General features: G+C 42.8%; 1 protein-coding gene and 1 long non-coding RNA gene across 4 annotated transcripts; one reads left to right on the forward strand and one right to left on the reverse strand.

The window, feature by feature from the left end:
• Positions 1-10,399: 10,399 nt before the first annotated feature.
• On the reverse strand, positions 10,400-217,461 carry LOC144792047 (T-kininogen 1-like). Of its 2 annotated transcripts, XM_078666909.1 has the most exons (11): positions 217,202-217,461; positions 214,688-214,795; positions 177,997-178,084; positions 142,283-142,446; positions 126,576-126,683; positions 103,542-103,628; positions 93,680-93,796; positions 79,903-79,990; positions 69,692-69,864; positions 61,396-61,497; positions 10,400-11,010 (listed from the first exon to the last, which is right to left on the reverse strand). In XM_078666909.1, exons 1-11 carry the CDS (start codon positions 217,397-217,399, stop codon positions 10,537-10,539), a joined length of 1,707 nt encoding a protein of 568 aa, XP_078523035.1. In that variant the 5' UTR covers positions 217,400-217,461; the 3' UTR covers positions 10,400-10,536. The 2 variants fall into 2 exon arrangements, with proteins under 2 accessions (XP_078523035.1, XP_078523036.1); XM_078666910.1 differs by lacking the exon at positions 93,680-93,796.
• Positions 217,462-258,783: 41,322 nt separating this feature from the next.
• On the forward strand, positions 258,784-260,386 carry LOC144791507 (uncharacterized). Of its 2 annotated transcripts, none has more exons than XR_013602407.1 (4): positions 258,784-258,981; positions 259,057-259,182; positions 259,282-259,434; positions 259,528-260,386. It is a non-coding gene; the product is annotated as an uncharacterized LOC144791507 (long non-coding RNA). The 2 variants fall into 2 exon arrangements; XR_013602406.1 differs by having other exon boundaries at positions 259,092-259,182.
• Positions 260,387-288,358: the final 27,972 nt, after the last annotated feature.

Consider the following 288,358-nt stretch of genomic DNA (forward strand, 5'->3'; position numbering starts at 1 on the left):
AGGAGGCGAAATAGATCTTTTCCGAGAAAGCAGATAGGCTTGGACTGAATGATTCCACTGAATGAAACAAGTGCACGAGATCATAGTTACAGTGAATGTATTCATTTTCTAACAGAACCCTTACTCCGGGCATTGAAATGCTATATACTGGGTTATCAATGCATAGTGGCGCTGGTCCGTTGAGCACTGTATTGCACATGATGGGAGTTGGCTCATATGACAATCAATAATAGGTTTAAGAACTAAATGTAGCTTTGTTCATACTGGACTGTTTTACAGAGCAGTATGGCTATAACACGGCTATCAGTCAAAAGCAACTAAACTCCAAAAAGATCAAAAGAAATTTGACTTTGAAAAGGTGTACCCTTACTCTGCAGTAACCTTCACTCCATCAGTACCCAATGCTAGCAAATCTGATTATTCAGATGATGACTCCTCTAACAGCAGTGGGTCAAGCAATAGCTCATTCAAACAAACAAAGGGAAGAGGGAACCGTGGCAACAGGAATAACAGGGGCAGGCAAGGCAACCAGGGCCAACATCAACAATGGCACCCACCACAAATGATGATGGGCCCTCCCCCCTATGCCTTTCAACCGCCACAATATCCCTTCATGGGCTGGAACCCGGGGCTTTATGCCCCCCGCAAATTTTCATAATCAGTACAGACAGCCTTTTTTAGAGAGCGGCCGGAGGGGCCGAGGCAAAAGGAGAGGCAACAACAGAGTATCCTGGGAAGAGAACGACTCTGTAGCGAATCACACCCGCAGCAACCAACAGCCGGGAACGAGCGGGATATGAGCCTAGTGACTAACCTGTCTGTAAGGGTATTAACCCCTACTGAAACTCAGGTACTCGAGAAAGGCTTAGGCTTTGTTCCAACAGCAAGACCTGACAAGTTTAAGCTGCATTGCGAACTTGCTGGCTTTTTTCGAAAATTAAAATTAAAAGCATTCTTTGAAGGTAAAGCAGACCCAACTGAAGCAACCAGGAAAGGTGACACAGGATTTAGACCGAGTTCCACTTTCACCCCTCCCCCATACACCGTGCCTGCGGCCATCACTGCCTTTGAGCAGGCTGTATTTAAAGATCTGGAATCCTGCCAGAACCCTAAGACATTTGGCAATTTCAGCACTGCTGAATACCAAGCGCTACAACAACTGCAGAATGACACCTCAATAACCATCAAGCCGGCAGACAAAGGTGGAGGTATTGTCATTCAAGATACTACAGACTACGAGAAGACTTGTAATGATTTGCTTGGGGATGTCAGAAACTATACCCCACTCACATCAGACCCTACTGCAGACCTTACCAGAAAGATCACGACCCTGGTTCAACAGGCGGAGGAACGAGGTCACTTGTCTAAAAACGAAGCAGCTTTTTTGAATAACACAAGCAATGTCATACCATACTTCTACACATTGCCTAAAATGCATAAAAACCGGTTGCCACCTCCCGGGCATCCCATCGTGTCAGGGATTGGCTCTCTCTTGGAGCCCTTGTCACAGTCCTGAAACCCCTAGTACAATCAACTCCTACTTACCTCAAAGATACCAAGAGCCTCTTACGATTACTATGGGAGGTGACGTTCACAGAGAACTCAGTCACCCTAGTGACACTTGATGTAGAAAGCCTCTACACAAGCATCCCACAGGACGACACCATCAAAGTCCTGGAAAAATCTTTAGACTCTATTGAATGGGATTATCAGACACCCAAGGCTTTTATCATTGAGTGTGCCACCATAGCCCTAAAAGAGAACTTTTTTTCTTTCAAAGATAAACTATTTCTCCAGTGCTCAGGAACATCTATGGGCAGTATTTTTGCTCCTAGTGTGGCCGGTCTCTATGTAGCTGATTTCGAGGCCAAATACATTCTGCCACCAACCACAGCTTTCTCGTCGTCAATGCTCTTATGGAAGCGCTACATAGACGACATCCTGCTCCTTTGGTCAGGGAGTGACAGTGACCTGGAAACTTTTCTGGTATGGATCAATACCCTAGATCATAACCTGAGGTTCACCAATACCAAAAGTAGAACATATATTGTCTTCCTCGACGTTGTGATCTCTGTGAATGGAACTGGACTTACAACCAAAACCCACCATAAGCCTACAGCTAAAAACAACCTTCTTGAGTTTAGCAGCTTCCACCCTCGCCCTCTGAAAGAGAATCTTCCTTATGGGCAATATCTCAGACTAAGGAGAAACTGTAGCACTCTTTCAGATTTCAAAGAACAGTCCTCTAGTCTTACAGAAAAACTTAAAGATAGAGGCTACCCAGCGCCTATCCTGACTAAGGGATTCAAGAGAGCAAGAAATCAACTCAGAGAGGCGCTTTTGGAAGAAAAGATCAGTAACCCTGACTCAATACCTCTTACATGTGTAACCACATATAACAGTCTTTCCAGTCTGATGAAAAAAACTATCAATAAACATTGGAACATTTTAACATCCTGCAAAGAGAACCGGGAGAAACCCCTCTTCTCTTTTAAAAAAGGACGGAGTCTGAAAGATGCCTTGGTCCACACTCGCCCAAAAGAAAAGCCACCCCATGTTATGCCCACAGTAACTGCAGCATGGGGCCTGCCAAGAATCACCGGGCACTACCCTTGCTCTGACTGCAGCGTCTGCCATCTAACAGAAGCAACTAAAACACTGTCACTGGAAGCAGGGAGGATATGGACACAGAGAGAACACGCAACCTATAACACAATGAATGTGGTCTATCTGATCACCTGCCCCTGCCAGCTTCGCTATGTTGGCATGACCACACGCAAGGTCAAACAGCGTATTTGTGAACACCGGAGCAATGTCAGATGCAAAAAAGTGACAACCAAGCTGAGCCGTCACTTTCTGGACAGTAACCATACACCAAATGACATGAGGTGGACCATAATCGAGGTAGTCAATGGCACAACAAACATAACTAGCACACTCTTTGAGAAAGAGCAGCGCTGGGTGTATCGCTTAGGCACTAATACCAACGGCCTCAACGATGACATCCCGTGGAACACTGTGCTATCTTGAGCTGAATACCTCTTAATCCACACTTGAATAACCTATTTCTGCATTTTCTAAGGTACCTTTATATGTGTGTTACATATATCTATGTGCCTAGTAACCAATATGACCATCCACACAGGTTTTCCCTCCGTGTTCACACGAACATAACCATCCTGGTGGGGATAACATTTCATATCCCTTTATGACATAGAATAAGACATTACCTATTCTTGTACTGTTGGCTCTCTGTGCCACTCTGTAACAATTATCCCATTCTAGGTGCTCTATCACTCTCAATACGAACTAATACGGCGAAAGGGTTAACCGTTTTTGCACCACTATATAGCATTAACATGTCAGCCTAACTACTTGTACTTAGTAATCCTTTGTACTACCTGTATTTAACCATGGATACTTGCATTCGGTATTGCAATCGTTCTGGAGATCTAAGCACACTCCAGCAATTGAGCCCGAGTAAGAGCTCAATAGCTCTATACAGGCATTCACGCCGGTCAGACTCCTGATTGGCTCATTTTTCCAAGCCTCTTTTTGGACTTTGGCCGCGCCTCTCCACTCTGGGCGGGTGCGTTCCAAACCTCGGTTTGGTTGGACGCGCCCACCTGGAAGAGCGCGGCGTGCAGCGCAAACGCTTTAATACTCAGCCACCGGCCCCGCTCTCCATCGTCGGGGTCCGGTATTGAGGCGATACCCAGGTTCATAGCGGGCTGAGAGCGTTGAGGGCGTGAGTGCACTTCAGCTACAGGATCGCTGGCATTGTACAAAAACGAGCTAAGTGTTCACCCGTTTTTACGGAGGTTTTAAACAAACCTTTCTTTTTTACAGGATGTGCCAGGCACGCTCCAACCCCCCTCCCGAGACCCATGGTGCAAGTAGAGCCCTGTTTTAAAGTGAGATATAAGTCCATGTTACCATCTTAAGGGGTCACAGACCTTTGGTCCATTGATCCCTTCATAAGGAGTACACATATCATGTTTTTAACCCCTCTATCAACTTGCTTTAGTTTTTAAAGACACCCTTAACACTTCACCTCCCAGAGTTAATGACATCATCCCCATAGGGCTACTTGGATGGTGTTAAAACTAGTGTCTACTTTGGGAACACTATGTATGCCACATACTATGGAGCACCATGATCAAACACAATGGCTTATATTAATTATATGTATGTCTGTTTGTGTTTGTTTGTGTATTTCACTTTACAGGTGCTGAGATACTCCACAATTTGGAGCATTTTTTGGAATGAGCGACCCGCTCTTCTATTTTTAGCACTTTGTCACCGTTTTTATATTTTCACTTTCACGTCCCCAGGTTAGGGTGGACGATTAGAGAGTCCACACCGCCGGGGTTTAGTCCTGATGAATGCCTTGGTAAATTGAAACCACCCATATGGCAGAAACATGTTGACTGACTTAAGTATTTCTGAATTTAACCAATCCTAAAACCTTGGCAGCTAAATTCAGACACATAATACTCTTCACCTCTGCCTTAGGGATCACTCATTAAATTTTTTTATTGATACCCTTTTTAGGCACTTTTAATTTTACCTCACAGAACGCCCTTCTCACACAACCAGCTCCGCAGTCTTTCTGGCGTCGCAGCACACCGAAGAGGCACTCGGCCTCTTTGGTGGGGCCCGATGATGAAGCATGACACTGACTAGGTCGGTGTGTGAGGGCTTTCCTTCCCACCCAAAGTGGGTGTGTGATTCTTATCTCACTCCGTCTCTGTGGCTTTTTTGAGATTGATCTGACCTCTCTGTTTTTGTTTATTTGTATAACACGGCTATACTCAACACCCAGCCTTAGGATGACGAATAGCCATCTACGTGACGCATATCTTTGAAATGGTATAGCCTACTGTAGGTGACAGTGACTATTGAAGCCTACAGTGGGTTGGCAATAAACTTTAGATCAAGTGCTACAGTAGAAACTGTAAATCATGACCCTCTAAATACACACTTGCGACTAATTATTGAGCTTGGAACTATGACTAGGCTGTCGGGTTAATTTATACATCAGCAGGTCTGTAATGCAATTACATTATAATCACTGGGTACAGGCGATGAATATTTTCTTGCATGCTGCACAGCCTGGAAATGGAATAGTATACTGCAAAATACACATTATCAATCAAAATCATTAGCAGGGTTGAAATAACAATTGATTAAGTGACATGCTAGAAGGCGCAACATTTGACCCTTTTAAGATGACCGACAGGGTTCTTAGACGATCCATACTGTTCAAAGATGGCTGCCAAAGTGGAGTGTAGCTGCGTGAACCATGTGGTGGGCGTGAACTGTAGTGCGATGGTGGTCAGGATTTATGCAGGCTGCCCGGCCAGATCCCGGTGGAACCGGAGTAGGAACCGGACGTTTCCGTTATCAGTAAGCACTCATTTTTAATAAGGATATTAAGCAGAAGGTGTCGCGCAGCGTGTAACAGTTTACAGCCTCTAACCCACGCTTTGTAAACGAGCTGGTCCTCCGCATGACGGCTGATCAAAACAGTGGGGGAGCGCAGTAGCAGTAGTTAAGTAGTATGAGTGCAAGTTAGCTCAGATTTGGGCTTGAAAAAGATATGCGAGCCCCGTGGTGGTCTTGAAAGGAGTTGCCCTCATAATTGAAGGGGTTGACAAGTTGTAAACATTCATGACATACTTAGTAGAGTAACTTGGGTGCAATATTTATCTATAGAACAAGACAGTAGCTGACATCAATACAAGAAGTCTGGTTTCTGTAGATGGGTTGCGAACACAAGGGATCTTACAAGGGACATATGTTTTGAGATATGGCTATAAAATTAAGTTGTAAATAATTTTTCCGCAGGTGAAAAGACCTAGGGGCATTCACTGCGGAGAATTGCGATCCATTGACGCACCCAAGGTTCTCCTTTTTTAAACATGGTTGCAGGTATATGTTATCGATGCAACCAAATGGTACAGGTAATATCTAAGAATAATGAGTGATGATATAGCAAATTCATGTTAAGCAGAGTGTATTCACAGTCGGTGCTTCTCTCTTGTTTTATATACCATCATAGGTTTGATGTGAACCTACCATGAGACATTGAATTGGAACCCCAACAGCCCTGAAGAAGTTGCCCGAAATTCTTCCTTGGCAATGGAACATGTCGGCGTAGATTAATTGATCATGGTTTGAAGGGAACCATTTTTAATCTGGGAAGCTAGCAGCATCAAATAAAGTTAGTTTTAGCTAGTTAGCTTCACCAAGTTTTAGTGGTGAGGATTGCTTGTTTAGATCCTCATGGTTTCCATTGGGTAGACATGTTATTAGCATGGTATCACTTCTAGATTTTTACAGTTTTGGTTTCATGCTTTGATTTGTTAATACACGCACACATTTTCTTATTTTCCATGGAAAGGTGGTGACCGATGATGATAAGTGGACTTGCTGATGAGTACCAGCTAGCCGTCCCCTTGGTGTTACTACTGTGAGGTGCCTCCTTTCCGCGCCACACTTTTTTCATGCACATTGGGTGGACTATGATGGTATAGATACTTTTTTAGAATTTGAATACAGCACAGCTGAGGGACTTAGATAAGTCCGGTAGTGAGCTATAAAGTATAGGTGACCACTCCATGGCTGAATATACAGAGTTAGGTGTAATACTGATTGATCAGGCCCCTTGTTGATTTATATCACTTACCACCAGTACCAGTCAGCAGAAAATGTGGGTGCCCAGAGCACAGGATGGCTTTGCAACAAACTTGCCACCCAAGCCATTTTTCTAGCTTTGGGGGCCTGGGATAGCCTGAAGTGCTGCACTTGTAGGAGTGTGATGTTAGTAGGTGTTTTTGTACTGTCACCAGTAGCACTGGCTGGGGCAGTAGGTAGAGAAAGCTGTAGTGGCATTCTGACGAGGGTCCTGACATAAATTATTTTCTACAATTTAAGCACTTCGTGACTGGCTTAGAGTGCTTTGTCTCTCATTAAAAAAAAGTTTTGTGTCTCAAAAACACTCCAGCACAAGCTCCTGCAATCACGAGCTGATAATGCCCTGTCTGAAGTTACCCCTCAGCATTGAGTGCTGGATCTGTTTGAGCTCTGGGAAATTTGCAGAACAAGAACTGAATGTGAAACGGCTTCAACCAGGTTTGACCGCCTCACCAACTTGAGTTTGTTGACTTTCAGTTCTCTTTCTAACTCAAGATCCAGCCATGATTATCCTGGACGATGCAAACTTGTCTGCTCTATGCCAGAAGCTTTATCAGGCTGGAATGGTTTTTACAACATATGAAGCAGTAAATTGAAGATTAAGGGCCATATGTATCAAAAAGTCATTTTGCGATTCTCAAATAGTGATTTTTTGCGAATCACTATGAGAGAATCGCAAAATGCTATGTATGTAGGATTTGCAATACATTTTGCGAGTCCTACATATTCCTTAATTGCGAATATCAAATTGCGATTGGCAATTAAGGAATACCTCCCTATTCATTCCTATGGGCCTAGAGGCCCATAGTAATGAATGGGAAGACATGCTCAATTTGCGATTCGCAATTAGCGAATCGCAAATTGAGAATGCAATTTCAAGGCTGCAAGGGTGTCAAAAGGACACCCTGTTGCACCCCTGAAATAAGCATGGGTGCACATGTGGCACACATACATGCCCTAAGGGCATGTATGTGCGTCACATGGCACTTTGATATATGCAAAAAAGTGCATTTTTTTAAAGAAATCGCAAATTACCACCAACTTGAAGTTGGTGGTAATTTTCGATTCCTTAAGGCGAAATTGCATTTTTTTGTGCTTCTTACATTGCATTTAAGGAATCGCAAAATTTGTGATTCCTTAAATGCAATCGTAAAATAAGGAATCGCAAATTTTGTGATTCCTTATTTTGCACGCAGATTTGCTTCATAGATACCATTTAGCAAAAATGCGATCGCAAACACCAAAATTCTGCGAATTTCGGTGTTTGCGAACACATTTGTGCTTGATACAATGGCCCTAAATCTTTCGCAAGCCCTAATATTCTCCTAAACATGGCCCGGTCGATTCCCTGCTCGGAAATAAAAATCTCATACTGTGTAGTAGGTACTCCCATTTAAATTGTAATATCCATTGATTTCGTTTTTTTTAAAACAATTTTCATTTAAATCTTATTTAATGTATTGGTTTTAATAGTTGACAGAAGCGTCCTTTGAGTAAATCTTGGGCTTATAGGTGTTTGGTTTGCCTCTGGAAGCTGTTCACAATTTTTCATCGACTGCATGGTTTTCTTTCACCCACCGAGCCCTCACCTGGATAACAAGGATACCAATGTTTTACCATCTGTTTCGCAGTGACTACCACTCACTAGTCTATACAATGTGCATTTTTACAGCTCCTTTCTCTAACTTACACTATGGTAAAGGCCATCGCTGAAAAGCACACTAAACCCAATACTTGTGAAACTAGACCCACGCTGGGGAGACTGATGCCTGCCAGACTGTTGCAATCATTTTGCCCTATTGTGCCAACCTCTGCCTCTCTTTAATCACATCCCACCCAAAACAGTCTCCCACGCTTTATCTATTCTGCTCTCTACCTGTCAATCACACCCAGTTATTCTCATATTGGTGTGCTACTCACTCATACCTCCCACTCGTCCTTCCACAAAGAACCATCATAGGGGCTGTGGGTTTTCTGATTCCCAGACACCCTCTCTTAGCACCTTTATTTGAGGTCCAAGCTCCTGACACAAATGTCCTCATTGCTTTGACCTTGAACTAGCAACAAGTCTTTTCATCTTTTGAAGGGCATATAAGGCTTCACCCCTGGAGATATGTAGCCTGACCTCACAGCGGCGCTGTTGCCTTGTAAATTCATTCCAATACAAAGAGAAATGCATTTGCCGTGCGGAATCCATCTGACTCCAGTCCAAACAAACTTGTCAAATGTATCCCAGAGTGCCATGGACTAATCACGTGACTGGGGCATGTATGCCTCTAGAAACCCACTGTCCTCTTGAGCTCTATTAAATATTTATTTTACTTTTATTATATAGTTAGGAAGACGAGTCTATGAAATATGAACACCAGAAAAAAACACAAAGGCAATATTCACTCCCTGGAAGTTTATTCCAGGCTTATAACATTTAAAGTACAGCTACACCACGAGGGCCTCGTGGTAGAATTGATCAATGATAGATGTTTCTGTTATCCAGCCCAATGGCACTCGCTTTATTGATCTCAGGATGATGGAAGGCGGCGTGACTCTTCTAGTGTTGACCCTGTGACCAAGAAGTCAAATTCTTACAATGGATGCTTAAGTTAGGGAGAGGATGTGGTCTAATGGCTAAAGCAATCGACCTCAAATCTGGTGAACCTGGTTCGAGCCTGGGTAATGACCCTCAACATCCTGTGATTCTGGGCAAATCACTTACTTAATCTCCCGGGGCCTCATTTATAAGGCTGTGCGTCACTTTTACGCCGCCGGTGTGTCACTTTTTGTGACGCACCAGTGGCTTAAAAAATGCACCTTGTTGCGCCATATTTACAAAGTGACACATCTAAGTAGATGCGTCACTTTGTAAACCCCTGCGCCACATTATACCTGCGCCAGGTATAATGTATGCAAGGGGGGCGTTTTGGCGCAAGAAAGGTTTGTGGAAGTGACGCAGTGAAATCTATGAGATTTCACTGCGCCACTTCTAGGACACAAATGCGTCAATTTCTTACGCCTGCCTCACAGCAGGCGTAAGACTGACGCAGGCACTTTCACATCGGGCTTGCCCCATGTGAACAGACACATTGCTGGAGTTGCGTCACTTTTTCGACACACACCAGCAATGCGTCACTTTTGCGCCATACAGATACCTCAGAAATACTGACGTATCTGTAACTCCTTGCGCAATGATGCGTCATACTGTAAATATGACGCATCATTGTGTCGCAAGGAGGCCGAAATGAAAAGTGACGCATTGCTGTTTTCACGCAGCGATGCGTCACTTTTCATAAATGAGGCCCCCGGTGCCTAACATAAAATTAATGTGTCCTTGTGTAACGCAACTGGTGCTCATGTAAAGCGCTCCGATACCTTCGGGTCGAGCTCTCGCTATATAAAACTCCGGAAAAAAAAGTTAATTGGGTCACTAAACCTTGCACACCATATCTTTTCTCCACATGAAATGCCCTTTAAGCCAGCGTTTTAGGTCTGTAGGCCAATGTAGCTTGAATATGGCCCCTTTACCTTTACTTACAATATCATTAATTGTGCTTGTTTTTATTTTAGTTCTTCTGCAAATGCTAAGTTGGCTCATCAGTCTCATTTATTTGCGGTGTGTAGACAATGTTTCTCTACACAAATACAGGGATAAAGGACTGAAAGAAAATGGAAGCGAAACAACAACACAAAGTCACAGACACCAGTGAAGAGTTTCTAATTTCTATCACTTTATACTTATTGAGCGAGCCAACATCATCATAGTAAATATCACACCGGAATTGCATCTTTGCTGCTTAGAAGCCAAGTTTAATCTGCTCTTTTGAATAGTGATATGTGTTTTTTTCACTTGTGCGCTGGCAATAATGATGCAACATGTGGCATCTTGTGCTTGGGCTCTCCTGGACATCCAGGTGAAACTGAGGGGATACTGGGAAAAGGCAGGGGTTCTGGATCCTTGACTGGACCACTGGTACCTGGGCCCACGGGTTCTGGCATGGAAGGACCCATTGGATGTGATGGGACAGGAATAATTGGAATTACAAAAACATCTGTCTCGTTGACAAGATCTATCCTCTGTACTAAGCCGACAGGTCGTCTTGCGTGTGGAGCGGTTGGTTTTAGCCCAGCCTGTTCTTCTGAAGAGCTTTCTTGAGCAATTTTTTCCTTCTGATCATGTTTTCTACTGAGATAAGAATGTTGATGTCGTTGTCCCCTTCCATGGCCATGTCTATGGCCGTGTCTATGACCATGACAATGGCGGCAACCATGACAATGGCGGCGACCATGACAATGGCGGCGGTGACCACGACCAGTTTGCTGTTACAAAAAGAAACAACAAAAAATGTAGTTACTGATAAAACATGATGTTTTTAAATATGACCATGAACACATATTTCCACAGTCTCTTAAATATTGATTTTTGCTTTTACTGTTCAGTTAAAAAGACAAGTCTGAAAAAGGAGATCAACACACAAACATAAAAAAAACACAAGGCTAAATTATGCTGCCACACAAATTATATATAACATAAAAAATTTAGCATGACTTGCCATGCAGAAAAAGATATCTGTCATAAAGGGGCTCCTGTGTTACATATACAATAAAAGCTCATCCTGTGATACTACTGGGAGCACCGGGATGGTGTGCAAGGCAATCAAATCACAATGTTAGAATGTGTGTAAGCACACAAGTGTGCTCCACCTTAACATGTATCTTTTTAGTTCTGGTGATAGCCAAGACCTTTTGCCATCAGCATTTGTCACCCCAAGTGTGACAGGTATGCCCAGACGTGGCCGCCCGTGCTCTCCTGGCCCCTGGAGTCAAGATAGCTTGGCAGATGAGGGGTGTTACCCCAAAACTGGTCCTAGGATGTTTGTTTCCAATCCAGAGAGGACCTGGCCTGGCAGTTCGGACTGGACTGTCCCCATGGGGAACAGGTTCAAGACTGATTTGCATATGGCTGGATCTAAACTGGAATGTCGTAGCGAGCATAATAAATGATAGATTTAGGCCCAGGTCTCTGTATTCGGGTAAATATATGACATTGTTCAGCATTCTGTCCATCAATTGTACATTTTTTCTTTTTGCATCAGCATCAAGACAGCAAAAATATACTGACAGATGCTTTTGGTCAATCACCACTCTTCATTTAATGGTTACTTTCACATCTTTGAACATCCAAGAGGAGTATTCCTTTCTCACCATTATGCAATCGGCTATTGGCTGTTTTATACACCCTGTTGGGAAGTGTTCCTTTACAATGCATGAGGTGCATTGTTTCGAGGAGCAGCCGCAGCTAGCAGGGTCTGTTTGTTGAATGCTGAAGACTTCTAGAAAGATCACTAAATGATACACAGTTTGCATGGCATCCATATTCTTACTAGAATTATGATCTAAAGAAGTATGCAAATCCACTATAGTAGTATCAGGTGGTTTTTTTTCTCCAAAAAAACAAACTTGTGCACAAAAGAACACTACATCAAAAATACTTATGCTTTTTTTAAAAAAATACAAATCTACTAAATATAGTGCATTTAACTAGATTTCTATTCATACAGTAGTTCAAGTAGTATGCAGTTTGTAGTGATTGTAGGGGGCCGGTTGCCTTTTCAAAAAGGGGTACGCGCTTTGTTATGAACAATGCACAGGTGAGACTTCGCATCAGCCCCCATCCGAGAAGTAGAATGGATGCTTGACTGTGTTGTGGCTTTTTTTAGGAGGTGAGTTTGAATATCAGCTCAAACTACAGGGCAAAAGGAAGAGAGCAGGAGAACAGATGCCTTGTCATCCTCATTCTCTACTACTTTAGCAGAGTATGAAGGCATTACTTCCAAATGCTATTGACAGATTGGAAATGCTTCATTTAGAAGTAGATGCAGTAAGTAACTTTTGGATACAATAACAGTACAGCTGTGTCAAGTAGCAGCAGGATCCAATAGGGCTAGTCCTCTTTTTTGTCTACAAGGGTCATTGAGATAGAAGAAGCTTTGCCAACAGATTGACAATGCAACATCTGCTTTGACAGTCCTTCTTCTATTTCTATGTATCACAATGAAAGTAAAAGAAGGTCTCTTTTTCTTGGAGATGATGCCTCCTTTTCTTTAAGCATCTACTACAAACTGAATGTTTCTTGCCACTTAGAATATGGAATAACTAGTCATTGTCATTTGGTGTAGCAACAGGCCTGGCTTTAGGGCGGTGCTACAGGTGCAGCCGCAACTGGTGTTAAGCTCGGAGGATGCTGTATGTTCAAATAGCTTATGGGTTTAAAAGCACCTGCTGCAAAGTTCCTTGTGTGTCCAGCAGTTTTCAGAAAACAGTACAAATATCAAGATAACGCTGCTGATTACCATTCGTGCAGGAGAGAAATCGAGTAGTGGCAGTTTTGATTAATAATAAAGTAGTGCATATGTGTGCTGAAAAGAACGTGTATCATGCAGACCACAGAAATGTATTTTATGCGGATAGCTCAGTGAATTTTATCTTTTGACACAGAGGTCATTTTGTTACTTGCAGTTCCTAAATTGCAATCATAATATAGCACAGTGACCTACGAAGTGTTTCCAAAGAGCTGCATGCATACTGCATGGTATAGGTTAGAAAGTTATGTTTTTCCTCAATCTTTCATTATCCCAATGTTGCTAAAAATGGTTAGTTTGAGTAAAGATACATTCTTATTAGTAAAGCCAACTGCAACAGCTGTGGTACGTTTTAAATTCTGAGATTGTGCTTCTACAGACCAAACACTTTAAATATACTGTCTACTTGGGGGCAAGGGCCAGGGTTCGTTATGGGAGAGGCGGTGAATGCACTAAGCACTTTAGCGTCAGAAGAGGAGTCAGGCAAGGGTGCATCCTCGCCCCATTCCTTTTTTCACTATTTATAAATAAATTAGAAACTGTACTGGTCCAAGAATGGCAAATCGCCCTATACCGGCAATTCCTGTACGCAGACGATGCGGTCGTGATGGCCCGCACACCGATGAGTCTTCAAAGGGTTGTAAACGTTTTTGTTAACTTTATGTCGACCTTGGGCCTTCTGTCAATTGCTCTATCACATTCACAATGAATTGCGGGACGGGATTAAAAAAGAAGACTAGGCCATTTTTATTGATTCAAAGGCTATAGAGTGCACAAAAACTTTTTCTTACCTTGGGATTTTATTTGATCATTTAGGAATGTGGTCCCTGGCAATCAAAGCAAGAAGGCTGTTATTCACCAAATCGTTGATGCCTTGACAAACTGCTGTAAAAAAACTAGGAAGACGTGCCCTTGCAGAAATGTTACAATATACAAGGAAAAATGCGTATCTATTGCAACTTATGGAACCGGAATTTGGGGCTTTTTAGGGGTCAAAGTTTTACAGCTCGCAGAACATATGTTTCTGAGGTCTCTCTTGGCAGACCCAGACAGTACCTCAACCTACATATGTCACCAAGAACTTGGTGTTTCATACTTAAAGGATATAATTAAGACACAGCCTGTCCTCTTGTGGCATAGTATATGGCCTGCAGATGAGACAGATTTGAATCAGCAAATACTGAACGATGCCTTGGCAACTGATGGGGTCAGAAACATATGATGGCTAGACTATGTTAAAAAGTTTATGTTTAAACTAGGTCATCCTGAATACTATAGGTTTGTTTATTGTACAGTTAATAAAAACTCACAATTTTAAAACGTACAAATGTTAAAAGTCAGTATTTTCTTTAAAACAAAAGGAGCCATGGCGCGAGTATTTATGAATGTAAAAGTCTCAGCTTGAGTTGCGTGAGAATACTATAAAGATCCATAGACTATGCAAAATGTGTCTAGGAAAGAACTTAAAGCCAGTTGTATGCAATACTTAGGTGAAGCAAGAACCTCAACTGAATTAAAGAAATCAATGGTGCAAGCATATTACCTGGCCCTAATGACCCCAACTATACAGCCATATAATCGGTTTGATTCCTGACGATTACGAAAGGTTTCTCTTGACACGTTTTAGGTTGAACATGTTACATCGACTGTTAAGTTTCCCTTTACAAAATAATTGGCCGAGAGCCTTATGCAATTGCCCAGTGATGACATTTCGGTACAATCGGCGTTACATATATTGCTTATTTGTGAATTTTATTCTATACCGAAAAGGAGATGGATTATTCCTGTACTTAAAAAATTTGGTATGAGACAATATTACCCTGCATTTTTGACCCTTCAACAGCCAGATGATGATTTTACTATTGCCTCCGTGATTGCTTTTAAAAAAAAAAAAATTTAAGTCGCATTAATCAATTCTGATGTGAGTCAGTTAATTTTAGGTAAACATAATTTCGAAAGATGTTTTAATAGTTGTGAGATATGTAATTGAGCTTTTATGGTTAACTATGATAGTTACTGAATAAAGAACTTTTGATTTGATTTGATGACTGCCTACTAGTCACGGTGACATGTGCCTCCTACACCTTCTAATCCTCATTGTTTTATATAATATTTACTATACTCTGATTGACAAATGTTTGATTAATTGCCTCTGTAAAATGTGTGTGTGATGGAAATTGCTCTGACAGCCTATGCTGGTATGAGTAGCGCTACAACACAAATGAAATTCACATGAGAGATTGGTTCTGGCAACTTGAGGGAAACTGATGAGGGTAGTAGTGAGAGGATCTGTGGAGAAGGAGGTCATTGGGAGGCACCACGCGTGCTAAAGTCGCCCCTGTTTAGCAGCAAGACAGCGATGTAAGAAACAAATAAAAGTTAGATTGTAGAGTGGCGCTTAGCCACAATGCTGAACCACAGCTGTTACTTATAGTGTTATAATTGTACTTCAGTTGCATTACAGTTTTCAGAATTTGCATGAAAACATTAATCTCCAAGTTGTACATAAACATGATCTTGGAACATGTGTGTTGAAAATGTGAATGCATATATGTGCACATGCTCATGGGCATGTTAGGATACTTATGAGGTTCACTGACAAAATATCGACTAGGAAAACACCGACCTACAAAATGATCAAGGCAAAAATATTGACAAAAACATATGGGCTACCTATACTTAAAAAGGTAAGTGCAAAAATATAAAAAAAAATGTTAGAAATATTGTTGTATTAAATATACATTTTTAAATATATACAGATTTAAATATTGAAAATAAAATATTTTAAACGCCAATATTAATTCAATAAAAATAAAATATTTTAAATATATATTTTAACAAATATATCAAATTAATTTACTTTCAAAAACTTAGACACAAATACATAAATACATATATATTAACATATATCTATTTAAAAATATAATTAAACTAATATTTGTAAATTATATTAGATTTGAAAATTGTTTAAATAATATAATATAAAAAAAGAAATATATATATATATATACATATATATATATATATATATATATATATATATATATATATATATATATATATATATATATATATATATATATATATATATATATATATATATATATTATATTTATATTGCCACTCCTGGTGCAATCAAGCATGCGTGCACTCCTCCCGTCAAATAACGCCAACTGCAAAGTTCTCCAAAGAATTTATTTTCAATGCATCAAGCCAAGGCTTGATACATTGGAAATACATTCAACAGTAGGGAAAGTGCACAGTAGAAACAGTACAACAGTAGGAAAAGTGTTGTAATGCGGAGAGGTAAAATTTACTATTCCCACTCCAATAAATGCAACAGAGGGGATTTTGTGTTGGATAGCGGAAGGGTAATCTTTTCTAATCCCACTCCAGTCAGTTCAACATTAAAAACAAACAAAATATCTTCAAAAAAATAACAATATCCTTAAAATAAAGTAAATTAAAGAATATATAAATATGTTGAAAAATAAAATAAAAATATATGTATTATTAAAAACTAAAACGTATTATAATGTTAAATACATATCACAAATACCTACAAATATTATTATAATTAAAATACAAAAATAATGTTCATACAAATAAATATTTTTATTTTGTAATTATTTATTAACAGAAATATTAATTATGACATAATTTAGTTTGGTTACTTCCCACCCCATAACACCACAAAACTCACAACCTGCACCTAAAAAATAATTTACATTGTTAATATAAATAATCATCAACAAACTAATTTTCATTCATTAACTATTAATTATTAATTAATTATATTTAATGTACTTCCCACAATATACCCCCACAAACACAATTAATGATTTAATTAATAATTCATATTTATTTAAAAAAATATTAATTCCTTGAAATCAATTTACTCCCCACCCCATAACCCTACACAACCCACATGTAAAATCTAAAAACAGAAAATTATTTGCACAATTAACATAAGTAATTACCAATTAAACAAATATTATTCATTAAAAAACAAATTATAATTTATTAAAATTAACAAACTTCCCACCCTTTACCCCTATCATCCCCAGTAACAGCACCTAAAATTAAACTTTAAAACTATAAAATACACAATTAAAATAAATGCTTAATTAAATAACTAATAGCAGTTAACATTGAATTATAAATTAATTAAAATTATTTTGCACCCCACCCTTTCCTCCTATAATACCCAAAACCGACACCAAATAACATGTAATTAAACAATTAACATAATTAAATATCAATTAATTATTAATAATCAAAAATGTAGGGGGCGTGGCCAAGAGAGCCATCATGGCGGACACAGCTTAATTGAGCTCCGTCCCACCCGACATGGATTCTTACCAGTATTCTGCCTCCCCCCGTTCTAGTGCCACTCAGAGGGGAGAATCCTGCACCGGAACCCGGCGGCGAGCACTTGGCGCAGTTTCGAGAGATTTGGTGCGCCGGGAGCCGGCGATTGCGGGCGTGCAGTGTGGGGACTATCCAGTGTGGTGAAGCCGGGGACCTCGAGTTTTGTGGCTCCCGGCGTTCGAAGTGGCGGTGGTGCTGCGGGGTGAGTCCCTGTCTTGGTGGGACCTGCGGTGGCCTGTGGACCCTGCTGCGGTGCCTGACAGTGCTGGCCTGCCCCTCTGGGGTCCCTGGTGCCGGGGGCTCTGGGATAAGGGGCCCGATTCTGGTCCATGTAAGGCGGTGGTGTGGCGAGGCCTGGAATTCAGCAGCAGAGCCGGGGGCTCGAGTTTGGAGTCCCATTGAAGCGGACGCCGGCCATTGACCCTGTGGTGGTCGCTCGGGGAGCACATCGGCCCCAGAAGGACAAACGTACGGAGGAGAGCAGTGATTCCCGTGGCGCGCACCTGACGCAGTATTGAGTGATTTGGTGCACCGGGGGCAGGAGATTGCAGCTGTACAGTGTGGGGCCTATCCAGTGTGGTGAAGCCAGGAACCTCGAGTTTCGTGGCGCCCGGCAATTGAAGTGGCGGTGGTGCTGCGGGGCGAGTCCCTGGCTTGCTTGATGGGACCTGAGGTGGCCTGTGGACCCTGCGGTGGCGCCTGACAGTGCCGGCCTGTCCCTCTGGAGTTCCTGGTGCCAGGGGCTCCAGGGGTTGGAGGCCCAATCCTTGTCCATGTAAGGCGGCGGAGTGGCGAGGCCTAGAACTCAGCAGCAGAGCCGGGGGCTCGAGTTTGGAGACCCCCTGGGGAAGACGCCGGCCATAGACCCTGTGGTGGACACTCGGGGAGCACATCGGCCCCCAAAAGGACAAAAGTTAGGAGGAGAGCAGCGATCCCCGGGGGCGCGACCGGGGGGCATTGCTGACACATGTGGCTGGAGGGGGCCTGTGGCCCGCCCCGGGGTCGGATCAGGCCGCATTTGTAGAGCGAGCGGAGCAGGGGCCTGCACGGAGTATACCTGGGCCCTGGAGCCCGTTGCTGAGAGGGGCCTGGATTGGAATGGGGCCTCCTGGTGCTGGGCCTGCCCTGGACGTGAGCTGGTGGTCTGGGGGCCCACCCCGACTGGCTGGGACCTTGTATTGGTGCTGTGTTCTGGAGCTGTAACATAAGGCGCAGCCCCTTCCTGGTGGGCATTGTCCTGAATGCCGCGCTGACGTGTGGGGAAGGAGGAGGTTAGCCAAATAATTATTCGACGGCCAGGCCGGGCCGCGGCGGTTGTAGGGGCCATACGGAGGTCTAGTTTGTGTCCTGCGGCCCAAGGGAGACATTGAGGGCCTCTCAACAGTGGGTCCGGTAGAGGAGGTGAGGGGAATTGGCCTGGACAGTGGGTTCTAACTTGAAGGGGCCTGCTGGTGGGCAGAGAGTGGCAGGACTCACATACGCAGCCCCGGTATTGCTGAGGTGGACCTGCCAGTGGACGCAATGAGTTTACCCCCGGGGACAGCCCACGGTGACTGGTAGCCATGACGCGAGGTGGTAGTGGTGTCGGGCCCCCCAAGCAGGGGACCATCGACAAATTCACGGGACCGAGTGGAGGCGCAGGTGCGACGGGCGGTCGTCAAGACACTGGGCCAGATAACGTGTCCCTGATGGCAGCCATAACACAGTCCCGGGACATGTTGGATGCGAAGATAGGGGCTGTGGGGTCAGACGTCACATTATTGCGCCAAGACCTGCGAAATGCCGTGTCCCGCATAACGGAGGCTGAAACACATATCTCGAGGGTGGAAGATGACGTCGCGGCCCTGAAGTGTAAGGTGGCCAGTAAGGAGGGCATTCAGAAGTGCTTGGCACTCTGGGCGGAGGACGCGGAGGGGAGGGCCCGGCGGAACAATATACACCTGGTTGGGCTCCTGGAGGGATGTGAGAAAGGCAACATGGAGGGCTTCTTGACACAGTGGCTGGAGGGCTGGCTCCCCCTGACTCCCTTTCCAGATGTTTCGTGATTGAGCGGGCACACAGGGCCCTCATGCAAAAACCGCCGGTAGGGGCCCGTCCGCGGCCGGTGATAGCCAAGCTGTTAAACTATCATGATCGGGACACTATTCTGCGACAAGCCAGGGCAAAAGAACCGCTGATGTATGAGAACCACCATATCCTGATCTTTCCAGACTACACACGCTTGGTGCAACAGCAATGGCAGCGGCAATCACTTACGGCAGCGAAGGCTCGCCTGAGAGATCTTAAACTTCCCTATGCCTTGCTCTACCCGGCCCGCTTGCGGGTCATGTATTAGTCTCGCACCCACTTCTTTGATACCCCCGAGGAGGTGTTCAAATGGACAGATGAGACGGTGACAGTGAGAGTGCATACACCGCCGGGGCTGGAGTCAGATTCATCTCAGAGTGGGAAGCAGACGCAGGCCTCGCGGGGGACACGGCAGAAGAGTAACTGGAGGTCCAGGTCCAGACAACGCTCTGCATCTGGCAGTGCTTCGGAGAGGGAGAAGGGGGCTTCTGGAAGCCAAACAGAGGATCCTTGAGGATCCCGACGGACAAACCAAAGGGGCTGGGTCTGCAATATCACGGAACGCAACTTTGTGCCTTAGCATGCTGTGGTTTTTACTAATTCGCGGGCAAGAGGTGATTGATGCGTAGATATGCAAATGGCCTTGAGTAAGATGGGTGGCTAAGGGGTGGGGGAAGGGGTGGTATGGGCGGACTGTCCCCCTAATTGCAGGTTGGTTGAGGGTGTTTGAGGGTCTGGGGTTTGTTTGATGGGGATCCATTGGTGTAGACGGCCTCAGGCTCCATGTTGGGGCCGAGAGTTTGCTATACCGCGACATGTACTTCAATGTTTTTGAGGTATTGAGTGGAGGTAGGGGGGAGGGGATGGGGGTTTGTTGGCACTGGGGGGGTTCAGTTGGGGAGGGGTGGGAGTTGCATGGTCACGTGGGGGTCTCGATACGATAGTTGGTATGTGTGCACCTGAATGGCCCAGAACCTGGGCACCCACGCTGGATGTTCCCTGATGGCGCAGATGGGCCTGGGGGCTCTTTCCGAGTCCTCAGCTGGAATGTGCGGGGAATCCTAGAGGAGAGCGGTATTGCGGCAGGCAAAGAGGGCTGGAGCGGACGTACTGCTGCTGCAGGAAACTCACCTACTGGGTACGAAAATACTGTGTTTGCAACACTACGGCTACCATCAGGTATTTCATGCAGGCTTCACTTAGGGATCCACCTCGGAGTGGGCAGGAGGTGGGTCCGTCAACTAAGCTGAATGACATGGCTAGGGGGGTTGAACTGGGTAGATACTTGGCGACACCTACACAGTAACTTGCTGTACACAAATCTTTCTCTAGGTTAGATTATATATTTGTTCCCAGAGCGGAGATTAATAGAGTGGAATCGGCGGATATACTGCCACGCAGGCTTTCGGACCACTCTCCCACTACCATTGACTTTTGTTTGGGCAGGGGGCGGCGGCCTTTTCGATGGCGCCTCTCTGTTTGGCACCTACAGCAGCCGGATTATCAGAGGCATATGAGCGAGGCCATTGTCCACTTTTTGGTTGAGAATGTGGGACCTGTGGCGGATGCCGGAACATTATGGGAGGCCATGAAGCCGACACTGCGGGGAAAGGACAAAGCTTGGTGCGCAGCGGCTCGGAGGAAGCGCAGGGAGGACTTGGTACGGGCTGAGGCTGAGATTGAGGCGTTGGAGCATCGGGGAAGCGTAGACTGCGAGGTTCAAGCGGTGGGGCAGCTCCTTCTGGCGCAGCAGTCCTATGCCTCTATGTTGATAGACGAGGTGAAACAGATATGGCTCGCGACGCGCAGTAGGATCTACCAGTGGGGGGACAAGTCAGGAACGATGCTACATCGGTAATGTCAGGGCACGTTCCAGGCTCAGACCCTACTGGGGGTTCTGGATGGTGTGGGATCCCCAGTCCCAGACCCTAAAGTGTTAGCTGAAGGCTTTGCTGCATACTATGCAGATCTCTACGCCCCGAATGAATGCCTCCCTGCGGATGTGGTAGACAAATTCCTAGCAGATTTACCGCCGCGCGCAGTCTCAGATGAGGTGCGGGAGCGCCTGGAGCGCCCCCTGACAGCGGAGGAACTGGGTACCGCCCTGGGTGAACTTAACACGGAAAAGGCCCCAGGGCCCAATGGGTTGCCCAGCAAATTGTATAAGAAGTATCACCTACAGCTTGGTGCTCATTACAGAGCGGTCATGGAGGAGGCTAGGGAACAGGGCAGCCTCACCCCAGATTGCATGTGGCTATAGCAACGGTTCGGAACGCGGGGTTACCGGCGGTGCTTCTTTTAGCGGATATGGACAGGGCGTTTGACTTGCTGAGTTGGGTCTACCTGTTCACACTCCTGCCTCGGCTCAACCTTGGTCCCCACTTTTTGTAATATATACGACTTTTATACACAGATCTGACAGCCTCGGTTCGGGTTGCAGGGGCTTTATCTTCCAGGTTTTCCATCGAGAGGGGCACCAGGCAGGGCTGCCCCCTCTCGCCATATTTATTTGCTCTAGCAATGGAGCCGCTGGCTACATGGGTACGCATGGACGCACAGCTACGGGGGTTCGAGTGGGAGCAGGGGCCGTCTGATAGAATTGCGCTATATGCAGACGATGTCCTGTTCTTCCTCACCGACATCAATAGGTCAGGGCCGCGCCTCATGCGAATCATGCAAATCTTCGGCGAGACCTCGGGGCACCCTCGCAATCGACCTTGTGGATGTTGGGGGAGCACTTGAGGGTGGGGGATTGGGCATCGGCCCTACAGGTGGCAGTGGGGGGTATTAAGTATCTGGGGGTGTTCTTATCCGAGGCCCCCACGGTTTCCTGGGAGTGGAACGTGGTGCCTGTCTGGGAGCAGGTCAGGGCGGCTATTAGAACATGGACCCGTATGCCACTGACAATCTATGGTAGGTCCGCCATATTTAAGATGGTGACCCTCCCCAGGCTACTTTACCAATTGCAAAATCACCCCTATCCTATTTCGCCTCAGTGGTTCAGACAGATGGATTCAGTGTTGGGGCAGTTCCTTTGGGCAGGGGGTACAGTACGGGTGGCACTGTGTACCTGCTTCCTGTCAACTTACTGTGGTGGATTGGCGACCTCTGATATCCTCTTCTATTACCAGGCCTCTCACCTCTTAGTTTTAAATGAGTGGTGGTATGGGAACAGGGGAGACCTGGCATACGCTCTGGAGCGCTACCTGATGAGATCCCATACACTGCACACAATACTATATGCGGCACAGGTGCGGAAGACATTACCACCCATCACGCAGACAGTATTCCGGATCTGGAGACAAGCGCTACGGCGTATGGGATGGTGGAACACTCTGACAGGTGAAACTCCCCTCTGGTGTAATGGACGCCTGCCCGGTCTGGCGACTCTGCGGGGTTTCGGGGGCTGGGATAGCAATGGGATATCAACCATAGGGGATGTACTGACAGGAGTAACACTTAAGTCATTTCAAGATCTGAGCCAGGAATATGGTATGCCCCGTTCTCAATTTTTTAGATACCTTCAATTCCGCCACACCCTCGCCCCATGTCTAGAGGGGTTGGATTCCCTTCCCGAGTTTAGTCCTCTGGAAGCGAAGGTGTTCATGGGTGATTTGGAGACAAAAAAGATCTCGCGTATATATCAATCCCTGGTTACACATTGCTCCCCTTCGCTGCAAAAATTACGAGAGTCCTGGGAAGGGGATGTGGGAGAACTGGAAGAAGAGGATTAGAGAGAGGCACTGGCGGCCCCCAGGGGTGCTGCCATTGCAATACGCCTACGGCTCATTCAATTTAAGTACCTCCACAGGGTGTACTTCACTAGACAGCGTTTGTGGCGGGCGGGATTGATTGCCTCCCCAGATTGTCTCCGATGTGGTCAGGAAATTGGGACATTCATACACACGGTGTGGAGCTGTAATTCACTGGATAGGTTCTGGAGTGGGGTGTGGGATTGTATGTCTGAGGTCCTGGGGTGGGAGCTCCCCTGTATGCCGCAGCTGGGCCTACTGCATGTCATGGATGGAGTGGGGGGCAACATCTATAAGAGGCATTTACTCCTGCTGGGTCTCACACTGGCCAAAAGGGATGTTGCCGGAGCATGGAAGGATACGCGGGCCCCCTCAGTAGTGGCATGGAAGAGAGGGCTCGAATTCTGTATGGGTATGGAACGGCCGATCTTTGTTGCCCGGGGATGTCCACAAAAGCATTTTAAAATTTGGAAGGGCTGGGCTGATTTTAGGGGTCTTTGGCTTGAACCTCCGGTGGAACAGGACCCTCCGATGGACGTGTGATGGGGCTATGATAGCAGGTGCTCGCATTCTGTTGGTTGCGTACATAAGGAACTGGAGACGTGAAAGGGAGACCATGCGGCGGGGCTGGGTGGGATCCGGGAGGGGGGAGCTTTAGGGGGGGAGGGGGGAGCTTGAGGGGGGTTAATCTTGCTTTGTTTGTATTTGCTTGTTCCTATAAGACAAATGGATTGCAATCTAAATGTGAAGGTACATCTGACCTGCAGATATCTCTGGGGTACAGAGCTCTGCGAAAATGTATTCAATCTTTGAATAAAAATTGTTTAAAAAAAAAAAATCAAAAATGTAGTAATTCATTAAAAATGAATTACTTCCCAACCTTTACCCCTATAAACCCCCAAACCCGCACCTAAAAGAAATTACGCAATTACCATAATTAATTATCAATTAATGAATAAATATTAATTAACAACTAATTATTCATTAATTAAAAATACATTACTTCCAACCTTTTACCCCAATAAACCCCACAACTCACACATAAAATTTACCAAAAAATAATTTCGAGCACAATTAACACTATTAAATATCAATCAAATAAACATTAATATATAAAAATAATCATTAACTTATTATAATTAAATTACTACCCACTCTATTCCCCTATAACTCCACAACCAGATATGGAACTAAAAAACACAATATTCAATTAAATTAAATGTAATAACTACAAAAAATGTAACCCATATATTAAAAAACATAAACAATACCCATACCAAAAAATTACATCAGATACATTTAAAATATATGCAAAAATACATAACACAAATTAAAGAATGATATTTAAAAAAACTATGGGGGTCATTAACATGGCGGGCAGACTTTGTCCGCCTGCCATACCCCCTGGAAATGGGACCGCCCGCCATATGATTCCGTGGGTGACATTAGGATGCACCCGCCACCCTGGCGGGCGCATCTTGCATTTTCAACATTGCAATCCCAAAAATGCATGTAGTGCATGTGCATCCACAACGTGGCAGGCTCCGCGCGTTGCCTGCCATGTTGTGCATGCAGATGTACTGGGGTACCATAGGTACCCCCCCATGTGCCCCCCCACCCCCACAACATCCTGGGGGCCCGCAACGGAACCCCAACCTAGAAAACCGCATGCCTTTCCGTGGCGGCAACGCCACCACGGAAAGACTCCCTCCTGCCTGCATCCAAATATGGATGGCGATGTCTAGCAGACACCGCCACCATATGAAACCCAATTCCGCCCGGTCGACTCGTCGAATGGGCGGAAAAGCGGCAGACGGTCTTCCCGCCTGCTGCGCTCCCCCGCCATACTAATATGGTGGGGGGGAAATGGGTGGCGGGCTAGGATGTAGGGCGGATCGCCACCATCCGCATGGCGGTGGCGATCCGCCCTACATTTTAATGGACCCCTTAATTTTTACAAACGATATTAATGACTTCTATATTTTAAAAATTTATATTACTTACCTTAAAATCGATATTCTTGTTGACGATATTCTTGCTCATTATATTTTCATGTTACGATATTTCCAACTCAATAATTGTGTCAGTCGATATTACTGACTCAATATTTCGTCTGAATACCACATATGGATGTGCAATATGCAACTTCTGTTTAAGTGCATATGCACACACCCAACTGTGAAGTAGGTATATTTTGATAGAACACAATTAGAGTAAAATATTTCTAGAATTCGATTGGTGGTTGTTATTTAGTTTTTCTATAAATAATATTAAAGCATTCCCTTTAAAAACAGCTTCAGACTTACTGGGGGTCCCTGGGGGCCAACTAGCCCACCAGGAGCCTCCAGCATGCGCCAGGGGGTTGCATTGCAGAGAGGTGTAATGAGGCCACACCCTTTTTTACACCTCTCTGCAACGCAGCCCCCGTGCATGTTTGAAGAGGGGGAACTAATTCTCCTTGCATACTGGGGGTCCCTGGGGGCCAACTAGCCCACCTGGAACCTCCAGTATGTGCCAGGGGGCTCCATTGCACAGAGGTGTAATGAGGCTATGCTTCTTTTTACACCTCTCTGCAATGCAGGCCACTGGCGCGTTTGCAGAGGGGGGACTAATTCCCCATGCATACTGGGGGTCCCTGGGTCATATCTGCCCAAACGCCGAAATTCTGAACGATTCGAAATGACTTTTTTTGAGAAACATTTGGATTTGTAGTATCATGTCCTATACTTTGGAATTTTTGAAAGACTGACTTTGAGGATGCTATAAATTACTCAAGTCTGCCCGAATTGTGTGAGTAAAATTGATACCTAGTCACTTTAAATAAGAATGTACTTACATCTCGTCTAACATTTGGAAGAAATATCTAGTTATATGACAACAGGATACCGACATAACTTGAAGGAAATAAGAACGCCCTGAAGAAGTTCTGTTGTACAGAACGAAACGCGTCAGCTGGCTGTGGTACATAAACTTAAGGAAAATAAAAGCATTTGAATATACACCAAGATTCAGCGCTTCAATAAGGACTCTAAGTGATATGATTTGATTGGACTTATTGTGCAAGTGGTGCTGTGCCAAACTTTAGAATATTCTCCACTACTCTCTACTACTCATTCTCTACTACTCTACTACTCTCTACTATTCTCTCTCTACTACTCACTCGCTACTACTCACTATCTACTACTCTCTACTACTCACTCTCTACGACTCTCTACTCTCTACTACTCACTCTCTACTACTCTCTCTCTACTACTCACTCTTTACTACTCACTATCTACTACTCTCTACTACTCACTCTCTACTACTCACTCTCTATTACTCTCTACTACTCACTCTCTACTACTCTCTCTCTACTACTCTCTACAACTCACTCTACAACTCACTCTCTACTACTCTCTACTATTCTCTCTCTCTGCTACTCACTCTCTACTACTCTCTACTACTCACTCTTTACTACTCTCTACTACTCACTCTCTACTGCTCTCTACTACTCACTCTCTACTGCTCTCTACTACTCACTCAACTACTTACTCTCTACTACTCTCTACTACTCAATCTCTACTACTCTCTACTAATCACTCTACTATTCACCCTACTACTCTCTACTACTCACTCTCTGCTACTCTCTCTACTGCTCTCTACTACTCTCCACTACTCACTCTCTACTCTCTATTACTCACTCTCTTCTCTCTACCTCTCTCTGCTTCTCTCTCTACCTCTCTACCTCTACCTCTCTACCTCTACACCTCTACCTCTCTACCTCTACACCTCTACCTCTCTACCTCTCTTTACACGCACACATATACACACATATATATGCATATATATGCATATGAATTTATGTATGTGTACATATATATCAGGAAAAACAAAGGAGAGAGTAAGGGATAGTGTCCACTTCAGGTGGACGAGGAATACTCCTGTTCCCCTGGACAAGGATATGGAAAAACAAAAGAAGGAGTAGTTCCCGACGTATAGGCTAGAGGTTTTTCAAGATTGGAATATTAGTCCTTTTCTAAAAAAACCCTCACTCACCACCTAGTGGTGACATGCTTCATCATCGGGGTCCATCCTGGTGGCCTAGCGTCACCAGGGTGTGCTTCAACACCTGTACTACAGTGGAGCGGGTTGTGAGATGGAAGTGCAAAAAAGGTGATGTTAAAAATTGTCCTGGTTTAACTTTGGAAAAGTGAATTTTATTAAAAAGCAACTGGACAATGTTAAGATAGGTGCGAGATACTGGAAGGGAGGGTTACGACCTACGTATCTCTGTATGTGTTATAGTGCATTAGGTCAACATGTTTCAACCTTTAGGGAAGATTCCCGGTATTCATCAGGACCAAAGGAGATGGACGGTATGAGTCCCCTAAAAGACTCACCCTATCCTAAATCCTTATTGAACCTAAGGTAAAATTGTACCAAAGGTGGAATGCTCTCAAGAATAAGGAGCAAGAACAAAAACAAAAAACCTGTAGGGAGAGAAAATAAATGGGCGTCAGGCGCAAAACATTCTTACTGGCCTGTTACGTCGTGCAGACTCTCAGTGCATAAATTCTGCATGCCACAGTGGTGATTGGAGAAGACCTCTGGGAGACGATGAGCGTGGTGATATACTGTGGGTGAACGCTTATAATTAAAGCCAAGGGTAGTATATCAATATATAATGGGTGCGTGCTAATTTGCATGCATTAATGTTATGGTTATCGCCAATGGTAGGAGGGATTGCGTAGTTACATCGCAAGTCTGTTATGATGCGAAATGTGATTTCACACAGGCCACTCAGTGGTAGCCATTAGTAACTGTAAAGCAAAAAGGACAAACAGGACTGACAAACAGGTAACACAGAGGAGTTCACATATACTTCATGGCAGAGGGCAGGCTTACTAGTTGTAGTGTAGTATTGTGCTTCGTCGGGCAGGGGGTAGGCACATCACGCGGTACAACGTATTCTAGATGAAGAAATATTATGCCTGTGATTAGTAACACACATGACGATGCTGTGAGGCGGTGCACTGCCGCTTCATAGGTACGCGGTAGAGAATCTGCGCGTATCTACATTCTGGGGGAACCAAGGACGTTTACTTACAGTTTACTGGCGTGGCGAGTGGCCCATAACCTACTTCTACCTTCCGCTGCTCGACTGCAAGTGCCGTACGGTCCGATGTCAATAATATCAGGCGGAATCTTCCGGGTGCGGTCACGTGGGGCCGCGTCACCGGTTGGGCGGGGTTGCGCTACGGCAAGTCTCCAGGGCCGCTGGTTGCCAAGGGGAAGCGACGCTAAAGCAATAGCGTAAGGAGCAATGCGCTATCGGTTGGGGCCTCGCCTTACGATATTGTGCGAAGATGCACAAAAAGGTCCCATTTGAAATTTTGCCGAATTATTCTGTCTAAATAGGAAAGACAATTGCTCATTGTTTGGGAGGGTAATAGATAGCGTTAAACTATGTTTAATAACAATGGGCTGAGACTTAGATGGAGGGTCAGTGGTCCTATGGGAGTCAGGTTGGATTAAGTAACTCAAGGCATAGAAGCCCCAAAGGGGTAGTTGGAATCTTATCCAAGGTGTATGGGTAAACAAAGAGGTTCTTGAAGGAAATACTGCTCATTTTAACACAGAAGCCCATGGAATATTATCATTCAACCCCCATTTATGGGTCGAAAGTCTGTAAATCCAACGTTGCTCTTTTTCGAAGAGGCGGGATTGTGTATTGGGGCCTGGTTGCAATTGATCAATCACAGTCCACCTCATGTCATTTGGAGTGTGGTGGGCAGTGAGAAAGTGATCAGTCAATTTTGTGGTATTTTTCTTGCAGCGTATTGTGCTTCTGTGTTCACAAATATGTTGTTTTATCTTGCGGGTAGTCATTCCCACATAGGGCTTTCCGCAGGTGCATGTGATCAGATAGACAACATTGCTGCTGTTGCAGTTGGTATGGCTTCTTTGTTCCCAGACCCTGTCCTTTTCTAGATTTAGCGTTTTGGTGTTGTCAGTGAGGTGACAGACACTGCAGTCACCACATCGTGAGTGTCCCGTTACCGGCGGGAGTCCCCATATCTGAGTAAGAGTTGGGTTGCTGTTCTCGGTGGTGTTCCTGGGTCTGGTGTTGACCAGGCTATCTTTTAGGCTCTGTGCTCGTCTGTATGAGAACAGTGGTTTGTCCCATTTGAAGTTTCCGGAGTTTACTATAGACCAATGTTTATTGATGCTTCTGCTGACTTGGTTTGAAATGGCGTTATAGGTAGTCACGCATGTCAATGGAGTTGTTTCTTGGTTCTTTGTGGTTTCTTCCAGGAGGGATTGTCTCGGTTGGTTCCTTGCTCTCTTTTGGCACTTGTGAATGATCTTTGATGGATAACCACGGTTTTTCAATTTTGTGGTCAGTTCTTCTGCCTGGCTTTTATAGTCTGTCAGTTTGCTACAGTTTCTGCGTAAACGCAGATATTGACCGTAGGGCAGATTTTCCCTCAGTGGTCGTGGGTGGAAGCTCTCGTATCTTAACAGGTTATTTTTTGCTGTTGGTTTGATGTAGGTTTTGGTTGTTAGAGTATCATTTTCCCTTTGGATTTGTATGTCTAAAAAAAACATTTTCTCTTTGTCAACACTGTGGGTAAAGTGTAGATGGGGGTCGCAATTATTGAGCCAAGTTATGAACGCCATGAGTGTTTCTTGTGGGCCTTGCCATATTGCTAGAACATCGTCAATATACCTATGCCAGAATTTGATGTTTTCAAAGTAAGGGTTGTCGGGCGATAAGATATATTTTCGTTCAAAGTCAAACACGTAGAGCCTCGCCACGCTCGGGGCAAAAACGCTGCCCATGGATGTACCCCCTATTTGGAGGTATAGTGATCCTTCGTATTCAAAAAAGTTCCTTTTCAGCGCTAGGGTAGCACATTTGATGATGAATTCCTTGGGCGTACGGTGGTCCCAGGTGGTTTCTTCCAGTGTTTTCTTAAGTACATCTATGGTTGCTTCCTGGGGTATATTAGTATAGAGGCTTTCGATGTCAAAGCTCACTATGATGGTATTTTCCTCCATTTTGATGTTCTCTAGTAGTGTTAGTAGGTTCTTTGTGTCCTTTAGGTATGTGGGTGTCCTTTGCACAATGGTTTTGAGAAAAAAGTCACAGAACCTAGATAGGGGTTCCAATAGTGAACCTATGCCGGATACGATTGGTCTTCCTGGGGGGGCAATTTGTTTTTATGCATCTTGGGTACCACGTAGAAATATGGTATTCTGGCTTCAGTTTTACTCAAGTACTCCGCCTCTTGTTTCGAGATGTGACCCGCTGCTTCCGCTGTTTACACAAGGTCTATGATTTCTGTACGTAGATCTTCTGTAGGATCCGTAGGGTGTGGCAGATAGTTCCTTGTATCACCCAATAGGCGTCTACATTCAGTGTTATAGTCCGTTGTGTTCATTATTACCAATCCACCACCTTTATCCGCTGGTTTGATCACAATTTTGTCATCATTTTTAAGGTCAATTATGTCTTTTTTCTCTGACCTGCTGTTGTTGTGGTAAAGTGTGGTAACTGACATAGTTTCAATGTCATTGAACACTGCCTGTTCGAAAGTATTGATTTCGACTGGGATGGTGTGTGGGGGCGGTACGAATGTCGAAACACCCACATACCTAAAGGACACAAAGAACCTACTAACACTACTAGAGAACATCAAAATGGAGGAAAATACCATCATAGTGAGCTTTGACATCGAAAGTCTCTATACTAATATACCCCAGGAAGCAACCATAGATGTACTTAAGAAAACACTGGAAGAAACCACCTGGGACCACCGTACGCCCAAGGAATTCATCATCAAATGTGCTACCCTAGCGCTGAAAAGGAACTTTTTTGAATACGAAGGATCACTATACCTCCAAATAGGGGGTACATCCATGGGCAGCGTTTTTGCCCCGAGCGTGGCGGGGCTCTACGTGTTTGACTTTGAACGAACGAACTTTGAACGAACAGCAAAAAATAACCTGTTAAGATGTGAGAGCTTCCACCCACGACCACTGAGGGAAAATCTGCCCTAGGGTCAATATCTGCGTTTACGCAGAAACTGTAGCAAACTGACAGACTATAAAAGCCAGGCAGAAGAACTGACCACAAAATTGAAAAACCGTGGTTATCCATCAAGGATCATTCACAAGTGCCAAAAGAGAGCAAGGAACCAACCGAGACAATCCCTCCTGGAAGAAACCACAAAGAACCAAGAAACAACTACATTGACATGCGTGACTACCTATAACGCCATTTCAAACCAAGTCAGCAGAAGCATCAATAAACATTGGTCTATAGTAAACTCCGGAAACTTCAAATGGGACAAACCACTGTTCTCATACAGACGAGCACAGAGCCTAAAAGATAGCCTGGTCAACACCAGACCCAGGAACACCACCGAGAACAGCAACCCAACTCTTACTCAGATATGGGGACTGTTGTATCCGGCATAGGTTCACTATTGGAACCCCTATCTAGGTTCTGTGACTTTTTTCTCAAAACCATTGTGCAAAGGACACCCACATACCTAAAGGACACAAAGAACCTACTAACACTACTAGAGAACATCAAAATGGAGGAAAATACCATCATAGTGAGCTTTGACATCGAAAGCCTCTATACTAATATACCCCAGGAAGCAACCATAGATGTACTTAAGAAAACACTGGAAGAAACCACCTGGGACCACCGTACGCCCAAGGAATTCATCATCAAATGTGCTACCCTAGCGCTGAAAAGGAACTTTTTTGAATACGAAGGATCACTATACCTCCAAATAGGGGGTACATCCATGGGCAGCGTTTTTGCCCCGAGCGTGGCGGGGCTCTACGTGTTTGACTTTGAACGAAAATATATCTTATCGCCCGACAACCCTTACTTCGAAAACATCAAATTCTGGCGTAGGTATATTGACGATGTTCTAGCAATATGGCAAGGCCCACAAGAAACACTCATGGCGTTCATAACTTGGCTCAATAATTGCGACCCCCATCTAAACTTTACCCACAGTGTTGACAAAGAGAAAATGGTTTTTTTAGACATACAAATCCAAAGGGAAAATGATACTCTAACAACCAAAACCTACTTCAAACCAACAGCAAAAAATAACCTGTTAAGATACGGGAGCTTCCACCCACGACCACTGAGGGAAAATCTGCCCTACGGTCAATATCTGCGTTTACGCAGAAACTGTAGCAAACTGACAGACTATAAAAGCCAGGCAGAAGAACTGACCACAAAATTGAAAAACCGTGGTTATCCATCAAAGATCATTCACAAGTGCCAAAAGAGAGCAAGGAACCAACCGAGACAATCCCTCCTGGAAGAAACCACAAAGAACCAAGAAACAACTCCATTGACATGTGTGACTACCTATAACGCCATTTCAAACCAAGTCAGCAGAAGCATCAATAAACATTGGTCTATAGTAAACTCCGGAAACTTCAAATGGGACAAACCACTGTTCTCATACAGACGAGCACAGAGCCTAAAAGATAGCCTGGTCAACACCAGACCCAGGAACACCACCGAGAACAGCAACCCAACTCTTACTCAGATATGGGGACTCCCGCCGGTAACGGGACACTCACGATGTGGTGACTGCAGTGTCTGTCACCTCACTGACAACACCAAAACGCTAAATCTAGAAAAGGACAGGGTCTGGGAACAAAGAAGCCATACCATCTGCAACAGCAGCAATGTTGTCTATCTGATCACATGCACCTGCGGAAAGCCCTATGTGGGAATGACTACCCGCAAGATAAAACAACGTATTTGTGAACACAGAAGCACAATACGCTGCAAGAAAAATACCACAAAATTGACTGATCACTTTCTCACTGCCCACCACACTCCAAATGACATGAGGTGGACCATGATTGAACAATTGCAACCAGGCCCCAATACACAATCCCGCCTCTTCGAAAAAGAGCAACGTTGGATTTACAGACTTTCGACCCATAAATGGGGGTTGAATGATAATATTCCATGGGCTTCTGTGTTAAAATGAGCAGTATTTCCTTCAAGAACCTCTTTGTTTACCCATACACCTTGGATAAGATTCCAACTACCCCTTTGGGGCTTCTATGCCTTGAGTTACTTAATCCAACCTGACTCCCATAGGACCACTGACCCTCCATCTAAGTCTCAGCCCATTGTTATTAAACATAGTTTAACGCTATCTATTACCCTCCCAAACAATGAGCAATTGTCTTTCCTATTTAGACAGAATAATTCGGCAAAATTTCAAATGGGACCTTTTTGTGCATCTTCGCACAATATCGTAAGGCGAGGCCCCAACCGATAGCGCATTGCTCCTTACGCTATTGCTTTAGCGTCGCTTCCCCTTGGCAACCAGTGGCCCTGGAGACTTGCCGTAGCGCAACCCCGCCCAACCGGTGACGCGGCCCCACGTGACCGCACCCGGAAGCTTCCGCCTGATATTATTGACATCGGACCGCACGGCACTTGCAGCCGAGCAGCGGAAGGTAGAAGTAGGTTAGGGGCCACTCGCCACGCCAGTAAACTGTAAGTAAACGTCCTTGGTTCCCCCAGAATGTAGATACGCGCAGATTCTCTACCGCGTACCTATGAAGCGGCAGTGCACCGCCTCACAGCATCGTCATGTGTGTTACTAATCACGGGCATAATATTTCTTCATCTAGAATACGTTGTACCGCGTGATGTGCCTACCCCCTGCCCGACGAAGCACAATACTACACTACAACTAGTAAGCCTGCCCTCTGCCATGAAGTATATGTGAACTCCTCTGTGTTACCTGTTTGTCAGTCCTGTTTGTCCTTTTTGCTTTACAGTTACTAATGGCTACCACTGAGTGGCCTGTGTGAAATCACATTTCGCATCATAACAGACTTGCGATGTAACTATGCAATCCCTCCTACCATTGGCGATAACCATATCATTAATGCATGCAAATTAGCACGCACCCATTATATATTGATATACTACCCTTGGCTTTAATTATAAGCGTTCACCCACAGTATATCACCACGCTCATCGTCTCCCAGAGGTCTTCTCCAATCACCACTGTGGCATGCAGAATGTATGCACTGAGAGTCTGCACGACGTAACAGGCCAGTAAGAATGTTTTGCGCCTGACGCCCATTTATTTTCTCTCCCTACAGGTTTTTTGTTTTTGTTCTTGCTCCTTATTCTTGAGAGCATTCCACCTTTGGTACAATTTTACCTTAGGTTCAATAAGGATTTAGGATAGGGTGAGTCTTTTAGGGGACTCATACCGTCCATCTCCTTTGGTCCTGATGAATACCGGGAATCTTCCCTAAAGGTTGAAACATGTTGACCTAATGCACTATATCTGTCGTGGATTGGCAGCAGCGCAAGCATATATTCGCCACTAACCTTTGCTCAGGATGTCCGGCAGAAACGACGTCGGATGCTAAGCCCCCCAGTCCCTACCAGCTATGGAGCACACAGCGAAGGATCACACACTGTGTGAACGCATACCCAGCAGGGAAAGGGTAAGTGGATAAAATAAAAAACAGGTAATGGTGAATCCTGAGGATCCCTCTGGGTCTGGTCAAATGGCGGCAGGGGATAGACAAGGGCACTCCACCTATCCAGGAAGAGCAAAGGAACAACGTTATCACCACTGCCTCGGAGTCTGAGAATACAGTAAACCCCCCCCTAGGTTTCTGAAGCTTACCAGAATCACACACCACCCAGGCCGTGTAGAGAGAACAAACAGCGGAACTCCTGAGGGACAGAGAGCCCTCTGACTCCTCAGGTACAAACGAGTCCGGGGAATAACAGAATGTTCCGTAGCTACAAGGTTCCGGACCAAGGCCTGTGGCGGTAAAAGTACAGAGACTGAGACGGCTGTTAAATGCACAAGCCGAACACAGCCTTTCTCCCGGAAAGTATAAGGGTGCTCAAAACAAAACAAAGGAAAGAGTCTCTGTCTCTTTAGAGAATTCCCACTCGGAACGCTGCAAGAACTACGTCTCCCAGAATGCCTCTCTAGGGAGTAACGGCAGCAAGGAGGCAAAAACCCCGTCTTTGTAGCAGACGAGTTTCCCACTTGGAATCTTCAGGGTGCAACCAGGGACAAGTTTCATTAAGGTGCACGGTACCAAACGATTCCCTATCTAACTATGGTACCACAAAATCACAGGGTTAGTAACGGAGGCGGCCCGCCTCCGTTCGGCAAAAGTACTTATCAGAATGCAGGACGCAGATTGGGAAATGGTTTCAGCTCCTCTGCAATCCTCGAGCTTCTAGCTGAAATCCGGCGGGGAACACCATCCGCCCATCCCACGGCTTCCGGATCGATTGACAAGCACCTTTCTGATAGAAGGGAGGTGCTTAAGAGTGCTTGGTCTCGTAGCTCCGCCGGCCTGTCCCTGGGCATGCTGGTTACTGTAGTTCGTTCGGCCTGTCCTACAGTTTCTCCCAGGCACTCTCCAGCGACGGGGCTTTCTGCGTTGTCCTGCTCCCCGCCCCCAAGACCCAGCAATCGCTACAATAACACATACAGAGATACGTAGGTCGTAACCCTCCCTTCCAGTATCTCGCACCTATTTTAACATTGTCCAGTTGCTTTTTAATAAAATTCACTTTTCCAAAGTTAAACCAGGACAATTTTTAACATCACCTTTTTGCACTTACATCTCACAACCCGCTCCACTGTAGTACAGGTGTTGAAGCACACCCTGGTGACGCTAGGCCACCAGGGTGGACCCCGATGATGAAGCATGTCACCACTAGGTGGTGAGTGAGGTTTTTTTTAGAAAAGGACTAATATTCCAATCTTGAAAAACCTCTAGCCTATACGTCGGGAACTACTCCTTCTTTTGTTTTTCCATGTGTACATATATATACCCAGACACTCTTCTTTTGTTTATTGATTATTGACCGGGGAACAAGAGTGTCATATATTCTCCCTACCTCTCTTCTTGATATTTCATATATATACATACATATATAAACATATATAATCTGCATATCTATATAAATACAAATATAAATGCATGCATACATATACATATATGCATACATATGCATGTTATTTACATGAAAGTTTTAAAAACACTAATAAAAGCAAAGCTAAATAGCCACCTCATTACAAACAGAATGGCTTTAACTTAAACGAGGGTGAGATCTATTGCATTTTCAATGCTTGTTTACTTTGGTTCCATCAAGAAGGCATTCAGATGTGTCACACATTTGCCATAAATTCTGAATGTTAGCACTCTAGTTGCTCATTAGAGCACTGTAGTAAAGCTACTGCTCACCAGGGAAGTCTGCTGCTAATCATACTTTCTATGGCAAAATGAACCCCCTAATTTTGTTCCTTTTTAAATTAAATGTTTTCAGACTTACCACTTCATTCCAATCAATATGGCTTCTGGTGTGCCATACTTTTGTCATAAGTAAGACTGTTATCGCTCTAGTTGTTCTTTAGAACACTCTGGGACATTCTGTCATTGGGCTATACTTGGGCTACATCTGGGTGATATTTGGGCTACATTTGGGCTCTTTTGTCTCTGGTGGCCATCTTGGGAGACTGCATGTCAGAATTTTTTTATGAAATAGAAGAAGATTTGGGAGGTCACTCAAAATGTGCCTTTTTTTTTCTTTCTGCAGCACTAATCATACTTTCTATGGCAAAATATACCCCCTCATTTTGTTCCTTTTTAAATTAAATGTTTTAAGAGTTACCACTTTATTCCAATCAAGATGGCTTCAGGTGTGCCATACCTTTGTAATAAGTAGGACTGTTAGCGCTCTAGTTGTTCTTTAGAACACTCTAGGAGGCTGCAGTAGACCACAAAGGAATCAACTGACAGTCTCTGTCCTTGTTGGATGTACATGTTTTACTGAGAATGTCAGACTTCATTCTCACATGACTGAGAAAGATAATGTGAATTTACAGAAAATATGCTTTCAGTTTAGCTTATAGATCCCCTTCCACACCACTGTGGGAAAAGCATGAGATAATAGTTTTCTTTCAAACATGATTCATGATATCCCAGCAGAAGGCTTTTTCACATGGTAAAATCACCTTAGAACACACCACAATTCCTAAAATGAGTATGGTACCATCAACAAATTATTTATAATGTAACTAAAGTCCTAAAACCCTCTATTAACTACAATGCTTTTTAATGAGGTGCTATCATGTATATAGGTCCCAAGATGGCTGCCAACACTTTTTGGATGAAGTGCTGACAGCCAATCAGATCTCACGATGAGATGAGTGGTTAGGCTCCGCCCAGATATATATGTGTTTTTGAAGTTAATTTTCATAAAACCCACTGGAGCAATTTTCACCAAATATAGCAAAGGCACTTCTGCGTACCAGTCCCTACAATTTTGCCAAGTTTGGTGTAATTCCGTTCAGCGGTTCGGGCTGTAGCCTTGTCAGAACGTCGTATGGAAATTAACATGGGGAAAACACGTTTTGGGACCCCCCAGCTACGCGTGTTTACACGTAGGCTGGTGGGAGAGGCATGTTCTTGGTGGGCTCCGTGATTGTTTGGGGGACTGTGAGACTGGCATTGTTAAAATGTGGCGTTACATAGACGACGTGTTTATAATCTAGCAAGGTTGTAAATCTTCTGCTGAAAAATTTGTGAGTGATGTCAACATCAACTCTTTGAATTTGGAATTCATAGCTACCGTTAATAATGTGAGTGTAGATTTCTTAGATGTAGAGGTCTACATTAAGGACAACAGCATCATGACTGGGATGCACAGAAAGATTAAAGCTGGAAACTCTATTTTACATGCCCAGAGCAATCATCCTCGCCATCTTATAAAGAGCATTCCCTATGGGGAATTTTTAAGAATTAGGCGTATATGCAATAATGAGATTGATCTTGCAATATGTCTTGATGGTTCCTTTCAGAGATTTTTACGTGGGGATATGATAAAAATGCACTCACTAATTCCCTTAGAAAGGTAATGTCGAATCAAACTGACTCTACTGTTAATGTTGATTCTGGGGTCACCGATATTGAGATACCCGAGTCAGTGCCTACTGAAACTGTTAAATCTACTATTCGGTTAATCACCACTTTTAACAATCAAGAAAGGAAAATCAGACAAATATTAAAATCTAATTGGCCCATTTTAAAAACAGACATCACATTGGCTCCCCTTTTAGAGGACTTGCCGGGTATTATTTTTCGCAGAGCACCCTCTATGAGGGATGCTCTGGTAAAAACTAGTCCAGAGATTAGTATTAACCCCTTCCACGCTCATGACGAGCTGGGCTCGTCATGAGGTAGCCTCCTCGCACGCTCATGACGAGCCCAGCTCGTCACGTAACATGCGATTTAAAAAAACTCAGCGTACGGGCGGAATTCCGCCCGCACGCATGTGGTTAAACCTGATTGGCTGTCCAATAGAAGTGGGTTCCGTAAATGCAGTTCTTGCAGGGCTTGTAAATTTGGAGGTAATACCAACAATTATTCTGATGGACTCACTAAAACTGTTTTTAAAATTAACAGTCTTTACACCTGCAAAACTGACCATGCGGTTTATGTTTTAACCACTTCCACGCTAATGACAAAGCCAGCTCGCCATGGGCGTTACCTGCGCTGCGCTCATGACGAGCTGGCTTTGTCATGTAAAGTGGGATTTATGAACATTCAGCACACAGCGGGAAAACCCGCTAGCACTGTAGTGGTTAAAGTGCACATGTGAGCTACTATATGTTGGTAGGACTAAATTACAAGTGTTCAACCACATTTTACAACATCTTCGGGCCATAGTCAATTCTGACCCCAATTACCCTGTGGCACGTCATTTCAAATTAGTCCATAAGAACAACTTAAATGACTTACAATACTTTGTGATTGATGCTGTCCCTCTATCAAAAAGAGGGGGTGATAGAGAGAAGAAATAAAGACAATTGGAAAGCAACTATATTGTCCTCCTCAATACTAAGATTCCTAACGGATTGAACATGGGAGAAGATCTTTATAATTTTCTGTAAATACTTTGGCCTTTTTTTCATTATTTGCACAATATCTTAATGGTTTTACCTATCTTTATGGTTTTAGCTGTTTTTATATTGTGCTGAGGATGATTCAATGCCAAATTAATTCTAAATGATTGGGCCTTTTTTATAGAGTATTCCAGTGTATTGTATATAATTGTTGATAATAACCTTTCTGATGCAGTGTCACCTTTTCTAGATCAAATATATTGAATACATTGTAACTTCCTTTTTATATTCCCTTTTGAAACTGATGGAATTTTGCACATGTTTTTAATATATGCAATTTTCTTAAAATTTGACATATCAGCCGGTTTTCTGCACTTTATTGCACTTTGCACTTTTCACTTATGAATTGGTCTAGCTGTTGATAATTTGTAATGGTCATATATTATCTTGCTCTGACCCACTTTTATGGGTTTTCATTGTTGCACTATTTTCGCACTTTCTTTATTATCTTAGTGGTTTTTAACAATGTTAATATACTGGATTATATCCATTTGACCTCCTGGGACAAGAAGTATTTATGAATGTGGATTTACTTTTTGCTAGCTATGATTTTGGGCACTTGCCCTGTATTTCCATTCATCAATCATCATCATTGTACAGATAGAGGCTGTTTAGGAAATATTAAGGTTTTTTAATTAAGACTTTTTTTCCTTTATCGATGATTTTCTCTAACAGTGATGTTATGAAATTATAATCATGATTCTTTTAAATTATTTTAAAAGATTTACATTGTAGCTAACGGACTGTATACAAATAAGTATTTTTACTATGTCCTTGTTTTTGTGGGAGGAGTCAATTGTGGGAACTACCAGTATATAACCACTGTGATCTCTGGGATTGTCATGTGATCAAGTCCGGGTTTCCCGGACGAAACGCGTCATGTTGCCGTTTTCATCAATGGAATAAAGCACTTCATTTGAATTACGAAAATCTCGTTGTGGTCTGTACCTGGTTTTGTGTCGGAGCCGTGCCTGGCTGCTTTCACTACAGGATTGTGGAATTCTATATATATATATATATATATATATATATTCACTGAAAAAACCATAGGTTATAGACCATATATAGTTAGGAATTAGCATTTAAAAAACCTTTTTTTACTCACACAAAACCATTGAAATTCCATATATAGTTAGTTGTACTAACTATATATTGCGCACCCGCAATCCACTGCTGATCATGTCACATATTACATCATTCATGACATGGTCAGTGACATCACTGATGACATCACTGATGACATCTCAAATGACATCACTGATGACATCATTCATATGATAATACGATGAACCTCTTCAGACTCTAATATAACCTTAGATACACTCAGTGTAAACAGACACTCACAGACTGTCACTCATCCATGGAGTTACTCACACACCTAGTCAGTCATGCAAAGAATCAATCACACCTCCATTTCCTCAACTATACAGTTATACACACCTTACTTATTCAAACATATACTAACACATATTTACTCTCTTTTACAATGCCTGATACAAGTTCACAATGATCAATACAGCCACTCACACATTCACTGGCTCTTATTCACAGTTATTTATATATGTCAACTGTCACATGTACTGTGTTTTACATATGTACTTACTTTGACATGTAGCACTGAGATATCCATTCACTCACCAATGCACTCAGTCAACCGCCCATACAGGTGTTTCTACATGCACTTTTGAACCCATACATCTAGTGAATCAACTGCTCACACATCTATGCACAGAGTCATACACCTCCCAGCCACCCACACACACACACTCAGTCTCCCATACAAATACTTGGGCAACCAATCAATAACCCATATACTTACTCATATAGCTACTGATCAACACATGCAGCAGTTTACAGAACAACAGACATAATGATGCACAAATTAAGACAGTTTAGTCACTAACCCATGCACTCAGTGACACACATTTATTCACTCACTCATACAGTCAGTCATGCACCTACTAAATCCTTCATTCAGACACGTATACATCCACTCATTCTTCAATATGTAACACATATTTTAACTTTACAGAAACATACAGTCACTGGATGTTGTCATCAGTGATGTCATCAGTGATGTCATTTGAGATGTCATCAGTGATGTCATCAGTGATGTCATTTGAGATGTCATCAGTGATGTCATCAGTGATGTCACTGACCATGTCATGAATGATGTAATATGTGACATGATCAGCAGTGGATTGCGGGTGCGCGATATATAGTTAGTACAACTAACTATATATGGAATTTCAATGGTTTTGTGTGAGTAAAAAAAGGTTTTTTAAATGCTAATTCCTAACTATATATGGTCTATAACCTATGGTTTTTTCAGTGAATTTTCAAGGTTTTGTAAATGCTAATTCCTAACTATATATGGTCTATAACCTATGTTTTTTCAGTGAATTTCATTGGTTTTTTAAAAGCTAATATCTATAGCTGTAAAATGTATTCTTCTTTAAATCAAAAAATATATTTTATATGTTTATTAATAATTTTTTTTATTATTATTTTTTTTTTGTTCGCTCCCGGTTCGCAAACCGGGAAGCTTCCCGTTAGCTCAATTTGGTGCCGCGACCCGGTCCGCGAACCGGTAAACGTTCCATTTGCGCAACTGCCGCGTTAGAAATCAACATCGTGACGCGTCGCGGAAGCGCGACGTATCACGTTGTCGCGTAATGCGTCTTATAACGCGCCGTGTTAGCGCACCCGGAAGTGCTCCGGTACGCGAACTGAGACGCGAAGCGCAGCTCCCCGGAAGCGATCCGGGGCGCATCGCGAAAGCGCGACGTATCGCGTTGCCGCGTAATGCGTCTTATGACGCGCCGCGTTAGCGCACCCGGAAGTGCTCCGGAGCGCGAACCGAGGCGCGAAGCGCAGCTCCCCGGAAGCGATCCGGGGCGCGTTCCGCAGCGCGTAACATAAGCGTAACAGGTCATGTGACTTGTTAATACAACTTTTCATTGGTTCATTTCACTTTTGGTTTCCTAATGATGTAAGGCTAGGTCAGGTGACCTAAAAATAACACTTTTCATTGGTTTAGAACTATTTTTTTCCCAAATGATGAAAGCCCCCACCTTTTTTCTCACTCTGACTTTCAACTTTGTGAAAGGAAGACCTATTTTGATGAGTGGAAAATGGCTTCACTAGTAGCTGCAGCTGGTGCACTCCCACCACCACCACCACCTCCTCATAGGAAGAGAGGACCACCTCCACAGTTCCTTTCCAACACAGAGGAGGAAGAGGATCAAGAAGAGGAAGAGGAAATACAGGGACCACAGTTTTTACAAGAGAAGCCCCGGGTATCTCATCATAAAAATAGTTTCATTTGGCAGTTTTTTTCTTTTCCCGAAGGACAGAAAAAAGTTAATGCTCGGTATGTGACGTGCCTCATATGCAAAGAGGACTTATCTAGAGGCACAGATAAGAAGTATAGTTACGGCAACTATACTATGCACCGTCACATGCTGAGGTGGCATCCACTAAATTACAGCCGGGCACAGATGCGTGACCTCCAGGACAACCCACCAACTCCTGTGGCCAGGACATCGGCACAGGTATCTCTGTCGGGGCCAGAGGCACGGGAAACAGTGCCAAACATTCAGGATAACTTTATCCACATGAAGATTGTCTGTTTATATTGCGGTACCTTACTCTCATGTGCCAATATGAGCATTAACTTAATAAACAGAGCATTTGAAAACCACAAGTGCTCTAAACGCCCCAAAAAATGAAATACATTTTTGCTCCTGTTGAGCCCTTTCCAATGCCTGTTTTTTGTTGTTTCCCCCCCCAAAAAATCAAAAAAAACATACAATTGTTCAAAAAATACAAAAAAAACAAAAAATGTTCAGAAAAATAAAAAAATATATAAAACAACAAAAACATTTAAAAAAAAGTTATTTTCAGAACTACCTCCCATTTATAAAAAAAATTGCTAGAATGTTTAGCACTCTGGCAAGCTCTATTTCTTTTGGTTCGCTTCCCGGTTCGCTCGCCGGTACGCGAACCGGGAGCGAACCAAAAAAAAAAAAAAAAAAAAAAGAAGAGTAAGTATAAGGGAAGTAAACAGAGAGTAATGTTAAAAGAAAGACAGCTATAGGGACTAAACCAGAGATACTGTTTAATAGATTTATTTACCGAAGAAAAGATGGAAGAGGATATAATTGTGAAAAACAAAATAGATAAGGAAATTAAAGAAAAAAAGGAGAGTAGAAGAATAACACAGAAGAGTTTCTTAGAGAATGTGAGTGAATGTTCAAAATAAGATTAAAACATGTGGAATAACAGAGAGAAAAACCAGAAAGCAGAAAAGAAGAAGTAACAGAAAAAGAATAATTGAAACAGCAAAGAAATGTAAATAACATAGGCCCATATTATCAACATAGGCAATAAAAGTTTTGCAGCTTTTATCGGCAGAAATGTGTCGCTAAAGCCGCTTTTGCGGCAGGAAACTGCCGCTAAAACCGCTTTTGCAGCAGTTTTCTGCCGATAAAAACAGCAATAATTTTATTGGCTCTGTTCATAATATGCCCCTTAGTGTGCTTCAACTACACAGAGAAAGCATAATGAACAAGTACTGAAAGAGTGATCAGTCAAAGACACTAAGAGTAATAGAGACGGAGTGAGTGAACAAGAGTGAGGAACTATGAGAAGAGAGGGACTGAGAAAAGGAGTGGAAGGAGTAGAGTAAGTAAGTAATAGAGAAAGGAATGAGGGAAGTAGCAAAGGCAGGAAAGTGAGGGTTAAAGAAATGAAGCAGTGGAACTAATAGTACTTAAATGTGATAGAAATGTAATGAAAAGAGTACAAAACATTTACCTTATAATTGTCGTTAACTTAGTCTAGTTATTTTTATACTTTCAATCTGTGAAAGAGAGAACAAACATTTGAAAAATATTAAAACATGTATTTAAAAATTAGAAAAGACAAGGGAAAAGATTGAAGGACAAACAGTTTTTCAGCAACTTTGACACTTACAGAAGCTTCTGCTTCTCCAGGCCCCCTACACAGTCCTAAAGATATACATTTTAAACTAACAGTATCTTGATGCAGATGAAGTAAGGCCTATCTTGGAACATGGTGCATCTTTTGCACTGCTGTTGTCTCACAAAAGTGGCGCAATGGCAGCGCAAAAGAGGTGCACAATCATCATAAAACTGTTCCTAACATTTTAAATGATTGTTTCAAGATGGCAATAAGGTGTGTCCTATCCAGACGTTTGTTTCAGGTGAGGCCTACTCAGGGTTGCAGATGAAATTTACGCTTGTTGAAGAGTACAGAGTAGATAATACATGTGCAGGCCTACCAATAAAGTTCAGACCTCCTCTGTTTCCCTGGACAAGCCTAAACTTCATCTGCACAATGTGATTCGTAATGTTAGGAAACACAGGTAATGTATTTGAAAAACGTGCAATTTCTTTTGCTCATTTCACAATCACATCACTTGTGTTTCCTTTGGTTAGGTATCTCATTGTGCAGATGTAGTCCAGCATATGAAAGAGTACGCACTGCATGCAACAACTTTGACACTTACTGAAGCCTCAGATTCTGCATGCCCCCTACACAGTTTTAAATGTATATCATAAATACAAAAAGTACAGAATTAATTATACATGTTAAATGGTTTATTTTTGCTGTTCTCAGAATTTATCAAATTTCACTAAAAACAGTGACTTGAAGGTATTCATCATATAACAGCGGGGAAAAAAAAACACAATCAAAATGATTGTGTTTAAAAAACCCATATAACATAACCAATCAGAAATCAGAACTCCTCAAAAGTAACTTACTTTCCATGACGTCGAAGGATGTCCTATGAACAGCTTACACTCGGTTGTGCTGTTTTTATTTTCAGCCCGCCACTTTCTGAAAGAAAACCTCCATCGTTTTGAAAAATATGTTACATACAATAAATGACTTCTCGCTCTCTACCACATGTTTCCACAAGGCCAAATCATGTAAGAGCCATTTATAACTCTTGGAATTCTTGTAAGCAAATCCCGTCATTTTGTATTTCCGCAACTTTCAGAAAGAAAACGTTCAAGATCACTTTCACAATCCTGGACTAGTAATATCTTACCCTTCTTGCTCACTCATGTTCTACATTTCCTATGACACTGATACTGCTTACTATGAAGCAGACTTACACTACCTCTATGACTACTACAATTATTTAATTGTCTACATCACTTTTAATCACAAAGCAATATAAAACAGTAGATAAAATTATATCAACCCCTAGAATCATTATACGCCAGTTACCTACCCTAAATTCTCTTTTCAAAACAGAAAGTAAGAATATTTTTCAATAAAAAGGCAACATTGTATCGTAGTCAAATGGGAATAATTTCCGAAACAGCAATTTTTTTTACATTTTAAGATGTGTAATAAGCGGATCTGTCAAATGACCATCATGCCATATAATAGCTGCAGTTACAAATGTTCTTCCTAAAATCAACGACTGTGTAGCCACAACATTTGTAATTAAAGTTGAAGACTTACTTTCATCAGGTTTATATAGTTGGATTTTTAAAATGACATTATAATCAAAAGTTTGGACCAATAATCTAGACAGCATTGCAGACTTACATTCCCTCTACTCCATGTTTTGATTGGCTGCTTGAATTAGCTTATAAAAAGAAACTGGTTTTCTGATCTCATTCAAAGTGCAGTTATTTTTCCATGACGTCAAGTGTTATGGTAAGAAGACCGTTTGCTTTGGGAAATACTCTGTTGTCCTTCAACTAATCTGTGCCCACCACTTTCTGTAAGAAAATCTTCTTTTTTTCCAGGAACTATTTAATACTCAAAAATAACTTATGTCTCTGTACTACACTTATCCTCAAGGCCAAATCGTGTAGGAGCCATTAGAACCTCTTGAAATTCCTCAGAGCACATCCCGAGATTCTTTCCCTAAAATTTTGGTTTTAAAAACACCAGGTAAGAATTTTTAAGGTCATACGGCAATTTTTTTTTGAAAGTTAAAACAGAATCGTTGCAGAATGACCAGCCGTTTCTAGACTTTAAATAAGCTGTGTAATGTCCTGATGTTATTGAAGGACCGTCATGATATATAATTGCTGCAGTTACAAAAGTCCTTCCTGATATTGACAACTGCAAAGCTACAAAAATTTTAATTAAAGTTGTCAATTTTGTTCCATCAGGCCTACATCGTTGGAACATTAAAATGACATACTGGCCATATGTTCGTATAAATAATGTTGACATCATTTCAGATTTACATTGGCTACACTCCATGTTGTGATCAGCTGCTTTTACTAGCTTATTAAAGGACACTGATTTACTGTCTGGCAAAGTTAAATATATAAATCTTTCTGAGTCTACACTAGTAGTACTTGATACCCTACAGTTCTCGCAGTCATGCTGCCATTGATAAGAAAGCCCAAACAGGTGATCTACATCTACACCTTCAGCATGCAATACATCAAGCATATACATTAAAAACTCCTGACAATCTTGCTGAATATTTTGAGAGAATTGTGTTTGACCTGAACATCTGTCTAACAGATTTCGAATTTCAGACACACTTTCTATTTTTGTTCTATCAGTGCTACATTTCTCTAACACAGAATTTAACAAACTGCAAAATCTGTGATCCGAATTGACCACAATCTCTTCTTTTACATTTTCTAGAGAAAACAAAACATTAACCACTATATTAGCATAGCAGTTGATACCAGAACTGTTTTCAAATTGAAAACCAACAACATCTTCAACAGAATCCTTTTTCTTTCTGCTTATAATTTCAGGTTCATCGACTTTTCGTCTTTTTGCTACAACCTCCCTAGTATTGGTCACATTTCTTCGTTTCCGGCCTACCACACGTTTCTCAAACAAAGGATATTGAGGCAAATGTGGCGCATACTCTCTTCTTAACCTATTGTATTCCTTAACACAATCTAGATCCGCACAAATGTTTGTGACATCACACTCAATCAAATACAATCCCGATAAAGTTCTAACTCGTGACAATGCCACATATGCCATACCCTCCTTGAACACAGAAGTGCCAATATTCACCAATGCACTGTCTACACTTAAACCTTGTGATTTATGGATTGTCACCGCATATGCCAAGCAAACAGGAAACTGCTTACGGCGAACATATAAGTCTTTTACAAGCAAAAATCTAGCAGAACAACGACCAATTAGCTGTACTTCCTCAATGCCATCAAATTTAATTTTTAAAAATTCAATTCCATCTCTATTTCTGTATTTCACAAAATCAACAACATTACCCATTGAGCCATTTACCAGACCTCTTTCAACATGTAAATTCCTTCTTAAAATTATACGGCAATTTAAGCACACATTCAGAGTCTTTTCAAAACCTGCAGTTTTAGATATAGTCTTCTCTAATGAATCCAATTTTGATTTCAAATTCTCAGACAAAATAATTGTTGATCCCATATGCTCTACTCTGTCAATAGCTTCCAGTTTCACAATCTCTTGGTTTTCTAAATGCAACATTTTGTTGTTGAAGATGGCACATTCTGCAAGAGTTGGCATCAAACATATTCCAGATTTCTTCTCAGTAATTTTCTGAAAAATATTCTCAGGCACAACGTCTTGTTCTGGATATAAATTTGACAGTAATCGTGCATGTAAACCTTGTTTCCCATGCTCGGTCACTTTTCCAATTCTAACATCTTGTAGAATATTCTTGTAAACTTCATCCTTCGCCTGACGCATATTTTCATGCAGTTCAGCATAATTGAAGTTTAACCATATATTGACGTTGCCAATGCTCCCTAGGCACTTCCTGGTATCTTCATGCGTGAGCATTTTGAACACAGGTTGTCCTTTCACTGGTGTCAGCTGCAGAAGATCTCCGAAAACAATGATGTGTTTGCCACCAAATAACACATCATACTCTGTTTTAAGAACTTCTTGCATTCTCAAATGCACAAAGGCAAGCATGACATTGGAAACCATGCTTACTTCGTCAATGATAAGAAGTTTCATTTTCCTCAAGACTCTTGAAACTTCACAACAAGCATCTCCAGATAACTTGTGGTATTGTAATTTGTTATCATGCTCCACTGGCAGCATCAGTAGACGATGCAAAGTAATACCTTTAATGTTATGAGCTGCCAGTCCAGTTGGAGCGGTGACAACACAAGACAGCAATGACTCAATCCTTTCCTTCAAATAACATGAAATTGCTTTAATGAGGAAACTCTTTCCAGTTCCCGCTTCTCCACTCACGTACAGTCGGACAGGCTTCAACGACGTACATGAGCACTCTTTCTTCTCATGACTTAATCCATGATCAATTTGCTTGGTAACTTCGTCATATATTTTCCTCTGCTCAACGTTGAGTTGTCTTTCCAAGTCTTCTAAGTTAACCGCATCCTCCTGAGCATGTGCCATGGCTCTTTCCACTTCATTCATGGCAGTGGCAGCTTCATTTTCGATAACAGGTCCTCCTAGTGGATCCTGACTCAATGAAACAGAACTCTGACTGTCCTGAGAACTGTCTCTGGCAATCTCGGCTGCAATCGTTGCTTCCTGCTCGATTTCCGCATTCAACATTTCTACATATTTGGGAAAAGCAGGACATTCTATGGTCTCCTTGGCGGCAGTGAAAGAGTCTTCGTAACAGAGGAAATCTCCAAGCAGTTCCTCTTCTGCACGCCAAGGCTTGAAAAGTTGCAAAAGTGCTAAATAGAAAAACTCCTTTTTTTCAGGAGATTCACCACTCAATTTTCGATGGTTTACCAAGTGGCATTTTCTTTGCTTGACCAGACATCCCTCACTTCCAATTACAGCATACACTCCTTTATCAATATCTTCTTTGATGTTCCTCTTGAATATGTAATTTTGTAGAACCTCATACAGACAAACATTCTCGAGGTGACTGCTTCGATTTGGATAATATGTATCCAACATGTTGGTCTTCAAAATGTCGGTACTGTTTGGCTCCTTTTCCGCCAAATACTCAATTTCCCGCACAGGTTTCAGAACTCGATTACGCGTTGCAGCAAGACCAAGACTCGCCCAAACGATACTCCTAGATTTGGCATAGAGACTTGCTGAAGACAACCGGACAGAACATTCGTAAGCTCCGATTTCTCGATGCGACAACATCTTCAGACTGAAACTGTACAACTTCTTACTGAGGCTCTTTTCATGGGAAATGTCCTCCCACATATTCTTCAATTCTGTCTTTTCTTTTTTGGTGATGTAAGAGGTCACATACCGAGCCACAGCCATACAGTTATCAGCCACAAACTGTATATCCATGTTAGCATTCCACATGGACAAAATCACTGGGTTGTAGTCGTTGATGTACTTGGACTCTTCGTTCCTCTTCAAATTGTATGTGTTTTTAGGTGATTTCTTCATCACATTATGTCGCAGCGAAGACATCAAACTGTTCACTCTTCCTTTAGAAATCACCGGTCGTGGAAAGGCGAAACGACATTTGGTGTAGAACTTGTCCTTGTTTCTGAATTTACGACGACAGTACTTTCCGCAACGATGGCTTTGGAAGCGTAGCACTTGTTCTCTTAGGCTTTTGTCCTCCTTTGCGTTTGGAACAGCACCTGTAGAATACTGTTCTATGAAACTCATCACTAAGTCTTCTGGATCTGTTCCAAATTTAGGTGCATCCTTGATCCACAGCAGCATATGTATATGAGGAGCACCTCTTGCTTGGTACTCCTTTCTCCAGAAGAAATCCAACACCTCTCCAAGAGGTGGATTCTTCTTATTCATGATGAAAGACATCATAGCTTCAAATCTATGATTGAAGTACCTGCATACATTCACTGGATCCAAAGAGCACAGTTCTCCGGGTGTCTTGAATTCGATGTTTTCGATGTTTCCATTTGCCTCTCGTAGAAATTCAAGTAAGTCTTCCCAGCCATACTCGGCACAGCTCAGAGTGAGGAACCATGTGGGAGTTCCTAAGTTCCTCAGCATACATTTTAAATCACCATGACGACTGTACCAGTACTCATTAGTACCACGCTGACACGCCATGAGATTAATCAGGTGACAATCCAAAATACTGTCTTGGACATTGACTTTATCCATAAAGTCACTTGCCGAGATGTTGTGCATCTGTATACCACTTTTCAAGATGTGGTTCACTGCATATGACAGTCCAGACAGATCGCTTTCAAACAGGAGATGAAACAAATAGGGAATGCATTGTCGAAACCTAGCATCTTCTGCATACAATCGTAAAGTCCGGTATTCAGAAGCAGGAATTTGATGAGGTCGCTCATCATATCTTCCTCCTTGACCTGTTGGAAATAGCTGTGGGAAACACCGAGCTTCCAAACTTTCCTCCCAGACACTAATGGGACTCCCTTTGGCTTGTTTCATTTGAAACAACTCAATAGCATTCCCCATGACTTCCTTGGAATGCAAAGGATGAACACTATAATGTTCATATATTTCTTCACTTTTAGAGGGTTCTACTTTCTCAATTTGACCAGCACACAAATCGCTATCCTCTTCCTTACTTACTTCCTCTTCTGCAACATATACATTCTTATAGTACTTATTATTTTTTTTCAAATACAATGTTGCCTTTTTGACTTTCCTAACATCCACTAAATCTTGCCATATTTTTTTATTCTTTGTCGGAACCCCATTAACTAAGATAACCAGAGGTTCCTCTTCCACTTTTTCTACTCCAATTGTGTTAATGTTTTTCTTCAAATCTAGAGGCAAATAAACAACTCTTCCCTTTAATCCTCTCTGTAAATCTGATGGAGGCAATTTCCCTGTCTTTGGCTCCATTCTTACAATAGCCTGAAAGGGATGGATACTTTGAATCAAAATAGATTCATAAGTATTTAAATCCTTCAAATCAGAAGGAATCTCAACCAATTCCAGATTATTATGAACCGCTCTAGCAGGCATCTGGTTTTGATTTAATTTATTACAACAATAAGTACACACACGTTGATCCGATCCCAAATCAAAACAATTTTCTACCATCAAGTATGTAGCGAAATCCTTCCATTCACTATTATTTTCCCTTTCACTTTTTGCATATAAATCCACTAACTTAGTCTGATTCTTATAATAAGTGCGTCGACAACACACACAAGTGAAATTAGGCCTCTCACTTGATTTCACCTGAAACGTGGCAATTTCCTTCTGAAAATTATCTGTACTGGAAACCTGTACACTATCTTCCACATTACCCTCTTCTTCTGGGTCAATTTCAACATTCTCCTCTTTACTTCCAAAGTAACAAAACTCAATTTCTTCACACATATTCTTCACATCTATTTCAGAACCATGCAAAAGAGCAGCGCATCATTGTTTAAGCATAACTGCTGGACTCTTAGCATAATACAACATTCTAACTAATTTCCTCACTTTATTATGATGCATTGCTAGCATCCTGAAATGATGAAAAACACTCTGGCATACTCTCCTGGAAAGACAAGCCAGTGAATGACCATGCAAACCTGTCACTTCTCTCACTCTGCAAGGATCTAATTCTTGCAACAACTTCATTTTCTGCTTCAAACTTTTCTTATTAAATGTCCGTACAAAATCACAAAGCAAATTGATGGAATCCTGTCGCACACTGCAAATACTACTACACTTCCAGGTGTACACAGGTCCCTTAGGACGTCTTCCTAAAACCTCATTACCTAACATCTCTTCTGCCTCTGTTGTCACAAGTTTTTCTTTTTCAACTGGACAACCATCTTTCACCTCATAAGCTCGACCGCTGGTGTCAACTGCATGCACCAAATCATTATCCTGGAAATAACTCTCCTCATTGAAAAATGCCTCACAACTTGAACTATGCATCCATTCTCCGGAAAAAACTTCACAAAAATTACTACGATTAACTATTCTCTTCCATCTACTATTTCTTTTGAAATCATAAATTGCCTTGTTTAGCTTCCTAATTCTATTGATTATCAAAATAAATAACTTTCGTTTAATTTCAAATGCCTGATCAATAACTTTCTCAACTTTTTTTTTTCTCTTATAAAAAAACCACTTTCTGTTGACCTTTCTTAATATTTTTTAACAAATTGCCAATTATCCTGTTGCGGAACATTCGTTTACGAATGTCCCTAAACTGTTGTTTCCTTCTACTATCATGCACAGAGTTATCTCTTGCTCTAGCAGTAACATTTTTGATTGGCCTTTCCTTTCCGTTTAAATTGCTTCTCTTTTTCTGGACAAAAACATTTTCTGTAGTACTACTTTTTTTTCTAGAAATGTTTCTTATGAATGTTTTCGTGGTCTTACCCGGTGCTTTCTTGGTGACTTCACGATTTTTTATTGTAGAGGACTGCTGCAGTAAATGATGGACCTCCTGTCTTTGACGTTTTGTAGCCTTTCTCATTCTATCCTTAGTTGGCATTCTCAAAATTTGAAATGATCTGCAGTTGAATCTGTGGTAAAATATAATAAAAAAATTTATTAACCACTATTACCAAACAGTAAATCAATAACAGTCATCAAAAACTTAACACACTACTTGACATTTTTACATAGAATATTTTTTAGTGCTTTGGCAAATTTAGAATACACAAATATCAGAAAAGAAATGGAATTCTTCTTCATTTTACCTGTCCTGTTTTATATGTGAATCTGATCTAATTTTATGAGCATATTTTAATATTTTATTGAAGACACTACACATAACCTGTTTTTGAAGGTGTGTTTAATTTTAAATGAAACGGTTTACATTATTACTTTTCATTTATTGTAAATTTTTAAAATAAATGTTTATAGTTCCATAGGCTCAAGCAGGTCAGCTTCCCACCCTATGTCATACAATTCTGACAAAACGGCATCCTCATCATGTTCTTCATCATCCTCAGGATTTAAATCATCCAAGGGATCTACTTCCACTGACGTTTCAATTACAAGTTCAATGATAAGGTCGAGATCAACTGATTGCTGATTGTCACTCATGGTTGATGTTGTCGTTATCTTTAAAGAAAGAGAACAACAATGAGATGTTGCAGAGTAAGAGACAAATCTCAGAGATTATAATAGTAAAATTGTTTAACAAGAGTAACATTTTGCAGCTATTATTTAGCCATGTCCAGCGATGCTGAGGAGGTGAGGCCTATGTCCAAGTTTTCAGTGAACAGGACTCATCTCTTCTTAACCTTGGATAAGCCTCACCGACTCTATGTCCCCTGCTCATACTTAAATGTACAGGGGCAGATTTATGCTAAGTGGCGCATCCCCACGGATGCACCAGTTAATGTGCACCGCTGCTCTGCCACCCATAGTGTGCCGCATTTACAATGTGGAGCACCATTGAGCAAAAACAGCACAGATGCGTCACGCATCTGTGCCGCAAAAGCAGCACATTGCAGGAATCACGTCATAAGCGCGACATGTCTACTGCAATGCACAGGAGGAAGCCTCACATTGCATGGTGCATCACTTCTTATGCCTGTTCCAAACAGGCGTACGGATTTGATTCAGCAATGCTATAAAGCTGACTCAGTGAAATCTTCTAAATTTCACTGTGTTACTTTTACAGGGCTTTCATGCAAATTAATGCATACCTTGCAACAAAACACCTATATGAAAACTGACGCAGGTTTCATGTGGCACAGGACTTTACAGCATGACACATCTGCCTAGATGCATCAAGTTGTAAATATGTCGCCACATAGCAAATCTTTTGCACCGCCGCTGCATCACAAAAGTGGCGCAAAAGAGACATACACCTATCATAAATCTGTCCCTAACATTTTAAATGATTGATTCAAGATTACGATAAAGTGTGGCCTATCCAGAGGTTTGTTTGAGGTGAGGCCTACTCAGGGTTGCAGATGAAATTTACGCTTGTTGAAGAGTACAGAGGAGATAATACATGTGAAGGCCTACCAATGAAGTATGTCATATCCACTTCACTCTTGAACAAAGGCCAGACCTTTTCTGTGTCCGTGGACAGACCTAAACTTCATCTGCACAATGTCATTCGTAAACTTAGGAAACACAGGTGATGTAATTGAAAAATGTGGAGTTTCTTTTCCTCATTTCACAATCACATCACCTGTGTTTCCTTTGCTTAGGTATCTCATAGTGCAGATGGACTCTAGCATATCAAAGAGTACACATAAGTTGAGCAGTGTATACAACAATTTTGACATTTACAGAAGATTCAGCTTCTTATCTTGTTGGAGATGAAATGAGGCCTGTCTTGCAACATGGTGCATATTTTGCATCACTGCTGCATCGGTTTCATGTGGCATGGGACTTTTCAGCATGACACATCTGCCTAGATGCATCAAGTTGTAAATATGTCACCACATAGCAAATCTTTTGCACCGCCGCTGCGTCACAAAAGTGACGCACAGTGACGCAAAAGAGGCATACACCTATCATAAATCTGTCCCTAACATTTTAAATGATTGATTCAGGATGACGATAAGGTGTGGCCTCTCCAGAGGTTTGTTTAAGGTGAGGCCTACTCAGGGTTGCAGATGAAATTTACGCTTGTTGAAGAGTACAGAGGAGATAATACATGTGAAAGCCTACCAATGAAGTAAGTCATGTCCACTTCACTCTTGAACAAAGGCCAGACCTCTTCTGTGTCCGTGGACAGACCTAAACCTCATCTGCACAATGTCATTCGTAAACTTAGGAAACACAGGTGATGTAATTGAAAAATGTGGAGTTTCTTTTCCTCATTTCACAATCACATCACCTGTGTTTCCTTTGCTTAGGTATCTCATAGTGCAGATGGACTCTAGCATATCAAAGAGTACACATAAGTTGAGCAGTGAATACAACAATTTTGACATTTACAGAAGATTCAGCTTCTTATCTTGTTGGAGATGAAATGAGGTCTGTCTTGCAACATGGTGCATCTTTTGCATCACTGCTGCATCGGTTTCATGTGGCACGGGACTTTACAGCATGACACATCTGCCTAGATGCATCAAGTTGTAAATATGTCACCACATAGCAAATCTTTTGCACCGCCGCCGCGTCACAAAAGTGACGCACAGTGACGCAAAAGAGGCATACACCTATCATAAATCTGTCCCTAATATTTTAAATGATTGATTCAGGATGACGATAAGGTGTGGCCTATCCAGAGATTTGTTTAAGGTGAGGCCTACTCAGGGTTGCAGATGAAATTTACGCTTGTTGAAGACTACAGAGGAGATAATACATGTGAAAGCCTACCAATGAAGTAAGTCATGTCCACTTCACTCTTGAACAAAGGCCAGACCTCTTCTGTGTCCGTGGACAGGCCTAAACCTCATCTGCACAATGTCATTCGTAAACTTAGGAAACACAGGTGATGTAATTGAAAAATGTGGAGTTTCTTTTCCTCATTTCACAATCACATCACCTGTGTTTCCTTTGCTTAGGTATCTCATAGTGCAGATGGACTCTAGCATATCAAAGAGTACACATAAGTTGAGCAGTGTATACAACAATTTTCACATTTACAGAAGATTCAGCTTCTTATCTTGTTGGAGATGAAATGAGGCCTGTCTTGCAACATGGTGCATCTTTTGCATCACTGCTGCATCGGTTTCATGTGGCACGGGACTTTACAGCATGACACATCTGCCTAGATGCATCAAGTTGTAAATATGTCGCCACATAGCAAATCTTTTGCACCGCCGCTGCGTCACAAAAGTCACGCACAGTGACGCAAAATAAGCTTACACCTATCATAAATCTGTCCCTAACATTTTAAATGATTGATTCAGGATGACGATAAAGTGTGGCCTATCCAGAGGTTTGTTTGAGGTGAGGCCTACTCAGGGTTGCAGATGAAATTTACGCTTTTTGAAGAGTACAGAGGAGATAATACATGTGAAGGCCTACCAATGAAGTAAGTCATGTCCACTTCACTCTTGAACAAAGGCCAAACCTTTTCTGTGTCCGTGGACAGACCTAAACCTCATCTGCACAATGTCATTCGTAAACTTAGGAAACACATGTCATGTAATTGAAAAATGTGGAGTTTCTTTTCCTCATTTCACAATCACATCACCTGTGTTTCCTTTGCCTAGGTATCTCATAGTGCAGATGGAGTCTAGCATATCAAAGACTACGCAGAAGGTTACAACTGTATGGAACATGGCTATGTAAGTCAAATAATCAAAATCTAAATTTGCCAAGCACACATGGGGGCGTATTTACAAGGACCTTGCACCACAGGGAAAGGTCTTAAATTAAAATGGGAAAAATAACATCAGAGAGACTCAAAGGCCTTATAAATATGCCCCAAGCAACCTATGAAGCTCTAGCATTACATATCAAGAAACCTAATTGATTTCAAAAATCGTTTTTAAACACATCATCTAAATAAATTATATACCTACATTCATCAGGAAGTGACTGAAAATGCCCTAAGACACATGAAAGCGTTTTTTTTAAGCCCTTGCTCCATTTTTAGATCACTTTTAACATGGCTATGTAAGTCAAATAATCAAGATCTAAATTTGCCAAGCACAGATGGGGGCGTATTTACAAGGACCTTGCACCACAGGGAAAGGTCTTAAATTAAAATGGGAAAAATAACATCAGAGAGACTCAAAGGCCTTATAAATATGCCCCAAGCAACCTATGAACCTCTAGCATTACATATCAAGAAACCTAATTGATTTCAAAAAACGTTTTTAAACACAACTTGTAAAGCAATTATATTCATACATTCATGGGGAAGTTACTTAAAATACCCTAAGACACATGAAAGCGTTTTTTTTAAGCCCTTGCTCCATTTTTAGATCACTTTTAACATGGCTATGTTAGTCAAATAATCAAGATCTAAATTTGCCAAGCACAGATGGGGGCGTATTTACAAGGACCTTGCACCACAGGGAAAGGTCTTAAATTAAAATGGGAAAAATAACATCAGAGAGACACAAAGGCCTTATAAATATGCCCCAAGCAACCTATGAAGCTCTAGCAGTACATATCAAGAAACCTAATTGTTTTCATAAATCGTTTTTAAACACATCAACTAAATCAATTAGATACCTACATTCAAGGGGAAATGACTTAAAATGGCCTAAGACACATGAAAGCGTTTTTTTTAAGGCCCTTGCAACATTTTTGGGTCACTTTTAACATGGCTATGTTAGTCAAAGAATTAAAATCTAAATTTGCCAAGCACAGATGGGGGCATATTTACAAGGACCTTGCACCACAGGGAAAGGTCTTAAATTAAAATGGGAAAAATTACATCAAAGGAAGTCAAAAGCCTTGAAAATATGCCCCAAGCAACCTATGAAACTCTAGTAGTACATATCAAGAAACCTAATTGATTTCAAAAAACGTTTTTAAACACATCTTGTAAAGCAATTATATTCATACATTCATGGGGAAGTGAGTTAAAATACCCTAAGACACATGAAAGCATTTTTGTAAGACCCTTGCACTTTTTTTGCATCACTTTTAACATGGCTATGTAACACAAACAAACAAAATCTATTTGTAAAACACTTGACACAAAGCAACATTTTAAATACACAACTTTCTTCATAATTTTCTCCCTAAACCATACTATTCTCTACCTAAATTAAATGAATCTTTTCTCACCTTGGCAAATACTTTATGAGTTTCAAAACAGTCTCAGAAACACACCAAATTGTCTTTAGCAGAGCAAAAGGTATGCACTCCAGAGTCTGCAGCTATGAAAAGCACAGAAATGCTGTAACTCATCACACATATCTCTCATGTCACCCAATCAAAACTCTTCCCTCACTTTTTTCAAATCAACACCCTTCCCCCCTCTGGCCTTTCTGCCTTTTTTGCATAGCAACCACCTCCTGAAAGACCTCTCATGTTTGCAAGTTCACACAACAATGTTTCAATTGAACTCTGAACTCTCAGTGCACCTGCGTATCCAGTGCAATCTTTCATTAAATGATTTTTTCTTGACCATTCAAATTACATCTTTCAAACAACACATCCATGCACCCTAACTTTCTGTTTTCAGCAACCAAAATCCACCAATCACTGCTACTGCTTCTTTAACACAGAAACTCCACAGTTTTTTCCATTTTAAACTCTTATTTTTCCAACTACCATTTCATTGCCACACTTCATCTGACTGCAGCAGAACCTACTCTCACCATGTTTTCTGTCTGGATTGTTGGACATAGTTACATCTACTGGGCTCAAAGGTATGCTGAGAACAGAAATTTACCTAACCTCAATTTACAAGATGTGGAAATTAAGTGGTTTGGCCACAGAGGATTAAAATGTCACCAATTGATACCATTGGTGAAAACCTTTATGCATTTGCCTAAACCTGACCTGTTAATTTTGCACTGTGGAGGTAATGACTTGGGCACTTTGACTGGTGTAGGTCTGGAAATGCTTTTAAAGGACACCTTTGAGCACTTGATGGCACTTTTTCCTCAAACTGCCTTGGTATATTCAAATATATGCCAAAGACAGAAATGGAGGTGGTCGAACCAATTTTGTCCACAAATTGAGAAGTCGAGGAAGCATGTAAACAAATCTGTTTCAGCTTACATGAGAGACCATGGAATGGGCTCCATGTACAACAATAACTTGCGTTACTACATGCAAGATATCTACAGAGGAGATGGAGTTCACTTCTCAGATGAGGGCAACAGAGTTTTCATTTTGAATTTAAGACTGTGCATTGGTACCTACTTATAAGTACCTAAATGTACCATAAACCCAAAAGCTCTTCTCAGAGCTACCCTACATCTGATCACTCACAATTATTATTTTACTCTAACGTTTTTCACAAATTTTCAACAAAGTACGCTCCCCGGAGCGCTACCCGGTACGCGAACCGGAAGCTAACCGCGCAATTTTTTTTTTTAAAATGTTTTTTTTCCGCACATATGGGCCTCCTCAGCCACCCTCAGAAAACCTAGGGGGTCAAGATACGTCTACCGTGCCCCCTTCTACCCATTCTGAACATTATTTGCCCTCCATCTTGTATTTTAATTCGACCGAAACACAAAATGGTGGACTCCCGTAACGCTGCAGGTTCGCGTACCGGGGCGCTCACCGGGAAGCGCTCCATCAAAAAAGGTGGGGAAGTAATTTATAGAAGAAACCCTGGAGACACTTTCACCAAATATAGATTTGCTCATACTACATACCAATCCCTACCATTTTCACAAATTTGGTTGGAATTCCATTTAGCCATTTAGCCTGTAGACCTCTCTAAATACCCTGAGGTAAATTACTTCACAAAACACATCTGAAGTGTTGGAATTGACAACCAATTAAAATGTTACTTTCATTTTCTATTTTTTTTTACCTGACATTTGATTGGTTATGTACCTGAATATATATAAAGAAAGAGAAGGAAACACAGCCATTTTGACTACTACTTCCTGGTGTACATTTCAATAGGATTTTCACTAATAACTTCAACTTCTTTTTAAAGGTAAGTTGTTATTTTAAAAACTGAAGTATATTGTGCACTTTAAGTTAATATGGTAAACTTTTTCTGATAGTTATATACTATCCCTCTGTAGTAGTTATAGATTTAGATAGACTTCTCTGTTATAGTTATGGATGGAGCTAGGCTTCTCTTGTATAATTATGAATTTACTTACGTTAAATCACATACACTTTTTTATATTCCTACTTCCACTCTGATACTATACACTGCCCAAAGATAAATTCACTGTTAAAAACTGCCTATCTAAAATTAATCCCAACAGTGCCCTATCTCTACTAATATATATTTTTTTAATGCAAATTTCAGACAAAATGTTAGGCGAACAGAAAGTTTCATTTGAAATTGTCCTTGCAGAGACCAACCAAGAAATCATTGATCCAAATGACATTGAATTTATGGATGAAACTTGGGACCAAGAACTACTGCAATGTGTGCAATCAGTAGATGTCCTCCTTGAAAATGAGGACATTTTACACACTCAAACATTACAAGCTATGTTCAATGAAAATAACGACATTTCAGACAGTGAAATATTAGACATTTTATTAAATTTTGAAACACAATGACAATAATAAATAATTGCTTAAAAAATAAAGAAATAAAAAAAATCAACAAAACAAACAATCAATTAACATACAATATTTGAAAAGTCTATCATTCTTTTTTCCTTATAGTACGCTCCCCAGAGCGATTCCTGGTGCGCGTACCGGGCGCTCCCCACGCAAAAAAAACAAAAATTTCTTTTCTTTTTTTTTGCCCCGCGGGGCCCTTTTAAAGCCTCCACATCAAACCTAGGGGGTCAGGGAGGATCTACTATGCCCCCTTATGGTCATTTCCCCCTTTGTTTTGGCCTCCTCTTGTCTCTCGATCCTACCGAGAGACAAGATGGCGGCCGCTCCGGACTGTTTAGAATGTTGACAGACACCGGAGAGCCAATCAGCTTCGCTACGCGAAGTTCCGTTACGCGTCAAGTACGCGAACCGGAGCGCTACCCGGAACGCGCTTACAGATATATATCTTTTTTTGAACGTTAATTTCTCAAAATCCACTGGCTCACATATATTGAGACCTAGCAAAGGCACATCGGGCTACCAGTCCCTACAATTTTGCCAAGTTTCGTGCAAATCCATTCAGCCGTTCGGGCTAAAAGTGAGGCCAACCGCCCTATGGAAATTAACATGGGAAAAACACGTTTTGGGACCCCCCTTTTTTCTCAGCCCCCCCTTGACAAACCCCCCCCCCCCCAAATTTTCAGTGGCTGCTCAGAAACAAAATGTTCCATTTTCCTGAAAATTTCAGCCAATTCCGTCCACAAACGCCAAAGTTATTAGACATAGAATTTTCAAAAATCCCATAGAGAAAAAATCCTAACTATATATACCTACTGGCGACCGCCAGTAGGTAATATATATATATATTTATATATGTTACAACATCAATTGGGTTCTTAAATACCACAATGTAAATCAACACACGGTAAAGGGCAATGCTGTGTGTTATATTGTGAGTCAGTGTTTGCTCCACAGTGAAATATCCACAAAATTATACAAGGTAAGCAGGAAGCTAACCATAGACATGTTATTTTAGAACCATTGTTGGAACTGATTAAGCCAACTAAGGGAAAATTCCTGTTATTAAATGTTGAATAGCATTATGGTGTGATCTTTAAAGAACACTACATTGCTATACAGTTCACACTACGCCTTCTCAAAAATCCAGACTAAGATACATACACCTATTTAGAAGCCACTTACTTCATTTTTTTCACAACCTGGATGAACGCCTGCAATTTCATCCTTGGAGCAATTGGTTTCTTTTACTGAATATTCAATTTCATATATTGAGCCATACACCACCTGCAATAGTGAGCCATATAAAATGCCACATTATTGTCTGAATTCAAAATGGACAAATTTTACATAGATGATATCTATATACAACTTTATACCACTTAGACACCTAACACCGCAACAACTTTGTAATGAACAAATCCAGTCTAACCTGAAAATGTTCTCAACCCTAAATTAAGAATTGGTTTTATTCGGTGCCTCACAGGCAAAGAATGTTCAGAAAATTGATTAATGGTGCCAAAGATCAACCAACTATCTTAGATTTATAAACTGGAAGAAAGACAAAAAGAAATCCCAATCAATATCACTTATTTGATCATAAATAGCTTTGTGTTTTATGTCAAACAGAAATCTCCATTAACCAGTTGTTCAAAAAGTAATTCAGTTGTTGAATAATTGAGTTTATCTACAGGTATACCATGCCAAATCACTGCTGAATTAGTTGATGAGCAGCAAATACTGATAACTATTTACACATTCATTAAGTTTCAATTGGAACATTCTGAGCTGAATTTGTATTTGACATTACTGAAACAGGACTAAACTATAATTTGCTTTGTATATAATAAGTACAAAATAGAGAAAACGACTCACTATTGTGTGTAACTGAAAACTGAATTAGAATAGGAATTCTGTAGTTGTGTAATCATCAGGCACAGACATAATACAGGAGTTAGTTGTGAATTTCCTCAATTTAAAAACAGTATATTTTATCACCAGTAAGCAAATATGGACTCTTCATGTGATGCACCACTTTTATAGACACATATGAAATTAATAAGATAAATGTTCCTTGCCTCAAGTATTTAAAACTTACAGACATGTGACCATCATTTCATGGAATTCATTTTAATAACAATAGATGATATTATTTGCACTATTACATAGCAGTATTTATGAACCACAGGGAAAGGAAAAATCTAATCTTAATCGGTTTTCTGAACAAAATCCCATAGTGTGACCGAGCGGTTGAAACAAAGTGACAGTAAACATTAGCTCCAATAATAGGAAATCTATGTATTCATGAGAAAAATATCATCACATGAGCTGAACGGATAGAGTTAGCTGTAACTCTGAGTATGACTTTACATTTACTTTATTAAGCAACTTGTAAAACGGGCAAATACCCTTGGGTGTCTCGGCGCTGCGGACTAAAAGGAAAGGAAAGGCCATGAAGCGGGTGACTTATTGGTTGAAGAGCCAGTTTTTACTTGTTTCCTGGAGGCTAGCAGGGTGGGACAAGTCTTAATATGAAGGGGAAGCATGTTCCACAGTCTGGCAGTGGCGACTGTGAATCTCCTATCGCCCCATGAGGCTTTCTTGGTTCGAGGGACAGTCAAAAGGTTGGCTGCTGATGAGCGCAAGGGTCTACTGGGCGTGTATGAGCTGAGAGCTTTTTTTAGAAACTCAGGTCCTGTGTTGTGGGTTGCCTTGTACGAAATGCATAACACCTTGAATTTGATTCTGCTTCTTATGGGCAGCCAGTGGAGCTGTCGCACCACCTTAGATATCGGCTTAAACTTGGGGGTGCCCGATAGAATCCTTGCGGCTGCGTTCTGCACCAGTTGTAGCTTACTCAGGATCTTTTCATGGGCATTGATTAGGAGACCATTACAGTAGTCAACTTTCAACATTACCAGTGTGCTGATAAGAGTTCTACCAGCACTGATTTGGAGAAATGGTGGATTTTTTTTAGCATCCTAAGGACGTAGAAGTATGAGGAGACAACTGCGTTGGCTTGGTGTGTGAAAGACAGCTAGTCGTTAAACATAACACCCAGGTTTCTGACCTTTGCGACGGGGGACGGAGGTGATCCCAGCTTGGCTGGCCACCATGGGGGGGACCAACCAAGGGAGAGTTTACCAAAGATCATCACTTCCGTCTTGTCTGAGTTTAATTTGAGGCAATTGTTAGCCATCCAAGCACTGATGGCCAACATTCCTTCTTGAAAGGTTGCCGCAACTGCCCCATCATCATTGTGTATTGCTAGCACCAATTGTGTATCATCAGCGTACGATGTTAGAGCCATCCCGTAGATTTGATAACCCTCGCCAGGACCGACACATATATGTTAAATAAGGTCAGACTCAGTGATGATCATTGTGGCACACCACACGGGAGCGTAAATGGTGGGGAGTTGAAATCGCCGACCTTACTAGCTGAGTCCGATTGGATAGGTTGGAGGACAGGAGGGCTTTGGCTCTGTGTCTGATGCTGATGGCTGAGACACGGTCGATCAGGGTGGCGTGATCGACCGTATCAAAGGCTGCTGATAAATCCAACATGCAGCTATAGTATTAATTCTATTAGAGATTTACTTCTTTGGTAAATATGTTTTTCTCCCTGTTTTAACTTTTCTTTATATACAATTTTAGAGACCACTGTTGGTACATATTCCTATATATTTGGCCCATAAAAAAATTTCCCTGAAGAAGTTCCTGCTCATGGGAGCAAAACGCATTGCCTGGTGAGTTTTTTTTTAAAAACAGGACATTCTGATGGCACTTAGATGCACAAGGTATGTTAACACTGTAGGGGATACTTTTGCCACTACAACATTGCCACTGCAAGAGAGCATTTGCACTATGTTTTCTCTACAAGTAGTGCATTATTCCATGTGCACAATATCACTTTCTCGACATTCCTGACAATTTTAATGTGAGCTTTCCATACAATTCTCTTTGGAAAGGGATTTTCTGATGCCCTTGATAGGACTATTGAGAGGACTAAGGGGCTGATTACGACTTTGGTGGTGTGGGAACAGGGTGGCATGCCACCACCCACATCACCAAAGTCAACCACCAGCTGCCCACCAGATCACAAGTTTTCTCATTGTCTGGCGTGTGATCCTTTGTCATTGCCACAGCGGTGCCACCGCAATGGGAACATCAAAAGGCGTTCCTGTATGGCATTGACTGTAAAGTCCATGCAGTGCAGAAAGTGCATGCAGGCACACAGGGGGTAGACCATGTGCCCCCTGCATGCATCCACAGCCCTTGAAGCAAAAAGGCCACCTTTGTTTTCTCACCACCACCTTAAACATAGTGGGTTCACTGCCATTGTTAAGGTCACTGTGAGGAAACTCGTAATAAAGTTGTCAGTGCCACGGCAGCACTGTCAAAAATGTTGCAGCCTCAGGACTGTAGTTCACTGTCGGTAATCGTGGTTCCCCGGTGTTGCAAGGGCCCTCTCACGGTTATTTAACTGATAAAATATATGAAAAACACTGCAATTATAAACTTCTTTAAAATGTGGATTCGTCATACCCAGACTGTCCTTGTCACTTAGAACATCTATTTTATTTAACCGCATGCGCGCTGCGGCGATTTTTGCGCTACGCGGCTTTTTTCAAAAAGCCGCGTTACATGACGAGCTCAGCTCGTCATCAGCGTGCAAGCGGCGCAACTGATGACGAGCTGAGCTCGTCATCAGCGCCGAAGGGGTTAACATTACAAATAAGAATACTGAACAAACAATATTATTGAAGAGTATCTACAAACCACAGAAAAAAAGATCCTGTGCTGTTGTGCTCCCATTCATCCTAGTAAAATTTGCAGTTTCATGGTAACTATACTTTAGTCACAGGCAACCAAGAGCAGAGATTGACTGGCCAGTTCAAATAGCAGACGATTTCTTTATAAGCAAATGCCCCCATTAAGCAGATTTATTGGAGGCAGGGCCAGTCACATGTTAGGCAGAGCTTTACATTTTTTTTTTTTTTTTTTATATTACAGAGTTTTAGATAGCACAAACTTGACCGGAATCGGGTATCAGAACGCTTTACATAGCACCAGTTGCATTACATGAGGGCACATTCATTTTTTTTTGTTAGACACAGGGAGATTAAGTGATTTGCCCAGAATCACAGGATGTTCAGCGTCATTGCCGAGACTCAAACCGAGTTCCCCAGATTCGAGGTTGACCGCCTAGCCGTTAGGCCAACTACTCTCCCTAAGTTGCCTCTGTGAAGCAAGGATGGTTATAATGTCCAGTTATGCTCAATTAAGCACTCCTCTGCCATTGTTATAGCCTAGTGTAGCTGTGAATATAGTCACACATGCAGAATTCTTACACATTTGTTACTGTCAGAACATTTATACAATTGGGACTGGTTTTGTGTTGAACAATGTGATTGGTTCCAGTTTATAACTGACTGTTTGATTAGAAGAGGTAGAGGCAAGCATTGCCATTGGGTGAGAGAGGATGATGCAATTTGTCCAAATGTTTTTGTAGTTGTCCACTGTCCCATAGTCAGGAACCCCTTGTACCGGTGACTATATGTTCCCTGTCCCAGTGTCAGTGTTGGGGTCCCATTTCTCCATGTAGATTATGGTGTCTCTGTGGTTACATCTGAGGAAAGTAGTTCTGGCAAAAGGTTTAGGTTGAGCCTATCTTTGAAAATGAAGTTTCACCAGGCTGACTTTCTCCATTTTAGAAATTCATCATAATGATGGATTATTAACACCCCTTTGTGTGGCTTTGTGCATCAGTGTCTCCACACCATTTTGTTTTTTAGTATTTACCACTCATGGTGAGTGTGTAAGTAAGTTTGTGTGTGTGTGGGACTGCTAGTGTATAAATGCCTAAATGAGTCAGTGTCCCCATATTGTGGGTCCACATCTCACAGTGTACAGGCCACTGTCTTGTGCCTCATCGTTGATATCCCTCTAGCAAATGTGCATGCCCACTTCTTCTGGTAATCAGGTCTGGTCGATCTAAGTCATGTGTCAGTATCTCGCTGCCTAGTGTTCATGCCAGCATTTTCCATTTCTAAGTCCATTAAAACATTTCTCCATTCCAATGTCACTGTCATCCTCTGTAAGTCAATTGATTCCCTTAAAGGAACCTCTTGAAATGAGACAGCATCTTCAGTGAGGCTGTTGTGAGGGGTGGAATGCTGGGGTGTTGATGAAAGCATAGTGGTTGGGAATGAAAAAAAAACTTCACCATGGTTGACAAGACCTTCATGGTAATATTATGTAAAATAAAAGGCACAGTTCTCCACAATTTTGCCAAGGTCTTTTTTATCCAACAGTCATTGCCCGCCTAACTCACTGTTCATGTCTTACCATCTTTGTTTCCAACAGCCCCCATTTAAGTGCCCATATATGACTCTCCAGGTGCAGTGAAGCTCCTGTCCACTGACCATTATCCTAATGCCACGTCTGTGGCAATATATCCCTGGGCCTGTGTTCCTATCAAGGTGTGCATGTTGTTATCTCCATATCCTGGTATCTGTGTCAGTTTAGTCTTCTCTATGAAGGCATACAAAGCTGTCCCTATGACTATACCTCTCTTTCTTACTATGTTTATTTTGCATCTCCACTTACCAGTGTCTGGGCTGTCTTTTTACAGTCCACTTGTGTGAGCCGTCCTCCTTGTCACAGTTTCTGTGTCTTCCTGCCCCTGTGTCTGCCTCTTCCTGTACAATAGTTCATGGTTCTATGTGGTCATGAACACACTTTTCTGTTTAGTTGTCAATGCCTTCTTAACAAACAACTAATGTCTCACTTTTCAAGCATCTTTGTTTCCTTGACCGGTGTCTATGTTTCCCTAATCTATGGACCAAGTCTGTCTGTCTCAGTTTTCATGTCTAATCCTTCCATTGTTGATCTCTATATGTCCAAATGTTCATGCTCCAGGGATAGTGTGTCCTTGTCCCAGAGTCCAGAAGTGGCTGGAAGGCAATAAGGGTGGAGGGGTGTGGCTAGGGTGGGGATGGCGGGGAGTTTGAGCGCGGGACAAAATAAAATAGGGGAACAACCACTTACCTCTCTCACTGTCTGCGGTTTCCCTTTGCTTCTCTGGGAGTCCTAGAACCAGGAAGCTTCAAGACTTCCACCAGCCAATCACAACGCTGCAATGCAGTGCTGTCATTGGTCGGAGCGCCTTGGAGTGGCACTCAGATGGGTACTGGGTGCCTTTGCATGATTCCCGCCAAGCTGTGTAATGCTGTCTAATGCAGCCTGGTGGGGAACATACAAAGGGGGTCATTAGCAAGGCGGGAGGACATACCCCCGGAAAATGGGACCTCCTGGCAATGCAAGTGGCGGTCCCACACATGCCATTAGGATGCGCCCGCCACACTGGCTGCGAGTCGTTGACATAGCGCAGAGTAAGGACCATTCCAAATGTTGAGGGAAGATTCTGACTGAAACACTGTAACAGGAGGTTTCTCTTTCTTCTGGTGGTTGAAGGAAACAAGGTTTAAAACTAGGTCTCTGCTTGTAGTGGCAAGGGAGGTTTGGGAACCTAACATCCGCTCCTGTGGGAGTCACACAGAGAGAGCCGAGGTGTGACATTTGCTTTCTGATGGTCCTTCACCAGTCTGATGGGCCTTCCTGAGGTATATTGGGAGGGAGGAGCTGACACTTACACCTATATAGGGCTGTGCCTGTCCCCACACAAATAGCTGCAAACCGCCCATAGTGAGTTAGGAGCCAGGGCAGGAAAGGCAGGGACCTTGTGATCTTCAAATGCATAACTGGGTATAAGTATTAGACCCCTAAAACCCCTAAATCAGAACTTTGCTAGAACCAAGGGCATTCTGCCTGGAAGACGAGCTGCTGTGCTACAGGAGGAACATCCACTCTGCTATATGCTATGCTGTCCTCGCCTGCTGCCTGCTGCTTCTTGTCTGGGAGTGAGAAGGACTGGACCTACTTTATATCATTGAAGCTAAGTTTCTCCAAGGGCTTGCTGGCTTGTCCTCTGTTCTTGAAGTCTCAGGGCAATCAAAGAATTCCTTCGACTTGGTCTCAGCTACTGGACTCTGCCAACTGTGAATCCTGCCCTTCCAACAGGTTCCAATCCAGTACTGGGCCTTGAATGTGAGTTCTGCAACTTTTTTCCTGCAGAAATCTGTGCAGTGGCGACATTGCGCTGGTAGGAAGCGACGTTGTGCACTTCGATTCCGAAGTAGTGCTTATCCCAAGGCATACCTGTGCGGCTCCACGACAACATGGGACCTGACTGCGAGGTTTGAGGAGGAGGCAGCGCCAATCCCAGGTCCCGATTGCGAGGCTTGATGATTGATCAGTGCCTGCACTGTAAGTGGTTCAACAACGATGCAGGACTCCACTGTGTTAACCGGAACTGATGCATCGAGTCGTTGATGCCAACACTTGTTCCATCCAAGGTACTTCTTCAGCAGGCCTGTGTGTGTCCTGTAGCCAGCCCGGCCTCCATCGCGGTCGGCATGAAATTTTGTATTTACCCTGGTCTAGTGCATCCTTAAGTAAGCGCTACTGACTTTAAAGCACAATATCGCAGTTTATTATTTACAAACATCATATCTCAAGTTCTACTAATTGGATTTTTGTCAATTTTGTCTTGTTTTATTTATAAACTATTCTCTATTTCTCTCAACTGGTTTGGTGTCTTTTTGTGGTGTTTTCACTGTGTTGTTGTGTTGAACAAATACTTTACACATTGCCTCTTAAGTTAAACCTGACTGCTCTTTGCCAAGCTACCAGAGGTTGAGCACAGGTACATTTAGGGTGTGTATCTGAATTATCCTGAATAGGATTGTGGCGTATACCACTGCCATCTAGAGATCCAATTTATAACAATGCTACTCTCTGGCCAGATACTCAGAATTTGAATATCCACCATGTAGTGTACGCTCTTAAGCAAGAGGCAGTACTTAAACAAAGTGCTGGTGCTGAGCAATGTCAAACGCCGATATAAATTAAACAGTGAGTGAAAGTGTCAATGTTTAGGTGGTTCAGTCTACGATTCTCAGTGTCTGTGTTTCCCCTATCTCAGTATGTAAGCCTTCTTATCCTAGTGTATGGGTCTCCCCCACCAAGGTCAGTGTTTTCGTGTCTCCTTGTTCAAGTGTTTGCCTGCTCAGTCAGTGTGTTCTTCTTGATTCCTTACCCCATGTCTGGTGTTCTTCACTCTATGGGTTAGATCTCTTGTCTTTACTGCAGTGGCTGTATTTGCTGATGTCAGTACCAATGTGTTTCTGTTCCCATCTTAGTATATGCCTGGCTCAGCATCTTTTTTTGTCTCAGCATCCATATATTCCTGCCTCTTTACCCTCCTCCATCAAGCTACTGCCTCAATATGTATTCCTTTCACACAGCTGTCTTTTCCTCATCAAGGTGGACCCATTCCTAAGAAAAAGAGTCAACTTTGCAAAATACACTTAAAAGAACATAAACTTAACAAGACCTGAAAACCATGGGATACACACCTGCTTTTTTGCTTTGGTGATTTCACCCAGTTTAAAATGGCTGGGATGGTCGCTTTCATCATTGAATTTTTGAAGGGTATGTTGTAGGATTGCCTGTAGCTCTTCGCTGGTTCTCCTCACGGGGCGTGCACACTGACGACACATTGTGTGTGGCAACAACACACGACGTCCATCTTAAAGACGAAAATCAAAACATCAGTTACTGAAACAGACATTTCATCTCTCACTACCCAGCTTTTGGCAAATTTCACTTGATGACCATCAAAAGGTATTCAGATTTTCCAATTTTCCAAAACAGTCCTTCATGTAGACTTTCTCAAATGTGGGAGAGGAAGATGCTGCTGGAAGTGATGGGAGGGGGTGGTCTGTTTGTCTGGACACAAGTTATTGTTTGTTTGTTAAAATAATATTTAGTGGATTATGGTGATCAGGGTGAATGAAGGCCTTAAGTTGCCAAAGGTGTTTATGGAGAGAAGCATGCACAATATGACATTGAACATGGCTAATTATAAATAACAGGAGGTTTTCAAACCAAACACACCAAGTTTCCCTCCCTCTGTCTATGTTATGTCACTTGAAACCCACTCAGTGGAAAACAAACTTTATATTACTTAATGGATAATCATATATAATATTAAGAATCAAAAATTCAAGATTCCAAACCCAGTTCTTCTTCTTTAACTTCAGAGTGAGTTTAGTCTTTCATAAGCAATGGAGTTGTGAATAATGGTCTGTTGTCTCACCCCCCCCTTCTCTGTCCAATCTCTGCAATCCCAAGGGAGGTGGCAAATGTTGGTGTTTTGGTACCACAAACCACCCTCTTTCATATCAGCCACGAGTCTCTGCAGTTCACAACTCTGCTGGGTGGGGGTGGCTGACAGGACAACATGTGACTACAATTTTATACATGACAGCAACTGTGGGAGGTGAGGACATATTGTGCGTGGTTCGCCCATGACTGCTTTACCCTTGTCCAGCTGATCCACAGGGGTATATGCACAGGATAACACTGTACTTGGATAGCTATCAAGGATATAGGGGCAGATTCACAGAACTAACTTAAGACAAAATCCTAAACTTACTACTTTTGGTATTCACAGAAGTTAAGATTTTGTCTTAAGTTTGTCTTAAGACAGACTTAAGACAGACTTAAGTTAGGATTTTGTCTTTAGTCTGTCTTAAGTCTGTCTTAAGACAAACTTAAGACAAAATCCTAACTTCTGTGAATACCAAAAGTAGTAAGTTTAGGATTTTGTCTTAAGTTAGTTCTGTGAATCGGGCCGATAGACTTTTCCATGTCAAGATCCCAAGAGGCATCATAAACAACTTGTAAACTCTGAAATCCACCTCTCTCTAAAAGTCTGTATGATTTTCTCTGAAGACACCGTTCATAAAGAGCATGTCTCCAAATGTAATGGTAATTAGAAACCAGATGTATGTTTTATTGGGGGGCCCAGTTTACACCTCTAAGAAGTGTACAGGTCAAAAGGCCCATGCCACCACCCATCAGTCTCCCCAAAAAATAAAGAGGGTCAGTAGTAACTCTTCATTAAAGGTGACAAGGAGTCTTTGGTATACTTAAATTCAGGCCAAGTCTATCACTCTGCCTAACAACTTGAGCAACTTGCAGTGGTTTTGCAGTGTGAAACTCAGAGTAGGCCAAAAATGAATCACAGTGAGTCAGGATATCACAGAATACTTTCCTCAAGGGACTTATAACCCAACACCTTATAGAACAGTTGAACGCGTGAATCATAAGGAGCGCAAATTACTGGTTCAATTTTGGAAACAGTGATAGTCCATACACATAGTAACACCCCTACTGTCTTCCTTGCAACCAGCATAGAAGATGCAAAGGGTCTGCTAGATGTCTGAGTGTTGTTAGCCCTCTTATGGTTTGAAATTGACTACTAAATTATTCGATATATGCTGAAGCATCTTATGAAGACATGCTATGATGAGCGTCATTGCTTAAGATATAATGTTATAGTCCTAAAACCTATTTGGAAGTTCAGCAAGTTGGGTCAATTTGTGATATCAATTTACAGTTTTCTACCAGATAATGAGGCAATGGAGAATCAGATACATTGATGGTAATGGTTTCAAAATGTGGGTTGGTTTTGACCATGATAGGACCCTTGGCTCCCAACAGTGGTAGATGCGGCATTGTCAATAAATTTTGAAACAGCAATTTCTAAAAATGTGTAGTTTGTTTACAAATGTGCATATCCACATCTGACCTGACATATAAGGAGTCTTCTCAATGCCAAAGAATGTTTCACAGGCAAGGAATCCATCTCAAGTCCTACATCAGTTTCTTACATTTCTAGAAATGTACTCTGTCACTTTTTGGGTGAAATGTTAATCACACTACCAATTTGTATGATTTTGAGATTCCTAAAATTGTACAAAAATCTTATTTTTGAAAAATTAGCAAAAGTTCAAGTTGCTTGGATTTTGGTCCGAAAAATATGTAAAATAATAAGAGGATGTTTCACTTCTGTTTCGATCCAATTTTATTTTTCAGAATTATTGTTAAAATTGACAGATGCTTTTCATTCAAACCCCATTTTATATCTCCTTTACCATGAACTATTCAAAGAAATATTTTTGCAAATTTTGATACATTAGAAGAGTTTTTCGAAAAATTTGTATAACTTATGTGGAACCGACTTTCTGTATACAAGCAATGTGAAACATTATATTTTCGAACCAAAGTAACTGTGCACCACTCTACAATCTGTAGTGTTTTCTGCATTATGTAATACGATATATTGCACCTGAATTACATGTTTTTTTATTTGTATTCAATTTGGACAGCACTCCAAAGCTCACCAGGATGGAGTTTGGCTATGTGAAGCATGTTTATATAAATGAATAATCAAGTGAATAAAAGAAGAAACTTTATAGGAGAAATATAAGCCATATTTGCCTACCTAGTAGCATGTAAGGAACACAAAGAAACATTGTGTGATATTTATTACCTCCTCATCAATATTCCTGGTCGTAGTCTTCATGTAGGGAGCAATTAATTGAAATCGCAGAGTTGTCCACACTAATGTAGCAAAAAACTGTTATAACTATACTTTCACCATCCTCATATGGATTCACATGTGCACCACTATTGCCCTGAAGTATATAAATTAAGAAGCACTATGTGCCTGTTTTTGTTTCTATGCAATCAAGAAATCCACCTAAACTTGTATTTATCCAAGAAAAACATTTTTAATACAGAATTTATATTGTTGGCTTACATCTGCTTTCGGGAGCCTTGTATTATACTTGTTTTCGTTCAAGGAAAGGAGATCTACTTTAACAATCCATGTATTATGTAAATCTTATAGTTCTGACCAAATGCATTCATCTGGAAGAACTGCTCTAGTAGGTTTTCAAAGGCTGGAAGTACTAGGTTGGAGGACTGGTCCTGCTTCCGCAATATCCCACACTTTCACTAGTCATGGTCTTAATGTGAAATGGGAGCAAGCGCTGGATGGTTTTCTCCCATTTTGTTTAATCAGGATTTTTAAAATGTTAAATATAAAAGGTGACCACTGCCTGACTTTAAAATGGTGGAGCTTTTGTGAGCCTACTAGCCCAATACCTTATAAGAGTCCAAAGGCAACATCTAAAGCGGGAAACTGGAATCTTGTGTATTTGTGTATGTGAGACAGCATAATTTTTCAGACAATAAATAGTATAGAGCACTGAGAAAGTACTGCAGGAAAAGGAAACACAAGAAATATGTACCCCCTCCTCTCCTTTGCAAAATAATTGCCCGCCAGCTGAACCTCCTGAAGCTGTACTAACTGTTGGGGGCATTCAACTGCCAGTTCAGGAGGCTGTGGCTGCTGCATTCAGGGCTAGAGGTTATCCACCAGGCCTCCAGTTTCCTCAAATGGACAACACAGATCAGGCCAAGGACCTTGAGGATGAGGACACCTGGGGGCATTTAATTCTAGGTTCCGAACTGGTGGAAGTCCCGCAGCATCTTAGAGAAAATGTGTCTGTTAGAAAAGGGCGTCTTTGGTTGGCAGTGACCCTGTCCAAGTAGCGACCCTTCCTTCTAGTCGGAGTAAGTGGATTACACACCTAAAATAATTAGTGGAAATAGTGCGTGCACAGCTAGGGTTCTCCAGTAATTAAAATAGTTCTTTGTGCTCCTGGGTATCACTCTCCGAACCAGAGTGTGTGTTTAAATGAACTAGATCGCATCCCCATAAACGTGGGCTTTATCCCCAGGGCACTGGTTCATATCTCTCATGTGAAATTTTGTCAAGTTCAATAAAGTTTTATACACCTTTTTTTGTTTGTTTCCAAGTTGGGTTTATTTTAGTTTCCCATCCAAGGAAAATTATGTTTCATAATTCAAATACTTAATAATAGTTGAAGATATCACTTCTGGGCTGTGCACACTGACTCCTCTTTGTAAATGTTACAAGTTGAACTGAATTTAACAATCAAATAGAAGATCCGTGTGGAAACAAAAGAGCCTTTGGACAATCATTCACTAACAAAAATGCTGCACAGTTCTTTTGTGGAAGGAAGCATGGCCAGGGAGCCCCTTCAATTGACAAATTCTATTGTCAGCCAGTAAGCACCGAGCCCCCTATAGCATGATCATGCCCCATTACATCCATATTTTCCAGTGCAAAGAAGAAATATTTTTTCCTGCAAGAACAGAGGAAGGATGTGAACGGCCAATAGGACATTCCTAAGTATGGTTATCAAATTTAATTCAATCTTCTATCAGATATCTTTTGAGGAGAGACCATCCTGATGGCATGTCAGTTGAAACAGTAGACACTGACAAAAGACGTTCAAGATCTTCAGCTGAAGAAAACATTCATGCCAGTCCCAGACAATGAGAGAGGATTTTTTTGTGTTAATTCTATTCCATGTTCAGAAAGCTTCTGAGAATCTGAGACTAGCTCTAGGTTTGAAAAATGTCAACTTTATTCCTGCTTAGGCCTGGGCGTAGTTCGTGAGTTCCGCTACGTGAACCTCCGCGAAGTGACCAAGATCTCTGTCGCACTAAGCGGAGTTCTGCAAAGTGGCAGAATGCATTTGGTCACGCCGTTCACACTGATTTTCAGTGCTGTGTGTTCGTCCTGCTCTGTAAAACCACTGTAAAAGGTACCATGCGCATCGCAAGAGAGCACCGCTTCTTTTTCTGCTGCTCTAGTAGATTTTCTACTTGAGCAGCAGCTTTCTCAGCGCGAACAGAAGGTTTCTCAACGCGAGTGGTCACAACCATCAATTACCGCCCGTGTTGAGAAATGCGATCGACCACATTGATAAATCTCACTGGAAGTAGATTTTCCTCACTAGCGCTCACCAAAGTAATGTTCTTCTTTTTCGTCTCACTTTGGCCCCATGGATTTTACTAAAAATCTTAGTACCATTTGGTAGCTATCATTCATTCCAGTGGAATACAAGAATTCCAATGCCTGGAATATTGTCATAAGAGGTTCAACAAGTCTGCCAAATCTTCAAAAAGTATGAATTTATCACAAATTACTAAAGTTTAGAACTGATACTAGAACAAGACTTGCAATTTATCAGTGCTCATTTCTGTGCGGATCTAGCAACGTTTTTCTTCCTGTCTCCAGAAAACAAACTCTAATGCAATGGCTCTTATCCTTATCATCTTAGGAGGAAGACAGTTTCAGCATGGGAGTGGTTCAGGGTTGAAGTGGAATTGCATTCTAAATCTCCATCCCTAGACCAACCATATTTTGCATTCTTGGGATTCAACGGCTCAGAATTATGAGTTACTGGAGTTATCAATACAACAGATGTGACAGTCACTGCAGTGTAGCTTAATGAGAACAATTTGGACAGAGGTCTGCAACTGAATCCTTCTCTACCCATGATTGTCATAAGAAATCCCAGTTCCCTGGGGTGGGCACAAGTTTGCAGGTCATGAAAGCTTAGAGTCAGTGGATGAATTAGAAGGAGGAAAAAAAAGCGGTCCAACTGCATCATTGTGCTTCTTCTTTGTGAGATCAGGCAGTCCAAACTAGAACAGACACCATGGTTATTCAGGCATATTTTAGTCATCAAGGAGGAACAAAGATCCAGGCCTTGTCAGGTTTAGGTCAGCAGATCTGCTACTGGGCAGAAACCACCATATGTTTTCTGTCTGAGGTATATCTTCCGGGGAGAGGCAACAGATCTGTGGATCAGCTCAGCAGGATCTTTCCATCCACATTCGTTCACTTTCTCTCTCCATCTCCATTTCTTCATAAAGTCCAGATATTCAGTTCTCCAGGATTGGAATATTTTTAACCATTGATCAAACTTTCTAATCGTGGATTCCATCTCAATAGGCATGGGAGAAGATGTTCTGTTTTTCCAGTGGCCAGAGGGTCTTCTCTAGACGTTTCCTCCAATTTCTCTAATCCAGAGAGTTCTACAGAAAATGTTGAAATTAGGAGCGGAGGTACCGTTGGTTGTACCATGCTGTACTCTTTCTGTTTCTCCCGTACAGCCCTTCATAAGCAACCATTAGAGCCTTTAGACAGAGCTGAAGTGGAAGCTATTTCTATTTAGCTAGGTCGCTACTAAAAAGCTTTTCCTTAAAAAGAATGGTAATACATTGGGGTGTTCCTTTATTGGATTTGCTGTTGGTACAATCTCACCTTTCAAACCTTTAATGTTATCAGATTTAAAATTCCTTGATTATAAGGTATTATTCTCAGTAGCTATTTTTTGGGAAGGAGAATAGGAAAGTTGGGGGATCTTTTAAGTTTGCAGACAATTATTTCGGGATATTGTTGTATTACGTCAAGATCTGAGTTTTGTTCCTCAGTTTCTATCATCTTTTCATAGCTCTCAGGACCTTGTGCTGCCTGTGTTTTTTCCATCTCCATCATCCCCTAAGGAACAATTACATATGCTAGATGTTCCCTGAGCCTTTCCTGTCCATCTCTCTAGGGCAGCCTCTTTTAGGAACGTACATAATCTCTTTGTCACTTTTGGAATACCATCAAAAGATGTGGATCCATCTGCATCACTTTTCAGCAGAACTTACATGAAGCAAACAATAATGTTTTCCTTTCTGAAAATGGTGAGATACCTTTTGGACCAGGCTCGGAGTAAAGCTAATTAATTTATAGCAACATCCTGGTGCTGTTTAGAAGGGACTTAATGAATGATGTGTGTAAATATGCTACATGAATATCCCCCCACACATTTATGAATCATTATAATTTACAGGTAGGTGACACTACATCATCAAATTTTGATTCATGTGTCTTGAATTCAATTTATAAACAAGAATAGAAGTCAATTGACTTACATCTTTTCTTTTGAGATAATTAAATTATCGAACCTGCATTTAAAGTTTTTTATGCATTCTCTAGTAGTTGAATATCTCTGCTTGGGTAGAAATCCTTACTCATGGATGGGGACAAATAAGAGGGACGAGTGGGTATTGATCCACTTACTTATCCGTAATCTGAGTTACTTTGTATCCTGGTATTTTTCATGGTAATTTCGACTTCCCACTTGCCCTGTTCCAGCAGAACTATGATATGTGTGAAATCTGGTATTATCTTGGACCCATGAAGTGGAACTCCACACAGTATAGGTGAAAATATCTCCAGTTGTATTCCTTAGAAGAAACTTCAGCCACCACCTTCAACTGCTCATCATAACTGACCATTACAGTTTCCTCACAAACAATATAAATTCTATATCAGAACCTATTCCAAGGAAACAAAGTTTGTCATGGAGACTGGATATCCATGGATACACATCTCCCAGTATAGATGAAACACAGATACCAAATTAGAACATTACCACATATCTCCTCCTTTAACAAAGCAAAGGCATATAAATTACTTTCTCCCCACTACCACAATATGATTAAAATTCCAGATACGACCATCATCCAATTTGGCCGCCCCTTTGAACCCTTCAGTTACCTTGTAAGTTTTGCTAAAGTGAGACGGTCTTCTGATACTCTTGCAGCTTTATTATAACAAGAACATCCACACTTATGAGCATGGGCTTGGTTGCCTTGTGACTATCATACTGCTCTTTTCTCTCACCCTGTAGATGTCCTTCTGTTTTCTTGTTTTTTCCCTATTATCTTACCAGGCCTCCCTTTGCCCTTACAGTAGTTTCCCACCCAAGGAGGATGAAACCACAATGTAAGGCCTTTTCTTCAGCAATACAAAGGGGCTCACCCCCATTGTTGAATGTGGACTGAAACTATACTCCTCATCTTTCCTGAACCCAATAATTTCCCTCCTCCTTAGCAATATGAGCAGCTTCTTTCAACATTCTATTGAACTTTTCAACCATTCCATTTGTTTTTGGATGATATAAGGCACACCTTTTATGGGATATCCCCAGAAAGACCTCTATTTCCTTTAAAGTCAGTTGCAACCCATTATCCATAAGAATAGTCCCAGGATTGCCTTCTCTTGCAAACCCTCAGTTAAGAATCTGCTGACTAGGGACATGTTAATCTCACTTGTCACCCCCACCTCACATCAATGGGTATGTCCTGACTCCCGACAAACCATGGGAGACGTCCTAACCTTTAGGTTCTTGTCACTCATCCTGCACTCACCACAATCTCTTACAATTCGCTCCACTACAATGTCCATTCAAGGCCACCAGAGTCTCTATTTCATGTTACTAATACCCTGATGACCTTAATGATGTAATTAGTACTGTAGGTGTAATTTCCACTTTGAGCACATTAAAAACAGTTCCCCAGGAGTGGATAGAAGGAAGAAACGTGGTGAAACATGTTGCATTGTGAAGAGTGGAAAATGAAACAAGAGAAGAACAAAGAAAAGAAGATGTGGCTATAGACAAATAAAGAGAGAATGACAATATAATGAGACAGGTACAAAGGGACTAAACACAAGCAGAAGACACCAAAAATAACGTCTATTCCAAAGAAGGAAAGTTCATCATGAAGACCGGGTATCAGTGGTGGCTCCTCCGCTAAGGTGGAGGAGCCTCACCCAACTGCTCTTCGCAGTGTGTAAAATGGAAAAATAAAATGATAATAACAATGTTATTATAATTTTATGTGTTCCTACTGAGGCAGATATGTGGGTGGGGCGGGCTGCTCTGCCTCAGAGCAGGAGGAGGAGTGGTGGGCACACTCTGTAAGTGTCATCTCGTGCTGGCCAAAAAGTCATGCACACTTTGCCGTTTTCCCACCCAGGCTGCATTACAGCCTGGGAGGAGAATATGCCCAGGCCCCCAGCTCCTGTCTGCGTGCCAAACCACGGCGCTTTGGGACCGCCTTCTCCCCGCTCCCCTTCTCCCCCGCCCCATTGTTGCTTCCAGCGAGCAGCTGCCACTCGTGGGTATCCATGGATACTCATATCCCAGTCTAGGTGAAACAAAAATACAAAATCTACACATTACCACAATATGGTTATCAGTCTTTTGCCCAGGTACACCAGTAAAAGATCTCATAGTGCTTCCTCTTTTGAACAACAGGACAAATCTGGTGCAGAGGGGAAGCCATGTTGGCAGGCTGAAAGTATAGCTATAATTGTTTTTGCTTGGGTAGGTAGACACCTCTGTGTTGTGTCGAAGAAGACCAGGATTCATAGTAATAAAGATTACGAGTAATTAGCTGGGTCATTCACGTGCACAGACAGCAATAAGCCTATTTAATACCATAAACCATTCAGTATGTAAACTGTAGCTTTGATGTGTACAAACTCTCCAGCAGTGTGGTACTTTGAAAATTATAGATAAAAAAGAACTGATACTAAAATGATGTTTTAGGTGTAATTGCTGGCTAACCTGTAGGATGCCTGCACAACAGGGCGTATAGCTCGTGTGTGTATGCGCGCGCATGTGTATGCGCGCGCATGTATGCGCGCGTGTGTGGGTGTGTGTGAGCGTGCTCCTTTATGTGTGATGTATTGTGAGATTTTCAAGCCTGAACATGTTTTACTTCTTTAAACTAAAATACTCAAGGAGATGGGTGCTGAAAGTCAAGAGTTCTATCTAGTTAGGATTTGTTCAAAATAATCCTGTAACCGCCAAACATGACCTAGATCAATTTGTATAATTTTATTGTCACAGGATTAAATTCTTGATGGGATATAAATGCCACTTATCTCTTCAATGTCTGTCAAATTGTTAACTTTGACCTAGATATGGGAAGGCGCAAGGAATTACTGGCCTGATATTTATCAATATGCATAAACTTGATTTTGGGTACTTACAAGAGGTAATGTTGCAATCCTGTGAAAGAATGATTTTCTCCTTTGTCCTTCCACTCGAGTAAACTTGGGCTACGCATTTGTGTTCATCCTAAAATATTGAAAAAAATGCAAAATATTGAGCGGATTTCAAAATCAAGTTGACAGCAATGTGTTCACAGAATAACACTTCACAATGAATGAGCAATGGATAGCAGCAGTTTGAACAGGGGCACCAAGAGAAAGTGCCCATCTACGATATGTAGTCCTGTTCAAATTAAAGGACATTTTAGCATCGCTTCAAGGACAAAAGAAACAAGCTACAATGTATGTTCGGAAACTAGGGCAATCCGTGCTTCCATTTTACAAACGCTTGTTCACAAAGGTTGCATTTTTACTGGATACCAAACAAGCAGGTTTAATGATACTCGATTCAAATACTTAATAATAGTTGAAGATATCACTTCTGGGCTGTGCACACTGACTCCTCTTTGTAAATGTTACAAGTTGAACTGAATTTAACAATCAAATAGAAGATTGTGACTGCAAGAATGCCTTACCACAATGTCTTGACGAAATATATATTTATACCAACAACAAAATATACTGGAAACAACAAAAGAGGGTTTACAGATTTACTAAGGGAAAATTAAACAATAAAACAGCACAGGACAAACAAAAGTTTTTTAAAAGAACCTTCCTCACCAACCTAGTTGGTGACATGCTTCATCATTGGGTTCCCACCAGAGAGGCACTCGGCCTCTTTCACTCTTTTTTGGTTTACACTTCACTAGTTTTTCACTTGATAAATACATGTTTCTAAAACTCTTTGACATTATATATACCAAATATTGCTGGAAATATCAGGCCTATGGTGTCCTAGAACTGTGACAATAAGATCTTGTAAAATGTTCTACTGTTAGAATATTAAGAAGGTGCCGGGGGTGTGTGGCTTAGGAGTCTTTGGTGAGGGCCGCCTTTCCTCGGAGCTCCACGGCGACGTGAGTGAGGAGGGTTCTCCAGGATACTTCTATCATTGCTGGACCCGTAAATTTTGCCGCGCGGACGTCGGAACTACGCCGCTACGATATGCCACCGCTACGGAGTCTTAATTTTCACCTTTGAGATGCCATTCTGACTTTTTCTTCAAACGCGGCTCGTCAGAGTTGCGGCCGCCATGTTGTTTTGTCAGTTTTTCCGGCGCTTTTGTTGTTATGCCGGTAATTGTTTTACAGTGTTTCTCCTCATATATGACGCTCGTTTTGGCATACTCGGAGCGTTTCTTGCTCTGTTTTGACCCCTTTCTCCTGTTTTAGATACTACTTCATGCAGCATGTTCTTTGAGGCTACTGACTATCCTCAATGTTGTGAAGTACCTTTACCACAGCAGTTTTTCATTTATTTAGGGACTTTATTTGTGCTGCTTCTACATTAAATCTATTGAAGGGAGCCTTTGTTTACTCCTTTTCCATGGCAATGCCTTGTGGTAATAAAAATGGTGCCCAGCATGCTAGCAGCTCACTTATAGTTGATCCTAACCCCTTTACTGTCCTGCAAGATAACATGGATGAGACTATCATTGGCTCTGCTGATGCCAAAAACTCTGCTTCCCCGGTCACTCGCCCCAAAAAGAATTCTAAATTACCGTCAGCCACGACACCTACGTCAGGCAAAAGAGTTAAAGTTAATCCACCTTCTCCAACCAATTCCTCGTCTTCTATTTCCATGGAGCTCCTCCTTGAGGAAATTCGCGCTCTTAAACCACATATGGCAGAAACCAATTTACGCCTGCAAAACCTCGAAGACAACGGGTCCCATACTGAACAAAGAGTTGTGGACTAAGAGAATCGAGTTGACTCAGCTCAAGAAGCCCTTACTCAAATCCCTCTTACGCACAAAGAGATTGATAATTTGAAACAACAGGTTGAACATTTGGAAAATCGTAACAGACGCAACAACCTACGCATTTATGGTTTGGTTGAAGGTCTTGAGGGGTCTAATCCAATGGCCTTTTTTCAATCCTTTTTACCTTCTCTTCTTGGTCTGCCTGATAATCCCCCATTGAACATTCAACGTGCTCATCGTTTGGGACAGTATTCTCACTCTTCATCTTCTTCAGCGAAACCTAGAGGAGTTATTTTATATTTTTTGGAGTATACTGATTTACTCAAAGTGCTTCACGCTGCCTAACAACGAGGAAAGATTTCTTGGCATGGATCTAATCTTTTTTTGCCCAAGATTATGCCAAAGTAACCACAGATCGCTGGAAAAAATTCCTGGATATGAGACCTACACTTCTCAGTCTCAATGCTCGCTAAGGTCTCTTTCATCCTTGTCTTTTTAAAGTGACTTATAACAACAGAACGACGACTTATAAGGATCCTGAACTCTTCAACGATTTTTGGACTCCTGTAGACAAGAATCCATGGACACATGTCGACCATAAATGTCTTGTTTATCTTAACTTTGGTTGTTTGATTTATGTCTTGTTAGTTTTTTTAGTAATTTGTTTTCCTTTTGATGTAATTTTGTCAAATTTTGTATGGTGCCTTGTTAATTTGTTCTTTTCTTCTCTTCTTCATCAGGTATGAAATGCGGTCCCTTGGCTTTTGTTTCCTTCATTGTTCCTGGATGCGTCCTCCTTGCCGTCGTTGTCCTGGAGTTTTCCGTTTGGCGACCCTCCACCATCCCCATCTTTATTGTCTTTTTGTGGTATGTCTTTTTGTTATGATATTTTTGCATCAAACGCTTCTTTTGTTTTGTCTTTTTGCCCTTGTTCTGTTATTCCCCTTCGTTTTCCTTTCTTGTTCCTGCGTTATGCGTTATGAACTTACCTTTTTATCTTCCTGTATTATGTTTTATTTATCTCCATTTTCTGATCCTCTCTTTACTTCTTATTTTCTTTTTGCTCTTTATTTTGCTTCCCTTATTTTGTTATTCCTTAATATTTGGTATCTTTATTCTTTATTCCAACAATTTTCCTTTATTTTGACTCTTAATTTCTCAAATCATCATATGATGTTTTACTCTTTACTCATGTATATAATTGCTACTATCATTTCCTTCCTTTCTTTCTTCTCCTTTCATGAGATTTCTCTTTTCACCATCCACTTTATTGTTCTACCCTTACCTATCTTGTATTCCTTTTCATCCTTTTTTTCCTCAACACAGCATTTATATTGCTTTAATTCAAGAAACCCATTTGTGGGATACAGAACTTTCTAAATTGAAAAGATGTTGGGTGGGCAATGTTTTTTCTTCCCCAGCTCTAGGTAAGAAAAATTGTGTTTCCATTCTGTGTCACAAGAAACTTCATATTCCAGTAATCAATCAAGAATCGGACTCTGATGTCCGTTGGGTAATCCTTAAACTCCTCATTGATCAGATCCCCCATAGTCCTTTTCAATGTTTATGCACCGGTAACTGTTGATAATGTAGTCTGGACTCATATTTCTGACAAGCTTCTTTTATTTGATGATGAATATATTGTTTTTGGAGGAGATTGTAACCAGGTTCTTGATCCCATTCTAGATAGGAATTCCTCAGTGAGATTTGCTAATACAAAGATGCATACACAATTTACTTCCACCATCCGAAATAAATCTTTAATTGACATATGGAGATTATGTAATCCAGACCTTCGAGAATATAGCTTTTACTCCCCTCCTCATCACTCACAATCCAGAATTGACTACCTTTTTCTTAGTAAATCCCTCTCTCAACATGCACTACACTCTGAAATTAGTTGTATTCTTATTTCAGATCACGCTCATGTTTTTGTTGATTTTGACCTACTTCCCTTTACTCCTCATGCTGGCAGGTGGCGATTTAATAACGCTTTGTTGAATGATCCTAATTTCATTGGCCAATTTAACGCCTTTATGTCTGAATTTTTTACCTTGAATTCTACTCCGCCCTCTTCTCCTGTAATGATTAGGGACTCTTTCAAAGCAGCTGCAAGAGGGTTTATAATGAATTTTATTTCTAGGAAAAAGAAGGCTTTTGAAACTCAATCCAATCAGATGCTTGCCAACATTAAGCATCTTGAACTTACTTACTATAAATTAAATACTGAATCGTCTTTAAAGAGTCTTATTGACGCAAAAATTACCTTTAATAAAATATCCACAGAGGCTGCTTCGTCCTATCTTTTAAGAAGTAGTTCCCGTTACTATGGAGGCCCAAACAAAATGGGAAAATTACTAGCAAACTATCTGAAAATAAGACGAGCCCGAACTAAAATAGAATTCATCAAGGTACTACATTATTTAAAGACAGTGTTATTTTGAATGAGTTTGTTTCCTTTTACACAAAATGATATAGTCCGGAACAACAACCTTCTCCACAAGATTTGACTTCTTATTTTCAAAATCTTCAGCCTCCCTCCTCATCCTCAATTGATTTTGGCTCTTTAGATGAAGATATTACGCTAGCCGAAATTTCTCATTCTGTCTCTGTGTTAAAAAGGGGGAAAGCACCTGGTCCAGATGGATTTACTATTGAATTTTATACCGCTTTTGCCACCACACTTCTCCCATACCTTTTATAGCTCTTTAACCATTTCATTATTTCCGGTTCTTCCTCTGGTACTTTTCAAGAAGCCATGATTTGTTTGATTCTAAAAGATAATAAAGATCCGTCCCTTTGCAAGAATTATGGTCCAATCTCTTTAGTTAATCTTGATTATAAGATTTTTGCAAAAATTCTCGCCCTCCGTATTGATCCTATTTTACCTTATCGTATTGGTCCCGAACAATCGGGCTTTGTGAAGGGTCGGTTATCTTCTTATAACTCAAGAGTCTTTTTTTATAACTTGGCTAAGCCTCATCTCTTGCTTACCCTATCTCAGCTATAGCTTTAGATGCCGAAAAGGCCTTTGACAGAATTGGATGGGAATTTATGTTTAAGGCCTTAGACTGGATAGGTCTGCCTCCAAAATTGATCTCCCTCATCTCTTTATTATATTCTGGCCCTAAGGCATCTATTTTTGGAAATGGTAAGACCTCTGATTATTTTCCCTCTCTAGAGGAGTAAGACAAGGTTGTCCATTATCCCCTCTTTTATTTATAATTGCTCTAGAACCTTTTTTAACTAAGATTAGACAAGATCCACTGATCTCTGGTTTTCAAATGGATACTGGTCATGTTAAATTATCTGCATATGCCATTCTTTTATATTGTTCTAATCCTGTCTCTTCTTTTCTCCCTCTCCAATGTCTTTTTAGGTTCCTTATCCCCTCAGTGTCCCCATTTCCTGTCAAATGTTAAATTAATAGATGTAATATGGCAGTAGCACTTCACTTAATTACGTCCAGTTGGAAGCAAGCGGACAAAGTAACCTTTAGAGCATGGTGGAATGCTGTTTGTTTTCATCACAGGCTAGATACCAATTACGTTTCTCCTGTCTCCCTTTCCATCAAAAGGGACCTTTTATGGCTCCCTTTGACTACATATCTAACTCGAATTTCCCTGGTCAATACTGCTGATGAAGTCCGTAAGCCTCCATAAAGAAACACATTGCCTCGTCTTGCCCTTTTATTATATTATTATATCGCAAGACTTACTCTGTGTATATTTCATGTCATATTGGGTTTCTTTATACTTTAAGTGTTATGCATTCAGTGAATTTCATGAAATTGTTATTTTCTCTTAATTTTTGTTGTTATCACATATATATATATATATATATATGCCAAGAACTTCGTCGCTGCACCAAAAAAGCTGGAAACAAGAAACGAACCGGACCCAACCAGGTATTTTTAGCGCAAATTTTATTCGTGCAACATCTCGTTCGCCATGATGCGTTTCGGGCCCTGGAGCCCTTGATCACATGACATGGTCGATTTCACCTCGTGATTTTTAAAGTGTAGGTAATAATCACATGACCCCGGGCCTATAGAACTAAACAACATACTTCAGCCTGGTCCACATTCATAGTCTCTATATATCATACATTATTGCAGTAAATGTTACTAGTTTGCCATATTTACATATTTTACAACCTCCTAATCCAGACCTGTGTACAAAATTCACAATAAATAGATAAAATATATATAAAAAAAATATATATATATACATATATACATATAAATATGTGCAAAATTGGCAAGTATAAAACACATTAAGTACGAATAATGTTGAAACTTATACCACAATATTTCGTACTGTGTACACAATTTTGTAATTTATCAAAAATAGAACCCATATCAATATATAATACATTAGATTCTATGAATTTGTTATTTTTGATAAAGATTTATACAACATCTACCTATAATATGGAGATATTTGCTAATCTAAAATCTATTTAGTCTGGACTGTGTTGTACAGGAGGGGAGGGTAAATAATGTAAAGCCCAAGTGGGAAAGAAAAATAGAGAATTGATGGTGACGCCCGAGTGGGGATGTATGACGTTACAACGCATACTTTTACAACGCATACCATTACAACGAATTTTTTACAACGCAAAAACTTTTACAACGCATACCATTACAACGCATGTTTTTACAACGCAAGTACCTTTACAACGCATACCATTACAACGTAAGTATTGGTAAGTATATATTATTTTTTTATTTTAAATTAATTGAAATTAATATAATTTAATTTAATTTAATTTAATTAATTTAAATTTTTTTTTACCCTGTACCCCAAAAACCCCAAAATGACCCTGAACCCTAAAAATACCCCTGTACCCTAAAAACCCAAAACTGACCCTGAACCCTAAAAATACCCCTGTACCCCAAAAACTGAAAACTGACCCTGAACCCTAAAAAAAACCTTTACCCAAAAACTGAAAACTGACCCTGAACCCTAAAAATACCCCTTTACCCAAAAACTGACAACTGACCCTGAACCCTAAAAATACTCCTTTACCCAAAAACTGAAAACTGACCCTGAACCCTAAAAATACCCCTTTACCCAAAAACTGAAAACTGACCCTGAACCCTAAAAATACCCCTTTACCCAAAAACTGAAAACTGACCCTGTACCCTAAAAATACCCCTTTACCCAAAAACTAAAAACTGACCCTGAACCCTAAAAATACCCCTTAAAAAACCCAAACATATATAATTTTAAATATAATTATATACTTACCAATACTTACGTTGTAATGGTATGCGTTGTAAAGGTACTTGCGTTGTAAAAACATGCGTTGTAATGGTATGCATTGTAAAAGTTTTTGCGTTGTAAAAGTTTCGTTGTAATGGTAGTGCGTTGTAAAAGTTGCGTTGTAAAGGTTGTTTCCCCCGAGTGGGCATAATTTTCTTGTGGACCACTGCTACTACACTACCCGGGAATTCATGGTATACCCTGCACCATTATACTTAAGAAAAGATGTGTGGTTACCTCTAGTGAAATTTTTTTAAATTATAATATTCTTGTTAAAAAGCAGTTATTGATGTTCTGATCTGGGACCAACTTGTACGGATTCCCCAATGGAATGGGCTGACTTGGACACATCCATGGCACATTTGAGTTTTAATTTCATAATTACAGACATGTGTACAGATCCTCAGTCGCGTTGAGGCCATTGGGAGTTTTGGTGTCGAGCTCTAGTATGTACTTTGTTTCAAGTAACCTTAAATGTGCTTCCCTGTTGCCCACTCTACGTAATGGTGGCACCATATCGATGGCATAATTTTTGAGGCAATTCACATCTCCTTTGTGGCACAAGTTGACATGTCTTGCCACCGGGTAAGCTTCATCTTTATTGATTACCGCTCTCATGTGTTGGAGTATGCGCTTATGTACTTGTAGCTTCGTGCTACCCACGTAACACAGTCCACAAGCGCATTCCAAAACATAAATGACATAGTCTGATTTGCATGTCATTTTCTTAGAAATTGAGATCGGAGCCTCACTAAAAGGGGATTTGTAAGATGTTTTGTTTTTCCCTATGGAACATGCTTTGCACACGGCGCACTTTAAGAAACCTTTGCTCATTTTGAGCCAACTATCCCTGTTTTGTACCTCCGGGCTACTCTTCACCAGCATGTCATTCATAGACCTCGCACGACTATAGGTAATCGCCGGGTAATTCACCAAAGTTTTGCCTATCACCGGATCCCCCGTGATTATAGGCCAGTTTTTTCGGACAATCCTTTGTATTTGTCCATGTTGGCGACTATACTCAGTAATGAGTCTAGGTTGGCTACTCAAATTATTTGTTATCTTATTTCTTGCCTCAGTGGTGCCGTCTGTACTGGGAAAAGAGTTGACCTTGTTGGCTCTTAGCATCGCCTTTTGCACCAAACTTTCTGCATAGCCTCTTTCCAGAAACCTCATTTTACTTGCGTTTTGTGCTATTGAACAGGCATTGTCAGTACTACAGATTCTTCTGATCCTCAGCATCTCCCCGTAGGGGATGCTTCTGATCAGATGATTGGGGTGTTGGCTGGACGCATGGAGGACCGTATTGCCCGCAGTTTCCTTGCGGTGCAATCTGGTCTGCAGTTTGCCTCTTTCTACATAAACTTCTACGTCCAAAAAGTTGACGCTATTCCCGCTGATTGTACCTGAGAAATTGAGATTTAATTCATTTTCGTTGATATTCACAATGAATTGTTCCGCTTCTCTAGACGACCCCCTCCAGTCTTTTTAGGTTCCTTATCCCCTCAGTGTCCCCATTTCCTGTCAAATGTTAAATTAATAGATGTAATATGGCAGTAGCACTTCACTTAATTACGTCCAATTGGAAGCAAGCGGACAAAGTAACCTTTAGAGCATGGTGGAATGCTGTTTGTTTTCATCACAGGCTGGATACCAATTACGTTTCTCCTGTCTCCCTTTCCATCAAAAGGGACCTTTTATGGCTCCCTTTGACTACATATCTAACTCGAATTTCCCTGGTCAATACTGCTGATGAAGTCCGTAAGCCTCCATAAAGAAACACATTGCCTCGTCTTGCCCTTTTATTATATTATTATATCGCAAGACTTACTCTGTGTATATTTCATGTCATATTGGGTTTCTTTATACTTTAAGTGTTATGCATTCAGTGAATTTCATGTAATTGTTATTTTCTCTTAATTTTTGTTGTTATCACACATATATATATATATATATATAAATATATATATATATATATAGCTTCAAACATCCAAACTTTTTGGCAGTAAAGAAGCGCGGGACTCGTCATTTCATAGCAGTGTGCCTAAGCACGAAAAGCAAGCCTACTCAAGGTATTTTATTGACACTTTATTATCCAAGAAGAACGAGGTGTAACCTTCACCATGGACCACAAATCCCATAACTCCATCTGACCACATGTGTGTCTAGGGATTTGCCGGTTACAAAAACGTCCACAAATCAAGTGAAACACACCGAGAACTAATTGGAAGCCCCTGATGACGGGGGTGGAGTCCCCCAGAAACGCCTTGGGCAAACTACTTGTTGCAACGTGGGGAAGCACGCTGAGACATTGCAGCCCGGAGAGGAGAGCCCCGCAGTGTGCCTCTCATGCCACAGGCAATTTGTATATATATATATATATATATATATATATATATATATATATATATATATATATATATATATATATATATATATATGTAGTCAGATAGACATACCCCCTTCGCTTCTCCCCCTTCCCCTCCCCTTTGACTCCCTCTTTCCTGTTATTTTTCTTATAACCATTTTAAGATTCCATTGTTTCCTCTTTTACTTGTTAATTTTCATTTTGTTCTTATTGCATAATAAACTTCAAACTTAAAAAAAAAAGAAGGTGCCGGACAAATTTGCAATGGTGCCTGCAACTAATATTTGCACCCATCAACTGATACAAAGTAGTGCATTTTGTACCTTGTAGTCAGTGTAAATGTCCTTTCGTCAGTTTTTATTGGATTTCAAAATTGGAAGTGTCTGTAAAATTGCCTAGAATTGCTGCCTTTAATGAGATTTTGCCCCTTTAGGACTAGATTCCACTTCCTTCACCGGTACCAAGATTTTCAGATCACATTGATTGCAATTGCACCAGGGCAATTTTGCACTGAATAATGCGCTAACTGGTTGGCTGAAAACGACCAATCATGATCTAAGACCTACAAATCTTGCAATCATTCCAATGATTTCATATATACATATGCGACAAATAGATAATTATTGAGGAAGCAAGGAATCTAAAAAGTATACTTTTGTGAGTGCCTCACCTCTTCAAGCCTTTGCAGGGGGCATAACCCTAAGCAGCCTGTAGGCTGATGGGAGCTCTGAGGTTTGTGGCTGTAAGATTTAAAGAGAAAACACTTATCTTCACTCACACTTATGTGGAGCTTATCATGCAAACTATCGTCATCAGATGTTCCAATAGGGTGACATACAAGCACAGGGTGATGAATGACAACAGCATGACAACAGACTATTGATCTGATGTAGAGGAGGGCAGTAGTGGGATCCAGGCCAAATAAGTATTGATGCCCCAACCATGACTCTGTCTTCTGCCACCTTAATTATAAGGGTAGTGTGAGGCAGCATTCCCAGTCAACTCTGCCAATGTTAACATCCTTAGTTCAGGTGTGGCATAAGCTGAAATGGCCTTGCAAAGGCAGACAGTTAGTTTGAAGGTATTGCCACTGGCTACCTTGCTGCAGGATCACCTTTAAAATCATGGATGTCTACTGTAGAAATCGGTGAAAATACTATTGATGCAATGTTGAAAGCTAAGAGTGCATCACAGACATTTTGTATGTCAGACTTGAAAATGAACTCCCAATTTGTTTTTTTTTCTAGCACACAAATTCACAACCTGAGCCTTTGAAATAGTGGAACTATCACCATGGACAATCCTTTAGGGAAAGTATCTACTGAACAGACAGAAAACTCAAAGTATGGCAGTTATGATTAAGGGGAATCTCTCTGCTACACCGTCAGTCTGGTGGCAGGCTGGCAATCTTTTTTGGAGACCTATTGTTCATCATTAGAGTTTGACGAAGAGCAAGAGAGAGAAATGTAGAAAAATGATGAAAGAAAGGAAGCGAAAGATAGGATCGGCTTCCCCCATCGGCTTCGTTAGATACCGGGTGATTACCTCGCTGCGTCTCATGGTGATACAGGCTTGGAGCCATGATCTGATCTAATCTGTGGAGTTCAATCACAAGCAATTCACAAATTTTAGCAAATCGGAAGGGACTGAGACACTTTGTGGACTAATGCATTGCTGCTGAAAGACTCTACGGTCGGACTCAGGGGGCACACAGAGACTTGAGGTATTTGTATTTCTCCTACCCGCCTGCTCACTCTTAAACTACCTCCTCTGTCCAAAATGGCTGGAGCCATAAACCTGTAACCACAAATCCCCCCCCCGGTACCTCTGTCCACGAGGCTCCTCAATCTAACTCCCCCACACAGAGATAAGCATTCCTCCCAGATAGCTGGAGCATTGCTGGCTCGGATGGAGGGTGAAACTCCTCCCCCTAGGCTTATAGTAATAGCAGCAGACAGAGGACTAATATCTCCACCTCCCCTGCAGGCATGAAGGAGAGGGGTTGCTGCTCTTCTATGCTGGCTAAGCAAAAGCATCAAACAGAGGACTAATGTCTCTACCCCACCTATTTGGCGGGCATATTTGACTATTCTCTCTCATGGGCGGATATCCTGGATTAGTCATTTTCTTCTCTATCTAAACACTCGCCAAGAATTAATCACCCTAGACTAATCACAACTACTGAGCATTGGGCTCAGTTAGGTATCTACACCATCTTGTGAAAGAATGCCTGCCTATTATTGTATTATTATACTTTTAACTATATTCTGAACATATGTAATGCACAGAATGCCACCTCATATATGCAAGAATGTCTGCCTATTATTGTAAGTACACGCCTAGCCTTACTCTGAACATTTGTAATGCAGATTGCTACACCATATCTGAAAGAATGTTTGCCTAGTTTTGCAGTACTGTACCTATACCTGTATGTTGAACATTTTTAATGCGCGGATTGCTACCTCATATACCTTTTACCGCAGTATTATTCTTCTACCTGTATTTCGAACATTTGAAATGCAATGCTATTTCATCTACCTTGGTTGCCAACTAATGTCATTTCTGATTTCTATGATTCTGGATTTTTGATGGTGGCACTACCCCATATGTATATCTGGTTGATCACCAGTGACACTGTTGTACTCTATAACCTATTGTAACCTATTGTATGTATATGTTTCTCTGCACACTCTTACATTTGGGATACGCCGATTGATCACTAGTACTTCTTACACCATGTAACCTACTGCATGCTTTTGTTTTTTCCTGCACATGTGTACCACTAGAGTGCATTCTCCTAGTCCCACCTAAACCATCATCGCAACATGGATCCCCCCCATCACCCCCATTCTCAGTCCCCATTACCCTCTCACCTCCTCTCTTAGCATAACTCCCCCTCCCCACAACATGACCAGTCCCAATTCCATTTCCCCTCCTACTCTCACTCCCCATTACCCTTCCTGCACCCCCACCTCGACTATCAGTCTCCCAGCATACACCCTGACCCACCCACCTACCATCATTGCCCTCACTCACACCACCAACTCCCACCCCACACCATCCACACCCCTCCCGTCCAAAACATCCCTTCTCCCTAACACCTTCCCGCACACCAACACAACGCACACCTCCTCGAACACCAGCCCATGCTCCCACCTGCACACGAATTTCCTGGTCAACCATTCCCCTCAGACGGCCGCCCCCACCTCCACCACCTACCCCACGATGGACAACATCATGGCCACCCTCGCTCAGATCAAAGATGACATACACAACATCAAGGAACTACTCGCCACACACCCCATACGCCCTTCACCCACCTCCCCTCCCAACCTATTCCCTACCCATCCGGTTGACTCACTCACTCAACACGCCCCAAACCGGGCGTCAATACCCGCTCCTAGACGCAGCAAACGCTCTCGTCCCCCTCGTCGCCCCTGCAACACATCACACAACTACACCTCCCCGCCCAACGGGTCCTCCATCCTTCCGTCGAACTCTCTCACTCAACCTTAATCATTTTTACTAATTGTTTGATTCCTACTTGTTTGACTTTGTAGCCATTTACTTGTGCCATTTACTTGTACTATTTTGTACACAGGTTGGCTCTGTAGCCACCTATTTGTACCATTTATACTATGTGACCTATTGATTTATCTGTCTGACTATGCGTTCCCATGTACTCCTCTTTGTAAAGCGCTCTGATATCCGCATGGATCTTGTCCGCGCTATATAAAACTTTCAAAATAAATAAATAAATAAATAGGAAAAAATGGCAGCTGGAGCAAGAAGTGGTGAAAAGCACTTGCAGAGTGAGATAAGGAGACAGGGAGTAGAAGATGGCGGAAGAAATGGGTATGAGGTGCAATCAAGCCGGGAGAATTAGAATTCAGCAGCTCTGGCTTTCAGCACTGCTGATGGCAGGCTCCTAAGAAAAACAATGGGGCACTGCACTTATTATTTATTAATTTCTTTGCAAAAAAGTCACTTGGGATCTGTGTTTCTTTCCACCAAGTATACAATCACTGATATATCGGTCACATCCTTGGGTGAAAGAGAAACAAGGCTCTTATCCTACAGAACAGACTTGTAGTTGAAGAAACCATTATCAAAGGGTGCTTGTCATTTCTCTTAATTCTTACCAATTGCTGACAAATAAGGGAAGTGAGCCAAAGGGAGATAAATTGATTTGGACCACATGACATAGTTGGATCTAGTAGGGAATTTTAGTTATTGGGTATCAATGGGGTGTTTAAGGAACTTGGTATAAATGTATTGGTGACATGTCCACCGTGTAAACCATCTCTGAAATGTGGCATACCCCTTCTGTGTCCGGTCTGATATGACAGTCTTCTTCAACATTTATTTCCCGATCTGCACAAGCACTTGGGCTGGATTCATTTTTCACATGGTCCTCTTTATCACTGACGCGTGAATCCTAAGGAGAATATCAGGAAACAGTCTTATGCATCTTATGCAAAGAACCATGACATGCTGAACAAACATTTTTACAATCTGTGAATGTTGCTTTTGTTGCTGCTGGTGGATCTTCTCTGACTGGTAGGCAACATCGAATGATCATGTCTTCACTTCTCAAATATTTCTTACATGAACAACTACACAGTAGCGGCTCCTGGAGGGAGTGCTGCGGTGCAGTGGGGCGGGGCAGGGGAGGGACAGGGTGGGGGGGGGCAGTAAACTCCGGATTGATGCCGAACGGAGTTCAATAACTAAATAAATAGATTTTAAAAATTACATTGCGTGCCGCATAGTCGGTTTGGCGTTGCAGCGCACGCAATGTAATTCGTTTTATTTATTTATTTAGTTACTGAACTCAGTTTGGCCTTAATCCGGAGTTTACTACCCCCCACCCTGCACCTGCATAATGACGTTAGGGACTTAAAATAAAAGACCATAGAAAATAACATTAAATTCATGTATTTGAAAAGAGTTCAAAATATAATTAAATATAATTTAGAAAAATAAAATAGTATATAGATATTACTTAATTATAAAATAATGTAATAACCAATGAATTATGTAAATATATAACATTCATATTTTATTAAAATGTAATTAAATTACTTTAAAATAATTCAATACATCACTTTTAATAATTATTCATTCATATTAAAAAAGTACAAAGTGAATTTATCTTTCCATTTGGATGTCAGAAAAATACATTCAATTTAATTAAATTTAGTATATTTACATTCACAAGAAGTAATATGATGTTAAGTTACTTGTGCTGTAGGATTTGTATTGTTTTGTATTATATTTCAAAAATTATATATATATATATATATATATATATATATATATATATATATATATATATATATATATATATATATATATATATATATATATATAATTAATTTCCATTATCATTTAAAAGTAGAATAGTTTTACAGCTTTTATTCAAAATGTAATAATGTTTTAAAATTGTCCTTATACTTTACCATGAAGAGATTCTGCAGGGAGGGCAGTGATCCCTGGATGGTAAAGTATCGTCAATAGTAACAAAGTTAGCTGGGATCTGTCGCTCCCCTATGGGAGCATTCCCAAAACCAGGTAGGAGTTTAATTTTCAAGCCCACTGAAATGGAAAGCAGAGCCTTAAGGGGTATCCGGTCCTGACAAACTGATACTGTGAGAAATGCTGGTAGAAGCACAACTAGACGTTGCTGAGACCCAGCTGTAACAATCAGACTATTTTGATTATGGTGTCTCAAGACCACCAAACTAGGAAGTAGATAGTCTTGTGAGAAAGTTTCCTTGTGGGGTCTAACTCACCCAAAAATTATATTAAAATGATTTTGAGATGTACCCACCAGTGTCCACCTTTTCAAATAAGGTCCCTGCTGTGCAAGTGAGGATAGAGGCTCCACGCTGGTCACCCCTGAAGACTTTGCACATGTGTGCATTCATGTACTGGCTGAGCGAGCAAGACTATTGTTTAACTCAGCCTGGTATCTACATCCTGGTTGCCCTGTCACAGATGGGTACTAGAATGAACTGGTTATGGCCTTTTAGGCCCTATAAATTCCTTGTGAATCAAAATAAAAATGTCCCCTTTGTCTTTAACTGAAGAGTATGTTTGCAGTGCTTAACATTTACACTCAGGATGAAAACTGCTCAAACTACAGCCTTGGTTTCACTTAACGTAGAAAAGCCATTGATCTTTCTATTATTTCCTGGGTCCCAAGCACATATGTAATATCAATTTGGACCGTTATATGTTCTTTAGGAACTTTCACTTTTTTTCCCAATATTTCCATAATGAAATCCAGATTTCGAACTAAGCTCTTGGGCCAAGTGCAAGTACTCTGTTGGCCAAATGTTCCAAAGTTTCTGGCTGAACGATAAGCTGCATTTGGGAGATTTGCCTTCTGTTAAGAAAAGAAGGTTGCAGGGAAGCAATCTGCTTATAGAGAACAACTGGCTCTCACTGACAATTCAGGACATGTTCTCATTAAAATAAAACATAAAAAATCTAAGTTCTTGAGATAAAGGGAGAGTAGACAGAACATTGGTACAATTTCCACCATGTGTTTCCTTTGGAGTCTTGGAAAGAAGAAAACGTTTTTTGGAGTTAGTGCAGCTGGATTCAGGAGGGAGTGTTTCCAGCCCCTCAGTTTATTCTGCCACTTTAAAAAATCCCAGAGTGCCCTGCAGGTGGCAAACCAGCATGTGGGTCATTCCCTGAAAGTGTTAGTTAGGGGAGAGAGATGCTAAGGCATCTCAAGATTTTTTAGAGGAATGACCTTCTAAAACTTTACACATCCACTTTTAAACCCCTGCAAGAACAGAGACTTTGAGAAGAAAATATATAGAGAGGATCCGCTCATCAATGGACCCTGTCTGGAGTGAAAGAACTCAAGTCTTGTACTTCTTGATCTTCTATTGCACACTATCTGCAGAGCCTGTGACACCACCTTCCCCAATCCCTCTGGGATACACTAGAGGATGGAAGTGATGTGGAGCCTAAAAGTGAGAAGGCCTCCTTGAACTAATATGGACTGGTCCTGACCCTGCTGTGTGTACCCAATAAGTGGTACCTTAGATATCGAGACACGTGAACCCTGCAAGTGATGGAAGGCGTTGTGTGTTTGGGGAGTGGAGATGGGCTGTGTGGTCTGCTTAAGGCTAAAGGGAAGGTGCTGTAGGAGGGTTCTCAGGGCAGAATGTTCCCAAAGGCTGAACAGGAAGGCATGTCTAGATCCTAAACGCAACCTACTAGAGAAAGCTGCAGGGACTAAAGATTGAGAGAAGCATTTTGGCATTACCAATGGTCGCAAATGCGAGATGCATTGGGAAATGGGTCAATGCATATCTCGTATGTTGAGGATTCATTGATTCGTCTCCATGCAGTCATGGAGATATGTCGTTTCCGAAGGGTAATGCTGAGCCGATATGCACTGGTACCATAGAGTGATCCACCGGGTTTCTCTATGCAGTCAAGGGATCTCTCCGAGCTGCTGCGGTGGTAATGCACTGTTCCGTTGCATCAGGATCTTGAGGCACTGCATTTGTTCAGATATCAAAGAGCCAATTTTACTCCCACAACTGGGTTGATGCGCCAGTTCTGCTGCATGCAGACATGAACTTCTTCATTATTATGTCACCTTTCTAATTGTTGATTTTTTTAATATGAATTTTAAAGGTCTTGAAATATGATCTCATGTCTAATCATTAATAAAATACTGTAACTTTATAAATTTGTTGTAGCTTAATTTCCTTGATTCTATTATTACTGAGAGTGGATTTGTTTTTTATGATTGCCTAGATTGTTACATATCAACCTTTGTTTATCCCTGGTCTAGGAATCTGATTCTTACTGTATACAGGGGGTCCTTGTTACATATACACTAATGAACTTCTTCAATGACAGTTTTGCAAGTATCTGGATCCACTACCAGAGAACCAGGCACAAGAGCAGGGGTGGAGACTTTGTAATCCCTGAGTCTCAAGCAATAGGAGGGATGCCAAAAAGCCCTTGTACCACACTTTAAAGGAAGGCAGAGTCCAGCTCTCCTTCAGCAAAGTCAGAATGCACCAGGCAGCAAGGCAACAAACCAAAAAGCAGCCCTTACAGATCAGCAGTCTTGTTGAGTCCTTTAAGCAGTACAGCAGTCCTTCTGACAGAGCTTCATTTACATGTCCAGTGGTGTCTGATTTTAGGGAGTCAGAGACCCAGTACGTATACCCCAAAGTGCCTCTGACATTGGGGTGACTTCAAGAGTGGTCTTTGAAGTGCAGAAGTATCCTTTAATTCCAGCCCCGTCTGCCAGGCATTTTATGGGGGATAAATCAGGCCTTTATGTGGGAACAGGACACTACCTATCAGTGAAGTGTTAGCGCCTCCCTTCAACCCTGCCTAGGCAGGACCATCAGAATGCAAATGTATGGAGAAGGGAACATAGGTATACCTAGCCTTCCTGTATTTGTGGCTATCTAGAGGGAATTCACAAAGTGTAGCTGTCACCCACCCTAGACGTGTATTTGAGAAAGGTTGCAAAGCACACATAGCAGTAAGTGCACAGATATGTTCACTTTCTAAAAGTGATCTTTCTAAAACAGAAATGTTACATCCAACTTTACCAATAAGGAGGATTTATCATTACCATTCCTGATATATAAAACATGAACTAGCTACTCTCCTCTGATCAGGAATTACAGCTTAAAAGTGTATTAAAGAATTCCCAATGTTAATCTGTGAGCAGGATGGGCCTTACATTAGTGAAAAACAAATGTAGCAGTCTGTCACTACCAGGACATGCAAAACAAAAATGTACATGTCCTACCTTTTAATTACACACCACCGAGCCTACCAAGGGCCTCTCTTAGGGGTGGCTTATGTGTAGGAAAAGAGGAGTTTAAGGTTTTGCAAGTAGTTATAAATGCTAAATTGTAGTGGCAGTGAACTGCACACACAGGCACTGCAGTGGCAGGCCTGAGACAGGTATGAAAGGTTACTTCTGTGGGTGGCACAATCAGTGCAGCAAGCCCACTAGTAGCATTTAACTTACACGCTCTGGTTATATGGTATACCACTTTACAAGGGACTAACAGATAAATTAAATATGTAATCTTGTATACACCAATTACAGATAAGAAGCGCATGCACTTTAGCACTGGTCAGCAGTGATAAAGTGCTCAGAGTCCTAAGGCCAACAAAAAGATCCAGCAAAACGTGGAGGCAAAAAGTCAAATGCTTGAGGGAAGGCCACCCTAAGTAAGACAGGTCTAACACTGTCACACTAATATTTGTAAATGTTGATCCTCTAGGTTTGTGCGACAGCAACCACTTTTGTGTCCAGGGAGGTCCTGTACATGCACAGGGTGGCCCGGCTTCCCTTTCTTGGAGACAGGGAGAAACTTCATGCTTTTGCACTGTAGGGTGACCAAAAATTGACAGCTGGCTTCACGCCTGGCTGACCATGTGCGAATGCTGGTATGATATTGTAGGCTTGGGAGCTCTCATGCTGTCAGCAGCCAGTAGCTTGTGAGTGCTCTATGAGACAGGAGCACCTGCTAGAGTCATTCAGGTGAGAGTAGGGGTGCTTTAAACATGCAAACAATAGGAAGCAAAAAAGGAAATCTCTTGCAGAAAAACAGATGCTTCAATGCAGAAACCTCAAGCAAAACCACACTCAATAATGCCTTATAGTGTTAACATATTAATAGTGGTGCCTCGGAAGGAGCAGGGCTCTACAAAGCATTCTTCTCACTGTTGGGGAACAACTGGAAGAGCAGTGCATTCCAAAAGAGCCCACTACATTGCAAACAAAAAATAGATACAGTACAAAGTCGCTCAGGTCTTTGAATATAGATCCCAGGACATGTTTCCTACCAATGTAAACACTGTTATAGGACAGACTTTTTGGTCCAGATATTCATTAGAGCATCAGTCTGTGTTGTTGGGTTCTTCGTGGTTGATAAAAGAAATCATTTTAAAGTTAGAAGTAAATACTAGATTAAATTGCTTACCTTTCTGAATTGTTTGATATTGTCTGTATGTTCTGGCCTGTATGAATGATGGGGTTAAAACGGAAAGTTTACACAAGGGCATCTTTTATTACATTTTAAAAAAAATTGGAAACTTTCCACCATTACTAAAGGACTTATGGTCCGCTCCTATCTCTGTGGTGACACCTCAGGCGTGCCAGCAGTTCAGATTGGTTACTAAATCATGAATTTGGTGACTTTGCTTAGGCATATATGGTGGTGTTTTGTTTTTAGAGGTTAGGGTCTGCTGTGCTGTGTGTACCAACCATTTAAAAATTACTCTGACATAGGAGGTCTAGTTTGCTTAGAGTTGATTATTAGGTGACTGTTGTCTTTTCTTTCTATGTGCCCTCTGTAGTTTGAGAGGCCACTTAGAGTATGTACCCATTTGTGTTTCTACCAGCAAATACATACACAATTGTAATTTTGTTTATAGTTTTCAGTTTTGTATGCCTTAAATTACTTTTGAATAAATAAAAAGAATTACCGATTGGACATTAATTTATTGCAAGTTGTTTGATGTGTTTGTGAGTTCTGATTATACCACACAATGGCCAAGTTCGCAAATTTTAGGCCAGTCCTATACCTTTGCAGTTTCCCTCCAAGGATCTGTCAGTCCTCTAGGTTGAGCAATGTTTTCTCTTCTAGGAGAGTATTTTAATGTTTTGTGAATATCTGCCAATATGAGCAAGATTCTATGGTGTTACAATTGCACTTCCTGTAAAAAATAAAACCAGACTGATCCTGTTTAATAAGACCTGTTGGGATTTGCCCTAATTAAATATCCAGAATTAATATGCCACCCATTGTAGGTCTTGTAGTCCACAAGCCAGGGTGAATAGTATGTAAAAGTAGGAAATGAGAGGATGTGGTGCAGTGGCCAGAGCTGCCGACTAGGGAGCTAGGGATCTGTGTTCGAGTTTTGGCGTCAGCACAACATCCTGTGATTCTGGGCAAACCACTCAATCTCCCCATGCCCATGAACAGAGCCTGGATATCTGTATCTGTAAACTTCAAACTTTAACATGTAGAAATTCAATGTCAACATGTCTTTACAATGACTAACACCCAAAAAGCTATTTTCACTGTAGGAAAGCTGACTGGTCCATAGAGAAACACTGGAATGTAAAATACAGTATTAATTCTGGTATCTCAGGAAACGAACCTCCTAGAAATATTACTAAATGACTATTTTTGATATTTTTTAAAAGCTCAACTTAATGGTGAAGTGGGATTTGTTTTATACATATTAACCCCTTCCACGCTGATGACGAGCTGGGCTCGTCATGAGGTAGCCTCCCGCTACGCTGATGACGAGCCCAGCTCGTCACGTAAAGTGCGCTTTCGCAAAACTCCACGTACGAGCGGAATTCCGCCCGCACGCATGCGGTTACGGAAAATGTCCTTTTCCCATTCTGAAGTTCCTGGAATCAGGTTTGCAAAAGCCCTCCAACTGTAAGACAGCTGGTGAATAGCTCTGATTAGGGGTGAAAACTGCTCTCAGAGCAGAGACAACAACCTAGGTGTTGGGAGGTGTTTTTGTTCCCCTGGCAGGAAGATCATTTGTGCTGTACCCAAGAAGCTAATTTACTTAAAAGGACCATCCCTGTCACAAGAAGATGTTAAATTATACATGTACAGTCTCGTCCTTTTGTCTTCCTAGTCAGGCAGACAGCAATCCCAGTTGGGGGAGAACTGCCCTCAGAACTGGTTAGTAGTGACCACAGAAGAGGAGCTGCCCATTCTTCTGGCCATACCTCTAGGTTGGCAGACAGGCAATGCTTAAGAGGAGAACGGTTTCTCATCTTGGATATAGTGAGTAAGGGCCACTGCGGGATTGTTTACAGAAGGGCACACAGGAACTGCTGCAAATGTGAGCAGAGTTACCCTAGAAACTTACATCCTATTGCTTAGGGATGGGTCAGGATTCACCCCACCAACAAGCTAATGCCAGACATAAATGTGGCAACTCAAGACAACCTCTTAAGACACTCTTGGCCTGCAGAAGAACAGACAAAGGACTGCACCTGCTGTTTGAGACCTGTCAGGAGACCTCAAGGGCTGGACCTGTTCCCACTTGCACCCAGGATAAAGAAGTGAAATCCCAAGGGTCAGCTAGAGGGCCTCCTATGTGGCTACATGGAACCAACAAGCTGTAAAAGGCATTTTTCCTGTCACCAGCTGACCAGTAACAACTGTACTTGACATGGATCTTATCCTGATAGTTGCCCCTGCAGGAGTGAGTCTTGACATCCACATGCTATTCCTTAAGTCTGGGCACCATGGACTGTGTCTAAGTGGACTTCTCTTCTCATCTCTGAAACGCTCAGACTTAGAAGGTTTTTGAGCCCCAAGACCTGTGGAGGACAAGGACAGTCCAGCCAGGTTTCCTTCATTCGGAGCCTCTCCTCTTCAGCGAATCACATAAGTATCAGGAGAGCACAAGCACTTCACTGAGCATGAATTTAGAATTTTCACACTCTGGGCCTTTCCCACCAAAACCAACAGTTGCACCAGGATCTCGTCCAATGCCTTTACCACTTTGTGAAGACATCCTCGGATACACCCTGCTGCCTTGCCATGATGAAAGATATTGACTTCCATTTTAGAGATTAAGGCCCTGATTTCGATCTCGGTGGACGGTTTACTCCTTCACAATGATGGATAACCCGTCTGCCGAAATATAAATCCCACATGATGTAATGTGATTTATATTTCAGGCTTGGGACATCTGTCACCATTGTAATGGCGTAAACCACCCGTCCAGACCTAATTTGGTATCTATGTCCCAAGGTAAAACGCTAGACCGGGTTGAAACTGGTTGGTGTATCTGAATAACACTCCCTCGCGGTTGAACTGAAATCCCTTCTATGTCTTAGTGTATCTCTACCAGAGGACTTACTTTGGCTCTTAATGCTTTTTGGCACTATTTTAACTTACAAATGTAGAAAATTCATATCTCTGGTTTCTCCTATTGTATATTTGTTCTTTTGGTGTGATTTTGTTCATTGAGTTGTTCTCTATTTTTATAAAGTGAAGTGGGATTTTTATTGTGTTTTGATTTTGACTTTTGAACTATTTTGGTACTCCTAAATGCTTTGCATATTTCTCTAAGCTCAGCCAGTCTGCTCTGTGTGATAGCTACCTGTAGTGAAGCTTAGGCTTAAATTACTGAAACATTTAGCTTGGCCTAATCGGATAAGGCCTTTATTACTTGTGGTGGACCTCAATCCACCTCAATTAATAAACCAGTTTGTCACAGTTGTCCACATTTATTTATTCTTAGTGTGTTCTGATACCCTGTTTTGGTGTGTAGTGAAAGTATAGAAAGTTGCTAAGCATGCAAGGACACACTAGTATAAACATTAGGACTGAAACACCTAAAGCAAGAAAAGCTTAAGAAAACATGATTTCCAAATATTATTTTTGATCTGCTACACCTCAATATCAGAGATCCTTCTTGGAGTTACCTTTGTCGGAGGGGTACTATGCTTCTTGACAACATGAAAATAATAAACGTAATTTTTTAAAATACATATTCCAAATTACTTTATATTTATTTATATTTTTAGCTATTTAAAATAGTTTAATTTAATTTAACATTATTTCCTGTGGGGTTTTATTTTTAGTGTGCACATCAATTATTTTTCATGGGAAGGCGTTGCAGTACAAGTGGATGGCAATGTGTAGTGCAGAACTTACTACAAAGGTGTAAATTACTACAAAAGTGTATCTTACTACAAAAGTACAATTTGTGAATATCGAAAATTTTAAACTTTAACTTACTTAAAGGTGCAGTTTGTAAATCGTAGTTTGTGAATAGCCAAAAAGTAGTAAACTCACACAAACGTGTAAGATATTTAAAAGACTAATTTACCTTTGTGAATCATGCCACAAATATACAGGATTGAACTCAAAACACTGGCTCACACACTTATTGCGAATAGACTTTGGTCACGTTATCATGTTTGTTATTCTCATGACCTCTTCCACAATGTTCTCAACACCATGGCTCGACTCATTTCTGCCAAGAGTGACCTAATGCCAGCCTTTCTTTATCAGGTAACATGGGTCTGCGTTTGTTTGCTGGCCATTCTAAACTCATTTTACGCCAAGTACAATTAAACTTTGATATGAGATTTCTATTTGACAACTCAATAAAAAATGACATACCGTTGGATAGTAGAGGTCACAGGAAATAGACATGGATTCATTCAGAAAAACAACATCTAAAATGTAGCCTTTGCAATATCCAATAGTCTGTTCAAAAGAAAAGCACATTATTAGAATTGAATGCCTTTACAATGTATTGCCTTTGCTATTTCATTTGAAGTAGCATTCAGAGTTGTATATTTATTCAATTAAGGTGCACAATCCAACCTTGAAGAGACATGCCACTGCCAAATACAAACAATACAAATGCATTTAATTAGAAAATACAAGTCATTTCAATAAACACATAAGGTAATATGTCTTTGAGACAACCTCATAAGAGTTAGAAAAGTGATAGACAACAATGGTCAGAGGTACAATACCCAAATGCAAACAAATCATTTAACAGAATAAAGTATTAGGAACAGACAATAAGAAGCGAATGAGACAGAGAAGGAAAAGCGATAGAAAAAAGTTTGAGTTCAGGAAGACATTAAAGAGATTATGGAAAGGAAGAGTTCAGCTATTGGTGAAATTCGAATTTCGAAGCCGAGTGGCAGCAGCCACAAACGGTCCTCCAAATATACAGGCACTATCTCACAAGTCAAGTTTCTTACTTCATCAGCATACAAACCCTTTATAGAGTACTTAATCTCATTGACGAATAAGCTGTCACGTCTTTAGAGTTTCACACGCTCTATGGTAATACATTAGTACGAGATTTTCCATCTGCTGGACTCTGTTAAGCCAGACATTCTTCTTTTATTTGAAACATGGCTGACAGATGAATCCGGCCCTGATATTCTCGCGGCACTCCCCGACCTCTATCATATTGTTCGGGCTGACCGACCAGCAGGGAAAGCGGGAGGAGGGTTGGCCGCCATAACTAATCAGAAATTTAAACTCACCTCCCTGACTCCCTTAGATATTTCTTTAGTGGATAGTCTGTCCCTAAAACTTGAGTTTCCTGCTCTCTCCTTTGTTTGTGTATTATTTTACAGACCTCCATTTAAAATGACCACATTTCCTCGGTTAGTGGCTGATAGGATGGCGGTAAATAATTCTTGTATTTTGTTGATCGGAGATATCAACTACTGGCCGACTGACTTACATGAATGCTATCATTCTCGTGAATTCACCGAACTTCTCACGGAAATGAATTGCACTCAACATATAAAAGTAGCCACTCACATCAAAAGGCACACCCTTGACCAGGTTTGGACTGCTAACCTGGATATCCTTCAACTAGAAGTGGTTCCGTGCCCATGGTCAGATCACCATCTGGTCACGTTTCTTATTCCCTCCGCTCATCCTGACCCCTCGCCTCGGTTAGGCAACTTCTTAGCCAGAAATTGGAGGAAAGTGGACATGGACGAATTTGGCTCTATGTTAACTGCTGTGGTCCCTAGTGCTGGAGAGGAGTCTCCCCACATTCAAGCAGCCAATATTACCACCTGGCTGGAGGGGGTTAGGGACAATTTAGCACCTCTAAGGAAAATTAAAATAAAGAGGCCTCATGGTGCCCAACGTTGGTTTTCCATCGAGTTGAAGGCAAAGAAATTAGCCTTAGGCAAGCTGAACGCAGATGGCATCGCAACTATTGCCCTAATCTTAAAGTAATTTGTTTAGCTTTATTTCAAGACTATAAAGCTCTGCTTCTTCAAACCAAGGCTGAGTATTTTTCATCTAAAATATTAAACTCGACTAACAAAGCTAAGGAAATCTTCCCGATAGTGGATGAACTCTCCAAGCTAGATAGAGTTATCGCGAAACCCACTCCTTCTCAACCTCTGTGCGATTCTTTTAATCATTTTTTTATGGAAAAAATTGTTACCATTAAGGCCAGCATACCCAAACTTTCAGATCCCTTCCATATCGATGCTGTGACCTGAACCCTGACTCTCTAGACCATTTCCCTATCGTCACCAAAGAAATTGGCCTCATTAAGAAAATTGGTTCCGGTTCTCCTCTGGACTGCTGCCCCCCTCACGTTTTACAGGAAGTTTTCTTACGCTGCCCAGACCCCCCCCCCTACTGCTTATTAACAATTACCTTGCTCAAGGGATTGTCCCAGATTTATTCAAGATGGCTGAGGTTATCACTATTCTTAAAAAATCTATCTAGACCCGCAGGTCCCGGACAATTATCGCCCTATATCTTTGCTGCCTTACCTGAGCAAGGTTGTGGAAGCCCAGGTTGCCAACAGCCTTAGCCTGTTTATTGAACGCACTCGTTATCTGGACCCTCACCAAGCAGGGTTCAGACCCGAACACTCTACTGAAACTGTTGTTCTGGCAGTCTTGGACGCGTTACGAAAGGGAGCAGATGAGGGTTCCACCCAGGCCCCGGTACTCCTTGACCTATTAGCTGCTTTTGACACGGTCGACCACCAGATTTTGGTTGACCGTGTCAATTGCGCGGGGCTTCGCGGGCAAGCACTGAAGTGGATCACCTCCTTTCTCAGTGACCGCTCTCAATCTGTTTGCCTCACCAGTTTTAGGGCAGCACAAACTAATCTGTCCTGCGGGGTCCCACAGGGTTCCTCTCTATCACTCTTACTTTTTAATTTGTACATCCTCCCTCTGATTTTAGCCTTGCTTAAGAGACAGCTCGTGGTGTTCAACTACGCGGATGACCTTCAGCTGATCTTTGACATCGACCCCTCGCCCTCATCCATCACCAACTTTCAATCGACAATGAACTTTATAAGTGGTTGGATGAACGCAAATCAACTAAAATTAAATCCAGATAAAACTGAGCTGATACTTACTGGTGGTATGGCTAACCCGTGGAATTCCAGCTTTTGGCCCCTCTCTTTAGGGAGCCCTCCTGTCCCGGCCCCGTCAGTAAAAAGTCTAGGAATTACGATCAGTAGTGATCTTTCTATGAAGGCCCAGGTCAGTTCAGTTGTGTCTGAATGCTTCTTTCATCTGCCTAGAATCCGGAAAATCAGCAGATTCCTTTCCACCGAAGCTCTGACTCAAGTGGTTCTCGCCCTAGTCATCTCGCGTATTGATTACTCCAATTCCCTCTATGTCGATATTCCAGCGTATCAAGTACACCGTCTGCAACGGGTTCAGAATCAGGCAGTCAGACTCATTCTTGGACAGCCAAAGCACTCTCACGTGAGACCTCTGCTGAAATGTATGCATTGGCTACCTATTCTCCAACGCTGCCTGTTCAAGCTGGGTTGTACTATCTATAAAGCTTTGTCAGGTCATGGCCATGCTTTTATTGCTTTAAATGCCATGGGTTATCTTCCTCCCCGTAATTTACGTTCTTCCAACAAGAATTTGTTGGTTTCCCACTCTTTCAGATGTAAAAAAAACGGTGGTCTTAGATATACTACACTAGCCCCTCAATTCTGGTACACTCTCCCCCCCCCATCTCCGTGTGGCGGATTCCTACATCCATTTTAGGAAAGCACTTAAACCTGGTTTTTTCCCTCGCCTACGATTGATTGACACTCACTCTTCTGCCGAGTACGACGACTGCTCCTGATATCAGCGCCAAGAAACCGTCTGGTGAATGTGCGCTCAAGAAATACACTTTAACATAACATAACATAAAGTTTCGCTGTAAAGTTTCACGCCGCCTGTAAAGTTCCATCGCTGTAAAGTTTTGCTGCAGTTTCATTCTACCTGTACAGTTTCACACCACCTGTAAAGTTTCACAGCTGTAAAGTTTTGCTGCAAAGTTTCATTCTACCTGTAAAGTTTCACGCCGCCTGTAAAATTTCACATCTCAACCACTCACAGACTGTGGAAATAGTCACCAGACTTTTTAAAATAAAGCCACTGGCTTTGTTTCACTCTGATATTTTGGATCAGCCCCCTGGACAAACATTGGACGTGTCAGGCATGAGGCAGTATGAGTGACGGTGTTTGCTGCTATACTTTGCATCTGCTTTGTGAGGAGCAAGCAGTGATAGAGAAAGGGACACCACTTCGGAAGAACATTTATTTCTTACCAATCAAGAGAAAAAAGGAGTCTGCTTAAGGGGTAAGGGCCTGATCTAGTGTTCGCCAGAGGGGTTACTCCGCCACAAACGTGACAGTTATTCTGTTTGCTGTATTACATGTACATTATATCCCATGGCGGACGGGATATCCCTCATGTTTGGAGCAGAGTAAATCATCTGCAAAACTGTAAATCAGGACCTGGGTTTCTTCTTGCTGCAGTCCATTTTCTATTATTTTTTTTAATAGTCAATACAACATGCATCAACATATGAATACAACAGCAACATACATTCAACCTCGTCTCCCTCACTTGTCATATTCAGAAATATGTTAGAAAAAATCATATCATTATATCAGTGCACATCCAGTTGTTAGTTTGCATTCAATGAATTGGTAACCATAGGCACCCCCGGCATACACTAATCTTTGTTTGGGTGGGCCAGTAAGTATGCTGTTTGGAGTTCTCAAATGTCTTTGGGTCTTGATGCTCCAGGTAGCTCTTCTGCATACAGTTCCAGCTGTGAGCTACAGTATGTCATATTTGTTAACTAGTTCTTCTTGGTGGGTTTAACTCTGCTGCCCCAGTGGAGGGACACCCTTCGTTTTGCCAGTAGCAGGGCCACAGACACAAACTGCAGGTTAGCGGGTTGTAGGCCTTTAACCAAGCAGGTGAGCATGTGACAGGTTCACATACTATTTGTTCTAGTACCTTATCAGAAAGAATATTGTTAACTTGAGTCTAATAGTCCATTATGGTTGTGCACTGCCAGGTGCAAGAAGTCTGCGTCTACTGTCCCACATTGTATACAACTAGCATCTGCCCGCAATCCAAATTTGTGAAGTTTCACAGGGGTAAATAATACATTTGGTGCAAAAATGTACAGTGTATTACACACACCTTGCAGTTAAAGGTAAGTGTGTGTAATTGTGCTCAACAGAAGTGCCAATCTAATTCTTCTATGGGACCCCCAGCATAGAACTTTGATCTTCCAGCACCCTGTCAGTGTTCAGCGTCCTATACCCCTGTTTTGCAGTGTATAACAGTGATTACGTTTCTACATGTGGGGCTAGTAAGCAGGACCTACAGGGCAGTAGAGTGGGATGAGCCGAGGGGCACTGAGGGTATGAGTGGCCTATATCACCTCAAAGCCTATAGTAGACAATCGTGAAAGGGGTATGCTCGTGAGTACTGGTAAGGTCGCTGAAAGCCACAAAGGAGCAGGCCGGGTAAACGTCCCCCATAGTCTTTAGACCCACCTATGTAACTTGAGCGCCGTGTCCTCTTGTGTAAAAGAGATCAGAGGATGACATTCGTAATAGATTAGGTTGCGCAGGACTGTATGAAAACGGATTGGTCCGGTAAAATCAATCAGGGGATCAGGGGCTGCAGTCGCATCACCTGTATTTTAGCTAGCATTTTCATATCTATGTTTATTAACGATAGCCAGTCAATAGTCATTCAAAAACTTTATTCCGGCTTTGCAGCCATAAATGCACAATTGGTTATGACATTACAAAATAGTGCAAGAAGTTATAATAGACAGCAATTATAGGCTAAAACAGTAGTACTAAGTATCATTAAGGCCTGGAACAATCTTTATAAAGTGTTTCCTGAAGCCAAAACTAATCATCACATGATAAACAAAAACCATGGTACCAGGTTTTCTAAAGACAAGATTTAAAACAATAAGAACAATTGAGATCTGTACAGTGAAAAAATAATTTAAAAGTAAAAACATTAAGATCAATTAACTAAGCTAACTTTTCATAGGAATTTCCCCAATAGGAGATATATGCAGTTGTGAGACCATAGCATATCTAATGAGAGGGCAGAGTTACATTGTTACCCAACTCTTTTTCCTTTATGATACCTCTCTGAATACACCACATCGCAAATAAAAATCTAGAGGTGGCGGCTACAAATAATAGATGCGTCTCATATTTGGGTAACCTAAAGACCTCGATGTAATTTGTAATCCCCAAGTTTTTACAGAGCTGGAGGACCCATTTAGACCTGGACCTTCTATAGGCAGGACAAAAGAGTATCACATGAAGTTCTGTTTCTTCAGTTAGGGTACACCCGCGACAGTCTTTTTTAGTAGCTCCCTTCCATTTATTTGTGAATGCACGCAACGGGAGCGTCCCGTGCCTAAATTGTAAGAATAGTTTCTTTGCCATGAAAGGTTGGATACTATCCAGGGCCGGCTCTAACTTATATTGGTGTTTAATGTCCAAAAACCTGGAGGTCAAGCACGATGACTCTATGGGCCAATTTATATTCTTTAAAAGCGATGGTTAGAGACTTTTTAGAAATTGAAGGGCAAGTCTCTTCTGGTGATAGCCACATATTTTCTCTCCCCAATGCATGGCATATATTCCTAATATAAGGCAACCAAAGTAATTTCCCTGCGCACAGAGTAGACATGACATCCTTCAGTTCCTCCCTGTAGGGTGCTAACTCCGGTGTGCTCCATAGGCGACGCCAATATAAGAGTGGGCGGGCGGCAATTAGGTCAGCGATAGGGTCAATTCCCACGTCCATCCTTAATGAGATTAGAGGGGTACTTTTTGGGAGCCGCAACAGCTGCCTAATGAAGGTGTTCTCTGTCACTGTTAGGGTGTTAGACAGGCAGTAGCCCCAGAATTCAGCAGCATATAGTGTGGCTCCCATTGCTTGGGTCTTAAAGATTTCTGCTGGTGGGCCTACCATTTTTTGGGTACAATTTTTATAAACTTTTAAGATTCCCCCTATGGACTGTGTTAATCTTAGATTAGCTTTCTTTACTTGAGTCCCCCAATCCATCTTGTCAGTTAGGGTAAGGCCCAAGTAATCGAAAGTGGACACCCTCACTAGAGGCCTGCCTTCCATTCGGGGGTGTGGACAGTTGGTAGCATTGGCATTGAAGACCATATATTTAGTTTTCTGGATATTTATCTCCAAATCCCTTTTCTTACAAAATAAACTAAATTCATCCAGTACCCGCTGCATACCCATGGGTGACTTGGATAGGATGAGGGTGTTGTCAGCAAACATTAAAGCTGGCATTTTACGGTTTGCTAACCTTGGGGAATCTAGATCCTTGACTGCAAGGAGAGTGTCGATTAATCCATTTAGGAAGAGGGAGAACAGAGTCGGTGCTAACACGCAACCCTGCCTCACCCCTTTCTCAATGGGAAACTGAGCTGTCAGTTCCCCACTCTTGCAATGCCTTATCCTTGCGTAGGTGCCTTCGTGAAGGCGCTTCAGCTGATGGCAAAGGTATGCTGGTACTTCCATATCTTGGAGTAAGCCCCATACCTGATCGCGCCGCACCATGTCAAAGGCGGATTTGAGATCCACGAAGGTTCGGTAAAAACTGCCACCCTCCAAGATTACAGTTTTCCAATGGATCAGTTGCAATCTGAATAACTGGTAGATGGTTGAGGTTTTACACCTAAAGCCAGCTTGTAGGGGGTTAATACATTTGTCTAATCCATCCATGATTGCAATCGACCCAAGAGTACACGTGCAAATATCTTTTGGGAAAAATTAATGAGACTTATTGGCTGATAGTTTGCCGGTTTATGCGGGGAACCTATTTTATAAATAGGGATGATTTCTGCACCAGCCCAATTCGGAGGAAGCGCCATGCCTTGAAGGATAGGGTCCATAAGTAGGGTTCCCATAGAACATGGTCATGTCTAAACAGGTCTCCAGGGATCCTGTACAGCCCTGGTGCCTTGTTCGGCAGCAGTTTGGCCAATGCCAAAGATACCTCTGCCACTGTGAATCTGGTTAAATCCTAAGGCCCAACCATTGGTTTCTTCACCTTGGGACCTTGAATATAAAACTTTAAAATCGGATCTCCAAGCTTCTTCCCCCAAGTTAGGTTTGATAGCTGAGTTGACTTTGGACTTTCCAGTTTTTACTAGATTCCAAAAGCCTCTCATATCTCTATCATCTAGAGCTTTTTTAATTGCTTCCCATCTGTCGAGATCCCATGGTGATTTGTCTTCAGCAGGAGTTTTTTTGTAATATGCCCTGGTGTCTTTGATGCGTAGACTATCCCTTTCCCTGATCCCTAGTGTCAAAGCGCATTTAGCTTCCCTACTAGAATTTTTCGGTTTGGGGACACAATTTTTGTGGTTTTTACCATTATAAAAGAATTCTGCCAATTTTAAAACCATATCATAGTGATTCTTGTCTAACAGTAGGAGAGATTCTGGGCCACCACTGTCTTCGGAGACAGCAAATGCGGTCTCTAAAAAGGGTATGATTTGTTCGTACACGGAGGACATTTTTTCAGTAGAATGTGCAAGTGTCACCCAGCATACTCTCTGCCTCCTTCAAATAAAGTTAAATTGGGGGGAGATCGTTCTAGTGTGCCCTGGTCATCTTTAAGCTGGAACCACTCTAAAACTAGGACCTGTGGATTATGGTCACTTTCACAGCAAGATTGGACAGAGAAATTCATATTTCTATACCACAGCTCAACATCTACCAGGATGTAGTCGATTACAGATGCCTGTCACATTTTTTCAAAGGTAGGCTTACCCGGGCTATCGGAGGGGAAACTGTCATTACATGCCCTAAGTGAGTGGCTAAGTGTGAGTGTAGTCATTTGAAGGACAAGGAGAGTCCACCCCCAGTCGGGTAGATGTTACATTCTGGAATTGCACAGACTGAATCTTCCTCACTTGTAATGGTTGAGGTTATGCCATTGAGGGGTTCAAAATGACAATTAAAGTCCCTTCCAATAATTACATGTATTGGTTCCGGTAATGAGGAGAGAAAAGAGGTCAAACAATATAGGGTCTGCGAGGTTTGCCCATGCCTCACTAGACAAGAGTAGATGTTAATAATAGCCAACTTTGGGAGGGCGTCAGAAGAGAGGAGGATACACAAAATATCGGGAGAAGAGATGTCTACCATCTTTATGGTGCATCTCAGATGTATACCATCCCAAAAACATATACCCCCTGAGGGTTTCCCCCTAGGCCCCTGGACGGCTGGTATGCTATAAGCAACATATCCTACTCTATAAAGTGATGTTTTTGCCCATGTTTCCTGGAAAAGATTGCCCATGGGTATCTATGAAGTCTCCCCAATCCAGGAGATCCATTTTAGCAATTAAACCTGCTATGTTCCAGGATAAGAACTTAGTGTTCTGTGAATTTGCTGTTTTTCCGAACTGTATGGGCGAGGGTCCCCCCTGCTGTTGTAGTACTTGGTGTGGAGTCCCCACCCGCCCCTGTGTAGAGCAAGGAAGGACCTCAGATGTTCTATTAGTAGCTCCTAAGGTGCTAACCACTGATGTAGCCTCTTTGTTTTCCTTAGCATATTGATCAGTGTGCTCAAGTATTTCACAGTTTTGGGACTCATCTAGCTGGTTAGCTAAAGGGGTTAGATGTTTAACAGTAGGGTTTAGTCAGTCGACCAGATCTAAAGAACTATATTGGTTACTGACAGGGATGTTGAATAGCGAATTTGTTTCAGAATCCCAGCCCTTATTTGGTGGGTTGCCTATCAGAGCTCTTATTTCCCACTTTTTGAACACACTTCCCATTCTCTCTAGTAGGGGACTAGGGGGATAGACATAGCCTAAGGGAAGTGTCTGTATGCCACTAGTCGCCCTAGGCTGTCCCCATTCAAGGATGTGTTGAACCACCCGACTATCTCTAAAGTTTATCAAGATACAATCTCCCAAAATATCTTTCTGCCTCTGCCTCAACCAGCTAACCCTACGTGCGAATAGAATTTCGCTGTGTATCAGGTGGTGGGAGAGGTCTGTTTTTATTTAACCAGTAAATGCTTTTATTCTTTAATTCTGGGTAGGGTTCCACATGACCTATTTCCAACTCTGGTACTCCAGCTAATATAACCACATATGGGGTAGAAGCTGGAGGCAGATCTATACATGGCAGAGTGGGGTTAGTACCCCTTAGATTGGGTCGGAGTATATTCCTATTGTCTCCTTTACCATTTCTGGGAGGATAGTGCTCCGTTGGGATATCCAGAGTTGTTACCATAACCCTTGTGCCATGGGCATTATCTACAGCATGTGTTGCCCTTTGTTGGCAAGGGAATAAACCCTGGGTATTTTGGTATAAGGGAGTAGGCCCCGTGGGTACGATCGTTTGCGCTGGTGGTTCTAGCCCATCTGGTAGGGATGGCACAATTGTGGCAGATGGAGTCACTGGGATTTGTTGGGATGGAGTAGCCAGGGCTTGGGATTTTATAGATTGAGTGGTATGCAAAATAGTATCAATCCTGCTTCCAGGAATCTACCAATAAAGACAGCTTATCAATGTGACTCAGTCCAGCTGCAAGCTCAGAAGTTCAAAGTCAATTTTAAGTTCCTTTACCAAGTATGAAGCCCATATCGGTGGCTCCATTAATTCTTTGCTACTATCACCGACTACATTACCCATAGGCGGAAGATTAGACCCCATCGCTAGGGTGTGATTCCCGTGATTCCCTCACTTATGAACTTTTTGTTTCCGGTGGACTCCTTTTCTTTTTTCGCCCCCACCCATAATCGTTTTACTAGGAGACTCCTGCGCAGACGATAGATCTAGAATGGTCCGGGGGTCTAATGTTTGGGAGGAGCAAAGTACTCCTGACTGCATGAGTGGTGAAGTTCTTGGTAACATTGGTGTAGAGAGAGACGTCTCTCGGTGCGTTCAATTTCACTGGAGACGGCTCCTATTGCTTGCCGTAGCATTTGGTCAATCGCTGTAGGTTTGGCAGTTGGAGCATGCACAAGGTCTCTCTGCCTAGAGTTTGGACTTATGGGCAGGGGGGTGTCTTTCCCCATACTTGATTAATTTATGAGCCTCCCTTGACCGAGTTACAAATGGTAGATAATATTTAATTAAATAGGACCAACGTACTCCCCAATAAACTTCGAGTAGTTTAATCCCTGAGCTTTGCTCAAACAAGCCCCCAAAGACTCACCCCGGAGCAACAGTATGCTAGATTAGCTAGAATACAATTGCTAGACTTAGCAACTCAACGTAAATTGAGTTAACACGGGGGGTGACATCGCACACGGAGCAGTGCGCTGAACATACTGGCTGGTTCCTGTGGTTTCTGTAGACTCTGCCACACCTGGGGGGCTAAGGCTGTGTGTCTCCCCTGCCGCCGCTTCCGACTACCTGGCGGCCGCAGCAGGGGGAGACTACAGCTCCCAGGCTGCACAGCGGCCAACTTCCGCCTACCATCGCGCCCGGAGGCGCTACAGAAACAGGGAGGCTTCCTCCGTGTCGCGGGACGCGTGCGGGACAAGCCGGGATGAGCCCGGGCAGAGGGCGGGCCATCTGTGGCCATCAGGGGCCAGCAGAGGCCGGACCGGGCCACCCCTCTTGGCTGTGGAAATGGGGAAACGAAAACTAATACTGTGGAAGGCAAAGGTAAGAAAGCTAAAGTCCCCAGGAAATCTGAGTCCATAATATCTTATCTCACATCTGCAGTTGGGGTCCTCAGCGCAGAAATTGCCAATGCCGAGAAAGAACTGGGCCTGGATTTTGTTCCTATCATTCAGGACGTCTCTGGTGCTGCACTACATTTGGAGCCTGTTCTCCCGACTCCACTTGAACCTACTGTAGTGATCGTGAAACCACCACAGATTCCTCAGGTCAATCTAGATGGAACTGGGGCTCCTGATCAGGATAGTGAGGTGCATACTCAGGGTCAAGATTGTATTGGACATGAAGGATCAAGGGGGAAACGAAGGCACTCTAAAAAACCCCGAAAGCAAAATAACGCTAGCTTGCCTTCAGATAACGCACCTCCTGAAGTACGACTCCCGGATCACTTGGCAGATTTGGTGGAACACTTATTTGAATCACGGCTGGAGCCGGCCCTCGTGAACATTGCCAAAGACATTGTGGATACCCTAAACTCTTGTGTGGCCAGCCTTTTAAATAAATGCAACCACATTGATCCCTTCATAAAGGAATATAGGGTACAACATCCTAGGTAAGTAGAGTCGCGGGAGGCACGGGAGAGCCCCAATTCACAGATTGTTCAATATGCAACATCAGAAACTTCAAACTGTGTAACTACCAACAGCGCAACCCTAAGCGTAGAGAAGTTGGGGACCAGGGAGGAGGATAATCATAGTGGGCGGCTGACCAGCTCTGCAGAATCTTCTTCAAAGCAAGGAGTTGGGTTAGCACATTTTAAATCTGCCTTAGGCCATACAAAGCCTATCTCTAACCGGGGTCCTACTTTAATCTCCCACCTGATGCGGCGCTCCTAGTAGCAGTTCTAACTGGGGTGCCTCAAATAAATACAGGGTCAGTGGAAACCGATTTTGATCTACTGAGGAAAGCTAAGATATGGTGTTCCCAACTCAGCAGCGGAGGAGCTGAGATTACCTCGCACGTTATTTCTGCTAGACGGGTCGCGTGGGTAGGGAGGAGAACCAAATGTATACCCGGTGATTGTGTGGTAATAAATTTTAACGGCCCAAACGTGGCTGACAGATTGTTTTGGGACGGATCAGAAATGGTGGGTCCTGATATTAGACCTTTCCCCCTGGGTTATTTTTACCCCCGGTATTCCACTCATATAGAGGTCCTCTTAGGCTAGATGCCCAAACAATCAGACGTCCCCATTTTGAAACGGCTGTTACCAACATAAACACACCCCAAGTTTCTAGGTTATTTGCTCATAAATGTAGAGGTCCCCACCCCGAAATGGCCCTCACCAACAATAATTCCTACCAAGCTCAGCAGGCCTCATTGAGGAAGGAGGGAGGGAGTCAACTTCCCCAATGTATGATGGGTACTTCTTCTAATCAAAGGTCCACAGATTTAATTTTATCAAATAGGTTTGCGCCTCTCTCTCACATGGATGTCAACGATTGACTAAATAAAACTGAACAAGTGCATCTAGGTGGTAGTAAGGCGACAGCCCATTCCTCTATGCGTAAATTCCTCAGTTGGAATATAGCAGGATTAAAAAATAAATGTGCTGATGAGAGATGGAAAAAGTTTGTCATACAGCATGACATTATCACTTTACAGGAGACCTGGGACACAGAAAAAAGCTTTTGTCTTGATGGGTACTCCAGTTTTGCTGTTAAGGCAGTTCCAGGTCTAGGGGGTAGACCCAAAGGAGGGCTGCTTATGCTTATTTCACTCGAGTTATGTGGCTCCTTTAAACAGCTTGAGCTGCATTCAGACAATATATTAATTCTGGAAGGGGCAGGCCCAAATCATTTAACTACCCTTTTGATTAATTTTTACAATGCCATGGAGAAGGACCAGTGTAACCTACATCTTAACTTTCTGGAAGGTTTTTTAGAGGAATATAAATCCTCACATAACACTGTATTCGATACCATTTTGATGGGAGATTTTAACATTCATCCGTGCAGCTGGGATTGTCTGGCAGAACAGGTAATGGGACCCGTAGGATCTATTTCCACACACTTCGAACATAGCCCACAGGGGGAAGCTCTCGAGGGACTATTAGCCAGTATGAACCTGTTTGAGGTAGATGGTTTTAGGGGGGAGGATAGAGCCCCGACTTTTAAAGGACGAGAATCAGACACTGTAATAGATTTTATCTTCGTATCGGTAGGATGGATAACAAAGGCCATTTCATACGAAGTAGTAGTTTCTATTTTCAGTGATCATAATCCTCTTGTTCTGGCTTTGGACCTTGGGGATGTAATAATCAGACGAGATTTAAACACTGTAAATACCAACACTCTGACCCCCAAGGCCCAGGCCAGGAGACTAAATTGGACCAAGGTTGTTCCAGATACTTTTATGCCGGATCTCCTCACTAATGCAGAGCTGGATTTTGCTGTTTGCCTAGATAATACAGCTACCGGTAATGATATCATTGGTGCCTATGTCGCCATTTGCACCAGAATTGACCAGGATTTAAAAACTAATTCTAGGCAGAAAGAGCTCAATCACCCTAGGTGGTTTGATGCCAAATGCTCTAAGGCACATAAGGATCTTCTACAAGCCTTAAAACTAAAACCTCGGAATAGTGAGCTCATTTCTGTGATGAGAAAGGCATATAAGTTGACTATGTCCTGTAGGAAAAAGGCCATTAAAAACGAGGCTTGGAACAATCTTATCTCTTTAGATATCCGGAAGGATAGTAGTAAATTTTGGGCCACAATAAATCACCCATTTTTCACTGGGGTTGATAACACGGTCTTTGACTGTGTGATCCCTGACGATCTATGGGTCTCACACTTCAGTAAGATTTATGATATTGAGGAGTGTTCACCCGTAATAGTCACGGATCATAACTCATTGAACTCAGCCCATCCGCTACACTTTGAGATGGCTGAGGTTCAAAGGGCGATAGAAGAGACATAAAAAAATAAGGCTCCAGGGCCAGACGGAGTACCAGCAGATCTCTATAGGACCCTCCCAAAACTCTGGGTAGAGATTCTTACAAATGTTTTTAATTCATTAAGTAGTAGTGGATTTCCATCATCCTGGGCAACATCGACTATAATTCCTGTGTTTAAAAAAGGTTTGCGGAGTGACCCCTCCTGTTATAGGCCCATCTCCTTGATCGACTCTGCCATTAAAATCTTTGGCAGAATCATCCTGCATAAGATGGAAGATTACCTAGAGGAAAGGGGAGTCCTCTCCAACCTACAGTATGGGTTTAGGGCAAAAAGAGGAACTTTAGACCGGTGCCTAAACCTCCAGATGCTCATAAGTAAATACACCCAGGCGAAGGACGGTATGCTCTACATGGGTTTTATGGACCTTTCATCGGCCTTTGACTTGGTAAACCGGGCAAAATTATGGTCGATTTTATCCAATTTAGGCTTCGATCCCTCCCTGGTTAACTTTCTAGCGACCCTTCACCAAGGTCTCCAATCAACAATTAGAGTTAACAAAGAGGGGGGTTGCACCAGCTATTTTAACTCCAAGCGTGGTGTCAGGCAGGGGTGCATTCTGGCACCCCTCTTGTTTATCTTATATATTAATTCCTTGGACAAACACCTAGAGGGGGCTACCTTGGATGTCCCGCGCGTGGGAGACTCTGCAGTCCCGGTCCTTCTTTATGCGGATGATGCTGTTTTATTAGCCCGCACGGGACTGGGCTGCAGAGACTCTTGGACGCCTTTGGTGGTTTTATGGGGTCCCTAGACCTACAGGTAAACAGCAAAAAGTCCCACGTTATGGTGGCAGGCAAACGCCTGAAGGCCCAAAAAATAGAATGCTTTACCTGCAATGGGGCGGTGATATCCAGGGTCCCGGTTTTTCCATATTTAGGCGTCATTTTCGACGAAAAGGGCACCTGGGCCCCTCAACTAAACGCTAAGAGCTTAGCTGTGGCAAGAGCATCTTCTGCCCTTCTGGGTTTCGCGAAGCGTTTGGGCTCGAGGACTATAGAAGCCCTTTTAACAGTATAAAAATCTAAATGTTTGTCTATTACACTGTATGGTGCCTCACTCTGGGGCTATGTTCCGTCAGGCAAAATGCAGATTATGGAAAATAAGTTTTTAAGGTCACTATTAGTAGTTCCTCAATCCACTCCTGTATTTTCCCTGCACTCAGAGCTAGGCCTGAGGCATATTACGGATCTTATACAGTTGGCCCCTTTGATCTGTTGGATTAAAATCTGGCTTAATAGTGAGATCACATTGAATCATTCCATCTTAAAAGACTGTATGGCGCTAGACAAGTCTAACAAAATACCTTGGCTAGTTTATGTCAGAAACACATTCTGCAAACTGGGTCGACCGGAACTGTACTCGTCGCCTAATTTGCTACAAAAGTCTGACTTAAAGTGGATTAAGTCCAATTTTTTAGGTCGGGCGGAGCAAGAACGGGAGATGATGGAATTGCTAAAACCTTTGTTCTGAAGACATCACCACTTCTTGAACCATACCTTAGGATTGTGTCAATTCCTTTCCACCTCCACCTTTTAATCCGATTTAGGCTTAATATTGCTCATTTCTCCGTGGGTCATTTTCCAGTTTGGGGTAGACCTGAGTCATCAATACCATGCAGTTGTGATCATTTTTCTAGCCAAACTCTGATGCATTTTATCATGTTTTGTAACCACTATGCCGATATTAGGAAACAGTTTCTGGTACCACTTCTTAGAGAAGCAGGGTTCATGCAAGTTAGGGCCGCACTAATGTACCTACAACTCGATGGTATATCATCACAATCAACTATCCATGTAACTCTGTTTTGCAGATACTATGATACACCCCGCAAGCGCTGGATCATTCCTTTGCTTTGGAAATTGGGATTAAGAACTTGTCGGCCTGCTTATTTAGCTTTGCAGTTTCTGGATTCCCAACATACTGCTAAATGCATAGCTTGCTTCTTAAAGTCATGTCTTAAAATTGTTTGTAATCTTTGAAGTATTTTGCACTATCTAAATGAACTGTTAATAATTATGGTTTTTATGTCTACTGTTTTTAATGTAACATACATTGATTTTTTATATGTATTGTAATATTATATTTGTGTACTTTTTATGGTTACATGATTTGCAACCGAATAAAAGTTTATGAATCGAATCGACCTACAACTCCTAGGCAGTTCACAGGTGATCTATGGGGTTGCATGTTTCCTGGTGGCTGCTGTCCGAAAAAAAGCTAATAGACTAGCGGCATTAGAGACTGTGGGATGATTAGAATTCTCCTGCTATTGAATTTTTTTATCTTTGGTATTTTAACTTTTATGAATTTGATGCACATTGATGATGAAATTGGTTTTATTGTATCTTTTATACATAAATGTATTATTGTCACTGCTTTTATGATTTTAATGAATCGAATAAAGTGTTATTTGACTTGAATTAACAAGGAGGTGGCCCGGCCCAGCCCAGCCTCGGTCAGTCTCGGACGGGCTCAGACGGGCCCGCCCTTGGCCCGGTTTCGCCCGGCACGTCTCGCGCTGTGGGGTGAGAGGCTGCACTTTATGCGCGAAGTTGGTCCGGTGCCTCCCCCTCAGGACTTGAAGCACCTGGGTGTGCTCACGTTGCACCCTGGGCGATGTAGTCCTCCACAGGGTGTTTGTTCGGGATGCAGCTCCAGAGCAGGTTTGAACAGAGTACAGCGTCCAGAGCAGGTTTCAGCAGGGTACAGCGCCCACAAAAACGACCAGCAGTGTCACCAAAAGAGGGCGTCACTTCAGCAACGGGACATTAACGATAGCGGTCTGTGGATTCGCAAGTGTCAGATGGTTTATCCAGCTTTAACAGTGTCACTATCAATGTCTAATGAAGAGAGGGGGCAGTATCTGTTTATGATATGTCTCATCTGACATGGGGTGCAGGTGTGGTGCAAGGAGTTCAACAAATTCCTTATAAAGCGTTCCTGTCAGGCCATCAAGTCCAGGGGCTTTGCCACTGGATAGGCACTGTATCACTTTCTTAATGTCCTCCACTGTGAAAGGCTGAATCAATTATTCCGTGTGTCCCTGAGACAGCCATGGCAATGCAACATCGTCAAGGTAGCGAAAGATATCAGCCAGTGAGGTAAGTGCTGCACAGTCAGCATAAAAATTCATAAGGACCGTGCGGAAAGAGGGCATATCAAAATGTTCATGTGCTTCTGAACTCACTATTTTAGCTACATTTTCTGCTCCCTGGGGTGCTCACAGCTTTTCAGCCAGGTTATGTTCGGGCCTGCCCTCCCTCACCATATACACGCACCACATAACGTTGGGAGAAGAACCGTGATTCCTGCACCACCAGATCGTGAAATTCTGTTAGCCACTCTCGGATCTTTGCTAAAGTAGCCTGATTCTGTCGATGTTCATATTCGCGTTCTAGGGAATGCAGCTTCTTTTCTATTGTTTGTAGTTGAGGGTGCATTGCTTTCAGTACACCTGCTTGGGAGCTCACACAAACCCCCCCTACAGTGTGATTCGAAGTCTCCCACAAGGTATTAATGCCAGTCACCAACCCCTCGTTTGTGGCAAAATATAGAACAATTGCCAACCGTATCTCCTCCCTTAACACAGCATTCAGGAGTGACGTTGCACGTAATTGCCAAATGAATGGGTCAAGGCCAACGCCAGGCACTGATAAATACAGCAGCACACAGGAGTGATCCAATAGGGTTTTAGGCATATATTTAACCTCTCCCACCCACAAACAGATCTCTCTGGATATCAACCAGTAGTCCAATTTGGACCACGACCTGTGCACCAAGGATACAAATGTGCCCTATTTAAGGAGCGTGTGTCATAAGCACCAAGCATCCAACAGGTAATATTCTTCTAGTCCCTCCCGAATGACACTTGCTGACTGTTTGCTATGCCAGCCAGTGAGTGAAGATCTATCCTCAGAGGATCCAAGTTTGTGTTCAAGTTCCCCCCCACAGTATGTTGGTTGATATCAGATTATGGAGGCGCTGACACACTAATATGAAAAATTCAGGGTCATCTACTTTGGGGGCATAAGTGTTGGCCAATGTAAAGTGAGTGCACAATTGCCAATCGGCCTATTTGTCTACTATTGTGCATCTGTGTACGGCACCCCACGCTTAACCAGTATCCGTACACTGTGAGCATATGATCAGTAAGATGATCTCAAGCGATATACGGCCCTGCAAACCGTTTTGTCAGTTTGAGTTGTTAAGTGGCACTCCTGCAGGAATGTAATGTGTATGTTATACTATCTCAGTAGTTAAGAGCCAATTGGGTTGTACAGGGATTGTTGTTCCCACAACTGTTAAGGATAAGAAATGTACCTTACTCCGGTCTTGCCATTTCAGAAACTTGTACGCAGTGGATGTTACTCAAAGTACCATATGGTGCACATGATTATATGCACTGAAGGTGACAATTAGGTGAAGTACTAACAATCCAAATCGATACCACTCCCTTCCACTTCAACATTTCAACTGGGCTAAAGACATTCCCTATGATAACATTAAAGAGGGGACATAACATTACATACAATACATCCATGACAAACACAAGTCTGCTTATCATAATCATTTGGGTTGCTCGTTCTTGGGGGTCACCAGGCTCCCATTCCCTCCAGATAGCCGGAGGTGGCTGAGAAAAGCAATTTCATACCATGGCTGCCACTCAGTCACATTGTGGAGGAAGGCTGTCAATGGCCTCCAAGAGTCCATGCCCTTGCCAATGCTATAGGGATAATTAAAGAAAAAGGGGTAACCCTGTGTCCCTCAGAACCTGGGTAATTAACGGTTAAACAAAAGAATGGTTCTGTTGGGTAAGACACATTACTTTGACCCTGCTTATTAATGCAATCAAGATTAGGTGCTCTCTGGTACACACATAAATTGAGAAATGAATGCTCAAAATAAAAGGTCGTGAGATCAAGAGATTATATCATGCAATTTATATCAGAATTCATTCATGTTTTATCTGAATTGCTTCATTCAATGATAACATTCAATGCATGATAAGACCATCAAAAACAGGTGCAATTATGTGACATTTGGTGAATAGTGGTCAGTACCACAGGTTGCACCTAGTGGTCGCGGTGGAGATCAACATCATAACTGGTTGTACCAGAGTGTAGTACCAAAGATTGTTATGAGCGATCCCCATTGAAGGATTCACCAGCAATGGCTTTACCGGTGGGTAGTATTCAAAACTGTGAACTGCAACAAGTTTAGATATGCATCAGCACTGCATGTATCAGGGTGTAGGACAATGCTATAGCACAAACACATTATTGGCTCAGTAGATCAGACAAATGTTGCCAAAATGAACAATAAAAATATATTAAAAATTACAATCCTGCCAGTAATGTTTGTTTCTGTGTGGAGTGCAAAAAAACGATGGATTTGGGCCCAGATCTTTTGACTGGGGGAGTGTGTGACATTGATCCACATTCAGTCCATCACTTGTTGTTTTTGCAATTGCCGCCCTAAGTGCGCTGGGGATGCCCAGACGTGGGTCCCAGGCACTCCACACCACTTGGAGTCAAGCTAGCCGGGCTGAAGAGAGGTGTTACCTCGAAACCGGTCCGGTCCTCGGATGCTTGATTCCGTTCTGGGAAGGACATGGCGTTTGTAGTTCGGACTGGACTGTTCCCATGGGGCAACAGGGTCAGAGCTGATTTGCATATCGCCATTGTCTAACCCAGGGTGGTGTGGAGTGCAAAAAAACGATGGATTTGGGCCCAGATCTTTTGACTGGGGGAGTGTGTGACATTGATCCACATTCAGTCCATCACTTGTTGTTTTTGCAATTGCCGCCCTAAGTGCGCTGGGGATGCCCAGACGTGGGTCCCAGGCACTCCACACCACTTGGAGTCAAGCTAGCCGGGCTGAAGAGAGGTGTTACCTCGAAACCGGTCCGGTCCTCGGATGCTTGATTCCGTTCTGGGAAGGACATGGCGTTTGTAGTTCGGACTGGACTGTTCCCATGGGGCAACAGGGTCAGAGCTGATTTGCATATCGCCATTGTCTAACCCAGGGTGGTGTGGAGTGCAAAAAAACGATGGATTTGGGCCCAGATCTTTTGACTGGGGGAGTGTGTGACATTGATCCACATTCAGTCCATCACTTGTTGTTTTTGCAATTGCTGCCCTAAGTGCGCTGGGGATGCCCAGACGTGGGTCCCAGGCACTCCACACCACTTGGAGTCAAGCTAGCCGGGCTGAAGAGAGGTGTTACCTCGAAACCGGTCCGGTCCTCGGATGCTTGATTCCGTTCTGGGAAGGACATGGCGTTTGTAGTTCGGACTGGACTGTTCCCATGGGGCAACAGGGTCAGAGCTGATTTGCATATCGCCATTGTCTAACCCAGGGTGGTGTGGAGTGCAAAAAAACGATGGATTTGGGCCCAGATCTTTTGACTGGGGGAGTGTGTGACATTGATCCACATTCAGTCCATCACTTGTTGTTTTTGCAATTGTTTCTGTTTTAAGGCCATGTTTTACCCGCGGTTTCCGTGAGTGGCAAATGGAGGCATATTTTGGAGTCTTTATCCGGCCTGTTGTTTAGTGACATTTGAGCTATTAATTATAAAGCAGAATCATCAAACCATGAAGAAACAAATTTGTTTTGTTTTCCTATTTCACATCACATGGGCAAAGAGGCTGTGTCCTTGACTTCGTCCTGCTTCATGGCTATTGTACATAATTAGGTGCAAATGATAGCTTACCTAACTTCTGCTAAGCAGGTAATAGCGTGACTGATAGTATTTATGATAACAAGAAGTGAAGGCTTGCAGAGTGCCTTTAAGATCTGCACTCGGTACGAGAATTTGTGCAGTATATTCCATGTGTCAGACCACCATGTTCATCTAAGAGTCGATGTTATGTAATATTTGCAAGTTGCCTGGTTGCCTGCACCATGCAAGCGTCAACCTCACTTGTGGGTGCTTGCCTGACATGTATTTTGGACAAACTCATCCAAAACGGCAGGCATATCAATGCAAATGTTTGAGAGATAAAACCACAAGAAGTAGCAAGGGAAATTAGGATCAATCTCAACCATTATTCTAGTTGGGAATATTTCAAATACATGCAAAAAGCAAGTTGTAAGATCCTAAGGGCGGCTGAAAGGATAACAATGGTGGCTTGTAGATGCAGCAAGTTCAAGTTTATGTCTAGAGAGAGAAGGAACACATCCAGGCCACAGCCAGTACAGGTAACAGCTAGAGAGATTTGAACATTTACAATCTAGCACCATGGATACCAGAATGCAGAACACCAAGGAGTGGTGTTCCAGGTAACCAAGACAATGGTAGAAGAAAAGCAAGGTATAAACAACATCATGAGGGAGGCAGGATGCCACACAAGTTTATTTGGAGATTGTGTTTTCATAGCGATTTGTTTAGTTAGGACTTGTTTGATGATCAGCATGTTTACTCTGGGCTATTCTCAACACTGTGTAGCTGATTTTCTTTTCTTCCTCTCCTGTTTGCCTTTTCACCACTAGACCCATATATGAATATATTCAGGAGCCCTCATTTACCTTCGGAGCTCCCCTAGATTTGTTTATTCTCACCCACTCTGGTTTTCCGGCTATACTGGCCTTGAGCTCTAAACATCTTCTTCCAGGTGCTATCTTTAAAGTGGCCCACACCTCCCTCCAGTACAAAGATGTGAGGATGTGAAGTTTATGTATTTTCTGTTTATGCTGCATCATTTTAATGTGAGCTGGCGAGAAAGAATATTTTCTCTATAAGCCTCTTTTCTGCCAGTGTGCTGTTTTTTACATCCAGATGTTTAATTAAAGTTTAATGGTTGATAAAAGTGAGACACCAGGGAGGGGATGTTCATCACTCCAGGCAATCAGAGTCAATTTTAATGGTAGACCCCATGACCTGCATACGATTTTGGGTCAACCACTATGTAGATATGGGGCCCAGTAGCCAAGATGTAGTTCCAGATGGTTTATGAAGTCTGGGTTACAGGTTGGTATGTTCATATGAATCAACCCCACCAGGAGCAGCCTGCCTGCTGCTCAGCCCATCCTCAACTGTCACCACTCACACGCAGGCACCCGAGCATTCCACTCATGTCCATCACACCAACATTCCACACAGAACACTCACACTGCCTGAGCAGCAAGGAACCAGGATAAATGCATAAACAGGATACTACATATCCTCCACAATAATTACAGTACAAATTACTACACACTATAGAACCAGAATTGAATAATCCTAGAAGGAGTTCACAGCTGTTGTTACATTGAGATATTGTTATTTTCTGTTCTCAAAATCCTCAATTTGAGCATGCCAGGATGCAGAAGCTGGCAAGGAGCCATCAAATTAGCTTGAATAATGTGTGTAACAGACAACCATATTAAACAGAGCCAATCGAGGCAGAAGAACTGAGACATGGATTGCTTTCATGAGAGTCAGGAGCACATTATTAAATAACTGTGTGGTTGCTGTTTCTGCACTCTCAGTGGTTAGTTTACCAGAATATTTAAAAGCGAGGCGTTCAAGGGACTCCATGCAAACAGATTTCAACAGATTTCCGGTGCCAAAAATATTGCTTGATAAAATAAGCCAAAAATACTACCACTAAATGTTTGGCAAACCTTCTAGAAAGACTATAACAAATCTTAAAATGGCATCATATAATTCGTAGTAATGGAGTATGAGAAATACATTCTTACTGTGAGGTTTATTTATAATTTACAAAAGGAATGTGTACTTACAGCTTGATTATCTTCAAGGGACTTACAGTCTGAAAGTTCAGTTGCCAACCTGGGGCAGTTGGTTTCCTTGATCGTGAAGTGTATCCTATGTATTTCTGTAAAAAACCACTGAAAAAAGAATAAAAATAGAAAAACAATCACTATAATATCTAGGTGTTAATACTAATACTCTAATACTCTTGAATGCTTCATGCAAGAATTTATCCTGGCAGCCCCTTAATTGGTATGCATCTTCATAACAAACAAGACAGAGAGCGATAGCATGAGTAGGGGCCAACAAGGAACAGGCACATAACTTTAAGAGGGTAGTGAACAATAGGTTTTATGTCGGAGGTAATTGAATATGCAGAATATACAGTACCACCAGGGAATGTTAAGAGACTGTGCAATCCCCATTTGTAAAGCGCAGCACTGTCACCCCTAGGGTGATGGTCTTTCTGGTGTTTTACGAATCCATTTGAAGATTCTGCAGAGCATGCAAAGTGTGTGAAAGCAGGAGGAGGCGATTGCTTCAACTTGTCGTTTCATGGTCAGTGGGATGTCGAAGATGAGGCAGAGATTGTGTGTGTGTAGTGGGTCAAAGTACATGTGGGTCTGTGTTCTACAGACCACCACCTGTTGTCCCATGTGGAGGTGTTCTTTCTGAAGTTTCTTTCAGAAGATCAGCACTTCAGTTTTGTCGGGATTGATCTGTAGGCTGTTGTCTCTCATTCATTCTGCTATCTTGGTGGCACCTTAGGTTGGGAGGTGGTGAGGGCCTGTGCCCACTGAGTTTTGGGGACCTAGCTCCAGCTGCGGTGGGAGGAGATCTGATGCCTGGTGATGGTATGCTTGGCGTCGTTGATGGTGAAGTGTAGAAAGGTTCTCTTACCAGGTGAGTTCTGTGATATGCCTGAATTCAATTGTGTCGCTGGAGGTAGAAATGGGGTTGAGTCTGTGTCCGGCTACATGTGTGGGTTCAATGACCAGTTAGGTGAGGCCAATGTTGTTCAGGTTTTTAAACAATGCAATTAAGTTGGTGTCATTGGGGTCATCGATGTGGAAGTTGAGGTTGCTGAGTTGGACATAGTGATGTGAGTCAAATTCTAGGGGGTGATGAGGTTGGGAATAGCATTGCAGAATGGAAGGTGCAGTTCATCGCTGCACCCTGTGGCAGGCACCTTGAGTTGCAGGAATCAACAGGTGGAACTGTAGGTGCCCCCCTCGGCGTCCAACCGGATGCCGTGCACCAAAGAGTCCCTGCTGTGGGCCCCCAACACACTTTCCGACACGGTTTCCATGTCAGATAGACTGGCATGGAAACCATGTCGGAAACCTTAACCGTAATCTCAAGGGCAGAAAGAGCTGCCCTTGAGATTACAGGCCAGATTCCAACTGAAAGACGGGCTCTCCGAGCCTGTCGGAAGCCAGCCGGAATGACTGGCCAATTTACTTTCCAACCACCGTCATCATAATTAGGTGGTAAGAAAGTAAACCGACCGGCCCATTACGATGCGGCCCAAAAGGCACCAACTGCAGGTCGGGGCCTTTATGGGCCACATGGTAATCGGCCTCCAAATGTACACTTAAACAGACAAAGCCATTTGAAGAACTGTGATTGAAGGATAATCTATCTTTAGCTACACTTTTAATAACAGCTAAGAATGTAGAACCAAGAATAGCTTGTTTGCAATATATCTATAAAAAGAGATTGGAAGCATTGTAAAGTGGGAAAAACAATAGGAGCCAAGGGGGCACAAGCATAACATGTAAGACTATGCTTCTGATGTGGTATGAGTGGACCTTTAGCTTTATGCAGAGTGCCTTGTCATCAGATTACTGTATAAGAATTGTGGTCTTCATTTCTTCAAGTGTTGCAGGAGTGTAAGAATTGTCAAGGAGTGAAAGTAGTGGAGGGGTAGTAGAAGAATGTTTTGAGGTGAGTGGAAAGTGTATGAGATATCTCAAGGGTGCAGCAGAGGTAGACAGAATTATAGTGAAAATATTACAGGGTGAATTTATATGTATCTCACGTGATGTAGTTAGGTATTAGAGCAGGTAGATATGGAGGAGCCGACAAAAATGAAAGCATGGGTCTAAGGTTTGCATACAGGTGGGGGCGTGGCTAAGCACGCAATGGCTGAGGACGTGCCTGGGTAGAGCTCCATGCTTAGCTCCCCTTCCACAGGCCAATTCTCTGCTTCTATTATCTGGAACCGGCCCAAATTCATAGCGGAGCTGTGCGGGGGCGATCTTCACAACCCGAATCTGGGGCCGTGGAACCGTTTCTGGCCACTCCGGTCGCGGTGTGGGCTGGCTGCCTCTCCTACTGGTTCCCCCGGCTGGCGCTTACATCTACGCGAGGCCGGGGATGGACTGTGGACACAGGGCCCTGCTGCTGAAGCCTAAGTCTGGAAACCCCTGAGGCAGACCTGCGGTGCTCCCTGCGGACCCGTCGACCGGACCCCCCATTCATCCTGCTCCGAGGTGAGCTCGCCTCCTGACCTCGACGATGGACGACCCCCCGGGGGAGGGGCCACAGCCTAGGCCTCGCACTCTTAGCTTTGCCGTAGTGCGGGCCTATCGCCTCCCCGGGGAAGCGAAGCTGTGCCTTGAGCCCTACACCCTCCGCCCTGCTGCAGTTGGGGCATGACTCCCGGAGTTGGCAGCAGATGTCCCCTGGTGTGGAAGGGCCACGCTCCGCACTGAGGCGCCTGGGCACGGCCGCCATTTGCTGTGATTGACTGACTGGGGTGGACGGGAGGCCCCTGTGACTGTCGGAGCCGGGTGGGAAGCCGGCTGGGACCGGAGATACCTGCCTGCCAGTCCACGCTCCTGCTGACTGTGGGGATCGCCTGCCTGGGTATATTGGAGGGTGCCGGCCGCGCTGAGAGGTAGCGCCCACCACCCCACCCTGCTCCTGCCCCAGTACTGCCCTTTGGCCTGACACGGGGCGAGCCCACCCGCACGGACTGGCAGCGACACTGTCCTGCACCCCTTGCATGCCCTGGTACTCCTGACTTCAGGGCAGATCGGCCCCCCTGGTACTCGGGGAAGCCACTGGACGCGCTCACACTGCGACAAATGCTGGATTGCCCATGTCTGGGGGAACTAGGACGAGGACCGGTGCTGGTGGTATACAGGACAAGAGGAAGATGGAGAAAGCGGCAAAATCGAATGATCAGGAGCAGTCTGCCTCCAAATTGGACACGATGTTGGCGGCGATGGAGCAACTGGAGGAGTCGATGCAGCTGACCCGCACGTCCCTGGAAACAAAGATTGATAGTGTTGCCATAGATCTCACGCACTTGCGGGCTGACCACGGGAAGTTGACAGACCGCGCCTCCAACCTGGAGGCCACCATGAATGACATTACACCCAAGGTCGCACAAACGGACAAGCATGTGCAGGACCTCCTCAACCATGTAGAATTCCTGGAGGATCGCGCGGAGGATGCGGAAGGGAGGGCGAGAAGAAATAATGTTCGCATTGTAGGACTGCCGGAACGATCGGAAGGCAGAGAACCCGAACTTCACATGGAGAACTGGCTGCGGAACCTGCTCCCAGATGGCACACTCTCACAACACTTCGTGGTAGAGCGGGCTCACCGAGTGCCGACCAGGCCGCCCCCGGCGGGATCCAACCTCAGACTCATGCTCATCCGTATCCTGAACTATCGCGACCGCGATGCCATGTTGCGGGAATCCAGGCAGTTGCTGGAGATACGGGTTGAAAATGTCAAGATCATGCTCTTCCCTGATTACACAATCGAGGTGCAGCGCCAGAGACATTCTTTTTTGGCGGTGAAACAACGGCTCCGCCAGCTGGCCCTGAAATACTCCCTCCTTTTCCCAGCGCCGCTGCGAGTGGTGGCACAGGACAAGACTCATTTCTTTAACACCCCCGATGCGGTTGATGCATGGCTGAATTCTGGTGTGGGTGCGGAACCCAGCGCGACAGCATCGACATCGCCCCTACGGCGCTCTCGTGGGTCCCGGCGCCGCCACAGACGTGGGTCCTCGCCGGCAAGGCGGCTGCGCGGAGAGACGGAGGTGGCCCCCCGGCCAATCTTGTCCACAGTGAGCAACAGGAGGCCCTTCGGATGGTGGCGGAGATCAGCGGCTCCTTGGATACAGACGCCGCCTTGGAAGCGAGCCCGCGCGAAATGCCCAGCGATAACAAACACATTTACGGATTGCCAGACTCACAAGTGTCGATGGAACTACCAGATGTCACTCCGCAGACTGCTGATCTAATCCACTGATGATGGAACGGACTGTCCGGTATGTCCTACCTGCCTCTGAGAGTCACTACTACTATGTTTTAGGCCCGGCTTCCACGGGACACCTGTTGGGCACGGACAGTAGGGTTTTGACCCCAGGCTGAACCTTGTCTTCGACCGGAATGGCGCAGTGAGTATTATCCTGGGTGCTGAGACATTGGGAAAGCTCCGGATCAGTTTGGTGATTGGGGAGTTGGGCGATGGAGATGGCCCTGCCCTGGGGGGTGGGTGATGTGAAATTATCTGCTTCTGAGCGATACCTGGTTGCGGAGCACCACCCCTGGTGGGTCTCAGCCCCTTGAACGAACGAGAAACTGTTGTGCCTGGGCCGACTGGCATGAGACGCCTGTGTAGGGGGGGAGACTTCCTCTACTGGCTTCTACAACGCGCCTGTGACGGTCACGCCGAGTGCTCAGTGACCCCCCCTGGACTAAAGACTTCATTAGCTCATTAGAGTGTTTGGACGCCAACATGTTCTGCTGTCGACCTTTTGGCATTGATTTTTTGCTTTATTTGTTCTTAGCATTGGCTGATTTATTTCTCCCTTTTACCTTTTTTACGCACGCCCTAAGTGTGCACGCTGACCTTCTGATGGTGACTGTGGCTGTGTGGCTTAGCGGGATGATGTGTTGGCTGTTGGTGGAGAGTGGGTGGGGGGGTAAGGGGATGGAGAATTCCTGGAAGTACTATGTCAGTGATTAAAATATGCATGTGGAACCTGCGGCATGCACACGCCGTCGCGCTGTTATCAAATTTGCTCATATCTTAAGCGGCACCATGTGCATGTAGCCCTCTTGCAGGAAACCCATTTAACTGGTACGGAAACGCAGATGTTACACCATAGATGGCGGGGGCAGTTGTATGCTACTGGGTACTAGGCCTATGTGTGAGGGGCGCTGATCTGGGTCCCCCCCGGGGTTCCATTTGCCCTTTCCCATTACAGGGTGGATTTGGAGGGTAGATATGTGGTCATCCACAACAAGCTACATGGCCGCCTGATCGTCCTTGCATCCCTTTACGCCCCCAACACCGAGCAGGGTGACTTCTTTACGCGGCTGTCGACAGTCCTGGCACCCTGGCATTGTGTTCCCTTGGTGCTGGGAGCCGACTATAACTGTGTCTTGGATGTAGCCCTCGACCGTTCCTTCCCGCCCTTAGCCAGTGCACCGATAACTGGGGCCATGAGGGCACTCACGAACTGGGCGTTACAGTGGAATTTGCACGATGCCTGGCGGAGTCGTAATCCACATACTAGGGTTCACTCTTACTATTCAGGCGCACATACATTACATGATAGGCTGGACAGATATATGCTGACAAGTGACCTGCTTCCTCATGTCACAGACACTTATTACATGGGCCGCACCCACTCCGGCCATAATCCTCACATCCTAGAATTGGCTTGGGAGCGCCCACATCCTCCGGTGCCCACCTGGAGGCTCCAGCCTGATTTGCTCTTAGACGCCCCATTCCTTGATGCACTCTGGACGCGTCTTTTACAGTATTTTGATGAAAATAACCACACTGCCTCCACCCCGCAACTTGAATGGGACGCATTCAAAGTTGTCACGAGAGGTCACTGTCTGGGCACACGAGCAGGTATGCAGAAGCAAATAGACGGAGAGTTGACACGTATTGAATCTAACCTATTGCGAGAGGAACGAGAGGCGGTGGAAGGTGATGCGGGCGCTATTGGCGACCAGGGACGCACGTCTGCTTGACAGGCTGAAAAATCTGAACTACGCAGCCCACTCGGCACGCACTCATCACTTTGGGGACAAGCCAGGCAAACTATTGGCGTGGCTGATCAGGCAGGACGCCCGGACCACTCCAGTGACGTAAATTTGCACTAAGCACGGCACCACTGTATACACACAGAGAGCCATCCATGATGCCTTTGTGGACCATTCACAGACCTTTATCGGTCCCGACTGCAGGCTTCACCGGCTGATATAGCAGAGTATCTATCTGCTCTACCCTTGCCTGAGGTAGATGATATGCAACGCGATGATCTCGGCGCACCGCTGACGTCCGAGGAACTACAAGCAGCCATTTTTTCCCTTTCTAATGGTAAATCCCTAGGGCCCGATGGGCTACCCGCGGAGTTTTACAAAGCTTATTCTATCATCCTGATTCCGGAACTATTGCGGATATATGAGGCGGCAATTGCCGACTCTGCACTCCCGCCCACACTGAATGATGCCAACTTGATCTCTCTCCCGAAGCCTGGCAGAAACAAGACCCAGCTGGGATCGTATCGTCCACTAGCCCTCCCTAACACAGATTATAAGATCTTGGCTTCCACACTGGCCCAGCGTTTAGCTCCCCTTGTGCCTGCTCTTGTTCACACTGACCAAAATGGTTTTCTACCGGCCCGTAGCACCTCGGACAACATCCGACGATTGTTTAGGGTGCAGTGTTTTGCCACAAATCGATGGCCCCATTCCGGATTTCTAGTGCTTGACTGTGAGAAGTTGGCCTGGTAGGGGATGTTTCCAATTCTGGAACCACCTACTACCTGACCAAACAATCCCTTATGGTGTCTGGTTGTAAGTCAACCTTATTAGACAAGCTATCCTAGGGGTAGCATGGACTAAGCAGCCTAAAGGCTTAACTTAAGAGGTCGTGTTAAGCGAGCTGTTTTACCACATACAATCCTGTAATACCAAATGAAAGGACACCACACAAGTATATATTATAAAAATATATGTGTTTATTACTAAAAACAATCCCCAGTATTCTTTATGAATAAAGGGGCACAAGCGTTAAATCAAAAAGCACTGTTTAAACATACAAGTTGCACAATTATGGATGAGGGCGGGTGGCCACTCAAACCATATACTAAACAAGTGGTATAAGAGATGCCACTCGAGCAGTGGTTAGGCCTAGGGCCTAGGGAATCGCTGGGAGCAGTCAGGACAAGCAATGCTGAAGTCGGGAATGGCCCTCGGGATTCGGGAGATGTGTGGAAAGCGCACGCATGCACCAATGTTAACCAATGGTGCGTAAAAGTCAAAGAGTTAAAGTTTAAGGACACTTCCGCTGAACCTAGAGGAACAAAACTTAACACACAGACCCTAGAGGTGTGCACCAGTGTGGGAACACCGGCGGAGCAAAGTTACCTCACCCACAGGAAGTGGGTGCACAGGGTCGAAGTGGCGTCGGGTTTTGACACGCAGGCTCTTGGTGCTTGGAGCTGAAAGGGCTGCAGGCGGGTTAAAGATGAAGTGTCCGGTGGAGTCCAAGGGTGGACTCAAGTTGTAGAGTACCTGAAAGCAGAGGGGACAGAGTCTGGGTCACTCAGCAGTGACCAGGGTGGAACCAGGACGGAACCAGGCAATGTCGGGCGCAATCAGGTGGTCGTCGAGGAGCTTCTCTCCGCTGTCACGTGGGCTCTGGGGCATCTGCGACGTCCAGGAGCAGGTCACGATCTGTCCCACGCAGGCTCTCACCGTCGGTGCAGTCGGCTTCAAGTTTGGAGCAAACAAGCCTTGGTAAGAGCAATCCACGCAGGATCGGAAGATTGCTTCTCACTCGGACCAGGAAGGTCAGAGTCGGGGCTCCTTTTCAGGGGAGCTGGTGTGGATCTGGAGCAACCAGAATCACAAGTCTTCTTAGGTAGTTCGTGGGCACAGGGACCACAAGCCAGCTGGCAAGTGACCGGGCCAACGCGTTGAGCCAAATCGTGCCAAAGGGCCCCACGCAGCACTCGTCAAGTGTGGAGGGCTGAACTTCGGCTCAGGAGTAGCTCAGGGTGGGGGCTTCTCAAACCCCGGTGTACAGCTTCGAGGGTCACTCGTGGGCTGCACGGTCAGCATCTCGTGGTCACTTCAAGATGGCGTGCCCCACGCTTCCGGTCGCCTCCACGGGTCTCAGCTTTGCAGGGACTGTGGATCGGGCTGTTAGAAGCTGGGCAGGCTTGATCTCGTCGATCTCAGTCGCTCGAGTTCCGGCGGGAACTGCAACTAAGTAGACGTCGAGGGCTGGATGGTGCCTGCTGCTGCAGGGTGGTCACTCCTTGACCACAAGGGAGATTCTTTGGGCTTCCACGTTGAGATGGAGGGCGAAGGGTCCAGAATATTGTTTCAAATGTTTCTTCCAGGAAATCTGATGTGCATTGGCACTGCTCCCACTCTTATTCCAATCTGGGGGGCGTGATTACCTGCTAGGTCCCTCCCTATGGGTGGGACCCAGGAAGGGGGTGGATACACCCCTTTCCTTTGATCCAGGCCGCCCTGGCACGAGGGCTGGAGTGCCCCAGAACCGGTTTGGCCGGATTATGCAAGGGGCAGCCTTGTGCGCCCCAGGCAGTGTCTGGTTTCTTTCAAACCTCCCTGCTACAATACACTATCTCCTGTCTGGAGGGCGGTGACACCCTCCTGTGACAGGAAACCCTTTGTCCAGGACCCATTTGGTCGAGTTTCGGTCAACTGCAGGGGTCCAGACATTTGTCTGTGGCAGAGGCATCCATTTTGTGGATCTAAGGTCTTTGGAGAAATCAACCGCATTTAAGCAAAGTAACATGTCTTACCCCTCTAGAGGGGTGGAATGCTATCCCCGTCGCCAGAACTGGCGAGGGGATAGTATTCCAAATCGTATGACACCTTACACGACATGTTTTGATAAAGCCAAACCAAAGTTGCTATATAACCGCGAGGATTATAAGGCACTTAAGAGTATATGGTATGGCATTATCCTGAAACAGCTTAGGGAGTTGTTCCCGACAGCTGCAGACAGGCTCAGCTCATGCTAGAGCTCCATCTCACATAAAACCACGCACCCTGCCTCCAGGATTGATGAGGCCTTCCATAGGAGTGGCTCACAGGTTTACATGTGTCCAGATATAGGTTTAGATATAGGTATACTATACCTAAGCAAGGGGTGATTACACCACCTTACCCCAGCTGAGTGATCAGCCAGTTGTGTCAATTTAAGAACCAGTCAGGGGTGGCAAAAGATATGCTGCAGCCCCTGGTAGGCCTTGGTGGCCCCTATGCCCTGGGCACCTATAGTGCATTATACAGGGGCTGACAAGGAGTCCATTTCCAATTGTGGTATGTACCTAGGGTACATGGAATCCATTTTACAGAGAGAGCAGATGGCCTGGGGCCCTGATTAGCAGGGAACCAGGTCAACTAAGTCAAAAAACCAGCTAAACACAGGCAAAAAATCTGGGGTAACCATAGTCAGGTAGCCACCTTCCTACATTGACCTTGAGAAGGCATTTGACTCTGTAGAATGGCCCTACCTGGTGTCGGTGATGATTACATCCACATAGTGGAGCTTTTGTATCAGCGGCCCACTGTAAGCGTCCGCACGGGTAAGCTGTTTTCAATCCCTATTCGGGTGCGCTGGGGAACCCGACAGGGATGTCCACTGTCCCCTTTCATTTTCTCTCTGATGATGGAACCTCTGGCGGCGCAGTTGCGGGCCTCTGGCGTGCACGCAGTATCGATGTATGCTGACGACCTATTGCTATATATTAGGGACCTAACTCGCTTCCCATTAGTGCTTACTGCCATCTTTCGCACCTTCGGAGAGATGTCGGGGCTCAGGGTCAACTGGGCTAAGTCTGGCGTGTATGCTTTTGATGCTGCCACACCGGAATGTGCAATTACAGCGCAAGATGAAAGGCTAGTCTGGTATTCAACCATGTTCCGTTACCTTGGGATATGTATGTATCGAGACCTCACGGATGTGTTGGAAGATAATTTAATAAGGGCAATCTCCTCCCTCCGGGGGCAGATGACCTTCTGGAAGACTCTTCCTCTGAACGTACCCAGCCAGGTTAATTTGACGAAAATGATAGCGCTGCCCAAATTGCTGTATTTTTATGCTAATCTCCCGGTTTATGTCCCCACACGTATATTTCGCGAGCTAGAGAACTTAACCCGGAACTTGATCTGGAACACATGACGGCCCAGAGTGGCTCTGAAGACGCTCTATGCCTCTACGGAGGCTGGGGGGTCTAGCAGTTCCCAATCAGGAGCTTTATTATCTAGCAGCGCAGCTGCAGTGGGCAACTAGCTGGTTGAGTGGGAAGAACCTGGAAGATACAGCCACGGATACAACTAATATGACACTTACACAAATACACACACTGTTCCACCCTTTGGCCAGAACCCGCTGCCCAGCGCAGCTGCATTTGGCGGTAGCGCGCAGGTGCTATGCGAGAAGTATGAAACTTTCTGGCTCCACAAGGCCGTACGCCCCGAACCTGCCACTGTTAGGGATGCCCAGGGACGATGGTGTGTACAAAAGGGGTGGTAATGGACGGAGCATCTGAACCAATCAAACACTCACACCCAGTCAAAAGATCTGGGTTTAATCCATCACCTTTCTTTAGCCCACTCTGCCACCCCAGTTCAGACATGGCTAAATGCAAATCAGTCTGACCCTGTGCCTCATGGGAACAGTCCAGCCCAAACTGCCAAGCCATGCCTCCCCTGGAGCGGAAACAAGCTTCCGAGGACCGGTTTCTGGCATTACAGCCGTCTTCAGCCCGGCTTGCTTGAATCCAGTGGCAAAGTGAGCAAGGGACTCACGTCTGAGCATACCCTGCCACACTTATGGCGGCCAAAAGCGGTACAAAAGGGGGTGGTAATGGACGGAGCATCTGAACCAATCAAACACTCACACCCAGTCAAAAGATCTGGGTTTAATCCATCACCTTTCTTTAGCCCACTCTGCCACCCCAGTTCAGGCATTTGGCGGTAGTGCGCAGGTGCTATGCGAGAAGTATGAAACTTACTGGCTCCACAAGGCCGTACGCCCCGAACCTGCCACTGTTAGGGATGCCCAGGGACGATGGTGTGCTTACAGAGGCGGTGCTGAGTAGCTGGGTGCAGGCTGGGGTGGACACTGTTGGGGACCTATTTGCCGAGGGGGCATTGGTCCCGTTCGAGACGCTGGTTACTGACACAGGCCTCCCAGCAGGACAGTTTTTAACACACGCAACACTTATGCGCACACTGGTACGGGCATGGGTGACCTTTCTGATGAACCGCCAACCCATTTGTTGATACAATACTTGCATGTGATGGGGAACGGGTCCCATGTGGTGCACTGGCTGGCGCAGGCCCTCCACATTCCCACACAATTTTCTTCCCAGCGCTTGAGGGATAGGTGGGCAGCGGATAGGGGTCGGGAATAGACTGACAAGGAATGGGCAGTGGTATTAGCTGGAGCTACTAATATTCCACGCAATTCCCGCTTCAAAATTATCCAATTTCACATCATACACCGCGCATACTTATCCCCGGACAAGATCAATTGCTATTTCGGACTTACCGCGTCGGCATGCCCGAGATGTGGGCTAGTTGATGCAGGCTTATTACACAGGCTCTGGTCCTGCACCTCACTGCATGCTTATTGGCGAGCGGTGTCGGTCTCCTTGGCTGGGGGTGTAGGTGAGGAACTGCAACACACATGGGAAACATGCATACTGGGTCTCTATAAACGGAAGAAGCTGAACAGAGCTCCCACTAGATTTTGGGACCTTGGCTTGATAACGGCGAAAAGGCTCATCACTAAACGTTGGAAGAACAGTGAACCTCCCCAGGCGACACATTGGCGTAGCTCCTTTGATAATTGGGCGAGAGCTGAAAGCATAGCCTTGCACAGGGAGGAAACAGCGGGGCTCCGTGCGTATCCCATAGCCCAGACCTGGGATGACACCTTGGCCGCTTTTCACCGGGCATGCCTTCAGCGTGGAATCACCTAGACGCACTCTTGGTTATGGCGCTGGCACCAGGCTTGGTACAGTGCTGTACTCCTGCACTTGGATCCCAGCGTGGGTAGGGGCTCTGTCGGGGCACACTGGACTCACCCACATAACCCAACCGGACAAATATGGCTCCCGCTGTGTTAAAGTGGAGGCCGTTGTTATTTATTTGCGGTTCATTCATAAGATATCAAGTTGAACAATTACTTATGTCTTCATTTAAAAGAACTGAACAAATACATGGTGGGGGCAAGACATATGGTATACAACATAAAAGAGGGGTTGGCCTAACGGCTAAGGCGCTCGACCTCGGACCTGGGGAACTTGGTTCGAGTCTCGGTAACGATGCCAAAAAACCCCTGTGATTCTGGGCAAATCACTTAATCTCCCCGTGCCTAAAATGAAAGTGTGTCCTCATGTAATGTAACTGGTGCTATGTAAAGCGCTCTGATAACTGATTCTAGTTCGCGCTATATAAAACTAAAAAAAAAAAAAAAAAGAAAGAAAGTGTGTTCTTGACATTGTAAAATATACCTGCATGAAGAGTCAAAAGATATAAAAAAATGTATTACACTATTGTATAAATTTTTGAGAATTCCTATAGCTAACATAACGTGTGCAATTTACCTATACAATGTTTTGATAAATGGATAAGATTAGTGAGAGCACAATATGAGGGTAAGTAGAGAATTACTGATTACTCCAGAGCATGGTCTATCATTTAAAGGAAGGGGAATGTAAGTAACAAAATAAATTATCTAGGTATGTAAAGTAAAGCAAAAGACGATTGATTCACTATGGGTGAAGAATACAGAACATCAGTGGGAAGTAAGGATGAAACTTATGGTCAATGAAATTTGAAGAATGTATGTAAGTTGACTTAATGAGTGGTTTTTGTAGAAGTGATTGAGTAAACTGATAAAGAATGTATTAGGTGTTGTAAAGATTTTTAATGGTAAACTGGTCACCACATTTTGGTGAGTGAAAAAGCAAATATTTTTGGATGGTTAAAAAAAGAACTTTCCATGAAAGCGGGTTGGTTTTTAAAACCACCATTGAGCATTAGATGAAAGTAGCTAAATCTAGCAAATGTTAGCTACTGGCAGGACTAAAGAGAGATTAAGGTTGGAATTTGATGACCAGAGCTTTACCTTGATGTACAGAGGCTTATAAGGGAATATGTAGACTTTTGTTGTCATAAGCAAGTCAAAAAGTTCACACGCCCGCAGTGGTTTGTAACAAATTACCATTTTGACCACGAGAGGAAATGTCTTTAGATGTATTTGGACTGCTAAACAGAAAGATTTAAAAATTATACAGTATATATCTCAATTGTCATGCTTTAAAGATAGTCTGAAGGAACACGCGTTAGTGAAATTATTACCTGATATGTATTACATTTTTGGGATGAAATTTTTATCGAGCTAGATTTTTCCTATTCTATATACATGGGCATTAGTGTTTAACTGGCATCCCATGAAATGAAAGTATTTCTTGAGCAGAATTGTATTAAACATAAAAGAAGTGCATCATATCATCTTGACAGATATTGAATATTTGAAAGGTTAAATAGGACTGCCAAAGAGAGTATACAAATCTCTCAGATGCTTGATGGAGAAATTGGAGATATGAGTTGTCTGAAAGGACTGTTGAATTAAGTTTGACCCCAATACCATTACTCTGAGTTCTCTATTTGAGTTGTTTAAATTATGAAAGCTAACAGCAATATACCTTCCACTCAGAGGAGTTGGAGAAAAGTGATGGTGAATGTGAGTGAGAACAGAGAAGGCAGAATTTGGAATTGAAGAAACAAATGGAAAGGTGTCCTTTGTTGGTAGCAAAACAGCTTAGTTGACCTAGATAAAGCTGGGAGATAGAGTGATGGTTAAACGTCCAGTCGGAAGCCATTGGATCATATAAAAGTGTTCAGAACTGCAGTAAATACACAAGATAGAAGCATTTGGGTTCTTAAAAGAATGGATAAAAACACAAATTGAAGAGTTGGAAGCCTAGTTAAATGTAAGGGATAGGAAGGTATAGAGGGCTCATTGAATTTTCTGTTCAAAAAGTTCGGAAAAATACAGCAGGCATGCAAGAATACCTGCATATCTTAAGGAACATGTAGTTTTTTGTGTTCTGCAAGTCTAACAGTTTAGTAACGACTTCAAAAGTTAAATAGTACATAATGTTTAATATTTTTTTACCTATAGGTTTCTGAATAATGTGTAATTTATGTTGCAAAAAAGTTTGCTGTATCATGTCTATAATGTATTTTGATCCTTATTGATTCATAAGACCTATGGGCCTTATTTAGTTATTGGCGGACGGGTTACTCCGTCACAACGGAGACGGATATCCCGCCTGCTAAAATCTAAACCCTATTGTATCCTATGGGATTTAGATTTTGGCTCAAAGCAAACACTAGGAGATGATGGACGGAGAGCTGAACCTTTTCAGACCCCCCCCCCCAGTCACAGATCTGGGTTGTATCCATCATCGTTCTTTAGCTCACTTCGCCACCCCAGTCCTGACCCAAACCATATGCAAATCAGTCTTGACCCTATTCCTTATGGGAACAGTCCAACCCGTACTGCCAAGCCAGGTCTTCCCTGGACCAGAAATAAGCATCCTGGGTCCGGTTTCGTGGTATCACCCCTAATCAGGCAGGCTAGCCTGAATCCGTACTTAGATTTTGGGTGGCAGGATATCCCCTGACCGAGTAACCAGTCTGCTAATATCTAAAACGGGCCCAAATTCAAATTCTTTTTTGGTTTCTCTAGTTATTAATTAAAGGTATATTGTGTCGTGGAATAAAATGATTGTCCTGAAAATCCTGAAGTAGAGGTAGTGATAATGAAGAGTCCATCACAAGTCAGATGTTGCTAGTCTTGGTTTGTAGTGAAATGTTGTGCTGTTACAGATTAAACTAATGTACCATTTACAAATGTTGGGGTCTACCTACATTTAATTTTGGCTAATGGCCCTCTCAATTCTCCAGTTCTCCCCTCAAAACAAAACAAGAGGCTGTAATGTGATTTTAAAAATAATTGATGCTGCACCAAATTTTACTTTTGCAGCTATTGTATCTGAGAGCATGATTTTCAGTAATTTTCAGCACTGATGGCCAGACATCAGTGTATAAAGAGTAGAAGAATAGAAAAGCTATTATATATTTTTGAAATTGTGCAATTTACACTTGCGACTGACTTCAGGAAACTGCTTACTGTCTCAAAGAATGGTTGTTACATTGACTTTTCAGAGGAAAATCTCTTTGATGACAGTCATAAGGCCTATTCAGTGTTATTTTAACTCAATTAATGACTTAAGCCATTATATCCGGACTGTGGTTAAATGCCTTTGTTTATAGAAACTACACATGACATATACATCTCATTATAAATCATATATGTAAAGGTATGGATTGCAAAATGTAATTTGTTCCCATTGTTGAGCGATTGGTATCATTACTCACTTGAGTGATGTTGGCATCATGGTAGGTGTGTTGCCACATGAAGGTTGACATAATTTTTAAAAGTGGGAGTGAAGGCATATGATGGTGTATTTGTTGGTATATGATGTTGTTTGAGTGAACATTTGATAGTTGGTGTATTATCTTATGAAGATGGGTATTTGGATTTCCGAACTTAGTTAATGATTAATTACAATGCACGCAGTTATCAGTCTGACCATTTAGTAAGAAGATGTTTTATACTTAATACTTACAAAACTCATCGCCTCTAATATTTGATCAACCTTGAAGTAGTTGGTGTTGTTACTTTTTAGGTTGTATTCCACAAGCATTCTTCTAGCTTTATCTTCATAGGGTGCTTTGTCTGTGGCTAATACTGGGCACTCAGGGCATTCAAGAGTAATTAAATGTGGAGGAACTGTGAAAGTAAAAACAGCATTAAGGTTCAAGAATACACTACTGTGAGAAATTGGGTTTTTGGTTGAATGGGGTGTGAACCCCGGTCAAACAACAGCTGCAATCCCTTGATCGGTTAACAAAAAAAAGTCACTGAATCAACCTGTGCTTAACCCTAGGCAGCTTGGCACAAAAAGCAGTGATGCTTAACCTAGAAGCAATGTGTAAAGTATTTTTGCAATACACAAACAGTAAGAAAGTGAAAATACAACACAAGAAAACACTCAACCAATTTAGAAAAATAGAGTACATTTTAATAATTTTTTTGACACTAAAGGAATAAGAATCCAATTAGTAGAACCTGAGTTAAGAATTTGTAAAGTTTAGGGCTCAAAATAGAACCTAAAATATCAAACTGATGACATCTTGTTACGCAAGACAGGGTCGTAGTCGAAAGTTAATGTCAACTGCGATGGAGCACGGTTCGGATTAAAAAAGTGAGTTGGCCCTGTCAGTGCTTATCTTCGGACTTAGAACAATTCTTGAAGAAACATGTCTGATAAGGTAAAGTTTGATGGGGCAAGGCTGCATACGATTATGTTCAGAGTAGGTGGCGCACAGCTTTTTAGGTTTATTTAAGAAACTGATTCTTTTGAATTTTAGACGGTTGGGTGCTCCACCAGGTGACGTGTCCGTCCTAGGCACGTCTATTCAACAAGTGTAAATGGTGTGTCACCATGAAACCATGGTGCCATCCCTGTATATTGGGCACTCCTTCGGTTCTTGTAAAAGCAAGACTCCTAGTATCGTTTGACAAATTGTTTAATCATTCATCTGTATCACCATTATGTTTCATAGTGACATTTATGCGAATTCAGATCGTATTAATTGATCAAACTTTTGGTAACATAAGTGCAACCGATTGTTCCATTGCTCCAATGCATTTCGGGCAGAACATGCCCTTCTTCGGGGAGCTTCTGCAATAAAGCGAAAAACATAGCGCTAAGGATGGGCGTCCATCGTGCAATCTAAATAAAGTTATCAAAACGGTGTGCAAGGTCAGGGTGTTTGTTTAAGTTAACCCGGGTGAAAAAAGAATCCTGTGCGGCATATTTCCGAGTTTTGTGCGGCATGCTTACAAATCGGTGAAAATATAAGCTGTCTGTGAATGTTATACGGTTAACCCGAGTAAGGACAAAAGCCTGTGCGAACCTGCTTGTAAAGATGTTCAGTAACCGTTAACATCGAGTGTACATTAACGTAGAGTAAAACTAAAGCTGTGGGTTTTCGGTGCGGGTAAGCTACGTGACTAACATGCAGTGAATCTAGTAATTACACTATCCAACACCCCTCATAGAATGTGCCAAAAAGAAAGCCCTTGACACCCCAAGGGAGACATTATTCTCTAAAACATCACGTGAACAAACAAACAGGATGGTGCTAGTCTCCAAATTCTCGAATATGAGTACTTCATATAAACGAATAATCTTAAAACACTGGCCGATTATGAGCATTGAACCAGATTTTGGTACTACGTTCAAGGAACCACCTTTATTTGCCTACACCCGCAGCTCAAATGTAAAAGAAATTTTGACTAAAAAGCACCATGAGAGATTGCCTGCAAAGGGCACCAGACCATGCAGAAACTGCGGAAACTGTAACAACATCATCACTGGAACTGTTGTGAACCACCCCATGAAAGGAACTCCTGTGAAGCTATATGTTAATGCTACATGCGACACCTCTAATGTCGTATATCTAATCAAATGTCTATGTGGGAAATGCTACATTGGAAAAACAGAGAGAAAAATAAAGACTCGCATCAACGAGCATAAATCTAAAATCAGACTAAAGAACTCAAAATCTAATGTAGCAACACATTTCAATGAAAATCGACATAACGTGTCCCAACTCAAGTTTTTGATCTTAGAAAAGGTACAAAAGATCGAGGGTATGGACAATAACAAACACCTATTACAGAGAGAGATGGCTTGGATTTACCGTATGCAGTCCATGAAACCCATGGGCCTCAATGACCGTTTAGAATTTTCATGCTTTATTTAACTTTTTGACATTGTTCCCTCGTTATGCGATTGTGTCTTGTATATCAGCACATTTTGTACATCAGCTTATTCACAATATTTTCCTCATTCAAGATGGCCGCACCCCCTGTAGTTTGTTTTTTAGTCTGTCGTTTATGTTCACCAATCTAACTAACACACAGTACTTCCTGCATTACACTCTTGCATTGAGATCGCGACACTGCCGACCGTAGCTGCCGAATACAACGCACCGAGTAAGTTTCTTTACGCTAACTGACCACCGTTTTAGTGTAATTACTAGATTCACTGCATGTTAGTCACGTAGCTTACCCGCACCGAAAACCCACAGCTTTAGTTTTACTCTACGTTAATGTACACTCGATGTTAACGGTTACTGAACATCTTTACAAGCAGGTTCGCACAGGCTTTTGTCCTTACTCGGGTTAACCTTATAACATTCACAGACAGCTTATATTTTCACCGATTTGTAAACATGCCGCACAAAACTCGGAAATATGCCGCACAGGATTCTTTTTTCATCCGGGTTAACTTAAACAAACACCCTGACCTTGCACACCGTTTTGATAACTTTATTTAGATTGCACGATGGACGCCCATCCTTAGCGCTATGTTTTTCGCTTTATTGCAGAAGCTCCCCGAAGAAGGGCATGTTCCGCCCGAAATGCATTGGAGCAATGGAACAATCGGTTGCACTTATGTCACCAAAAGTTTGATCAATTAATACGATCTGAATTCGCATAAATGTCACCATGAAACATAATGATGATACAGATGAATGATTAAACAATTTTTCAAACGATACTAGGAGTCTTGCTTTTACAAGAACCGAAGGAGTGCCCAATATACAGGGATGGCACCATGGTTTCATGGTGACACACCATTTACGCAAGGCTGCATACAGCATCTTCACAGGATGGCTTTGGGTTGGAGCCCTGGTGAAGATTTCTACGTTAAGACTTAGTCACTGAAATGGAAGTTGAAAAACTCCAGCGAGACAAAACAGAGGTCTATGGTCGAAGACAGTACCACAACATTGGATACCCCTTTGGCAAAGGACCACTGATACCTAATTTCTGCTGCGGAGAAGAATGTAGTGGGTGAAACTACGAAGTCAATCTGACCGGAAATGTACCTCGGGCAGATAGGCAAGCAGGTTGGTCCCAGTTACTACCTGGTTCTCAGAGCCCTTTTTGGTCAGGTTTTGTCTTGGCCCTCAGTTTTGGGAACCTTCAGCACCACAGCCAAGGATCCAGGACTGGCAGGACACATTTTGGGGGGTCAGGACTCACTCAGACTGGGTCCAGCTATGAGTTCCAGATAGTGTGAGCCTATTATGTCCCTGTGTCTCTTAAAAGTAGGCCATCAACTTAGCCCTTGGAGTCACTTCTGGCAGTCCTGGGTGAAGGTGCACATGTAGGGCTTAACACCAGGCCTGGCCTGTGAAGGTTCAAGGCAGTCTCCAGGAAGCAGGACAGCCCTTCCAGTTACAGCAGCAGTCTGGCAGACACAGTGCACAGCAGGTCACAGCAGCAGGCAACCCTCTGAGAATACTTCAGCAGCGTACTAGTGAACTGAAGAATGGGTGTGAAGGCCCTATTTTTATACCCTGGTGCCCTTCTTATGGAAGGTGGCAGGAGCTTCTGGGAAGGTGCATGGAATTTCCTGCCTCCCGTGCCCTAGCTCCAAGCTGGCTGTAGTGACAATTCAAGGTCATTTGTCCCTTTGCGTCAAGGTAGAGCACAAGCTATTCAGGTGTAAGTGGGGCTGAGCTCAGTTCTGCCCACCATCCTACCAGCAGATGGTCTGTTAAGGCACACCTAATTCCTCGATTGTGTGACTGAGAGGAATTCAAAAAGGCCAACTGTTAGTTACATCCAGCCATGTGACCCGAGCCAGGCTAAAGGCACAATAGGACTGATGGCAGGAAAATGGCAACTTTCTAAAAGTACACAAACCTCACAACTGCCAATACTGACACACCTTCACATCCTCATTTAAATCAATGATTAAACACTTTAATTATTATGATCAGCATTTATTTGATAAAATGTTGATTTTTAGTGGAATCTCTTTAACAAAATAATTAATCCAGCCCTCAGCTGCCATCACAGGGGAGCCAGCAGAGCCTGTGTGCTCATTCCCCCGCCAACGCTGCCACCACTCTCATCATTGCTGCTGGGAGGTAGGAGACTACACTTCCCAGCAAGCTCAGTGGCAGGGACGCCACACCTGCGGCCGGGACGCACCAGGAGATGCTTAAAAACTGCTTAGGGCTTGATACAGCCCTCAGCCGCCACCACAGGGGAACCAGCAGAGCCTGTGTGCTCATTGACCCGCCGACGCTGCCACCATTCTCATCATCGCTGCTGGGATGTAGGAGACTACACCTCCCAGCAAGCTCAGCGGCAAGACGCTTAAAAACTTCTTAGGGCTCCCGCAGCATGTGGGGCGAGTGACAAAAACAACGACTTGAAATGGTTGGCGGTGAGATTTTGAAAACATTTGATTATTTCTTGTTTGTTCACCAAAACTTTTGAGCTTCAGCCACTGCTGTGGCAGCAAAGATCTGAACTGAACTAAATAGAGAACTGCATACAGAATCTGGTCTCCTTTTATTGAAAATGCTATAAACAGTCCCTGTCACTTTTTATTGGAACTATTTTTAATTTTGTTGCCGGAACTTAACCATCCCACATTGGTTTTAAATCTTATCATTGATACTTTGTTGTCTTTTATATCTGTCTGAATCGCGCCACATAACTGTGTCTGGGATCCTACCTGCTCTTCTGCTCACGGAGGTGTCTTTCTGGTACTGCGAGCCGCCGGGACCGAAGCTTGCCTTGTGACCCGCCCGCCCGCCGGAGGACTACAATTCCTGGCATTCCTAGCGGCGCTTCACGCCGCGCACAACGTGTTCGCGCCAGGAGGCGCACAAAAGGCTGTTTGGAACTCCGCTGCGTGGGGAATCGCGCCACATAAATGTGTATGGGATCCTACCTGCTCTTCTGCTCATGGAGGTGTCTTTCTGGTACTGTGAGCCGCCGGGACCTAAGCTTGCCTTGTGACCCGCCCGCCCGCCGGAGGACTACTATTCCTGGCATTCCTAGCTGCGCTTCACGCCGCGCACAATGTGTTCGCGCCAGGAGGCGCACAAAAGGCTGTTGGGACCCCGCTGCACGGGGAATCGCGCCACATAACTGTGTCTGGGATCCTACCTGCTCTTTTGCTCACGGAGGTGTCTTTCTGGTACTGCGAGCTGCCGGGACCAAAGCTTGCCTTGTGACCCGCCCGCCCACCGGAGGACTACAATTCCCGGCATTCCTAGCGGCGCTTCATGCCGCGCACAACGTGTTCGCGCCAGTAGGCGCACAAAAGGCTGTTTGGGACCCCGCTGCGCGGGGAATCGCGCCACATAACTGTGTCTGGGATCCTACCTGCTCTTCTGCTCTCGGAGGTGTCTTTCTGGTACTGCGAGCCGCCAGGACCGAAGCTTGCCTTGTGACCCGCCCACCCGCCGGAGGACTACAATTCATGGCATTCCTAGCGGCGCTTCACGCCGCTCACAACGTGTTCGCGACAGGAGGTGCACAGTTGGCTGTTTGGGACCCCGCTGTGCGGAACGCGCGCGGGCGCGCGCCAGGCGAAGCCCGGGCCAAGGGCGGGCCATTGCTCTGACATCGGCTTCCTGGGGGCTATTGGCTAAAAAATACTGTTGAATATACTTAGTGTGCTCACTTTATCATTTATTAAGCCTATTTGTTAAGTAGGGTGCGCCACCAGTACTACTCTATTATGATAAAGCGCAAGGGAGCGGTGGGAACCCTGGATGCCTTCATCATAAGGGCTGAAAGCTTACTCACGCATGAAATTGAGTTTACTGAATGGCGTCTGTCTTTGGATATTCTAACTGCTGAAAGATGCGCATCCCTGGATGCCTTAAACCAGGGTGACATTGTCCATCATCGTCTTTCTCAAACGCCGAATTTACAGTCACTGCCTGAAGTAATGCCCCCATTATTGCCAATGTTGCTGATCACGGATATTCCCCTCATTGCCCCACTTAATGGCCCCAGTATTGCAACCCGGGCGCGTGCTTCTCAAACCATGGCCTCCAATAAATTACAAGAGCCTGCGACAAAACGGAAACGGGTTGCTCCCCCTAAATTAAAACCCAAAAATCCACCTAAAATTGTAAGAAGCATGGATTCCTCTACACCTGTAGTGACCACTTCTTCCAAGGGTACTCAGTCTGACAACGTCCCATCTATATTGAGAACGGATAATATTATGGCTGCTTTGGAGTCAAGTATGAGACCTATGATGAGTTACACAAAGGCACTCTTTGAGAGAACTTTAGTTCCCTACAAAATAGACTGGATCAATTGGAACGCATGGTTACATCGGAGTCTGCCATAGTCTTGGAGGTTGTTCTCCTCCTTTAATTACTGATCAAATTATGGTGACTAAGGTGGTTAATGCTTGCAAAGCATGTTCCAAAAATCAGGATCATATTGTTCCAAATCCTATTGTTGTCCCTGGTCTTGGGTCGGAGGATTTCACTAAGCAGCCCTCACCTTTGCAATTGGGTTGCCATCCTTCCAATGTTATTGGGCTTAAGGATAGACCGGAAAATGCAAGAATGGTGCCTCCTAGCAATCATTCCAATACTGATGTTCTGAACCTTCCCCCGGCTTCTTGTCCTTATGTTTTAATTCTGGCGGGTGTTCCTTGTTTATCAGGCACAGGGAGGGAGTCATGGGTTGATTTGCGGAATAAGTGTGTGGATTGGCTTAAGAAATATAAAGGTTTCAACCCCTCCAAACTACATGAAATTTTAATGGTGCATAGAGTGGGGTGGGTTGGCCAATCTCCCAAAAACATCAAGGGAGATTGCATTGTCATTAATTTTCGTAGGCCTCAGATGGTCCGTAACGTTTTATGCTCACAAGAGCAAACATTCGCACCATGTACTGATAATTGTGCTCTCTCCTTGGGTCATTTCTATAAGCCCCCAACTTGCCCTCACCCCAATGTGCCTACAGATTTACCTTTAGCAAATCGCTTCTCTGCCTTGTCAGATTTGAATATTCCTGACTGACAACCACCCTTACAAATTTATCATGCACAATGGTCAGAGAATGTAAGAGATCCTCTCCCTTTATCCCCACCTATTATTTGTAATAATTTACCCAGATCAACTAGATTAGTGGCAGCCAATGATTTAAATGTTTTGTCCTGGAACATAGCAGGTCTCCAGTCAAGGCTAGAAGACCCGGAGTGGCTTAGCCTAATAAACCAGCAGGATATCGTAATGTTTCAGGAGACCTGGGCCACACAGGAGCTGCACCTTAACGGGTTCCAGTGCCATAACATTTTAGCTGCTAAACCAAGATTGGGCCACCCATCTGGTGGCCTTTTGATCTGGACTAATATTGCTGCAGGTGGGATCGTTAGGAATATATCAACTGATAATTTACATTTCAAAGCTAAACGGAAAGTTTCTTTCTTTTTGATCAATTTTTATAATAATGATTTTAACACGATTCCAAATAGGAATTTTATTGATCTATTTAATTTTATTACTAACTTAGAGTCCAGGCAAGATTTTGATAAGGTCGATGGTATTTTGTTGGGTGGCGATTTCAATGCTAGGCTCAACGATGCCCCTTTGTATATTAGGAGGAACGAGCAAGGCACTTCTCATCAAAGGGGCGTTGAATTGCGTTCTTTTTTAAGCTCTCACAATTTGCAAAATGTTATGGATATTATTGCTAATTTTTTACCGAATGCCCAGTTTGTGCCAACTTTCAGAGGCAGGGGGTGTTCCTCAATTATTGATTATCTTTTTGTTTCACCTCGCCTTGCTGATTGTCTATTAGAGGGTCCTGTCACCCCAATGAGTCAAGGGGATCACAACCCCATTTGGGTCGTTATGAGTTTGGAATCACAGCCCATTTTCAAAAGGGAATGCAGTGCCAGGAATTTATCCCCCACGACAGTTAAACTCAGACTCAAATGGCGGGGTATTAACACTAAGGAAGTGTTCCGTGTCCTAGTTAGAGATAATTTATGTCTCTTTAATTCATGCATGTCAGACACGGTCCCTCATCCCAATGCCGTCTGTGACTTTGTTAAGATTTGTTCAGCCTCTAAATCTTTACTATCAGCACCTCGCAGGGAAACTGAATCAGGCCCCAGATTGTTCAATCATGAGTGTTCAGTGGCAAATAGGGAATTGCGCAGGACATTGTCTTTTAGACCTAATTGTCCTATTGAAGTGAGAGAAGCCAGGCGCAGGTATAGAGTGACTATAAATAAAAGAAAAACAGAGATCCATGAAGACCGCTGGGATGCATTGGCTAGAGCAGCTGACCTAAGGAAGGGAGATGCCTTTTGGGCCGCTGTCAAGGACCTGCGTTGTTCAGGCAAGTTCCTGACCCTGATTAGTTGTACCATCACAGGCGAAGCATGGGTGAATCATTTTGTCACCATTTATGCCGCACCACCCTGGGAGTCGGTTCCACTGTCCTTTTGCCACCCACCGAGGGTCGATATAACTCTATCTGAGGTAGAAGATGGCAATAATCAGAGCACCGGGAATAAGGCACCTGGCCCTGATGGCTTACCCATTGACATTATCATATCCAATTTAGAAGTCTGGGCACCCCTTCTCTTAAATGTTTTTAATAATCTTACCCTTGCCCCTCTTCCCCGCACCTGGTCATCAAGTATCATTATCCCTATTTTTAAGAAGGGAGACCGATCTCAACCTAGCTGTTATAGACCTATCTCCCTTATTGATAACACCTTAAAAATTCTTGGTAGGATTTTATATAATATCTTGAGCTGGACCGAGGACAATGGTATTTTGGAGCACTGCCAATTAGGTTTCCGTAATAAGGTAGGAACCATTGAGCAGTGCCTCAATTTAAACCTAATTTTAGGGAAATATAATACTGCACGTAGATCAGCAGTCTATCTTGCATTTATGCACCTGTCCTCTGCTTTCGATCTTGTAAACAGATCGAAACTTTGGACAGCTCTTTTGAATTATGGTCTAGATGAGCCCCTTGTGCATTTTTTTGCATATTTGCACAAGGACCTTAATGCTTGCGTTAGGATAGGACAGGGGGGCGAAATGACAAAAGCCATAAAAGTTCAAAGAGGGGTTAGACAAGGGTGCGTGCTAGCCCCTCTTCTTTTTATTATTTATATCAATGGGCTGCACAAAGTCCTGACCCCCCTTTCTCATGACGTCCCGAAAATCATGGGCAAATCTCTTCCTGTTCTGCTTTATGCAGACGATGCGGTCCTTATGGGTCGCACTCTGAATGCTTTACGTGTTTTGGTGAAGGGGTTCGTTGATTACATGGAGTCTCTTGACCTAAAAACACATTTTAAGAAATCTTTAATTATGTCCTGTGGCCCTAAGAAATGACAGCTAGGTTGTATTTTGGTGGGTGCTGATAAGTTGTGGTCTACTAATAGTTTTCCCTATTTAGGGGTGGTCTTTGCTGCGAACAGCTCCTGGACTGAGCATATTGCTCACTCCAGGGGTAGGTTCTCAAAAGCCATTAACTCAATCTTCAGTCTACCGCGTTCGAAAAATACTGGTACCATATTGGCAGTCTTAAAAATTTATAAAGCCCAGTGCATTCCTGTTGCCACTTATGGCGGGGAGGTTTGGGGTGTCGCCAAGAGCCGACCTATCCAATCTGAAGAGAACAGATTTCTCAGGAAGATGCTTTGCGTTCCTAATTCCACCCCACAATATGTTTGCCATAAGGAATTAGATATGAATTTTATTGAAGATTTTGCTCGTGCCCTCCCTGCTCTCTTCTGGCTCTCTATCTGGAAGAACCCTGCGGCATCACTTAGAAGAGACATTATCACCGACTGTTTGAATTGTGATAAATGTATGGATATCTCTTGGCTCTTTGGAGTGTATAATAGCCTTTGCAGTATTAATTGAGGGAGTGTTTTTACCAACCATACTACAAATGATCTCCCACATAAAAATGATCTACGAAATGCTTTATACACACTGTATGACCGAGAAAGATTATGCAGGGAATCTTCAAAGACTACTGTTTCGACTTATTTGGCATATGATTTTTTAACCCTACCCATGCCTCATTATTTGACAATTCCGATGAGTCATTATGTGCGGGGTTCATTATTTCGCCTAAGGGCAGGCACAATTAAATTTGCACTCTGTTTTCCCCTCGGTCACCACAAGGAACTTGATTCTTTGCCTTGCCCATGTGACGGCCTGAGTGGACAATCTGCTTTGCACTTTTTATTCTTTTGTAAATTTTATATGAAATATATTAAATGGTTTTTAACTCCGTATTTAAAAAAATTCAAACCTATTAGCTTGGAAAATGCTTATCTAATGATATTAGCTATGAATGATGTTGAACTTATTTTTCGCATTGGTACCTTTCTGCAAATAGCTGTTCGAACAAGACAGACGATGCTTGACCCATAAATCTGGTCTATCTTTTGTATGTATTATGGGATCCTATGATGTTTTTAATTTTGTAGCATTTTTATGTATTTGTACTTTTGTGGATACTTGGATATCCGAATAAAGTTTCTTTGAATTTAATATCTGTCTTGTAGATTATTGTAGACCATTGAGATGTGTTGTTTTTATCCTGCACTAGGCACATTAAATCTAGCCCGCCAGATCCTCGCACTTTGCACTTTATACTTTATATTACATACACTGCACCTTGCACTTTATATCGCATATTTCTCTCAGTGAATATTCCTTGATTTAAATAGCACGCCAAATTTTCTATATTGTTATACTGAGACACTTTGTGGGGGTGATGGGTAATCGACCCTTCTCTTTGTTTTTTTTCTGATTGTAACTTCTACCCTAGTAAGTTGCAAAGCTAAGAATAAGAAATAGATTAGAGGTCCTAGAAGGAGAGGAAGAAGGGGAGGGGGAAAAGGAGGATAGAGCAGACTGTTTAGATTTGCCAGAAACTACCAAAGTCACTATTGGCGTATTTCAGTCACTAAAAGACCTGATAGCATCCCTGAGAGATGAGGTATCTTCCCTTAAAGAGAAGGCTGCCTCTTTGCTGGAAAGGGCTGATGGTGGGTCTATTGTGGCCATAGAAACCAAGTCAAAATCACTAAATAGGGCTATAAATGGAGCAGAAGCATCTAGTATGGTAAAACAAACTGTGGATATTTCCAGAGAACCTAAGACATACGCAGCCCTTGCCACATCAAACTGGGGATCAAAACAATCAAGCTCACATAAAGCAATTTCAGAGAACACCCCCAGGCCCCCCACACAGAAGGGATTTCGACAGAGGAGAGGTGGTCCTGGATGAAGGGGACGCACATATGCAGGATTACCAGAAAGCCCAAGTTAGGGGGACAGTTTGGGATGGTGTTTACGTGAAACCCAGGTCATGGGAAAGTTCTGCAGGGATCTATCTCACGAAATGTCCCTAAACTCTCCCCATGGAGATTTGAAAATCAGGGATCGCTGAAGAACAAGGTTATATACTAGCTGAGATCTACCCGACAATGTTACTCAATCATTAGGGATGACATTAAAACAGTTAGAAGACTCCCAATACAGAGGTCCATGTGGGACACAATCGAGGTTACCTTCTACGATGCTGGTATAATTACTGGTTTATTGTTGATTGATTCTCGCACAGTCCATCCAGAAAACTCCTGCATTTCTATTAGATACTGAACCCCTGCTGGAGTTACACTTAGACCCCTTTTGACACATACTGCTGAAGCCTCCGCAAGACTTACTCTTCCAACAAAGCGGCCAGGACCATCTGGACTACCCCCGCTACATCTGGATCCCATGAGAAGGGGTAGATGACCCCTACCTGAGGCGCAGATGACACCTAAACGTAGACAAGGTAGATCTAGCCCCCCAGTGTTGCTACCACTTGCACTTCCCCAAAAACAATCTCCCCAATATGTGCTACAGTCCCTGAGTCGGAGGTGAACAGGAAGATGGTTCCTTTTTTGATAAATGGGGTTGGGGTTGTCCCAGCTCTATGGTTTGTTGAAGGTATATAAGGGGGAAATTTGGAAAAACACTAAAATCTGGAAAACCGCTCACTAAGGATATTGGTATGGAATGTGGCAGGGATCTCCAAGCTAATGTGGAACTCAGAATGGTGTTTGTTTGTCAATTTATTCAATGTAATATTTTTCAAGAAACCTGTAGTCTACACTGCCTGCACAGAAGTGGTTTTTCCACCTATGCCATTGACGCCACAAGAAAAGAACAGGGTAGACCCTCTGGAGTATTAGTATTTTGGGTGAAAATTGGCCGGGGATCAAAGTTAAACTCCTCCAAGTGGACTCGCAGGAAGTACTTGCATTAGAGCTTACATCTTATAACGGCCTAAAGACTAGGATGTTTAATGTCTATATTAGAGTTCAGAGGACCTAGGATGAAACTATCACTTTGTGCACTCTTGACCATGCCCTGTCTTGTTACACTGACAATATTCCTGTATTAGTGGCGGGTGACTTCAATTGTATGCTTGAACCCCTCGCCCCGAACCCTCTAGATCTTACTGACGACTGGGACAGAGAGTGGCAAATTCCTCAATTGGACCTTCCCCTAGTAAGGTGGACAAAGAGAGGAGCCCAAATGATGGCACTCACAATGCAACATGATTTGAGAGCCACGAATGGAAGGACAAGCTCTGACCCAAACAGGGATCCCACTTTTAACAAGCCAGGCCATGAAAGTAGGAGAGATTATTACCTTGTTTCCCTAAACTATTGGTACTCAGTTACAGATGTGGCAGTGGTCCAAAGGGTGGATAGTGTCCACATGCCTTTGTTCTTGATCTGTCTAATCAGGTCTTTGCTGAGCCTGATAGAACTGGTTGTCTGATCTGGGTACTTTATTAATTACTAACAATCAAAGGGCAATTAGATGGGACTGGGTGGAGACTCATCCAGAGGCATTAGATGCAGCTAAGAGGAAGGCTCGCCTGTTACTTGAGGAATTTGCCATCTCCACCAATGAGAATGTTCTGGAGACATTAGGCCCCAGACAAGAGCTTTTATATGAAGTGATAAGTGAATTGCTAGGCCGCCCGGCAAAAAAGAAGGGAAGCAAGTGTCTACACTAGAGATTAGCTGATAAGGGTGCATGGTACAACAAGGAATGTAGGCTCAGTAAGGAGGCTCTCCTAAGGGCTATAAAGGAAAAGAACACGAAATGAGATAGTAACCAGTAGAGCAAGGTACAAACAGACAATTGAAGCTGCAAAAAAGGAGTGGGAGGGTACCCTCTGGACTGCTTTACGTAATGCGCTGATAGCTAAAGATCCAAAGAGCTTTTGGAGTAAACCAGCTTATTGACTTAAGGGGAATGGGAGATACGTAGAATTTACAGTACAGCCAGAGGAGTGGGAAGCACAGTTTGCCTCTATGCGTCAAGGGATACCACAGCTGATCAAGAACTCTGGGGATCTGGTGAAGAGCTCAATAAGGTGGGAAAGGAAGGTGAAGGTCTTTCCTTTTCTTTATAAGAAACTCAAATAGCAATTTGCTGTTGTATCCCGTCCCGTGCCCCCGGACCAGATAGAATCCCCAATGACCTCTATAAGGAGGATGTAGCACTTTGGGGATCTTATATAAACTTACTTACCAACTCAACCCTCAGTGGTACTCCTATTCCCCTTTTGAGGAAAAACGCTGAGGTTGTCATAATATACAAAAAGGGGGATAGAGCAAACCTATCCAGCTATAGGCCAATTAGTCTAATTGATTCTGTACAGAACATTTTCTGCAAGCAAATATTCGCTCGGATCCAGGATGGATTACTGAGTCAAATATCTTGAGTGACCTTCAAGCAGGTTTTCGGTCCAAAATCAGTACCTTGGACCGAACCTTTTGTTTGCTGTGCATTTATTGGAAGGAAGTGCAAGGTAAGGGAGGACAGCTTTACGTGGCTTTTGTAAATTTACGGTCTGCTTTTGATCTAGTCCCATGGTTAAATCTCTGGAGGGTTTTAAAGAAGCAGGCTATACCAACAATTATTTTTGATATTTTAATCAGATTGCATTCATCAAACACAGCACAAGTTAGGTGGGGGGAGAGCAACCAACTTACTGATCCATTCTCAGTTCATTGTGGAGTCTGGCAGGGTTGTGTCCTTGCCCCACGCTTTTTATCCTTTTTATCAATGATGTTCTTAACTTTTTAGACAGAGATGGGTGTAACGCCCCAAAAATTGGTAGGAAAAGGGTGCCGGCTCTCTTTTTTTCTGAGGACAGGCTCCCAATCTCAAAATTGCCACATGGATTACAGCAGATTTTAAACAATTTTATTATGTTCTGTACTGAGAAAGGTTGGAACTGAAGAAATAAAAAAAAATATATATGATCTTTAGAAAAGGAATGGTTAAGCCCAACAGAAGCCCTGTAATAGCAGGTATTAGTAATTTGGAGCGTGTTGATGTCTTTGATTATTTGGGCATTCGCCTGACCCCTACAATAAATTGGGTCCTACATATAGAAAACGTGAAGATGCAACTCATACACCATACGGCAAATATAACCAACATACACAGGATAACATCATCAAGGCAGATTGCACCCACCCTGGAAACCTATAACTTAAAGTACTAGGGGGTGCTCTCTTTGGGACTGAACTGTGGGGAACAGGTTTAATAAACTGTTTGTGAACAATAGAAAATCGTTTCATTAGATTCCTGGTAGATCTACCTGTTAGCACCCCTGTTGTGCCCTTATATCTGGATCTTCCCCAAAGGCAGCTGGCACACAAAGTATGCTACAAACTCCAGATGTTCTGGCACAGGCTAAGGGATGTGGACGAACTCCTGCCATATCGGGAGCTACTCTCCGAGCTACTATAGTCACAATCGATTATTTTGATTCCCTGGTTCAGAGCATTAAAAGAGCTACTGAGGAGGCTTGGGATTGGAGAGGTACTGGTCTGACCCAGACAGCATGGTAAATGTATCCAGACTGTAGCTGAAGGAACGCTTTTGGGAAGCTATACTAATACTAGCACTGGCAAAAGCAGAGAGCTGCTTGTCTTTCGAATTTTGTAAATTTAAATGTGCACCCTGTTTTGAGGATACAATGGTTGAAATTGTCCCCCCTTTGGCTCGGAAACTATTTTTCCAGTTTCAGTTTAAGACCCTTCCTACAAAACTCTTTTGTAAAAAATGGAGCAAGCATGTTGTAAGTGAAGATCTCTGTCCTGCTTGTAATGTATGTCCTGAATCCATTGTGCACCTGTTATTCTTTTGCCCTAATTATAAATGTCTTAGGGAAAATGGATAATACCACTCTGTAAACTAGTGGGTCCTGGTCACTATTTAGATGTATTACGAACTTTGAGAACAGACACACGTGGAGCTGTGGTTTTTGGCTTGTCCAGATATTGGCTTGCACTTTGGATAAAAAGAGCAAATGCATTTTGTGATGGGTCCCGACTTGATCAAAAACTGATATGTATTGTAAATTAATTGCAATGAAAGCACCTTATGATTGATTCCTGTACAAATTGTATGTGTTTTTAGACAAAAAGTGTATTTTATTTATTGTTTGCTCTTATGCCTATCCATCTCTATCTTACCTGATTACTTCTTTTTTATTGTGTGTGCCTGGGCTTTGTACTTTTATGATCTTTTATGAAGGAAATAAAGTGATGATGAAAAAGAAACAGTTTCGAATGGAGTTACACGGACATCTTTTATTAGAACATCTGAAAGCGGGTACTATACCATGGGGATCACAGATATGTAACATTCCTGTGAACTTTACAGAGGATCCATTATTTAAAAAAGAATATAGTTGTATTGGTAAAGTGCAGTATGGATCTGATGGTATTGACCATTGAAACTGCACAGAGGTTTTCCAAACAACAACTGAAAGAGATTCAGATCCTTGAACAAGAGATGAATGATAATCAGTCAATAACTGATGTAAAATTGAAAAACAGATTGCTGAGTTGAAAGATTTTACTATAAATCAAAAAAGCTTCACATTTGGGGGGGGGCGTGATTTGACCGCTGAAGAAACATGGCGGACCTTCCGCTCCAATGCGGGATCCGTTCATCTATTCGAGCCTCTTCCGACCGCTTTTTTATTATCATGTAGCGGTCACGGTTGGATGAAGACAAGGTGACCTAACGTGCCGTTTTTCAAGGGCTTCCGTTCATTCCTGAGCCCGTATTCGACGGCGGGGACATTACCTCACATCAAAGCGAGTGGCCGCCATTTAACAGTGCGGCGCTCGCGTTCCTGGTTTCTGCTGCCCCTGCCGTCTACGCGCATCAATGAAGGTATTTTGTTACCGAGCGCAGACTTTTCTCTTTTTCTAAATACACTTTCTTACTCTGCGTGACAATTCTCAAGGGCTTTTGTTGCTTTTAAGCCCGTTTTTGACAACGACATTCCTCAGAATAAAGCGAGCAGACACCCTTTCACAGTGCGGCACTTACGCTCATGTTTCTGCTGTTCCTGTCATCTTAATGCAACTATGAAGGTGCTAACATGTCAAGCACTGGTTCTTGCTTACTACTAAGTCTTTTCTCTTGTGGAAAACTTTGTGAGCCTTAACTTAATGTTAATTATGGCATTTTTCACCTCTATTTCATTACTTATTTTTTAACTGGAAGTCTTTTTCCTCAGTGCTTTTCAAGGTTTGCCACATATGTTTTAAATGTGCCTTTTTTGCCACGTTCCAATTTTCATTGCCCTGCTATATTTATTCAACTTTATCTGACTCATCGCAGGCTTTGTTTTGGTTCTTCTTATATGGCATTCCTCAGTGTTTCCTCATAGTGAGTTTCTCCTTCCTTCTTTGGATAACCTTATGCTCATTTTTTGGTGGCCACAGCTTTTGTTACATATTGGAGAATTGGACTTAATGATTTAGCTGTACATAATTTTGGCATTTTTTCTCATTTGACTCTTAAGATAAATTGCTCCTCTCAAGTGTTCATTATGGCTAATGATCTTCACTCTACCAGATCCTCGTCTACTGGTACAAAACCGTAACGACTTAAGAACGACCCACCTTCTCCTATCCTCTCCTCACAGAATCCTGTTTTGGACTCTATATTAGATAAGGTACGTGTTCTTCAACCCTTTATGACCATGACTAATGAAAAACTAAAACAGATTGTGGAAAGATGGATTGTCATGGAAGGAAAGGTTCTGGATCTTGAACAAAGGGTGAGCGATATTCAAGATGTCTCTGTTAAAATTCCAATACTTGAGTTAGAAATCCACTAATTAAAAAATCACACTGAGGACCTTGAAAATCGTAATCGCAGAAACAACCTGCGCCTTTTTGGTCTTCCGGAGAATATTGAAGGGACTGACTTGGTTGCTTTTCTACAGAAGTTTCTTCCAGAATTGTTGGATCTTCAGGCTGCGTCATCTCCTCTCAACATTCAGAGGGCACATCGCCTGGGCCGTTTGAATCCCATATCAAACAAGCCACTTGGAATCATAATGCTTTTTTTGGAATTTACTGAACTTATGCGTGCCTTTAAGGCAGTGAGACTTAAACATCGTCTAACTTGGTCAGGCCATAACATCTTTATTTCCCAGGATGTCTCTAATGCTACGAATGCACATCGCAAAGAGTTTCTTGCTCTACGCCCACAAATGAGGCGGCTCAACATACAGTATGGAATTCTTCACCCCTGCCTTTGTAAAATCACACATGATGGTCGGTCATATTCGTTTGATGATCCTGCAAAACTTAAGCTCTTCCTCGATACCATTTCATTGCACGGCATGGAGACTTATTACTAATGTTTTGTTGTTCAGAAATTGTCTAACTTACTGTTCCTTTCCAGGATTGTTACATTATTTTCATTATATTTGGCTCACGTAATATTTTTTTAGTTGCTGGTTATCTCTGTTCTTTTTGAGGTTCTATTTGCTGGTATTATTCTCTTATGGGTGTCCATGTTCTTCGTTGTCACCATCCTTCTCTCAACTCGTATTTTTCTTTTTCTTCAGATCTGGATTTTCCTCCTTGATCTGTCTACTTCCTTCCCTCTTCTATCTTTGTATCCTTCTCCTTCTTTCCTTTTTTTCTTTTCATTATATTTTTCTATTATTAGCGGTTCTGTTGTTTGTTACATGTTTTGTCTTTTATAATGTACTCTTTTCATCATTGAATGATTGGTGTTTTTCTTGTCTTTCTTATTGGTCCCACAGTTTTCTTTCAGTTGAATATGCAGTTTCGTGTTCCTGTTTCCTTCCATATTCCCTAATCCAACTCCATGGTTAATGTCGTCTCCTGGAATGTTGCGTGGTCTAGGTCATCCTGTCAAACGTCAAAAGGTATTGTCTCATTTAGCTAAACTTAATGCTCAAGTTGCTTTTTTGCAGGAAACACACTGTAATTATGTTGAATCTTTAAAACTTAAGCGCCATTGGGTTAGTCAAGTTGTTTTTTCACCAGCTATTGATCGTCATGGTGGTGTTGCTATATTGTTTCATAAATCCATTCAGGCTCAAATTGGATCATCTGAATGTGATTCTCATGGTCGATGGGTGATAGTTGACGCTCCATCAACAAAACACTTATCACTTTTTTCAATATTTATGGTCCTGTGAAACCAGACCCTGAATGTTGGCATACTATAAAAATGAAATTGATGTCTATCTCTAACCCTAATGTTATGATTGGTGGTGATTTTAATAATTGGTTAGATCCTTTCTCTGATAGAGTATCACATTATAAATATAAACCTGACAAGACCCACAAATCATTTCAATTAGCCATTTCCTCTCGTTCCTTGTTTGACTCTTGGAAAACATGTAATCCTGATGCCTCTGAATTTACCCTTTTCTCTCCTGTTCACCATACAAGATCTCGTATTGATTGTATTATAATCTCCAAGTCATTTTTGCCTTGTCTTCAATCATCTGCAATTGGCTCTATTTTTATTTCTGACCATGCTCCTGTTTCCACCTGTATTGATACATCCATATCTCCTCTCAAACAAGGTCATTGCCGATTTAATAATTACCTGTTGTTTCAGAAGCGACCTCTTTTATTAAAGAATTTTTTTAACTCAACAATTCTCTTGATACCTCAATACACAACAATTGGGATGCTTTTAAAGCATCATTCAGAGCCTTTACTATTGCTTACTCGGCTAAAAAGAAACAATTATTGAATAAAGATTATCAAGACACACTTAGTTTAATTAAAACTTTGTAACATAGCTATTTCTCCTCTAAATCTCCCTCTTCTTTACAAGAACTCATTGAAGCTAAGTCTACTTTAAATAAAATTGCCACAGTAGATGCTTGTAACGTCCTCCTTAAAATCAAATCCAAATATCACGGGGGTCAAAATAAAGCTGGGAGAATGTTGGCAAACTATTAAAAAATTTAATCTGAACGCAAGAATATTGGCCCTATTCGTTCAGAAATAAATAATCAACTCCTCTCCTCTGATTCTGACATTATTGACACTTTTCAATGATATTATATTAACTTATATACAGAAACCAATAATCCAACTGAGGGTGATTTCACATCCTTTTTCCAAAACACTCCTAAACCTGCTACCCCTCCTGATATCTTTACCTCTCTTGAGGAGAATATCTCTCTTCAGGAAATCAATGTTGCTCTTAAGTCCCTGAAAAGATCTAAAGCCCCTGGTCCCGACGGTTTTTCAGTAGAATTATTTTCCACTTTTTATTCCATTTTTGCTCCTAAATTACTGCAACTTTTTAATTACTTTCTATCCAATTGTAAAGCTTCTGGTTCTTTTTTAGAAGCACTTATTATTGTTATTCCCAAACCACATAAATATCCTTCCCTCTGCAAGAATTTGCGCCCTATATCTTTAATCAATTATGATTGTAGAATTTTTGCTAAGATTTTAGCCAACAGATTGGAGAATGTTATCCCTACTCTTATTAATCCAGATCAATCTGGTTTTGTCAAAGGTCGTCTAGCCTCTGATAATGGCAGAATGTTTTCTAATATTCTCACTCTCAGCAAAAAATACCCTTCCCCTTAGCAGCTTTATCATTAGATGTTGAAAAAGCTTTTGACTGGATTAATTGGGATTTTATGTTACATTCTTTGCACTGGTTTGGTTTTGGTCCCAAGTTTATTTCATATGTTACATTGCTATATACAGATCCAAAAGCATGTGTATTTGTTAATGGTCTCTCCTCCCCTTATTTTTGCTTGCAAAGAGCTACACGCCAAGATTGCCCCCTTTCCCCATTACTCTTTTTGTTATGTCTGGAAATTTTTCTTCAACGAATCAGGAATAACTCTCGGATTTCTGGTTTTAAGCTAAAATCCCATCACATTAAATTATCTGCATATGCAGATGACATTCTTATTTACATGCCTGACCCTATATCCTCTCTACCACATTTTCTACAATAAATTTCATCATTCTCTCAAGTTTTCGGATATAAACTCAACTTCTCTAAAACAGAGATTTTGCCATTAAATGATTCCTGTTATCAACATATGTTTGATTCTACTAACTTTACATAGTGTCCCCAAAAAATTTAATATTTAGGAATTTGGTTTTCCTCTAATATCCGTGATACATTATCCCATAATTTTACTGCCCTGAAGCTTAAGGTTACCAATTTACTATCCTCTTGGTCTCCCTTATTTTTATCCTGGTGGGGCAGGTATTATTTATTTTGCCAATGTTGCCTTTTAAAATTCCTGATTATTATTTTTCACAGATTAATTCTGTTTGTACCAAGTTCCTCTGGAACAATAAACATGCCCGTATTGCACTATCCAAATTATCCCGTCCTAGATCTGAAGGGGGGTGTCTGATTTCCTGATTTTAGATTGTATCATAATGCATTTTTGATTCGCTAATCTTATGCTTTGTCTAAAGATTATCACGATGTATCTAAACCTTCATGGGTTTCCGTTGAAAGTTCACTGTTAAATGATTTTTTTTTTCAGGATGTGATTTTTATGACCAATTGTACTTTTCTTTCTCATTTTCCGATTTTGAAATACTCTCATCACTTATTACATACACTTTTCTTTAAACCGTTTGATGACTATCAATCTTTCCTAGCTTCCTCATTATGGTTCAACAGACACATCAAATTTCGCCACAAATCATTTTACTACAAACATTGGAAAGAAAAGGGTATTTTTTATGTTTCTCAACTGTTTGCTAATGATGCCATTTTGCCTTTCCATAAATTGCAAGAGAATTTTATCCTATCTGATTCATGTATTCAACAATATAATGTACTAGTTACTACCCATAAAAATTCTCTACAGAAGTTTAATTCTCAACCTTTCCCACTCTCACTTTCACCTGATACTGCTTTATATGATATTTCTTCGAACATCATACCCAGTGCCTCATTTATATATAAAACTTTATCCAATGTATCATTTCCTCGTAGTAAGTATAAGGTTGGACTTGAATGGGAACACAACTTATCCCAAACATTGTCTATTCCTCAATGGGACAAACTATAGCAGAAACTATTTAAAACCTCCACGGCTGCCAACATAACACAATCTCTATATTTTATCTATAATAGAGTTGTTATTTCTCCCTCTCTCCTTCACTCAGTTTCATCCTCTTGTAGGTCATGCCTTACTGCTGAAGGCTCATTAATACATCTACTTTACCACTGTCCTAGGGTTCATTCTTTTTGGAGAAATATTTGGTCAAAATGTTGATGGATTTTTTCAAATAATATTCCCTTTAATATCCATAATATATTTTTAGGCACCATGGGCCAGATGTAGGTCGCCAATTACCGGTCGGTAACGGCCGATTTCGCCCGTTACCGACCGGTAATTGGTTTTCGAGATGTAGGGGCAAATATTTTACAGATTCGGTAAATTTACCAAAACGGTAAATTTACCGAATCTGTAAAATACTGAATTGGTAATTTTACCGATTCGGTAAAACCCAGATGTAGATAGCACTGTTGACAGTGCTACAGGCCTTCAGAATTCGGTATTTTACCACTCAATCCAATTGGGTGGTAAAATACCGAATACAGGTGTGCATGCACATCTGTGCATGCACACCTGTGCCATGTGACATGTCTGTGTGCATGTCTGTGTGCCACATGGCACACATGCCTGTATTTGGGGTGCTAGAGGGTGTCAAAGTGACACCCCCTGCACCCTTGCTGAAATCGGTATTTACAGAATCTGTAAATACCGATTCGGTAATGCCCATTGATTCCTATGGGCTTCAATGCCCATAGGAATCAATGGGCATTACCGAATCGGTATTTACAGAATCGGTAAATACCGAATCTTAACGATTCGGTATTTACCGAATCAGAAATACCTACATCTCCCCCCTCTATTTTACCACTTCTTAAATACCGATTCGGTATGAATCGGTATTTAAGAGGTGGTAAATTAAAATTACCTACATCTGGCCCGAAGTCTCCAGATTTTGATCAGGTTTTCTTTAAATCTATCTTATTTGACTTGTTTCTTGCTGTCGCTTTTAAGGTTATATTTACTCACTGGAAAGACCATTCTAAATTGACCTTTTTGCATTGGTGGAATCTCATTTGTGATGAACATAGAATTGCTTCAATTTCTCATACCTCCACACACTTACAGATTAAATCAGATCTATTATGGTTACTGTTTACTACTTATTTATCTTCGAACGTGCCTTTTCCATAATTGCCTCTTTCCTATTTATTTCTCTTTTCTTCTCCTTTTTTTCCTCTCTTTTTCTGTCCCGTCTCCTATTTTTATTACTCTTCCCCATCTCTCTCTTTCCGCTTTTCCTTTTTTATAATAAAAATGTCTTAATATAGTTATCCTCTATACTACTTGATCCACAGATATGTTCTATTTTAATTTTCTTACTGTTCATTTTTCCTTACCATTATTTGTTTTATTATGACTATTGTGTACACGGTCATGTAATCCTTTATTATTATATTCTTATCTTCACTGTTTTTATATGTATTTAATGTTGGGTATTTTCTTTTCTTTATTGCTTGACCATACTAGTTACTTTGTATTTTCTGTGGTTATTTCCTTAATAAAAATCATTTAACAAAAAAAAGCTTCACATCTGAAAAGGATAAAAAGAATTTCTATTTAGAAGCAGTCTATCCCTACTTACAAACTGATTTTTACTCTAGAAATGAATCAAAGAGATTTCTGCCAGAATATCAGGCGAGATACTTCCTCTTTCTCAACAGGGGAATCAAATTCAGAAGAAGGTACTTCAAACCAGAATCAACAGATAAAGAACAAAACAGCATCTTCCTGTTTTGAAGGGAGAAGCCTCCAAAGAGGATGGGGTATACAAATCTACCGTGGGAAATGACAATGCAACAAAAAAATTACGAGAACCAATGAGATCCTTCATCTTAAATCTTTCAAATGGACCACTGTCAAGGGCTGAAGAAAGGGTTTTGGAGATGGGTCTCTCCTTTGTACCAATGAGACATACTAATTTTGTAAAAATGAAGACGTGTTTTAGAATTTTGCAGAAAAATTCAACTCAAAGCATTTTTTCTACATAATGAATTCCCGCCTAATAAGGAAGTAACAAATCTGAGAAATAAATCATCTTTTTGTCCACCACCGAAAAGAATTCCCAAGGACGTGATAGCCTTTGAACATACAGTGCTATCAGCCATTCAGGATATGAAAAAGAAAAAAAACAATGCAAACCATAATATCTCTAGAGAACAAAGGGAAGCATTTACTACATTTAAAATGATTCTTCAATCGTAATCAAGCCGGTTCATAAAGGCGGTGTATTATTTGGTCCATGGAAGACTATTAAAGAGAAGGAGAAAGACTTGTATTAAATGAGGAGCCCCCAAAAAGAAATCCAGGGATAAATTGCAGAAATACTCAAACAAGGTTTTGACCATGGCCTCAATGGATTGAAAGAGTATGGGTTTTAAAAAAAATCACAAATCCACAAATGCCAGTACTATATTTACTTCCTAAATTGCACAAAAACCAAACAACTCCCCCAGGACGTCCCATAGTTCTGGATGTGATTCTGTGCTTGAACCAATAGCCAAGTATGTAGACATGTCCCTTAAACCATTCTTAGAAGAAGCACCTTCGTATTTAATAGACACTATGGGGTCGATTCCGATCCGGTAAAATAATCCGGCGTACGAATCGTATCCGGAGCCGTTTCCGTACGACTCGTACAGACGCCGTACGACCAGACGATTCCGATCCCGATCGGCCGACCCGTACGCGATTCGTACGGTACACGTCAATTCGTACGGAAAAGCGCACGATCACCTACACACCGTACGGCGCGTACCCCCCATGATCGCAGGGGTACGCGGCGTACCCCTGTGGTCATGCGGGGTACGTGCCGTACACCCAGCGTACATGGGGTACGTGCCGTACACCCACTGTACATGGGGTACGGTGCGTACCCCATGTACGCTGGGTGTACGGCACGTACCCCGCATGACCACAGGGGTACGCCGCGTACCCCTGCGATCATGGGGGGTACGTGCCGTACCCGGGGGGGGCGTTCCGTACCTGTTTCGGCACGAACTCTGCGTTTACGACTGTTTTCGCCTCCCGTAGGAAAAGGGTCGTACGGCACGTACCCGACACGAATCGTACTTGCTGGGTCGTAAAAACGTGCCGCGATGTCGCGTACAGCGGGTTCCGAGTGAGATTCGTATGGAGATTTGAGTCGTACGGAGTCCTGTACGACTCGTACGGAGTTCGGCACCTAGTACGGATCGTACTTCATCGTACGTACGGGACGTCTACGGATACGATTCGTACGGGGAAAAAACTCTCCGTACGACCATTCGGAGCGCATTTTACCGGATCGGAATCGACACCTATGGGCTTCATCAACATAGTGGAAGTTTTTGTGTGTTGTTTTAAAACCAGAAATTCGTCATATTTGACATGTCTCCTCATATACTCAGATACCACAAGAAGATGGACTGGAGGCTATAGAATCGGTTTTGGACATGAGACTTAGACCATATCAGGTACCCCCAAAGTTTATCACGGACTTAGCCAGATTTGCATTTAAAAATAATTATTTTAAATTTGGCAAAGATATTTTTTCCAGGTAAAGAGGATGGCCATGAGCTTTTGCACCGGAGCTAGCTTTGTTGTACATGGCTAAATTTGATGAACATTACATTTTTCAGATTAATACATTTCAACATTAGATTTCTAAATGGGTAAGATTTGTTGATAATATTTTTTTCATTTACACAGGACAAGATGACACATTTCATTAATTCCATTGCTGGCTTAAAGAAAGGACAGCGGATATTAAGTTCAGTTTATATCAGGATTTCTCGAAGATAAATTTATGGATGTGGAAGTGATTGCAACAAATGGAAAATTAGAGACCACATTACATTCTAAGCTAGCAGACAGAAATGAGGCTTAACATTATTCAAGTCATCACCCTCGCAGTCTACATGACAATTTGGCATTTGCCCAGTTTTTAAGGATTAGACGTAATTGTACCAGCAAATCAGATAATTTTTTCCATGTTAATAATCTGATTAAGAAATCGTGGGTATCCCAAAAAATTGCCAACACAGTCAATGAAGAGAGCATGGTGAACCTCGCGCGAGGAACTTTTACATGAAAAGTTTTGTCCAAAATCTGAACGTATAGTGTTCATAACAACGTATTTCACTAAAACTAATCATCTTAAAAATATTAGCGAGGGGGTGTGGTCTTGCTGTAAATGGAGTGAGGTGTACTCCTTGAGAGCTCCGGCCAGCCGCTGCCTTCCGAAATTTTAGCGGCTCCTGAGCTTTTCTGGTGATGCTTCTGACGGTGTGTGGGCATCGTATGTGCCAGGGAATTCTCTGTTTGCCCGGCGCCCTTCCTAAATTGCGGTTGGAGGTGTTTGCAGCGGCTCACGCCGGGGCCTGACTTGGGTGCCCGCGGCCACCATTTTGGATTCCGCCGGCTCCGGGGTGCTTACGGCACGTGGAGCTTCCTGTCTGGCCCGCAGCGCTGCATCCGGAGGCTCCCCATACCCAGCTGGCACCCTGACGATAAGTACAGCCACTGGCCCTTGAAATTGTGCGTCTACAAGAGGCGTTTTCTGTGTGGACCTTGCAGCGGCCGCCATCTTGTGCTCCCCCGCGTGGCACTGGGGATTGCACCTTTCAGGGCCTGGAGGAGTCTGCTCTGTTCTGCTGGAGCTACGGAGGCTCAAGGTGACTGCCCTGCCTATCGTGAGGTGAGGAGGGATGCTGTGAGTGGCGGCTTGTGCTGAGATCCCATCCTTGGCCTCATACTCTCTCTTGTGGAAGGCACACACTGGACAAAGTACCCGTCCAGGCTTTACATCCCTGGGATTGGTGGGGGGCACCCCTGCTGACTGTGTGCATCTCTGGACCGGGGGCTTCGCTGGGCTCCTACCTTCTTGCTGGGGGTTGACTGCAGCGGCCCCCTGACGCTAATACTCCGGTCCTTGAGGTTGGGACGCCCTGAGGCCTTTTGGAGACTCTATGGGGCAGGACTGATACTGTGAGGGCCAGTCCTATTTCACCTAGTGCCTTACCGCACTGGAATTGGTTTGAGGGGCAACTTTGGCGATCCCTAGGGGACCTGCTGCACCTGTTGGAACACTGGGGGGCTCCCCTCCTTTGCTTACCCTGCCACTCTTGACCTTCCGTGTGGCCTGAGTTGGGGGTACTGAGGGGGTCCCTTATTCTAGCGGGGACAGACTGTTGCTCCGCTCCCAGAGTGCCCCATTCTTATCCATCACGAAAGCTCCTAGCACCACACTGGGGGAGGTGCTCGGCCTCCAGCCTATTACACCTACCCTGGCTCTCCCCTCAATGTGTTGGTGATTGACGGTCATGTAATGCTCTAAGATCGGGAAGGACATTGTTGCATCTCCCTAGGATAACCCTGTGATGGCCCTGTGGAGCAAACCTGGCCCTGCACCGCCAGTTACTATGGCGTCTTCGAAGGAGGGCTCCTCAGATCCCCTCACCCAAACATTCATGGCCAATTTTCTGTAGGAGATCAAGTTAAAAATTGCGTCTCTGCGTACCAAAGTCCAAACCTGCATTAAGGAGCTCAGGAGGGACGTTACGGAGGGTGAGTTAAGACCTTTAGAAGACGGTTGATGCCCGCACAGATGATCAAGATCAGCTCGGGCAGGAGGACCTGGAAAATCATAGTTGCCGTGACAACATACGCCTGTGGGGTGTTCCATCGGGGGTCGAGGGCTCGGACATTGTAACTTTTGGCGCAGAATTGCTCCACGAGATCAGAGGAGGGGATGATGATGCATCCCCACCTGCACTAGATCAGGCTCACTGAGTGGCTGGTCCCCCTGGTTGTTCTGGCCTGGTCACCGACATCTTGGCAAGGGTTCATTTCTTTACAGAGAAGGAGGCCATCTTAAAGGCAGCACGCTCTAAATCAGATTTAACTTGCAAGGGTTCTCCCATCCAGCTCTTCCAGGATCTTGCTCCGACCAAGCTACGTCGTTGCAGAGACTTCAAACATGTCACTGATAAGCTCCGAGAGTTGGGCATCCAGTATCAATGGGAACATCCCTTTACCCTCTTCTTTCAGTGGGAAATCATACGCTGTGTGCTGCGATCTCTCCAGGAGGCCAATCAGCTGCTCCGCTTTCAGATCTCTTCTCCTCCATCTAGCCCTTCACGGTTGACTCCTATGGACTGAGAACCTGCGAAGCCACAGTGGGTTAGAGCACTCAGACTGCGGGGGCTATTTCAGAGGGGAGGGCAGTCCTCCGCTCAGGTCAAACATGACATTATACATCATCTGCGCTCTCTTGACGGCGAGCGGTCGCCACTCGTACTCAACCACAAGAGGTCTGATCGGCCTGCCCTGTTCTGGAGGCCCATTATCCTTGCCATCAGCAGTTGGAGATGGTGATGGACTCTCATGCTCACCGTGTTCTCCACTGTTGCCCTTAACATAGCGTGGCAGCGGCGCCGGCGTGTGCCTCCTTGTAGTGGTGCTGACTCTCTGTGACTTGCCCCCCTCTATTCCTAAGAGAGTGACATTTCTGGGGTGGCTTGTGCCATTGAGCCTAGCCCACTCCTGGATTAGAATAGGTCTTGTTGGCCACATTGGCCATTGTTCTATTTTGACAATTTGCTCTCGTTTTCCTTTTACCTTTCTCTCTTCCGTTCTCTCTTCACTTTCCTGTCTGGAGGGAGGAAGGGCTCTGATATTGGGTATGTAATGTCACTCAACCGAGCACTGTTCATTCATTGGCGCATTGATTTTTTCCTATAACATACTGGGTATTGTGATGCCTTATGGATGTGCTCACTTCCCTTGGAGGTCTGTTGGGGGTGGGGGTAGCTTTGCATTGCATTTTGTTCTCACCACGTTTGAATGCAGTTGCCTGCGATCAATATTTAACATGACCTCTGTATCCTGTTTGATACTCCTCTCTCTTAACGTTAACGCCCTTAATTCCACTAATAAGCGGCGCCAAGTGTGGCGATACCTCCTACAACAGAATCCACACATTATCGTCTTACAGGAGACTCACATGGTAAAGGCTGACATTTCCCGTATGGCCCACCCCAAATATCCCCTCCAATACTGGGCATCTGCATCTACTAAAACGGCTGGGGTAGCCGTTCTCTGCAGGGCGGATATTCAGCAAGGGGAAGCTAGAGTGATTAGGGGTACTGAGGGTAGATTCCTCAAGGTGGAGGTAAGAGTTGGGTCACAGACACTCACCCTCTGCAATATCTACGCTCCCAATCAAGCACAGGACCCCTTCATTAGGGATAACACACAATATCCATCGGTTCATTCTAGGGAGTGATTTCAATTTAGTCTGAGATGCGTGATTGGATCGTAGTGTTAGTACGTTTCATGGGACGGGCCATGTCCGCTTCCCTTAAAAAACAGCTTTCGGAGATAGGGCTGCTGGATGTTTGACGTTATCACTCCCAAACTACTCGAGATTACTCTTATTATTCACACGTTCACCACTCTTACTCCCGTATTGACTATTTCTTCGTTTCTCACTCTCTGATACGGGATGACCTTTCAGCTTCCATGCCCGATATTTATATTTCGGACCATGCACATGTGGAGCTTCTGCTACATGGCCACTCACCCCACGCACACCACCCGTCTCACTGGAGACTGCCACCTCACATTCTTTGGGACCCCGCAGACGTTGCTAGGATTCGGGATGCTATCCTGCCCTATTTTTAGTCCAACAACATACCTGAAACTCCTTTCCCCATGGTATGGGATGCTTTTAAAGCCACGATTCTGGGTCACATAACTTCTATAGCGATTGCTCGAGCTCGCTTATTTGAGGACAATTTGTCTCTGGATATCAAAGCTCTGGAAAAAATGGACCAGGAACATCTCTTGGCCCTTACCAAGCGGGGTTTGCCCATTGTTCGGGGTCAGTTGTGGACCCACATGCCCAACAAGGCTGAGAACGCTCTTTTAGCACTGAAGCAACAATACTTCTGGAGGGGAGAAGGTAGGAATGGTTCTAGAGTGCCGTCTTTGGAAGCGGGCAGCAAAGGCTCACGTTGAAAAAATTAAACTAGATGATGGCACGTGGGCTACCACTGAAACAGCCAAGCCAAAAGCTTTTCTCGAATATTACACTACCCTTTATGTGCATGAACCACTTAACTCGAAATGGATTCAGGTAGTCCTGGGGGAGTGCGGCTGGACTCTGATTGGTGAGTATCATGTATGACTTCTTGAGGAACCGCTTACTTTAGATGAACTTACTGGTGCGTTAAAAGACCACCCCCTTTGTAAGTCTACGGGCCGGGCAGCCTCCCGGTCGCTTTTTTTACTGCACTTTTCTTCAGCAGCTACAGGAATATATGCTTCACCTCTTTAACTCTTTTTCGGATACTGGGGGACCCTCTACCTCTATGGCGCTGGCCGAGATTGAGCTTCTCCTTAACCAGGGAAGGATCCCACGTTATGCTCCTCTTTTCGCCCTATTGTGCTTTACACACGGACCTCAAACATTTTACGAAAATTCTGGCCAAAAGGCTTGATTCAGATATACCTGGAATTTTTTAACCTGATCAGGTGGGTTTCATCCGTCATTGGCAAGGTGCTGATAATGTGCGGCACATTGCTCATCTAGTCGGGAAGGCACGCCATTGGAATATACCTGCCTGCCTCTTGTCGCTTGATGCTGAGAAAGCAGTTGATCAGGTGGGCTGGGCCTTCTTGCAGCCCTTCTACATAAGATTGGGCAGGGGCCTCATATGATTGCTAGGACCATGTCTCCTTACCACTCGGCCCAAGCTCAGGTCATGGTCAATGGTCAACTTACGGGTCCTATCTCTGCCTTTTATGCCCCCTGCTGTTTGTCCTTGTTGTTGAACCCCTCACTACCCTGATTCAACAGTCTCCTGACATCACTGGCATTACTCTCGGAGGGGTGGATCACAAAAACGCTTTGTTTGCAGACGATCTTCTCCTTAAGTTGTCTCAGCCGCACTCCTCTCTGCCTGCCCTTCACCATTGCTCTGGACTAGCGTCGGGCCTTAAAATCAACCATGCAAAATCACGGGCCCTGAATCTTACCATTCTGGCCTCTGAGATCCCCGTGCTTCATTCTCTTGTCCCATATCAGTGTGCCTCATATTTCATCCGGTATTTAGGCCTTAACTTGACCTCTGACCTTACCACATGATTACAAGCTAATAGGCAAGAATGTAAATGGGCCATGGTGGACGATTTAAGGATGTGGAAATCTCTGCCTCTTTCCTGGCTGGGCCGTCTCAACGCTGTTAAGATGTCGGTACTACCGAAAATATTATATTTGTTACAAACCCTCTCTACACGTTTTGTGCCGCCCCAGATTCAGAATCTTCAGCGTGAGCTTACCAAATTTTTCTGGGGGGGAGGGGGGCACAGGCTGTGTTTTTCTAATGAAATACTTATGCTACCTCGGGACTAGGGGTGTTGGCTTGCCCTAATTTAATGGAATATTACTGGGCCTCACATCTTTGTTTAATTTCTGAATGGGTCGCGAGAGAAAGCAAGAAGGTTTGGTTCTATATGGACAGGGCGGTGGCCTGTAGATCTATATGGGATCTCGCTAGGCTCCCACGGGAGGCACGGCCATGCAGTGCCTACATAGCCATACCCACGAAAACTGTCTTGCACATCTGGGACAATTTGATGCTATCCTGGGGCCTCACCTCTTTCCCGTCCTCTCACACTCCCATTGCTCGCATGTCACATTTTCTACCTGCCTTGCACCCACACTCCTTCTGAGCCTAGTCCGAGGGGGGGTGTCGGACGCTGCAGGATCTCTTCAAGAGAGACACCTATAAATCCTTTGATCAATGCAAACGGTATTTCCAGCTTCCCGATGGGGCTCGTTTAGAGTATCCTCAACTTTGGCACTGGGTTCAGGTGTCGTCTTCTGCCTCAGAAGCCGCTCGCCCCTTTACCCCCTTTGAACGGCTAGTGCCTTTATTTGATGAGTCTAGGGGCCTGATATTCCGCACGTATCAAATCCTCCAAAATGGTCCTCGTCTCCCCACACATGTGTACCAGTCACGATGGCAGTCTGGCACTTCCGTTGATGTCACCCCAAACAGTGGGAGCAGTTACGCCATGGCATTCCGAGGGTCTTTCACAGTATCTCTCAGAGGGAAACCGCATATAAGATTATGACACAATGGTATTACACCCCCCCCATAGGTTACACAAGATGTTTACCAAATCCTCTCCTGTTTGCTGGTGCTGCACGAGCGCGGCGGGGGATTATTTTCACATTTGGTGGCATTGCCCGCTCTTGACTGCCCACTGGAAAGAGGTCCTTAGTCACATTAAACAGGTGATTGGCTACCCACTGCCTGAAACCCCAGCTACACTCATTTTAGGCATCAAACCCACAAACCTCCTCGCCATGACACTCAGAGACTGGCCCCTTATTTTACATATGCTTGGCGCATCTAAACAAATAGTAGCATTATATTGGAAAAAGGCTGAAACACCCCCAGTGACCATATGGTTTACCCGCCTATGGCATACCATGGTCATGGAACTGCTCACAGTGCAACTGCAATTCCGCAATACCAAATTTACGAAGCTTTGGCAACCATTAATAGATTATTTTTGCAAACTTGCCTACGCCCATTTTCAGCCTCAGAGGCTTTAACCTCTACACCTCTTCGAGGACAATGTGTTCCCCTCTGATGTGGACAGACTCTAGGGGCCCAGTAGCGAAGTTGCCTAGTCTCTCCTCTGCTGGGAAGTGTTCTGACACAATACTATGTCTTAGCTTGGGCCCTCCCTCCATATGGTTCTTCCTCTTACAGGGATATGGGATATTTTATGCACTTTGCTTACACTTCTCGCAGCCACACTCCCCAGACGGGATTTGTCACCATTTGGCTGCCTTTCCCCTCCCTGTGTCCCGACCTTTCTCCACAACTGCTTGCAATACACATGGCTTTCTCTTCTGAGTCTTCATTGATCAATTTTTCTCTCCTCTCTCTTTTTAGGCATTGTTCCTGCTACGCACCTCTCCTCCCTCTCTCTCCTCTCCCTTCGTCTGTTCCTCTTTTTCTCGTCTTCTTTAGTATCTTTCTCCTTTTTATCCTTTCTCATGATTACTTGTTTGTTGTATTGTTTCTTTTGAATTGTCTTCGCAATAAAACAGATTTGAAACAAAAAAAGATTAGCAATCAAAATTGCCATCTGATTTCCAAACTGGACCAATCCTTAAAAAAACACTATTTGCGTTAAAAAAGGAGCACAGTATAAAAAACAAATAGTTTGTGCTTCAATCCCATCACCGTTATCAAGAAGCACTTTAAGACAAGTTTGGAACATTCCACCGATTGACAAACACGGAACATGCATTTGTTGCACTCCAACTATTGAGGGCTCTCAATTTATACCCAAAAATGTGGTTTGGTAACACAATACATTCCTGAATTGAATATCCAAAAATGTTGTGTATGGGGTGGTTTGTCCGTGTGATAAATTATATATTGGAAGAACCAATCAAGAAGTATGCCAATGGATAATCTAACACAAATCAAGGATTTAAAAGAAAATGCTAGCTGCCCCACTGGTCAACCGTTGGATCATTCAAAAACACTCAGTATATGATTTACATTGGACTGTATTGTCAGCAATTTGTCAAGCTCCTCGTAGCGCTGATTTAGAAAGATGACTGATACAAAGAGAAGCGCATCTAATTGGCAAGTTTAATACAGCCATAGATGGCTTAAATGAAATGACGGAGCTTCAAAATATATAATATTAAAGCTTATGGTAGACACTTTGTAGACTCTTATAGAGAGCCTGTATTTAGCCCAACATCTATAGTTTAATGTATGTTCTGGTCTTTGGACTAAACATAAGGTGGTAATTGGCATGAGTTCCGCTGCATTTTAAAGAGGGCATTTGTGCAGCTATGGGGCAGGTGAATCCCAAACAATCATTAATACCTAAATTTCATGCATGAAAACAAAACATGCACTTTTGGACATGAAAACATCCTTCTTTCCGTAATTAAATAAAAAACCCTACAAATCGAATAACGCCATGCATATGAAACATCTGACGGTAAGTTTTTGATAGTGTAGAAATTCAAGAAAGGGGATTCTTAACTGGCTTTGTTATTAAAGTTTTATACAAAGTCAAAAATGCAATGAAAAGCACCCTATACACACTGGTTTGTGTAAGACCACCCCCCACTTCTGATGGACTGGCCAATAAAAGACATTGTTCTAAGTGTGTGGAACAACAAGTAATACAATGGAGCGGAACAAACAACTTGTGGAGGCAGCTCATAGTGAAGAGATTTTAAAAGAAGATACGTCAATAGGTGAAGGATTTGTTTTTTCAAAACGCACAGCAATCAAGCGTCGCATTGCGAAGCACGTGTGTCACGCTGGTAAACAAATCATTTGTCGATCATGTTTGGATATCAGTTAAGTTAACAGGCAGCAGGGCTTTAACAAGCCTGCAAAATCAATCATTTCCTTTGGCTTGCTTTACGAGATGTTTCTTTTTAACCATGCACATTCTTGATGGACTGGGACTCTGAACATTTCTAGGAGCTAGATATTAAAGGAAGTATGTTAACCTCTATAAGGGTGTGCGAAAAGTCAGAACTTGAGCAAAAGGAAATTCTTAAACTCTAATGCATTTTTTGTGTTTTATTGTCTGATTATATAATTTTGTTTAATATGTATTGTTTTGTATTGATGAGGCACATCCATAAAATTGTCTGTTTTTTTAGTATGTTTTTGTATATGTAAAAATCAAAAAGCATTGATAATTTTGTCAATGAGATTCCTCTAAAAATCAAAATTTGATCTAATAAATGGTAATGATAATAATTAAAATGTGTGATCATGAATTGAAATGAGGGTGTGAAAGTGTGTCACAATTGGCATTTGTAAGGTTTGTGTAGTTTTAAAGGGGCCTAGCCTTGCTGATTATGGGCCCAGTCCTGTATACACTGTTCTAAAAAAAGTAGCATTTTCAAAATTGTAATGAAAAATCTGACTTCACTGTGAAAAAGGGTATAATATTAAAATTTCATAGGTATCAAACATGACATATTCACCTCTTTTCAATTAGGAATGACACCTTATTAAATATGATAAGGAGTCACCAATGTTATCCTATGGAAGGGCCAGGCTTCACAGTACTGAAAAACGAATTTGGAAGTTTATCACTGTCAGAACATATAAAACTTAGAAGTACATGTCCAACCTTTTAATTACACAGCACCCTGCACCATCAGTGATCTAGAGCCTACCTTGAGGTGACTTATATGTAATAAAAAAAGGTGTTTAACGTTTGGCAAGAGGGTTTAAATGCCAAGTAGACATTGCAGTGTTACAATGCAATCAGGTTGCAATGGCAGGTCTGGGGCTTGTTTTAGAGTGTTACTGCGGTGAGTGGCACAATAAGTGCTGAAGGCCCACTGGTACTATTTCATTTATAGGCTCTGTGTTTAAGGTATTCCACTCTGCAAGGGTTGTATAAGTAAATAAAAGATGACCATTAGGTATTTGCCACTCAAACCATGTTTAAGGGAGTGAGCAAAAGCATGTTAGCACTGGTTTGCAGCTGCAAAGTGCACAGAGTCCTAAGGCCAACCAAAGGAGAAATCCAGCACAAATCGGCGGTAGAAAGACAAAATGTTTGGAGGAAGGCCATCCTAAAGCTGACAGGTCTAATAACTGTTGTACTTTTTTATACTTAGTGGTATATTTAACCTTAAATTATACACATAATACATATTGATTATGCTAAAAAGAAATATATAGATGTAAAGGAACATTAGTTAGAATCAGGTATAAATTAGCAAACTTCACATGCTTGAATTATCATGTGACAAACATTTATTGAATATCTTCATTTTCTATGTGCCTAAATTAAATATCCTTAAATGCTACCAAAGCACAATATTTAATGTTTAAAAATCACACTTATGTCATACAAGCAAAGGATCAGTTGAAATGTGAAAAAATTCCGTACTTGAACTGAGTGTGCAGTTGTAATTGTATAATTCATCCTTCCCCAAAGATAAATTCAGATAAAAGACTGCTTTGCACCGTCCAAAAATCTGAAGTTAAATAAAGACAATGTTATAGAGTACACAGAAGCTCATTACTTTTGTCATTGATACATTTCCAGCATTTCTTTTCCTGGGTGTTCTGAAGTAAATTGCTGACTCAAACATTGATCCTAACCTTCAAAAACTGGATCAGATTCCTTCCAAAACTTGATATCTAAACGGTGACTCTCTGGCCACAATAATTATAAATGCATAAGGCAACATTTAGTATCGACTGAATAAGACATAAGTGCAAATTCACCCACAAGTCTCCACTAATTCGGGATGCTACTTAAACAATTTTAAAACCTTCTCAGGCAGTTAAAGAAGTTGAAAATAGTTGACAAGTTGTTATTCAGTGGTCTTTCTAAATTTAATGTGTTTACTTTAAAAGAAAATGTGTGTAGCAGTCTGGATGAATTAATTAAGAAGTTCAGTGTAATTTTTAGGTTATTGTCAATTTATTTCCTATTTCACATTTCAATGTTTGCTTTCATATTTCACTTTGCACAGACTCTTCACCCCTGCCCCAATTAAAAGGTATCTGAATCCCCTGTGGAAAGCATGTTTGGGTTATGATACCATGGTTGTTGCCTGTGAAGGGAAGAAGCTGGCAAAGTTAAACGAGTAGACTTTATTCATGTACATAAGCAGCCACCACAAAATGTCCTTCACTCACAGCTTTCGAGACAAATTAACAAAGAAGGAACTGCAGGTCAGCAGACCCTTGCTCCATATTCTACATTCTGTAAATAGAACAGCCACCCATAACTGCTTAATAAAGATTGCAGCAGAATGTTTAGTATGTATTCATTTATGTATTCATTATCTTCAGTTATTTGTTTGTTTAGTTATTTTAGCTGTTTCACATAGCACTGTGTTTGTCAACTCCAGCCATTTCTTGATAGCTTGTTGCAATTCTGCATACATATTAAGTTCAAGAATGATCATGGGTAAGGTGCAGAATCTTATATGGGATGAATGTTTAGTATCACAAATGAAGCAGAGCAAGAAATGGTATGTGAGCCTACAGCTGTGGTTATACAGTAAAGGGATTGATTTTGGAACCTGGGTGCTGGTGGTTTGGCGGGGGTGAATTATTGAGGGTGGCAGTGCAGACTGTACACTAAACACTAAAGAAGGGATTCCCAAACAGAAGGTTTTCCTTGTCAGGAGCCCTCTGTCTTTGCATCTTTAAGCATAAGTGAGTAATTAACGTATTTTAATCAGTTTTTGTCAAGGCATCTTGTTAAACTGTCTTAGTATTGGCTTTATGTGGCTACCTGATTGGAATGGGCAGAGCACAACCTCTCTGATAGGGGAATAGGGTGGGAAGTGATCTATTTTTTATTAACATTTTAAATATTTTTATATAATATTTATTTAAAGTTATTTTATAGTGTTAATTGTGTGAATTAATTTATATTTGATGGTTATTAATTTTATCGTTAATTGTTATTAGTTAATTAATTCATTGATAATTAATTTTGTTAATTGATTAATATTTTACAATATTGGTGGTGACGTTTATAGGGGAATATGGTGGGAGGTAAAAAAATTAAATTAATTAATGGTTAATTAATGTTAATTATATTGCAGAAGTGGGAATACTAAATTAATCCCCTACGCTATCCAACACTTTTCCTACTGTTATACTTGGTGGTGTGGGAATAGTAAATGAATCCCACCCACGATCCAACACAGTCGCAGTCGCTGCACTTGGAATAGTAATTTTTACCCACCCGCTATCCAACACTTTCCCTACCGTTGCACTCGATGGAGTGGGAATAGTCATTTTTACCCTTACGCTATCCAACACTTTTCCTACTGTTGCACTTGCTGGAGTGGCAATAGTAAGTTTTACCCACCTGATATCCAATACTTTCCCTACTGTTGCACTCACTGTAGTGGGAATAGTTATTTTTACACTCCTGCTATTCAACACTTTCCCTACTGTTACACTTGATGGTGTGGGAATATTATATATTCCCACTTGCTAACCAACACTTTCCCTACTGTTGCACTCTCTGGAGTATGAATTGTAATTTTTACCAACCCGCTATGCAACACTTTCCCTACAGTTACACTTGTTGGAGTGGGAATAGTAATTTTATCCCCTATGCTATGCAACGTTTTCCCTACTGTTATAATCAATGTAGTGTGAAATATTATTTTAAAATAATAATAATTTTAGTAATTTAATTTATTATATATAAAATTAATGTTTATATTTATATTACAGATGTATGTATATATATATGTAATTATGATTTTAATTATGTTTTTAACATTTTATAATTAAATGTAATAATTATTTATTAATATTAGTAAGTTATTATATATATATATATATATATATATATATATATATATATATATATATATATATATATATATATATCCTTCTATAAACGGCGTTCCTTAACGAGCACTCGGGCGTCGTTGCACAAACCACAGTCCACTTGCAAGTCCAAAGAAGTTGGATTTATTACTTCATAAATCAAACGTGACTCGTTTCGCACTCCACGGAGCGCTTGATCACACAAGTTGTCACCAGAATTACAAACAATTTAAGTCTCTCGGTATTCAACATAGAAAGCGGACTAGACTTGCTCCAGTGCCGCCATATTGGAATAGTAAAAAAATACATGGTTATATTTATAATATCCTCATACTCAAGTTTTTTAAGTTTTTGTAGTATATCAACATATTCAATGTATTTCCAATTATCCTTTTTCACAAAATTGTTAATATTTTCACCAACATAATATTTTTGACATTCACATTGTTGTTGCTATTATTTGAAATTGCACACGATTTTGAGGAGGAAGAAACGCAAACAGAGGAGCAAACAAAACAGGCAACCAGCAGCCAGTGGGAACCAAAGGGGCTCAATACCAAAAGAGAAAATAATTATGGATGACACACAGGTAAATCAAACTATAATAAACCTATCTAAGAGATTTATCAGTCAAAAAGACAAAAGAACTCTGTGCTTGTGTTTATCATTTTGCCCGACGGTCCCCATGAACTACGTAGATGAAAAAATTGACATCTTCAAATTTTGTAGAAAACTAAAGCTAAAAAATGGCACAAATTAAAACCCGGTAAGAATATAAAACAATGGAACAAAGACTTACCGGGATCAAATGACAATATGATCATAGGGGATACTGATAACTTAGTGGCAATTGATGAATTGACTAATGAACAAGAAGATCTTAACCTAAGCAGTGAGGCAATAAGAATCTTGGATGTGTTAGAAATACAACACGATCAAGCTGCAGGTACAACATTTAAGCCTAAGTCTACCTTTACTCCTAAAATGAACCATGCCAGTATTGACACATTTCAAGAACAGATAGGTAAGGAACTCTTGGAACTACGCAGCCAAAACTGGACAAAAACTATGAAAAAAGTCAAATACAACATGACTGCCACAAAAAAAAAGCGATGAAAGATCTAGCTGAGGATGAAAGTATCCTCATTAGACCCGCAGACAAAGGCGGGAATATCGCCATCTTGCCAAGGGAAATTTACATAGCAGAGGCAGAAAGACAACTGTATGATGGTAAAACGTATAAAATCTCCAATCGTACTGAATATAATCAAAGTATCAAAGATATATGGGACAAATTGAGAGAATGATGGGAAAAAGGCTGGTTGGAATGGGAAGAATATTGTTATCTTAAAAAAGACCACCCGATTCTTCCCATTCTATACCTCCTTCCTAAGGTGCACAAATGTAAATCTAATCCCCCAGGAAGACCTATAATTTCATCCAGGGGATGCGTATTGGAAAATATCTCACGATATATAGATCATTTTTTGAGAGACTTTGTCATGGGTCTTCCTACGTATGTGAGAGATACAAAGGATTTCCTTGACAAAATCAATAAAGTTACTATTGACAATGATTGTCTATTATTAACCATGGACGTAAATGCCCTGTATACAATAATTGAACACAAACAGGGCATGGAAGCATGCACCAGATTCTTGAAGGGGAGAGACATTAAGTTCCTAGGTCATACCACAATAATCCTGGATATGATCAAACACTGCCTAGAGAATAATTTCTTTACATTCAATGACGACATCTTTGTGCAATCCCATGGTACCGCGATGGGTACTTCTTTTGCACCGAGCCTAGCAAATCTCTTCATCGGAGCATGGGAGGCTGACATCAAAAATGATATAAGATACAAGGAGGACTTTAAAAAAGTCCAGGTATGGCTACGGTTCCAAAGACGATATCTTCGTCATTTGGAAAGGTGGTAAAAATCAGGCACTTGATTTCATAGAGAGACTTAACATGAACAACAGAAACATTACCCTCACGAGTCCAAATTAAACCGAATACAATCCACACAGTACTTTTCAGAAAAAGCACGGCAGGGAATACTCTTCTTCATGCCCAGAGTAGCCATCCAGAAAATCTTAAGTGGAGCACCCCCTTTGGGGAATTACTCATGGCCAAAAGGAATTGTAGTAATATTAATGACTACATATCTGAAGAAAAAATGATGACACAAAGATTCCTCACAAGAGGTTACCCAATGTGGGTCATTAAAAACGCAAGCAAGAAAGTAGCAGAAATAAGTAGGGAAGATCTTCTGTCTATCAGAGAGAAAAAAGTAGAGGACAGTGAGGAACCTGGCACAACTAGAGTAATTTTGACATATAATGGGAATTCCAATCAAATCCAGAAAAGTTTGGTGGACAATTGGAAGTTACTGAAGAACGATCCCATCATAGGTGATACTCTTCCCTCAAGACCCAGCATAACATATAAAAGAGGGCGCACCCTCAGAGACATTCTAGTACACAATGATATAGGCAAGGACAGAATACCAAGGGGGATCAATCTACGGGGCTTTTATCCATGTGGCCATTGCAAAGCCTGTGCAAACAGCCACATGGTAAAAGAATATTGGAACCCGAGTACCAAGACCATGCAACAGATTAAGCAGTTCCTAACATGCACTACCACTTTTGTCATATATGCGTTGGTCTGTCCATGTAATTTAATTTACATCTGCAGCACAACACATATGGCGAAGAAAAGGGTCCTTGAACATACTCGTGCTATAAGTAACTTGGACCAACATTATCCCACAGCACGCCACTTTGAAAGTCATCACTTCTCGGACCCAAAAAAACTAGCATATTATATCATAGAACAGGTTAACCTAGGCCCGAGAGGGGGTAATCGCTTACTGAAGTTAAAACAAAAAGAGTCCAGATACATCATAGGATTATGTACCCGTTACCCTAAAGGTCATAATATTGATGAAGAATATAATGTACACCTTCAAGAATAAGGTTGTTAAGATGATGTGTACGTGATGAAATTTATGATGTATATGACTGATTAGCTCTACAGGTTTTCTTCTTCTTTTACCTAATCTGATCTAAATGTTGCTTCTTCTTTTCTTTTCTATCTCACAGATGCAAAGGGAGGGATGGTGTCCTGTGACCTACGACACAAGTGCCCTAATCCTTTCACTGTGGTCATCTTCTTCCATTGAAAACGAAAGTATTTAATTCATTTTATTCATGCACTTTTTGAGATTGTCACCATGTCCAACACTTATGGTCTCCTAGATTCTCACTAAACTCACTAAACTGAGATGAATTGGAACTGGTTGTTGAATGTTGCTAAGTAAGACTAGACGAACACAGGAACATGATACTAGTCAAATGTCACATACTGCCAGACAGATGATCAAGGCAAGGACATACGATCCACTAACATGGATTGCAGCGCGGCTAATCGATTTACCCCTTTAATAGCTGCACATGGATGGTTTAATGAGGGTAGACATATTATTACCCCCTTTCCGTTCCTTGTTTTTCCCTTATTTCCCCCGTTTAGTTATTATAATTGTAAACTGTGATTTGGAAGGACTACGAGTCTCTGCGGTTACTAGGCAACCGCTTACGTATATACGTAATCCACGTAAATGGTGATTAGGTGAACTGTCGGCAATGCAGTAGTTGCCTCTTAAAATACAGGTGCTACGGGGTTGAAATATAAAAAGAATGAACTGGTATCACAAAATCGTGTGCAATTTCAAATAATAGCAACAAAAATATGAATGTCAAAAATATTATGTTGGTGAAAATATTAACAATTTTGTGAAAAAGGATAATTGGAAATACATTGAATATGTTGATATAATATAAAAACCTTAAAAACTTGAGTATGAGGATATTATAAATATAACCATGTATTTTTTTACTATTCCAATATGGCGGCACTGGAGCAAGTCTAGTCCTCTTTATATGTTGAATACCGAGAGACTTAAATTGTTTGTAATTCTGGTGACAACTTGTGTGATCAAGCGCTCCGTGGAGTGCGAAACGCGTCACGTTTGATTTATGAAGTAATAAATCCAACTTCTTTGGACTTGCAAGTGGACTGTGGTTTGTGCAACGACGCCCGAGTGCTCGTTAAGGAACGCCGTTTATAGAAGGATATTGTAAGCCGGAGGCTCCTCCGGAAACGAGCCACCCCTGTTGAAGGCGACGGGTTGTCAGAAGGAGCAACGTTTGTGGGATATATATATATAAGCACCCATTCAGGGAATAAATACGGACTGCAAGTCCCACAAGACATTACGCGCCCATCTGAGGGCCATCAATTATAAATAATGGGAGTGTCAGAACGGATGTACTCATGTCGAGCCTTTGATGACAAGCGATAGGCTCAGAAACGCGTCAGGCTGAAGAACCCCAGACTTGAGGGCTGAAGACGATTACCGGAGTGTCGAGGTGTGCTTTATCCGCCGAAAGCGGCTGCTGCAGTGCTGCCTCGCCTGAGGGCAACCTGGAGCTTGAGATATATATATATATATATATATATATATATATATATATATATATTCACTGAAAAAACCATAGGTTATAGACCATATATAGTTAGGAATTAGCATTTACAAAACCTTGAAAATTCACTGAAAAAACCATAGGTTATAGACCATATATAGTTAGGAATTAGCATTTAAAAAACCTTATTTTACTCACACAAAACCATTGAAATTCCATATATAGTTAGTTGCACTAACTATATATCGCGCACCCGCAATCCACTGCTGATGATGTCACATATTACATCATTCATGACATGGTCAGTGACATCACTGATGACATCACTGATGACATCTCAAATGACATCACTGATGACATCACTGATGACATCATCCAGTGACTGTGTGTTTCTGTAAAGTTTAAATATGTTTTACATATTGAAGAATGAGTAGATGTATAACTGTCTGGACGAAGGATTTAGTAGGTGCATGACTGAATGTATGAGTGAGTGATTAAATGTGTCTCACTGAGTGCATGGGTTAGTGACTAAACTGTCTTAATTTGTGCATCATTATGTCTGTTGTTCTGTAAACTGCTGCATGTGTTGATCAGTAGCTATATGATTAACTATATGGGTTATTGATTGATTGTCCAAGTATTTGTATGGGAGACTGAGTGTGTGTGTGGCTGGCTGGGAGGTGTGTGACTCTGTGCAGATCAATGTGTACTTGTATCAATGATTGTATAAGAAAGTAAGTATGTGTTAGTATATGTTTGAAAATGTAAGGTGCTCTATGTTTAACTGTATAGACAAGAAAATGGAAGTGTGATTGATTCTTTACAGGACTGACTAGGTGTGTGAGTAACTCCATGGATGAGTGGCAGAGTGTGAGTGTCTGTATAGGTGTATGAGTGCATATGATAGTGTTGTAAAGATGAGTGATTGTATGTATGAATGATTGTATGGGTGAATGAGTGAATGTGTGTGTAGACGTAGGAATCAGTGAGTACGTATGTAGTAACTAGTATTGGTGTGTCAATGGTTTCAAAAATTATACTCTGTATTTAACACTGGGTGAAACAGAGGTTATATTAAAATGTGAGGAGATGCATTGTATTGTCACATGAATGATATCATCAGTGATGTGGTCATTGATGTCAAATGAGATGTCATCAGTGATGTCATCAGTGATGTCATTTGAGATGTCATCAGTGATGTCATCAGTGATGTCACTGACCATGTCATGAATGATGTAATATGTGACATCATCAGCAGTGGATTGCGGGTGGGCGATATATAGTTAGTGCAACTAACTATATATGGAATTTCAATGGTTTTGTGTGAGTAAAATAAGGTTTTTTAAATGCTAATTCCTAACTATATATGGTCTATAACCTATGGTTTTTTCAGTGAATTTTCAAGGTTTTGTAAATGCTAATTCCTAACTATATATGGTCTATAACCTATGGTTTTTTCAGTGAATTTCAATGTTTTTTTAATAGCAAATATCATAAGCTGTCGAATGTCAAGTACGTGGTAAGTGAAAACATTTTCGTGTTTATGCACACTGATCTGCTTTGAATGGTGCCCCCCCCTCATTTCTATTAGGAGTACTCTCTCTTTGCACATAGTGAAGGGTAGTTAACGCAGGCCTTTGCCCCCGTTGTCATACGTCGTGCCTGCTTCTCTCTCCATTTGATTGATTGTTATCCAAGTATTTACTGTTTTAGAATTGGTTCTCTTTGGTTCATTCTCTATTTACAAACAAACACAGAGTCGCAATACTCTGTTTAGTCTTTGCAGATAACGAAAAATCGTGTAAAAAAAAAAAGAAAAGGAATCGAGCAAAATCAGTAGGCCACTAATGGGATCTCTTTTTGACCTCGCTAAAATAGAAACATTAGGAACAACCCCTCATGACAAATACAAAACTAGTGAAATGAACTGAACTCCACACAATGATGGCTGCAAAACAGCTCGGCTCCGCCACCCACCCCGCCCAAAATAACGATAAAGAGCGGCTGCCATGATTGGTTGCGTAATGGCCACGACGGAGCTACGAAATGGTGCTGCTCTCATGCTAACCCCAGCTTCAGTCTGAAACATCCAGAAACACTGTAGACTACCAATTCGATCAGTTCCGGTAGCGCCCCAATGTAACCCGGTAGAGAAGAACTAGCCCTCCCCTCTTTGACTAATGGTTCTTGTTGCCTGTCCCTTCTGTTGTCATTTAACAGAACTATTTAGCCTGCTGAAAGGGGTTGTGTTCCGACCGCTGGTTGGTGGAGACATTTTGACTATATTCTGGACCTGCGTTGTCGCGTAATGCGTCATATGACGCGCCGCGTTAGCGCATCCGGAAGTCATCCGGGGCGCGACGCGCAGCGCGTAACGTAAGCATAACAGGTCATGTGACTTGTTAATAAAACTTTTCATTGGTTCATTTTACTTTTCTTATTCTAATGATGAAAGGCTTGGTCATATGACCTAAAAATTACGCTTTTTATTACTTCCGAACATTATTTTTTCTTAAATATATGTTATAATGTTCCAGGCTAATGTACTTTCCCGGAAAATTTACAACTGTCCTGCAAGTAAAATATATTCTTTTTTCGAGAAAAAGAGCGTTTCTTCGTCCCATGACGGAGCCGTTGAGCAAAAGAGGGTCGACCTGCTGTCTTAGTCGCCGATACGCCTGAATATGAGATTCTTATCGATCACTTTATGTTGCAGGAATAGAAAACACAACAGCCCTTGACCATTTATCTTTACTGCGTTCCTTCGTATTATACCTTTTACCCTTCATGTAATTGGTCTGCTTTATTTCACTTGCCTTTTAATGATTCTAAAACAGTGACTATTATTAAAAACTTTACCAATGTATATACTACTACCATGTTTTCTTTTAAAAACCTTTATTGTGAAAATTTCATTATACAAATACGGGCCTATAACCACGTGGGCCGGCCACGGAGCAAACTGTAATCGTATATGATGAGTAGACATTTACACTGTAGAGGAACGTAACGGGCGGGCCATTAGGTTGCAAGAACTAAGGTGTCTAACAGTTACGGAATCGGTGGACGTACATTTTATAATTAAAATACGACAGGGCCAGTTACAATAAAATTATCTAGATATACATTTGCGGGCAAGTACCATGGGTGACGTTAATTCGAACTTTCAATAGTACAGTAATCAATAACACATCAGAACTTAATATCAATAGGGATGTCGAAATATTCAATCAATTCTCGTCCCCGCCCGCCATGTGCTTCAAAACTGCATACGTATCTCGTGATTTCAAGGTTCTGCAACCAGTACACAACAAGGAGTTACGAGTCCCATTTATTCCGGCGCCATTTTGGGCGAGGACGGGCAGGTCCAGGATATAGTCAAAATGTCTCTACCAACCATCGACTATGATGATGTTCATATGCTGTATTTATTAGAGTAACACTCATCTGTCCACATGAAATTAATTTGCCACAATCTAAACATGTCATTTTAATCTTTCCAAAGTTCTTCTAAATATTTGGGACCGTTTCCCTTGCCTCTGATGCTGTCAGTGCCACTTCTTTGATGAATGTACTAGCAGGTCAGGGGTTCTCCTCCAAATCTCTCTTTTATGCAGCACTATAATTAATTGGTGCCACCTCTCCATATGACGATGCATGGTATAGTTACCATAACTATATTTTTTTTCGGTTCCTCTGGAGAGTTCATCGTGGCAGATGAAGCGTGTAACGTACCGGGCATTTACCTTTTTTTGCATGTACAGGAAAGGAAAAAAAAATCGAGCGTCCGAGTTCTAAGGTGTCCCAGGGCCATTTTAGTGGACCAGGCCCAAATCCAAAGAACAGGCCGCCATTTTGAGAGTCCTGTTGCAGCCGCCTGTCGCTGTAGCATCAAGAGCAGCCGAAACTCAGCTGAATGGCAACTGAAACGGTAAAGGGGCGCCCCACTACAGCAGACGAGCCTCCACCTAGGAAGGCCCGTTCACGCCGCCTCCCCCCCCCCCCTTCGGGCACCCCACGCCGTTATTCGGAGCAGTATTGTAGGATGGCCACACCAGTGCGGCAACTTGCTAGACATCACCTTGGTGCCATCCGGATCTCGGCGCCCCACTGCAGATGAAGTGCCTCTCAACTATGAAACCACCACGGTGACATCCGGATCTTGGCGCCTTGTGCTGGTTCCGGCCTATTCACACATCGGTCCGCTACTGATGCCATCTCACAGGCTAATGGGGCGCCCCACGCCGAGTTTCAGCATTGTAGGATGACCACACCAGTACAGCAACTTGCTAGACATCACCTCGGTGCCATCCGGATCTTGGCATCTCAACGCCTAGTGGTATCTTCCATACAGAAAATATTGTTGCGCTGCCTTTGGCCCCATTCGCACATCGGTCCGCAACTGACACCATCTCACAGGCCAACAGGGCGCCCCACGCCGACTTTTACCATTGTAGGATGGCCACACCAGTACAGCAACTTGCTAGACATCCCCTCGTTGCCATCCGGATCTTGGCATCTCAGCGCCTTGTGGTGTCAGTCAGAAACTATTGTTGCGCTGCCTTTGGCCCCATTCGCACATCGGTCCGCTACTGACGCCTTCTCACAGGCCAACGGGGCGCCCCACGCCGACTTTCAACATTGTAGGATGGCCACACCAGTAAAGCAACTTGCTAGACACCACCTCGGTGCCATCCGGATCTTGGCATCTCAGCGCCTAGTGGTGTCTTCTATTCAGGAAATATTGTTGCGCTGCCTTTGGCCCCATTCGCACATCGGTCCGCAACTGACACCATCTCACAGGCCAACAGGGCACCCCACGCCGACTTTCAACATTGTAGGATGGCCACACCAGTGCGGCAACTTACTAGACACCACCTCGGTGCCATCCGGATCTTGGCGCGTTGTGCTGCCTTCGGCCTATTCGCACATCGGTCCGCTACTGACGCAAACTCACAGGCCAACGGGGCGCCCCACGCCGACTTTCAGCATTGTAAGATGGCCACACCAGTGCTGCAACTTGCTGGACACCACCTCGGTGCCATCCGGATCTTGGCGCGTTGTGTTGCCTTCGGCCTATTCGCACATCGGTCCGCTACTGACGCCGCCTCACGTGCCAACGTATTTTCTCCGCATTTTATACCCTATGCCGCATAACAGGTCATGTGACTTGTTTATAAAACTTTTCATTGGTTCATTTTACTTTTGGTTTCCTAATGATGGAAGGCTTGATCATATGACCTAAAAACAACACTTTTCATTGGATGAAAACTTTTTTTTTTTCCCAAACGATGAAAGCCCCACCTTGTTTCTGGATGTTTCAGACTGAAGCTGGCGTCAGCATGAGAGCACCACCATCTCGTAGCTCCGTCGTGGTCATTCCGCGAGCAATCATGGCAGCCGCTCCCCACCAGAAGCCTACAGGAGTCGGGGGCCCCCAAAACTTTTGATGAATCCTCAAGGCGGAGGGGACGCTTTCGAGAATGGGGTCCAAGACCTAGCAGACTAGCGTCCGATTTCCAAGGTGTCCCAGGGCCATTTCAGTGGACCAGGCCCAAAAAGGAAACAGCCTGCCGCCATTTTGAGAGTCCTGTGACAGCCGCCTATCGCTGCACCGCAAGAGTGGGCGCAGCCGCCTATCGCTGCACCGCAAGAGTGGGCGCAACTCAGCTGAATTGCGGCTTTTGACACAGTGGATCAAAAGCGGACGGAATGGCAACTGAAACGGTAAAGGGGCGCCCCACTACAACAGATGAGACTCCACCTGGAGAGGCCCGTTCACGCCGCCTCCCCCACGCCGTTATTCGGAGCAGCATTGTAGGATACCAAAACCAGTGCGGCAACTTACTGGACATCACCTTGGTGCCATCGTTCTGCTGCCTTGGAACTATTCGCACAACAGTTTGCTACTGATGACCCACCCCCGCGACGCCCCACGCCAGAAATCTGGACGTTGTGCTGCGTTGGGACTATTCGCACAGCCGACCGCTACTTCGTTGTTTTTCCCTAAAAATGTTTATATGTTATTACTGTTTTTGTTTTCTTGTATATATTTATAAGTTATTAAAGTTTTATAATCTTACTACTTTGTTGGAGTGCTATATATTTTTAATGTGACACATAATTGTAAAAACTTTGATGTACAAAGAGTCATCCCTGGAATCTTCCGCTTCAGGCTCGGTCCCCTCCCCAATCACAATACAGGATGGTTTTCAGATAATAGGAACGCGTCTGCTGTGACGGATCTCATCGAGTGTGGGCCTTGATCTACTATAACTCCTTTGAAGAGGGGTGATTCTTTACAGCTGGGGCCATAAACTACATCTGCAGGGCTAGCTGATACCCTAGGACCGGCCTGGACAATCGGACACAGAGGAAAAGGAGTGTCAGAGGGTGCGGTAGTGAATAGGGCGAAAGGGAGGTGTCGGGCGGGCACAGGGTGTGATTCTCAGGGAAGAGCAGCGCAGATGGGGGGGGGTTTATTACCCATGCATAAGACAGAGAGCGGGGTGACCACTGCCAGGGGGAGATGCTTGCGAGGGTGGGGAGCCATGCTAAGGATCGACAGCGTGCACAGAGTGGGTCTGGTCAAGGCATCTAAAATGACTGCCGTGCACGACAAAAGTGTGGCATTTGAAAAAAGGCAAGATGGCGCAGACAATGTTTTTCAACACTTCCTGATTTCCTTCGAATCGAACGTTAACAGACGTTGGGGCATATTACCAAAGTTAAGCGATATTTATCCCTAACGATGCTTAGCAACGATTTTTTTACCGCTAAGCATCGTCAGAAATTATCGCAGATAAACCTTGCTATTATCAAGGTTTATCGCAAATACGATAAAAAACGACCGCAATGCATTAATATCGCTGAAAACTCAGCGATATTCATGCATTACCGAGCTAATGCTCTTAGCCATGTTATCCACCTCCCATTGGATGACATGGCTAAGAACTGCTCAGGGCAGGTGCTAGCTTTTGGAGATATTCGCGCTTATCGCGAATATTTCCAAAAGTTGATAATAGGAGATAGCGATGTTAGCGACTGTTTCCAGTCGCTAATATCTTGGCATCCCCACTTTGCATGTCATTAGTGATAAATATCACTCACATGCAAAGTGGGGCCCAAGATGGTCGCTATCTCCTACTAGCCGTCGCTAACTGGTGTTAGCAACAGCTAGGTAATACAGATATAATTTTATCTCCGCGAAGCGGAGCGCTGTTACAGATATATATCTTGTTTTTGAACGTTAATTTCTCAAAATCCACTGAAGCACATATATTGACACCTAGCAAAGGCACATCGAGCTACCAGTCCCTACAATTTTGCCAAGTTTCGTGCAAATCCATTCAGCCGTTCGATTATTATTATTATTTTTTCTTTTGCCCCGCGGGGCCCTTTTAAAACCTCCACATCAAACCTAAGAGGTCAAGGAGGATCTACTATGCCCCCTTATGGTCATTTGCCCCTTCGCTTTGGCCTCCTCTTGTCTCTCGATCCTACCGAGAGACAAGATGGCGGCTGCTACGGACTGTTTGCAATGTTTACAGACGCCGGAGAACCAATCAGCTTCGCAAACCTCCGTTACGCGAAGCGGAGCGCTGTTACAGATATATATCTTTTTTTGAACGTTAATTTCTCAAAATCCACTGGAGCACATATATTGAGACCTAGCAAAGGCACATCGGGCTACCAGTCCCTAATATTTTACCAAGTTTCGTGCAAATCCATTCAGCCGTTCGATTATTATTATTATTTCTTTTTTTTTGCCCCGCGGGGCCCTTTTAAAACCTCCACATCAAACCTAGGGGGTCAGCGAGGATCTACTATGCCCCCTTATGGTCATTTGCCCCTTCGCTTTGGCCTCCTCTTGTCTCTCGATCCTACCGAGAGACAAGATGGCGGCCGCTACGGACTGTTTGGAATGTTCACAGACGCCGGAGAACCAATCAGCTTCGCTTCACAAAGCTCCGTACCGCGAAAAGTCCGCGAACCGGAGCGCTGCCGGTCCGCTGTTACAGATATATATCTTTTTTTGAACGTTAATTTCTCAAAATCCACTGAAGCACATATATTGAGACCTAGCAAAGGCACATCGGGCTACCAGTCCCTACAATTTTGCCAAGTTTCGTGCAAATCCATTCAGCCGTTCGGGCTAAAAGTGAGGCCAACCGCCCTATGGAAAACTCAATGTTAAAAACACGTTTTGGGACCCCCCTTTTTTCTCGGCCCCCCCTTGACGAACCCCCCCCCCCAAATTTTCAAGGGCTGCTCAGAAACAAAATGTGCCATTTTCCTGAAAATTTCAGCCAATTCCGTCCACAAACGCCAAAGTTATTAGACATAGAATTTTCAAAAATCCCATAGAGAAAAAATCCTAACTATATATACCTACTGGCGACCGCCAGTAGGTAGTATATATACATATATATATATATATATATATATATATATATATATATATATATATATATATATATATATATATATATATATATATATATATATATATATATATACATATATATATATATATATATACATATATATATATATATTCACTGAAAAAACCATAGGTTATAGACCATATATAGTTAGGAATTAGCATTTAGAAAACCTTATTTTACTCACACAAAACCATTGAAATTCCATATATAGTTAGTTGCACTAACTATATATCGCGCACCCGCAATCCACTGCTGATGATGTCACATATTACATCATTCATGACATGGTCAGTGACATCACTGATGACATCACTGATGACATCATCTAGTGTCTGTGTGTTTTTGTAAAGTTTAAATACGTTTTACATATTGAAGAATGACTGGATGGATGGAAGACTGAGTGTGTGTGTGGCTGGCTGGGAGGTGTGTGACGCTGTGCATATCAATGTGTACTTGTATCAGTGATTGTATAAGAGAGTAAGTATGTGTTAGTATATGTGTGAAAAGTATGGTGTTCTGTGTTTAACTATAGATGAGGAAATCGAAGTGTGATTGATTCTTCACAGGACTGACTAGGTGTATGAGTGCATATGATAGTGTTCTAATAATAACTGACTGTATGTATGAGTAATTGTATGGGTGAATGAGTGAATGTGTGTGTAGACGTACGAATCAGTGAGTGCGTATGTAGTAACTGGTATTGGTGTGTCATGATTTCATCAGTGATGTCATTTGAGATGTCATCAGTGATGTCATTTCAGATGTCATTAGTGATGTCATCAGTGATGTCACTGAAGTATGGTGTTCTGTGTTTAACTGTATAGATGAAGAAATGGAAGTGTGATTGATTCTTTACAGGACTGACTTGGTGTGTGAGTAACTCCATGGATGAGTGGCAGTGTGTGACTGTCTGCATAGGTGTATGAGTGCATATGATAGTGTTGTAATAATGAGTGACTGTATGTATGAGTGATTGTATGGGTGAATGAGTGAATGTGTGTGTAGACGTAGGAATCAGTGAGTGCGTATGTAGTAACTGGTATTGGTGTGTCATGATGTCATCAGTGATGTCATTTGAGATGTCATCAGTGATGTCATCAGTGATGTCATTTGAGATGTCATCAGTGATGTCATCAGTGATGTCACTGACCATGTTATGAATGATGTAATATGTGACATCATCAGCAGTGGATTGCGGGTGCGCGATATATAGTTAGTGCAACTAACTATATATGGAATTTCAATGGTTTTGTGTGAGTAAAATAAGGTTTTCTAAATGCTAATTCCTAACTATATATGGTCTATAACCTATGGTTTTTTCAGTGAATTTTCAAGGTTTTGTAAATGCTAATTCCTAACTATATATGGTCTATAACCTATGGTTTTTTCAGTGAATTTCATTGGTTTTTTAACAGCTAATATCTGTAGCTGTAAAATGTATTCTTCTTTAAATCCAAAAATATATTTTATATGTTTATTAATAAAAAAAAATTAAATATTTTTTTTTCTTCGTTCCCGCTTCGCGAATCGGGAAGCTTCCCGTTAGCTGACCTTGATGCCGCGAAATAGACCACGAGCCGGTAAACGTTTCTTTACCGCAACTGCCGCGTTAGAAAACAACATCGTGACGCCTCCCGTCCGCATGACGTTTCGCGTTGTCGCGTGATACGTCATATGACGTGCTACGTTAGCGAACTGGTACGCTTACCGAGTCGCAAAGCACAGGTTTCTGGAAGCAAACCTGGAGGCCCTGCAAAGCGCTTAACGTAAACACAGCAGGTCATGTGACTTGGTAATAACACTTTTCATTGGTTCATTTCGCTTTTGGTTTCCTAATGATGTAAGACTAGGTCATATAATCTAAAATGAACACTTTTCATTGGTTGAGAACTATTGTTTTTCCCAAATGATGAAAACCCCTCCTTCTTTCCTCACTCTGACTTTCATCTTTGTGAGAGAAAGACCCTTTGTTACCAGTGAGCAATGGCTTCTTTAGTAGCTTCAGCTGGTGCTTCCCCACCACCTCCACCACATCCAAGGAAGAGTGGACCACCTGCTCAAGTTATAATTCAGCAAGAAGAGGAAGAAGAAGAACAGGACGACGAGCACGAAGAGAGGCACTTTTTGCCTGAGGAGCCCAGGACGTCTCACCGGAAAGAAAACTTCATTTGGCAATTTTTTAAAATTCCCAAAGGTCAGAAAAAAGTAAATGCAAGATACGTAACTTGCCTTATATGTCAAGATAGACTGTCCAGAGGGACCGACAAAAAATACAGTTTCGGAAACTACACAATGCATCGCCATATGACTAGGTGGCATCCTAACAACTACAGTGCTGCACAGTTTCGTAACGACCTAGATAATCTCCCTATTATGGCCAGAAGATCTGTTGTACCGGAAGTAACGGGACCAGAGGGCAGGGAGATGGTGCCAAATATTCAAACGAGATTTCATGAAGTAAAACACGTCTGCGTACATTGCAATGGATTCATTTGCTACGGAGAAAGAAGCATCACTCTGATCAACAGAGCTATTGACTATCATATGCAAGTTTGTACGAAACGCCCCAAATAATAAATACTTTTTTTTTGTTTTGTTGCTCCTGTTGAGCCCTTTACAATGAATCGTTTTCATTGCCCCCTGCAAGAAAAACCCAAAAAAATATAAAACTGTTCAGAAAAATTCAAAAAAAGTAAAAAAAAAATCAGAAAAATAATAAAAAAAATATAAAACAACAAAAACAATAAAAAAAAAAGTTCTTTTCAGAACTACCTCCCCGTTATTAAAAAATTGGTACAATATTTGGAACTGTGCCAACCTCTATTTCTCGTAGTACGCTTCCCAGTTCGCTCGCCGGTACGCGAACCGGAAGCGAACCAAAAACAGTAAGTATAAGGGAAGGAAACAGACACTTATGTTAAAAGAAAGACAGCTATAGGGGAGTAAACTAGAGATACTATTACCCGTAATCCACTGCTGATGATGTCACATATTACATCATTCATGACATGCTCAGTGACATCATCAGCAGAGGATTGCGGGTTTTTGGGCAACGTGCCTTATCCACGGTTTAATAACGCTGCCTTTTGCTTTATATAAGTTTTCAAATTGTATGAAATATATACCAATAGGTCGTTATGAACCTTTAGGTAGTGCTTTTCTTCATGAGGTCTGGTCGCTTCCATACACATACAGATGTTTCAAAGATGATCAAGAAGTTTATCTGAATGGAGAGGAATGCACTGAGACGCCAGATCATTCACTAATGTGTAGGCACATACAGTTACACGGTTCATGCAACAAACACCGACCAAATATGGCTTGCGTGTTGCAAGGCACACCAGTTCCTGCTATCATCCCCACGTTCAAGTTGTTGGAAAATGGTAGTTATTTGATGCTCAATAATGAAGATTGTTCTGGGTTAATTAAAAGTATTCCTTTTATCGTAACAGTAAGTGAACGGGTTATTTGCTGCAGAAATGTTCTATTTCCTCCCACACATGAACATAGGGAGTTTTCAATCTGGCCACAAATACCAACCTTGGGAGCACATTTCAACGGCATGGCAAGAATAAGAGCTCTTTTGTCTCAGAGAGAGGTGGCCTTGAGTTCGGCCCGTGAAACTTTCGTGCTTCACATAGCGAACACCCGTACAGAGGTGCAGACCCTTTTCAATAGTGATTCGCCTTTCCATTTCAGCAAGATGGTTCGGACTATCTTTAACGCGTCCTCCACAAAGGCCCTGGCGCACTTTTTTAAAGTTGTTACCAGTGGTCTCGTGACTTCATTTGAGAAAATCTTTGGAGTCATCCCTGCTTTCTTTCATTCTATTTTTTCCACTGTGCTTCGTGGATTGCCATTTTTACTTGCATTACCAGCGGACGCTCTTGTGCTTTTTTACATTTTTAAATATGGATGTCCCTCCTGTGCAAGCTCCCGCCCTCCAGCTGCTGACACTGTTCCGCAATCGCATGCTAGAATATTATGGCACAATGCCGTTGGCGATATTAAGCACGGCATATGGATTATCTTTTCGATTCTCCTACTTCACCTGTGTCCAGCCTGTATTTCACTGCCTGACCTGTGATTTCGATTGGGCCATTGATTTGTGTCTCTGCGGACCGGTTTCTCCTGACGTCGACTTTAATCAGCTGATGACTCCTATCATTACTCACGAGTTGGTTTGTCCTGGCGAAAGGATTATGGCTGTGGCATTGATGCATGGACTAATTGGTCCCTGGAATTTACTGGCGGCAACACAGTCTTTCTTGGAACAGAGCTTTCTTGAAAACCCACCGAGCTGTCCTCTGATGGTGATAGAGGATCCGGTGCTGGGAGAGCACGTATGTTCTTTTCCGCTTTTAAATTGGATGGCTGAACTCTTTTCGGATGAAGATGGTGACTTCCTATTGGAGGCTGTTGCAGCTTATTTTGCATACACAGTTATGTCATAGACCTTTTTCATGTTTGATATGCTGAGTACTAGCATTTCATTGACAATTCATTGACTTATTTGTCAAGTTTTTATTATTTAGCTTGCCTATTGGCTTAAGACTCGATAAAGTACTTGGCTGTTTTATTTTTCTTTAGCATTAAATTTTCCTAGTTTTTAATGTTTTACCTTGCGGACCGTCCACATATAAAGTTGCAATCTGCTCTCATGAGATGGCACTTCTATTATCTTATTCAGTTCGTTTCCGGATCATGGGGAGGTGTCATCTAGGTCCTGGATATCTTTACACCGTGTTAAGTTAGCATGGGCTCATTACCGGTTTAAACGCCATTTTTCCTTTTTTGCAACTTATGCACACGACACTTAGTTGTTGCTTTAGCTTTCAACCTAGTAGTTCATTGTGGTTTACATGAGAATAATATGTTATTGCTCTACTATCTGCTTTGCTTGTTAAACTATATCTGTACAGCGAGTGCTGAAGTTTCAAGAACAACACGATACAGAATTGTTATGAGGTCTGATCTGCACGACTTCATACTCATAACATAAGTGCAGCTTCTGCCAATTCTGGGCATGAGGCGGGTTTTATATTGCTTTGCCGAACACACATACACAACAGTTGATGCGGTTCACATGAAGAGAGAGCTGGTGTATGCTGATGTGATTCCTTCAAATCTAAGACACTAAAGTATGGGCACGCCCTAAACCAACACAAACAGACCTTCTTAGCAAATAATATAATATGTGTATTAGGGAGGGTGAGATATAAGCAGCCGCGGGCCGTGGAGGGAGTTACGGTGGGGCAGGGAGGCGGGGAGGGGGAGGGGCAGGGTGGAGCCCTCTCCACCCTGCCCCTCCCCCTCCCCGCCTCCCTGCCCCACCGTAACTCCCTCCACGGCCCGTGGCTGCTTATGAGTGTTGATAACTCTTATTCATTTACAGCATGTTAACATACTGTCACCATTCGCTTTTTATGTACTAGTAACTATGCTGGTAATTTTGCTACTGATAATATGTGTACTTGTATTATCTAAGATACTACGCCTGAGAAAACGGCATTAGTAAATAAACATTTCAAATACACATGTGTTCTTCTTAACTCCATGTTCTGGTTTCTAAGAAATATATAACGACCGACTGTTCATGAGTTCCACGTATCCTGAGGTACTATAAGTTCATATTCTGGATTGTCTAAACATTGAGAGTTTGTTATATCCAATGTGACACTGTACCTAGCTTGCTAAGGGTTTTTTGATTACTAACGCGAGTTTTGGGGCACCCTAATTCGCCGAGGTTCCAATCCTCTGTCCACAGTTCTGTGTGAGAACAGAAACCCTGCGACAGGGGCACCCCCGACCCTTGCTGGAGCTTCATCACACTTGCGATACAACTCCAGCAATGCGCCACCTTTACGGCACAGATACATCACGCATCTGTGCTGTTTTTGCCCCATGATGCGCCGCATTGTAAATGCAGCACACCATAGGTGACGGAACAGCGGCACAGAATGACTAACACATCCCTGGTGATGCGCCAGTCATCATAAATCTATCCCTATGCTTCTTATCTTGTTCGAGATGAACCGCCATATGTATCATCAAAGTTTTTTGCATTTCCTAAATAGCGAACTTTAAGGAATAAATAGCGATTCTTTACCATTCCTAGTTTGCGATGAGCTATTTGCTAATTACAAATTACCCATTCATTTCCTTCATTTCCATAGGGCGGTTGGACTCACTTTTAGCTCGAACGGCTGAATGGATTTCCACGAAACTTGGCAAAATTGTAGGGACTGGTAGCCCGATGTGCCTTTGCTATGTCTCAAGATATATGCTCCAGTGGTTTTTACGAAGATTAACTTTGAAAAATATATATTGGGCTACATTGGCCTATATATATGTTGGAGCCCAAATGTAGCCCAATGTAGCCCAATGAAGCCCAATGAAGCCCAATGTAGCCCAATGTAGCCCAAAGATGGCCGCCAGAGACAAAAAAAACAAATGTAGCCCAAATATCAGCCAGATGTAGCCCAACTATAGCCCAGTGACAGAATGACCAATCAGCTTCGCAAACCTCCGTTACGCGAAGCGGAGCGCTGTTACAGATATATATCTTTTTTTGAACGTTAATTTCTCAAAATCCACTGGAGCACATATATTGAGACCTAGCAAAGGCACATCGGGCTACCAGTCCCTAATATTTTACCAAGTTTCGTGCAAATCCATTCAGCCGTTCGATTATTATTATTATTATTTTTTTTTGCCCCGCGGGGCCCTTTTAAAACCTCCACATCAAACCTAGGGGGTCAGCGAAGATCTACTATGCCCCCTTATGGTCATTTGCCCCTTCGCTTTGGCCTCCTCTTGTCTCTCGATCCTACCGAGAGACAAGATGGCGGCCGCTACGGACTGTTTGGAATGTTTACAGACGCCGGAGAACCAATCAGCTTCGCTTCACAAAGCTCCGTTGCGCGAAAAGTCCGCGAACCGGAGCGCTTCCCGGTCCGCTGTTACAGATATATATCTTTTTTTGAACGTTAATTTCTCAAAATCCACTGAAGCACATATATTGAGACCTACAAAAGGCACATCGGGCTACCAGTCCCTACAATTTTGCCAAGTTTCGTGCAAATCCATTCAGCCGTTCGGGCTAAAAGTGAGGCCAACCGCCCTATGGAAAACTCAATGTTAAAAACACGTTTTGGGACCCCCCTTTTTTCTCAGCCCCCCCTTGACGAACCCCCCCCAAATTTCCAGGGGCTGCTCAGAAACAAAATGTTCCATTTTCCAGAAAATTTCAGCCAATTCCGTCCACAAACGCCAAAGTTATTAGACATAGAATTTTCAAAAATCCCATAGAGAAAAAATCCTAACTATATATACCTACTGGCGACCGCCAGTAGGTAATATACATATATATATATACATATATACATATATATATATATATATATATATATATATATATATATATATATATATATATATATATATGAAAAATAATTATGCATATTTAATATTTTTTATATGGCATTTATTATGTATTAATTAAAAAAATGTTTTAAATAATTCTAACTAAGAGGTCCATTAGGATGGTGGACGGACAAAGTCCGTCCGCCATCCTGTCAGGGGCAGGTACCGTCCGCCACAAGGGCGGAAGAACCGTGCCCCCAATTAGGATGCACCCGCCACAGTTGCGGGTGCATCCCACATTTTTAACATTGCGGCGGACGGTGCTTAAAGCACCGGCCGTCGCAATGTGAAAAATGCATGTGTGCGTTTCAAAGCACAACATGACAGGCACCGCGCGGTGCCTGCCATGTTGTGCTGTGAAACGCAGGGGGGTACCATAGGTACCTCCCATGTGCACCCCCCACCCCCACTTCACCCTGGGGGCCCCCAACGGGCCCCCAAAGCAGGAACCGTATGCCTTTTTGTGGCGGCATTGCTGCCACAGACAGGCATTCCCCTCAGGCCATCCTAATATGGCTGGCGGTGTCTGATAGACACCGCCACCATATTAGAGCTTTTCCGCCACGGTCGCAAGCCGACCGTGGCGGAAAAGCGGCGGACAGACTTTCTGACCGCCGCGGTCCCTCCCGCCATTGTAATATGGCGGGGGGAAATTGAGAGCGGACGGGCAAGGATGGCGGACGGATCGCCACCGCCTGCATGGCGGTGGCGATCCGTCCGCCATCCTAATCGGCCCCTATGTTTTATTTAATTATATTTATAATTTAATTAATTTTATATTATTTTTAAGACATTAAAAAAATCGATATTTTATACAACTATATTTTTAACAGCAATATGTTGGTATCAATATTTTGGTACTTACCTTTATAAAGATAGGAAGTCGATATTTTGTCCATCGATATTTTGGACACGATATTCTGGTATCTCGATATTCTGACTGACAATATTATGTCAGTGATCCGAATGTTCAGCCTGTCAGTGACCCTGCACTTTCTTTCCCTTCCAATATTTACTCTCCATGATTACAGAATGGGCTGAGCTCAAAATGTTGGTGGTTTCAGGGGTTTGGCTTTTTATATCATTGTCTGGAGTTTGCTGAGAAATTTCCTGATACTTTGAGGATTGGCTCAATTTTGCTCTGCCTTGCACATCACAAGAATGTTTATAAAAAAATATTGCTCTTTTGGGACTGGTGGATAAGGTAAAGAATATTTAAAGAGAGTTCACTTCTTGCACCATGGTTTCTAGTAGAGCTGGAACCAATGCTCCATACACGGCTCAGTCTCCACTCTTACTTACTCTTTATTCGTCATATTGAATGGAAGAGAAGACTGTGTTCCTATAATCAAAGTAATGAAAAAATAGCTTTAGTTAGATACTAATGTGTCATTGTTTGGACTGTGTAGAAGCAATGGTGACTGTAGCAGATCATTCAGATTACTTTCTAGGTGCCTGAAAAGGGAGGCTTCTCAGACATCATTACTGCTCAAGCTTCCTTTTCTACATCAAAATATTTTTGGTTCAAGATGGAAATGGTGAAGCAGGCAGGTGACTGAGGTTGACTTAGGCCTCTCTGATTCAGCCTCTGCCTTACTATGGAGGCTTTCTGACCTATGTGGACACTCAGATAAGTAATTTTCTATTGGATCATGGTTTCTCGCTTGTATCACTGAGTGCGATAGTTTCATTGATCTCCCATATGCAGAAGCTGGCATGACTATATTTGAGCTCCAGAGCTGATTTTTGCATAATCTTGCTAGTTTGAAAGTTTGTATATGGTGTTGAAAGAATTATGCACAGATATTCCCTAGATATTCTGTACATGTCTCCGGATTCAGGGACCAGGTTGACATTTTGGTCAGCAGAAGGTCTCAAGAAAACTGCCTTGAAGAAGGCTTCCTGGCCAAAAAGGTAATCATTCCCAGTTGCATTGTAGTAACATGGTTTGGGGTGTAGACCAAATACTTCCTGGAACCCAAGACTAGGGGTGTTTTTCAAAGGTGTTTTTCAAACTAATTTTCTGGGAACGTGATATTTCAGATGGTATCTCTACAAGAGATCTCCTTTAATCAGGAGGATGCCTATTTGTGTACTTGCATCAGCAATCCCGAAGATTGTTAATTCCCTTCGCATTTCTAAATTCAAAACCAGCCCATTGTGTAAAGTTTGACTCCAAACATTTTCACAAATTTTCTGGCCCCATTGGTGAATTTCCTACTCAACAGAGGAGCTCATATGCAAGCATGCCTAGATGAATTGATGGTTCATGTTGCAACCCTTCCTATGTCTCTGTTGGTTGTTCATTGCTCTCATCCAGGGCCTTGAAACTCTGAACTCACCTGAGTGCAAATAAAGAGAGGGCTCCTGGTTGGTAAATGGCTGGGCTTCCAAAGGTTAGTGAAGGCTTTTTTCTATTGTGTAGTTGAGCTTCAGTCTGTACCTCTGGTGGTTTTAAGAGAAGATGCCAGTGGTAGGGGATGGGGTGCCACCTTTGGAACTGACATGTATGGTTGAATCAGAGGATTGTCATGTCTTTGAACTAGAGTGAACTGATGGTAGTTTAGAACATGCTAGAAATGTTATACATCATCAGGCATGGAGCACTTGCTCTTCTTCATTTGCTCTTCTGGCACAACCTGGTCAGAATTGTATCTGCAATTGGTTCAAGCTTTTTGGCACCTGGGGTCAGAGAATGTAAAGGCTGATCCCCTGAGTAAGGTGTTTCCATTCTCATTGGACTTCTATTTCCACTGTGAGGTTTTTCTGGAGAACAAGAGCCAGCTGGAAGTTCAGCGGATGGACATGTTTGGCTCCAGCAGGATGCTGTGCTGCTGGCTTTCTGGATGTGAATGAATACAAAGAGTATTTGGGACCCTTATTTAGCCAATAGCTAAGTACCCTTGAAGGAATCTGGCAAGATTAAATAAAGTGTGGGTTCTGTCTTCCAGCCAGACAGTGAGACCTTACATTGTGACTTGTACATTAATGTTACCTTTTGCATCAAATAATAGCTCTACACATCATAGGTTCTTCATTCAATGAGGCTGGAACCCTGTGATGATGACAGCTAGCTCATATATGCCTCTCAAAATCGTAAGCCACTAGTTTTTGATGAATTTGAAGCTCTCTTTGGGAGATTGGTTTGGTCCTGTTGCTTTATCAATCATCAGATCATCTAGTAAATACTCCATATAATTCCTTGAGCTCTATTTCCCCTAAAGGCTCCTGGTGCTTCTTTTTTTGTTCGAATTCGCTTAGAATGATACATCCTAGTAACTTTCATTGCTTCTGCATTTGATTTGCCTTTTATCTCAAAGACATTGGGGTCCATGAATAATGCTGTGAAATGCAAACCCTGTAGTTCCATAACATTAATATGAAGAAGTCCAATGTCATTTCAGGTTTTCAAAGATTTAAATCAGGACATGACATTTGAAGTTCACTTTTTTCCTCTGTTTATACTTTTCACTATAACATTTGGTTGTCTTTCAGGGCCTTTTGTGATTTTTAGAAATTGGCACAAACCTAACATGCTTTAGGTGAGTTTGGCTATCGCCTGTTTCTGTCCACGAGTTTATCTCCACCTCAAACTGTTCCCATGCGTACATCTGGCTTTTGTCCCCGAGGTGGTTTGCATGAGAAACTCCTTAAGTGTGGCATTCCTCATTGATTTTTACTATACATGGGCTGTCATCAGTGTAGAATTGAAATTAAAGACCCCTGCTTCTAATTAAGTACAGGAGATGGTTGATGAATTAGGATAGGCAATAACACAGTTGATTCTTCTAGGTTGCGCCTGTAATGTACCTTAATTATTTTTTAAGTAAGCACTTAGGTAGATGCAAGATTTTGTATTTGCTATATATTTTGCCTCAACAGAAACCATGGTCCACGGCAAAAATAACAGTTGGTGGAAGGGGGGGAGGGTGCAATGTAAATCATTTTATTTATTTAATTATTTACTTTACTCCGTTCAGCCGTATGCCGGAGTTTACAACGACCCACCCTGACCCTCCCACGCCCCGCCCACCGCAGCACTCCCTCGAAGAGCCGCCACTGCTTACTGACATCATCATTTAGACTTTTTAAACTGGGACAATTGTGATTTATTTTTATTTTGCTGTGCTCTGCTGTTTCATTTCTACATATAATGAGCTTTAGGTTGTATAACAAGATTTCTGTGTGTATTTTTAATGTTATATGCACTAAAGGTCCAGTTGTAAGCTAACGGTCACTGGATGTGTATTTTAAATGCTACAGTACTTGGGGCTGGGGCAAGTGCAGTGCCTAGAGAGCAGGTTAATGACTTTGAACTGTGAAGTTAATAAATGTGTGTTTGATCCATATTTTGAACTCATACCAACAAGGCAGAAAAGGAACAGTTCCATTCTAAACGCATGCACTATTTAAAAGCAGAGCAGCTGAAATGTGGCTACAAGGAGAGATGGCCTTGTGTGTTCTGTCTTGTAGGATAACAGAAAAGAAGCCTCCATATAAAATATTTGAACAGAAAGCATTCTTCAATACACTGGGTGACAGAACAGGAGTAGAGCACGAGGTAGCCTTTCCTCCCTCTATAGAACAACATGTATATGGAAGGTTAATAAGCTGCTGGATATGGGCAGGGTTGCACATGCACCGGTTGCTGGAGAGGGATAATGAAATATGAGTTCTGACTTCAAGTCTGATGGTACAATAGGGTATGAAGGAAGACTTTACAGCATGGCATATTATTGTACATTATTATGACTATGCTGTCACACAGCTTGTTATAATTAAGAACAGTATTAGATTAATAGGATATTGAAATATAATTAAATAGTGCTGGGGGTCATCTAACATTTACTCAAAGAAGTATAATAATTGTTGAGTTGGTTATATTATCTAAAAACTTTTTAATGCACCTGAGGTTTTGTTGAACAGAGTATAATAAATAATCAGATAAAATATGAACCATTATATGTGTATAGTGATTTCGAGGTATGTGAGGAGCTCTGAATAACACCTCTGCGGAAGATTCTTTGCAGGTTTGTGTGTCTCTTAACACTCTTACAGACCAGAGTATAGCTCAGTATCGGATAACCGAGAGACACTTACCAGCTCTCCTTATCTGCAAAGAGCCCATGGGTTCCATTAGTGATGTAAGGCATCTCCCAGGTGTGATCCCAATCATTGGGGTAGGAAAAATCATTCTTGTATGCATATCTGGGGCGGATGAGGTCGTTCAAAAGAATTCAGCCTCTGTTTACATTCTTGTCTCTCTCAATCTTTGACCATAAGTTATGGATACAATTTCTTACCCCAATTCGCTTTCACTTGGACAAACGTTTTTATTAGATGTAGGGCTTAGGTAAGATATCCTTTGGCTTTACTTGCTCAATTTGGCACTTATGCATGGACCTAGGCTAACCACTTTCCCACCTCCATTGCAGGGATTTTTCGAAGGGTTGATGTACAGGGGTCAATAAAGCTCTCTAGTAGTTCATAGGACTAATGGTTGGTTCAGAACGCCAGAGCCTCCTTCATGTTTGGGTGCACCTCTGAGATTCCAATATTACTAGAGATTAGGCCTGGTTACTTCTGCATCGCGGAACTCCACGAAGTGACCCAAAACCTCTGCAGTTCCGCTAGTGGTGGAGTGTATTTAGTCATGCAGTTAGCATTGATTTTCAGCACCGGGTGTTTGCCCTGCACTGTAAAATCAGCACCAACAGCAAGATGGGCAGCGCAAGAGGGTGCTGCTTCTTTTCTGCAGCTCAAGTAGATTTTCTATTCGAGTGGAAACTTTCGCAATGAGAACATAAGTTTTTCCCACACGAGAGGTGGTGACCATCTGCGATCACAAAGGTTGAGAAACCCGACCGCTCTCGTTGAGAAATCTCACCGGGAGGTGGATTTTTCCTACTCGCGCTCACCAACTTGTGTTGGCGAGCGCTAGAGAGGAATAAAATGCACTCGGCTACACGGAGCAGAGGTTTTCGGAAGTCTGCATGCTCCACGGAATGCTGAAATATTCTGCAAACTCAGCGAACAGAGCGAAGCTCAACACCAAGGCCTAATAGAGATCTTAAAAAAAAAATTGATGCTTTGTTTTACATCTATACAGGCAAATGAAAGTATTTCAGAAGTATGGTGTGTGTGCAGGTTTTGCAGATTGGGTCATATGTATGCATAATGTAGTCACTTACAGGATAGAAGAAAAAGAGATTCTTCATGATTAGTATCATAGTGATATTTTCAGAGCCCTACCAAAAAACTACTTATGATTTGCCGCTGTTGCTTTCTCTTCAACACCAGCTTGTAAACAGCCCCCAAATCATTGACTAGGACTTTGGAAGGGGTGGATATAGGCAAAAGCTGCTGACAACTTACCCAAGTTTTAATAGACAAAGGAACCCAAAGGTATATAAGGGACTATGGGTATAATAATTCATAATGAATAAGAGGTCGCATACAGTGGAATCTCACTAAGCATAAGCCATTGAAGAAAAATGAATTCCATGTCAGAAAATCCAAATGGATATGTACATGTATTTGTTCAATCATATAACGCACACATAAAAAATAAAAGTGAGGTGCAACAAGAAAAACAAGAAACAACATTTTCAAAGCTCGGACATTTCCTAGTGACTGTGGAAATAATAAACAGGTTATGTCATATGTCAGTTTAGAGTACCAATGCTATCATATTTTAAAAAACATTTGCAGTAGTCATGGCACTATTTGTCGATGATGTTTTGGTCCCACTTTACAATATGGGGATCATCATCTGGACTTAAATGAATATGCCTGAAATGCAAAATATACCTGGAAGGAAAAATTCAAATTCAAAGGAGAGGGAGATATATGGTCAGGTAAGTGGGGAGAGAAAAGCTAGACATGGATTAACAATGATTGAGCCATGGTGACAATCACTCATCCATGCATGTATGTGGTCAAGTGTCAACCAAGCGTGCATCACGCTGTAGATGAAGTATTACAAAGAATGTGAGGAAACGCATGCAAGTGGTAAGGTGCAAAACTGTGTAAGCCACCACAGAATGAGAAAGTGATTGTATGTACATGGGATCAGAGTTTATGAGCATTTAAAAAACACTAAGCCATACATAAGAACCCATTGGGGTACTACAATTCCTAAAGGAGGCAGTAGTCCAGTCCTTGTCGCAGTGGTGCCAAATGTCTTAAAAAGACGAAGTTATCAGGGTGAATGTGCATTAGCCTAGAGACAATATTTATGAGGAAAAAGAGATCACAGAGGATGCACCTGATTGTAAAATGAGATGTCCAAATGGATTAAAGTTGGACATTGAGAGAGCAACGTGAGAGTGAGGCTGCAGATCTAAAAAGGAGGAAAAAATGGAATGGTCAAGGATATACATGGACTTGTGGTGGCTGTGGGTGCATGCGAAGTGAGCAAGGGAGGGGCCGATTACCATGCGTCTGGTGGAAGGTGCCCAGGTTTCTGAAATACAGCAATCAGTGTCTCAATATAGAAAACTGCATAAATGAAGTGATAATGATGTGCAAGCTACTGAGTGAAAACTGTGTGACTTACCATGTAGCCTTTTGTAATCAGAAAAGTGCCTGGATGCATTTCCAAGTGCCCAATTGTATTTCCAACCCGCCTAGTGGTTGAGAGATGCAGTGCACATGCGTTAAATAGACACGAAAGGGGACAGATATGACAAATAATAGGAAAATATAAGGCAGACATGTTTTAGTAGGTCACAGGTACTGAAATCAGGCCAAGGAGTCTCTGGAAAGGGTTACTTAGAGAAAATTCATCTTCAAGCTCCTCACACATGTTTACAAAGCTCTCCACAACGTAGGACCGGCATATCTGAACCACCGTCTCTCATTCCACGTACCCGGCAGACAACTTTGCTCCGCCCAACTTGTTCTGGCCACCGTCCCATGGATTCACAAGACCAGAACTGAAGGAAGATCCTTCTCCTACCTTGCTGCCAAGATCTGGAACACCCTGCCCCTGCACCTCATGCAATCTCTGTTGCTGACCCAATTCAGGAAGGATCTCAAGACCTGGCTTTTCGACTGAACCTCCATACCTAGACGGATCAGCAGCCCCCCCCTCCCCTCAGCACCTTGAGACCCTCACAGGTGAGGAGCCGCGCTATACAAACTCCAGATTGATTGATTGAAAATTCAGAGTGCCTGAGCTGAAATTATTTATATACATTTTGTACAGCATAAGCACTTATCAAAATCCTGCAAAGGGCAAGAAGGCCCCCACGTGAAGGTTGTTGATAGGGTAATTGTCAGCAGAAAACTGCTAGCATTAACTAAAGATGCACTTCTCAATTAGGTGTGGGTAACACTAAAGTAAGCAAGAAATCATAAATGATGTGAACAGGATTACACAATGACATGCCATATTACACATCTTAAGCGATGTCCTAAACCCACGTCTGTAATTGTGCTCATGCAGCGGGCAGTTAGCAAATGAGACACAGTCCTCTGCTCTGTTCAAGCTAGTGTGCAAGTTGTTGGTGAGAAGTATCCACTTAAGTCCCACTTTGTTCAGTAATGAGTTAATGTCTGAGATTCTTGGGAGCTTCTGCCAGCGTAGATCATTCTCTGTATGACTTTTGAGTTCAAAGTTGTCCACCAGTGGTGCATTGCTGACTTTGCATTGAATGCGGTTCCTGTGCTGACAGATCCGAATGAACACTTTTTGTGTAGTTTGCCATATATAAATCTGTTTACATGGGCAAGTAATTGCATATATAACATTCATGGTATTGCAGTTAGAGAATTGATTTAACATTATGTTTACATTATTATGTACAAGGTTCTTGGTCTCAACAGTAAAAGGGCAGACACTATAATTACCACATTTATTATGTTCCAAACGGGGGTTCATACCCTAAATTTGTGGTAAGGTTTGGGTTGGTTTGGTGATGGGAATGCTGGCCCTGGCTCCTTGGTCTAATTTCAGTACCTGTGACCTTCTACAATATGGCCGCCTTATATTTTCCTATTTTTTGTAATATCTGTTCCTTTACGCTTTCTGTCTATTTAAAACATGGGCACCGCATCTCTCAACTACAATCCTTTTGCATAAGTCTGCATGGTAAGTCATACAATCTTCACTGAGTAGCTTGCACATCATTATCACCTCCTTTATGCAGCTATCTATATTGCAACACTGATTGCTGTATTTCAGAAACCTGGGCACCTTTCTCCATACTCTGGCATGGGGCAGTGCACGCTTGGCGTCTGTCCGGTGAACCGGGAAACCAGCGATAGTTGCCGTAACTCTTTACTCACAGTAAGAGGCACCTTCCTTGCTTACTTTGCCGGCACCCATGGCCACCACGCGTTCGTGTATGACCATGACCATTTGATTTCTTTCCTACTTTTTAGCACTGCAGCCCACTCTCTTGTCGCTATCTCAATGTCCAATTTTAATCCATTTGGACATCTTTTTTACCATCAGGTTCGTCCCCTGTGATCTCTTTTTCCTCATAATTATTGAATCTAAGCTGATGCACAGTCACATTGACAATTTACTCTATTTAAGATACTGCACCTCTGCATCGAGGACTGGACTATCGCCCCTTTTAGGAATTGTTCTACACCAATGGGTGCTTATGTACAGCTCAGTGTTTTTCAAATGCTCTTAAAATCTAATCCCATGTACAGACCAATCACCTTCTCATTCTGGGTTTGGCTTACGCAATTTTTCACCTTACCACTCACATTCGTTTCCTCACATTCTCCAAATACTTCATCTACAGTGTGATGCACGTTCGGTTGACACTTGACCACGTACGTGCATGGTTTGAGCGACCGTCGGCTTCCACCATGGCTCAATCATTGTTAATTATGTTCTCACTCTTCTCTCGCCCTTTCTCTCTCTCTTCTCTATCTGCCTCGCTCTCTCCTTTGTTTTTTTATTTTTCCTCACAGGCATTTTTTGCATCTCAGTCATATTCATTTAAGTCCTGATGATGCTCCCCATATTGTAAAGTGGGATCAAAACGTAATCGACAAATAGTACTATGACCACTGCAAGTGTTTTTTAAATTGATAGGATTGGTACTCTGTTTATTATTTATGCAGTCACTAGGAAGTATCTGAGCATTGAAAGTTTTGTTTCTTGTTTTTGTTGTTGCTCCCCCTTTTTTTTTTCTTTAGAGCATTATATAATTGAATAAATACATGTATATGTCCATTTTGATTTCCTGACAAGAATCCATTTTCATGTAGCTTATACGGCTTATGCTTAGTGGTATGCCGCTGACAACTTACCCAGCAAAAATGAGAAGCAGAACGTGCAGTGCTGGTAGTGTTGCAAAACTGTGGGTATGACTTGTAAATTCTTTGAAAATTCTATTTGAATATAAAAAAAACAGTTTCAACTGAAACCCGGAAATATTCTTGAATAGGGCTGTGGGGCTAAATCCTGCACTTGTTAAATGTTTATGTGGTCCCTTTTCATGACACGCTTAATGTCTATCATATGTGTTGAAATGCTAATGAAAGGTTTGTGATTAAATTCACAGGTCAAGATGAATTACTTTTTTCCCCTTGTTTTAAAAAAAGAAGTTGGTTAAATATTATTTAAAAATAAACATTTTACAACAGTTGCTACGTTGTTTAAAATAAAAAAAAATCACAAATTACACTAAATACTAATGCTCTGTAGTTTCAATTAAGCTGTGTTGACATTTAAATGCACCTTTACATTGTCAAATTAACTGAATTTCCATTACAATGTTTCCACTCATTTTTGATGTTTTGGTGTTTCGTTATAAATGACTTTCCTTAAATAAGATTTTCCATGATTTAGCTTCCTCCAATATACTTTCTCCGTTTTCATTTATCTATGAACTCACCTACTACCAAGTATTTCAGGCTCTATGATGCTGTCTCCTGCAGAACTTGCCTGTTAAAGCTAATATTCCAGGCAACAATAGGTGGGTCATGTCAGATGTCAAGCAGGGTACAGAGTATAGGGAAAAACATGGTTCCAGAAACAAAGGTACACAAAGAAGAGGATGGTGCAAGGAATAGGTGGCACCCACTGTAACATTCCTTAGACCCACTTACTCCAATGACACTTCCCCTATTGAGAATGTGCTTGACATTGTATGTCTTTCCCCCAGTGGGGTAAAGTGATTATTTCAGACAGTTGTACTTCTGGGGCCGTATTACGCATTGCCATTGTTTGTGCCCCATTATGGTTAATGCGCTGCCCCCAGGTCAGCCATGAACTCTCGCTGCCCTGGGGGCAGCACATTCATGTGAAAATACGGATCAGCTGCTCCGTGTTTTCACAGTGCAGGCAACACCCGCCTGCCCTTTTAAAGGGGATTAGAGATCCCCTTGCAGGAGGCCGCACTCAGTGACAGCACCCGCTTGCAAGAGCATGTCTGGGGTGTCCATGGGATCCCCTTTACCCCCTGTAGAGGGCTGCTGTCAGGAGGCGCACTGAGAGTGTGCCACCTTTTAAATGGCGCACTGTCAGTGCACCTCCTGAGGGCTTCTTTGACTCTGCGCACGCGTCTGTAATATGGCGCAGGCAGAAAGTCAAAGAAGTGTCCTCATTTGCATGGGGCATGCCCCTATGCAAATGAGGGAACACCCTCTGTTGTTGAAAGCGCTGGCTTTATCGGTATTAAAGAAAGGGAAGCACAAGCATCTGCGTCCCCTACTATAATACCAAAGTGCCCGGGGCGTGCAAAGCGGGATCAAATGCCAGTTGTGACCCCTGGGCACATATTGTAATCATGCCCCTGTTGGGCATAGTGCACAATGGCACAATTATGGTTTCCATTCAAATTGAGTTCCCAATCCAGAGTGTTTGGATGGTGTGTGGTAGCTGTATGATTTTTCTGGAGTAGTATAATATTCTGTGTTATAGTCAAGTTTTGAGCTTGTGGATCATAATGTTGAGTATCTTGGAAAGTTATCTCCAACAATAATTACCTTCATGCTCCTCTAGAATGCTAAAAGATTCAAGATTTGATCTCAAAAGGTGGTGTGTTTTCATTCTTGTATCATTTATTCGCATTCGATTGCATTTCTTCAGCTGCAAGTATGCTTTGTCACATCTCCCAAAGCCACAAGTCAATGCGTGTTACTTGTGACTATTGATAATGTCTAGGCTTTTCCCAATAGTTTAGCTTCTTTGCTTAATTCCTTTGGTTTCGTTGACCTTGAAAGTTCATCATTGCACATGATGTAGAGAGACTCGGTTGCTTATGTGATTCTGTTTTCTTAGGAGAGGCAGTAGCCTCTTCCATCTGTAAGGGTCACTTTGCTTTCCTATTAAGGTCTCTGTTGACTATTGTCTAAAGATCAGACACTGTCAGAAATCAATCAGATGTATCTAATGCTTCTTGTTTCATTTGACTCATGGCCCTGATTAGGGCTAAAGTCCTCATTTAGAGTACTGTGCATGGGATATGTCATCACAAATGTGGCATATGTACCGACCGCCGGATTACAAGTGCATTACAGGCTATGGTACTTTTAATATGTCACATGGGATAGTTTTGACGGAGTAGTATCCCATCTACCAAACTCTAAGTAAGGCCCTTAATTTGTAAAAAATAATGATAAATAAATAAATAAATAAATAAATAAGTAGGTCAGTGCAGGGTCCCAAGATTTTTTCTAGAAGTCCTCCACTGGCATTGCTAAATGCCGGGGCTGCTGAATGGAGAGGATGTGGTCTGACAGCTAGGGCTACTGACTTTGGAGCTGGGAAACCAAGGTTCGAGCCTCAGGGTCGCGTCCACATCCTGTGATCCTGAGCAAATCACTTAATCTCCCCATGACTACCAAAAAGAAAATATATGAATGTGTTCTTGTGTAACGTAACCAGTGCTCATGTAAAGCTCTCCAATACCTTCGGGTCGAGTTCACACTATATAAATCTGCAACAGAAAATAAAAGGCTAATCTGCCTAGTGTTGATTCCACATTATACCTCCTACTACGTACACTGCCTGTCTCTTTGTCTCAATCTTGCAAGTTTTTTTTCACACTATGCAATTCATTTGCTGTCTTTCTCTTCCTAATTCTTCCTCCCATTTCTGCCTGTCTCTTTCTTGTGCTGGTTCTGATTATGTCACCTATGTCCTGACCCCAAATTTAGAGCCTGTACCCACCACCTGCAGAAATTAAGCAATGCATCTGTGTCCCTGTTTTGATCTTTTCAAATTACTTTCTCCTTTTTTTTACTATCACCTTTTTTTATAGGATGTGGTGTTCTTCAATCTATGAATCACATGACTCTAATATAGACTTTCCCTTTTACCATCAGGATGTCTGCCACCAAGCTATTCAATCACTTTCCTCTTTTAAATAGTCAAATGGTTCTAAGACAATGTCCACCGTAAGACTTGATTGATATCTACTGGCATCTACCGATACTGTTTTTAATGTCTGAGCCAAGGCGAGCATTTTGTTCAAAGAAATGGCAGATGTCAAATATATGCCTCAAAGTGGAATACATGTGGCTGACAGAAGACAATCTCCTAAAAAAAAGTCACATAAAAAATGGTATTCTGAACATTCTAGAGATATGAGACCATTTTTAAAACTTTTCAGGGCTCAGAAGACATGGAAAAATGGGATGAACGCTTTTCCAGGCTCTTTAAAATTTTAAATAAATGTCATAAAGGTAAAACGGTAAAAAAGAAAAAGATATGTGTTGCCTGTCTCTAAAAATGTTTAAAACTAATATTGTTGAAACTCGTTTTATGGGTCTGTTCATAAATAGAAGTATTTTAAGTTGCTTGGTAAAACATGTCTTGTACAGGCGACATAACAAAATGAAATACATATTTTAAACACTATATACTCACTTCATATTTCAAATATCCAAGAAACAATTTGCATTTTTAAACAGATCTACTTGCTACAGCAATACTTGCCGTTTCAGGTACGTCTTTGACAGAACAGGTTCTCCAGTCCGCTCTGCTCAGATAATAACATTCATTTTCCACGACATCCACAGTTAGGTAGTATATATTTCCCCCACCCTAAAAAAAATAAAAAACAGGTAGTTCAGGGAGTAAGTGTAAAATGTTTGAACCTGGGGTTTGTGGTTCCTAAGAATATTAAAACAATTGAACTGCGGTTTTGGTGTGGAAAAAGCGTGATTTTCCCTGTCGCCAACATGCCAATTTCTAGTGAAAATTCCACATTTTAATCTTGTTATGTGTTGGCTGTTGCCTGAGTGAAAACCAACATGAGATTCTTGTGCGTACAGAAGGCAGGTGAGATGTAAGCTGAATGCATTGTCCCTACAGTTTCTAATGTCACGCAAAGACTTTTGTAAAACAAAATCATTAGACTGGACTGTTTGCATCCCTTGTGATCTATTGTCATCTGGAGATCTGTCATTGTTTGCAAAATACAAAGGAATCCTAACATCAAAACATGTACAACAAACATTGCTTAACAGATCCGGCTTTGACGAGTTGGTACTATGTATGGTTAATTTTGTTTTTATTTTTTATTGCAAGAATTGGCAGCGGCGAAAAAAAGACACAAAGCCACCTTAAATGGTATCTTTGTGCTTGTAAGATTTTTTCTTTCTTTGAAGCCATTTCTTACAATTTAATAGAGTATTATGTGTGCTTCCTAGCAGGCAGGTATACTTAGATCAATGGTCGTGCTGGCCTATAGGACAAACATGCTTTGCCAGGTGGGCCAGTTTGGCAGGTCAGTGTGTGGTCCAGTTTTGTGGCTGTGCAGGGGCTAGTTCTGTGGCTGTGGGTCAGGTGTGTAGCTGTTTGTGGGCTGCTGTTGTGAACATCTTTATACAAAAAGCAAGATGCAATGGCAGAAAGGACTATGTAGTTAACGGTAGGTTGTACTGGACACATGGGACAGATTTACGAATATTTGGTAAATGCAATGCAGCAAGACAACTTGCAACATGCGTCAAATGGAGAGGGTACGAATGCACCATGTCTACTAAGACATGGCACATTCCTGCTCTACTTCTGAGCTGGTGCACTTGTGGCTGCTAAGCGCCAATGCAAGCACCCTCGTACCATGGTGCAAGGGTGCTTGAGTTACAGCCAATCTTGGTTTTGTGCAGGAAGGGACACCTCCTGCACAAAACAATCCTCTGTGGCTTATTCCTCTCTTTATGAGCCTGATTATGACCTGGAGCGGGCCCCCACACCACCATCCTACTCCAGGACCACCAAAGGTCACTGCCGGCCGCCTGCCAGATTACGAGTTTCCACATAGCCTGTCAGATGGTCCTTTGGAATTCCCACGACAGTGCCTTTAAAAAATGCACCACAATGGGAACGTCATAGGTTGTTCTTGCACGGCATGGACTGCAAAGTCCATGAAATGCAGGAAAAGTGGTGTGCTCAGACAGGGCGGCATACCATGTGCCCCCCTGCATGCTTCACAAGCCCTTGAGGCCCAAGGATGCCTGTAGGGCCCCCTTTGCATCCCTACCACCAGCACCGCCAGGCATATTGCTGCTCCAGCCCGCTGTGACACCGCCAGGGAAAATGGTTTCCTGGTGGTTGCAGCAGTCCCAAAATGGTCTGACTGCTGTACTTGTAATAGGGCAGTCAGACCACTGGTGTGATAGTCCCCGACCGCCACCCCACTGCCACCACGGGTTTGGCGGTCCATCAGGCCCTATGTGTGCTGCAGAATGCACCGCAAGCGGAAAGAGGAAAAACAAGGAGAAACAGACATATTTCTCGTTGTTATGCCTCCCCTGGAAACGAGTTGCATTTTGACACATTCCTAGGTTTTAGTAAATTCAGGAATGCATAATAAACTATGGGTGAATTCATTCCCAGGGCACAGTAATACAAGGGAGTGGCTTGTGCTGCCTTGCGGTACTCCATATTTACAATGGTACGTTGAGCCAATTAATGTGGCTCTGTGTTGCATACTAAATCTTACTTGATGCAAGGACAATGCAAGCCCTTGATAAATCTGCCCCATAATGGGTATCTCATATGGAAAGAGATGCATCCTTTAGTATGGAGTGTGCACAGGCAGGTGGTGCTCTTCTAATTTGAAAATAAATTAACTGCCACCTGACCAACGATAGGTGTTGCACACACCCTTCCCCAAATCACCCCTCTCAAACTCTATTTTGTTAGCAACAATTACACATTATCATTGCCTCTAGGTTACACCAATACCACCAATAAGCTAGTTTTCATGTGATGGACAAGTTCAGTTAAAAAATGTGTATGACCTACCCAGTTTGTCTGTGTGGGCTCCTTTAATTCCTTATATTATGTTTGTTCCCTTGTTCCTTTGATTCCCTATTTCAATGCAAATTCCTATCTGTCTACCACTTCCTTAGGTACTAATCTGCCCTGTACTCAGACATAAAAGTCTCAATAAAGAAATAGAAAAAAAAATTGGTGTCCATAAAAAGTAAAGGGATTACATACCGCAGGTTGACGATGCGCGTCGACCACACGGAACAGGCTCAGGAGGAACCCTTCTTCTAGCTCTTTATTGATCAGATCAAGGAGGTAACCTGCAGGACTTTCTGTAGCATTGCAGTCTTCAGGTATCATCTCCATGGGGCTTAGAGCATTAATAGTGCATAGCAGTGACCAACATAACAGCGCTGTAAACGGTTTCATTTTTGGTCGCTAATAAACGAGGGTTCACTTTGTCTTCAAACAGCTGTCAGATACAGCTGAGAATAAGTCCATGGGGCTTCCTTGTTTTATACAGCACTGTTAATCAAATGTCAATATTACCTTGACCTTACTCTCAAATCGGCTAATAAATGTTCAAGTAAATGATAAACTAGTAATGTTTTACCATTTCCACATATCTGTTCCACATGTCTGCATTGTGCAAGAGGACAAACGCTTTTATCACTGTTCCCATCAGATTTATGAGAGGGAAGAATGAGGACAGGTAAACACATGTCCAGTGCACATGACCTTGTGTGCCTCTTGGTCCACTCTGACAGTCTTACATAGTGTGCACCTGTCTGGCAGGCTACTAGAACATACCCTAGGAATTACAGCAGTGGCACATACTATCTTTGACAAAGTGCACTAGAAGCAGGACAGGGAGACACTGAGAGTTGACGTATATGGGTTACAGTATGAAATACCTCTCGATGACTCCCTTGCAAATAGAAAAGTGTACTCACAACATTTTGGTGGGTATCAGAGATCCTCAATGACGTTACATTTTATGGTAGCAACACAATGTTCTCATATGTATGGAGGTAACAAGGGACCATTATCCACGCATTTGAGGGTAGCATCTTCACGTGTGATGTTCTTAACCTTTTAGGCTTGGCGTTAGCCAAGACCTTTTGATTTTACTAAAATGCCATGTATAATATTCTTACTTAGATGGATTTTCAGCCAGACCTCTTCATCCATTAGTCTGTTATTGAGTCATTCACATTTTTAGTTTGTCCACTACAGCAGTTGGTCAGCCCACTACAGACAGTGGCTAACTTCACAGTGAGTGACAACATCCTGTCCTTTCAGAAGGAGCACATCCACACACAAACTGGTTCCCTTAAGTGTCAAGCACATCGATGGCTGGGTGGTCTTTTTGAGACCCCCAAAAATGGTTGCTTTTAGCCAATGTTTATACTTTTTAGATTAATCAGGGCCTGGCATCTTCCCCTGCAGCAATATTGTAAGAAGCTAAAACAAAACAAGTGTTGACAAAGCCAAAAGGCTGACAACAAAAACCAGACCTTCTGGCTTTGACACTGCTTAGTTATTTTGAAGAAGTCTCCTCATGCTGTTAATAAGCTACTGTAGGTATAACAATTTGAATTTCCCTTGGAAAACAGACATATAAGTGATAAAGTCAAAACTCATTTACATTTTAATATTCACATATTTTAGGTGTTCTATATGTCCTACATTCTTTCATGCTGTAGGTAAATATACTAGGTGATGTGAAGTGGAGAAGTGTGGCTCTGGGGTTAGAGGCAGCAGACCCGGAAGCTGAAATCGGTCCTGGACCAGGGTTCAATTCCCCGCCTCGGCGGGTCTTGGGCTAAAAATTCCACAGATTTGATAATTCTCTCCCCGTTGCCTCCTCGACTCACGGGTTCACACTCTGCGACTCTGGGCAATAGCTTGCTTAATCTCCACAACGGCCCCTCGCGGCGGGATGCCTGACTTTCACCTTGTGGATACCCTGCTATCTCACAGGGGAATACCAGGAAGGGTTCCCTAAGCAAGCGCCGGGAAACCCACTGCGGGTAGCTGTGCGCTATATAAGCTCAACTACATTTACATTTACATGTAATCGTAGGGCTATATCATTAGATGGGACTAAACTGAAAACTAAACATGTATTGTAATTTGTTCCTTCATTTTGTTGTCTACATAATGTCTTGTCGATTTTCTTTAAATGATGTACAAAGTATTCAATATATATCGGCCAAACTACTATTTGTGTGTGTTATAACGTAAGCTAATACCCAAGAATCAACTTAAGCAGAATTATTAAAAAATATAGTTAAATTATGTTTGTCCCAATTTGTGAATGAGATGTAACACTTCATGAATTTATCCCAAAAAATCATTTTGTCACAAAAGGATGACATATTTTAAAATGTGAAGTAAAGCCAACAGGGGCACTCCAATTGCACTATGAACCTGGGAGCATTGGTACATTACCCCTACGTCTGTACTCCTCATCTTGGTCATTATTTATGAGTCCACCGTGCCTCCTGAAAGAAAACTATGCCTATGCTATCTTTTATTTTAAAATTACAGTTCAAATGGATAAAGCCCCCACCATTGCTCCTCCTGTCTTCCCTTCCTCCTTTCGGAATGGGAGGTGCTACCCGATTACATTTTTTACCACTTTCTTTTATATTGGCAAATGCATTGAAAATACCTTCCATGCTTCCTGCGACCAGACTGCACAGTCAAGCTGCATGATGTTTGGCGAGTCGCCCGCTTCTCAATCAGGTGCTATAGCTGGAACGGGGGGCCTTCTGGACATGTCTTTGCTCAAACTAACACTTTGGGCCGCTTAGTTCTGTTGCTCCTCTTTCCTCATCCTGCTTACACATAAGAGTCTTTGCCTTTGTTGTTGGTGTCTTTAGCCTGCAATCACTGCTCAGGAGACAAGAATTAGTTGCTCAGCAACCTAAACAAACCAGATGTAGCTACTTTTTTGTGTCTTCCGTAACTGGACCTGATACCTATTACTTCAGCAGCTGGCTAATCAGACAATGAAGAAATGCTGTTATATCTCATTCGGATGTGCAGGCAATAATTGATGAACCTGCGGCTACACCTTTGACAAAGCCAGCTGCAAAAAAAACAAAAGCTATTTCTAGATGATGAGTATAAGTCTGAAGTGGGTCCCACTGGTAGATATGTTCAAGGAAACCAGTTCCAAGCCATGCTTAGGCATATAAGAGATATGCTGGCCTTCCAGAAGAAAGAATTCCAGGAAGATGACTTCCTTTCTCAATATCAATCTCTGGCAGCTGATGACTTGCCTATTCATAGTGTCATTGAGAACATTTACTTGAAATAATTGAAGGCGATTGATAAAGATGGTTTCCCTCGCTTTTTGGCAATACTACATGTCTTACAATCTTTTGAAACCAAAAGTCAACACAATTTTGGTAAGTATGGCCTTTCCTTCCTCTTTGGCATCAGAAGAAGCATCTTTGTCAGAAGCTGTTTAACAAAAAGTTGGAAAAGTCCATAAAGAGATCATATAAGGCTTCAAATTCTTCAAGCTTTTTTGTCTTTGACTTTATTAACAGACTTTCAGCTGTTGTTGATGCCCTTCATGAACTACTATAGACATCTTAGCAAGTATGGAAACATTGGCTCAATTTCTCTCTGATGTCTCTTTTGATTTTCTGTGGTCCTCAGCGACAGAGGTATGTGCCTAAATCACTGCACGTTGCCATTCATGACTTAAGTATTAACACATTGGGCTGCTTAGTTCTAATGCTCCACTTTTCGCATTCTGTTTACGCATAAGAGTCTATGCCTTGGTGGTTGGCATCCTTGGCCTGCAATCACTTCTCACCAGAATAGGTTGCACAGAAACCTAAACAAAGCAGATGTAGCTACTCTATTGTGTATTCCATAACTATTAATCTGATACCTAGTACTTCAGCAGCTGGCTAGTCAGACAATAAAGAAATGCTGTCTACGTCTCAGGCTGATGTGCAGGTAATAATTGATGAAGCTGCGGCTACACCTTTGACACACCCAGCTGCAACTAAACCCAAAAGCTTTCCCTAGATGATGAGTATAATTCTGAAGTGGGTCCCACGGGTAGATATGTTCAAGAAAAACAAGTTCCAAGACACGCGTAAGCAGATAAGAGATATGCTGGGCTTCCAGGAGACAGAAGTTAAGGAATATTACTTCCTTTCTCAATCTCAATCTCCGCCCGCTATTGACTTGCCTATTCATTAGGTCATTGATTACATTTACCTGAAATAATTGAAGGAGATTGATAAAGATGGCTTCACTCACTTTTTGGCAATAGGATATGTCTTACAATCTTTTGATACCAAATGTCAACACAATTTTGGTAAGTATGGTCTTTCCTTCCTCTTTGGCCTCAGAAGAAGCATCTTTGTCAGATGCTGTTGACAAAAAGGTGGAAACGTCCTTAAAGAGATCATATGAGGCTTTCAGTTTTTCAAGCTACACATGCTGCCATTTTGTCTTAGACTTTATTAAAAGATTTTCAGCTGTTGTGATGCCCTTCATGAACAACTACATACATCTTAGCAAATATGGAAATGTTGGCTCAATTTCAGTCTGTCACATTTGATTTTCTGTGGTCTTCAGCGACAGTGGTATGTGCCTAAGTTGCTGCACGTTGCCATTTATGGCTTAAGTACTGGAAACTGGAACAGTCCCAGAAAGCCCTTATCCTTTGTCTTCCCTGCACAGGAGAACAATTGTTTTCTGCACAACTTGAGGATCCTGTGGAAAATGCTGTGGAGGAGAAGAAAGCAAACTTCATACAAAGAAATATTTTATTCAAAAGAAATATCATCAAGATCCGCAAAGCAGGCAGCCCTTTGGAGGTCAGACTTGTGGTCAGGGACTTGTGGCAGGAGAAAAATCCCAACTACAGTTGCAGTCTCAGCAACAGTCCCAGCACTTTAAATGCCAATAAATCTTCTATGGTGAGAGGAAGAATAGGCCACTTTTTTATAAAAGTGGCAAGAGTTGGTGTTGGACAGATAGGTTCTGCAAATTGTTCTTCAAGGTTTTCAATTCACTTTTCACACTTCTCCTCTGGAAGTATTCTTCTTGGAGGGAAAGTTGGAAAGGAGCTGTGAGCTAGCAAGAGGCTATTATCTTGTAAAGAAATAAACTGGATTTGATCTACCATATCCACGTAGATTACTACACATTTTGCAATGAGCATCTGTGTGGGGGACAGACATGCTGTTTTAATAACCTCCACCCCTGGAAAAGACGATCATGAATTCGATTCACTAGCTCCAGTATGAACTGTTAAGTGACTGCGTAGTGCATGTAAGGAGCTCGTGCAATTGACATTAAAAAAACTAAATTTAGGCCTTGCTGTGTAAATGCAGTGCTACGGCATCATGAAAACTTACATTTAAGGCCTTATCGCATGAGTAGAGTGATCTGTGCTTGTTGTGTCTTTGTCGTCGAAGCACGACAGGAGTCGTCTGATTCATTCAGGTACTTTTATTACTATTCGTTACAGCACTTGATCACACATCCTGCCTCCTGCCCAGTCCCTGGCTATCTGCCCGTGCCCCACCCCTTGACTGGAAGTGGTGTCCGGTTCCTTGCCTCCTCCCACCAATTGGGTCCAGGGACCTAGTGCCCTGTGCCCAGGTCATGACATTGCTGAACCACGAGGCAAAGCGTGAGTAACCTGATTGAAGGAATTTAGAGCCTGCAACGTGAATCAACTGGAGCGTGCTGTGACACGAGTCTTAGCATGAGTCTCTGATTTTGACTTAAGCGGGCAAATTTCACCGGGCGTGAGTCAGGAAGTTTCACCGCACTCCTGCAAGTGGGACTGTGCAATCGGATGCCGATAAAAGAAAAGGAAAAGTCACTAAATTAGCGTATGCTCGAAGAACAGCAGTAAATGTTGTAAACATCAATAAGCTTAGTGTATAGATGCAGGCACCCTTCCTTGTTCGTCGGCACAGAAGGAGACTAATTGAAATAGAGGAAGGATCGCTAAAATTGCCTTGAATATTCAGTAAAATTGAGGAAGGACAACCACTTCCTAGAGAAACTGAAACAGGACTGTTTTCATCCTTGACACTAGAGCATTAGATAGTCATTAATATTATGTCAGCTAGTTGTTTTAATATATTATATTAACTAGTTATTTTAGCAGATAATTATAGCTTTGTTGTAAAAAAAGTTATGCTCATTCCAAGTAGTGTCTACAAGTGGTTTATTTAAGATGATATTACAAGGGAGAACCCTACCAGGAACAGCCTCACGGCTGCTCAGCCCATCATCAACTGACACTCACCCACACAAACATTCCATTCACCAACATTCTCTCACAAAAACACTCAGGCAGCAGTATAACACATCCCCTTTCTTTGTAATGGAAAAGATGGAATTCTCAAAACGCATTAGAAACATTGCAAGAATACATAAGATGACAACTTTCTGAAGCATAGCATGAAAAATTAAAGATGGAACATTCATGCAGAGAAAGTGAAGTAGGAAGAGAGAAACAGTAACATAAGTACAAAGACTCATGCACACCACCCTCCTTTCTATCGCAAAAACAACCTTAACACTCCCACACCACAGACTACAGACCAAACCCAAGTACCTGGATTATGCAGGCTGCCCAGGCAAACACGAGAAGCACAAGAGAACAACAACAAAAGTGTGAAAGAAAACTAACCAATAATTTTAAAAAAATGCAGGCGTGGAAAGCATTCACACAGAACATAGTAACAAGCACAATAATATCAGAACTTCCCCCAACAACAAATTGGGGTGTGATGTGTGGAAGTGGGCTCCACACAGAACCAAAAGGACTCCCAACGCAAATCCTGACGTGCGAGGGAAAAACACAAATCAAGCAAAGGAAACCTTGAAGTCTAAGGGAGTAAAAGTGGCATACAGATGAAAGCAACAATCAACCTGGGAATCACGCACATAAATGCACATAAAGTAGGCACACAAAACTCTTCCCCCAACCGAGAACAGTGTACACAGAACGAATCAGGCACACAACAATTGACTTAAAATGTAAAGAACTCCCCCGAACATAAGATGGGGTGTGAGGTGTAGAAAAACGCTCCACACGGAACAAGTAAAAACCACTGCGATCACCAACCTTAAACGCCACCCAAACAAACAATGGGCTGTGATGTGTGGAAAAGGAACTCCACACAGAACCAAAACATCCATACAACAATGGGTGCTTATACCACACTAACCCATAACCACGTAAAATGGAAGACAGCAATACCAGGAGCAGAAGTATGCAAAAGTGCATGACATGAATCACGATAAACCCTGTGACCAATGGCCTACTTGGTAGCAAACTTAGCAAAATGTAGAATAGCATGTAAAATCCAAGGCAGCAAAATGAACTGAGGGTGAACAAAACACAAAACATCATGAAAACAAGTACGCAGCATACATGGCAAACAGTAACACATTGATAGGTAGCAAGCATTGCATGTGACCAAAAAAAACAAGGAGGAAGGAAAATGGTAGGTAAGCACAGCAAACAAAATCTTCAGCATCATGGGAAATGGCAAATTGGAAAAAAAACCATTATAAAGCAGGCATAATCTTTGAAGCAAACTCGCAGTGTGAAGACTCGCCTGCTGATATTGGAACAATGACGCAGTCTCCTTGGTGGACCAGAACAAATAGAAAAAATGCTACCTACAGACGATCAGCATGTGAACCAAAACGGGTTGACTACGTCCTCTTGTCCAATGTTGGTTGTTGCTCTACAGGGAAAAAAACAATTTGAAGGGAAAAAAACGAAATTCCACTGATCAGAAAATGCCAAAGTCATGCGTGTCACCAGCATTGGGTAAAAAACGAGACACTCTAGGAAATTGTATAAGGTTGACTGTTCCACAATGCAAAAAATGTATCCTTACGAAGGGGAGAGGGTGACCTGTGATTTCTTGCTGCTGCATTTCATTGAAGCAAATAACTTTATTGCAACGCACAGAAGGAAAATAAAATTGGTTGGCAAAGCGTGGAAAAGAAATCGAACGCGAAGTAGCAAAGGAGTTCCAAATTGAAGATGGAACCACGCAACCTCAAGACTGGACGCTGACGATGTGTGGTAGAGGTTTGGAAGGCAGTGCAACAAAAAGGATAATATGATGGTTATTGACAATCATAGATTTAAACATACTGATGGATTTGTAAGAGGAAAGAAACTTGTTGTGGCTGTTTGTTTGTCATGATTGCCATTTGATTTTGTTTTGTGTATAAAGGAAAAGGAGGATATGGATGTTTGTGTTGTAGGTGAGTTTGCTTTAAAGGAGCATGAATGGGAATGGATAGAAGTGGCATAGAATGATGAAATGTATGAAGAATTGAAGCATCTTATAAGAGATAGTTGGAAACGGATGAAGGAAGTAGGTGAAGAAGTAAGATCTTGTAGCATGGTAAAAGAGGAATTGAGTATTCAAGGATTTAAAATGTTGACAGGGCGTAGTGCATGGGGGCACATAACATGGTGCATGACACATACTGCATGGACATGCAGAAGGTGCTGCACCATGGTAGGATCTGCTGCAGCCGTTCTCAATGTCCGAGTCATGCCACTGTGGTGGGACTGCCGACTTTGGGCCACCAGCCCGATGGTCCACTTAGAATACAGCAGTGCCTGCAATGTTCTCCCGACCACGGCATCGGCTGTCCGGCGTACGGACCACTGATGCCGTTATTGACAATCATAGATTTAAAGATTCTGATGGATATGTAAGAGGAAAGAAACCTGTTGTGGCTGTCTGTTTGTCATGATTGCCCTTTGATGATGTTTTGTGTATAAAGGAAAAGGAGGATATGACTGTTTGTGTTGTAGTTGAGTTTGCTTTAAAGGAGCATGAATGGGAATGGATAGAAGTGGCATAGAATGAAGAAATGTATGAAGAATTGAAGCATCTTATAAGAGATAGTTGGAAATGGATGAAGGAAGTAGGTGAAGAAGTAAGACCTTGTAGCATGGTAAGAGAGGAATTGAGTATTCAAGGATTTAAAATGTTGCCAGGGGTTAGTGCATGGGGGCACATAACATGGTGCATGACACATACTGCACGGATATGCAGAAGATGCTGCACCATGGTAGCATCTGCTACAGCCGTTCTCAATGTCCGAGCCATGCCACTGTGGTGGGACTGCCGACTTCGGACCACCAGCCCGATGGTCCACTTGTAATACAGCAGTGCCTGCGATGTTCTCCCGGCCACGGCATAGGCAGTCCGGCGTACGGACAACTGATGTCGTAATCAGGCCCTAAGTGTTATGTATGTATTTATTTGGGACTGTAATGTATTGTATGAGTGGGTGTTTATGTTTCTTTTACAAGATTGTGTTTATCAGTGATTTTCCTGGAACTGTTCTTTTAAAAAATAAACAAAATCAGGTTTTTATGGAACCTACAGACTTTGGATTGCTTTGAGGGATTTCAATTGGATTTTTCATATTTTTCCTTTTTTGGGGGGGTCTTTTTGCATTTGTTTTCTTCCTTTTTTGGTGGATTACTATTTTTTGGTTTGTGGATTTGGTGAGGGATCTGCAGCTACAAAACAGTAAGTTTGTTGTTCTGAGTTGGAAATGTCATAGTGTATTGTTTATGTTATGTTTATGCTTTTATACGTGGTATTGTTTGCAATATGGGCCTCATTACGATATCAGTGGGCAAGCATTCCGACAAACTCCTTGTTGAAATCCTTTCCCACTAAATCGGGTTTGGGGATTCCGACCAACCGATTACGATGGTTCCGAACACCATTCAGTCGGACTCCCATTGACTTCCATGAGAGCCTGTGTTCCGACTGACAACACAGGCTCTCAATGAAGAAAGAAGTGGCTGCTGAAAACCGTACACCCTGTGGCAGGCACCACATGGTGCCTGCCAAACTGTGCATGGCTCCAAAGAGGGGTCCCATGGGTACCCCCATGGGCCCCAACCGAAGGCCTCCAGGTGAAGGGCGGCCTGCTACGGGCCCCAAAAGTCAGTTTCCGACAGCTGTTCCATGTCAGACAGACTAGGTCGAAAGGCTGTCCAAATCCGATATCGTAATATGTTGGTCGGAAATGCGGTCTATAGACCTGTACGATTCAGCTGTGACCGACTCGAAGTCTCCGAATGCCGGTCAGAAATGAGTCCGTCAGTCGGAAATGTTTCCGAGTCTTTTGGGAACATGGGTTCCAACTCGAATTGTGAAAAAATCGCATTTGGAGCCTTTCCGACCGACATCATAATGGGGCCCTAATTGTTGTTCTTGTTTGATGTTATGAAGTCATTTTTAAGTTGGCTAATTTGTCAGTATTATATATATTTTTTTATTTAACTATTTTGATTGTATCAGTGAATAATACTTTTTCTATTATTTATAATTTTTTAACTGATGTAATAAAATATCTATATTATCATTTAAAAAGTATATACTTCTAAGTAGTCTAGTCCTTTGTTATTTATGGAAATTTTGATTTTACTTTGCAGCATGTTGTACATTTTTAAGTTGTTTGTTAAGTTTAGCGCCAACTTCGGTAACAAGTTTTTCTATTCTCAGTTTTTGGTAGCTCTGTTCTTCTTGTAAATTTTCAATGATTTTGTATATTGTAGGTTGAGTTCTGCCTAGTGAGGATTGGAAGGCATTATGCCATCCTTACACTGCATTGTTTGTTTTGGCTTCCTGTGCTAAGGTGCTACCATTGACATTCTACCATGGTGTCTGGAATTTTGCTTGGTGTCTGTGTCTTGACCGATGTAGTCTGCCAACCCAAGTATCTTCGTAATAGTCCATTAGGGGATATTTTGTTGGTAGAAAGGGCTGTCTATTAGTAAGTTACAGTGGTTGACTACCTCTATGACTGTGACGTAGGCTAGTGTAATAATTCTTTGACTTCGAAGGCAAATTGGCTGTTCGTGGCGTATTCTATGCTTAGGGCCTGATTACGAGTTTGGTGGTCTTGGGACCGCTGTGGTGTTGGCATCTGATCGACCGCTGCACTGCTGGCAGTCTGACTGCCTTATATTAAGACATGTGGGTACATAGATGAAAGATCGTCTTGCTCCCACTGCCACCATGAGCTAATCCTAACCTTAGTGGTGTTGGAATAAGCCACTGAGTCTGTTGGAGGGAGAATCCCCAGTGCAAACCCCGGCATTACAACCACAACATCTGAACGGGTGGCAAGGGAGGTAGATAAGGCCAAAACTCACTTGTACTGACCTCTACAGGTTGTGTGCCCCATGGAGCACATCGTATACATCCTGCTGCTGCTGTACCTGCTTGATCATGTTCAAAACCGAGGCAATCGCGGACGTAACCGACGGTAAGCCATACTCCTACCTGTTTCCAGAGACTCCTCAGCAAATCGATGCCCCACCATGGGCCTTGCAAGGGGTTTGGGGTCCCTTGGTCAAACATATTTTGGGCGACCATGTTTGGGATTGTGTTAAATGTATAACTCAAATAAATCTGTATGATGCCCTCCTTGGCCAAATCACTAACACTACACAGGCACACTGCACACAAAATGACATATGTTTAAATCTCATAATCAGTGATAGTGATGTGTACATTAAATTGTGTCACACAACAGCACCTTCTCAACAATGTCTCTTACACCTGCACATTGCACACATCCTAGGTCCTGTTTTGATATAAAAATGCTTCTGTATGATCTAAATGGGATTATAAACAAGCAGTGTGAGAGGCATTCAAAGGGCACAATGTAAACACTCTCTGCAGAATAGATATGCCTCCACCAGGGGGAACCCTGAAAGGCTGGGGCTCTGGAGCCCAGGCCATTTGCCATACGCCTGAATACCTCAATGTGCACAGGACCCGTGGAATGATGTGTATCAGGGACAACCAATAGCATAGCCAGGTGCCATGCATGTGCTGGTAATGTGTAAGTGCAAGTTGTGAACGCAAACAGCACTAACAGAATTTGTCACACATGTAAGATAAAGTAGGTGTAAGATGCACATGAGAAAATGGACACAAGGCCATACAAATGTCAACAAAGGTATGACAATTTGACACCTTCCATGTGTAGATAAACAGATATCTAACATTAACACATCAAACATAATCCAACTTCATCAGAAGTGCAACCTAACTGATGTTAACATTGGCCAGGCCAAGCTGTAATGCTTACCATAAAATATAACACCCAATGTAATGTCAACCCCAATTGAATTCCATCCCACATGGACAGCCATTCAACATTTCCCCTTGTAATGTGTAACTCCTGCACTGGCACAAGGTCAGATCATACTAACCATTTCACCTGAATCAGCAATCAGGGATAAAACAAACTCAACTATAGTCACACATCACTAACTATACAATAACATGAAATAATTAGAAAAGTAATGGCAGGAACAATGTCTTCAAAACTATTAAATGTTTTAATGAATGTAGGATAGCCATAATGTCCAACAAATGCCAATGGCCAGTCCACTGCGGAATCGTACCACAGCACAATGCCGTACCACCAAACGTGCCCTTACTGACACTGCCAGCGAACATCCTCACAAAGGGGCATCCATTAGGTATAGCAGGCAATTAAGATTGTACTTGGGAGAGGGGTGGTCTGCATTTTAGCGAGGGGTGGGTTTGGTTTTGGGAGGGGTTTTCTTGGGCTGTTTGGTGGTAGGGCTCGGTTTAGTGGGGTGGGGATCAGGTTTCACGGGTGGATTGGGATGTGGAAGGGATAGGTCCCCTCTTTGGGAGGAGTTTTCTTGGGCTTTTTGTGTTAGGACTGGGATTAGTGGGGTGGGGAAAAGGTTTCTAAGATGCAGTTTGGGATTAGGCCTGGACAGAGTTCCGGAAAGTGACAAAAAAACCCTGCCAAGCTATGCGAAGTTCTACGAGTGGTGGAGTGGGTTACCTCTCACCGTTTGTAATGATTTTTTGTGCCAGGTGTTGTTCCCGCACTGTAAAATCCGCACACATGGCAACCCACACTGTGCAAGAGGGCGCTGCTTCTTTCTGTTGGTAGCTTCCTCAGCGCAATGGAAGGTCTCTCAACGTGAGCTGTAACGACCATCCAAGGCCGCCCATATTGAGAAATCTCACTGGAAAGTGGTCTAGCGTTGGATTTTCCTCGCTCACCAACTCATTTAGCCTCTTCGAGGCTCATGACGAGCTCAGCTCGTCATCAGGCACAGTGGAGCTGTGCTCATGTGGAGCTGAACTCGTCATATTGTCCGTGGAAGGCCCACACGGGCTAATTCCCCTCCTGTGCGGGGCGTTACATTCGGTGGGCGGAGTCATGACGAGCTCAGCTCGTCATGAGCACAGCCCCACTGTGCCTCATGACGAGCTTAGGTCGTCATGAGTACGGCGGCGCCGCGTGCGGCCCCGATGCCCCTGCGCCGCGGGGGAATTAGCCCCGCGGCGAAGGGGTTAGAATATACTACCCCCTTGCAACATTTACCATAATTAAGTGGCTAGTGATGCAATAGAGCAATCCTTACTGTCAGGAGTTGATCTGATGCGCCTACACAATGTTCTATGTGCGGACTACGTCTCCCAGCATGTTTAGGAAAGTAGGGGAGGAGCTTAACTTATTTAGGTCAGCAAGAGTGCACAGGAAGTGCGCGTAATCCTGTCCCTACCTTGGAGTCAAGCTGCTTGAATGTTTTCTATCTGCTCTGTTCATTGCACTCATGGTTGCTGGGGCAATCTCTTCATTCCTGGTTGGATTTCTATTCTCTGCTGAGAGTCGCGCTGCTCTCCTTCGTCGCCGCCCGGCTGGGCCTTCTGTGTGATCAGCGCTTCCTGTCTGGAATGAGTTCGGTCTTCTCGCGCTGCGGTAAGTGCTGGGGATTCTTGGACTCGTCACGTAGCGCCTTCTCGGCGCTCAGTAAGAACACTTCTTCCCGCGCTGACGTAAGCGCTGGGGAGCACCAGTACTTTGTGCAAAGTCCGCGCTCTGGATAGCGCTAGGAAGACTTTTGCCTCCCGCGCTGACGTAAGCGCTGGGGAGCACCAGTATTTTGTGTAAAGTCCGCGCTCTGGATAGCGCTAGGAAGACTTTCCCCTCCCGCGCTGACGTAAGCGCTGGGGAGCACTCGTACTCTGTGTATAGTCCGCGCGCTGGATAGCGCAAAGGGAACACTTTCGCTTTTCGCGCTGACGTAAGCGCCAGGGAGATCCTATTCTAGTTGTGGATACGCGCTGAGGAACTCATCCCAGTCTGGCCTTTTGGTTCCTGTGCTCCTTATTCGGATCTTGTTTGATAGCTGTCCCTATCCTGCTGTGTGGGGTGGCTTCCTGAGTTGTGGAACTTTTCGGGTTGCTAGAGAGTGCCCTGTTGTGGGTATGTATGCATGCAACACAGGAGATTATTGGCTGCTTGTGTGTGTGAAAGGGAGGTTAATCTTCCATGCCTTTCTGTTGTAGATACATCGTGTATATGGAGAGAAGTATCTCTGTAGATGGCCACAAGTTGATATCCTGGGGAGCAAGGTGTTCAGCAGCTAGATCCCAGGTACTAGTTCCGCTCTAGTGAGACCTTACGAGAGTAGAAGGATTAGTGTGTTGTATTTACACTGTGTTCTTTTTTGTTACAGGTCTCCCTCTCCCAGCGGACCCTTCCCTACACCCTTTTTTCCCTCACCTGATTGCCTCATTACTCTGTGTCACGTCCAGAGTTGGGGACGTCGGGAGGTGGACCCCTTTTATGCATCATACTGAATCCAGGAAGCGGATGTGGATTTGACAGAATTACGCGCCCACAATAACCCGCTTCCTCCATTCTGTATGAGGCGTAAGAATGGTGTCCTTAGATGATGTCTTACAAGCTTTAGTGTTGGTGCAACAGGAATTGGCAGCATCTAAGGCAGAAACAGCCGCTCTTAGGGAAAGGGTAGACCGACAGTCTAGGAACCCGTTTGATGCTTCACAGGCAACGTCTCAAATACAAGTGAATGTACCTCCTCCAATTCCACTGGCTAGTCCTGAGAGGTGTTCAGGGGATCCCTTAAAGATCCAAACCTTTTTGACACAAATCATGCTTCACTTCTCTTGTAAACCCGCCTCTTTTCCCACCAATCATTCCAGGGTGGCGTTTGCTATTTCACATATGACGGGTGATGCAGCCAATTGGGCTGTTCCGCTGGTCAAATATGATGACTCTCTCCTTACCGACTGGGACTCTTTTCGAAGGGAATTCGAGAGGGTTTTCGATAGGAGAGCTACGACCTTATCTGCTGATCGGGAAATGTTGTCGCTTAGGCAGGGGAAACAGTATTTGATTTCCTATTTGACTAAGTTCAACCGTTTGATAGCTGAAACTGCGTGGCCGGAAGACAAGAGGATGTCTCTGTATTAACAGGGATTAAGGGACGACATGAAAGAGGTGCTTGCCCAGATAGACCCGCAGCCCACAACTTATACTGATCTTATGAATCTAACTCTACGTTTGGACCATAGGCTAGCCGAAAGGAGGGGTGAAAGGTCTTATGCCCCTACGGAAAAGACCAAGAAAGGGAACAGAAATCCATCCGCTTCCTCAGAACAACAGTCAGAGCCCATGGAGGTGGGAGCAATACGGGCTCCTTTATCCAGGACTGAGAGGGAGAATCGTAGGATGCTGGGTCTTTGTATGTATTGTGGGAAAAAGGGCCATTTTGTTAAGGACTGCCCCGTTAAGCCCAAGAGAACAGGCAGGTTTGGCTTTACCAAAAAGGTGGCTGTTACCACCATTCCCGTTCCTAGTCCAAGCACTGAAGAGACTGTAGAGAACGAAGGCCGAGCCCTTTATCAGGGGCTGCAGCTGCCTTCTTTGGCAGGAGTCAACGACGCTACCTCAGTGTCGCACATAGTGCTCCCCATGTTTCTAACAGATCACCAACAGACGCATCAAGTAGGGGTAATGGTTGATTCCGGTGCCACCGGGAATTTTATAGACAGTGGATTGGTCCAACGTTTAGAACTAAAGCGTATACCGAGAAAGACACCAGAAATGGTGTTGGCGGTAGATGGGAAACCCCTGAAATCTGGTCCTATCACGGAGGTCACAGAGGAATTGGAGTTGGTAAAGCTCGGGGAATTCATGAATCATGTTGAAAGAATTACATTAAACATCATAGAGGCACCTCAGTATGAGATAATCCTAGGTATGCCTTGGTTGTGGTACCATAACCCCACGGTAGACTGGACTGAGAAAGTTGTGGTTTTTGAGTCTGAGCAATGTCGCACTTCCTGCAATCACTCATTTAGCACTCATTTACTGGCTCTGTCACATAGTTATCAGGTAGCCACTGCTGCAGAAAAAGAAATGGAAGTTCCACCTGAGTACGCCCAGTTCAGAGAGGTATTCAGTGAGAGTAAGGCAGAGATACTGCCGCCTCACCGTAGTTATGATTGTCAAATAGATCTGATACCCGGGGCTGTACTGCCCTCATGTCGGGTTTATGCACTATCAGAACCCGAAACACAACACCTTAGAGAGTACCTAGAACATTACGTAAAGATAGGGTTCATATGGCCATCCCGATCTCCTGCGGCCTCGCCTTTGTGTTTCATCAAGAAGGCCAATGGGGACTTGAGGACGTGCATTGACTTTAGGGTGTTGAATCGGAATACAGTCCGGAATCCCTACCCTCTTCCACTCATCCCTGTCTTGCTGGACCAGGTTAGGGAGGCAGTCATTTACACCCGACTTGATCTGAGAGGGGCCTACCACCTGGTAAGGATGAGAGAGGGGGATGAGTGGAAGACGGCTTTTAAGACACGCTATGGGTTGTTCGAGTATCTTGTGATGCCGTTCAGGCTGTGTAATGCCCAGCGGCGTTTCAGTTCTTTTTGAATGATGCTCTGAAAGAATATGTAGACAAATTCATGGTTGTCTACATAGACGACATACTGATTTACTCGAACAATCAGGAACTGCATGTCCGTCACGTGTCTCTCATATTGCAGCGGTTGTTAGAACATGGACTGTTTTGCAAATTGACCAAGTGTGTGTTTCACGTGCATGAGGTGGAATTCCTGGGAGTGATACTTAGTCCATCAGGGTTGAGTATGTCGGAAAGAAAGGTGTTGGCGGTGCAGGAATGGCCTATCCCAAAAAATGTGAGATGTGCAATGTTTTCTGGGGTTCTCCAATTATTACAGGAGGTTCATCTCTCACTTCTCCCAGCTGGTTTCCCCTTTAACACGTCTACTGAGGAAGGGGAACCCTTTTTGTTGGAATACAGAGGCCATGCACGCCTTTACTTACCTGAAAAGAGTCTTTATATCGGCACCTATCCTGCGTCATCCACAGAGCGATGTGCCGTACATAGTAGAGGCAGATGCATCCGACATTGCAGTGGGGACCGTTCTGTTTCAACGGGATCGACTGACTGGACAGCTACATCCTTTAGCCTTCCTCTCCAAAAAACGGAGTCCTGCCGAATTCAATTATACAGTGGCAGAAAAAGAACTGCTGGCCATCAAGAAGGCTTTCCAAGAGTGGAGGCAGTATCTTTGGGAAGCAAGGCATCCAGTAACAGTATACACCGATCACAGGAATTTACAATACATGAAAACAGCGAGGCACCTCACCCAACGACAGATGAGGTGGATGTGTTTTTTGCTGAGTTTGACTTTGTAGTCACGTTCAGGCCAGGGTCCGAGAACAGGAAGGCCGATGCCCTGTCAAGGCAGGAAGAAGATCATGAGGCTCGGCCTGTCACATCCGAAGCCATCATCTCACCCAAGAAGGTGTTGTGTACCATTACGATAAAGAACTTCCTGGAAGAGGTACAAACGCATAAGGATCCCGAGCGGTGGAGAACATGGGCGAATCAGGTCTCTCACAGGACCCTCAAGCAGGGAATCCCTTTTTATCAAAACCGTCTGTATCTGCCATCCTTGGAGCTGCGCCTAAAGGCGTTCAATTGGTGTCATGACTCTGTCTTAGCCGGTCATTCAGGATGTAACAAAACACTCCGTTTGATGCAAAGACAGTTCTGGTGGGAACACATGAATAAGGATGTCTGTCAGTAGGTGCAACAATGCGACGTCTGTGCACGGGCCAAAAATGAACAAACCAAAGCAAAAGGCAAGTTGGTTACCATGCCGACTCCCTCTCAGCCGTGGCACACCATAAGCATGGACTTTGTTCTGGGTCTGCCTTTGGACCAGGGTTGTGATGCCATCATGGTGGTTGTTGACAGTCTCACAAAGATGGGCCATTTTATACCATGTAAGAATCTTCCCACGGTAGGACAGACCGCCCAACTGCTGCTGACTCATGTGATCAAGCTACATGGACTCCCAAGAGTCATCATCTCGGATCAGGGTCCGCAGTTCATCGCGCGGTTCTGGAAGATGTGGTGTAAGACTCTTCAGATCGAGGCAGCTACGTCGACCAGTTTCTATCTGCAGACGGATGGTCAGACGGAACGCCTAAACCAAACCCTAAAGACCTATTTGCGATGTTATGCAAAGGAAGCGAGTGACTCCTGGGTTTCCTTGTTATGATTGGCGGAGCTGTCGTATAACAACGCCTGGCACAGTTCTATCAATGAGTCTCCTTTCAGGGCCAACCATGGGTTCCATGCAAAATTCCTGCCCTTGTCGATACCGAGTGATGTGGTGGATCAGCCTACTGTGGTGTCTCAGATGGTGGTTCTTCAGGAGATGAACCGGAAGATTCGGAGTAGTCTACTGAAGGCTAAGTCTCAGTACAAGACCTGGGCGGATCGTCATCGTCAAGATGGTCCTACCTATGCAGCGGGAGATTGGGTGTGGTTGTCCACCAGGAACATCCGCTTAGGCTACCGTAGCATCTTTCATCCTAGGTTCATTGGGCCTTTTGTGGTGATTCGTCCGGTCGGATCTGTGGCTTACAAATTGAAGTTGCCGGCTTCCCTGCGTATTCATCCGGTGTTTTACTGCAGCTTGTTAAAACCCGCAGGAAGAGCCAGGAGAGTGGCTGTTCCGCCGTTGGTCCGGGACGGTCAGCTGGAGTATGAGGTGCGGAAGGTGTTGGACTCCAGGATCCGTCGTGGGCGGTTGTGGTACCTCATCGCCTGGAAGGGCTATTCGGCGGAGGACGACTCCTGGGAACCCTCCGCGAACGTTCATGCTCCCAGGGCGGTGCGGGAATTCCAGGCCCGTCACCCAGAGAAGCCTGGTTCTAGGAGGCGCTTGGGAGGTGGGCGTACTGTCAGGAGTTGATCTGATGCGCCTACACAATGTTCTATGTGCGGACTACGTCTCCCAGCATGCTTAGGAAAGTAGGGGAGGAGCTTAACTTATTTAGGTCAGCAAGAGTGCACAGGAAGTGCGCGTAATCCTGTCCCTACCTTGGAGTCAAGCTGCTTGGATGTTTTCTATCTGCTCTGTTCGTTGCACTCATGGTTGCTGGGGCAATCTCTTCATTCCTGGTTGGATTTCTATTCTCTGCTGAGAGTCGCGCTGCTCTCCTTCGTCGCCGCCCGGCTGGGCCTTCTGTGTGATCAGCGCTTCCTGTCTGGAATGAGTTCGGTCTTCTCGCGCTGCGGTAAGCGCTGGGGATTCTTGGACTCGTCACGTAGCGCCTTATCGGCGCTCAGTAAGAACACTTCTTCCCGCGCTGACGTAAGCGCTGGGGAGCACCAGTACTTTGTGTAAAGTCTGCACTCTGGATAGCGCTAGGTAGACTTTCGCCTCCCGCGCTGACGTAAGCGCTGGGGAGCACCAGTATTTTGTGTAAAGTCCGCGCTCTGGATAGCGCTAGGAAGACTTTCACCTCCCGTGCTGACGTAAGCGCTAGGGAGCACTCGTACTCTGTGTATAGTCCGCGCGCTGGATAGCGCAAAGGGAACACTTTCGCTTTTTGCGCTGACGTAAGCGCCAGGGAGATCCTATTCTAGTTGTGGATACGCGCTGAGGAACTCATCCCAGTCTGGCCTTTTGGTTCCTGTGCTCCTTATTCGGATCTTGTTTGATAGCTGTCCCTATCCTGCTGTGTGGGGTGGCTTCCTGAGTTGTGGAACTTTTCGGGTTGCTAGAGAGTGCCCTGTTGTGGGTATGTATGCATGCAACACAGGAGATTATTGGCTGCTTGTGTGTGTGAAAGGGAGGTTAATCTTCCATGCCTTTCTGTTGTAGATACATCGTGTATATGGAGAGAAGTATCTCTGTAGATGGCCACAAGTTGATATCCTGGGGAGCAAGGTGTTCAGCAGCTAGATCCCAGGTACTAGTTCCGCTCTAGTGAGACCTTACGAGAGTAGAAGGATTAGTGTGTTGTATTTACACTGTGTTCTTTTTTGTTACAGGTCTCCCTCTCCCAGCGGACCCTTCCCTACACCCTTTTTTCCCTCACCTGATTGCCTCATTACTCTGTGTCACATCCAGAGTTGGGGACGTCGGGAGGTGGACCCCTTTTATGCATCATACTGAATCCAGGAAGCGGATGTGGATTTGACACTTACCTAAAACATACACTGCAATTGTTATAATCTAGAGCATATCTTCTTAAATTTGTCATGACTTTCTTTCCTCATAACATTCTATGAGTTATATTTAGATACTCTTATCTTTTAAATTTCACTACTCTATGACTTGGGGAGAATCCACTGATTTCTAACGGTATGTAATGATGGAATGAGCAATGTAGACAGATATGAATTTGCATTAGTTTAAAACCACACCTGGTATGTATACACACAGAGTATCCTAACAAACTGAATTCTTGTGATGAATTGATAAGTATTTCGAGGCATGATTCTATCTTTATGTGTGTACCACACACGCAAAGTTTTAATTGAGGGCATGCCCGTAGCATACAATTTAAGTCATCTATATTCTCATTTTGACATATTGAGCATTTATCTTAAATATGGTAATTTAATTTATGCAATATGGCTGGTGCATGATAGAGTATACAATTTGCATATAAATGCAGCTAACATAGTTCCACTCCCTTAACATTGTTCTTACTGAATGTCCTTACTGAAGACCACATTTTGAGGGTTTCTTTGCATTTTGTGTCATTCTGTTATTTTTGTATATTAAGTCCAATAGTGCTTCACAAATATGCTTATGCAGGCATCTGTACATTTCACTAATACCTTTTAACAGTCTCTCCTGGCTTAAATTGATTTTCTGTTGTGTCCGCAGCTGTAGAAATAGATACTATGCAACTGCCTCCATCATTTGGTTTATTTTATCCAATGCTATCACTTGATCATCTATGAGGAGATCTTTCGAATAGTTTATGCCATGTTGGGCTAATCCTGAAAACCAACAAAAAGACTATATAACTAGCTTATAATTGGACCTACTTGGGGAATGGCGTTTTTTAAAATAATATATTTAGTTAGATTTGGTCTGATTGAAACATAAATTAAAATATGGGTATTTTCTCAGTTCGGGAGGTAGCTAGAGGTATTTGATGCTATGTTGGTGTTTTCTCAGCCCAAGTGAAACTAGTAATCCTGCTATCTACTTTTGAGGGGGAAAAAAGATAGTAAATAACCGGGTATTGTATTAAAGATAATAGAAATAGGGGACAAATCAAAATTTCTATGCTCTCTACAGATCAGAAAATTGAGGTGGGCAGAAGTGTCCATAGCTCCAAAATACCAGCAGTTTCATTAAGAATAGGTTGGAAAATATTATGATAGAGATTTTAAAATTTCTTATTACTCAGATTCCGAAATACCTTTTGAGTTTCTTATCACTGTGGACCGTGTATCCCCTGATACTGGAAAATTCTCCAGTTCCTAGAAAAGCTCCATTTATATTTTCTCTGTGGCTCTTACAAAAAGGACTTCAACATCTTCATATAGTTTGAGTTTAGACAATGATGAATAGTGGGCAAAAAGTGCATTTGTATCATGTAGGTATAGCGCAAGAGGCTCAATATAAAAATCAGTTAGGTTTGGAGACGTATACACTGACTAGTATTAATTTCCTTTCCTTTCTCTGAAATAGCCATTATTTGAGTGGTCAAACCTTGATAGAAGTCTTCATCAGCATTGCAATTTGGGTGGGGAAGCCCCGCTTCTGCATGATGGAGAAAAAGGCAGTCCCAATTTACCATATTAAAAGGTTTCAAAGTATCTTAAAAAAGGACTGTCCTGGTCACTTGGTGAGTGGTGCAGAAGTCTAGTGCCTCTTTCAAATGATTAGCATTTGTTGCTAGATAGCGAGTACAAATAAATCAATGTTCATCAGATTGAGGTATTATATTTCCCCGAGTCTGTCAGCTAAGAGTTAAGCAAGGATTCTATATTCTAAGCTTAATTGCGTTATTATTCAGTTTGAAGCTATATCGTCTCATGGTTTCCCCAGCTTAAGGAAAGCACAAAATTAAAACAAAAAAGGATGGCTTGTGGTACTTGAGAAGTGGGTGGGTGAATGGGTTGGAGGAGGAGGGGAGAGAAGCATACTGGGAGGGAGCAACACGGCGGAGAAAAGAACATGATGGAGAGAACAATATGGAGTGCAGATAAGTTGGAATGTGAGAAGAACACAAGAGAGAGCAACACATGAGGGAGGGAGCAACACAGGAGTAGGGAGAAGTGTACAAGTAAGAGAGCAACATGGAGCACAGGCGAGTTTTGGGGCAACCTCATTATAGTGACTGAGCAGCAAATGGGGTAGAGAGCAACACAGATCATGGGGTGGTTATTTGGTGTGTAAGAAGCACTTAAGTGAGAGAACTGAAAGACACATGCACTCTTATAGAGTGCTTAACCAAAAAGAAAAAAGTAATCCCCTAAAAGTGAGTAGTAGAAGGATATAAGTCAGCCAATCAAAAGGATGGTAAAGAGCTATGATCAAGTGGAGGGAAACAATAAAAAGGGAAAGGTAAGCTCAGCAATGACTTCTAAGACCATTTTTAATTTCTTGGTAAGGCCACAAAAGGTTTTTCACAATCAGACAGCTTGTACTGTCTGGTAAGCGAGCCCTACCATTCCAGTCATTGGTGTTTAGACAAAATATTGATATTCAAGAATATCAAGTTTAAAATACAGTGACATGGAAATATCGATGTCAAGCATATCGATTTGGAGGTAAGTAATATTTATTTTTAAAATATAGAAGTAATTAATTTTGTTAGCAAAAAATATTGTTTTTTAAAATATAGGGGTCGATTACGATGGCGGAAGGACCGCTACTGCCAGCCATGCAGTGGCAGTCCTTCGGTACGCCAACCGCGATATCCCCCCAGCCAAATTAGGATGGAGGGGGGAATCTCACCGCAACCGTGGCGGTCGCAAAGTCCTTCCGCCACAGAACCTCCACAGGTAATCCTTAGGATTGACTGGTGGAGCGGTCTTCACTGGTAAAATGGCTGCGGTGCCTAGGAGGCACCGTCCACCAAGTTACAATGATGGCTGGAGACAGATGATGGCTGGAGACAGCCTTTCCAAGGCGGTGAAACCGCCATGGAAAGGCTGGCAGGGATTGGGTTTGGGGGTCCTTTGCGGAACCCCCTTGTGTTGTGGGAGGCGAGGGTGCTCTTGGGGGTTACCCATGGTACCCCCTACATTTCACAGCAATACATGGCAGGCACAGTGTGGTGCCTGCCATGTAGTGCTGTGAAATGCACTACATGGCATTTTAGCATTGCGGAGGGTGCTGCTGTCAGCAGCAACCATCGCAATGTTAAAATGCAGGATCTGACAGCCATGCATGGTGGAAGGACCAGGATGGCAGACGGACTCCAGTCCAGCCCAGTCCAAACCTAATGAGCCTCATGTTTTTTTAAATTAGTGTTATGTATTTTAGTATTTATTTTAAATGTACGTGATGTACGTTTTTTGGAGAAAGTGTTGTTTATGTTACCTTTTTAGTAGTTATTAAATATTACATTTTGTGTTTTTTAGTTTCGTGGCCCGTTGTGGGTTTAGAGGGGAATAGGGAGGGAAGTAATTTAATTATAATAAATTAATGATGATTTTTTAAATGTAATAATATTTATTTAATTGATATTTAGGGCTTCATTGCAATGCCGGGTGGAAACCTGTCGGATTCAGTTTCGACTGACTCGCGATCGTCGGTTACACGACTGATTACAATGCATTGACTTCTATGGGAGCCTGTGTTCCGACCGACAGCAAGGGTCCTATGGGGAAAAAGGGTGCCAGTGGAAAACCTTGCACCCTTTTGTGGGGACCACATGATGCCTGCTCACAGGGCATGGTTTTACAGGGGGTCCCTTAGGTACCCCCTTGGCCCCAGACCGGAGACCACAGGATGAAGGGGGGCCTGCTAGGGGCCCCAAAGTCAGTTTCTGACAGCCTTTTTGTGTCAGACAGACCGAGTTGGAAAGGCTGTCAGAATCCGACATCACTCGGCTGAAAATTCTGTCCATAGAGATGTACAAATCGGCACCGGCCATCTCAGATTCTTGGATTGCCGGTCTGAACTGATTCAGAATATCTGAACCGTTCCTCTTCTGAGCGTGAGCATCTTAATCGGTCAATCGGAATTGTTTCCGACCAACCCAGGCGGATGGGTTCAGACACAGTCTATGAGAATCACACTGTCAGTCGGAGGCTTTCCGCCCGACATCATAATGAGGCCCTTAATTGTGTTAATTGTGTTTAAAAAATTTTGGGAGAACATTTCATGTGTGGGTTGTGGGCTTTATAAGGGTAAAGGGTGGGAAGTAATATATTTTGTATTCATCAATAACTCGTTAATTAATATTAATTAATTGATAATTGATTATGTTAATTGTGTCATTTTTTAGGTGCGGTTGTGTGGTTACAGGGGTAAAGGGTGGTGGAGTAATTCATGTTTAATTTATAATTAATTTATAATTAATATGAATTAATTAATTGGTAATTAATTATGTTAATTGTGTTATTTTTTAGGTGTGGGTTGTGGAGTTATGGGGTAAAGGGTCGAAAGTAATTTATTTTTATTTAATTTATTATTAGTTGTGAATTTATATTAATTAATTGATAATTATGTTAATTGTGTAATATGTTTTAGGTGTGGGTTGTGGAGTTGTAGGGATAATGGGTGGGAAGTAACCTCTTTGTAAATATTTAATAATTAGTTGATAATTAATATTATTTAATAGATCATTAACTATGTTAATTGTTTAATTACATTTGTTTTTGGTGTGGGTTTCAGGTTAATAGGGGTAAAGCGTGGTGAGTAAATTAATTTAATTACTTTAGAATTAGTTGTTAAATACTATTAGTTATTTAATTGAAAATGAATTTTAATTGTGTTATTTTTATTAAGTTTGAATTTAGGTGCAGGTTGTGGGGATTAAAGGGGTAAAGGGTGAGAAGTTAATTAAGTTGAATGATTATAATTTGGTTTCTAATTAATATCATTAGATTAATTGATAAATAATATGTTAATTTTGCAATTTAAAAAATATATATTTTAGATGTGGGTTGTGGATTTAGTAGAGGTATGTGGTGGGAAGTAAATTAATTGTAAGCAATTATAATTTATTTTAATCAATATTAATAATTATTTAAATAATTAATTATGTTAGTTGTGTAAATTCATTTTTTGTTAAATGTTATTAGTATGTTGTGTGCTTTGTGGGAATTAGTAATTAATAATTAGTATTTAATTAATGAAAATTAGTTTGTTGATTAATAATTATATTAATAGTGTAGATAACGTTTTAGGTGCAGGTTGTGAATTTTGTGGTGTTATAGGGTAACTAATCTAAATGTATATAATAATTAATGTTTTTGGTAATAAATAATTTATAAATAAAAATATTTATTTGTATTTTATTTATAATAATATTTGTAGGTATTTGTAAAATGATTCTTAGATTGTGATCTGTTTTAATTTTTTTTAATTTTCTATTATTAAACATATTTTTATTTTATTTTTCAACACATTTATATATTGTTTTATTAACTTGGTTTTTAAAAGAATTTTATTTTGTTGAAGATATTTTGTTTGTTTTTAATGTTGAACAGACTGGAGTGGGATTAGTAAATTGTACCGCTCCGCAATGCAACATGTTCCCTACTGTTGTACTGACTGGAGTGGGAAGAGTACATTTTACCCCTCCGCTATCCAACACTTTCCCTACTGTTGCACTTATTAGAGTGGGAAAAGTAAATTTTACCCTTCCGCAATCCAACACTTTCTCTTCTGTTGTACTGACTGGAGTGGGAATAGTACATTTTACCCCTCCACTATCCAACACTTTCCCTACTGTTGTACTGAATGGAGTGGGAAGAGTACATTTTACCCCTCCGCTACCCAACACTTTCCCTACTGTTGCACTTATTAGGGTGGGAAAAGTAAATTTCACCCCTCCACAATCCAACACTTTACCTTCTGTTGTACTGGCTGGAGTGGGAATAGTACATTTTACCCCTCCACTATCCAACAATTATCCCTTCACATTCCAACAGTTTTACTTCTGTTGTATTGGCTGGAATGGGTACAGTAAATATTACTTATCTGCAATCCAACGCTTTTACCACTGTTGCATTTATTGAAGGGAGATTTGTAAATTTCAACCAGTTTTATTATTTTGGTGTTGTGTCATGAGGGAGTAGTACAGTATTCATTTTAATAGTTTGGGTAGTTTAGTATAAATTGTAGTGGGAACAGTATATGTATTACAATTTATATTTCATAATTTATTTAATGCTGTTTTAATTTATAATATTATTTTTTATTTATTTAAAATTATATTTTTAATTTTTTATGTTTATGGTATATATGTCTATATATATTTATTTGTTTTTATATTATTTTTAAATGATAATATAGTTAAAATGATTAGTTAAATAACGTTTTTGTAAGTAGATATATGTAAATATATTTTAATTATTATATGTGTGTGGAATTTTTTTATTATGTTTATTTGTCATATTTGTTCATATATATTAAATGTGCTTTAATGTATATTAAATGTGCTTTACATTTTTTATCAATTAATGTTACAATTTAATATATTTAATATGTATTATTTTACATATATTTAAAAATCGATATTTTATACAGCTATATTAATTACATCAATTTTATTTTTGCAATATTTTTATACTTTCCATTATAAAGTATTAGATGTCGATATTTTTTACATCGATATTTTGGCCATGATATTTTGGTATGGGGATAGTTAGTACCAATATTTTGTCAGTGTACCCCAGTCATTAATCTTGGTGGAATGGAGGTAAAGTTACATGCTCTTCCAGTGCTTATGATTCACTTTTTCCTCGCTTCTGCGGCAGATACCTGCAGTTATTACAAGCATTTGAAGAGTCCCATCTGGACATTTCTCAATTTTGGTTTCCACCACTGCTAACTTACTTGTCAAAGACGCTTGAATGCATTTCTTCCTGATTGTCCTCAGTACAGGTATATATGGCAGTGTGTTCTGCTTAAAGCTTTCAGCTCCTATCTGGGAAATTTAAGGTATATGTAGCATACCTTTTTTCACATTTCTATAAAATTACTATACTTGTGGCCTGTCCCTCTATCTTTGGATGTTCACAAGTTAAAGTGTGACTATCTTTATCATGAGAGTCACAGCAATATTGACAATGAAAAGATTTAGGGGTCCATAAGGATGGTGGGCGGTCCGCCCACCACCCTAGCGGTGCTGAGACCGGCCGCCAGTGGTGCTGCGGTCCCACACTGCCAATTAAGATGCGTCTGCCACCGTGGCGGTTACATCCGGCATATACAACATTGTGGCGGGTGTGCTCTGAGCAGCACCCGCCACAATGTTGTAAATGCTTGTTGTGCATTGGCATGCACATCGTGACAGGCACCGCGCGGTGCCTGCCACCTTGTGTATGCCAATGTAGGGGGTGCCATGGGTACCGCCCAATTGTAGCCCCCTCCGGCCCCAAAGCGATTACCGCATGCCTTTCCATGGCGGAGTCTCTGCCATGGAAATGCATGAAACCGGCAACATCAACCATATTGTGGACCTTTTCTGCCCGGTAGGCAATCGTGACGATAGCCTACCCGAGGAAAAGCGGCGGACGGTCTTTCCGTCTGCCGCAGTACCCCCCGCCATGCTAATGTGGTGGTGTGTAACAGGCCGTCCGGCAGGGTGTTTTGGTGGGCGGATCGCCACCGCCGGGCGTGAGGTGACGATCCACCCACCATGCTAATGACCCCCTTAATTTTGACTGTAAAGTGCACTTGACTGTAAATGTGAGTACATATAGCATTTTTGAAATATTTGCTTTTTATACAGAACTGTTTGTATATCAAACTTGCACAATCGATGCAGTTTTACTTTTTGTCCACTTCTAAAAAGTGTGCGCAGTTTGTTTATTTGTGCCTGCTTGGAACCCAAAAACTGTAGACATTTCACTTTATAAAGTTATTGTGAACATCAGTCAAAGCACCTTTTTCAAGATCCTGCCATGTTGGCCCCAGGCCCCACTGCTTGCAATATCCGCAATCGTTTGGAACCTGTGCTACACTCCAGTATTCATTGACATTCAATCCATCTAGATTTTAAAAACAGACACATTTCAGTTTATTTTCTGTGTGTTTATTCAAATGAACTGTTGCATTTTGAAGGTAAGATCTTCACAATATCTTCTTATATTTTGAGCCTTACATCTGCAGTGGTGGAACATCCCTATATTTCTTTGCATGCCTTTCTGGTAGGATTTGAAACCAAGCCCATTCATATCCATTGCTGTGATGAAAGGCTCATATAGGATTTGGTGAAAGATGACCCCTGCTATAAACCAGTTCCAGTGACAGTGTGCAGGGGACCCACATCTGGGCATATCCTTCCCACTTAGGGCAGCACACTAAAGTATACAAAAAAGTGATGGATGGGATGCTTGAATTAACCTCAACCACTCGTAATTAATTGAGCCGCATCCCAGTCCATTGTTATTTGGCACACCACGCAACCTCAGTTTGGACCCAGCCCTTTGCAAATCAATCTTGACACTACTGAAATGTGAAGAGAACTACTGGGACAGGTCCACCTGAACTGGAACAAGCAGCCTAGGGCCAGTTTGTGATGGAGGAACATGTCTGCCAAATCCTAAAACAGGCAATTAGTTATTTACGATTGTCAGTTTCTGATTAAAAACATTTTTCAGGCAGAGAGCTGCAGAAAGGACATTAACAGATCTCCAATTTCGATGCGATGCTAGTACCTTTTTGACGTAGCAAGTTCTGTCCTGTTTGATGGACACCCTAAAATCCTACAGCACCCTAAAGTAACAGCTCGTGCTTTGTGTTCCAGTTACCTTCACTATGAGGGCCCGATTCACAATGATAAAGTTAGACCAAAAGTCTAAGTTTAGACCTAAAGTCCATCTTTAAACCCAAAGTCTAAGGGCCTAATTTAGATCTTGGCTGTCTTACCGCTGTTTCACCGTGGTGGTGGTCCCAAGTATTTTGCAAGTTGATGGTCTTTCACCCACCATATTGAAATGCATGCAGGCTGACTATCCGCCCGTATCAACAGAGTGTTCCATACCGCTGCCAATGCAGCAGACTCCAATAGTGGCAAATTGTTTTCCATCGCTTTCAGGCCAACGGGTTCACGGCGAGCAGATTTAGATTTCACAGTTGTGCTGGCAGTCTCCTAGTGGCGGTTCTATGACTGAGTCAGCCCGCCATGGTACGTGCTCAACAATGCATCATTACTGTGGCCATTGGATGAATGCTAGTAGAACACACTTGATGTCCATTGGACAAATAGAAACGGATGTATGACATTACAACGCATGCTTTTACATCGCATGCCTTTACAACGCAAGTATTACAACGCAGTCCATTACAACGCATAGTGCTTTGGGGTGCTGGATAGTGAATAGTTTAATTTACTATTCCAACTCCAGTCCCCGTGGACACTAGGGAAGGTTATTGGATAGTAAATTAACCTATTCCCTATCCTAGAGCCCCCCCCAGAGCAATGCGTTGTAATAGTTTGCGTTGTAATGGTTGCGTTGTAAAGGCTCTGCGATGTAAAAGTTGCGTTGTAAAGGTTGTTTACCAATAGAAACACCTGCATATCACACTATAAATCACACTCCATTTCAGACCATTAACCTCTGCCATTCCACTGCACCACAACATTTCTACCACAGCTTTAGGCAGTGTTAAGTGAGGTTATTTTGTTCCTTTTCCCCTTTTTGTCTCTTTATCTTCTTACTTTTATTACCTTGTAGTTTATTTGTTAATTTCTTCATATTCCTTTACGCAATGCCAGGCACAAAAATCCCCATTTTACTGTGGGAGAATTGCCAGTTTTGGTGTATGAGATCATAAGAGTAGAGCCACAATTGTTTGGAGCCCAAGTTCAATATACATTCCTATCCCAGAAAAGGCAAATGTGGGCCAGAATTAGTGACAGAGAGAATGCTATAGATGACAACCTGCTCACATAGGAGGAAATTAGGAAGAGGTGGAACGACCTGCGGTGAAGGGTGGTTCTCCCAGGCCCCCCTTACAACTCATGCCCTAAGAAAGGAGGTCTTGCAGATCCTGCATCCTGATGTCTTGACAGAAATACCTGGGGTAGTGGAGTCTGTTAAGATATACTTTACAAAGTCTCACTAAACTACAACATCCAGTTGTTCTCACCCCAGCTGTTGCTAATGTGTTCTGTACATATTATCCTAACATAGAAACCTCAAAGTAACAGTATCAGATAATTTGACTTGTGTGTGTAAATGTACGGTGTTGCATCTAGGATTACAGGTGTCAGTCTCTATTACATGTCACATGATGGTAAGGGGCCTGTAAGTGTTACAGCACCAAATGACCCATTACCCATATGTGTGTCTTATTATAAGTGCCTGTCCCATTTCAACTCCATATTTTCCTTAGGTATGTTCCACTAACCATCTTGCAAGTGTTGGGAAGTTGTCTTTGAAATGACTACAACTACCATGATGCCCTGTTTCTGTTTTCACAACAGAACATTGCTACATCACATTGCTCATTCTCTCTTGTCTAACATATTTCCATATATGGTAAATGGTAAAGTGTCATGTAGTGATCAATCCCTGTTCAATGCTTTCTTCTGAAAATGGTTTGTCTTGTTTTCTGAATGTTGCCCTCTTCTTTTTAACCAATTAAATTGATGTCATGACTTTCCCTATTCACTACGTTGCCCCAAAAAGTTTAAGCTATGAAAATGAGTATATTGAATATAAGTGGAAATTGCAAAAATTGATTCTGCACTGTTCACACAATGACTAATGCCAAACATCTATCAAAGTTGTGTTACTGTCTATTGTGAAGTCAGCTAGGATTTGAATTATCCATTACACATTTCACCTTTCCACTGTGTTGAGTTAAACGGTTGGGAAATGTTGGGCATTCTACTGAATCACTTAATACACATTTCAGGACATCTTATTACCTGCTTATTTGAAGTTGTACTGTTTGAACTTGCAAAATGTTAGGGTAATATGTTCAATATCACTGAAATATATCATCACAGTAATCTCCACGTTAGTCTTCTAGGTATTTAGATTGTTTGTCTCTAAAGATTTGGAGGTATAATTCACACTTTTACAAATAACAATTGGCCCTCATTACGATGGCGGACGGACTTAAGTCTATCTGCCATCATCTTGGGATGAGGACCGGCCACCCACGAGGTGGCCTACCCGCACTCCGAATAACAATGCAACCACCACCTTGGCAGTTGCTTAGCCTATATTTTGCATTACGGCAATGATGCAGTCAGCAGCCCCCGCCACAGTACAAAAAATAGGGTGTTTACATATCCCTGCACTACTTGGCAGGCACCATGCGCTGTCTGCCCCATGGTACAGGGATATGTAGGGGGCACTATGTGCCCACCAGGACCCATGTACCAGCCCAATGGGGTAAGGGTGGGCCAACTATGGGTTCCCAAACCGTTTTCACCAGCTGTTCATGCCGGGTAGACCGCCGCAGAACGACTGGTGGAAAGGGATATTGTATTCCCCACGGTGGTGCCTGACAGGCACTGCCGCCATTTTGGAGATGGAAGGTGGTCGGCCAAGCGGTTAGAATGCTTTCGACTGTCAGTATCATGTTGGTCGGTCTTTCCGACCGCCAACACACAGCCCGCCATCGTAATGTGGTGGTTGGTGATTCAGTTACCGATGACGGGGAGACCGCCACCGTAATCAGGTCCATAGTTCTCAATTTCTCAATAGGTCCAACTCCAAGAGCAATTGGCCAGGAATCTACCACTGAACAAATCTCCACTCCAGCCCAAGATCAAGCCTTCAGTGAAGACAACACTCCCAGTAATCTGGGTGACCTTGAGCATCCTGGTCCAGCTGGTCAGCAGGGGCACACGGCTCTAGTGACCCTCACTGGGCCCACACTGACACCTCCCACCCCAGCTGTAACACCTCAGCAAACCAAAGCCTACACTTTCTGTGTTCATACCACTGTAACACCGACTGTGTGCCCCCCAGTCCCGGGTACTGTTCAGACCACAGCACCACCAGCTCAAGCTCACCCAGGATCCAGTTGGATGGGGTGCACTGAGCCAAAGGCACAGGGTAGTGGGGCTAGTGATCATGGGAGGGATTCTGTGGGCCAACATAGTGAGGACACTGGTGTCCCTCTCCCTCAAACCACAATTGACCAAGTCTTGGGAGCCTATTATCAGTCCCAACACAGGACAGGTCAGGTACCCACTAAGCTCCTGGAGATGAAGCAGATGTAAAGGGAGCTCAATTATCAGATGAATGCTCACAACTCTCTAATATGGGATCCCTGACCGGGGTGCTGCAAGATATTTACACCCATATGTGCAGGACTTTCCCAGCATCATCTAACATTTACTGTGGCCCTTCAACATCTGACCCATCTACATCTGCCACGGGAAGGGAGGACCTGCCACTGGCAGAACCTTCAAAATCCACCCCAGGGTCTGCAACTGTGGATTCCTCCCCCACCCCCACTGGAGGGGAAGTTCATCCAAATTATCAGGCGGTGAGAATGGCAAGATCTCTGCCACCACCAGGAAGAAACCCAACGCTAATTTTCTCCAGTGTGTGGCCAACATTCACTTTATGGACTATGTCTTACATTTGTATTTCTGATGGCAGTCATATTTTGGACATTGAACTTCAGTTTTGGCTCTTCAACTATGATTTCATTCACAATGACTGACTTCTTCCAATTTTTGGTTTGCATTATTATTTTCACCCTGTTTAATTTCTTTAAGACTTAGTTCAATAAATGCATAACTTAAAAACTCATAGACTGGTGTTGTATTACTCTACTCGATCAATGCATTTGTTTCCTTCAATCCTAAACTTTCAATGACAAAAATCAAAGTATTGTGCTAACATTGAGAATTTGCAAAAAGGCAATGTTTTGCTTAAGATTCCAACTATGACTGCCAAAACATAGATTATATTACAAAAAGGGGAGAGGTTTGGGGTTTAATGGGACTCGCGCCTGCCCAGTTCACACAATATACCACAAGATGGCATCATACCCTTGGATTTCGCTCTGAGCACAGTTGACTCCTCAGTGAGAAAAGTAAGAGGACCTTACTAATTTCCTATCTTTTGCTAACTCCTATAATCCCAGTTCCCAGGCAAATCCAAGAATTGGATGAGGATGGCTCACTCACGTAATGTGACATGCTTCATCATTTGCCACCTCGTTCCACCCTGGTAAGATGGTACTACCAGGGCGGACTCAACCTCAGGGGGGGGCGGATAAACCTGAGGAAGTTCTTAAATATTTCTTATCTTTTGTGCATAATGCTCTTACCCAGTTTACCGACTACAAAAATGTTAGAATAAACCACAAAGTATCCTTTAATAGGGTAGTATCCAAGGTTTATTACAAAATGACCAAAGGGTAAAAAGCAGAGGCATATATTGGTATAGTGACATTTATGCGGCACCGCCTGGAAATAAGTTTCATGGCAACATGTTTCTGCCTATTGTAAGCCTATGGGTCTAAGGCACTCATCAGGGCCAAATCTATCTGCCCCTACTCTACAAACAGTCAGTGCAGAGTACTCATAGATCAAATAAACAGAGAGGACCTACCTCTCAGTAGAAGGCTATTGCTAGAAGTTATCTGTGAAAAAGGAAAAAGTAGCAGAAAAACAACATTTATATATTAATAAACGAGGGAGAAGAGTTACTCTGTACTCTGATATGCATTCTGGGAAAGACATTCTAATTGATTGTGTACCCAGGGCATCTTATAAAGCAAAATACCTTTAGCAAGATAGGCAATACTCAGAGTTGTGAAGGAGTGATTGTAAAACATTCATTGACTCAACATGCATATGTGGCACACAACACACGTGAGACTTCAAGGCGTTTTTTACATAGTTCAGGTATGCTAATTGCTGCATGGTCTGTTTGGGGTGGGCCTATCCTGTTGTTACACTGTGTTCGTTAGGATGATATATAACATCAGGGTATTACTTATTTGTCTAAAATGAAATGAAGTAAAAAATATATACCATTAAATCATCTCATACTATGGGGCCAGTTGCGATATCTCCGAATCCGATTGGGAACCTATGTTTCAGACCGAATCGGATAAATTTTCGATCAACCAATTATGATACAAGGAAACCTTTCAGGCTGTCCGATTCGGTTATGATTGGCATTCGGGCAGCCTCAGTTGTTCGGAGCCGAATAGTACAGCTCTATGGACACGGTTTCTGACTAAGCGATTACAATGGCCGATTCTGACAACCGTTCCGAATCGGTCTACCTAACACAAAATGGCTGTCAGTATCTGACTGTGGGGGCCCGTAGCAGGCCCAACTTCACCCGCAGGCCTCCGATTGTGGCCTGTGGGGGTATTCAAGGGACCCCTCTTTCCTACCATGCACAGTGTGGCAGTCACCATGAGGTGCCCAATACAGGGTGCAAGGATTTTCCCAACCACCCTTTTCTTCAATGGATGTCTGTGTTCTAATTCAGAACACAGGCTCCCATTGAAGCCAATGCTAGTCCGACCGAATGATGTTTGGAAAAATCGTAATTGGTCGGTCAGACTCGCAGAACCCGATTCGGTCGAAACGATTCCAAAACTGATTCGGTCGGAAGAGTTTCCGACCAACATAATCATGGGCCCTTAAGTTTATTCCATTTGACCAATATTTGTTTGTCAACATTTTCACTAACATAACATTAATACTCAGTGTCAGTATTCACATTTCCAGTTCCAGACCTTGCCAATATGGAAGAAGGGGATGTATCCAAAACAGTCAGATTGAATAGGGCAAGCTATTACTGACTTATGCCATCAGCTGGAGCCAGATCGTCTGGGTCACATAAAGAATCCCACATTAATAACACCAATGGACAAAAACATGACAGCATTACACTTTGTAGACACAACCATTCTAACCCACTGTTTCAGTATCTGGTGGGATGTCACAACCAAGTTATAGCGGTGTTTCACAGGTAGTATGTCCTACAATGACGAGGCACATCAACAGTTACATATCCTTTACACACAATGAGGATTTTGCCAATGTGAATGAAGATTAGCATGATTTGCTTCCCTACCACATGTGTTTTGAGGTCATGATGGCACACACATAACCTTAATGCCAACACACAACAGAGAACAAATCCAATGTAATCTTCAAATATTTCATTCAATCATGGTGCAAATTTGTAGGGGTCCAAGATTTGTATAGCCAAAGTCTGGACCTGTCATGCCCAGGATCAACCCATGTTCCCATTGCAGTTTGAAACACCAGCATATACATGCAAATGTCACAACTCTGAAATGTCCAAATAAAGATGACATGGTGAAGGAACCTAAACCAGATCAAAACAAACAAGATTAGCAGTCAAACATAAAATGATAGACACATTACATACTCTACTTTTGGAGGACACAGTTTCACAAAACAGTCAGAGATAAATAATGTGACTTAACACAGTAGTCACTGTGTCAAAAACTTTGATCAACAAACGTTTTACCAAAGTTTTCCTTAACTTGACCTTCCTAACATATTCCCACCACATACTTCTGTCATCATCACATCAATGGTTGGTATAACGGTGAAAGTGGTAACATGTATAGATATACTTACACTCTTGAGAAAAAGTTATCAGTGACATCTTGACATAAGTCAACTCCTTCCTCTTCATCACTATCATCTTCATTTGACATTCAAGGATCGTCACCGGTGGCTCTTCATGGTATCCCTGCTCTGCGATGTAAGGGATGTTCCATGGCAGGGTGATGTTGTGAAGTATGCAGCAGGTCATGGTGATTTGGCACTCCATATCGGGTGTGTAGAGGAGGGCTCCACCAGTTTTTTGAAAATATCACTAGCTGGCTCCGCTACATAGATATTATTTTCATCTGGAGCGGTGCCAGCAGTGAACTTGATGCCTTCCTGGAATGGCTACATTTAGGAGATTCTAACTTAAGATTTACAGGGCATTACAGTAATGAAAAGGTGGAATTCCTTGACATTATTGTTAAAAATGAAGATGAGGTAGCACAAAAAATACAATATTCCGTTTGGAGAATTTTTAAGGCTGCGAAGAAATTGCACCAACCTTAAAGATTTCTATCACCATGCGGAGAACACTAAGAATAAGCTTAAAGCAAGAGGATATCCGAATAAATTAATTAAACCCTCTTTGAAAAGAGCACGTTTCTATGATAGGGACAGCCTGCTAGACCAAAATAAAGAGAAGAATAGGAAGGGATTAGATAGAGTAGTGTTCGTCACTCAATTCTCGCATATAAGCAACCAACTAAAGAACATTGTAAATAGGAATTGGAAAATCTTGAATTACAACTCAGAGATCCAACTTAACAAACCCCTTTATTCATTTAGAAGGAATAAAACCATTAAAAATTCCTTAGTGAAGACATACAAAAACCCTAGTGAAACACAGACCACGGTAATTGGTACCACAGCGAGATGAAATTACAAATATGGGACCTGTTCCATTTGCCCCCACTGCATTGACAGTAAAGACCTGGTATTTTCGGGTAAAACACTTGCGACAAAGACTTTTAACAACTGTCGCAGTGAAAATGTTGTCTACCTACTGATTTGCCCTTGTGATCTAGGATACATGGGGGAGACCAGTAGAGAACTTCGTACACGCATCCTAGAACATAAGTCAGCCATCCGCACGAATAAATTGAATGCCCCACTTACAGAACATTACAACGACAAAAACCATGATTGTGATGATCTTAAGTGGTACATTTTGGAAAAAATTAGGATCAGCAGACGTGGGGGTGACATAGACAATCTTAGGAAAATTAGAGAACAGTGGTTTATGTGTCACCTTAACACAGTTAATAAGGGTCTGAATTCAAAAGAAGATTGGTCCAAATGTATTTGAAATAAAGATTTAACGACGATCAGTAAACCTCAGGCATATACTATTGTTGCTTGCCAGTTAATAAGGGTCTGAACTCAATCAATCAATCAATCAAAGACATTTATAGAGCGCACTACTTACCCGGAGGGTCTCAAGGCGCTTGGGGGGGGGGGTGCTGCTACTGCTCGAACAGCCAGGTCTTGAGCTTCTTCCTGAAGGAGAGGTGGTCTTGGGTCAGGCGCAGGTCGGACGGGAGGGAGTTCCAGGTCTTGGCGGCCAGGTAGGAGAAGGACCTTCCTTCTGTTGTCGCTCTTCGGATGCGGCGGACGGCGGCGAGGGCGTGGTTGGTCGATTGGAGGTGGCGTTTGGGAGCATAGAAGTTGAGGCGGTTGTTGAGGTAGCTCGGGCCTTGGTCGTGTAGGGCTTTGTGTGCGTGGGTGAGGAGACGGAAGGTGATTCTCTTGTTGACGGGGAGCCAGTGCAGGTCTCTTAGATGTCCGGAGATGTGGCTGCGACGGGGGATGTCGAGGATGAGTCTGGCTGAGGCGTTCTGGATCCGTTGGAGTCTCTTCTGGAGCTTGGTGGTGGTTCCGGCGTAGAGGGCGTTGCCGTAGTCCAGTCGGCTGGTAACGAGGGCCTGGGTGACCGTCGTCCTGGTCTCAGTGGGGATCCACCGGAAGATCTTCCGTAGCATGCGCAGGATGTGAAAACAGGATGCGGAGACGGCGTTGACTTGTCTGGTCATGGAGAGGGAGGAGTCCAGGATGAAGCCCAGGTTGCGTGCGTGGTCCGTCGGTTTGGGTGCGGTGCCCAGGGCGGGGGGCCACCAGGAGTCGTCCCAGGCGGAGGGCGAGGAGCCCAGGATGAGAACTTCCGTCTTGTCGGAGTTCAGTTTCAGGCGGCTGGTTGTCATCCACTCGGCTACGTCTTTCATCCCTTCGTGAAGGTTGGCTCTGGCGGTGGCGGGGTCATTGGTGAGGGAGAGAATCAGCTGGGTGTCGTCAGCGTAGGAGATGATGTTGAGGTTGTGTTGGCGTGCGATGGCCGCGAGGGGGCTCATGTAGACGTTGAAGAGGGTGGGGCTCAGCGAGGATCCTTGAGGGACGCCGCAGATGACTCCGGTGGCCTCTGACTTGTACGGTGGTAGTCGGACTCTCTGTGTTCTTCCGTCGAGGAAGGAGATGATCCATTCCAGTGCCTTCTCATGGATTCCGACGTTGCTGAGGCGCTGCACTAGGGTGCACTAGGGTGCGGTGGCAGACAGTGTCGAATGCCGCGGAGAGGTCTAGGAGGATGAGGGCCGCTGTTTCTCCGTTGTCCATCAGGGTTCGGATGTCATCGGTGGCAGCGATGAGGGCGGTCTCGGTGCTGTGGTTGGCTCGGAAGCCAGACTGTGAGGGGTCGAGGGATCCATTCGTCTTGAGGAAGGCGGCCAGCTGTTTGTTGACGTTCTTCTCGATGACTTTGGCTGGAAACGGGAGGAGCGAGATGGGGTGGTAATTCTTGAGTTCGGTGGGGTCCGCTGTAGGTTTCTTGAGTAGGGCGCTGAGTTCGGGGTGCTTCCAGCTCTCCGGGAAGGTGGCGGTGTCGAAGGAGGTGTTGATGATGTCCCGCAGGTGGGGTGCGATGACAGTGTCGGCCTTGTTGAAGACGTGGTGAGGGCAGGGGTCTGTCGGAGATCCGGAGTGGATGGAGTTCATCGTGCGGATGGTGTCTTCGGTGCTGATCGGGTTCCAGGCACGGAGGGTGGTGGTGGGGGGCGGTGGTTCGGTCGTGGCGTGCGTCGGTTGAGTGCTGAAGCTGTTGTGTATGTCCGCGATCTTGTTGTGGAAGTAGGAGGCGAGGGAGTTGCAGAGGTCTTGCGAAGGGGTGATGTCGTTGTTTCCGGCGTTGGGGTTGAAGAGCTCTTTCACGATGTTGAAGAGTTCCTTGTGTGCGTTGTTGTCCAGCCGGTCCTTGAATGCAGTTTTCTTGGTGGCGCGGATCAGTTGGTGGTGCTTCCGGGTGGCAAGCTTGAGGGTGGTCATGTTGTCCGGAGTTGGTTCCCTTCTCCAAGCTTTCGCTAGGGCTCGGCAGTTCTTCTTGGAGCTCATGAGTTCGTCGGTGAACCATGGGGCCTTCTTGCTGCCGGGTCTGTTGGGCGGGGTCCTCAGTGGGGCGAGTTCGTCCGCGCAGTTGCTGATCCACTTCGTGAGGTTGTTGGCGGCCTGGCTGGGGTTCGCTGAGCTGGCCGGAGGGTGCTGGCTCAGGGAAGCGGCGAGCTGGTCGGCTGTGATCTTGTTCCAGCTTCTTCGAGCAACCTGTTGCTGGTGGTGGTGGATCGTCGTTCTTTTGAAGGTGAAGTGGACGCAGCTGTGGTCCGTCCAGTGGAGTCCGGTGGTGTGGCTGAAGGTGATGTCTTTGCTGGATGAGAAGACGGCGTCGAGTGTGTGTCCGGCGAGGTGGGTGGGGGTGGACACCAGCTGCTTGAGACCGAGGATGGCGAGGTTGTCGAGCAGGGTGATGGTGTTGCGGTCGTTGTTGTTCTCCAGGTGGAAGTTGATGTCCCCCAGGAGGGTGTAGTCGGCGGAGGGGAGGGCATGCGGGCTGATGAAGTTGGCGATGTCCTCGCTGAATTGTGTGCGTGGTCCCGGGGGTCGGTAGATCAGGGTGCCTCTGAGGGTGGTTTTGGGGTCCGTGTGGATCTGGAAGTGCAGGTGTTCGGCGGTTGTCAGGGTGTCGTCGGTGTTGGTCTTGATGCGGATGGTGTCCCTGTAGATGATGGCAAGGCCTCCTCCAGTCTGGTTGTCGCGGTCTCTTCGGGTGATCTTGTAACCCTCTGGGATGGCGATGGCGATGTCGGGCGCTGAGGAGTCGTTCATCCAGGTTTCCGTGAGGAAGGCGACGTCAGGGGCTGTGGTGTCGAGGAGGTTCCAGAGTTCGATGGCGTGTCTGTGTACGGAGCGGGTGTTGAGGAGGATGCACTTCAGGTGGTTGCTGCTGGTGTTCGGCTTGGTGGGTGTTGGTGCAGGACAGGTCCGGATGCAGGTGAACTTGCAGGCGTGGCAGCTGAAGGGTCCGTGGGTTCGTCTCGGGGTGGCTCGGTAGCATCCCGGGATTCGGTCGGTGTTGAGTGCGTTGAGGGTGGCGGCGTCGTAGGTCCGGCGGGTGGGCTGGTGTCTGCGGGACCCAGGGGTCCTGGCACTGGGCGCGGTCCAGGCGTGGACGGGCGCAGACGGGCTTACCTTTGGCGCACCTTCGGCGCTCAATCGGTGCTCCCGCTGCGCGCGTCCGCTGCGCGGTCGCTCCGGGGGCATCATAAGAAGGGAGCCGGTAGGGAGGGTCTGCGGGGAGGCGGGAGCGGGCCGACCAATCGGCTGGCGGGGGGGCGGGGCCGCGGGCTGGCAGCGGCGGGAAAAAGAAGTCGGGCTTGGTGGGCGGCCCTGCGGCGACTGGGGCAGCGGCGGGAAAACCAGGAGGCAGAGGCTTGGAGGGCGGCCCTGCGGCGTCTGGGACAGCGGCAGAGAAACCAGGAAGGCAGCGGGCAGCAGGTAGGCAGAGGGGGCGACCAGGCCAGAGGCGCAGTGGTCGCTCCCTTGGAAGGGTCTGGGTCCCCTTAAGAAGGGAGCCGGTAGGGAGGGTCTGCGGGGAGGCGGGAGCGGGCCGACCAATCGGCTGGCGGGGGGGCGGGGCCGCGGGCTGGCAGCGGCGGGAAAAAGAAGTCGGGCTTGGTGGGCGGCCCTGCGGCGACTGGGGCAGCGGCGGGAAAACCAGGAGGCAGAGGCTTGGAGGGCGGCCCTGCGGCGTCTGGGGCAGCGGCAGAGAAACCAGGAAGGCAGCGGGCAGCAGGTAGGCAGAGGGGGCGACCAGGCCAGAGGCGCAGTGGTCGCTCAAAAAAAGATTGGTCCATATGTATCTAAAGCATAGGTTGAACGTAGATCAGTAATCCTTATGTATATATGAATGTTGCTTGCCCTTTCAGAAATCCCTCAGGACAGTGGGACCATGCCCATACAGTGAATATATAGCCCATATTAGGAATCAGCAGCAGTTTCTCTTACTTAGCACCAGGGACGACCGAGGTTGCAGAAGACCCAGCTATGTTGATGGGGGTCTTGAACATTTAGTTAGACAGTTTTAAATATAGGTATAACAGGTCCCGTTTCTTTTTTCAATTGATGCCGCATTCCGCATATTTCTATTACGCGCGATGCGTATAACTGGGAGCACGAATAGGGCGGAACGAGTCTGTAGACGGTTCTTTTCTTTGGCAACAATATATTAATTCCCCCTTGTGTATATTTTTTCAATTCCAAACAACTAATTATAGGAATTTGCAAATGAGACTCCACCCGGCCGCTGCGGCGATATCGGGCTCTGTTAGCCTAACACGATGCGGACCAGAGGGGATACAATTCCCTTTCGCTTCCGCTTTTAGTAATCTAACCAATGGGCTGTTGTTTACGATCAACCCGGGCCCTTCCACCTAAGTTACATAGTCCGCGCACGGATTGGCTCGTTTTTCTGTAATCCAACCAATAAGAGCACAGAACGATGCGGACCTGAGAGGACACGTATCTCGGCTGTTTCCGCATCTGGCTTTTAACCAAGGAGATGGGATTTCCCTTAGAACACGAGTATTTGCATTAAGCACTACCACCCAGCACAGGGATTGGAGCATGTTCCCTGTGAGCCATCCAATGATATCAGAGGAGACACAGGTTAAAAACCTTCCCGGCGGCTCTCGGAGTTGCGATTCAACGCGGAACCGCTGAGGCGACGGGACGCAAGATTTTAGCAGGTAACCTTTAGGGATGTGCTGCTGGGACATTCTAAGTTCTTGGACGTCCACAAACGGACTAACTCTTCTAAATAGTGCATTTTTTGCTGCTTGTCCCCCTTTTTCTGCAGTATCTTTATTCGATTGGAGTGATCTATTGTGATCCTTTACATAGAAGCCTAAGTTTACAAAGACTTCAATGTGACAAGATTTCTGTCACAGGTAATTATGTCATAAACCCTTTTGGCATGCTAAAAGTTCTTTAAGGGATGTGCTGTTAGAATGTAATAGAGAGATGCCGTCTCTTTTCCTCCTTTGCAGATCCGCAATAAGCAAGGACCCGCTCTCCGAAGTCCCATAATAAGAGGACACCGTTTTCCCACAATTTACTCTAAAAAAGTCCGCTAGTTGAGGATACCGTTTTCTATAGATACTAGTAGAATACGGAGGTTCCATCATACTTTATCCACATAGGTACGTGGTTTTATTGGTCACTTGATTAAATAACAGCTCACATTCTACCTAGGGAGACAGGGGAGAAAGTAATATATGATCATAATTTTACAGCATACAAGGCGTGAGATCTTGGATGCGCAGAAATAATCCACAACCTCAAGCGAACAACCACTTATAGAAAAGACTTAGACCTGCCCACTTTCAACTACAATCTAGTGATAGCAAGGGTAAGATCATGAGTCTATTTACTTGGCCATGGGGGAACCTAGTTAATTTGAACTGATAGTCTTGTTTGAACATCACCGGCATAGATTGTCATTTTTAAGCAACATTGTAAATTATGCAAATCGATTTGGTTGAAATTATTTGGTACAGTAGCTTGGATAAAGAGGCGATTAAATGAAATATGAATCAACCTCATTAGTAAATTACAGGGCAATTTGTTGTTCTTTCGTGCATTACAGAATATCAATAGTGTATTGGCATATCTACACAAAGGTTAGAATGTATATCGGACATAGAGTGTTAATTATGTTTAAGTGGTCTAATACTGTACATAGGCCTTAGATTAGAAATCTTGTAGTATCTGTTTTATCATCACTATGATATACTAATTACATGTATGTTTATTACAGGGTGAAACTATTTATCTTGACTCCGCTTACATGACAGAAAATAACATTAAGTCTTGAGAAAGATGGTGTAATTTAACGTATCCATCGAAACGTGTCGACGCACTTTTCCTGTACAATCCATGATCCGGGCACTTCTGTTGGAACACAGATTTAATCATTGTACAAAACAAAGTGTCACATTGGCAATTGGATGTACTAACTGTATTGAACAATTTTTCATGTCTTACATGTTTCTGTCTGTGTCTTTTTTGATTATGCGGGTCATAATCGATTTCGTATCAGTTTAACTTCATTGCATCTTCTGTCTAATTCTTTTAATTGATTTTTATCTGATGTGTATTATATTGTGTTTTTAATATGAATTGTATAAAATAATTCATTGAATAAATAATACAGCTGTGTTGTAAAAGGTTTCTGTTACTTATTATTGTTCACTAGTGTACTTAATTGTGAATTTAGATCAAGGGGATAGACTCTTTATAGGTCCACCAGTTTTGACCAGATAACAAAATCTTCCCTTTAGGATCCTGTTCTTCCATGGGCCTCATTAAAGCGGACTTTCCCTAGTGTTGTGGGATTCTTCAGCAGCGCCAGCAATCATGGTAGTTTGGGATAAGCTGAGTCTCCTCAATTGAAGACAAAGTAAGTGCCACAAATTGTAGGAGGTTTTCATATTATTCAACAAGAAATTGCCCAAGCAATATTATGAATGATTGTACTGACCATCAAGCCACGCTGTCTCAGGGCCAAGGTGCGAAATTTGCATGGGTGTGAAGCTGTTCCATAGTTTAAAGCAATCATGGGTAGACCCAGGAAACGTACACAGATGCTTGTAATTTACAAGTAATATACAAATCAGGTAAGCAGACAACTTGCACGTTGATTGAATGGAAGTGTTTCCATTTTCAGTAGACCTGTTCTATTGCGTGTGGTGCCACTAAGGCAATATGTGTGTCATCAATTGCAATTAAAACTGTAAAAGTACCCCTTCAAATTGGCTAAATCCTGCTGCCTTGGAAACTGATGAAGCTGTTTATGTGTCTCATCATTGAAGAACAAACGTTGTGTAGCACACCACTAAATGCTGATTGTGACATTACATCAGATATTGCCACAGTGTATTGGAAGGATCCTGTGGCCATAAATTGAAGTACTTAAATGAGATTGACAATTGGTGTAATCGATGTGGGATTTTTGCTGTGAGGCTGAAGATCTGGCTCCAGCTGATGACATAAATCCAGTGCAGTTTGCCTATTCAATCGGAACTTTATGATGATATTCCTTTTTTGCCATGGTGTCAAGGTCTGTAAATGGACTGTACACCTGAGTATGTCATCTCCTCATCTTCCCAGGGTTCATATGTCCGCATTGTAAAAAATGTGTACATGTTTCACATTTTCCAAAGCAACATATATGATAATTAACACTAAAGTCATATAATTCTGCAAAATATAGATGTTTTTACTACACCTTTGATCAAACATTTGCCAGTTGTCCTTTATTCTTCACAAATTACATGTATATCCTAAAATAAATGCAAAACATACAATTGTGTATATAATACTTTTCACAAATATTATTTGCACATCTGTTTATTAAACTTTTTCTCCAAAAATACCATCAATAGATGTGTGTACAACACTGTGAACTTATCGAATTTCAGAATGATAACATATAGATGAACATTTTTAAATAAATGAGTATCCATCAAAGTTTGAATATATAAACTAACCGACCCCCATTTTGAGTGGTGGTGACTCACTTAACAGTCACAAGCACACTATTTTGAACTTCTACATTGGTGGCTGCCTGACCTTGCCAATAGAAAATTTTTAATCCGAAGGGTGTGGCAGAAGTTGACCGTGAAGTGAGCAGTAATCTCCACGATGGACACAGCCATAGGATAACGTTGGTGACAGTAATGTGCGAAAGCCAATGACTGTGTCCGACTCTGCTGTTGATCGCAGCGGTTCAAAAAAAGCTCACTTGCCTCCTAATACTGCTGCCATCAAGACCTCCTCCACTTTTGCTGCGGTTTCTGCCTTCTGGGAGAAACAATGCCAGGCTGAGCAGGTGACAGGGCCCCTTCAATCTCACCAGAGGAGCTAGAGTTGCTGGTAAAGGAGGTCCTGTCTCTGTACAGCCATCTCTATGGCTCACCAGAGGAACAGGTACATCTTCTAAATGTATATGTGAATCTTTCTAACTGGTTTATTCCTATTAACACAGGCTACAATGTCCCTATGAGTCCCTGAGTGAAGTTTAGGGATAGACGTAAAGTGTCATATATCATTTACCATAAAAAACAATGATGTTTGTGATTTGTAAGCACTTTACAACGTTACCACTCAACAACATTAGTATGTATTGTGTGTTTAAAGGCCTAGATTCTAAATGGTGTATATGTAGAGGTATATCTATGTATATGTTTGATTTACATGTGATACATAGAAAAGTCACATCATGGAAAATTGAAAACAGATGATATACTCTTTACAACTATACATCAAAATGTTTTATGCACAAACCAAATGCCAATGAGGTTGGCTATGTGCGTCATGCCACAAATTACTCAGCCTAGACCAGGGCTCTCCAAACACTTTTATGGGAGCTGCCAGTAGCTCCCAAACACCTTCAGAGTAGCACACAGACTTGAGGTCATTTATGAGATGGGGCAAGGTAATTTCTTCCAGTAAAAGTTAAGTGGAGGCTGTGTGCAAGTGGCATCATGATTATCAAGTTGCAGATGACAAGGTCTGACAATGAGCAGTGCTAAGTCAGAATAATGGGGCAGGCTGGGCTTGATTCACATGGGCAAACAACTGAAGCACTGAGGTATATCTGTCATAAACCTATATCCTTGACAGGTCAAAATTTGAGGTGTGCTTAAAATTATGCCCCTGAATGCTTTTACATGGAGGATAGTTTTAAGGGAGGCTTACCTAACTTATTGAACTTACACTTAATTTTATTTTACTCCCATTCAAAGTTTTTCACTTCCAAAGTGCCGCACCCTTACTCACAGTGGCCAAGATTCACTGTGGCATAAGTATATTTGTTTCACCTTCAGTAGTTCACAATCTTTTGCACTGATCAGAAGTAGGTCGCATCACAGAATATGTATGAGCCTACCGGCCTAGATGATCTCACAGACCTGGATTAGTGAGTGTAGGCTACGACATGGAAAGAGGGTAGTCGACAGGTCACTACAAAAGTGTGTATTGAGATATTTATTTTGCTCAGCATGTGTAAATACACATGTTGTAAGCTAACGTATAAGTCATGCTAGAGATAGATGTGGAACAATTATGTTACATCAATACAGACAAACAAAAAGCATAAACATTGATTTTTTCCATTTCTTGAATCCAAACAGGTCAACACCCATCAAAATTGGGATATATGGAAGGCCATTGCCAGTAAGATGCAGACTCTGGAGGGTCCACAAGCGGTGCAGCGTCCATTGCCGCAAGAGGTGGGAGGGCCTATGAACCTGAACCAGAAAGTCAGCCGATGTCTCGCTTGGACAGTCCTTCCAATGTGAGGAGAGTTTGCGCCACATCCTGACCTCCCCTAATGGCCTGTATTCTTGTGGTGGCCTATCTCGAGCTTAAGGGGCAGTTGAGGGCCCAACAGCAGCAACAAGGGGGAAAGTTCTTATCAGACTTTCAAATATTACCTGGAAAACAATTTTAAAACACCAAGGACCATATGTAAGTAGCTAAATACCGGTCGGTAACGGCCGAAATTTGGTAAAATTGCCATTACCAACCGGTATTTAGGCATTTGAGATGTAGGAGGCCAAAAGTAAGGATTCGGTAAATATGAATCGGTAAATACCGATTCATCATTACCGAATTCTAAATTACCGAATCGGTATTTACCAAATCCTTATTTACCGAATCGGTAAATAAGAATCGGTAAAAATGAGAATAGAGATGTAGGTAATTTCAAAAATACCGAATTTTATGAAATTTGGTATTTAAGAGTCGGTAATTACCATGGATTGAAAGTAGGAGGTGACCAGGTGCAGGCCATAAAACAGGCCCCAAAATGCAACAGTGTGACCAGAATGGCGGCATCCTATGTGATAGCAAAGCGGCTACGGCTACAGGCAGCAGGAGAGAGGCACAGGAGACGGGAGGAGCAAGTCTACAGACAGCAGATCACACTCTTTCAACTAACTGAGGCAGAGATCCATGAAAGGTACATGCTACACCCCCACACCATCCTGGACTTGATAAGGGACCCCAGTGCTTAATTTATAAAATATGAAGTGCAGGTGCTCAAATGTTTGTCGGAGGCCACACCTACTTTTCTCTGGCTCCACCCACTTCATCCACTAGCTCCACCTACTTACTATATTAGCTCCACCCACATTTTCAACTGGCACTGCTAAAAGTCAGAGGTAATATATATCTGGCTGATCCGAATTTCAGCAAGGGAGCCTTCCTCATAGTAAGGTTTCGATACGAGGTTCTCTTGCCCTGTGAACATTTTGAAAAAGATGAACTCAAAAGTGCATTTAAAGCACAATTTTGGAATAATTTAGCTAAAATCACTAATGCATTGAAAAGGGACAATTTCAGTGCTGTATGTGCTGATTTGGTGAAAGGACAATACTGGGGTAGGGTATGCCATTTTTAACAGTCTATGAGTTCTAAGGTACAACTTTTACATAGCTTATGTGCCAAAATAAACCAAAATGTTGTTAAAACACTCTAAACGGAGAAAGTGAATAACATCATGCAATGTACTTGAATTAGTCAGTCATGGCACTTCCAGTGGCCAAAGGGGTATGTGGTTATTCAGTACAGTAGAGTATTTTGTTAGAGAAACAATTGAAAAAAGATGATTACCAAGTGGGCTTGTTACTATAACTTAGTCCCCTGGGGTTATAGGTGCATTTATTAGACACAGAATAGTTAAATAAAATATGGAACGATGCCATTCTGTATCACACAGACACGACAGATTAGAAAAGAGGCAGATATTCCAAATATGACTTTTTAATTAAAGATTTGTACCTTACCATAAAGAAAAATGTAATCTCCACCAAAAGAACCTAGAGCTACCTAGGCCAAAGGAATAGGTAATGACGAGGCAGTTTGAATTTCACAGGATTGCAAGTAAGTCATACCTATTAGTGCAAAATGGCCATAGTCAGTGCCATATAAAATCTAAACATATAAAGACAAAATGATGTAACATAAAACATATAAATACAAATAAATATGTTCTAAAATGAAAAAGCAAGGTTAGTCTTATAAAAACAAAATAAATTATATAAAATATAATAAATATAACATCCAAACCAAGAGACAACTATAAGAAAATATTAAATAAATTGACACTGTCAATCAATGCAAATAAATAACCTATATAAAGTACACAACAATAATTAAATTTCCCCAAAAATCCAGAGGCAAGATGGCGGCTGAGTGAGCAGTCGCATCAATCTTGCTCCAGGACCTGAGAATTTATTGATGGCTAGCGCTTTTCTACCGATTAGGGGGAAGCTGGATGGCAAGTAACGAGCGAACCCCTGGTGATTTAACTTTTTGTGGCGAAGATACGGTCATGCGGGGTGTTTCATGCTTCCTTTAAGACTTTTATCAATGATCGTGGAGCTTGGTGGGTTTCTGCGCATCTGAGAGCAGTTTTCAGCGTATATCGAAAAAAGAATGGAGGACTAGGATTTGAGGATTGAGAGAGAAAGCTCCGGAGCATCCAAGCTAAAAATTCAATTCAGAGAGTGGGAAATAAATAAAAAGAAGCAGCAAGGAAGACTCTTACCGAGATTGCGGGTTCCTGAACTTGTGAGCGAGGATTTTCTTTCTCCCGCTTTTTCATCCTCCGTCCTCCGTCGGCTGTCCTGGCTTTCCTGGATTTGTTGGGACTCGTGGTGGGGGTCTGCGGGCTGGGCGCGGCGTGCACGGAGCGCGTGCCTTTTCCTTCTGCAGGGAGGGGCGCACTTGGCAACGCTGCGGTTGAGCTATTTTGGGGTCTTCCATTTGCTTTATGTTTGCAAGCGGTCTGGTCTCCCTTTGCCTGCCTGACTGCCGATTGCCGTGGGGACGTCATCAGAGCACTGCCTGCTGGGAGCTACATAGGCAGATTGCCACGCCCAGGATGCAGGGAGCGTCTACAAACTACCTACCTACAGTTACCTGCTTATATTGGAGTTTGTAAAGTTTGTAGAGTAATCCACGGAAACAACGAAAGCCGATAAAGGCAAAAAAAAAAATAATAAAGTTGATAAATTGACTGTCTATATGAGCATATTTCAGTTAATCCACTCCAGAACATCGGGGGGGAAGATTAAACACAAGGAGTGCCCTCATATAAAAATACATAAAGATAAGCATAGACTGAGGGAAAGTTCAAGGCAGCTCGAGTGGAGGGCGAAGTTATATAAGATCACGATAAGACTTATTTTCAAAGAAAATCAAGAATGGGACTATACTTCAGGCTTGTATGATCCCAATGATCTTGTAGGAACTTGTACGGTGGCATTAGAATCACAGACTCAAACACAGACTCAAATACAAATAGCACAGAAAATGTCTGAAACAACCACGAGTGAACCACTGAATAGAAGAGTGGCCCAAGAGAACTTAGAGATGCTTTCAGAGGATGAAGAAGTTGAGACGATCGAGGTAAATGAAGTGGCCAAAGCAGCTGCCAAAGTTCATCAGCAACTTTGGATCATGAAAGCAGTTTAAAACAAACGATGAGCTGCCAATCAAAAAACAATATCTCCACTAGAAGGCCAGAAACCAGAGGATTGAAGGCACAAGAGGCCAAAGGGGCTAGAAATGGAAATGAAAAAGGAGATATGGAGGATAACATCAATGGCAATGGCAGAGCAAACCATAAAAACAAAACGGAGAAAATAAAAAGCAAAAATAAAAATCCCCCAAAAACTGCTGACAAGGAGACTGAGAGGGGAAAACAGAAGAAACAAGATCAGCCAAATGATTGTAACCCCGAAGAAAAGTCCGATGACCAAACCGATGAAAAGATGGAACTCTTGGTTAAAAAGGCTAAGAGATTACAAACTACTAAAAACTTGAAAGCTGCAGCTAAACTAACGGGATTATGTGATGAAACACAACCAAGGATCTCAACTATATTTGTACCAATCTCAAAGGAGGCCTCGAACGAAGGCGGTAAAAAAATGACAGCAACAGTAACAACATTAATAATGGGAAGCTACAGGATGCAATGAAGAATAAGACTCCGGGTGATGAAATAACTTTATATAGCAGAGGTGGAGAAACGATTACAGATCTGGAATTGGATTTGGACTATATGCCCACTATTGGACAAATCATAACTGGAGATAAAAAATCACAAACTAGGAGTGAAGAATCGACAAAGGAATCTAACTCTGAAATTTATGAAACCGGCCTATCGATCTCCAGTGAAATTGGGTACTCAAGTGTGATTAGCGAGGACGAATTCTCACCTACTGCTAAGCTGGAAGTACTCAATCAGACATATCAGAGAGACACAAAGAATAATAGTGGATCCGGTCAAGACTCGGTATCTAAAAAGAAAGTGGAGGGGAAAAAAAATCAAAACATAGGAAATTCCACAAACCTATGAATGACGAAACAACGGATAAGAGGAGTAACCGGGATCAAACAAAGAAAAAATCTAGACTCTTCCGGAAAAGCTTGACTCCTACATCTATAGGAGACACAGAATTTAAAAACCCGAACAGTGGGGCAGGCGAAAAGCGTAAGGAAAAACAATATCGCGATACTGCCAAATTAGGATCTTCTGTGGAACCATCGCTGAGTGAGGTCTTGAAGACCATAAAGGATCTTCACTTAGATGTTAAAACTGACAGCCAAAGGAACCACTATGCAATCCAACAACTTCAAGGCGCTATCCAGAAGGTGGATAATACTTGCACCGAGATAGTGGATAGAATGGCTTCGGTGGAGAGCCGCACAGAAAATCTGGAAGCAGATGTTATTAAACTTCAAAGTAGAGAAAAGGTCCAAGCCGGTGTTATCGAAGATCTAATGACAAAGGTGGAGGATTTTGAGAACCGGGGGAGGAGAAATAACCTTCGCTTCTTGGGAATTGCAGAAGGTGTAGAGGGAAGCGATCCGAAGGGATATATTATCAACCTTCTAAAGTCTTCCATGCCTGAACTTCAAACATGGGAACTGGAACGTGAAGTCCAACGCGCTCATCGCTTTCCTCTAACACTCCCCAAATGATCTCCAAAAGAAAACCAATATCCAAGAGCTATTTTGGTCTGCTTCGGAAACTTTCTCTTAAGAGAAGCAATCTATGACCTGGCCCGACCGACGAGTAAAAAAGAATATCAAGGGAACAAGTTCTTTGTTCGCCCGGATTTTGCTCACACAACGGTAGAACGTCGTTGGAGGTTGAGGCAACTCTTTGCCCCATTCGAAAAGATCGGAGCAACTGTTCATTTGCTAAACCCAGCACGCTTAAGAGTACTCTATAAAGGAACCTCAAGGAACTTTACAAGCGAGATCCAAGCGGAGGCCTACCTGCACGAACTTTCTGAACCAAGAAAATAGGAAGGGAAAAGCTAGCCATCTGAGATGTTGTATACTTAAAGTTTTTTGATAAATCAGGCGATCGAGCGAGTGGTGATGCTCGGATCACTCGGCAGCCCACACCTAGGGATGCAGGTCCCAGGATGCCTCAAGAAGTGGTGGGGGAGGGAGGGATGAGAGGGTGGGGGGGTGGGATGCTCTGCTACATGGGGGAAAAAAAGGAAAAAATGTATCATCAGGAAAAGAAGTAATCATTGCACAGTGGTGAAGGGAGAGAATTACAGACGTTGAAGGAAAAAGGCAGATTGCTTAATAAACGGAATAAGGACAAAAAAGAATTAGAGAAAAAATGGTTAAGAAAACGTAAAATTGTATGCGCATAGTCACAATTAATGTTTGTGCTCTAAATGAGGCGAGAAAAAGAAGAGAGCTGAAAGAATACCTTAAAACACTGCAAGCAGACTTAATATGCTTGCAGGAAACGCACGTTGAGTTTTCGCAGAAATATTTACTAGGGCAATTGGGTTATTTGGTTCTGGTATGCACTACCCAGGGCATGAGGACACGTGGGGTAGCGATATTGGCTCGAGGAAATAGTGTCAAGCTGAAAAAACAACAGGCAGATAAACATGGCCGATGGGTCCTGGCTGAATTACAAGTACATAATTTGAATTTTACTTTATGTTCAATTTACGCACCTACGGTGGATGATCCTGATACTTTTAGCCAAATAAACGCACGGCTACCTAGCTGGCCACTTCCGATCATAGTGTGCGGTGATCTAAATATAAATGGTCTTGCAGGGTTGTGGAAGGATGATGTAGGTAGGTTTAAAGGGAGGGAAAAAAAAAGTCATCGAGCACTGGTTAATCTTATGAGAGATAATGGCTAAACTGACACCTGGGAGCAGATTATGGGAGGGGGAGGTAGTACATATTACTCGCCTCCTCACAAAACAGTAGCAAGGCTTGATTATTTTTTTATCTCACCTGTATTGCTACCTATTGTTACAATCAAAAAATTACCAAGACTAATGTCGGACCACAACCCTTTAGCATTAGAGATTGTTTTGGCAAACGCAATGATAAATCTAACTTCTTGGTCATTTGAGAGAGCTTTATTATAGGATGTTGAGTATGTTGCCCTTATGGAAAATTAGTTAAAAGAATTTTTGGGGCACAACAGGGGGACTACACGACCTTCAGTGGTTTGGGACGCGATGAAGGCTGGCATCAGCGGAGAAACGTTAAGCTACTCTCTTAGACGCAATAAATTGCAAAAAGTATTAATAGAGAAGAAGATTATGGTTGTGGTGGATCTGGAGGAAGACTTGATAAAGACTCTAGTAGCGAAAGGGGATGTGACAGAGGGGACTAAAAAATTAGCCATTGCTAAAGTAGCAGTAGGGGAAGTATATAGCTCAAGAGCAGCCGAGAAGTTCTTAGCAAGGAGAGAAGAGCAATATGAATATAATGAGCAAGTTGGACGCACCTTGGCGATAAGAACTCGACAGGCAGTTACTAAGGGACAGATAACGGAAATGATCACAGAAAGAGGAGTGGTAGTTAAAAACCCAAAGGAAATCTGCGCAGTGTTTCAGAACTTTTATAAGAAACTTTATTATCAAGAAGGAGAAGAGCCAAGAAGAGGAGAAATAGAAAGATATTTGGAAGAGGCTGCACTAGAAAAAATTACGGAGGAAGATAGGATTAGTTTGGAGACAAAATTTACCCGAGAAGAAATTCAACTGGCCTTTAATGGTCTGCCATCAGAGAAAGCTGTAGGACCCGACCTTATACCCTTAGAATTTTATAAGAAATGTTTCGCAATACTAGAAGGGGATATCATTACACTTATGGTTTCAATCCAGGAAGGAGCTGAACCGCCCGAATCCTGGAGCGAAGCGACAATGGTGGTTTTCTTAAAAAAGAATAACATTTCCACTGATCTCGGGTCATATAGGCCAATTAGCCTGATGAATAGCGATACTAAGGCCTATTCGAAAATATTGGCTAACAGATTGAGCTCGATAATTGGAAAGGTGGTCTCACCCCGCCAACATGGGTTTATCCCAGGCAGGGGGACAGCCGATCACATTAGAAGAGTAATTACCTTGTTTGACGGAACGACAGCCTCACGAGACCCTATGTCTTTAATACTATTAGACGCAGAAAAAGCTTTCGATAGGGTCTCGTGGGGCTTCCTTTGGACAACAATGTATAAAAGTATATAGGGGGATTGAAAGCGCTATATAAAAACCCAGTCATAAAAGTCAGAGGTGCGGGGGAACAGAGTGAAAATATTAACATCAAGCGAGGAACTAGACAGGGCTGCCCCTGTTCACCGTTGCTCTTTGCATGTTACATTGATTCTTTCATAAGACATATAGAAAGAAATAGGCTCATATGTCCTATCGTATTGAATGGCTATGAGACAAAAATCTTGGGCTATGCAGATGACCTAGCAATTACGTCACCTACCCCAGCAATAGCGTTAGTGGAAATAGAAAAAGAGGCAAACAAATATGGGCTTTGGTCTGGGTACAAACTGAACCAGATTAAAACACAGACAGTCATTAACCAATTTGCCATAATAGATGATGTTAGAGGGATGTACGTTGTTACAACGCATGCTTTTACCACGCATGCTTTTACAACGCAGGTTTTTCAACGCAAGTCGTTACAACGACTTGCGTTGGGGGGTGCTGGATAGTGAATAGTTTAATTTACTATTCCAACTCCAGTCCCCGTGGATAGTAGGGAAGGTGTTGGATAGTAAATTAAACTATTACCTATCCTAGAGAGCCCCCCAGCGCAATTTGTTGTAATGAGTTGCGTTGAAAAACCTGCGTTGTAAAGGCCTTGCGTGGTAAAAGTTGGGTCGTAAAGGATGTTTCCCATGTTAGAGTCATAGACTCGGCTGTCTACCTGGGTATAACTATAACATCTAATTTGTCTAAGCTGGTGGAGGAAAACCTCATTCCGGTATTTAGAAAGGCTAAACAAGATCTAAATAGGTTGGATAACTTACATCTTACAATAATTGGACGCTGCAATGTAATTAAGATGATGTTCCTTCCCAAAATGTTATATTTCTTTCGAACTATCCCTTTAATATTTCATAATAATTGGTTCAAGGATATCGAAAGGGTCTGTAACCGATTTATATGGGCAAAAGATAAAACTCGGAGGTCCATAAAAATGATGGCACTATCTAAGGAAAAGGGAGGTTTAGCAGTTCCAGATTTTAAAGGATATTATTTAGCAGCATCCCTACAGTATCTTAGAGGACTTCTTGGGGGGAACATCAACGATAGATGGCGGGATGGACTTGGCATACCAGATATATGATTTACTAGTCAGAGATTCCAATAAAGGATTACTTACATTTAAAGAATTCAACTATTACAAAAGAACAAAGTTTAAGGTATTTGCAGCAGCCAAATCGGTATGGTCTATGGTTCGGAAAAAAATCAAGCTAGGACGGATGAGTTTCTATACACCTTTATATAAAAATGAGCTCCTTTCTGAAGTGTTCCATGATCAAGTCATGAAAAGATGGGATAGTTCTGGGGTCTGTATTATAGGAGACATTATAGATGACACGGGTATAATTTCATTTGAAAGGGCTTGTCAATTATATAAGTTAGATTGTAGAGACTTTTTCAAATTCCTACAGATTAGATCAGTAATACAAAGGAAACTGCCCAGGGGAGACAATTTTAAAAGAGAGGATCTAATGGAATATATTCAAAATGAGAATGGTTGCTCAATCTCACAATTATATGGGGCGTTGAGTGAATGCAAAGAAGACGATAGGACTAAAATCTTTACTAAATGGAGGATGAAGCTAAATTTAGTGGGAAATGAGGGGGGGAAATCGCTGCAGCTTGCTAATTCTATTGTTAAAGTTGCTAATTTACAAGCACAATGTTATAAAACTTTCCATGAATTATACTACACCCCGCATAAAATAGCATAAGGGGGGGAATTATTGGAATATCCTGTCCCAGATGCCAGAGCACGCAAGCTGACACTTTTCATATGTTCTCACCATGTCCAAAATTAAATCCTTTTAAAAAAGCGATCGTAATATATTTTAGGGATGAATTAAGGATATCAATTATCTTAACAAATGAGATTATGATTTTGGGTGTAGGGAGAGACGGGCAGGATATCCCCCATCAAGAATTTATATATATTGCAATGGCCATATCCCGACTTTGTATAGCAACCCTGTGGAAGGACCCTAATCCCCCTTCATTTAACCAATGGCTTATAAAAATTTTATCAATGTATACATTGGAGAAATCATTGTATGAAAAAAAAGGTTGCAAAGCGATGCAATTAGGTAAACGGATCTGGGCACCGGTAGAGCATTGGAAATCAAGAATAGAGGGGTAATCTATTCTACGATATTAGTCTACAATATTATAATAATCCTTACTTTTTGTTTTTTGTTCTCATGAATTTCAGCTCATTTGTGTAAAAACTTACATGATCTGTGAAATTATTTTTTTTCTTGTTTACAATGATGCATATCTGCTAAATGAAATGTATATTTGGAACAAAATAATTGATTGTAATCATGTGGAACTGTATTTTCTGATGATGAATGATTAAAAAAAACAACAACAAAAAAACAAGAGACAACCATAAGAAAATATTAAATAAATTGACACTGTCAATCAATGCAAATAAATAACCTATATAAAGTACACAACAATAATTAAATTTCCCCAAAAATCCAGTAAAGCCTAACTTTTTTAAAACATTGCAATGACCCATTTTTCAGTTGGACTGGGCTAGCATCTATTTTTCTAGAAAAGCCCACAGTCTAAATCACTTGTGCATTCCAAGTCCTCCTCTTTCCTTGCTTTACTCCTAGTGTCATTAGCTGCTCTCCGTCCTTTTGCAAGCCATGACTGAACATAGGGGATTGGATTGAATCTCTTAAATGGTGGACCAACAAGATTTAAAAACATTAAAGAAGACATTGTTTCAGTCAGCAATGATGCTCTTGTAGATGTGCAAATAAGATTCATTTGTGAAAAGCCCCGCTCACATTCTGCAGTACTGATAGCAATAGTGTGCAAGGCCATCAATAGCTCCTTGAACTGCCTTTTAATGTCTATTCCTCCAGATTCTTTATACTCTCTGTATGCACGTATGGTTTCTCAACTGGCAATGTTGAATCTTTTACACAGAGACTCAATGTCACTTTCACCATAAAGAACAGGTAGCTCATCAGGCCAGTACTGTTTGTATAAAACTTTCACTTAGTTAATCAGTGTATCATAGTCAGCCTTTTTGTCAGCAGAATTAGTACCGCCTGTAGACAACAAACGATTTCTCAGATTTTCTGCAAGGCTACGAAAAAACTATCCCTGTTCAATGATTTTGTCAGTGGTCTTTCCTTTGTGCAGCATCACACCCTGGAATATATTTTCTTCCATTGCCTTTTTACACTGTGAGAAATGGTTCCCTTGCCTGTCTACCATTGCCTCAAACACTGCTATTTGCCGACAAATAGCCCGATGGGCATCAATGATTGTAGAATTACGTTTCTGTAACTCGAGTGATAACTCTGATAACTCCTGAAGAGCATCATACATGAGGCCAATATTAGCAACAAACTGGATAGATGATAATCGCCTTTCTAGGCCTGTGTACATATTTCGATTGGAACTGTCACGGGAAGCATCAACAGCTGCACTAGTAAAATGCTTGTAGAGAGCAGGATAAGCATTCCAAACAGCCTCTACTGTTCTAAAGCTTGATGCAACCCAACGAGTAGCTAACACTCTACCTATTCTGCAAAGCTGAATGTCAAGAACCTCTGCACACTCCTTTAGCTCCAAACGGTTTTTAACAGATGTGGCAAACAGAGAATATAGCTTGTCGAGTTTTGAAGTGATTTGTAGCGCTAATATCTTTCATGACATCATGAACGGCAAGTTCCAGGCGATGTGCTGAGCAGTGCCAGGCTACAATATTGGGAGAGATTTTTTCTTGCAACCTCTTTACAACACCACTGTGACGGCCAAACATCACTGAAGCTCCATCGCAGGCAACTGAAACCAGGCATTTGGAGAGAAAGTCCTCACTTATATTAATAGGATCTTTTTTTAGAGCAGACAGTAAACTGCTTACTATGCAGTCAGCTGACAAATCACTCAGCTCAATGAGGTCAACAAAAATATTAGCTGGGGAGTTCATGCCAGGTAGCATGTACACAATTAAAGAACTTTTCCTATTTAACGCAGTGCCTTCATCTAGTAAAATACTTATTTTTGGAGAAAGTTCAATAATTTGAGCAAATATCTTCCTCTTCATTTCTGAGGAAATGTGGCGTTGTATGTTTGAGCAAGCTACATTGGAGTGCAAAATTCGACCAATATCCAGTCCATTTAACTAGTGGCAGTCTATCTCTGTTTCAAAACCATACGCTGGCCTGTTCCGCTTTGCTTCCTTATAAGCTACACGGAATATTCTGGATGTTGATGACATTTGTAAAGATTGAGATTTTGCAGTTACTTGCAATAAAGGATCTTTTTTTGCATTTTCTAAGATTTTTAAAGTTGCAACATGAGCCTTGCTTTGTGCATGTTCTCCAATCTTTTTTCTCAATGATTTTTGCTGTTGTTGTAGATTGGTGCCATATGCCTTCACAGTAGAGTCAGTCCATTCTTTGGACAATTTAATTCCCCTGGATTTCTCAGCACCAAGATCACTGACTTGGTGACACACAGAACAGCCAAGGTTAGGGCCTTTAACAATTAACCACGGATGCTTGCGTTGGAAATATATCTTTTGATATTGTTTCCAACCTTTAGGAAGAAGGCCTTTCCTAAAAAACTCTGTCTGAATGTGGTTTCAGCGATAATGTGTCAAATTGTTTGCTAGTGCTTGGAGAGTTTCCTCTGTCTCAGTAGCAATCTCCACAGCATGATGCTGTCATCTCGGAGAGGACCATCTTGTGTCTTTTCTTCTGTAGGTGTGATAACACTGCTGCTAGTAGTGGTGTCCCTCTCATCTAGTGCCTTCTCTCGCACTTCATCTTCTGTGTTGTTCCCTTCATCCACCGGAAGAACATGGTCTTTTTTAGCTACTTTATCAGTAGGCTCCCCATCATCTTTGAGCTTAAATTTTGTGAAGTAGCTTGAAATCTTCTTCTGCCCACTGTGTGACATTCTAGGGAAGCAAAGTGAAATAAAACATGCTAGACATGTGCAAAGTGTGATGTCATTCATCTAAGTAATTACATGCACAATTAATTTTTTTTGCAGTTTGCTCCAAAGAAATTTCTGCATCTGCACATATATTACCATCTACGACTGACTACAAGTATAATCCAAATGGATCTTACTTTGCCCACCCAAATTCAGACCTTTTCCAATTCATATGCCTGCCTGCCCTGCAGCACTCACTGAAAAGAGGCACAAAGCCTTTAAAGTTTGCCTCACTTTTAAGCTTTGGCTTCCTGTAGTATGACAACTAAAGCAGGGTAAGGTGGAAGTGTGCAGAGTTAGTTACACACTGTGATTCACAAAAAGTATTCATTAATTGACACTCAAGGCCAGAATGGGAACCCAAAGCAGTCCTGGCAAGTTTTGTTAGACCAGCCCCCATACAGTGCATAGCAAGCAAGCTTAATGACTGCTAGAGATGTTTGCATGGGGGTAATTCTCCCCTCAAGAAGAAAAAGTAAAATGGTGCACAACATATTTTCTTAACATATTTAGCTGTATCAACTTTCAAAGCATAGTAAATCGTAAACCTAAATGAGGACCTGCATTGCCACCAAGGCCAGAAAGCATGGAAATATGTGTCACACATAAGCATCCATTCCAGGCCATAAAGCGTGAAAATGTCACACATAAGCACCCAGGTCAGAAAGCATGGTAATCTCACACTTAAGTACTCAGACAACTTGGAAATGTCAGACAAAGGCACCCAGGCCAGAAATCATAGAAACATCAGACAAAGGCACCCAGGCCAGAAATCATGGAAATGTCACACAAAGGCACCCAGGCAAGAAATCATGGAAACGTCAGACAAAGTCACCCAGCCTCAGGCCAGAAATCGTGGAAACATCACACAAAGGCACCCCGTAAAGAAATGATGGAAACGTCATACAAAGTCAACCAACCAGGCCAGAAAGCATAGAAACATCACACAAAGGCACTCAAGCGACAAAGCATGAAAATGTCAAAGAAAGGCACCAAAGCCAGTGGTGCTGGAACAATTTCTAGAGTGTTGGTGCTGCCCTCAATGTTACATCACTGAAGAAGTCATAAGATTGTGAAAAACCCAAACATACACTAAGGACAAACATAGCAAATGAGCCTTGCTCATTCCGGAAGAGGTGGTGAGTGTGTGGTATGTTGCAGTAGAGCATTTAGAAGCCCACTGCTTGTTGAGTGGTGTTGGTGAACTCAACTGTATAAACCAAAGCTTTCCACAATACTAAACTCACCACCCCAAGTACCTCAACTTCCTGCTCTATCCAGAGGTGTGGTAGAATTCCTGCATATCAGCTGATGCTTTGAACAGTTGAATAGCTATCAGACATTGGTAGTTGTTATTTGTTAATGATATGTATGTAAGCATACTGGCATAGTAGCTCAACGAAACAGCTGTAACGATTCAACATGGCTTGACATAGGTCTTTCAAGCAAAGTGAGCCCTATGAGGAAGAGAAGTTGTATAGGGACCCTACGCCCGCCGTAACATTCGGTATGTTTACTTTGGTACCTCCAGGGCTTGGCACTTTAACTTAAGGCAATCTCAGGAATGGGCTGGCGAGGTGAGCTGGCATTCTTCGGAATGGGGAAAACGGACTTACCCAGATCCAGTAAGCAGACCCGTGTCTTGGGTTAGGTAAGGCCTCAAGGGCACTTTGCAGGCAGCATGGAGGCCTGTGTTTAATGCTAAGAGAGTTAAACTGCAAGCTATCTCAGCTCAAGCCTCTCCCAGAGATGCTGTGCTGGCTGGCAGGGGTTCTTTATTGAGCTTCCTGCAACAGCTATTAGTTCTGTATCAATGAAGGATAACTTTACATCTATGATCGGACTTGAGCACCTGTGCAGACTTATTTACCACATTAAAGTTACACATTTGAAAACATAAACTTCAATGTAATGACATTTGGGTGTGAGAAACAAAGTCCCAAAATACTCTAGATAATTTGGACTACAGTTTAGTTGCAGGCTACACTAGAGAAATATTTTGTCTCCGGAGCAAAATACAGTACATTTTCACCAAAACCTTGGTGTCCTAAAAATTAAAAACATTGCTCAAAGTTGTTGAACAATCACCGACGTGTAACGCCCTGTTTGGGAGCATTATGTAGCGGAGTACCCAGTTTCTTACATTAATTTAGTTTAATAGCGCCTCTCATACCAGTTTAAGGTGTCAGAGCACTTTGCATCATTCACACATTGCATAAATACAATCCTACGTGTGTAACTCAGTATAGAGGGAATGTTACATCAGACAGGACTACAAGGTATAGGAGTCACATGTCATCCATGATTGTCATTGTAGGCAATATAGTTTAGGAGTTCAAAGTCTGAAAAAGCGCAAATGCAGAATTCAAAACATACCAGCAATGTTAGGGGTTCTCTTCAATAAGAATTGATTTCTACCCACATCAGACCCTTTTTGCAAGATTAGGATAATGAAAGATGAGCCCCAAAAAAATATAGCTATAATATATAACTTACCGTTTGCATGCAGCTTTTTGATGACAGACAGACTAGTTAATAGCTTGCTTTTCTATGATAGCATTTTAACTTACAAACTGCAAGTAACAAAAGGATCTCTCCGACAGAAGCAGTAACACACTGATCTATTTTACTTTATATGCACTTTTTGATCTGCATGGTAAACGTTATTTGCAGCAGGTATATAACCTAACCCTGGCCTGTACTACCTTTCAAGCAGTCACAGCTTCCCCTAGACAAAGCTCCTGGCTGGCTCTCTCCAGGTAGACGATTAATCACCAGAGTTATCTTGACATTTTAATTTTTGCCTGAATATTACTGGAGCCCAGGAACTCGGCACCAGCTGCTTTGCCTTATGCTTTCTGCCTGAGAGCATATAAAGGACAGCATAGGCAGCATACATTGGCCTTACTAAGCTGGTGTCACACTGTGTTGAGGATACTGCTGTCGCTTTCTCCTTGCAGTAACAGTACGGGAAAGTGAATTTATATATGGCTGAGATCGTTAAGGTACCTTTCTTTTAAGGCCAGCTCAGTGGCAAAATTGTGCTGGCTTCAAGGGTAATTAGTTTCAAGGTTGTTTATTACTTGGGTAAGGGGTTGTATGAATCCTGCTGTAGCACAAGAAGGTGGCTTTGCATCTGGGTCATTGCAAGACGAGCCCCTGACATGTTAATTGGCTCCCATGCCCTCAAGCACATCTCATATGCCAACATCACTTCTTGGTGCAGAGCCGGCTCAGGTGACGGATTGCCATTGGTTTCTTTGCAAGCAAGATCATCACACTCTATTTCTTCCCCTTCTTAACCCAAAACTCTATTACTTCCCCTTAATACCAACTCCTCTTAATGTTTGATGATGAGGGCGGCTCTTATGCGACTTGCAGCTCTTCCAGGTAATCTCATACATGTGGCCTTAGCAGGCAATTCTGGCTCTGAGTCCACTAACTCCCTTGTAAAAGGCACCTGTATTGACAGGACGTTGGAGGAGATCATGGGGGTTATTAGCACCAAAATCGCTTAAACTGAAAGGACATTTTCTCTCAATTCTAGTGTGTCCCTCCCTCCCTAGTTGATGCATTGACTACACCTTGCAATATAACAGTGCTATTGCCACCATTGTTCCTGCCTTCAGTGTGAACTTGGTCTGTGTGTCTCTCTCACCTCACGCCGTATCCATTGCTTCAGAAAACCCCAGCCCTGCTCTGCAAATGTTAACAGCATAACTGAGTGGCACCTCGAAATTAAACCGAGGAGGCAGCAAACCAAACTTGTTCATCTATCTGGCCTCCAAGCCAGGTACAACCGCCATCATTGCACATGGAAGCCAAAGAGGGTGCACCCACCTGCATATAAAGTTTTATAAACCCCTTAGGACATCACAATTATAACTGTATCACCAAAGTTAAGAAACTCCTTATATCGGACGTTTCTACTTTATCGACTGTCTAAATCCAATTTGAGCATGAACTGACTGACCGTCCTTATCAGTGGGGTGGGGAGGCAAAGCAGTGAATGCGCGCGCATTTCAATGTGAGAACATTTGCGCACGCTGCTTGCCTGGCACAGCCCCAAACCCCACAGATTTTATCAGCGTGCCCGGCCAGCCCTGAAAACGAAACTGAATCCTGCCCTGGGCCTGCATCCTGTAGTACTGATTCCAGGCAGTCTGGCCCGCAACTGCACAACAAATAGCCAGTGCACACTGCTGGCAACAAAACATGATCGTGCATCGTGATGATCAAACTAGGGGATCAGAAACAACATTTAAGCAGTGTGATGTGACCATGAACATAAAAAAGTAAATCTGAAGGCCTCACCTGCGCAGATTTATTATTTAATTCATGATATGTCTGCCGGCCTACGCCACCTATCCCAGGCCATCATGTGATAATGATAGATAACCAATCAACAATTATAATTTTTAAAAAAGTAATCCTGCGCCTGCGGCCCCCGCCGCTCCCAGGCCCTGCCCTGCCTCGCCTCACCTGCCTGCGCAGCTCATGATGATTATTTCGGCCGCCGCCGGCCTACACCCAGGCCATCTTGTCCAGGCGCTGCTGGTAGACCAATCAGGATGATTTTAAAAACCTGACTGACCACCAGTAAATTAATTACCGTAAGGGCGCCAGGCCCTGCCTCACTCGCGCCTCGCCCTCACCTGCTGAGCGCTCCCAACTCCGAGTCCAGAAACTTTGAAAGGCGGCGAGTACCTCCTAGATACTCTGCGAGGGGAGCGGTGCAGGTATGCTGGGGCGGGCAGCGAAAATGCGCGTGCATTCAATTGCATGCATAATCTGCGCAAGCGTCGCTTCCTCTGCCGCGCATAGCCCCAACCCCGCAGCAAAGCCCTGCCCAGTGCCCTGGCCCCTGGCCTGCAACAACACAACACTCAACAGTGTCCCGCCCACTGGGGCGCTGACTGATCCGCGGCCGGGAACTCTTGAAGAGAGTAAGAGGAAATGACTGAGAGCAGGCACGTGATGTCACTGACAGCAGTAAGTATTGCATGCATCATCGAGTCAGTGAGTCAACAAGTTTGGCACCACAACACTGACAGCAGTAGCACAGCACAGCCACACTCTCTGTGTGTGCCAGTGCGCAGTGCCACGCACGAGTCATGACTTTAAAAAATCAAATTCTAAGGCAGGACAGGTGCACTTGATGCTGCGTGATAGACCCGGCCCCCATAATTAAGTGCCGGTGCTAAGCACTGGCAAGCTCCGGCTCAAATTAAGCCCTGCTGCACCCACTCCTGGAGCACCCAACACCAAGGGCGCACGCCATACCACCACATGTGCAGGTGCTCTGTAGCCTACACCTCCTTGCATCTGGCAGTTACCAGGGGGTGATAGCTGCAGTAGGTGGGGTGTCCTAGAGCTGCCTGTCCCGTTTCTTTAGGAAGTTCCTGGAGGCCATAATGCAGAGAATGCATCATTACATCAGCTTCCCTGACACGCATGCGGAACTGTTGAAGACCAAGACTGACTTTTACCAAATGGCACAGTTCCCACATGTGATCGGCTGCATTGATGGCACACACATCCCAATCTGCCCACCTGCAGCCACAGAGTACATCTATAGGAACAGAAAGTCAACACACTCAATAAATGTGCAGGTAATCTGTGATGCTGCCAACATAATCACAGACATCGTGGCAAAATTTCCAGGAAGCACCCACGACTCCTACATCTTCCAGAACAGTGGGATCTACACACGCCTGACAGCGGTGGAATTTGGAGAAGGATACCTGCTAGGTAAAAAACTGTAACACACCCTGATAGATACTGCAGATGTAGGTGTTGTTGTGCATGTGACTAATGGCTCTCTCTTTTCCACATAGGAGATAGTGCATATGCCGTCCGCTCGTTCATCCTGACACCCTACCTAAACCCATCAACCCCGAGTGAGAGACGATAGAAAGTGGCACACAAATCTACTCTTAATGTTGTGGAGCGTACCTTTGGGCTGTTAAAAAGCAGGTTCCACTGCCTCCACAAAAGCAGAGGCGCACGTCCGTATTCACCCCTCATGTGCTGTAAAATAATTGCAACTTACAAAATGCTCCACAACCTTGCCACTAGCAAAGGAAAGGAACAGCAGTAGAATTAACAGATATTGAGGACATTAATGATGAAGATGCTCAGCCTGAGACCAACACAGCAGGAGGGGTGCCAGCAACAGATGGGAGACAGAGACGGGCAGGGATCACACACAACTATTTCTAAGTAAGTAAGGAGACACAACAAGGCATTGCATATTAATGACATAGTTTAATAACTTACAACTACGACAAAGAACAAATGGCACACAGTGCCAATCCAATTGCTGACAACCTTATTAGGTAGCCATGGGTTACTTCACCCTAAATATGTACATAAAGGTGTGGGCAGCATTAACGTCGGCGCCCACGCACAACAGTGCTGGATGCCTGCAGCTGCCCTTCCTCACTGTCTGCTGAGCCAGGGCCCGCAGCATGCCGTTTCTCCGTGTGTCTGGGACAGGGGGGGTTATGCTGCTCCGGCTGGTGGTCTCCTCACTCTCCCCCACAACTAGTGCACCAGCGTTGGCTGACTGGGTGGTTAGCAGCACTTCCAGTGCGGTTGTCACCTTCCCCATCCCCCTGGTGACATCAGTGCAGCAGTGCACTAGCCCCTCCCGCATTGCCCGGAGCGCCTGCAGAGCAGGAAAGTGGCAGTTGCCAGACGGTTCACCGCCTTGGTGTGCTGCTCCGTGTACTGCCTCTCCCGGCGCCTACTTGCCCTGTCCTCGTCCAGTTTGTCACAGAGTACCATCAAGGACTGGGACATGTCCCGCATTCCCTCTGCCATCTCGTTGATGCCCTCCGCCATAGAGCTGATGCCCCTGTCAAAATTGACCATGTTTTGGTTTAAGTGCCGCATTTGTCTTTGCACTGATTGTATGGCCTTTCCCTGCAGGCGCTGCACTTTGACCATACTGGCCTCCAGCCCTCCGAAGACCCCGTCACCCTGCCGAGTTGTGCTGCGTTCCCGGACCCTGCGGGGTCTCGCACCTGTGTGCACACCCTCGGAGGTGGACTGCAGCCCAGCATTGGTTTCCTCCAGTGGAGCAGTTGGCGTATCACCCTCCCTTGTGTCCTCCGAGGACGACTCCATGACATGGGGAGTGGCATGCCTCCTGGGCCTTACCACTACAGGTGATGTTGAAGCTGGTGAGGCTGACAGTTCTTGTGAGGCCTGCTGTGGTGGTGATTCAATCGGAAGTGTCGATGCTGGTTGTGCTATTGTGGCTGGCTCTGGTGGTGCAGCTGCCTATGGTGTTGGTGCCGGTGGTGGTTGAGGCTGTGACCTGCACTTGTGCTGGCATCCTCAGTTCTTCCCTTACGGGGTGCCCTTCCCTCCTTCTCTTGCGCAGTCCTGCGAGATGACTCTCCTGTGGACAGATATGGACATTAGCTCAGTGGTCCTGCAACCCTGCATTTCAGTATTAAATTACAATCCTGTCACACTATCTCAATGTCCTTTACTGCTTCTGACTGATGTGTGTGGCACGCCTTGTTGTTTAGTGTCATGATGGGTGTTTCACATCTCCCATAATGTATTGCTGGTGTAAACCAAAACCTGTACTGGAGTGTGAGTCACTCAGCCACATTGGGGAAGGGGAATAGGGAAGGGGGGGGGTTGTTGTGCATGCTTCTTACCTTGTTTTGTGGCAGCTCTGGCTAAGCTGTCTGCATCCCCGATCCCAGACACACTCTCGGGCTCCAGGGTTGACTTCACCAGCTGCTCCAGGTCAGTGAGAGCAGGTGCCCTGCTCCTTCCTCCCCCTGTGACACTTGCCTCTTTCCTCTGTGCAGCCAGCTTCTTCTTGGTAATGATCTGAATGTAAATGTAAATGTAAATGTAAATGTCAAGGTATTTGTAGAGCGCACTGCCACCAAGCGGTTTCCTGGTGCTATTACTCATACTGCTGTGGAACCCTTCCTGACTTTCCCTGTGAAGTGTCCACTCCTGGGCACCCCCAGGGTGAAGCCAGGCATCCTAGCGCTGTTGGGGCCGGTGTGGAGGTTAAGCAAGCTATTGCCCAGAGTTGCAGCGTGGGGCCCATGATTAGAATAGGCACCGAGGCATGAATTGTCAGGTCCGAGGAAATTGAGCCCAAGACCCGCCGAGGCGGGAATTGAACCCTGGTCCCGGGCCAGAACTCTGCATCAGGGTCTGCCGCTCTAACCATTGAGCGGCACTCCTCTGTGGTATGATCTGAAGATCATACCACCTTTTTTTGAGGTCATCTATCTCACGTGGGCTCACCCCAATGGCATTCACCTTTGCCTGGATTGCCAGCCAGGTCTTCTTTTTCACAGCCTCTGCTACCTGCAGAGGAATGTTTGCCAAAAAGCTGGGTGTGGTGTTTCACCACCTCCTCCACAAGCACCCGAAGCTCACTTGCACTGAACTTCATCTTCCTTTTTCTTTCTGCACCTTCCCTCTCTGATTCATTGGATGCCATCCTGCAGTTCTCCTCAGCGATGTTCAGCCAGCGGCTCAGTTGCTCCCAGCTCTCCAGAAGGTTCTGATTGTCTGCACCTGCATGGGTGTGGCCACTTCCTGGTTGCGGGGTGGGGTGGATGCACAGGATTGGTTGAATCCTCAATTGCTTGTATTTTGAATCTCCGATTCGGTATTTACCGATTCGGTAAATACCGATTCGGTAAATACTGATTCGGAACATATTTTCCGAATTTTTCCGATTCTGTAAATGTTACCGATTTTTTTCCTACATCTCATTTACCGATTCCGGAATACCGATTCGGTAAAATTCTGTATTTACGAATCGGTAAAATATATTTACATACATATGGCCCCAGATCTTTTTCCCATCAGCACTAATGGTGACCCATGTCCAACGCACAAGAAGAGTTCTTGAATGAGTAAGCTTTGCTTACATGCACAACATACACCAAGACCCAGTGGGACCTGCACCCTCAACAGACACTTCAGACAATACCACTCCCTCTACCACCCAAGACCAAATCCCTGCTCAATAATACCCTACCCCTTTTCACATTGAAGATGTCCTTTTGCCCTTTCACTATCCCTTACCAACTCCCAATCCAAAACAATCAAATGCAAATCTACCCCATTCACACCCCCACCCACTGCTAGCAAACACAAAAGTACGCCTTCCACATCACAGGCCACCCCTTACACATCCCAAACCACCCCTACCAAATTCAAGAGCACCCCTCAAAAAATCATACCCCAAACCTAAAGGCAATTCTCCCAAACCCAAGGGCACCACTCCCAAACCCAAGGGCACCCCTCTCAAACCCAAACCACCCCTCCCACGTAAGAACCTTGAGGTGCATGCTATGCCCACTAGATGCCCCTCCCTGAGGAGGTCCCCTTTGGCAGTTATGTAGGAGGCAAGCTGAGTGCCACAGTGCAACAGTCCACAGGACTTTTGGGACAATGTTTGGACTGCCATTTGGCTTCATTTTCTTTTTGAGAGAGTAATCTCACTGATATGAATAAATATCTAGTTTTCATTTCACTAAGTTTATCCTGCATTAACTTCCCTTTACACTTGTTTTATTCCTAGCAATGTTTCTGAGTAAAATGTGCAGTACTTATTTTTCTTTCCCATGATGGCAGATAATACAGCTGATTTTTTTAAATTTCTAGTTTAAGTGCATACATTGCTTAACATTGCATGTCATGGTCAGTTGAATTTAGATGCAGGCATTCATCATAGTAATGGCCACTAGCACCAACTGGTTGATTTTACAAATTTTAATTGGATGTGTTACTGCAGGTATGTTTGTTTCACCTCGATTACTGATAAGTGTGAGCACATATGTACTGCGCCATAAAAATATATTGTGACTATAGAAATTGGATAAACTAATGGACTTGCACTAGACAAGGGGAATGCTACATGAATGTATATGTTGATTACTTCTAATTTGTGACTGACATTGGTTTTACTGTTATTTTCTTAGGTAAAGGTGACGCCTTGTCTAGTGCAATAACAATATCATGTTACATTGCACTTATCCCTATGATGTGTGTTGCATATGTTTTTAATGTGGGAATTTTCAAAAATGCTTTAAACACACATGTAGGGTTACTTGTAGATTTTTATTTTGATATCCTTTTTTGAGCAAGGCTGCTTGCACCACATTAATACATACAATGTGTTTATATAGGTGTGTTTCTTTAAGTTTCTAAAATGTCAACATTATAGGCATATGCATTGCACATTGGTATGCTATTGCTTGTAAAAGAGATTGATGAATGCACATGTCCTGTGCAAATGTTAACAGACAAGTCAATAAGCAACAGGTAAAAGTGTAGCATTGATTGTGTCCACAACAGTTTTTGTTTTATTGGTCATCAAATAGCAGCAGCAGGACTTGACAGATCAGATCCATGGTGGAACAGGAAGCGTGGACGTGAGAAAAGGTGAGTTTATGACCTTTATCCCTTCCATTCCGCCAACTCAGGTGTGGAGGTTTTACCGCCACAGTCATGTCCGGGGAAGGCACATCGTGATTTGTCCAGTGGGAAAACTGGTTCTCCTTATTCCGACATCAGATTTTTCCTATCCTGTCGTCAACATGGTTGATTATTGCTGGCGGTGGCAGAGGGACCCCAGTGGTTTAATATCTATGGACCCACTAGCATCTAAATATGGAGGGCGAACCGCCAAGTAGGTGGAAGGGTAGACCGCCAAAAAGTATCCATAGGACTCAGTCTGCCAAGATCTAAATCAGGCCCTAAGTTTAGATCTGAAGTCTAAGTTCAGACTTAAAGTCTAACTTTACATCTGAACAGAGTACCTGGAGATAGGGTGAGCAATAGCATAAACGTACTGGCTTTCTAGTCCATTTTCAGATATCTCTGATGGAATTTGTCCTCTGTTTTGCTAATTATATAATACTTTGACTTCCAGAAGACAAATAAGAGGATTGGCACAGAGAATAGAACTCTTTCTCTCTTGACATTTGCAACACAGGGCTAAAATGCCCAAATTACACAAGTGATAGGAAATGTTCAACTAGGTCTGCGAAATTTTGCCAAAGAAATGTTTTTATTTTGGCGATAAACATTATGTGCAAATGCTGTGTTTGCGTAGATTTGATGCAAATTTATTCTTGACAAGTCCTTAATAGCAATTGCCAAGCCTGCCAATGTGATCTTAAACACATATGACAACATATCTTGAACATATTTGGTGACTACACAGAGACACAGAATGAGCTGTGGGCCTCTCATTTTTACAGCATATTTATTAACTCAGTAACACTGTTAGTTAAAACTTTACCAGCAGGCAGAACAGATAAACAAATGAAACAGTAATGTTTTTATGTCTGCTTAAATTACTACTAAAACCTTTGCATCATTACACATTAACAGAACTTCAGACCTCTTGAGGCGGAAGCCGGGAGAGTCACTCTAGCGATTTTTAAAATTATTGTGTGTAAAATGATGTGATTTTAAAACAGTTTTACCTTGTTTGAGTGTATACTTTGTGAAGCAATACAATTGTACCTCGAGCCCCTGTGCCACGTGATACTCCTGGTGTGGACGCCTTCCCCGGGGACACGCAGGCCACGCCCACCACCCGTTAGGCCACGCCCCTTGCGACGCGCATTTAAACAGCGCGCCAAGCGGAGCGCGAGGCAGAACTTCAGACCTCTTGAGGCGGAAGCCGGGAGAGTCACTCTAGCGATTTTTAAAATTATTGTGTGTAAAATGATGTGATTTTAAAACAGTTTTACCTTGTTTGAGTGTATACTTTGTGAAGCAATACAATTGTACCTCGAGCCCCTGTGCCACGTGATACTCCTGGTGTGGACGCCTTCCCCGGGGACACGCAGGCCACGCCCACCACCCGTTAGGCCACGCCCCTTGCGACGCGCATTTAAACAGCGCGCCAAGCGGAGCGCGAGGCAGAACTTCAGACCTCTTGAGGCGGAAGCCGGGAGAGTCACTCTAGCGATTTTTAAAATTATTGTGTGTAAAATGATGTGATTTTAAAACAGTTTTACCTTGTTTGAGTGTATACTTTGTGAAGCAATACAATTGTACCTCGAGCCCCTGTGCCACGTGATACTCCTGGTGTGGACGCCTTCCCCGGGGACACGCAGGCCACGCCCACCACCCGTTAGGCCACGCCCCTTGCGACGCGCATTTAAACAGCGCGCCAAGCGGAGCGCGAGGCAGAACTTCAGACCTCTTGAGGCGGAAGCCGGGAGAGTCACTCTAGCGATTTTTAAAATTATTGTGTGTAAAATGATGTGATTTTAAAACAGTTTTACCTTGTTTGAGTGTATACTTTGTGAAGCAATACAATTGTACCTCGAGCCCCTGTGCCACGTGATACTCCTGGTGTGGACGCCTTCCCCGGGGACACGCAGGCCACGCCCACCACCCGTTAGGCCACGCCCCTTGCGACGCGCATTTAAACAGCGCGCCAAGCGGAGCGCGAGGCAGAACTTCAGACCTCTTGAGGCGGAAGCCGGGAGAGTCACTCTAGCGATTTTTAAAAT

Source organism: Lissotriton helveticus, chromosome 11, assembly GCF_964261635.1.
Source record: "Lissotriton helveticus chromosome 11, aLisHel1.1, whole genome shotgun sequence".
NCBI lineage: Eukaryota > Metazoa > Chordata > Amphibia > Caudata > Salamandridae > Lissotriton > Lissotriton helveticus.

Excerpts from the sequence above, each read along its gene's own strand:
- LOC144792047 (XM_078666909.1), bottom strand. The coding sequence starts at position 217,399 with ATGAAACCGTTTACAGCGCTGTTATGTTGGTCACTGCTATGCACTATT. Across the intron at positions 214,796-217,201 it reads ACGCGCATCGTCAACCTGCG|GGTGGGGGAAATATATACTA; the intron begins GTATGTAATCCC and ends TATTTTTTTTAG. Across the intron at positions 103,629-126,575 it reads CCCTTGAAGATAATCAAGCT|ACTATTGGATATTGCAAAGG; the intron begins GTAAGTACACAT and ends TCTTTTGAACAG.